Source organism: Onychostruthus taczanowskii, unplaced genomic scaffold, assembly GCF_017590055.1.
Source record: "Onychostruthus taczanowskii isolate IOZ18803 unplaced genomic scaffold, ASM1759005v1 scaffold15, whole genome shotgun sequence".
NCBI classification, from domain to species: domain Eukaryota; kingdom Metazoa; phylum Chordata; class Aves; order Passeriformes; family Passeridae; genus Onychostruthus; species Onychostruthus taczanowskii.
In genome coordinates this window covers 1,485,366-1,731,005 of record NW_024498685.1, presented here as the reverse complement: position 1 = coordinate 1,731,005, position 245,640 = coordinate 1,485,366, and the positions used below count along the sequence as shown (strand labels likewise).

The window sequence follows — 245,640 nt, the reverse complement described above, 5'->3', positions numbered from 1 at the left end:
CCATTCTACTCTCTGACGAGGTTTTTGTGCAGCCGGAGACAGAGACAAGAAACCAACTTGAATATGAAGGACTCTGAAAGAAACAAAGGTCTACTAGCCGCGGGCAAATTAAACAGTATAAGAACTGCGTCTTTGAAGCAGTTTGGGTGGACAGGGTGGATCTGGTACTAGCGAGGCCATTTCCCACGTTCACCCGTATCATCGACCGGGGGTGATACGCTGTCCGTTTTTGGTGGTGGCTGTCGGACTGTTATTACGGTCGCGAAATAAATTTTATTTTTCATATTTTTATTAAAATTGGCTGACTTGCAATTTTCATTTATAACAGCACTGACACCTTCTTCTTCTCAGCCCAGCCAACAAACTCCATCTAACTTCTCACCAGCCAACCTACTCTTTTACAATACTCATCCTAATTGGATCTAGCTGTGGCCTATTAAGGGCAGGCCTGTTCCTAATTCTTGATAATTAGCACAGCTGTAACTCCTTAGGGGTGAGATTACCATCATCACTGTTATAGGTAAAAATGAAATATGCCCAATTCTGATTAAAAAAAAAAAAAAGAAAATTTATTTGCGACCATAATACAGTCCCAACAGCCAGCAATCAAACTGATAGCGCAACACCCCCGGGAGATAGGCTGGGTGAACGTGGATTTGGCCTCTATCACACCAAATCCCCCTCGTCCACACTGGCTGCTCCGAGGGGACAGTTTTTATACTCTTTATTTCGCCCACGGCAGAGTCCCTTTGTCTCTTTTTAGAGTTCTTCATATTCAAGTCGGTTCTTTTCTTCAGCCTGAGCTGCACAAAGCCTTCGTCCTGGAATTGGTCAATGCATTTCTCTGATTCCGGAATCCTGTATTCAGGTGGCAGGTGTTGATGGCCCTTGCTATCTCAGATGGGTATCTTTGCGGGCCATCATCTTTGGGCATTACTGGATACATGCCCAGTGAACGACCATCTCCTGTGCAGCCGAGGTTTACTTCGTATGTAAATGTCATGGTATCCCCTTGCCAGTCTGCCACGGTTTCACCACCCTGAGGATGAAATACTTACCCCCCCCCCGCCCCCCCCTTCCTATGTACAGCCGGTTTGGTTTATATTTTATAGAAGTCTATATATTTTATCTGCACGAATTACTAACTATATTCCTAACAATCACTATCTCGATTTTCCTACATTCCACCCATCCACAGCTAGGTGTTTTTTGTAAAAAACAGACTAATTCAAAAAGCTGCTCTGTAACTCTTAAAACTTGACTGAGTAAGTGTCACCTAAAATTATCTCACAAGTTGTGTACGAAGACAGGTGAACACCTCATCCTAGTTACTCATGTCTGACCCTTGTATGATGCGTAATTTTTTATCATTCTGTCTCTACCATTAGTTACAAGCCTGTTAGCAGAGGAAGCTTCAGATACATGATCATGCTTCAGGCACATACTTACTTGTTACTTTGGAAGAGTCACATCCTCAGTCATCTCAGTGCTCAGCCACACAATGGAAAAGAGACAGTAGAGGGGTTTTTGTCTACTGCTTGGCAATGCCCTACAATTGATAAGGACAGAAAATCATTTAGTCTCCATTTCTGTCCAGCACAATCTGTGCCTATGTTTGCATAAAAAAAGGGACCTCCTCAGTCCAGCGGTAGTCCTGTCATCCTTACAGCAATGGCGAATTGGGACCCCTCAGCCTGCTGTTTATTCTGTCTGTCCAGCACAATCTGTGCCTATGTTTGCATAAAAAAAGGGACCTCCTCAGTCCAGCGTAGTCCTGTCATCCTTACAGCAATGGAGAATTGGGACCCCTCAGCCTGCTGGTTATTCTAGCATTTGAAACTAGTTTATCGATGCTCTGGGGGTACGGAACAGCAGTGCTGTCAGCACATCCCATGCCATCATGGTAATTCTGTCTTTTCAGGCGCTTTCTTACAAGTCAAATGCAAATAGCTACTTGTGTTGCAAGGAGACCAAATTTAGTGCTCTGCAGGAGCTGTGTTTACCGCAGCGGTGCAGGTCCATGTTGCTGCCGGACCGAGGCAGCATTGTCTGTTAGAGTCTGCCCACGTCCCCTGTTTTTCACATGATTAATATCCCTGTGGCCAGAGTGACAGGGAAGAGAATCCTCACACAACCTTCAGGCTTTTGTGCAGCTGATGAGTGTAATGTTGTATTTTTGTTAAATGGTATGCTCTGTCTCACCCCTCCAAAATGTATGGTATATTCTAAACCTGTGGTCCTGCCCTGAACCATCATGTATCCGTAATCCCACTGGCCCAAGTCTGATTCCGCGCCCACTTTGAATTTCCCTCTTAAACTGTGTGAGGGAGATCAGTCTCTCTCTTAGCCCTTCTCCTGCCCTCTTGGCCCTTCCCTCCCCTAGGCTCACCCCCTTCCTCCCCCTTCTCCCTCAGTAACCATGCTGCTCCCGGGGATAGGATCCCCAATAAACTCTCATCTAATCAGCACCCTCAGAAGCCGTGTGGAGTCTCCTTGCCTGCCCGCTGCTGCCAGCCAGCTCACAGCCTAGGGGGCCCTCCGGGGACAGCCCGGGGTGCCCCCCCCCAAAAAAAAAACGGCTACAGATGAGGAGAGAAATGGAATCTAAATATTTCCATGTCTCTGACCCAGCAAGAGAGATTATAATTTGCTTTGTTTTAATTCTACAACATCTGAACACCAAGCATGGTTTAAACTGAGGGAGAGCCCTTTTCCGTGGTGGATGTGAGCAGCACTAACTGGATACCTCTCCAGATCAGGCCGTGGGATCAGAGCTCCTGCCTTTTGGGCACATCCACCTCTGACTTTTCTTAACTACAAGCCACAGGCATAGGCTTGGCTGCAGACAGAGCTCTTTCCCTTCCTGTCCAGGAGGGTCCCTGGGCTAGCTGAAATCTCTGGTGGGGTTCCTAGTCTGTGTCTCTCTGTTTCTGTTCTCTGTTTTTGTGTCCAGGGCCTGAAGCTCCTCCTCCACAGTGTGTCCCAGGTCCCACTCCGTTCTACCCTGGCCAATGATTTATTTAAGCGAGAGGAGCACTGCAGCCACTGAAGCTAATCAGAGAAAGTTCCTGCCTGTGAGAGCAGAGAAAGTTCATGATGGATTCTCTTGCCCTTATTTCCAGCTCTGCCTGGAGGTGTGATTCCCTGGGGCAGTCATGTCTGCAGTCAGTGCCTGCTCCACTGGTTTGGAGAAAGAACTAAATCACATTGGCAGGGTTTTTTGTTGGGTAACTCAGAGAAACTGCACAGGAAGAATCCCTCCCTTCTTTCCCCTCCTTGCTCTTCCTTGGCTCTTCTGTAAGCAGAACATGACCTGAGCTTCACCCTCCCTAGAAGGAAATTCAGGAGTGTGCCTAGTGTATTTATATGGCAAAATCCACGACCTTTACACCCTGCCTCCTCTTCCCAAATCCAAGCTATTACACAGAAATATTCCCTAATTCTCTGAGTTTATTAACCTTTTTTTTCCAAGGGAATGAATAGAGATATTCACAGCTTTTGAACAGCGGCAGAAACCCATGAAGTTGCCCTGTGGCAATCTTGTCAGGAACTTGTTCCTTTAGCAGAGTCGTGTTACAGAAGGCTCTACACTCACTCCCAAACCATTTGGATTCAGTAAATGCAGGTGCCACTGAGGCATAAGCGTGAGCAAGCCTCGATCCTAAGCTTTGTGTTTAGTTAGACCTCCTCTGGGTCTGCTCCAAATGGAGGAACAAGGCCAGTGCCCTGGGACTGGGATCTATCCATTCCCCTAGCAGCACAACCCCCTGCACAGAAACGTCTAGCAGCTCTTGTGCTAATTCTACACTCTGCTTCTCAGTGAAGGCCTCAGTGAGAGCTACACCAAAGACATCCATTTTGTTGCTGGTAGAGGTTCCTACCCTCAAGAAAGTCCTGCTGACTGAGGCTAAGGTCACTCCTCTCTGAGCTCATGCTGTTTTTATGGTACAGCTATATATTAGAGGACTCAGCATAGATAACAGTACGACAGCAGGAGGGAGAGAGAAGGAGAGAGCCTGATCTGCCTGCAGGATGTGCATTCCCCTCTAAGCAGCACCTACTTGGAAGGGATGTACCTTCCACCCAGCAGGCTGGCAGCACCAGACCTCTCCTGCCTCACATCTGCAGGCAGGTATTGTCACTTCTGCACTGAGTCTGAGTGAGGGATGTAACCCATGAGACTCCTCACTCAGGCATTTTGCTTTTGGCAGAGACTAATGCTCATTGTTTAACAAAAGAAATAAGTCATATTCTCTCCTTTTATCCCCGTTGTACAGCTGGATGAAAGAGAGTAGGAAATTAAGGCTTTTACACTGTTCCTTGATTTCAGTGCATCTACAAATATTACATATACTTCCCTATATTCACACTGAGATACTGCCTGCCCAAAAATCCAGATGCTGCTATATACCATCCTGGTTATATCCAACGGCCAGATGATCTCGTATTCAGAAGAGCTTCTGAAAACTACTAATATATCTGCAGCAATGGTTCATTTTTCACTGAGGCAGTGACATCCTAATCTATGGACCAGATGGAGTGAGGCCTTGAGCAATTGTAATCAAAGAGCAACAGCCATAGTTTGAAAGAAAGAGACTCCCTGTTGGTTTTCTATTAAATGCTTCTATTTTCATTTTCTTTTGACTCAATTGTGTGCATCACCATGGCCCACTGAACACATCTGGCTGACATCTTAGATCACATACCCAGCACATTACTGTGTTTGCTCAAAGTTTCACTCCTTCCAAAGTCAGTGGCAATGCTCTGTGACAGCGACTTGTTTTATCCTTGTCCTTAGGTGGAGTTTGGGGACCAACAGAAGAAGTTGCAGGCAAAGGCAGGCTGAGAAAACTCATCACTGTAATGATGAACCACTCCCATTCCTTTTCACCAACCAAATACCTTTGCTGCTGTCAAAGGTAGAAGATTAATTTGTCTTGCATGCTGGAGTGCAAAATAGGACCACTTAGAAAAAGTATAATCCCAGTGAGTTACTATAAATTGGTTTAGTTCAGTCCCTGCCAAAAGATACATTCTGCATCTTATACTGACAAGGATCTTTGCTCACAAATTGTAACTGGCCACTTCATCAGTCTGTGAAGTAGAGGTCTTAATGTCTTCAAGTATTGATGAACACATAATTGTATTTCATCTTCTTTTCTCTCAGTAAATCAGTTAAATCAGAATAAAATCTGATATTCTACTTTCTCATAGCTTTCAACTATTTAAAGGTAATCACTTTTCCTTTGAGAAAAAAGTTGTTGGAGTTACAGATCCTGTTGTATATACTGCTTCCTTAGCATTAGAGAAGACATTAGAGAGTTCTTCCAAACATTCTATTTACAAACTCTGTAGCATTTTCAGCAAATGTACTTCAACAATCTCTGTGGCTAGCTTGGTTTTGAACAGTTTCACATTGCATTTATCTTCCAGAAAGTTACTAAGTGATATGGTTTTATGAATTGGTTTTGTTGTTTTCATGTTGTTAATTGACATGCTAATTATTACTGACACAGGCACTGCTGTTAAATCCCATGTTATTTCATTCCCTGCATACAATGCATATTCTTTGAATTTCTATCACATTGTGATTTGATATCTGTTCAAAGACTGGCTTTGCTTCTCAAGCTGTTTAGACATTCTTTTCACCTAATATGCTGCTTTAAGCATCTCTGATAAGATGTTGCTGAGGGCAGTGTGAGACTGGGACTTGACTAGGCTCGATTAGAACAGCCCTGTATTTTACATTAAATGAAAGTGGTTTGAACCACAGTAACGAGCCAATACTTGTTATCCACGGTCTCCAAATGCACAGGCATTACTGACTCCATTTATACGACATCTTTGCTTGCTTTGTTTTCTTGCTTTCCCTTGCTAAGAACAGATGGGAAGAGTAATTTAAATACCAATTACCATAAGGTACCTGGAGTAAAGTAAATGAAGGAAATACCGCAAGAGAGAGAATTAAGTGTTAAACTTCTAACAGGAGATTTACAATTAAGAATTAACAGAGATGATAAGCTTTGCCAAGAAACAGCAACCACTTCACAGAGTGAATCTTGCAGAGGATTGGCAGGGCTCTGCCATTACAAATACATGGAGGAACCCAGGTCATAAGAAAGAGGAGACTCAAGATGTCAAACATGTAAAACAGTGTATGGATTTATGCACACTGTAGCAAGCAACATAAATTGGGATCATGTCCATTCCATGATGAAAGAGGCAAGGAATACCAGACTTGACTCTTCTTCACAAAAACATGTGAATACCAACAGAAGGAATATATAGGATGGGTAATGAAAACAAGGACAGCACCACATGCTTAGATGAAAATTATACATAGTGGAAATGTACAGCATAGCAGCCAAAGATGAAATTATCTAACTGGAAGTAAATAAGACATTTATTTTTTAACTGCTATACAGAAGCATATGTGTTGCCAGAAATACTTTTGGAAGATACTTGTAGGAGAGTCACACACAGCAGAAAGTAAATATGGAAACAGAATGGACAGTGATAAGCTTATTAAGCACAAAGAAGTATGGCAAAAACTGTAAAATAAATGGGCAATATAATGGTAAAGGCATAATTTGTAATATTGACCCAGAAAAGATCTCAACTCCAGTAGCATTGTGCTATGAGCTCCCTGCAGCTCTTATCTTTAGGAAAGATACTCTTAAATCAGAGGCAAAGAGGGGATGTTGGTAGGATCACTGAAATGTTAGAACCATCACATTAATTTTTGTAGGAACAAAGCAGAGTTTCTTCTAGTACTGGGATAAAGCAAAGCAAACAAAAAGGAAAATTCTAGATAACGCAAATAATGCTGGAATAAATAACATAACATAAAAACTGCAATGAGTATGTCATGGCTGAGATGACGAGGGAGACCCTGTCCACATAGATGAGGAAAATATGTAAAGATTCATTGGGAAGGCTGCTAACATTTGCCCCTAATCTGGCTGCTCGCAGCTACCACCTGGAGCACTGCTGCTCGCTGATGTTTAATGGATGTGCAGTGTCAATATTAATACAATGTCTCAGAAATGGAAGGAGTTTATTAGGGCACTCTATTCACAGCACAAGAGTTAAGCTACACATTCATTTCTCCAAGGACACTATTAGTGGTCCTGCAAAGCTTTGCTCAAAGCTGCAAAACTATGACTTCTGTGCCACAAATGCCAATGAAATGTGATATTGGTGTGCCCTAGTAAATAAAGAGATTTTGGTTTTTTTCACAGAAAACTGTGTCTGCTGAAATTGGCCATGTCACACTACTGAGATTGCCAAGCCAGTTCATCCTGGAAATTTCTGCTTGCAGTTAAATACACAGCTGGCAGGCATTTCGGGGCCTAGAGCTACTCCCAGCTACCAGTGTGAAAATGCAGTAGGTACAGCTTAGAATTGCATTGTGTGTAATGATCTGACTTTGAAAAACAACAAACATACTATCCAAAGTTTTGCCCAACCTTGAACAGAAGACAGACTGAGATTGCCAGAAATATGACAGAGAGAGACTATAGAGAAAATAAATGTTATTAGCAGAATTGCTGTTAAAATTCTGTAGAAACTCTCATTAGTTAGGACCAAAATGGACCTGTGATAGTGCTTAAGAGACTGAAAAATTTAAATGAAAAGTCAGGAAAATATTCCACAGACCATTAAAGGCACTAAGAAAGCTGGCAAAATTCAATAAATATACCAAAACAAGCAAGAGATTGAGATGGTTCATCTCAATAGTGGAGGACAAGCTGCAGAGCTGTGCATCTGTTTTTTGTGTGCGCATTGTTGTCCTCATCACTTTACTAAAACAAGGGGACACAAGCAGCTGTGTACTTGGTGGGGTTTGCCACCTGGAACACACAGTTAGTTGTGTGAACACACCTAGATCCAAGGAGGGAGGGAGGGAGGAAGGGGATGTTGAGCCTGTTGTTTCAGCCAGGACAGCTGGGCAGCCTAGGATCTGCAGGTTCATGGATATGTGAATGCTTTGTCCCCAGTCAGCCTTGGAGATCCAAGAAGCAGCAGATTCCTTGCACTAATATTGATCCTGAAATGTCACTAAGCATTGATTTAGAAAGGAATGCGTGGCTTTAAGGTTACAACTTTGATGCCCAAGCATCCCTGTCAGGCTTTTGTGGCCATCACACAGGAGTAATGGGAGCTAGGCAAGATGTAAGGCCAGCTCTCGAAAGCCAGGCACAGTTTGACCGGTTCGACCTCACCATTCCCAACCCAACGTGTTCATGAAGGGTCTGCTGGGTCCCACCTCAGCCCCCACATCCTGGGCTCTGGGGAAGCATAGCTGCTTGTTCATTCACACCCTGGGCAAGGCTCTGTCCTACAGCCTCACGAGTGGATGGGAGAGCCTGGACCAAGCATCAGTCACCGGTAATCTCACTGTGATTGAAATGTGTATCTTGGTAAATTGGGAATAATTATATCTTAGGTTAATAGCCGTTGGTATCTTGCATCACCAAGTTTATTTACTCCATGACATAGTTACTGTGTCTTAAACAGAAATCACCCTCAAGGTATCATCTCATTATCTTCTCATCATTCTGAAAATTTTTTTCATATTACCAATAATCTTATTACTACAACTGCAACATTCATTAAGCAAATGGAGAACAATAAAAATACATACAGTAATAGCAATCAAATTAGGTTTGAATCTCACAGGGAGTGATGGATAATTCTGGATCAGATTGTTCTCATAGATTTTTCCCCATTGTTTTCTAAAAAGGTTGAAATAGCTCAAAAAATTTCAATTACAAGGTTCTCTTCTAGAGTCTGGCCATTTTATGTGACCTGGTTACCACAAAGTGGCACAGTCAGGACCAGAATTGGTTGCAGAAGCTTCCCCTTGTGAGCAGGGAGATCTCTCAGCAAAGACAACATTGCTGGGTTCCCATGGCAAACACCAGCCCCTACACAGGCCAGGTGAACTCTGTTACAGTGATCTAACACCTCTTGGGTATGTCAGATGCTTCCAGATGACATCCTGAATGGACGTACATAGGACTGGGAAGCCATCACTTTCTTCTCAACATGTAGTGGCTCCTGATGTTGCACTGAGCAAAGCAAAACCACGTATTTGTTCTGAGCCATCCGTATTTAAAAGATGTGGGGCTTGATCCTCAGCTCAGGGGAGTAAATGGAAATGCATTCATGAAGTGCAGATGGGTTGATTTTCAAGCTGTTCTTGCCTATCAGCTGTGCCAGTTTATATTTAGGTCTGTTACACCTGCATGGAGCCACTTGAACATGTATCAAAACAATTCCCGTCCCTAGCTGTGATCTGTACTCTCTAGTCCAACAACAGATCATCATTTCTCTCACTGGTAAAATAACTGCTGAGGAATATAAGTGATTTTTTTCCATCTGCAAATGCACAAAAATATAGTTGGAACATTTTATGGGTACATTGCACACCTGATGGAAACATGACTGCTTCTTCTCTGGGTACATCAAAAATATCCTCAGCCAACCTCACTGTTTTTATCAACTCTACTCTTTTATTTTATGTTCATTCTGGCCTGGAATTTTTTATTTTTTTTCCTGAGCATCACAGATGAGTTTTTTGCCACTTTGGTATGCTCTGCCAAATGGTAGTAGAAGAAATCCAACCTCTGAAGTACAGTATGTGCCATTAAAACAATGAGGGGATGGTGTGATGCATGTTTATGTGCATGTGCAAATTGCTGTGTTGGACAGGGCCAAGGCAGAGAGAGGTGCCTGGATTTGGTTTGGACTCAGGAGAGGCTACTTGTCACTGCCTTTTTGTGCTGGCCCGGTGCCTTCCTAGTTTGTATTCCTCCAAGTAATTAAAATACTTTTTTGTTTTAATATGCAAGTTTGCATTTACCTCAATAATTCAGTACCACTACTACAAACATAATAGAAATACAGCTATGTCCAAGTATATTTTTTAGCAAAATGGGCAAAGAGATAATAAATAGGAGTTTTTAAAAACATAAAACTTACCTGGATCCATAAAGAATAAAATGGGAAGTTAGAGCACAATATCCCACCCCTGATAGTATGACAGCCTGTAAATATCTTGTCCTTTTCCCATTCATGTTGTGTGACTTGCCTATGACTGGCTCCTGTAGAGAAATGCATCCCAGATGATGTATGCAGCCAGTTTTAGGAGGAATGAGGCAGGTCCCAAGGGCTCCCACTACACTCTTCAAAGAGACACAGTTTTGTGGTGTGTAAAGAGGAACAAGAGGTCAAAGGGAATAAGCTCTCTGGCCAGCTGCCCTGTAACTCACATCCTGCATCACACACTGCCAGCGTTTCTTCTGCTGCAATCCTATCTGGGCTCAGTCAGGAAATGCAAAAATGCAGTCAACTTTAAGGAAACAAGTTACATGTGCCTCGGTTTAGTTTTTGCTACGTGTTGAGAGCCATCTGCCAGCCAAGTGCTCTACCTGGCTGGAGGTTCCACTCAGGAGGTTCCTGTTTCATCCTCCCCATCTCCTCTGTCTGGAGCTGCTGAGGGAGTGGCTTCTGATCTCCAACGCCCTCATACAGTTTGATGTGGGCTTCCCAGGATGCAGAATTTGTAGGACATCCCTTTCCAGCCAGCCCTCCTGGGGCTGCAGGAGGGAGCCAGGATAGAGAAGTACATTGTCAGCTCTCACTGTGGTATGCAAATTTGGAAATGACTCATGAGGAACTGGAAATCAGTAACATGGCTGCTCCCGGACATTCTCTTGGTGGATGGAAGCTGAGCTGCAGACCTTGGGAACTGAGTTTGCCCTCAACCTCCTTGGATCTCTGCAAGCAGAGGGCGTGTGTTTTCTGAGCTGGCAGGAGTGAATGTGACAGCAAAGGATAAATAAGAGAGGAAGGAGAACAAAGGGCTCTGCACAGAGGTGACAACCTTGAGGGCAGAGCTAGCAAGCTGAGACCTTGGTCTATTTGCACCAGCGTTGCTATTTGTGGCTGGATGCATACAACAGTGAGGCAGTAAAAGGTCTTTTATTTAAGGTGCTGACACCTCAGGAGAAAATGAGAAAAAGAATGGTGCTAAAAGAAAAATACATTGCTTTTCATTCTTCTGTCCATTCACTTCTTCCTTAAATTTTATGGGATGAACTCGCTCAGTCTAAGTACTTGTCAGCAAAGGTGTGACAGGACAATCAAGAGCCATCCACTGTGCCAGCTGGGAACACTTCCAGGGGCCAGGTAGTGGCAGGTACCTCGGCACTGCCTGAAGGGAGAGCTTCCCTCCTCCTTCTCCCCTGTCCCTGCCCCACCAGGCAGTGAACCTGGTACACAACATCTTGCATTCCCATTAGCAAGTCCTGTGAGCCCCTGGGCTTCAGGAGCACATTCTGTGTTCAGGAATAGATGAACATGCTCCTAATAAAAGTGCAGCTTGAATCTAGCTCTGCAGAGAAGTTGTGGGGCTGGTGAAAATTAATTTGTTGCTGGCAAAACAGCAAAACGGGACTGTTTTATAGAGGCTGGGACTATGCCACCTGGAAACATTTGAGCAGCTCTACCTCAGTAGATTTCACAATAAGCTCTTGCGGATGTTAGCCTCCATCCCTTCTTACTCATGGGCAAAGCAAGGCTGGCGGGTGGGTTGTAAGGTTTTCTGCAAGGCTGTTCTGGATGGTGCTATGGCTGGAGGAGGGAGGAAAGCCTGGCTGACTGCCTGTCCTGAGATAGAGCTTCCCTCAGGGCATCTTCCCATCTCTGCAGATGTGTTTGAACTTGTCAGGTGTACCTTGGGAGCATTCAGATCCTGACTCAGACAAGGTGGATCTCCCTTCCAACCGTGAGTGTTCCCCTACCATCCTCCCTGGTGGGCTCCTCTTCAGGTCTTAGTCCCAGAGCAGAGATCTCAAGGACAGAGCCTCCCAGATGAAAGGAAGTGCTGATGTGATGCCCTTTTGTCAGTAACAGCAATGACAGCTGTGATGGGCAAAGGTGTCATCCAGGACACAGAGCTGCTGCTGCCACCTGTGTTCCCTAACTTGGCTGGGCCTCCCGGGAAGCTGCGCATCTTTATGGAAAAAGCTGAGCTCTGAACATGATGTTTTTAGACTGATTTCCTAAGGAAATGAAGATTCTGTCACTTCATGTCTGCCCATCTGTCCCCATCAAACTGTGGATCCACTGGTTATTTGCAAACGAGTTTGATGGAGCATTAGAAGTTTCAAAAATATTTAGATTTCTATTTGTGAAAATCCGTAGCTGGAAAGAGACAAGAAGTGCAAGGTAATGCATGAATCTCTATCAGACAGAGGGGAAGGAAGGGAGGACTCATCAGTCACCTGTTCTGTCTGAAAGCTCTGTACAAACCTCAGCACATGGCATTTCTTGCTGCAAATACAATGGGTAGAGAATTCCCAAAGGGAATGAGCCAGGTTAAATGAAGCAGAAACTGCAACCTGTCAGAAACACCCCAAATGTGAAACTGAGAACTTGAAGCTTTGTTCAATGCACAGGGCAACGTTTCACTCAGCCTCCTTTGCTCTGACAGGTTTGAAGAAACTTGTAAGAAAACATAACAGAAAAGAAGGAAATCTGCATCACTGTGAAGGTGGATATTTGGGGTTGTTTCATATTTTACCCACTGAGGACCTTGTGTACCTGCGTGTGTGTGCTCACTTTATTTAGTCATTAGAAGGCATTGAAGTACCAAGTGGCTTTCTGTGCATAGTGGTTTCAAATATATATGGCCAACTCCAAGTGCCAACTGCTGCTATGAAGACTTTGCCTTTGTGTTTTATTCCCTTCTCTCCCCCTCTGCCTGCCTCTGCTTTTCCAAATCACATGCTCCTTATAGCAGGGTTTATTATTTCTCCCTTTATGTTTCTGGCATGCATTTTGGGTATTGCTGTGAACAGTAAGCAAAAGCCAAAGCAGGATGCCTAATGCCTTCAGTTCTCCTGTTAAATATCTCCTGAAACACCCACCACCACCTCTGACTGAAAGGAGTGTCTCTGGGGAACTGAGCAGGGCAGAGATGATGGCCCAAAGCTTGGACTCTGTGACCTCTCTCCAGCCGTATCTGCTGGCAGTAGAGCTCTCCTGCTGCTGGGCCTGCCCTTGGGCCACCAGCTCTTTTCCTGGTACAGAGCTGAGCTCTGTGAGAGGGCTTTGCTATCACAGGCAATGCCAGCTTCACTCTGAGCAGCCTGCTCCCGGTGAGGTCTGCTTTCAATTTCAGAGCTGAGAAGGCCAAGGGTTTATCTCAGGATGGGAAGAAATAGCAGGGAATTAAACAGTCAAAGGAAAAGTGCAGTTTTTTACAAAGAAGCAGTCAGTGGTCAGTCTTTGCAAGTCAGGAGCAGATGTAGGGTAGCAGGGACACTGTTTGAGGCATGCTGGGGACACTGGGCAAGTCAGGGGCCTGCATGGTGAGCTCTGGGATGGCAGCAACTTCTGTCACCCTTGGCTGGCCACAGGCTTACTGCTTTGTTTGACTTGGGTTAGCAGGCTGATAAAATCAGAGCTGAGCTGGTGTAGTTCTTCCACTTCTGTCTCATGCAAATAAACAAGACCTGCAAATGAACAAGACCTCCTTCTGAGCAGGCAAGGAGCAAAAATTTTAGTAAATGTAGCTTGTTAGGTGGTCTGGTTTTGGTCTCTGCAGGAAGGGAGCTCAGGCGTGACTCTTTAGAGGGCCCCTGGGGAAGAGCCCGATAATGTAACAGAATAATGAGTGTCAGGCTATGAAAGCATTTCATTACCAGCATCCTCACCCCATGCAGCCCCAGTCTGCTGCAGTTATCATGTGTGTCTGACAAGAAAGGTCACCGTGAGATTATCCTGCCTCTGAAACACAGTGCTTGCATTCCGGTGAGGGGGTCCTCATTCCTGGGTGGGCACAAAACATTAGCAGATACTCAAAGCAAAGGGAAAGCTGAACTTTGGAGTGCTCCTCAGGGACACAGTGGGTGATTTCTTTTCTATGAAGAACTGGAGATGTTGCTGCCTGTCCCTCTGTTCAATCTGCTGAGGGCCCACTGTGTTGCAGATGAAGCTGAAAAGTAGATTTCTTTCTCCTAAACATAATACTCAAAATTTGCATTATTTTCCTTCCTAATTCAGTAGTTTTTCCCCTTCACACTGGCTGGGATCTTGAATAGATGGTGCTAATTCAAAACAGAATTTGGACCACTACAGATGAGCACTCCTGCTACTCTTCCCAAACTGAGCTGCCAAGTCCAGGTGCCCAGAATTGTGGAGGGGCAGTGTCTGTGCATGACAGCCTCAACCCTTGCCTTCCTGACTGAGACAAGGGCACAGCAAACCCTTGCTCTGCCATGGGTGGCTTGTGTGATACTGGGTTGTTGAAATCCTTCTGTTAATTTCCTCTGTGGTGAACTACAGTTAATGAGTTTTTCCTTCTCTTGCTGTCTGCTTTATCTAGCTGCATTGCAGGCTTCTGTGTGACCCCGTGGCTCTCATGTATCCTCTCATGCCTGAGAGCCAGAGCCCAAGACATGAGCAGCAGCCTGGAAAGCACCACAGAGCTGGCAGGAGCAGGGCTGGCAGGTTGGGGACTGAACAGAGCAACAATGCAAGGTGGCTTAAAATTGAGCCATCACGTGGCTAATGCAAACCTGGACTTTTATGTATAAATCTTTGTTGAAGTCAGGCCACTTTCTTTCTGAAATGCAAGCCATGACAGCATCTCTGGCTCAACCTTCAAGGACCATCTGGCTGTTTAAGTTCATGTTCTTCTTCCCCCTTCCCTGTATGAGTGCTGAGGAGCTGAGCCCTCTGCCCCTGCCGCCACACTCCTGAGGCTTTCCATGCCATCCCTGCCACAGGAGAGGGCACCTGCTTTCTCCCTCACCACAAAGCAGGCTCTGCAGACTCCTTTTTTTAGCACTGATGCATCACATTTCCCCTGCTGATGGCAGAGAGCAGAGCCAAGCAGCCCTGACCACCGGCATCGCTGCAAAATGTGAGTGCTGTCACTGAGAAGATGAGGATGCTTGGGGCGCGGGCAGGAGTGCACAAGGAGAGGAGATGCTTCATCCAAAAGGTTTTGACACCTTGTGGTGCTGGGTATGCCACTGTAACACTTCTGTTCCCTTCATTTGCTTTGGGAGGGTTGCCAGCTTCTACACCCCCAGCCAGGTCTTCCCTGCTCCTGCTCTCTGCTTCACCCCAAGGATTTTATCTGCAGCAGCAGGCAGGTCATAAGCACTGGCAATACAAGGGGGTTCTCTTGAAACATGACAAAAATAAGCACATTCTTGGAGTTCTGTGTTTAGTATATCACCAAGATTTCTCCCTTCCTCAGCCATAGGGCCAGGGAAGAGGTTAAGGAATTTACTCCAGTACTGATGGGGATTTTGACAGTCTTTTACACTTCTCCATTCTGATTCTTCATTGTGTTCCTTACTACCACTGGTGTTTTAGACAGGACCTCTTTTGGGGCAGGAGGGACTCCATCCTGAAAACTGCAGGAGGCTCTTTGTTTTGCTACAACCCATAGTCTGTCATGAGAAAAATAGTCAGCTTGGGAAGAAACATCAGGTGCCTTCTTATTTTTAGCTGTCAGTCTTTATAGGTACAATGCCTCAATCAGGTAAAAAGAGTCAACACAGAAAATTTTGATATTTAACACCTTAACCAACTAAATAATCATGTTTAAAAGTATCTTGCCATCATTTAAAAATATTTTAGTTCTAGATTAGTTAATTTCAAATTCAATAATTTAAAAAAATACTACTTGTGCTTTCCTGATTGATCCACACATTTGCTCTTCTGCTAGGGCAGTTGCAAGCACTTTTGTCTATTTCTTTTAATTTCTATTTGTACATCTGAGGTGGTGTTTATTCCTTTTATGAATACCCTGAACACTGGGTGTTCAGCCTCGCACACCTGCAGCCTGACTGTGGCTGCACACTCCAAGCCCTACAGAAGATGTATGTCTGCTGCATGATTGACTGCTGCATTGTTGTCTGCTGCATGATTGACTGCCGCATGGTTGTCTTCTGCATGATTGTCTGCTGCATTGAGGATACAAGAGCAGTGAGGAAGCACTAATGTCAGTGCGGTGCTGTATGTGCCAGGTTTCCTGAAGGCCTTACTGCTGAGCACTGGAAACCTGACAGGCTCCATTCCATATTCAGTTCCATATTCATATTCAGTTCCATATTCCATATTCAGTTCCGTATTCCATATTCAGTTCCATATACCATATTCAGTTCCATATTCCATATTCAGTTTTAGTTGTTTATTTGCTGGGGAAAGGTGGGAGCTAAACTACTCTGATGTCTCTATCTATACATTTCAATCAAATCACAGACTTCAACACATTAAGTGGCTCCAAAAAGAGATTAATAGTGTTAGGGTACATGCAGTACTCTAACATCAAGGTTCTAGCAGGAATCAATCCCTTCTATGACAGACAGAAAACCTCCTCATAAACAGTCACATTGAGATCCTGCTTGTGTTTGTAATGTCTTGTACAGTTATTCTGATCAGAAGCCATCTAATTTTTATTATTGTTAGTGTTAAAGGAGGATTTCCAGTACCCCATAACTCAGAGACCACCCACCTCCCAGTTTTGCTCTTTATCTTCCATCCTTCTGTGAGGATGGGGATGGTGATGAGAGGTGTCTAGTCCCACTCCTGACACAAGCAGACACAACCTCTTAAAACACACAACATGATTTTTTTTTATTTGTTTAATCAGTTTACATTCCACAACTGACAGTTTACTTATTTATTTTTTTAATTTTCCATGAACAAGTTGTTTAATTAGTTACCAGACAAGATTTAAATCAATGGAAATACAGTATTCTGTGCCAATCTGAATAAAACCAAAACCAAAACCAAACAAAACAAAAGGGAAATTGTAAGATGTAACCAGTTTTTCGGCAAAGTCCTGTGATGCTTTCTGCAACTCCTGTCTTTCAAAGTTATAGGGGTTTGTTCATTCTCCCTATTAATTCCCTGATCTCAACCCTGCCACTGAAATGTTCCTTCAGGGCCACAGTCCTGCAAACACTGATGCACATACACAAACACCTGTGTGTCTGCAGATTAGCACCTTGGATTAACAGAACAAGAAATTTGGGGGTGTTTCATGTTTAAACAAATTCTGTTCACCTCTGCTGCAACAGATTACAGGAAGAAATGGAAAAGTACAATACACTTGATGTCACATTACTTGTGAAATTAGCCACCACACTCACATCTCAGCAGAACAACCTAACAAAATAGTCAGTGGTTGTTGATGTATTGTTAGCACCAATGGCCACAGGAGCCACTTTGCCTCTTACAGCAGCACAGAGGTCCCATCCTCACAGGACATGTCACTCTCTATTACTTCTGACAAGTGGATGCTACTACCCAAAAGTCATAAAACTCTGCGTGTATTGGCTAAAAAGTGCTCCACTTGGTTGAGCAGCTGCATACACAGTCTAAATGTCCTTTACAATGCCCAAACCATAATCAGAAATAGACACAGTTTTAGACTTTTCAAAGCATGTTGAAATTTTATATATTTCAATGTAATTCCCAGTCTAGCAAAGCACGTAGGCATGTGCCTAGCTTTAAGCATGGCAAGAGCGTTCTTAATGGGAAATTTATGCTTGAAATTAGGCAAGTGCTTTGTGGGATCAAAGCTCTGTAGCAGTGCTCTGAAGAAATCAGGATCCTGAGTGTCCTAATCCTGGCTTTCACATTTACAGCTGCTGCAGACTTGAGTAAACCCAGCTACAGTCTGAATTTTCAAAAGTGCTGAAAAGAGAAGGCTCCACCTGCAGTTGGTAGAAATTGTGAGGGGGCATCAAACCACTAAATAGAAGGTCTTTACCCAGGCTTTTGGCTTCCCATCTCCAAAATGGCTATAATACTTACCTCCTCAGACAGGTCTGATGGGACTCATACTTGTACAATTTTCTATAGAGAAAATATGCCAGATAAATGTGATGTATTGCTGCATTTCTCTAAATATGCCTGAGTATTGTGGCATTCTAGGTCTTTCTTAATCCAGCTTTGATGTGTGTGTACTGCACTTAGAGGAAACATAAACAGCTGGCCAAGATGTACCCACATGACAAATGTCTTGTACCAGTCATATTATTTTACTTGGGAATGTCCTAGGAAAGTGCTGACATACTTCAATTTGCAGGCTTTTAAGTGAATTTTTATCTTAAGCCTCCCAAACTGTCAATTAAAAACAGTGTTGACTGCAACTTTTATCATCATCAAAAGATGATTATGGGAATTGCATCATTTCTTCTGAGCAAGGAAAAAAATCATAAGGAAAAAAGGACCAATGAGAAAGTCAAGAAAGGGAAACCCTCCAAAAACTTTTGGCCAGTGGTAGTGTGTGGTAAGGCTGAATATTACTTGGGGCAGAAGAAATCCTGAAGAGCAAATATCTTCATGAGATGCACCTACAGTGGATGGCGGGGAGCCCAGTGTGTCTGGTTTCTCCCTGCCCCTTGTACCAAACGCTTGTGCCCTCACACGGGAGTGTTTTGCACATCCACACACAGTTCCCATGGGCACAAGTGGGAGAGTGAGATCCATGTGCTGAACTGGCCAAGAGGTTCGTGAGCAGCAGGGGAGCTTGCAGAAGAAAGTGACACTGGAGCTCTGATGCCTGAGAGCTCCACCCATTCTTCTTCCTTACCCCCAGGATTGCCCTGGTGCCAGGCATTGCTCTGTCCCGTGGAGCCTGGGCATTCACTCCCTGTGGCAGGGTCACAGGAGCGGTTATGGCTTTCATTAGGAGGTGAGACGGGTTTTTTTGAGAGAAAGTGGAAAGTTATCCAAGTGCATCATGGGGGTGAGAGGTCAGGCAGGCCCCTCTTGGCAAGCCACACCTTGGCAAAGTGAACCCAGGAGGAGAATGTGCATGGCTGGGCAAACAGGACAGTCGTAAAGAATGGGAAAGAAAGATAAACTGGTGTGGAGTCACCCCTTAGAACCTCCTCCCTCATGGTGTTGTGCATTGACTTTATCACCTTTTAAAAGGAGGTTTTCTTTGACACTAAAACTCTGAAAAACCTGCAAAATCCTTGTGGGACACAGTGAGTCAACAGTTTAAAAGCAATCTTTGGGAGTTCCACATCCCAGTACCTTTCTCATCTCTCTCATAGAGAGGGAGGACAGGAGAGTGATGATGAGAATTTAGGAACATTCTGAAAAATCTTGCAGAAAATAGTGCTGCATCCTTAAATTTTATATATTCTCAAGATCCTCCTCATTTCTAGAGTTCACTCTTAAAGCCTTTATTTCTTTTTCACAGACATCTTAAATAACAAAACAGTCACATATGCAAGAGCTGGTATGGAATGAAATTTAGAGAAAAATTTCTCTACAGGAAGCATGTCTGTATTCTCACACACAGGGGGGAAAAGGAAGAGATTGAAACAGAGATATATACCTTACTCCTCAAAAAAGGGAAAAGGAGAACCAGAGAAGAATGTTAGGATGATACACTACAGCTTGGGCAAGGTAGTACCATGCTGCAAAATAACATTTCATCCCTGGAACTCAGCTTTATCTTTCACTTTCTAACTAAAGTCTTTCCTTTAGTACACAGTATTGAATCTTCATTTTATAGTTCCCTGAAATCCCTCTTGTCAAAACCTTAACAGTATTTTTTGAAATAAAGTTGTTCTTAGAGATAGAAGATTGTCAAGTCACTGACTTAAATTTAGCTGAAGAAACAAATAGTAGTGACCATACATTGGCACAAGATCCAAAGTTCCCTTAGCCCTAGAGTTTTCAGAAATCAGTTTAATTGCCCCACTCCTCTGACTGTGTTTGTTTTATTCAGGTAATATATGGCACTATACAAGAGTTCCAGAATTCTAATACTAGATTAAATTGCTGTTCCTTCTAGATAGATTGGCTATCAATATGCAGTTCCATGGCTCTGAGAGACTCTCACCATGAGATGGAGACGTACGTTCAGCCTTGTCAGAGCAGCTTTCTGAATTATACAGCCACAGTTCATCCTCTTGTTGAGTCCTCAGTTTGGTTTTTCTGAGGACAACTGTAATCCCAACAATAAGGGATGAAATTGCAATCTCTTTAATCTCCATGTAAGCTGTTTGTAAAGCAGTTATTAACATTGAAAAAAAGAATATGAAACTACCCAGACTGTATCTTGGAGGAGAAGTTTTTGATTATCACTACCAGCTAGATGACTATTTCAGGGCAGTTTGGGAATAAAGCAAGAAAAGTAACCTTTGAACAACTCAGCTGTTCAAACGTTTAAGATGTAAACTCACTCTTTGAACTGCTTCAGCAATGCCCAGGACTGGCAGAGAAAGGTGAAGAGTTCAGACCAAAGACCTCTGACCTCCAGCACTGGGACCACCCAGTCATCTGTGCCTGGAGGCCACCACAAGGCACTCACCTCATGCCATTTCCAGGGGCTCGGACAAGCCCTTCCTTTGCAGTCGTGTTGCAGTTTGGGAGGGGAAGGCTGTTGTGAACATCTCCTTTTGTTCCAACAGGCTTTCACAATTAAAACCTGTGTTTTACAGACAAGCCCAGGCCATGCACCACAAGCACACAGACATAGCTGATCTCCATATGGATGCTCCCCTGCACTAGGTACCTGATTCACCTCACCAGGATTTAAGAACTTTTAAGATCTTGGGATCACTCAAGATAGGTGAGTGGTCATTGCATGAAGCAAGAAGGAGCTCCTAAAGCTTAGATGTCAGTTTTGCTAGGTCACCACCTGTAAGCAACTGTCTCTCTTTACTACCTGTACAAGCCAAGGGAGATGAGCCCATTAACATCATGAACTCAGTGAAGTGTCTAAGGTTGCTGGGGACAAAGGCAGGTCAGAAAATCCTGGCCTTTCATGGCTCAGTGTCACACACAAAGGTGCTCCTCCCAAACGCACACCTAAGGAGAAGAACAGCATCTGTACAAAGGGCTTCCTAATGAAGAACAAGAGAATAAATTGAGAGAGCTTATGCTGAACAGAAATTCTACCACTGCTTTTTCAGTCCATTCCTTTTCCTTTAAAAAGCCCTTGAAACTCAGTCCTTTGACTGGATGTACATGTGTAGATGTGTGTGCTGCTGATTTAAGTGTGGTACCCCTCCTCAACTGGTGCAATGGCAAAATGAGGATTTTCCTGGGAAATAGTACTTTTTAGTTTGTTTTGGTTTAAATCTGAGATACACGAGGATTGTGAAAAAGAAACAGTCCTTTGCCTGAAATTCTGTACATCAACCTCAGGTTATTTCAGGCAATCATGAAGATACAGACATTTTTCATAAATTTACAAATATATATACAAATATATACATATTTACAAGTATATGTGTGTCAGCCTATGGGCTAGATTTAATAATGCTTTATTCCAGCCACACACAAGTATAATGGTTGTTTTTTACAAAAAGAGATAGGTAGAAAGTTGGAGTGACTTAGCAGTGACATTTCTTACATCTATGCAAAAGATCCTTAAGTAGGCTGACACAGAAGTGCAGCCCCTTTACCTAAGACCCTCCATCACATATACACATAAATAGGACCCAGTCTTACATCTACTAATGAAACTAATTTCTCCTCGATCCCAATGACCTGTAACAAAAGAGAATTTAACTTGAGAAAGAACTGAAAGTTCAAGCCCATTTTAGATACAGTTTAGAGTTTTGAATGTTGTAAACTCTATCATATTAATCCTCAAAATGCTTTAAAATAATTAAAGTCAGTGCAGAGAAATACCTTCAAAGTTCCTAAATATGCTTTTCTCTGCAAGTAGGGGAAATTTTGTCCTGCAAAAGATCAAACTGCAAATACATAGATATAAACACTCTAAGTGATGGAAATTGCCAAGTAAAAATAGTAACAGTTTAAATTAGATATCTGTGATTGCTGTTGGTGCCCAGGAGTTATAAATAATTCAGTACACTCTAACTGAATAGTCTAAAGCTGCACTTTTGCTGTTCTGATTACTCAAACCGTTTTCTTATGATCTATATTGTAATGAATAACTCTTTGTAAAAAAAATATAGCCTTATGCTTTATAGCCGGAAGAAAACTCTTCTTGAGATAAAGCATCATGAGAGCTTAAGTAAATTAGGACCATATAAGTTTTAAAAAAAAAAATATCAGGCACCAAAAGCATTTAGTGCTTTATTCACTGTCTAAAGAGGAATTGGATGCTGAAGCTGTTTTGTGTATCTGGCCCCAGGAGACTAAACCATGACTGATTCACACTCCTTGGAGTCTACATCATTTTGAAACTGGGGCAAAACCCACAGGTTTTTGAAGGCTGTACTCTTTATCTCACCTACTGCAGAATCGCTGTTGCTGCCTGAGTATTTCTGACCCGCTGGCAAGTAACAAGGCCACTTGAAGGAACTGCCTTTACAGAGATATTCCTGTGTCCTGCTGCCGCAGGTAGGGCTCAGACCCACGGGATGTGAAGTCCCCTGCTGTGCCCAGCAGCTTTAACCACAGCTTTCATGCTGCCAACAGCCTGCACAATTCCTCTGCAGGCTCAGGAGTGTCCTGCCATGGCTCTGCCTCCTGGCACACTGGGAGTGTTACACTAGGGGATCGTAAACATTTCTGATTTGGAGGGGATACATTGGCATCTCTTCCTCAAATATCCAAATACTTTTTGATGGAAAATACCAAATGTATCCCAGTTGTATTGTGCTTCCTCATGCATCTCCAGCAGAGATTTTGCATGTGATCTGCACGCACAACCTAACAGGGACACAGATGGCATCTGAATTGCACTGCAACTCCTGAGTTAAGTATAAAAACAAAGAACAATTATGCTGCATTTTCCTAAGTATTTTCTCTCTATATAGGACACTTCTACAGGTTCCAGGCATCCACATCATGTGGTATGTGCACGTGTGTATTTAAGGAAAGAAGGGATTGAGGGTGCCCATGTGTACACACCCTGTGCAAGGAAACTTTGGAAGTCACTTTTTACCACTGTGCAGGAGTATTCATCAGTGAAGGAAGAATATAAAAGTGCAGTCCTAGAAGGGAATGACAATTCCTGCTGCTGATGCTGAGGGTGACATTGGATTATCCTCACAGAATTCTACCAATTTTGAAGCAACTGCTGTTGGGTCTCCTTTTTTTCAGTCTCCCACTTTCCCCTGGAGATAACCTAACTGAAACTGATATTTTCATTGAAAGTCTTCCCTGAACAAGGGAAGGACAATTGATCTGTGATTCTGGAGTGCTTTACTAGAGGTGAGAGGCCTCTTGTGGCCTATATTGATGCAGTTGTCCAGACTCTTTCTCAAGTTAAATCCTAAACTTGTGCAAAGCCTACTGCAATTAAATTGACAGCACTGTATCAGGCTACAGTTCTCCAACTGATGTCAACATGAAGCTTGTCAGAGCCCCCTGGCACCAGCAGCACTTGTCAAAATGTTGTAATTAATAATGATGGCTCTGAAGAAGGCTGTATGATTGGGGTATTAGTGGGGCATACAGGATGGAAACCCTAAGTTGAACTGGGGGGAAGGCAGGGAGGGAGGGGAGGTAGCATCTGGTGACTTTCTTTCTAAAGACATAGAATAGATATTGTGAGTCTGTAAGTACACATTCCTTGTTCAGTGTTAACCAAGACAGCACCAAAATATTTTCCAAGACATCTGAGCTTTCTATGAATCTCAACAGACTATGGAATAGTTGCATTATATTCCTGGCTATGATTGGAAACAGTGGACTATAACCTTTGAGCTAAGCCCTGGTTTTTGAGTTTTCACCTTAGACTGGCAAAATCAAGATTTTATGGATCTGGCCTGGAGTTAGCAATCAAACTTTAGGCTTTTAGAATTTTGTTTCCTGACCTTGGAAATTCATCTGCCACTAATCTTTACATGATGTTTGCATTTCATGCCCACTTTTTACGCTTTGTCTGTTCTTGGTACCTGGCAATCATTCAGAGCTGTCTCAGTTTTTCACCTTGAGTCTTCCCTTGCTGGCTGGATGAGCACAGCGGTTTGGACCATGAAGGAGTGGGAAACCTGGGGGCAAGAAAATGCAGTGGTAGTTCGTGTGAATGAGCCTGAGTACTCCTGTAGCCTTTCTAGGCCTATGTAGAGACACAGAGAAGAAAGAGCCCGAATAATGCATGTCTTTATTTAAGCTATACTTGGTAACATATTATTTTCCCTCCATTTCGCTGCTGGCAGTTAGTGTGGCGCTCAAGAATTAAGGACAGATTACAGTGATTTTCTTCTGAGCTCTGCTTATCAGTGGGGCTCCAGGGATGAGCCTGATTCAGAGGTGCTGCACGTTGGGTAAATGGACAGCCATGGAGACACAGTCTTCCAGGAATGCTTGGGAATCTGAAATAGCCCTTGCACATCAATCCCCTCCTTCACCAGCTTTGCTTTATTCACCATCCATTGAACTGCACAGCTAACGTGCCATAGCAAAAAATGGTCCCAAATGACTTGCATGCACAGGAAAGCAGGATACCTGCACTCTCACAATTCACTCCTGGGAGGATGAGGATCCTCTGTTTAGAGGACTCTGAGGATGCTTTTCCCCCCCTTTCATTTGTTATTGCAGCTGGAATAACATTTTAAAAAGTAATGACAATTTTTCAAAAGCAGTATTTCAAAGAAATTACTCTGGTCACTGGTGGTTTGTGATCCACTTGTGACTGTCCCTGGGATAGAAGAAAAAAAAAAGCCCAGCTAGAAAAAGAACTGGAGGGACTGTACTATTTAGATGAGGAAAGATCAGTTGTGTGTTTGCAGAGAGGAAGAAGGGATTGATGATATATACAGGTGGCTAATATGGGTTAGGAAATTTAACTCACAAACAGCTTTAGCTTGAAGATGGATTGAAGGACACCTATCCTATAGGACATAGGATACAGGGCACATGTGCTCCTGCCACATAGACCCTTCAGGGGTACTGTGTCCCAGCAGGGACAGACAGCAGAACCCCTGCAGCTGACTCTTTATGGTCACAGGGCAACACAACTGAGTCACTACACACAAAAGCTCAGCCTGCAGATCACTGTGTGTTGAACCAATTCATCCTGCATCCTTAGGATGGGCATTTTAGGGTATCTGTGCTCACTGCACTCCAGTGGCTCTGTGATCTCTGGAACATAGAGATGTGTTGTCCCAAAAGTGCAACTTGAAAGGCTACATGTGGCAAAGAGCCTGCCAAATACAGATCCTGCATTTCCACCTCACAGAAAGGGAGACCAAGAACATACTGGTTGCTCAGGCTAGGACAGAGTGTCGCCTTACCTACAGGGGAAGGATGGGAAAAGAACATGGACTGGACTCTGCAGGAAGTTAAATGTCCTCCAAGAAAGCACATTTTGGACTTTAAGCATATGAATAGTCAACCAAATTTAAGGGGATTAGTCACATGCACCAAGTAAAGCACATGCTTAGGCACTTGGCCAGAGCAGATCTGAGGGACAGGGTCAAGTCCCTTAATGCTGGGATCACTGATAACAGATTTCTAAGAATTACAATTAGATCTGTCTGCTCTGCCAACTAGAAACCACACACTAGTCAAAAAGCTTCAATCTCTCTTCAGAAAGATACTTCAAAGCCTCCCCCAAAATGCAGAAACTCAGAGTAGCTGTAAGGGTGCTTCAGCTCAGGAGAGATGGAGACATTAACATTCACAAATTTACACCTGGATGTATTCTGGATCAACTCTGCTCTAAAGACAAGTCTGAGCACTCAGAACGTGTGGTGGGGCTGTGACCCCTATTCAGGGCTATGGAAGCACACAGGACTCCTGCCAGTTCTTCGAGAAGCACAGAGGGGAAATTCATAATCTCCCAAAAGGGTTCTGCCCTTACTTAAACCAGTGATGAGAGAACGGGTGTTTGGACAAATGGTTCTTTTGGGGATCCAGCTGGAGATTAATGTGACATGATCACCTGCTGCTTCAGACATTCCCATAGATTTTAAGATGTTTCATAGCCACACAGGCCTTACAGACACTATGCTAGAGCAAGTGGAAAATCACAGAACTGGCCCAAAGATTCAGGGTCAGCACTTTTCTGTTGTTAATAAAAATAACCATAACCCTCTTCCACCACTGCCACACACAGACACAGAGGCTTATATACAGCTTGTAAACCAACACCATCCAGAGAATACTTCATCAAGGCAAAACTGGTTTTATGCCAGCTGCAGAAGAAAAGGAAACCTTTGAAAATCCATCAAACAGCAAAATTACTTCCATTTCTTTAAATCTTAGTGCTATGCCTCTTTCAAAACTGCATCTGTAGAATACACCCTTGAACACTCAAGGACCACACAAGGATACATCATCACAGGAGCTGCTGTACTGCTCTGCCTGCCACAGGGCCTGATGGTAGACTCCAGATAGGTACCTCTGTGACTCTGGCTTACCTGTGTCACTCCAGATATCTGTATTTGCATGAAACATCTTTCCTATCACATTCACCACTGCAGAGGAGGAAGAAAGTTTGTATTCCAAGCTGTTTTTAATTAAACAGCTGCATAATTTCTTACCAATACGTTCGGGTTTTTTCCAAAATTTTTCATGCTTTGAAGAAATGAACAATTTTTTATAGGTCTTTTTTGGTTTCCAGTTATTGGTTTTCTGCATTCAGCCTTCATTTAGCTCTCCAAGGCAATTTTTGTTTTAAATTTCCTTCTTCTGTTCAGTGGTAATTCATCAACCTCCTAACCAAGTAGGCACTTGCACAGTCAAATGATTTCAAAATGTTTCAAAATCACTCTATTTGAAAACCTTCCCAGAAAAAAATAAATAAACCAATCTGCTTAAAAAGGAAGTTTCTTCAAAAGGCTTGTGTTTTAAACTCAAATAAATAAGTAATTTCTCTGGTCACATCTAATGTAAAATGAAATTATGAAACTTCAGTTGACAGAGATGGCACTTCAGTGGAAACACACTGACTTAGCAGCTGGCATTGGCATGTTTGGGGAATCTGTAGACAACAGAAAACAAAAGCTAGGTAGTTGAGCAAGAATGGAAGAAACCCAAATCTACTCTATTACAACATGCCCTCCAGAAACTTTATTTCTTTGAGCACTGTAATACAACTACATGTGTAAGAATTATTTGTTAGCTGGATATTTTTAAACCAAATTGCCAGCTATGTATATGGCATGACCTGGAAATTAATGCCTGCATTTCTGTGCAGCAGGCACAGGCTCCTTCTCCTGGTGAGATATTTTAGATGGAGAGGATAATTTTCTATTGACTAATGAGGACTGATATCATGCAGCTATCAGGTAAGAAAGGATTGCTGGTACTATCCCTGAATTAAGAGCGTGTTGGGTTGGATTGGTTTTGGGGAGACCTTTTTTCTTTGCCCTGTCTCCCTTTGCCTGCATATTTGTCAGTGGTGCCCTCACTTTTGCACATGGCAATTCAGTCATCATTCTTCAGAGTCCCTTTGGCTACACCCTTGGCCCTTCTTCCCTACCTTCCCCTCAGCCACTGCAAGGTAAGGTACCCTGCAAGGACCCACTGTCCTCACAGCCAAAATGCTTTTCTTCCTCTAATGGCCTTCATCCACCTCTTCAGACTTAGCTGTTTGTTGAGCTCTTCTGGGACCTATGACCTGAACAACAGGAAGAGCAGAGGGAAGGAAAAAGGAGACAATAGGAAGAGGAGTAGCAGGAAAAAGAGAAAGACCAAAAAAAAGAGAGAGAGTTCCATTTGCAGATTCACAGTTATATCATACAATGCTTAAGCTCATGGGAAATGGATCTCTGTTCTCTGCATCTGACCCTTTCACATCCATCTGTACACAGTTCTCCCAGATGGAGAGAGGAGATGTCCATTGAATCAGGGCAGTTTCCAAAGACAAGATGTGGGAAGGTCTTATTTGGCATACATGAACACAATGAGAGGCATCTCTTACTTCTCTTCTACAGAAATTATCTCCTTTTCCTCCTCCACAATTTTTGCTCAGTTGTCTCAAACATCCAAACCGGAAACTTGATGAAATCCCGTTCCATCAAATCCCTGGGAAGAACAGCTACCAGGCCTTCCCTCACCTCCCTTCTCCTTGGTCAGTCTTCCCCTGGATCCACCATCCTGAACTCTCAGAAGCTCCATGAAAAAAAAATAAAAAATCCTGCTGAAATCCACCAGAGAAGACGCACTCTCTCAGACCTGACGGCTTTCCTCACGCTTCTGCCGTTGCGGTGCCTCAGTCTTGGGCCACAAATACAGCATGGATGGTTTGGTGGACAATCACATTGCAATGTTTTAAATTTTTCTTTTTGTTAAAAAAAATAAATAAAATAAGAGGGAAGAAAAAGTTATACACACATGTATCACAGCATTTTCAAAAGGCCTTCTGCTGCATTTACATTAGCAGTTCAGCCTCATTTGTAAGCCTGGATGTAAGGCAGCTGGAAGATTAAAATCGCATTGTTGGAAAGTCTGCTGAGATGTCCTCTTGGAGATTTTTATTGTTTTCTGGTTTTATTTTCTTAGATGTTATTATTATTAATTTTTATTATTATTTTCACTTGTTTGCTTCTCTCTAAAGTTTGGCAGGCAAAGAGAAAATGCTTTTCTACTTTTCCTCACATATTCTGTCCATTTTGTTTTCTGCATTTTAAGGAGAAAAAAAACCCAACAAAACTCCAAAACCAATGACACAACTTCTGTCATTTTGTTTTAAGAAAGAAAAAGAATGTGGGTGGGTTTCTCATAATGGCCTTGAGGAGGTATGTTGTTGAAGTGGCTCAAGTGCTTCATTTGCTTGCTGTTTACATTTTCCCTTCTGGCTGCAATGGACACGCTTTTTGTGGCATTCCCCCCACACCTCTGCCCCCACCATGTCCTGTACAAATTCTGGTTCCAGATTCCCCACATGGATCCCCTGTTCCCCCTCCCAAATGGCAGTAGGTAGGTGCAACTGTAGATTCATTTAACCTCTAAGGTATGATGCTGAAGTTATGAGTTGGATGGAAGAGCCATGTGAGAGAAAAGCTTTCCCATCACTGTGAGAAAGAATGAAGCAACACAGAGTCCAGTGGAGATGTGAGTGCCATGTTGGACTCAGCTCTACCTTGGCACTGGCATTAACTTGAGATTTTATATATATATAATTATATATACATACATATGCATGTATAGACATACCTAGGCACATACATATATATATATATATATATATATGTATATATATATATATATGTCTTTGTGTGTGTATTTGTTTGCTGTTTGTTTTAGCACACTGTCCCATTCTCAGGTCTAGATTTGGGGCAGTTGGTCCTGGGGACAGGTTGGACAGAAGGGGCCAGAGTGCAGAAGAAGCCAGAGATCAGAGTGAGGCCCAGGCCCCCCCACGCACAGAACATGGACCAGCCATAGCCATGGCTGATGTCGTCGGGAAGTCCGTACAGGTAGCGGGGGTAGCGGGAGAGCTCAAAGTTGATTCCAGCCACGCACGTGCACAGTGAAATGATGCAGAAGGTTCCTGGAGGAGAGCGGGAAGGGGAGAAGGAGGGAGGAAAAAAACAAAGAGAAGTTAGAAGAGTGACAGACATACCCCTTTCCAAGCTGCATGAGAAGAGCTGGTGCAAGCAGTAAGGAAGTGCCTAAAGGAAGACGTTTGTGTAGAGAGTGGCTTAGTCTGGAGGCTCCATGGAGAAAGAACAGAGTGCCACCAGAGCCTTGAATATTGATCTGCTGCTGAACAGAGCTGTATGGAGAAACTTCAACAGGAACACTTTTTCATTCTGAGCACTCCCTTGGGAACCAGAATGCTCCATGGAACCATTGATTTTTCTGAAACTTTGCTTCACAGAGTAAATACAGAATGAATAATCATGTTTTGACATTTTTGGGAGGGAAAATAACCTTGAATTTTTTGTTTCATTCCAATTTTTCAGTGATAGGCTTTATAGAATATTACAAGATACTTGTCATCTTCTGGCTCTGTTGAAATGTACATTTGAACTTATGTGGGAGATTTTCTTCATGCTTTTCTTATATCAAAATACAGAATTTTTCATTATACAGTTTCCTTTTAAATATCACTAAAAAATTCTTTAAATACTTCACAAAACTCAGATTCTGCCCTCTGCATGACTCCAGTTTCAATCCAGATGCCCTCTGCCACATTGCTGAAATCTTCAAAATATCCTGTTCTTGTCTTCCATCTCTGCAGCAATATTTCATTTCTTATTTCTTCCTGAGAACATGGCAAGGACAAACTTCCTAACTCTGTAAGGTGATGTTATGGAATAACACACGTATCAGATGAGGCTGAACTTTATCCCACCCAGATGAGTCTAATTTTGATCTTTGGCCTTCAGCTTCATCAAAGCTAAACTCTGAGCTCCTGAAATGTCACAATTGCCACCCACACACCAAATAATGGATAGATACAGATGCTACACACCTGCCACAAGAGATAACTACTCACGTCAGTGTGAAGTTGCTACTTTATTTTTCTTCTCTAATTCCTCCCTTTGTGGGCCTCTCTGAGTTGCCTGGAGAGCCCTGGGCACAGAAGGCAGCCTACAGGACTCATGCTACAGGACACACACAGTCAGTCCTGTGTGTCCTCCCTCTGTTCATGCATGGATCAGTAGCATGTGACATGTGCTACCTGTGCAACACGTCCTACATCTGTTCACTTACAGCTGCTGGTGAGGAATGTCCTCTTCTTCCTGGTCTGATCCCTAAACCAGCAAAATCTTCCAAAGCAGTCACAATCCGCCTAGTTTCAATGACAAGCTCCTGTCTTCTGCTTAATGGATGTCCTTGCTTCCTTCTATTCCTTCCTGCCCCTGGCTCTGCTTCTCTTCTGCAACAATTTTGCTGTTGTTTCTCTGCTGCTTTTTTCTTTCTAGTTGCAATTGCATTGAATAAATGAGTTTGACCCTCCCCACTCTGAACACAGAGGTAAGATTATTTGGTGAATTCCCATGGAATTTGGTTCAGGAACTGCATTTGCAGGAACATACCCACATCACCAAAATGTGTGGACTTTCCATTATACTCACTTCCTTTATTTAGCAGGAACATCACATAGACATTGAATCTACAGACAAATCTCTATCATTGACCTCCACGGAGGTCACTGTTATGGTTCCCTCTTCTGATCACTGCTATGCCTGTTTGGATGGCCTTTTCTCCACTGTATTTTGGAATGTCACTTATAGATAGTCTCTGCTGTAAAGGTCAGGTGCTTCCACTAATGCCATGTACAGCTGCCAGATGGCCCAGAATATTCACAAATACTCACATTATGGGAGTGCCACTGGGCACTAGTGAGGACCAGCAAGCTGCTGCAGTAGGTACTATGGCTATTTCATTCCAAACAGTCTTCTTGCCTCCCACCAGCACCCCAGCAGTCTGCAATCAGTGATCTGGATCCTTGCAAAAGCCTTGTGAGATCCCAAGCTTTGGAGTTGTCCTATACTACTTCAAAGCACAGAGTAGGATAAATGGGAAGATCACCATCCCACAATCCATTAGACAAAAATCAGGTTATTTGATTAAAAACCACACATCCTTTCCATGTTTGACTCTGTTACTTACATTATTCAATGGTATGAAGATGTTTGACAAGAATGCGGTTGTTCTCTATGTTCTGTGTCAGAATGATTAGAACATTGTGGGATCGGGGAAAAAATGATGCCTCAGAGGCACTGTGCTCTGAACTGAGCTCTGTAGCTCATTTCAAATGGTTGTGGTTAGAAAATGACAGGGAAGGCCTTTCTTTGCTAGTAAGAACATGATAATTTCTGCTTTCTCAAAATATAAGATTGTTAAGAGAGGTGGGTGGGAAAATCTGTGTGGCCAGACTACAGCTGCATTTGCTAAGTACAAAAGGGAAGGAAATAACTTTGGATTTCAAATTCTCTCCGTGATTTCATGCTTTGTCTTGGCTGTTTTGTTCACAAGCTCTTCAGTGCAATGAGTGTTGCTTACTCTTTGTATTTGAACAGTGCCCAATATATTGGCACTCCACCTTGCTGAGGGTATTCTGCCCCTTAACAAAGGAACAACAAAGAGGAGCAAGTAACAACACTAGAGAACTAAGCAAATCACAAGTATGAGACTTCTTTAAAAAAAGCCTGGCCCCTTTCTGGAGAATGTGCTAACACATGATGACAAATAATGACTGCTGTGCACAATGTCACAGAGTGCAGAGAACAGTCCTCAGCCTGCCACCCCCCAGTGCTTCTGCAGGATGTCTTGTACAACACAGACTTATCTGTCTCTCTAGCACTGTTCATTGCAGACACAAAAAATGCCATTTTACGCCATCTAGAAAAATCGTTATGGCCATTTTATGATCCTATGTGTTGCTTGTGTTCAACCAAGCAAGGAAGTTCCTGCTTATAGTTAATCTGGCCTCTCACCAGGAAGGCTACTGATGAAAACCAAGTAAGGTTCCTACCTCATGACTGTTCAGTAGCTTTTCCTCATGAACTGGCAGTCACAACACAAAAGATCATCCTTGAAAATTGCACAGTTGTTGGCCATTGTAGTGAAGGAGTCATGGGTAAAAGGGATGCAGAACCTGAGCTTACCTGTGGAAAGGAAGCCTCTGCTAGTCCAGGTAAGACATGGAGCTGAGGTGGCAGGAGGAGGGAGGCTATTGCTCCTGCCCATGACACTCTGCACTACAGACACAGTGCTTCAGAGGCAGCAGGACTGCAGGAAGTAATGAGCATTCCCAACCCTATGATCCTTTTTCTCCCCAGAAATCAAACTGAACCCTTCCGCAGTTTCCTCCCAAGTTTTTGCTGTCAGTGAGGCATCCTCCTACATATGCACTAATACCCCAGATCCTCTGGAAACTGCACTGACACAAACTTTAATTTCTTTGTGAAAAACACCCCCCATAGCTGTCGTCCAAGCAGATGACCAGACCTGAAGGCTGGTGGTCCAGCCATGGCCCTGGCACAAAATGTGAATGGCAGGTGTTAATAAGTACTTGCTGGTACATGAGCTGCACAGGGAGATAAAGGCCATGTCCTTCAGCAGCAGGGGGGAGCAGAACTTCCAAAGTTCTTTGTGCTGGGATTTACACATTATCCTCCTAAGTGAAACCTAATGAATGAGACATGGCAACAGTGGGATTTTTGACAGGTAATTCATGTGTCACTGCAAAATACTTCAATCAAGTGAGAGATGAAATTTCACGTAAAGCTGTGTCTGTGCCCGAAAAACTGCTGTTGGACATGTAGTCAAACCTCCATCCTGACTCCATGTCAGATAGCCTCCCTTCATCTTGGCCTGGTTCTGACAGTGTCTGTCCTGCTAATGGGCTGATGATCATCAGTGGTTTGAGAACCTGAGCTATTAAATACCTCTTGGTTATCTTGTGCCTGTCTTTGTTATATATTACAGAATAATATTAAAAATTACACTGAATGTCCCTTTCATTTAGATTGGAAGGTTTTTTAGGATAGAGATGAACTTATTTGCTATATATGTATATAAGATTGGGGTCCTGCCATCCTTGCTGCAGGGGCAGACATGGTCTGAAGAGGGATGGCAGGGAAAGGTAATGTCAGTGTTGGTCAAAGCCTAATTCCATGTGGATTATGAGTCAGAGCCCTTTGCTGTAGCTGTTTTCAAGCATGATTATATCAAGCAGTGCCATGGGCCTCTGCAGCAAGGAATTAATTTTTTCTTTTTTGTAAATGTCCCTTTCTTTCCAATCAGCCCAGCTGTGTGAGGGTCTGCAATGCCTCCACAGTTTTTAAACCTCACCTCCAGGGGAGACCAAAACTGCTTGTAAGTGAACTGATTTAAACACAAACAGGCTCAAATCATCCATAGCAAATCTGTTTGAATTTTCCCTGATGCTAGTATCTCCTTGAACCATGTCAGAAGCCATGTCCTTCACCCATAGACCTGGCTCAACTTCCAGAGTGATAGAGCTTGAGGGATTTCCCAAGGTCCATGGTGTCTTGAGACAAGAACTGGTGCCTTTCTTAGATGCACTGCAGATGAAGGGAAACCTTTGTGGTGCTAGGGCATAAACAGGCCCTGTTGGCAGGAGCTTCATCTAAACAGCCTCATCCTTATTATTAGAGAGGAGGTGTCTGACTGGAACCTGAAGGAGACATCACCAATCTAAAGGCATGGGAAATCCAAAAAGCCAGTAATTAAAATGATCTGGGCACCAAGCCCATCTCTGAGACCCTCCTCCTACAGATCATTTGTCTCATGATTTGGAAATAATTTCCTTCACATCTGACAGAATGATATTCGTTCTCTCCCTTCCCCCCACAACAGATATAAATGACTCACAAACTGTGCTGTCAGATGTACAAAGTAAACAACCCCAAAAACTGATTCTTCTCACCTTCTGTTATTTTTAAAGCATACAGAAATGTCAAGTATTACTTATAAATTGGTAGATAAAAAGAAAACTGTAAAGGTATGGATTTTAAGATGTCCTTTGAAACCATGCAGTTTTCAAAAAAAAGTAAATCTCTGCGTTTTAAAGTATTTCTAGTAGCTTCTTGTGACCACTAATGTCTTTGAAAGGAGTGCTGTTTACTAATTATCATCACTTTCTTTTATTATAGGGCTACAGGAGAAAAAAAATCTCACAAGTGAAACATTATCTTTACTTTCTCTCTGCCCTACTAGCTTTTACTATTTTCAAGGTACATCAAACAAACAAATAAAATTAGTCTGATCCTAAAGTAGAGTGTAGCATCAACTATTTAAATTATATCCAAATCAAATGAAATTATTAAAGAATACACCGAATTGCCTTCCAGTACAGTGATGACAAAAGCCTTTTGGAGGGAGGGAGCAGCTTTGCAGTAAACTCCTTCTGTGCACAGATTAAACGCCTCAGCAGCACGCAGCTCTTGAGAACACTTTATTGCTCTGTGCATACACACATAGAATATAAATTATTGCTTAATTATGTACTGTTCCAGTGAAGCAGCTTGCAGCATCACCAACAGGCTGCAGAATAGCAAGGGGTTTACTGGAAAATTGCCTTTATGAAAAAAGCGGAGATGGAAGGATAAATCTGACTGGGTGATGGAAATTTAGTGCGGTGTCCTTGTGAGATTACATCCCCACCTGGCTTGGGACTTAATGCATTTTTATCTTATACCATGGACCAGATAAACTGCAGGGTCTGTCATGATATTGCATTATAGCCACTCTCAGAATGTGGTTTGCATTTGGCCTTTGACCTCCTGACTCACAAGGTGCCAGAGGTACTCAGCAAACGCCAGAGCTGTGCTCCTTCTCTGTGTCACCTCCCCTGTGTGCCTGTCTAGGGACTGCTGCTGCATAAGCTGTAATTTCTTATGGCACCAGAGAATTATGTGTCCTCAGCTACAACGCCAAACACTTAATGGGGACCATGCTTAGGCTTGTGTAAATCAGTATCTCATATATAGGAACAATGCTACAGCAGCTGAGGGCTGAACTCCAGTTTGCTCTTCTGATACAAGTGCCAGTCCGTATTTCACATGAAGATTTGCACATGGTGACATTTCTGTGACCGTACCCCTCAGGGCATGGGACTGCATAGGGAGTGGACACCCATGCTGTGCACAGCCACAGCCAGTGAGCTACAGCGATGAGCAAGCACTCTCTGAAGCTGTGAGTTGGCACGTAAGGCAAAAGCAACACTACTTAGCTAAAGGCACAAAGGTTTGATAGAATAGGCAGAGAAGAAAGCTTTCAGATCAAAGCCTGAGCGAATAAACTTCTGAGTACTTCAGCAATGGTGATTCCTATGACCCAACCAAAATAACCTAGCAATAATAAAGTGGGTTGACTACAGCCATTAAGCAAACATAATGGGTTGTGAACTTGCAGCCACAACACAGGAGACAGGAAAAATTGTGCCAGTTGTAGTACTGTGATATTATTCTGATTTTGCTGGAGCAGAAAGCAAAGAAAGGACCTCAGAGTCAAAATGAAGAAAAATTCTAATACAAAGTTAGAAAAATTATCCCATCTGTGTGCTGGCAAGCACCATGCTTGACAACATACAGAGGCTTCTGCGAGGTTCTTTCATCCAGAGGATGAAAGTTTCATCCACACTGGAGCTCACAACATTACCCAGGCAGAGGCCAAAAGATTAAACAGAAAGAGGCACTGGAGGTCTGAACAAACTCAGGTGACTCCATCACACCTCAGATTTGCCTTAGATGATGACACATAAGTTTAGTATCAAGCTGTACCTTAGGCAGGTGCTTCCCACCCTAGGCATTTGTCAGAGCTAAAGGGAAACTGTGGAGTCAGGTTGGGTTGCCTTGTCACAGGGCATGTTCTGTAGTATGAGGAATCTGTGCATCATATTGCATCTTAATCTTTTAGCAATGAGTTCATTATACCTCTAAGTATGTAAGACCATTTTCTTCCAATCAAAAAATTGGACATCTCTCAGAAGGAGCCTCAGAGGATTAGTGTAATCTTTCTTGTGTAGGAAATCCTAAATTGCTGAAAAGTCTACTGATAGATGTTCTTCAAGACAAGTAAGACTGGAGAACAGGTACAGCACAAGTAAATTCAATGCAGCCTTCTTCCATATTGCCTACTGTGTACAACTATAAATACTTCTAGAGGGAATACTTTCAGGTCCAAAAAGCTAGTTAGTCACATTCCTTTTAATCCTTCTGTTTGCTGAAGGCAGTACTAAAGAAGCCATTGGGAACTAGGGGTGATGGTCATGGCTACATGATTTGGATATTTTCCCCTTTAGGTGCTGGAGAAAAGTCTATCCGTTCATTTTTGTCAAGTGACCAAAGGACACTTTGCTTGCACAACATTCAGGATCTTTACTACAAAAGTCTGTGGGCTCTATTACTGTTTCCCTGAGTTGACCTATTAGGAACAGAAAATCCTCTCTATGTGTGCTGATACAGTTACTGAGAGAAAATAGTCAGAAATCAAAATAAGATGCATTTTTATCTGGTTAACAAGAACCACTTAGTGCAGGGCACCACTATGAAGTTTACATCACATAAATGCTTGCAAGAAACAAACTAGACTGACACTGTACAGTCCTAAAGGATCATGCTGAAATCTCCTTTCTTGTTGCAGAGGAAATACCTGCTCATCTTCTGTAGCCCATACAAGTACATTGGCATGACTTATCTCTGTATGCCCTGGAAGAGCCAGGTTGGGCAGAAATGAGGAAGGTCCTATTAATTTATAGTTTTTTCCAGGTCCAGTTGCTTTTTAAATGCAGTTTCCAGTGTCCAGTTGGACTCTGTCCAGGCAGGTTAGACCAAGCCAGTGTGGCAGTGATTTGCCCAAGGGGAATGTTGTTTTCTGAGCTGACAACCGAGGAGCCAAAAAAGTGAACCTAAATCTTGCTTCAGTCTCTGCATTTAACAAAAAGATCTGGCACACACAGAAATTTCCTCCCCATTCCCTCTGTAAGGTTTTCTTTCTGTCTAGCAAATCATGCCAGCATTAATCTTCCTTCTGTTGCATGTGCAGTCTTTCCACTTTTATGCCAGGCATGCAAACAAGTCAGCAAAATTTCCTTTTAAAAAGACCAACCCAATAATAAATGTCAGTTTTGTTTTCATTGTCTTCCTTTGGCTTTGGTGCATCTTGCCATTGGAATTTAGAAGCCAACAACAGATCAAAGGCCTAGTGATATTATTAAAGGATATGGGACAACCACTGAGTTTTAAAACACACAGAACTTGTTTTCCACGGCTGTGGGTGGGGAAGTCTTTTGTATTTCTACAGAATCTGTCTCCTCTGCTTTATTTCTACTTTATTTTACCTTCTGTCAGCCCCCCAAAGACCTACTGACATCCCTGAGTAGGAATTTGATTGCATGCCCTTCACAGACTAAGTTGTCTGTTCTCGTAACTTTAGAAGGTACTGATGCTTCTGCCAGTACCTCGCATGCTGGTGAGGGAGAAATTACAAATCAGTATAGCTGACTTAAAATGAACACACAGAGGAATATAAAAAGCTCTCCCTGCTGAAAAGCCAGACAGAGCTGACTCCTTAATTTACTGCACACAAAGTTCAGGGAGACAGATTTGAGCTAGGACAGAAAAACAATGAATTTAGAGGTGCGCATACACTACTTGCCCTGTCTTTTGCTCCAGACTATAAGATCTCTGGACTTCATTAAAGAAGCTTTTTCTCTCCTTCTCCTAAGTGCCAGTGCCCTCCTGTGATCAGGTACAAGGCTGATGAAATTGTGTTGGTATTTCTTTCCCCACAGCCTGCAAGTGCACATCTAGGAGCATCAGAAATGAGCCACAGGAAAAAAAACAATCCACAACACATTTGAAGGTTGACTTTGAAGTCAGCTGATAATGTTTCCATGGAGATCAAATGCTATGGAGTTTACAATGAATTCTCTTGTTGAGACTTTCCTTCCAGGGGGAAAAAAGCCCAACAGAACAATTTCTAAATGACTACACTCTGCAGTACTGTTGTGTTATTGACTTGCAAAAAACATATCTATATTCCCCCCCCGTTTTTCTTATGGAGATGTTACCTTAGGTTTCAACATTTCAGTGCCAGGTGCGCCAGTATTCACCTAGAGAGTCAGATATATTCCTGAGGTACTGGGAAAAAAATAACATCCAGTGAAAATAATATTCTATGAGACAAAAGATATAACTCTGCATTTGAACTTATGCTGTAAATGAGAGTTATGATTCCCCTTGAGGAGTATTATAACATGAAATTATAAAAGAGTATTTCAGTTGCTGATAGGCAGTGACACACAGATGTCTGTATTGCGAAAGGGAGTGATCTTTCCTGTTTCCAGAGTCTCCTATTTCCTTTTCAAAATGAGTGCCAGCATAAATAAATAAATGCAAAATGTGTTGCTGGTGCATGAGAGAGGAGAAAGGAGAGAAGTACTAGCAGTTAAGATGCAACATGGATCCCCAGCTCTTTTAAGCCTTGTCCTGCCATCTGCTGAGCAACTTTTTTCTAGCTGGGAAATGCTCAACAGGCCATCCTGGCAATATATTAACCCCAAAAGATGGCAAAGGGGATGTATGTCTGCCGGGGTGATTTCCTGAATATTTATTTTTGAGTGAAAATAGGAAATTAGATAGCATTCAAAAGGCAAGTGGTAATAGTTGCTAGAGGCTCATCACTAATGCTTCACTGGTCTGGATGAAGAAGCAGTTCCAGTTCTATCCCCATATCAGGACATGTGTATGTGCAGTGAACCCATATCCATACTTGTCTGGACATGTATCTGTCAGTATCCTGGTTTTGAAAGACGTAAGACAAGAAAAGACACACTTCAGACTCCAGAAACCTGGCCTAAAATGGCACCAAGGAACATGACCTTGAACCAGGTCTGTGAGAGACAGCACAAACTCTGCAGGGAGAGATGTTTTAAAAGAATAATAGGATTGCTTAAGTTGGAAAAGATCTCTAAGGTCATCAAGTCTGACCATTAACCCAGCACTGCCAAATCCACCACTAGACCACGTTCCTAAGTGCCACATGTACACAACTCTTGAATGCCTCCAGGAATGGTGACCTCTTCTCTAGGCAGCCTGTTTGAACACACTTTTGGTGCAGAGATTTTTTTTCTTTACCCAGTCTAAAGCTTCCCTGGTACAATTTCAAGGCCATTTCTTCATGTTCTATGATTTGTTACTTGGAGAAGAGATCAACCTCTTCATAGCTACAATTTCCTGTCAGGCAGCTGTGAAGAGGAATAGTCTTCCCTGAGCCTGTCTTCTCCACAGTTAAGAACCCCAATTTCCTCAGCTACTCCCCATAAAGAGGGACAAATCCTTAAAAGCAAAAAAGGACATTTTTACAAACAGGTTGACTCTTATTTCCTGAACATGAATGCTCTTGGCCTTGTTACATTACTTCCTGATGGGCATAAAGCCTGCATGACTGCTCTGAGCTCTGCTTCTCCTCACAGGTCCCAAAAGACCCTCATCAGCTCCTTTTCTGCCTTCCACAACATCCTTGTCATGTGTTTGAGGGTTTCAAACAATCAAGAGCCTTTGAGAGGTTTAAACATTTAAAGCCTATTAATGCTGTACATTAACTCAAGCTTGTTCCAACTCAAAGCTTTAAATCATTTTAGAGCTTAATGCAAAATTTAGCCAAAAGCACAGGTAGGAGCCAGAGTGTTCACGTGTGTGGTGGGGGAGGCATGGCAGGGGGGGAATCATTTTGTTGTGCTGAGGCTGGTCTCAAAGACTTTCCTAACCCATTTATGGCAGCTCTTGATACAAACCAGCCTGTGTCTCCGTCTGGAGGTCAATCCACTTAAATAAGTTCTCACAGTGGTCTGTAGTGAGTTTTGTCAAATTTTTAAGCTCCTCTGCAGTCATTAATTTAGAACCTCCCACAGGAATAAAACATGATTGGTATCTCTTTTTTTTTTCCAGTCTTCCAACTTGTTTTGCGTTCTAAATACTCTTCAAAGTGGCCAAAGGTATTATGCCTTTGTGAAAACTGTATTTATCCCAAACTTCACAGTTCACATTTCAGTAACTTACTGCAGATCTTGGTTTTTGTAAAGATCACGTGCTGCTGTTTAAGATCTGTCTGCATACACTTGTGCATGCACATGTGCATTTATACTTGCCTTTACATAGGGAAAAAAATAATTGATGTAAACTTTCTAAAACTATTCCTTTTTTTTTTTTTTTGAAGAAGCACAAGAAATTAAACTTTTTTTGAAGAAGCACAAGAAATTAAAGAATAATGTTGTATAAATTAAAAATATATATGATCACACAAAATACCTTCCATATTCAGTGTTGTTGTTGATCATGTCACCACAAGTAAACATTTTGAAGAATGGGTAGAGACCTTGATTATTAATGAAAAATAGAAGTCCTAGGTGCCCTGTGAGACATATCATATTTCCCAATGAATTCCAAAGAATGGCTCTTACTTTCTCCCTTTGTTTATCCTTCTCTTTGCTTCCTCTTGGCAGCTACTATGAAGATACTTCATAACTGCCTAGGAGATGTCAGTCACAGAGCTTTGCCTTACACCTGCTACGTTAAATTGCTCCTTTTTTGTTAAATTATTCAGCAGTGGAATGATTATTTTGAGATGGCAGGACCACAGTTGTGTAGAATAAACACTCTTATTTTCTACTGTTACATGCTATTTTCAAAGTACAGTGAGTTAAATTTGAGACTCAGATGACTCAACAGCTGGTAACAATCCATGGCTGCAAATCCACAGATGTCTCCGTTGTCATCTCCTAACATATGCACAACACGGGCGGAGGAAGCACAGCCGGGGCGTTTGGAAGACAAGGCTCTCTCTCTGTGGAGGTGGGAGTGAAAGAGGATACGGACGTGTGCAGCACAACTACACTGACAGCAGTTCTGCACGGGTTCCTAAGCCCTGGTTTGAAGCCCCAGTTTCTGATGGGGTTGGCATCCCAGCCTGACCATCAGTTCTTGGGCACAGTGAGTTGTGCTGTGACAGCTGATGGCACTGGCACAGAACCCTGGGTGTGTCCTCATCCCCGCTGGCACCTCGCAACAGCCCCACATGAAGCGTGGCACAGCTGGGGCACGAGAAGGTGACCCAGTCTAAATGGTCAGTCCATCTTCTGGCTGTGAGGATAATAAAGCATTTTGTTGCCTTACCCCTGGACTGAGGAAAGGAATATTTTGCAGGTATTTCTGAGAAGGCTGGAAATTACTTATTGAAAGCTATTTCTCTCTAGTTTAAAATTAAAAAAAAAAAATGCACTCATACATAAGTTGGTTTTTATTTATTTATTTCTTTAAAAAAAATTCTCTCTTGCAGATCTGAAATAAAACATTACATTATGCCAACCTGCATAACTTAATTTTTTATTCCTTTTTACACATCTTTCCTGCCTGCTTATCTTTACTGCAGCAGCCAGCACTGGAATGAATAGGTGATCACCTCTGCTGTGGGAAAGATTTGAAGTTTTTCTAACCCTGACCTAGGTTCTCTGAGTATGGATGGGCTACAGAGAGTAATGTCTCTGCAGCACTCTTAGAGGGGGTCAGAAGAAGCCCAAATCAGTGTCAAAAGTGGAACTGGCAAATGGCACTTGAAACCCTCAGACTGGCAGATCACCACTGGTGTCAAGGGAGGAGAGGATGAAAGAAATTCCTTATTTTTTTGAAAGCAAATGCTAGAACAAAAAAATCAGCCCAGAAGAACTCCATACTACTACTTATGTGTACAGCATGACTTCCAGGCCTTTCAGTGCCAGTAGAAAAGGAAGTTTCAGTCTCCCAAGCAAAGCTCCAAGCCCAGTACCTCAGGCAAAAATATCACTAGGCAAGAAATGAGCTGCTATATGAGACTCCAGATCATTTTATTACAGATCTGCATAGTGAAGCCAAATCACATATGAGGACATTTAACAGCTGGAATAATTTCCAAATAGACTAATTGGAGACTGAATTATTAATGGTAAAATTTCTAATTGGCTCAATGCAAGGTTACAGCAAGAAACTCACTTGACTTTGCAAAGAATAACGAATATTTGCAAGGCTAGTAAAATTACATGCTTCTCTAAGGAAATTGTTACCAAATAGGGAAAAAACCATAAAGTCATCCTAAAGTGTATGTCACAAGACAAAACTGGCAAAGACCTGATAAGAGTGAAGAGAACAGGTAAAAGAGTAAACAAGTGCAGAGATGATTTATTACATTAATTTGCAGTAAATTTGGAATGAAATAAGACAACGCAGAAGTCTCTCCCTGAAGGGCTGCCTTGTTAGGCATGCAGTAAAACCCCTAACTATTTCACTGAAATGTGTTCTCAGTACAAATTACAGACTTACAAAAGGAAAATACATGCAGGTGCAGCTGATGGACAGAGCTCTGATAAGGATGATAAAACGTCATTCTTTGTCAGTCTTTTAATCCATTTACAAAGGCAAGTGATGTAGCTTTGGCCAGGGATAATTGTGTGCTGAGGCAAGTACCAGAACATGATATTGGAAGTGCCATTTTGTATTTCCAGCTGGGACAACAGACAGTAGTTCAGCAGGGAGGCACACAAGTTAGAGAGGGGGAGGATGAAATTACTGCCAAAACACTGGATCATGCCACCAGGAGGCAGCTACCCCACTTTCCCCACAGCAGGCACTGATGAGGAGGAAAAGGGTTTTGAAGTATTTAGGTAAGAAGTTAGCCCTGCCATCAAATTAGAAATAATGCAAGCCATATGATATTTCTAAACAACTGATTGAAATCAGCTGACCTGGGAAAACATCAGGCAATCAGAGATTGCATTTAAAAGATCATATTATAAAGCAAGTACAGTAACAGAAGATGTGGTGAGATTGGGTTTGCATGACTGCAAACCTAGCAGAATCTGAGATGCTGAAACAAGAAAATCCTGTGAATGAATGTGGTGAAAAGCAGGTAGAAAAACCTAGGGTTAGATGGATCAGCTTGTTCGCTGATGATGATAAAGGAAGTATTCACAAACAACTTGGTGGAGACCAAAAGAAGGGATTCCTGGAGACCATGGAATTTGTCTTGGTAGAGTTACCAAGTTACCAGTGTGTCAGTTCATAGCATCTCAGCTCTTTGGAGCTGGAACTAAAACTGACATTTGACCTTGACAATACTGGCTAAATTAGATGTTGAGGGAGTGAAGACACCAACCAAAAGAACTGGCAGGTTTGCCATGATAGTAAACCCAAACAAGTCAAGGATTTGAATACTTTCAAAAGAACTGCTCAAAGCCAGGAAATGTGATGACCACTTCCTGGGAACTGATGAGGTGGCCACGTCTAGACTTGAAAATGCAAAGTCATAGTTTTGGTGCAAATAAATTTGCTTTGGTCAAAACACAATGTGTAAAATATCCCACATGCATTTCCTCATGTAGATGTTTAACTGAATTCCTGTTAGACTATGTACTTTATAAGCATGAAAGCATCACATTTGCCACAGGACCCTGACATTTGGAAGTAGTGTTACAGATGCTCCTAAGGTTCCAGAAATTATTATAAAATTACAAAATTACTGGTTTGAGCTTTTACTGGTTCAGAGATTTTCAGTAATTTGCACGAAGAGAAAACACAAGAACATGCAAGAGGATGTGCAGAACCTGCAAGAGGATGTGCTTGAAGTCATATATAATTTGAGTGTGACCCACTTCTGTAATAGAATTAAACAGTCTCAAGTAAGATTAATAAAATGAAATAATCACAGTAAAATTTAAGAGCACGATTCCATATGAAGAAACTATCAAAAAGGGAAACTCTCCCACCTTGCAGAGTAAAATTATGCTGACAATGGTGGAATGTAACAATAATCTAATTCTAGGTATAGGAGACTGTGCAACAGTACCATCATGCAAAGTGAGATAAAAAGTGCTAAACATAATTTACAGTATCCATCTGGCTCTGTAGAAGATGAGGGACTGAAAAAAAAATCCTGCTGTGGTCAGGCAAACACTGTCATTCAAGAAAAGGAATCCAAGTATAAATTGTGCAATAAATACCAAAATTATGGAAAAGAACTGTGGAAGCCATAAGGGATCTGTGATTGCTGTTGATACAGATACATTTGGACTAAACAGAAAAGATGAATTATTAATAATTTTTAGCTTGTTATAAAACATGCAGAATAGCAGTGTAAAACAGACTCTAAATCATAGTTTACATGTCCTGGATTCCAAATGAGCTAAAAACCAAATAATGATCTGCATTTCGTAAACTACTTGTTTCAGCAATTTGCTTGAGAAATTAGATCAAGCAAAGTAAAGTCCTTATGAGGCACTGCCACATAGGTTAGCAAGAGGTCTGTTTGGTAAATATAATAAAGAACCAGAGGTCCAAGCAAACCACGTCTGGTCTTATTAGATTATTACAGCACTCTTCTCAGTGCTCTGTTGAGATTTCCTATTCAAAGAACTATGGGCAATAAGGGAAAAACCCATAGATATGTTATGCTGGCAATGTTTAAGCATTGAAAAAGAGCTGTTTGTCTAGAAATAAAAACCGAACAAATGCTACAAACATAGCTAAGACAAGTGGTGTTGAAAATGGAAGGGAAGGTTAGATTCAGTCTGATTCTATAGCTACCAGTTGAACACAGTCTCCTCTCAGCTACAATGAAGTCAGATGGCAGAAACCTTCCAAAGCAGTTTTCCCATTATTGGACCTGAGAAAAAGGCAAAAAAACTAAGAGGCACCCTGTCTCCATGCATTTTAAGAAACAGCACAATAATATGTTGACAACACTTATGGCATGACAGAAGCAACAGCTTTGTATTCAAACACCGTCCAGCAATAAAAAAGTTTAAATTAAAATACTCATTGGCTGTAAAAGGAATAATTGTGTAACACATGATACTGTCTGAAAACATTGATAGCTACTGACTTTTAGATTAGATGGCTCTAGTTGTGTATTTTATTAACTGACTGCTTCAGTTTGTCGATGTTACTTTATACCCACTTGCTGTTAAAAGAAATCAGTATAGCAGCTGCTACTGACTTGCGCAAAACAAGAAAGAGGGTAACCTTTGGGTAGTACTGATCCACGTGTCTGCACTGAAGCAGAAAATAAGTTTGATCTCCTCCCAGCACATCTTTATTTATAATATTACACATCTTGCAGAATTTGGCAGATAAAATAATCTGGTGCCTCTCATTTCAATTAGTTTCATGTTCCAGCTGCTGGATCTGGTTATTATTTTGTCTATGCAAAGAGCATGCTACTATCAGATGGCTTCCCATTGCATAGGTACTTCCACTCTGTGTTCAAGTCAATTATAAACCTTCTGGTAAACAGTTTCAAGCAATTGGCTTTTTGTGGCATGCTGTCTTTTTCTTGTTTTTCAAACCACATTTTTGTAGCTCTTCTGCAAACCTCTCCCATTCTTTCCACATCCTCCTTTAGCACTGACACCTGATTAGGATGTCCAGAAATAGTTTTGCTTAGCCCAGAGATAAACGCACCTCATGGTCTCATTGCATATTCCATAAAAAATAACACATTTAGCAGATGCATAGCACTGAGAGCTCCTCTGCAGCTGGATAATCCCAGCACCCACAATTCCAGAGATCTTTGCAGAGCCACTGCTCTCTGAGAAGGAGCAGCTTGTTTCATGGGGATGACTGAGGCTGTTCCCAGTTGCATGACCTTGGCTCCATCTCCTCTAAAATGTGTGTTGTTTGAGCACCCCAAAAGATGGCTTTGTAAGCTGTGTGTGACCCATTCCACTACATATGGTTAAAACTGAATTTCTTTTCACCTGGAACTTTATCAGTCATCTTTCAAATAACTCACAAATAACCTTGAGCTAACAGGTAATCTCTGCAGCTGCACTGGAAACCAGCCCATATATAATGATAATTTCTGAATACTAAACAAGACATAGCTAGTTTCTAATAAATGTAAGTTTTCTGTACTTATTTAGTATACTCTTAATGTTTTAATCTGAATGTTGGGCTGTACTAAGTTAAATACCGTGCAGATATCTGAGCAAATTAGAGCAAAGTGGCCCCTGTGCAAACTAGACTTTTAAATAAATAAGAAATAGCAATCTCATCTGGCAAGCCATTGCCTATAATGTTTTGACTCCCACAACATACAATTCAGAGACATCCCCATGAAGACCAATGTGTGCTTGTACAAGGTCCTAGCAGATTTCAAATGTGTTTGTGGGCACAGAGAGAACTGATGTCTAATGTCACCAGCACAACACAACTAGAACACAAATACTTGTTACTCCAGAACTTAACTTCTCTTCTGGGACTACAGAATCTTTTCTCTATGACACACAGTGATCTGTGTCACACCACAGTACAGATAAACAGATGATAAAATGCACTGAAGTGATGATCTGCCTGGAGGGCAAAAACCCAGCTAAACAAAAATCAGCAGCAGAGAAAAGAAGAGAGAACAGAAGTAGTGGTGTTCACTTTGAGACATTCACCCAGGGTTGTGTTTGGGATTTGACTGTCACACCCTTCATTTCAAATAACTGTGCCTTGAAATTTGCTGCTAAGAGAAATTTGGATGGCATCTGTAGTAAGGAAGACTGGTACATTACATGGGAAATGTTGGGTGACCTTGAGGGTTGGTGTAGTAGGAATGGGAAGAAGTTCAAAAGCACAGAGGGTCAGGGCATGTACCTAGGGATTAATAAACCAAACCTCTGCTGTAAATTGGGAGAGCATCAGGAAGCAAGTACAAAGATGGAGAAAGGTCTGCATGTCTCACCCAACTGCAGGATGACTGTGGGTCTCCAATGTGATGCAGTGTCATGGATTGACCCTGGCACAGTGCCAGTGCTCCCATGAAAGGTGTATTTCCAAAATGGTTACTGTGAGATGTGACCCGGAAATAGAACAAAGCAGGCTCCAACTTGGGAATGGAGGGAAAAAACAACACTTTATTAATATACAACATAAAGACAAGAGGGAAAAAAAAGGAAAAAAACCACACACAACAATCCACAATGGAACACCTCCAAAACACTCCTCCTCCCCCCACCCCTCTAACACTCAATTCCCAGTCCAATTCCAGGCTTCCCACAACCTCTCCCCAGTCCATCAGGAGAGAGGAGTCTCCCTCTTGCACCATGGGCCTCCCCAGGAAACACAGTTGGCCCCTCCTGTGCTTCTGTGTCACACGTGGCAGCCGCCCAAAGAGAATCTGCCGTAGTGACCATCTTCCTTCCATGTCCAGTGCTCTCACCACTGTCCATGGGCCCAAACTGCTTCTTAGGTCCTTTTAAGAATGCCTTGCCCAGTTCCAAGAAGTGGCCTTCTCTCACCATTGGGACAGCTGTCCCCTCCCATATTCACTCCCCTGGGGCCTGGGGCTCAGGAACAGAGATCCTTTGCTGAAGGCAGAGGGCTCCACCACCCCCTCCCCATCAGTCTCTGTTCCCTCTACTTCTCCTGACAGCTTTGTCACTCCTGGCTTCTGACCAACCCCGACGGGCAGTCTCTACATTACAGGAAGAAATTGGTTCCATCCTGTGGCCATGTAAGAGAAAAGTGTAGCTGAAAAGGCCACTCCAATCATCTCCTCCATCTAGGGCACTTCTCATCTGCTGATATTTCTTCACCTACTCAAGACTTCAACTCATTTGCCCATCCTCCATCCCCTCTCAATTCTCAGCTGGGGAGGATCAGTGTTTTTCCAGCTTCCATTGTCTCAGCACCAAAGGGGTTAAAACCTCAGCCGCAGTCTGCCCCCTGCCCCCCCTTCTTCTCCTGGCTATGGTGTTGGCACAAGATACCAAATTTCAAGCCAACACAGACCCTCTATCACTCTCTCCCGGAGAGGGAGCTGCCTGAAACATCCCAGATCTCCTCCTGCATCTTGCAGGGCTCCGGCCTCCCTTCCCTCAGGTTGCATGGCCTCCCCCTCCCCCAGCCAGACGCAGCTGGGCAGGAGAGAGGTCAGATCAACTCACCGCCGGACTCAAAAGAGAAAGCCCTTCTGGGAATCCTCTGCTTTTAACCCCTGTGTGTTCTCAGAGGTGTATCCAGGTCCCCAGCGGCCACACCAGGTGCCAGTTTTCAAATCTGGCCACTGATTGGTTTGGCCATAACTTTCCCAGAGACTCACTTCCTGGTCAAACCATGACATTCAGCAGGAAAAAAGAAAATACAACAACAAAATATTTCAGGCAAAGAATCACCAGCAGGGGAAGGAAACCATCACACTACTTATACAAGGCATTGATTAGACCTTGTTAGGGAAGGGTCCTTCTCATCCATATTTGGGAAAGGCAAGTACAAACAGGAACAGTGGGAGAAAAGGCTCCTAAATTGATAATTGTTCTTACAGAGAGAAGTCTACAAGAAAGTATATGTAGAGTGGGAAAAGGCAAACAGAGAATGCTCCTCATAGGTACAGCAAAGAAAGGGAAATATGAACTAAAGGTTACATTTGACTCAAGAACAACTGATGGGTAATAGATATAGATTATAACTCTCAGCACAGTTTCTAGGTATCAAAGTGTCCCACTGTGGAATTGGATAGTGGTGGGAATAACATCTGCATAGTCCTTGGATTTTTATTACTGAGCTTACTAAGTGACAGTGTTACATCCAACAGGGGAGTACTGTACTAAAAAACTCAGATTACCCTTTCTACTACCATGAGTTACAGACACTCCAGACAAGTTTTGTGATTGAAGTTAAATGTAGCTATAACTGCATGATCCTTGATATGCACCAGAAGGAGCTCAGAATGAAACCAAGTCCAGATCAGGTAAAAAGCTCTGCAAACATATTTTCAGTGACTTAGAAAAGGAGGGACATGTGGAAAGAGAGAACATAAAAACAACAAGAAAAATGCATTTCTTCAAACACCACCATCCTTACCTCCCATGAGGAAGAGAAGCCCTGCCACATACTGCATAAGGCCTCGATCCCAACAGCACCCCAGAACACCGATAATCCATCCAAAGAGGATGATGGCCACAGCCATGCCCATGAAGCCAGCTGTCATCCTGCGCAGATCTGCAGTGGGGAACACAGAAAAACAACATGAGTGGGAACAGTGATAAATCAGCATCATCAGGGGCTCATAACAGTCTTAATCCAAAATGCTACTGATCTGCAAGGACTTCAGTGTGTGTTGGTATGGGATGATTTAAGTGAGGATGATTCAGATCGAGGACAAACCATAAATTAAGTCACTAGCTTGAGCTGGGGAGAGAGAGAGAGCAGCTGACTCTTTTACCACACAATGAAGCTCAGTGCAGATGCACTAAAGTGACTTGTGACAGCTTGCTCAGGAGCTAGAAGTTGTAAAATGTCCTCAGTCCAATGCAGTGCCTAATAACTCCAGTCTCTGGGCACTAGCACAACATCTGTTTACATCTTGCCTTCTCATCTCTGTCCACTACTCCCCAGCATCCAAAGGATGTCCCTGCTCCAACTGATCAGCAAAGCAGTTTCTATGCTTTGTTCCAGCACAGACATGACAGAGTATGCATCTCAGTTGTCACTCTCTGTGTCACTGAGCCCCTCTGGGCCACAGCTTCCCACGTGTAAGTTGGGCCATGGCATCCAGTGGTGGTAGGAGTAAAATGTGGTTCCGCCAGAACAGCAAGGCACACAGATACTCTGGTGTCAGACATCATTAAATGCACTCCAGATACACAGCTGGGACAGAGGACACAGCATTGTCCTCTCTTGTACCCAGATGGTGACCTTGCCAGATGATTTTTGGTGAGGATGTTTATGAGTGCTCCAAGGAGCACTAAGAGTAGGAGGAGGGCAGGGCACTGGAGAAAAACATTTTTGCTCTTCAAATAGGGACTGAGTACATCTGATGTGGGTGACAGGGGCTGACCTGCATTTATTTCATAAATAAAGGAAAAGAGTCCCCAAGTCTTAATGAAAGGAATACTTAAATAAAGACCTGGCTATGTTGCATATTTGCCTTCTGCAAAAAGGATGGGACTATGAGACTGCTGGGAACCATTTTCCTGCATGTTCTGGGAAAAAAAAAATTCTTCACAGTTGGTTTGAATGTAAAATCTGGGCAGTGAGACCACGTGGCAACTGAAAGAGCAAGGACTGTGTGAGCTAAAGATCATCTTCACACCCTCATATAATGAAACAGATGGGGGCACCTTCACTAACATTTGATTATTCCCTGTCCCCCCTTCATTCACACATAAAAAGTTTAAGCATTGATATATCAAGAGTATATGAGCAAAGAAAATTCTAGCCAAGTCAACTCTCTAAACATTTTTTCCTTCTTGAAACTTTTTTTTGCACAGCAATGATTTTACCTTTTTTTTTTTTTTTTTTTTTTTCCCTCAAGAAACAGAATGCTTATGACAGAGAAGGAAGATTTGAAAACTGTGAATCATCCACCAGTCTCTATGGCAGCTTTTCTCCTTGGCTGGCCTTTGACTGTGTCTCAGTTTCTGTTATTTTTTATGCTTTTCCCACAGTAGATAAAAAGACCCGCAATACCCACAACACAAATTCAATAAATTCTGTGAATAGATAAATTACCATCATCAGAGGTTTATAAAACATCATGTCCAAAATGCTAAGTGTCCACCAAGTCTATCAGTATGCTAGGACAGAATGACTTGAAGGCAATTTACTCAGGTCCATGCTCATTATACCACTTTGTATGCAAGATCAAGTTGCAGAACACAACCTCTCCCTTGAAGATGTAATTCCTTTCTGTAGATTATCACTGATTTTCCAAGGAGTCTCTCTGACAGCATAAAGATAACCAGGTCTTCAGCCCACCAGTAACCAGGCTCTTTTAACAAGATACACATCTTAAAAGTACTTTTGTCTTAGGTTTTGTGACTGTCCCACCACATTTGAGTATGTTTAAGGAGCTCTAGTACAAGAAAAAAAAAAAGCATTTCCTGCAGAAACTTGTACTTCCCCCAGGCAATGTCTCTGTTCCTTGGGAATTTCTCAGAGTGCTTTCTAAAACAAGCAGTAAGTGTTAGTAAGCATTTTTGATGGCCAAATATCTTCCTACTTTTTCAGTCCATGAAGCCCTGGGCTCAATTTGAAAATGAAAACATAAAACCTTGACTGTTTCCTGTACCATCTTCCATAACAGCACAGAACATCTCTCCAAGATGCCGCACAGCTCTTTGTGTCAGCCCTACAAACCCCTTGCAATTTAACATGTGATTGCTGACTCCAAGTATCACCATTTGCCTGTCCAAATGGAAACAACCTGTCTCTAATGAGCTCAGCTTAAATAGCTTTATTCAGCTGCAAGATGTCCAGAACCCCTCAGATCCACCCCAATGGATAAAACTGATGGACCCAGTTTTCACAGGCCCCGGAGTGGATCACAAGCATCCCCACAACACGTATGCTAGACTCAGGAATGGTGTTTATCCTGCTAAAATCTCTGTGAATTTTGCCATTAAACAGAAGACTTAAAGGAGGAGGACCAAGATTTCTAGGCCAAATTTTGACATTTGTATCCCACAACCTTTTTGGCTGATTGAGCCTGAAATTCCCTTTCTAACACAGCAAAATCCAAACAGAACTTCTTTGTGAATTCTTAGTTCTCACAAGTTCAGTGAGCTTAAAGATTGCCACTGCTTAGGCCAGTTGCAAATCTGCTCCTCACAAGTCTGTCCACTAGGGATTATCTGAAACAAATAAAATATAAGCTTTCTTTTCTATTTAAAACTATTTGGCTTTTGTCCTGCCATAACATTCTTTGAGGGGAGCCCTTGGAAATGGCAGTGCTGGGAAAGGGAGTTGTAAAATTGGTTTCAACAACAGCCTGCAATTGTCCAACAGCATCCACCTGGCATTCCTCACCTGTCAGTGCCCACATGAAGCTGAGGTCAGTGCTGGGATCAAGTCTACTCAAAGTGATTCTTTTGTGGAAAAGTACTTAATGGATGTAAATGAATCAACACCCTCAGCGTATTTAGAGGAATAGAAGCCTATATTCCCCAGACTCAAACCCTATTAATGGGATTCTTTATGATTACTTTGTTGATGTGGTGTTTGACATGGAAAGGACAGAAGAAAAGCAAAGATTTGCATTGTGTACTCAAGGCAATATCTAAATTCGTTCTGCTAATTTAGGACGGAGGAATGGCATATAAATAAACAATAGCTCATCAGTACAAATTGATGGGGTTTTGTCTGAGTTTGATTGGCACTGATAAGACCCTTCCTGAATGCATCCTGTGAAAGTAAAAAGGGTCATGCTGTCATGTAACACCATTTTATGACGTTTGAGCACATTCTGGGTTTGGTTTATTTTTCTGAAATTGCTTTTATTTATTTTTAGTCTATGAAATTAATAGTTCTCTACATTCTTTCTCTTTTTGAAAACCTCTCTGAGTAATAGGATCTCAGGGTCATGGCGTGACAACACCAATCAACTGAAGGAGTGACTATGCCAGCAAAATGCATTATTGAATCTTATACAGCCAAATGGGAGCTGCAACAGCAAACAAACTTATCTCAGTGCATTCATGAGCATTGCTTAGCTGGTCCTGCAGCTGATCCTCTCCTGGGAAGATCATTCTAAGTCCTCACACTGTAGCAAAGTGCACAGATTGCAGGGACACTGAATTCCCCTTCTCCACCATCTAGCAAACCAAACCTTTAGAAATGTAGCTACAAGCTGAAAGTAAGGAATGTATTGCATTGCTTATTCCATAACATAATAAAAATACAGAAGTTAATTTTTAATGCTTGGCCTATATGACTACTAGTTCCAATGATTTACTATGTGAACATAGATACCAACATCACTTGCGGGTGAAAACACAATATTATCTTTCCACACATTTTTTAGAAACACCTTCTTCATCCCTTTTTCTTTTTAATGTTGACTTAAGGCTATGAGTGAATTATCTTCTCTTTGGGAGACTTTTCATATCTAGCACTGATACAGATGCTGCTGCATGTAGAAGGCAGGGAACTCAATCCTGGCTCAAAAGTAACTGGATCATCAAGCAAGGAATACAGGTATCATTTTCATGTAGGCTGGGAACAACAAACTTCTTGACTGATAACATTGGAGAAGGGACAAAGAATGGGGTAATCCAAGTCCCATGATGGAAGATGAAATGATAAATTTGAAAGCCACAAGTTTTGTGAATCATGATGAAAAGAGACACATTAGCATTTTAGATAATGTCCTTAAAATATAGACAGATTCTCATAAACCAACATGCATTTCTTTAAAGCATTTTTGTTTTCTGCTAGGAATATTAACTCTATAGGTTTCCTGAAGATAAAGAAAGCCAGAAAAGCTGATTAAGAGTAACTTATTTCCAAGCAACATGTGATGGAAGGTTCTCTCTGTCAGTTTGCAAATGCCCCTGGCCTTCCTTTCACCCTGATATCTGTCCATCCGTATTTGTTATGAGCAATAAGGTAATTCATGCTGGTTATCACATCGTGGAAGAAGTTTCACACACCAGCAGCTGCAAACATAACATGTTCTGATTCAGCTTTGCTTTTTAAAAAATTCAATATGCCTTTTTTACTTCTGAGGTTCTGTTCTCTTCCTTGAAATTGCAAGTCATCTTTCTCAAGCAAGGGCTCAGTCTTCCTGTTGATATCTATCTTCCTTTCTACAGAATTCAATAATATTTCCTAAAAACTAGAGACTGCTTTCCTCACAACACATACAGGAAGGACTGCATAAGACTCTTCTGAAAGATGGTCAAGAATAGTCAACATGTCCCCAGCTACATGAAAAGTTTGTGGAGAGTGTATAATTAAATTTGTGTTAGCAGGATTTCTGGACAGCCCTTGAACCACACAGCAGAGCTTTTGCTTTCAGAACTGCTTGTTCTCAAGTATTTACTAGCAAATCAAACTACAGTGCTTCTTATCAGACCCTCAGAAAGTACAATATTGCTGCAATTAGTATTTCAGATAGTCCATCCTACATGTCCTCTTTCCTTCTCCCAAGAGAGAAAGGTCTGCAGGGACTAAGCACCTTGAAGTCTATATCAAGAATATCTAGAACAGCTTAGAAGACATTCTGGGTATATCACAGTTCTTTCCTGAGGTATCCCAACAAATGAAAAGGAAATCACAGATGCATTTCTGTGCCCGTCTAGGAAGAGATGTCAGGATACAGTAACATCACAAGTAGAAATAGACTGGGATGGTGTAATTCTTTAGCATAATCCTTCATTGCAGGTCACTCTGATCTATTCCCTCCTGTACTAAATTCCCTCTGATTTGTCTTTACCAGGGATCGACAACATTTGTACTTGAAAAGAGTCAAAATCACTCCTTTTTCTTCCTTTTCCAAACAAGTGTATATATTGGAAACTGTTCAAGAACTGCACACAGTCCTAGAGCACAATTTACCAGATTTCACTGAGCTTTGTTTAAATTACTTCTCTTATAAAGAATCAGCAGCACAGAGGTATCTTTCTCTGACATAATCCCTCCTTATCTCACCCTGAAACTTCAGTGGGGGCAAGATAGAGTTGGACAGACATGTCTTTTATTGAATGCCAGCCCAGCAGCTCCCAGCTACAAAGAACAAGTGAGTGTTAATGCAGGTGATTTTGAGTGGCATCTTCTGGCTCTCACTATTCTCTCTGCAGAGCTTAAAACTGTATTTTGGATGAGGCTGGCAAATAGAGGCTGAGGGTTTTAATCTTTTCTTTGCACTTCAGGTATGAAGAGATAAGAAAAGAAATATGTATTAGTCTACCTGAGACTGTTAAAATCTCTGAGTGCCTTTCACTGAATCATGTGGTAACCCAGTCCTCAGTTTAAAGATTACTCTAATGCAATCTCAATGAGTACAAGCCACTTCAACCAAAGTAACAGCAGATTACATTTACATGTAAGTGTCTGCACCAGAAATACGCACATCACAAACATAACAAAAAGCAGAGTTCTCTCAAAGCTGAGAAAGAACAGTAGAAGACCCTCACCAAAAGGGAAAGCAGCTCTGTCAAGGATGAAGTGAGCCTTGATATCTCAGGAGGTACAATGGCCTTTATAACACACATGCATAACTTCTCCTAAGCAACAAAATCCCATTTCCTTCTGTTGACTAGAGATTGTTATTTGAGTGATAACTTGTTTGATTGCCAGCAATGTCTGAACCCGCCTACATGGAAAAGCTGATAAGAAGCTTTGCAAGCTGGCTGTGGTCTGTGCTAGTTCACATGTCACTGAGGATGAGGTGTATGGAGAGTGGACATAATGAGATTGATTTATTCTTGTCAGAACAGGCCATCTATATGAATTCCCTCCATCAAAGTTCTGAAATGTTCTTACAGTTATTTAAAACAGAAACAATCACAAAAGGAAGGTGCCATCTATGCACTGCTGGCACTTCAGTCTGCCTTCCTTCATCAGAAATCCCACAATTTCAGAGTCAGGTGAATAGCTTATCAAGGGAGGAATGAAGTCATGTCTTTTACAAAGGCTGACACCTTCAGAGGTTTATGCTGGCAAATAGCAAACCCCACATGATACTGCAATTTCTTATCTCTGGTGAACTGTCATAAAACACCAGAGGAAAGGGGAACTCCCAGACCAGGTCACATACTGGTGTTACTGTCTGAAAGCAATTCCTCCACTATTTGGGGAAAATGACAGGGGCCTAAGAAATTCTGCAGTGGCCGAAGGCACTATCTGGAGCTCAGATAACAAGTTCTGATTTTATTATTGCCTTTTCCTCATGTGGAGCAGAGAAGAGGCAAAAGAAAAGCCCCAGATGGTAAGGAGGCAGGAGGGGAAGGAGAGGAGAGGAGAGGAGAGGAGAGGAGAGCTTGTTTAAGTACAGCACAGAAAAGGGTGAGAAGAAGTGTCTCATGAGGGTAAAAGATCTATTTGTCTTCAAGAGACTTTATATGATATGTATATCAGAGTTCAGTGCATAAAGGGGACATTTGTACAGCAGGAATTGAACACATCTGAAGCACTTCCACTGTAGAAGGTGCAAGACTTATGTTCTGGGAGAAAGATGGCTGTGGATACCATCTCATAGAATGGTTCAGCCTTTTGCTCCAATCCTACTTTCCTCAGCCTCAAAAAGAAAATTTGGCCAGAGAAGAAAAGGCTTATTTTTGGTATCGGTTTTGTTGCTACTCAGCTCTGAGTGACTGCAGGGTAGGAAGAAAAGCTTTGCCCTTACAACCCCTGATCTAGTGGGCCAGAGTAGCTGAGCCTATGCCAAAGCATCGTTCAACTAAACTTTACTCTGTCATGCCCTATTCTACCTTCTCTACTCCACACCATTCCCTCTCCTTCTCTGGTTCCTGTGAGATTTTATCAGAAAGTACCTGAAGCTGATAATTTACATTTCTTCAGCAAAGTTCAAGAGCTGATCTTAGAGAGTCTTTCTCTCTCCAGATTTACTATCCTTGTTTTCAGCTCTGCAGTATATGATCATCTGGTAATATTTCCAAGCTTTGGTCCCAGCAGAGAACACTTGCAATCTGCCCAGTCAACCCTTTCATCCCTCTTTTCCCTCTCTCCACAGAAACAGGGAAGTCTGAGGCACCTGCAATTTTGGCCACTCTTCTTCATATTCATAACTTTAACCCTTCCTGCTCCTGCTAGGTGAGGCCACACAAAGAAAACATTTGTCAGTTGTGACCAAGCTAAGAGGTGTTTCATTACACAGCTTCCACGGATTATGCAGGTGTCGAAAATTCTGAGGCATTTGAAATAGGCTTCTGCTCAATTTCAGTGAGGACTTTGGGACTTTATGATATCAAAGCTGCGCCTTTTTCATTTTTCTTCCATCCTGTACTTTTGAAAAACTCAGGTAATACAAACTTCTTTATGCTGGTCCTCTCTTACTGGAAGTGACTTCTACCTGGAGCCACCACAGCCACACGACAATATGATCATGATGGGGAGGAAGGATAACACAGTCCTTCAGCATCGCATTAGCCTGACCACAGGGATACTTCCTGGAGAATGTGAGGTGTTATCTCCCTGCTTCCAGCACCTCCACCCCTGGGAGTAGTGGGAGAGGCCAGGTGGAAAGCCCATTTCTAAATGGAAGTTTCCGTGTATTCTCCAATGGTCTGGAAGAAATCTGTGATGGGCTCTGGGTTCAGGGCAAAGGTGACTCCCTTCACAGTAAAGTGCTCTCAGTGCTGGTGAGAAGTGCTGCTCTGACACCACTAAGACTGAATACTCCATGTATGCCTCCACAAGGTACGGTGCACAGGAGGCAATGCGGAGCAGGGCACCAGGGCCAGCTTCACCACACAGCCCTGCTGCCAGGCTGTCACAGGCACCTAGAGATGCCTTGGGGGCAAGGAACTGAGCATCAGTGAAGAGCCCTGTGAGCTCTGCTCTCCCTGAAATCAGTGGGAGGGTTGGGCGCTCCAAAGCTTTCCTCTAAAAATCAGACTTTCTCCTGTCTCCCAGGGGGACCATGGAAGCCAGTTTACCACTTTTTCTTCATAGGCATTCAGATAATAATAACATACAGTAACATTTGTATGAAAATAATCTGGACTATTCTATATATTAGTTACTTTATTTAGTTGATAGAATTGCTGTTCTGCTGTGAGCAGACTCTGCCCTGTTACAGTCTGATTTTTCATTATGCTGGTCACCATCACAGTATCAACATATCTACTAATCACATGGAATTTTATTAAGATTTAATCTTCAGTTATTATCTCTTGAACCATTTCTTGCAAAGGTGGATAAGGCTCATCGGGGCCAGAAAGAAGCAGAAGAAAAACCAGAACCACTTCTTTTCTTTCAGTGAGGAAAGAAGAGTGCACAAAAACAGATGGATAATTGAAGAGTGATGAGAAAAATTAAAGAAAACCTTAAAGATGAGAAATGGAGTGTGACAAGAAGCAAAAACCATAGTTGTGTGTAGAATTCCAGTATCACAGTGTTAAGTGCTTTTTGTAAAAAGCAGATTTACCCTAAGCTTCTTCCAAAGATAACTTGAGACATGCAGCAATGGAGCAGAGGAGGAGCAGGAGAGGTAACACAGAAAGAAAGAGACTTGGAAACAGAACCTTTGTTTTATCTATTTCTCTCTGCATTTGATTTCCCTCCTCTGCTGCCTGTCCCAGCACCAAAGCTTTGCTCACAATCAGGAGCAACTAAAATATTATGCTAAAAGGTTTTCCTTTCTTTTCATCCCCTGCCCCAACCACTGCACAAGCCTGAGCACAATCCCAGCACAAAGAATTCAGAGCAGCACGCTTAATAAATGGCCAGCATGGAGGTAGAGGAATAGTATCTCTGCTTTATCAGTGCCCCAACCCTCTGCTCAAACACACTCATTCCACAGATCCCAGCATTAAACATTTTCATTCAGGAACTCTGAAAGGTGTATTCTTGTTTTTAAAAAGACTATTTAATGCAAGTGAGGCTGGCTGAGGTGTAGGAAGAAAGGAAGGAGGATGGAAGAGAAAGAGGAAAGAAGTAGAGAAAGACAGAGCTGTGAAAAAACACTGTCCCTTATGAAGAAACTTTGATTTTGAAGTTTACTCTTCTATTAACATTTAAATTGAAAGGCGTTTCTTCCGAGCTCCACATATGAAACCAGAAAATCTGCATTTCAATAGATACCACTTAAATGTGGAGAAAAATATATATCAGCATTGAATGCTTTCCCATTTGTCTGAAAAGAACTTTTCTTATAGATGATTATTAATTTTTTTTCTTTTTTCTTTGTGTGTGCTAAAAAGAGAAATTGGAAGTACATTAAAATTCTGCTTGGCACAAGGGGGAGGTGGGGGATGGTTTCTTGATTGACCAAACCCCTGATTCTGAGCTCAGATTTTCTCCAGGAGAGCTGCTGAAGCCTACAGGAGGCAGTCCAGCCTGCTACCAGGATCAGGACCAAGAGGGGTCCATCCTGCCTGGTCCTGGAGACATGGCACCCATGACCACAGGGCTCCAACTCCCACCGCAATGCCCATCTCACTGGGGGTGTCACCAGGTTCCCATTCCCAGCTGGAGAATCAAACTTTCTGCAGGTTTGTTAGACACCTCTCTGGCTTCAAGACACCATCTAGAAAACAGGGACACAAATCCCCTCAAAAACCACAGAAGGTCAGGCTTTCTGTGTCTCAGTTCTCATAAACTGGAAAAATCTCACCTCAGTAGGTTGTTTTGAAGATTAATACATTGAAGATGCCCTACAAAGCCCTTGGACAGATAAAAACTGCAGTATGGGAATTTTTCAATGGTAATTTGGAACTCATTCTGATTAAAACCAAAAAAAGCACAAAATTGTAAATAAGCAAAACAGTAGCTCTCACCTAAATACAGGCATATCTATAAACCTGGGGAGAGAAACTGGAAACTTATGGGGCCAAGCTTGTATCATGGAACAAAGAACCCACAGTTTCTCACCTTGACACTGGGTTTTCATCAGACCAAATGTTTGCAGTATGATCTCGTCTCTAGTCACTGGATTGGTGAAAATAAACACCTGTTGACACTCAACGCTCAAATTAATTTGGCCAACTTGCCCCCATTGCCTCTCCATCTCCCTCTCCCAGCTTGCTGGAATCTCACAAAAACCAGTCTTATTCTTCATGGGTCTCCAACTGATGTTTCTCCTATGCAGATGGCAACCACTTTCTGAAAATATATATGTGATGAGAAGAAATGTTTTGTAGAAAAAGCAGGTGTCTGGAAAACAGATTCCCACTTGTCCTTCCCTGCCCCTCTCCAAAACCCAATCATTTCTGTGTTAATAAGCTCACTGACTATAATGTGGCACTAACCTTTCACAACTGATGCCAGTGTCATTTTGACAGTTCCACATATGGGCCTGCCAAAAGCAGAAGGAAAATAAATTTGCAATTTGGTAAAAAGCTGGGTAAGCAGCCAAGGCAGCTTGGGGGAAGGAGAAGAAAACCACCAAAGAGCCAAACAAAAGCCCACTGCACAGATGTTACACAAAAGCAAAATAAAAGCCCACTGCACAGATGTTGCACACATCAAAAAGGAAAAGCACATCCACAGCTGGAGTACCCCAGCAAATATGTGCTTGGAAAAAAAGCCTTAGGCACCTATTAAGCCCAGTCTAGCTTGAGATGCCTCCTAATAAATTCTTCTCACATGGTAAATTTAGAAGTCTTTCCTAGCAGAAGGGAAATGGGACATGGTCTTCAATCTGTACAAACTATCTGGTTAACATCAGATATCACAGGACTCAGCAGCTGCTTTAACAAGGAATCTTCAATATTTCCACTGGGGTGACCAGCTGTAGAGAAACAACTATTTCCTGACACTGTTTTGTGGAGTGTCTTTGAATTTCCTTTTCAAAGTAACACTGAACAAATCACTGACAGTTCACAGACTGAGTCAGACACTTGGTGCCTGTATCACAACCCATCTTCTTCAAATTACATATACTGAATCTCATAATATTTGGCTAAAAAAATAACTTCCAGAAAGAGGTCCAATCATCATGTAACAAGATGAAGAAAAGAAGAATGTTACACTTAGCCGTTCATTCAGGTGGTTAATTAACCCCCAGTTAGGAGAGCCAGTCTTTCAGCTGAATAGGTCCAGTTTCTGCTGCCAGGCAGTTACTGATAGGAGGTGAAGTAAGTGGTGCTGTAATCTCTCCACTTCCTTCTGATTCCCATTTCAGCAACACTGAAATAACTTTTCTCCTGAAATTAGAGGACTATGGCTTTTATGATGGTGCACTGATGTCCTTTGTGGAAAATATGTAGGTGTGTTTGCTGTATTTGTGTATGTAAATAGTCATGTGTTGTAGTGGTATAGCTGATGCATATGGCTAACCAGAGATGGAAAATTACCACTAAAAGATAATAGTTTATTGAATTTTCTTTAGGACAATGTCGGTCTTCTTGGAAGGCCAGTCAGAGAGGCATCACAAGGGTCTAGACAAGCATAGTGAAGCTTGCAGCTGAGAGGAAATGGAGAATACTCTTTCCATATTCAGAAACTCAGAGCCAAATTTGGAGCCCAAAGGAGCTCTAACAAACCTTAAAATACTCCCAAAGCAAGGGCAGTGGGATCCACTGGCCAGCTGGTAGAGGTGGGCTGACACTGAAAGCACAACTTCAGAAAGCTGAGTCTTTGCACAGATTGAGGACAGTAAGCCTGATGAAAATGTCAGACAGACTCTTTTCAAAACATTTTCCCTGGAGCATTTTTGTGTTGAAGAAATAACTGCAGGGCAGCTGCTGGACCAGTGTATTAACCATGCTCATGGGGAATGTGAACTCTAAGACCTTTTTGAAGTAATGTCACTTGATAGGCTGGGGACTGTGGCCAAGGCTGGAGCACACGTGGGTGTTTGATGCAGCTGCAGGACACAGGTGACTGCTCCCAGCGTGACATTTGTGTGGGGTTACACCTGATGGAATTGGGAGGATGATGGAGGTCAGAAGTGCAGAATCTCCAGCAGTTGTGACAGAGAGCACTCTGGATTTCACTATGGTGAGCTTGATTTGAAGCCATTTACCTGTCAGACTTTGGGAAACAGCATGGAGCTGCTTCCAAAGCCAGTATACATAGCTCTGACTGATTCTGGCAACACATTCCTTCACCTAAAATAGATGGTAGGATCCAACTTGGCATGTGAGACTATCTGGCCTCATTAAAAAAAAAAAAAAAAGGGGGAACTAAGTCATTATTTGGCCACAGCACTGCAAGCACTGCAAGCAGGTAGGGTTTCCACACATAGCATGGGACAGAGTGACCCCTTAGCTTGTTCTAGCAATGCCACTGGCACAGAAAAGCCTGTAGGTGCTTAGCCAAAGTTTTCTCCTAAAGTCAGTTTTGCAGAGGGTCTCCCTGTCCCAGCACAAAGTTCCTACTCCCCAGAGAGCTTCATTTCCTTCCCTGAATTCCTGTGCTACTATTCATGTTTTTTCAGGAAGACCTGTCCTTGCACAGGCTTCCCTGATGGCAGCAGCAGTGGAAGCACTGATTAGCAGCAGATTTTTCTTCGGCTCATATCAGCAATCCTGCTGCTGCTATAATTTCACAAGCCCACACCAAACAGGGAACTGTGGGAGATTTTCTGAGAAATGACCTCATGCTAATGGAAATTGTCCAGTCTAAACAGCCTCCACGCACTGACTGACAGGGTAGGAGATTGAACAATCATGGAGCTGTATGCGGTCTCACAGGATCTGTTACCTTTACATGGAAAGCACCCCTTGATGTTTGCTAAGGAGAACAGTGAGCGCTGCTAATGCCACAGAGTCCTTCAGGCAGCACTCTGGCTCAGTCTGACAGCGTGGTGTGAGACCATGAGATGTGGCTTGAGGTCTCTGAAGTGACTGATATTTGCATGGTAAACAGAATGGAAGGACCCAAATTCCTGAGGATACCAGTATATATTCTAGCAAATTATGTAAGATCACCTAAACCCAACAAACAATTCCCCCACAACACCACCAACAGATCCTGGTGGTGGTTCCTTCATACCATGTATTTTTCAACTATCATCCTAAATGGTGGATAATTGTTGTTATATACTCAACACTCCCAAAACCAAAAGTCCCTGTGCACCTCTGTCTCTGAAGTCTGCAGAATGCACAGCAACATGAGGACAAACGTGACCATCCCCCACCTACCTCATCAGTCAACAAGGAGCAGGGCTGATTATGTGTTTGGTGACAGGCAAGAAGAGAGACAGGGAAAGCGGTGACAGTTATAAATGTTTTGCCACCTGAATGTGACATTAATGTATGTATGCAGTGTGTTCACGACATTAGGTATTTGTGCACAACCCTAACAAATACCATGTTTGACAGCAGTTTCACAAAACCACACAATGGCATGAGACAGTTTCTAGTTTTTCTGTGAAAAAAAAGAAATATCCCTGTATTAGTCAGATCCTTGACTTAGTGGAAATCTAGAGCAATTCCAATGAGCTCCACGTAAAGTTAAATTACTCAAAACCATATTGAAATGACCAGATATATAAGTGATAAAAACCTGCTCCATAAAACACATTTAATTTCTATTCTCCAGAAGAGAGCCTTAGTAAGCTTCTGAGTTAGAAAGACCCATGTAGGATGCATGGCATTGCAACATCTCCATCTCAGGGGCTCTTTTTTGGGGGGGGAAGGCACAATTGTCCTGTCTCTTTCACTGGATGATGATCTGGTGGCTGCACTCCAAAGTCAGAAATTCATCATACTATATGACTTGCCTCATAAGTTCATCTTAAAGGCCAAGTCTGTGATTCTCATGTAAATCAGAGAGGTTTTTAACACAAGTTGGAAGCTGACTGGAAAACTACCCTGGCAATTTCCTCACACTGCCTAGGGGCTGTGGTACTGCATGTGGACACGTGTGCCTGACTGGGTGCTGTCCTCTCTGAGAGACAGCCTCACACCTCATTATCAGCAGAGCACTCCAAAAGCAATGACACGTGTCTGTGCAGTTACCTACTTGATTCTGCCTTTCTATTGTTTTTAAGATGTCACAAAAGAGGGAACGTTAAGCATCACTTAAAAATATTGATATGCTCCATATAAAAAAATCCAAAAGGTCTCACATGGACATTTTCTTATTATCAAGCTTCTGACATTTCTTTTCAAACAGCCTTTTTTAAAATTGCACTTACATTTAAAAGAAAAAAGATTCAAAAGTGTTAAGACAATCAAAGCAGCTCAATTCAGCCAAAACTCTATTTGCTGCTCCAAAATAAACTGTTGTTCATTTTGCTGAAAAACTTTTAAAAGCCACCTGCAGCTCTGCTACCACGCTGTTTTATTCACTTTGCCTTTCCAGCCAGAAAGCCTTTTTATTTCAATAGCCCTGTCCATCAGCAGCACCTGAGCAGTGGCAGAGGGCTAATAATATCCCTGGCAGGAACACGAAAGCTAAACTGGGAAGCCAAGCTTTGACAGTGGTGGTAAAACCAGAATTGAATTTCAAATTTATTTTTTTTTTTGAGATGGCATATGGTTCCATTTTTGTGCCTCCACATGAGTGACTCAACTGATTTGGGATCTGAAATCCTTGAAATCTTGAAATAATTTTCTCACTTTTAAGAAGTATCTTGGTTCATCTGTATTGGCTGATTTGCTCACTTCCTAATGGGTCCCCCTAGATCTGATACAGCATTTGAAGTTTTGGTGGGTACATATGTGAAGGACAGGGAAGAAATGGAGGGAAGGGCCCACTGTGCATTGTTAGCAGTCACACATTTTCAGAAAGCTGTGGTTAGGAGATCCCTAATTCACTTAACCTCTTTGATCTCTTCATGCAGTATGAGATGCTGAAAGGGAAAGAAAAGATTGCAGGCAGTTCTGCTATGTTTGCACATCAAAGCACACGCCTCAACCCGGTACAGAGCACCAGACAGATATAGTAAACACACTTGTGAGAGGTGGAAAAAATAGCTTTTGATTGGGAAAGAAGAGTTTTCTTCCTGTTTGTGTAGTGCTCATGTATGCGCAATAAGGAAAAAAAAAAACAAATACAGAAAACTCAAACTGTTTCAGAAAGCTATGCACACTGGGGCCAGGATTCACTTCTACTGCACTCCACCGGGCTACAGGCAGTATTTATCTCCCTTTTTCACTTGACAATTAGCAGTACAGCACAAGGCAGACAGCTGTGCCTCAGACAACTATGACCTGCACCTTAAAATAACCTATTCTGCCAAATGCTCATGCACCAAAAGATGAGATGCATTTTATCAGATCCAGAACCCCATTCCCTTTTCCTTTAACTGAGACCTGTCTGTCTAGAAAGCCAAGACACAAGTCCAATGCATGCAAATATCTGTGTTTTAAGAAAATATAACACCCTTCCCTCTACAGCTGGCAACCTGCCCCTCCAGCACCTTCCCTTCTATCTATCCCTTATCCCCATCTCTGGTGTAAATCCCTCCTTTTCTCAACCTGCCCTTCTCTGCTTGTCTTCATTTTGCATTGTCTTTGACTTCTCTTTCTTAACACACACACACACCTCCCTTTCCTTCCTAACATTCCCCTATAATTTCCTCCCATCTCCTTTTGCTCTCTCACAAGGCTGACACATCTTAACACCCTCCCTGTAACTTTTAAGACATGTGAAAAGCTGTAGTCAGGTATTAGATTCCTTATCAGGTCAAAAGAAAATATTAGGGAAGTCAGGAGACAGATGCAATGATTATGGTTCAGTGTGGACAAGAATGACATTAGTCTCTATAGTCCCAGATGGGATTTAAATTGTTGGTAAAATGTATTATCATTGATTTTCCACTTCCTCTCTTTGTGGTATCTCTCCAGGGCTAAGGTAAGACAGTTTGGGTACCTTATCTCTGCATTTCTTATCTCAGTGCAGTTGCTTTCTGTTACATACAAAGTCAGCTATGAATATCCGGAATTTGTGCAGTTAGATATTGTCCTCTACTATTTTTTATTGCCAAGTTACTGATAGTCTTAACTGTAACAGCACTTGATGCTTTGCTTGGCAATTTTTTTACTGTGCTTTTTTAAATTTATTTTTTCAAATCACACCTAGTGAGGCATGAGAAAGCCCAAGAGAATCCTACCTTCTGATATTTCTAAGGGCTTGATGTCCTGAAGTACTAACCTTATATTGCTCCTCCTAATTTAATTTTTTTAGGGCATTTCACTGTGTTCTTGTAGCGTCACACACCCAGACCACATGCGTGACTTTGGCTTTTCCCCTGTGAGCAGTGTTTTTATCTAGGGCCCTACATATGAGCCTCTCACTCAACAAGGGGTGCAGAGGATGCTCAGATGAGTCTCAGTGTCTCTGTGCAGGCTTCATTCTCCCAGAGGCAGTACTCCAGCCACAGGTAGCCATCCCCAAGGCATGGTGGTTTTCTGAGTCCTGGCATATCCCTGCCAATGGGTTCTCCTCCTTTAGGGAAGGGACATCCCCAGTGCCATCAAGTGCCTGCAGACCATTGTCCTGCCATGTTCAACAAGCCATAAAGGAAACACAGCAACAACTTGGGCTCCTTTGTCTGCAAATCCAAGTGACCCAAGTCTGGCACAGACCCTGATCACTACAGCATCTAGGCATCATTAACAACTTAGCTTAATTACATCCTAATTTCTTTACAAAGACCCTATGAGCAAGACTTCAATTAATTTGAACTATATATAAACTATAAGTTCAATGTGTCTCTGTCATTCCATTAAGATGATCTGGGACAAGACAAAGATACACATACATATTAACATTCTAAAAAGAATGAGATTTTTAATTAATTTTAAAAAAAATTAATTATCAAGTTATTTATAAAGCTCATAAAATTCATTTTCTACTCACGGAATGTACTATCTGTACATTTGGGATAAGTTTGTTCTGTCTCAAACACAACAGAGATTCTCAACCCCTTTTGGTCTAATCTAGTTTTACTATGGAGCATAATCAGCAATTCTTATTAAAAAGCGCTTTGGAACCCTCAAATCAAAAACCCATCTAAGTGTAAAGTCCTATTAATGTTTTCAGTGAATGTTTTTATTATCATGTGAAGAGCAAAATAAGGTTTAGCTCAGGCAGAAGCCTTTTTGGCTGAACCAGAAACTTGTCTTGCTGGGAGTAACAACAGGAAATACACCATGCCCTTAAAATGAAGCTCCTTTAAAGTCAAGCTTTGGCCCAAAGTCACTCCATTCCCAGGAAAGGGTTTGAAGCTCTGCAGGCACATCATTAAGTAAGCATTTTCAAGCAAAGAATTCCACATGATAAATTATAAGATGCATCAGTCTGTGGAAGAGGATGCGTCTGAGTCTAGACTCTGGATTCATTTATTAAGAGGGCAGCTCAGCTTCAGAATTGCCAGGTCAGGGTTTGCTGGCCATTAAAGCTGCCCTGCTTGCTGGCTGTTAATTTTAAACATGACTGCATAAGCAGCCAACAGCCTCCCATGTGCCACTGTTGAGCCAGCAGCCAGGTTTTCTGGCCACAGAGCTGTCACTTGTAGAGATGCTCAGAGCCTGGGGGTGGCATCTCAAGGGCTCCACCCAGGGACAGCCCTTCCCCACATTTAGGGCAGAGTCTGACTGCACCCACCTGAAAATACGTTTATAAGGACATTTCTCAAGCTGAGAGCATGTTTTTTTTAGTCCATCTCCTGCCCCCACAGATGATTTTGAAAAAGCCTAAGGGATTTGCTCCAGAGGAGCCAGACTTCTCTCTCTGGTACATTGCAAACACAGTTGTACCCCTGGGCTCGGTGCACTGAGAAGCCCCAGCCCTGAATCTCCTTCAATCCTCCCCAGACAGGCTCTGGGGTCAGAGGCTGGGCGCAGCCATGCCAGCTGCCATCCCTATAATCATTAGCAGGTTGCTATGGAACCTCTCTCTGGAGAAGGTGTCAGGGCACTGTTCAGGGGAGACAGGAAATTAAAGGAGGAGGAAGGGAAAATGCAGATGCCTGGTGGAAAAACACTGTCTGTTGAAGCTCCCCCAGAGCATTATTTCCTTGGCCAGAGCAGACCACACACCTTGAAGGCAGGACTGTCTATTTTGTCTCCAGAGGAATGCTCAACTTAGCATGACTAACACAACAAGCAAACCCAGCACAGCAGAAATGTCATCAAAATCTCTTGCACACAGGACCTGTGATTACCATAAGTGAGTATTCTTAACCTGCTGTACCTTTAATGGATAGGTAAGGAAAGATGGGAAGGAGGAGAAAATTATGCTGAATTTTAGCAACTTTCTTACTCTCAGTAAAAACATGGCTTCTGGGAAAAAAAAAAAAAAAGAATTAGCATCATCAGGCAAGTTCAATTCCCTTTCTACTACTGATTCCCAGTTTCCAAGCACTGGAAAGAAACAGAGCAAATCCCTCACAAAACCATGCCTCCTGAGTGGGAAGAGAGTGCAAACAAGACTGAGGGAGAGGTTTAGTTCCCAGCCCACACCGACTGCTGTACCAGTGGGGAGAAGCAGCTGGGGAAAAAGACTGGTAACGAAAAGTCTTTAAATGGTTTTTGTTCCTCCAGAGTCACAGGCGGTGAGAATCCATAGTCTAGGTAAATCTGGATGTAAAACGAGGAGGGACCCAGCTGGAATCAGTTTAGTGATATAAAGACACATAGTCTTAATTAAGGGAATTGTGATTTGCCAATGAAATCCCAGCAGGGCGTCTGTCTGCCTGATCAAAGACTCAACTTTCTGATGGAATCTTAAGCGCATGAGCCATGAAATTACTTTTTGAAAAGGGAACATGCAGCACAAAGAGGTAGAGCTAGAGGGGAGGAGGTAGAGGGGAGAAGGGAGGGAGTTAGGGAGGGATGGGGAGCAGACTGGAGCTCCAAGGAATGCTACAGGGAGCCTTCACTGCCTCCTTCCAAACAAAGCTAGAGAGGGGCAGGCTGGGGAAAAAATGATATCAAACTGCCAGCAGAGTCAGCACCTAAAATCATTACTGAGCCCCCTGAATAAAGACATGTTCCTAACTTGCTTTTCTTTCTTTTGTGTTTTGGGGGTTTGTTTGTTTGTTTTCTTCCAGCAACACAACACATTTCCCTCCATTTTCTTGCAGAACAATGAAAAAATAAGAAAATCTGCTCCAAAAGATATCAAGCTTTTCAGTATACATGGGAAGAGTTTTGGATACAGGCCCAAAGTAGGCAAATCCTGCATTGTCCGGAATTACAGTCCTGTGGAGCTCTAAAACACTGAAAACTCCATAAATCAAGACACAAAGTTGACAGAAGACACACAATCTACCAGCTTCATTTATCATGTCTGTATCACCTAAGCATTCCCACAGCATTCAATAAACTTTCCAAATCCCATCTCCTCACATAGCAGACTCAGTACAAAGCTACATGAAATTAACCTAGAAAAGCCTCACCTCTGTTTATGGAAGTCTACCAAGGTATCCAGGGGACATGACATTTCCAAACATCTTACACAGGTCTTCTCCAACATTTAAATATGTATTTTCTTAAAAAAGCTCTTTCATCACCAGACTAAAACCCAATAAAACTGTTATACCAGAAAAAGCCAACTGTCACTTTGTCATGCCATCTTCTTTAAAAATGACTGAAGCAGGGGCTTCAAAGGAAGAAATAAAGCACCCATATGCACCTTCTGTGAAGGACAGGGCTCTATTTAATGGAAGAATAGTCTCAAGCAAACATGCTGGGCTCTATTACTGGTCAGGCAACAGCATGAACCTAATAAATCTCAATCAATATAGTGATGCCATGCCAGGATCTAAAATAAAAGAGAAAATAAGCAATCAAGCCCTATGAATTTCTAGCTGTATTCAAAATACCTGGAAGAAAGCATTGGACTTGGTAAAATAAAAATAATAAAATAAGGATTAAAGCAGTGAGAGAAAACACTCAATTTTCAAACATCTCCAACCATTTGTGTAGCAAAGAGCCTGCGGGTTTCTGACAATTGGCTGCACAGCCCAGAGAGGAGCTCTGATCCTAGCCTAATGGAAAGAACATGGTGCCTCCACTGCTCCCCACTGTTCACTTGGTCCTTAGTGATGCTGTTAGATCTGCAAGGAAAACAAATCTCAGCACTGTTCCCTGAATCAGCTCTAAAGCTCTGCTTCAGGACTGTGAGCCCTCAAGAAAAACTGCAGGTTGAACAAATAAATAAGTGGATCAGAGAACTCATTCACCTTAATTACCGCTTCTTGAGTCAAATGGGAGCTGCCACAAACCAGAAGTGGACCTCCCGGTCATGGGTGCTTTGCTTGCACTGCTGGAAGAACTCTTGAAATTTGCTTTGGTGAAAGAAGTATTTTCCTTGTTGCTTTTTGACCCACAACATCTGCTATCACAAGGCCCTTCTCTGCACAGCTTCACCACTGTGGGATGAAAGAGCTTCCTTCACCACAGCTGTGGCAACCAGCTCTCTTTTACTCAACCAGATTTTCTCACTTCTCAGTCTTTTCAGGGTCCAGGGAAATGGATTTTCTCTCTTGCTTCTTTTCCCTTTCCCCTACCACTCTGTGTGCCAGCTGTTCCTGTACTTGAAATTTTTGAAGAGCAAGTTTATAGAAGAAATACAGCTCAAAGTATAAAGGAAGGTGTTTTCCAGGAGCATATAAAAATGTTTTAAGGAGGATTAACAGCTATTTCACATATGTGCATTCTTCAAAACACTTTCTTCTCACTATTAGAACAGGCTTCACAGTGAAGCAGCTTACAAGCTTGGGTTTTCCAAGCAGGTTCTGTGCTGTGCTTGAGGGGCTAATTAAAAGCACCAAAATAGACTATTAATGTGTGCATCCTTAGTAATAAACTGCTGGCTCTGCTGTTCATCCCTAAACATGCTCAATATCTAGAGGAAAATATCCCAGCATAACTCCACCAAGTTCTCAGTTACTCACGCTTCGTTTTCTGACCAAAGAGCAGAGAGCAGCCACTCAGGATCAGGAGAAAATGTAAACTTCTGGTTGTCTTGACAAACAGAATTTCTTGTGCCTGGGACTTCATGTTTTCTCAAGGTTTCTGATTCAGGAGGGCCCAGCACCAGCTGTTGAGCCACCACCTACATCTGTGTGTGTATATGGCAACTGCACAGATATGGCTGTTGATGCTAAAATATGCACACTACAAAGTATTTGAAAGTTTCTTTGAAAGGCTTCCTTTAGGATACTCTTCTGTATTTCCTTGAAAAACCTAAGAGGCCATAGTCTTATAATGCCACACCAAGTGCCTTTTATCCCTACAGGATCCGATCAGGAGAAGGATGGTTTTCTAGTCATGGCAAAATATGAATACCAAGGAGAGGCCAGTCCTGCTTGTGGACTTCAGCCCTCCACCCAAGAAAGTGCACATCCCTCCTTCTTTCCCTCCCTCCATCCCATTGTATGAGTCCTGTCACATTTTCAGGTGGTACAGCTACATCAGATTAAATGAAAACAACAGGAGTGAGGTGCTCCTGCTCTTCACAGACCATGGTGTTTCTGCTCTCCTCATGATGTATTTCTCAGCACTTCTGCTTTCTGAGAACTCAATGAGTTCAAACAGCAGTTTCTCCTTTTAACAATGAGGGTTGCTTGTAGAGAAGATGTGATCAACAGTCACTTCCTGTGTGTAGGTTCTAGCTCTCTTGCCATTCATACTTGTTTTGCTCATTACGAGATTCCTCCTTCCCCCTTTCTTATATAATGAAAAAGTCCTAATCCCTCCCTACCTGCAAACATTCTGCTTAAAATCAGTGCTGGTTGTAGTTGGTCCTGAGATCTCAAAGGGCCTTAATTGCTTTGGGCTTCACCTCAGAGCTGTTGAATACTGATAATAACTGGTTTGCCTGGGCTTAGTGCCTAAATAGCTGATAATTGCAACCCAAGAACAGCAAGAAGCATGCTGTCTTTCTGCCACAGCCGTCTGTCTATCTGGTTTGCTAAGCATCTGTCCTCCTGTCTCCAGGCCATCATTCCTATTTCTACTTCACTTTCTTCTCCATCTCTGTCATTTATTTTGCTTTTCAGTCTCTCTTTTTTGTGTTTTTTTTTTTTTTGAGAGTTCTGACATCTTTGATCTCTTGTTGACAAAGAACACAGCTACACATTCAGAGATCCAAATATTTTATCACCCCCCCCCCAGAAGCAGAGGTATTGTGCTCACTCAGGATGTGTCAGGTGAAATGTCATAAACAATTAGAGAAGGAGAAAGACTTTCCAGCCCCCAGGGGAACCATCCTGTCTGCATTCTGCACTTCACCTCCTGACTCTGCAGGAATTAGAGCACTGAGCTGCTGCAGCACCCATCCAGAGAGACAAGTGGGAAAAGATACAAACACACAGGGAAGATGTTAAAGGTTTGAGAGGATAAAGGGTGTGTGTTCTGAAAGAGAAGTCAGTTGGATCCTCATCTACCTTCTCCTTCAGCTGTGACAAGATGCAGTTATCCCTGTGCATCTGAGAAAAATGTGCCCCCAGCAGAGACAGTTTTCCTGTAACCTCATTCTGTTATTGTGACCATCTGCTCCCCCATCCTTGCCAGACTCCTATGGACCAAGAGGATCACCGTACTGACCAGGGAGTCAGGCACTGAAATAGGAGCACAGTGTTACAAGCCAGAAGGGTGATGCAGAAATTTGGGTTGTGCTGTAGCTCAGTGCACTGGAAACACAGAAGGATAAAAAGAGCACATAAGCCTACTGGTAACATGAGCCAAAACCCAGGACTGGCATATTGGTTTATGGACCATGGTGAAATTTGTGGAGCCTCTGATGTCTCCAGAGCCTGCTGGGTACAGCAGAGAGAAGAAAGGATTGCCATGCTTGCCACTCTGTCACAGCATCTGAAGAGTCACAGCCCACCTGGGACTGCTGGGATGTGTTGTTTATATAACCCAGAGCTCCCAGTCCTACTAGGACTGCCACATACTGAGGGCTTTTCTAGTAAAGGAGCTTAGAGAATTTTTCCTCCCCACCTGGTTGTCTGAACAGCATCAATGGGCAGCAGAAGGAGCCATGGATACTGCTGTACACATCTTCTCACAACTCAAAAAAGTTGTCATTTGAATCCTCTGTGAAAGTTTAGGTCCAAACTCCCCTCCTGCCTTTGCCTCCCTTTCTCATACACAGATTCTAAGCAGGCAGCTGTTGGGTCCTGGAAGGAGCAGCCTATCTCTGCCCTGAGAAATTATCTCACTCAGCTCCTCTCTTTCTCCTGTCAATTGTACAAAATGGTTTTCCCGCACTCTCTTCTTCCCTCTCTTTTCCTCCATAAAACTGATCCAGCAAATAGTCCTTTTCTTTCCTGACAAATAGCACCATTGCCTCTTGTGTTGTACACCATGCCAGATGGCAGGGGGAAACAGCTATCTGCACAAGGAAGCTTTCTGGCTCTCTGTGCACAGGAAACAGCCAAAAGGAAAAGGAAAAACACTTGCAGATGATGTGTCTCCTGACAGACTGCTACAAATCCAGGAGTCTGATAGTTAAGCCTCTTGCACTTGTCCTTCACTTCATTTTTTCCTGTGCTTTGATCTGTGGGAATAGATGACTGCCAACCAACAGAGGCTGGAAGGAAGCAAATGTCCAAGTTCTTACTGATACTGACCTAGTGTTAGAATCCATGTCTTGTCTGCTGTTTTCCAGCCCATGGCTGTTTAAAAAAAAAAAAAGGATGGGGAAAGAGAAAGCCCTTCTCACTCCAGCTTGATAGGCTTTCTCTAAAAGTCATGCACCCCTGTCCAGAGGTGGGACGGAGGTTGTGTTTGCCTGGATATTGTTGCAATGTCATGGACAGTAATTCCTTGTTTGCTAATTTCATTCATGGGACATGAGAGATGTTTAATTATGTTCTTGTCACAACACTGTGGTTCTTTACTGAGGCTGTGATGACATGGATCATGTCTTCTAAGTCTTCAGGGAAAAGAGCCCCAGAGCTAAAGAAACGTGTTTTCTGGGCTGGAGGGGTCCACTCCAGCCAGCTACAGACCCTTGCCCACACGATACTTCATAGACGAAGGTAAAATATTAGAGAAGCGCTTTCCTCCACGTGGGAAACGTTGTCCTTTATTCCAAGATACACATCAGGCGGACAAACCCATGGGAGAAAAGAGAGGGCGTTCCCTGGCAGCAGGGAGCTTTTATATCCCCTGGGATGGGGACAGAGGCAGAGGTACACAGATAATGGGACACCAGTGAGGAGTGCCTAGGGGAGTGGTAACCCAGGGGAGAGACCACCAGGTGGTACCGGGACAGGTGAGGGAAAGACCATGTGATAGGGGAAGGGGGTAACAAACCACATAATGTAACATAAGCTGTACAGTGCAACACAGAACTATTCTGTGCAAATTCCCAGTCACCCAGTGCAAGAGAACAACTAAACTGGCACACCACAACACAGAGCCACCTGTATCTTCATCCAACCTTACCTTAAAGACTTCATCTCAGATTCAGACCTGAATATGCACCTTGAGGGAACACGGATTTTACCTGATGCTGACGAATGCATACATAGCAATATTACTGCTGTGGCCTAAGGCACCTCAATTATATCCTTCACTGTTGTGGTTTAACCAGGTCTCAGTCAGCCTATGGAAAATATTCCATATTTGAAAACCACCTTTTAAAAATGTGTGTGGTGTGTGTGTTCAGACATGACTTTCCCCTGTTGTTACTGAAAGAAATTCAGTTTGAAAGTCTCCTTCAATTGACATGGTACCTAGGAGGACAAGAACAGGTTGCTTGGGAAGTACAGATCTCTGTATTCCTAGGCTGTCTGGAGAAAAAAACTGCCTGGCATCCTAAAATTTTGAATGATTCAACCTTTAATAGCAGTGAATGCAAAACAAAACGAGCCTGACGCCATTTTCTCTAGTGATGTGCCATGGCTTATTAAGAAGAGGTTATAAGCTGCTTTCCAGTGAACTTGTTCTCAGACAGATAAGCTGACTAGTGGGAAATCAATCACTATGAATTTTGATAGCAGCGCCTGCTGAAGTAATTACTTCAAACATCAATAATGCTGCTCACCTGCCTGTGCAGTTTCCAGTCATGCTGAAGGTTAGATTTAACGCCACAGATCTCCTAGGGACTTCTGTTTGTTTTGTTTATGTTTTCCCTATCTTTTTCCATCTACTTCCTTAAATATTTTTCTTAAACACTGATTTAATTGAAATGTCACTTTGTCCTTTTCTCTCTTTCTCTGTCTTCTCACCCAAGTAATCAAAAATAGTTTGCTCATATCAGTGAAAATGTCTCTGCAATTCTGTGCATACGGGAGCTGCTGCTGATCCCTCCTGGCAGACTTACTGAGCATTGGAAAGTCACATCACATCTCTCCTCCATGGTTTGTGCCTGTGTTAAGTTAATATATATTTAGAGAGAAAGTCAAAAACACTTTGGTGCCAAATGCTCTTCGAATCATGGAATAGCTTAGGTTGAAAAAGACCTCTAAGATGATTGAGCCTAACTCTTCGGCCAGCACCATCAAGCACACCATTGAACCGTATCCTTAAGAGCCACTTTTCCATAGCTCCAGGAATGGTGACTCCACCACTTCCCTAGGCAGCCCATTCCAATGTTTGGCAACTATTTTGGTAAAGACATATTTCTTATATCTAATCTAAAACCTCCCCTGGAACAACTTGATGCTATTTCCTCTTGTCCTACCACTTGTTCCTTGGGAGAAGAGTCCGGTCTCTGTGCTCCTTTTGGGCAGTGGTAGAGGGCAATAAGGAACCCTGTGACCCTCCTACCTTTGGCCTCAGCCCATTGATTCAGCCTGTCCACATCTTCCTGCAAAGCCTTCCTATCCTGCAGCAGATCAGCACCTGTCCATCTTGCAGTCGCCTGACTGGGAGAGCACTCATCCACATAACTGGTCATGGTATGACACGGGACTGGCCCCAACTGAGCCCTGGGGAACACAACTAGTGACTGGCCACCAGGTGGATGTAACACCATTCACCACAACTCTCTAGGCCTGATCACCCAGACAGTTTTTCCCCCCCAAAAAAGTACACCTAACCAAGCCACTAGCAGCCAGTTTCTCCAGGAGAATGTTGTGGGAAATGGTAACAAAGGTTTCAACTAAAGTCTAGTAGTCAACTTCAACTGCCTTTTCCTCATCCACAACTGAAGATCCTCACCCTGGCCTGTGTACAATGTGATTTTAGTTCCCACACAGATAAGCTTGTCAGTTCAGGTTTTGCCACATAGACTGGATGCACTGATAATTCATAACTTAAAGTACATCTTACCAAAATTTTAAAGTGATACAATATCACCTAAAATGTCCCTGTCTCAAAATGAATTCCCTTAGAAAGCAACAAGAAAATGGTTGGAAAAACATGTATGCTTGTATGTTCAACATATAGTAAATTAAAGAGTGTATTAGTCCACAGAGAAACTAATTATTTCATCCAGTTACTAAACACCATGAAAAATTATAACATTATCCAAAATGTGTATCATTTTCATTTTAAATACAATGAGTGATCTGAGTTTTGGACTACTGTGCTTCACAGACTGCAACCTCCGCCACTTGCCACACATCCTAAGCCCCTAGGTATCTCCTGCTGCCTTATGCTAAATATCTTCCAGGTCTCCCACTGCTGCCACTTTTATACCCGAATTTCATGCAGCCCCAGAAGTTCTGCTCTCTCTGCTGGAGCAGCAATATATTTATTACTGTATTATTATTGTATTTCAGCTTGCAGCTATAGTAAATTCCATCCTGCTGTAACCCCTACCTCCATCTACCATTAGGCAGCCTGGGATTCCCACAGACTTGGCAAATTTGATAGATTTGTTTATCAGCTCATCAGAACTGATGCGTGTGTGGACTTACTGCCTGACTGAAACTGAAAGCTGGCAGAGATGTGCCAGGGGGTATTTTTCTCTCTTTCCTTTCCTTATCTTTCTCCATCCCTTGTGGAGAGCAAACAATAGTGATACTCCAGGAAGCATTAATTTGCATTTGGCTTTTATTCCAATAAACAGCCCACTCCTCTCCAATTAAACATTCTGGAATCTCCTTTTATTGTCCATTATACTGAGCTAATATAGCTAATATCGAGCTTATATAGATGTCCTTTGTTTATAGCAGTGATTGAATACACATCACAGATTTCAGCAGAGAAAGTCCTCCACAGACCCAATTTCAGATCCAAAAAGTGTCCTGCTGATGATTGCCCACATAAATTGAAGCAATGAAAGAATGAAAACTAAGTGCTTTCTTGTCTCAATGACAATTTCCACTCCCAGCAGAAGATGACATCCATCACTTTAGCACCACTTAGCCAATCACCACAGACACAGTAAGAAGGAGAGAGCAGGGCAGGGAAGAGTACTCAAACCCATTAATAATCCGGATATTTTCATGTAGGCTTTTTACTTATCACTTAGCTAAAGGCAGCCAAAAGCAAAAATAAAAACTGCACCTTTATCTAAATTCTAGTCCCTTATCTTAATACAGCTTTACTGAAGTAAGGTAACTGAGAACTTAATTTGGTCTGTATTGTCCATAATGACTAATCAACCTATGCTGACCTCCTGTGAGAATGTCCATTCAGTTTATTAACAAGAAAGTGCTCTTAGTTGACCTGACACTGTTTATCCCATTATCAAAACTCCTCCAAAATTAACTATTGGGAGAAATGAGGACGTCTCTGCAAAGAGGAACTTAAGTAGAAGAAGGATTTTGGTGGCTGAGAAGGGGATTTCAACACTACCCAGACAGCTAACAGCAGGTCACCAGAATGGTTCCTAACTCTGGATTTTAGAAAAGATTTTACACCACTCCAAAATACATTTGGATCTTAAAAAAATTCTCCTTTGTCTTTGAAGTAGTTTGGAAAATTGCATGGAAAAAGATCTGAAAATTCTGGTATTTGTTTAGTACTTCACATAAACATGTTTAGAAGAGGAGGTGATTAAACCTCCAAATAATGCCATTTATTTATTTTGATCAAGAGTAAAAAATTTGAAAGAGACTTTCAGCTGAACCTGGTGAACCTGTGAATGAGCACAAAGACAAGAAATGAAACTCAGTGCTGAAAAATGTAAGGTACCAGAAGGAATTACTTGAACTCATTGCACACATTATTGGCTTCTAAATTATCTATCAACTCCATGGACAGTTCAGTGTGTGAAAAAGGCAATCTTCAGGACAAATTAAATATCAAGCTGTATGAAGAAAAGAGGAAAAAAGAACATTGAAATATGATAGTTTCTTTGTAGTAATCCATGATATCCATGTAGGGAAAGAATTTAGTTAAAAAACTGGAAGGGTATGACTAGAAGGAAAAAAATCAGGGGAGTCAGTTACAGAAAGAGCAACTCTTACAAGTCTGGAAACTCTGAGGGGAAAAAAGACTATATTGACTGTTCAGAAGAGCAAACCCCATTCTGTAGGGAAGAATTGCATGAAAACAAGAAATGGTGAAGAAAAGTTAAATTAAGAGATTCTATTTCTCTCTTCTCCCTATGAGAAGATAAATTAATCATTGGATTGAAAAATGACAGTTGCCTGGAAACCAACTATCATGACCAGATTACAATCAATAAGGGTAACAGAAGTTCAGCATCTGTAAGCATTACTTACATACCCATACCCACATGCATACAAAGTACGCAGGTACCAACAAATGGTCTTAAGGCTTCAAGAGAAGGTATTTGAAGAAAATTTGAGTGAAACTGAGAAGGGACCAAAGATTAGAGAGGTAACATGACTGAAAAGTGGAAGTACTTTATATAAGAGTTAACTGACTAGTCAAAATGCTGGTATCACAGTGAAAAGCTTACAACATTGGATAAGAAAACAATGCTTGGTTTGATGGCAAATAAAGCAGTAATTAGAAATTAAAGCAGCATATGGTAAAATGTAAGGCAGCAGTTACAGGTGGCAGTCAACACAAATGAAAGTTGTCTGGGTTGTAAGTAACAGATGAGGGAAGCTGAAGATCTTAGGGCAAAATGCCTGGCTGACAGAGTTAAGAATAACAAAATCATAGAATCATTAAGGTTGGAAAAGACCTCCAAGGTCATTGACTGAACCCCACCATACCAACCATAGCACTAAGTCCAGTTGTTTCTTCAACACTTCCACAGACTTGGTGACTCCACTGCCTCCCTGGACAGCCTGTTCCAATGCCTAAACATCCTCTCAGTGAAAACTTTTTCCTGATGTCCAATCTAAAAATTCCCTGGTGTAATTTGAAGCTATGTCCTCTTGTTCTGTCACTAAATGTAAGGGTGAAGAGGCTGGCCCCAGTATTCCTTAGTCCTGCCATACAGGATGTCACATGTCTTCTTGGCCACCTGGGTACAAACTAGCTCTTGTACAGCCACTGTCACCAGCATTCCCAGATCCTTTTCCTTTGGGCAGATTTCCAGTCAGCTTTCCCCCAGCCTGTAGCACTGCAGGGTGTTTTTGTGATCCAAGGGCAGGACCTGGCCCTTGGCCTTGTTGAATCTCACATGGTTGGCCTTGGCCCATCAATCCAGGCTGTCCTGATCCCTCTGCACAGCCTTCCTACCCTGCAGCAGATCAACACTCCCACCCAACTTGATGTCATCTGCAAGGTCACTGAGGGAGCACTTGATCCCCTCATCCAGGTCATCGATAAAGATATTAAACAGGACTGGCCCCAGCACTGAGCCCAGTGACTGGCCACTAACAGGATGCCACTCCTTTTTCCATCATCTCATTCTCTGGACCCAGTCATCCAAGCAGTTTTTCACCCTACAGGGTGCACCTGACCAAGCCACGGACTGCCTGCTTCTCCAGGAGAATGCTGAGGGTATCAGAAAACACTCTGAGAACAAAATAAATCTGCAGGTAAGTGGAAGTATGATACTAGATAAAAGTGGCGACATTGTTAATGCTGAGGTAGCAAAATGTCTCATAACCATTACTATGGCTGTTTAACACACTATATGATGTATATGTATACTATACTATACTATAAATATGTATATATTTAATATTTACTGAGTTGGCAATACTTAATTCCAAATTATTGGGAACCAGGGACAAGTTCTGTATGCCAAACAGCCAATACCCACAATTCTTGAAAAACTGGCTTACAAACATCCCTCAGCACCATGATGTTAATTTTTAATACACTGTAGAACACTGAAGAATTTGATAGGACTGGGGGAATCTTAATGTTGAGTCAACAGTCAAAAAGGGCAAGGGAAGAAGGGAGAGTTCTCAGAGTGACAACACTCCCAGGAAAGATCAAGAAATGCTGAGTCGGTGTTAAATACACAAAACAGTATGAATAAAATTCATTCCAAGAAACATGGGATTGTGGGGACAAAGTATTTTTAAAGCAGTAGTTTCATACTCTAATTAAATTACAAACTCCGTTGACAAAGGTAAGTAAATATCCTACAGAAATTCTGGCTTTTGCAGAGTTTGTGACTTATTATCTCATAGCACTGTGATTTAAATTGCATTATACCTTGACAATAAAGTACCTATTCAATGAAATGAAGACTGTCTGAGGAATCTCAAAAAGCAACAAAGAACAGAATCATCATTCAGTAGGATTTGGTGTGAGGTTCTGCATATATCATGAGTAAACAGAACGTGATTTTACATCTCATCACCAATGTAGAAATAAATGCAAAATACTTGAGGTGAACTTTGCAAAGACTGGTAGAAAAGCAGAAATATTAAATAAAGTGCATCCCTTCTACTTTATACCTATTCAAACTGAATACATTTTAATTCAGCCAAATAGAGGGTAATAGGTTAAGGACCAAGGAATGCAGACGATATCTACAAAGCAAGACACTGCAACTGGGAAAGCAGGGACCTTGAGGAACATTAAGGTCCACTGTGGATAAGCAGAACTACAGAAAAATGGGTAAATGCAAGCTGGGAAAGTGAAACACCTTCAAAGGAGAAATGAGGCACAACTTACACTGCAAGTGTTTAACTACTGGAACAAACGACCAAGAGAAGCAGTCGCTTCTCCATCTCTCAAACTTCTCACATCAAGAGTTGATGCCATTTTGGAAAATGTGCTTTCACCAAATACAAATTATCAGCCTTCATACAAATGGAAGTCAATGAAATTAAATAGCCTGTGTTCTGTAAAAAGGTCCCACCATTACAATATCTTGTATCATCTGGCCTTAAGGTCTTGGGCTTTGCAAAAGGAGGCTTTTCAATGAACCAAAAAGATAGCAACATAAAAAATGCAAATAGAAGACCTTTTCAAATCCAGAACATGGAAACTTTTCTCCCCATGCTTTGTGGACTGACTGTGCTATAAGCTTCTGCACTCTTGGTCTCAGCAAGAAAGCTGCCTGCAAATCATTGCTGGTCTCTTTCCAGGCTTCCAAAAAATCTGCTGGTTCTGTGCAAATCCTGACCCTCTGTAACCTGTCATGACTCAGGGCTGAGGTAAACTGAGCTTCCTTGCCATATCATAATAGAACTTGTGTTTGGTTGTTTTGTTTTGGGCAAGAAAGGAGCACAGTAGGAAGGCACAGGAGGACTGCTACTCCCATGACTGAGCCTGTACCCTCACTGCTCTCTGGTCTTTGGAAAGGTGAGACTATGGGCCACCTCATGCAGTTAAGTGGGAAACAGGAACCATGGGGCTGCTGGGACACCATATCTGTCCCAGAGAACAGAGCTCAGGAGGATGCCAGGCATATCTAGAGGAACTAATGGACCCTGGCCAGCTGTGGATGTACATCTCAGAACAACTTTCCCAAACAGATCTGCTGACATTCAAGGAGTGATTCCTGCAGGGGACTCTCTAACCAATTTGGCCAAAGAGGTTCAGACTGAATTAAGAGGAAGAACTCTAATTCTCATTCTCTCTCAGTGTTAGTATGTAAACAGTTCCCTTAGAAAACTGGAGTAGAAAAAAATCAGTATTTATAGTTTTGCTTCATACCTGTACTAAGCTCCCCAAAAATATAGTGGCCCAAGAGGGAGCATAGAACTGTAAATGCCTAGAAACAAGCTCTCTCAACATACAGTAAATACAATCACTCAAAACCAAATTAAGTTATTTATGTGCAGTTTTGACACATAGAATTCAAGGTATAAGACACTGAGACATGCAGACCTTTGGCACACAAGCTAAAAGGATGTCTTGTTTGCCCTCACACCTGACAACAGAGATAACAGATTTATCTGTTGTCAGCTGTGAGGGCAAAGAGAGAGCAGTATGAAGAGGAGTGGGGAAGAAGGAGGGTGGGCTGCAGTGAGTGTCTGAGACTGGCATGGTTTATCATGACAACTTGCACTGCCATATCCTGTTGCACTAGATCCACTGCTATTGCACTCTTCAGCCTGAGACAGCTGGAATTGAGGAGTCTTATCTCATGGTGTTAGTGTTGAAGTAAACCAAGCCATTCCCATTACTCCATCCTGCCATGTCATGGGCTGTTTCTGGGCATGAAGAATATTGTGAGAAGACACTGGAGAAATGTAATCATGTCTTTGAGTCTTAATCCTTGCATCAAAGCAGGCAGTTTGTCAACTACAGTAAGAATAACACCCAGGCTTTGTCTTATGACCAAATTAACTAGTTCTGGTTTAGAATATTGTGTGTACATACACACACACGCACATGTATATATGTATGTATTTTTATAATATTGTCAGTGTGTACATATAAATAAATAGACATTTACGTGTAACAGTAGGACACTGGCAATGCAGAACACCAGAGCAAGAACCTCTAATTTCTGGACAAGGAATATAAGCCCACAAAAAACCCACCCATAAATGGGTAAGAAAGAAGCGTGAAAGAAAAAAGGAGTAAGGGAAAAAGGGAGACACTGGTTATGTGTCAGAGAGCCTGGGAAAAGGCAGGAAGGATATGTAAGGAAAAAGGGTTTGGAAAGGGAGTTTGGCTGAAGGAGAACATGGGGGAACAGAGGCAAAAGAAAAGTACAGAAGGAGCCGAACATAATGAAATGCTAGAGAAGTAAAATAAACATCCGAAGGGAATTCACAGATTAAAAGATAGGAAGGGAAGAGGACATGTTTCCCTCCCTGCTCACTGGTTATACTTTTCCATCTCATGTCTTTTATTCTCTCATGCACTTTTTTCTATTCTTACCAGTCCCTTATAGATGTTTCTCTTAGAAGCATTATTCTGCACAAATTCCCTCACTTCACCTCTGCCCTTACACTTCCCTCCCTCCCCAGCACACAAGAATGATAAGAGAGAAGACCTCTCACCTCTACTTCTCCCCAGCATGAGCTTTCGTCAGCTCATGAACAAGTGCCAGGTACGTGATGCAAAGACAGGACAATTTACCATCAAACAGAAAGTCTCATTCTGACACACCCAAAGTTTGTTTCCATAAGAGTATGTTCCCCAGGGGTTGAGTTTAACAAATCATATGCAGTGTAATATTAATTTTTGCATGTTACCTCAAGCTGACATGCTGTCTGTTAGATGACTGTTTTTTGCTAACAAGACTATTCCACTGGGAAGAAAATTAACTCATAATATGCATTTCTCTTTTTGCCTTCTTCCATCCTGCCTCTTTCCTCTGGCTTTCCCATTCTATACTTCTTTTCCTTTATCCTTATTTTTCTGTTTTGGCAGTTTTGCTTACTCCCTCTCCTGTCCCATTCCCCTGCACCCGGAAAATAATGTTCTAGGTAGTTCTGCAAACACAGGGCCATACGAAGAGTCAGCCAACCTATTTAGAAACCCAGCCAGTCAGCCCCATAGAGATGTCAGCATCACATGCTATTCTGTAGTGTTGTAGGTTAAGAAGGAAGTGATTTTTTTGGGAGGCGGTGGTCAAACCAATCAGTGCTTGGATTTGAATATTGCCACCTGGTTTGGCCACTGAAGGTATGGACCGCCTCTGAGAACACAGGGGGTTAAAAGCAAGAACTGCCAGGAGAACTCTCTCTTGGTCCCGGTCCATGAAGGAGGTCAGAGCTCCCCTGCCCAGCGGGGCTGGCTGGGGCAGGGAAGCCATGCGGCCGGGTGAGGCAGGCCGGAGCCTTGGGCAGAGGAGGGGCGTGAAGACCTTGCAAGACGGAAGGGGGGAGGAGCCCTGAGAGGCATCGCCCCCACACCCCCCAGGAGATAGAGAGAGAGAGCCAGTGCCTGTGCTGCCTTGATATTTAATATCATGGACTGGCAGCACAGCCGGCCAGAAGGAGAAGTGGGGGATGCGGTGAGAGAAGGTGCCCAGCCGTTGTGGGAGTTCTGGGCAGACAGAGGCGAAGATTTTAACCCCTTTCTGGAATAGTGGAAACCTTAGAAATACTGATCCTCCTGAATCAGAATGAGGAGAGGAAGATAAAGCATGAGGAAATGAGCAAGTGTGATGAAAGTTGGTGCATGTGAGAGATGTCTGAAGAAGCCAGAGGAGACGATGGAGTGGCCTTGAGCTGGACTCTTTCTTGTATGGCCATGGACAGACCCATGTTTTTCCTGTGACACAGAGACTGCATTTATGGGGAGGCAATGCCTTGAAGCCAAAGAGAGGGCAGTGAAGCAGTGGCGAGAACAGAGATGGTTGAGGAGGGTATGGGATGCCCTCTGTCTTCAGAGAAGAGGAAGATCTCTGTTCACGAGGGGCAAGCTGAGAGATTGCTGCTTTTGGAACTGGGTGGAGCATCCTTAAACAGGGAAACCTAAAGGCAGTCCTGGTCCATGTGCTGTGGTGAGAGCACTGGACATGGAGGGAAAAAGTCACAAGGGCAGATGTTCTCCGGGCGGTGCCACGAGTGACATGGAAACACAAGAGGTTTCAATTGTGTTTCTGGGGGAAGCCTGTGGTGCAAGGGGGGACTCCTCTCTCCCTGATGGACTTGAGGGTTGATTATCTGAGGGGTGATGATGGACTGAAAGTTGATTATCTGAGAGATGGTGACGGGGTGGAAATCTACAATGTCATTTCATGCTGTGGAGGAAAAGGGAGGAGGAGGAGGAATGTATTTGAAGGGTTTTCATTCTTAGTTTTTGTCTGTCCCTTTTTAGATGTTGTGGTTAATAAAGTTTGTTTCCTTTATTCCTAAGCTGTAGCCTGCTTTGCTCTGTTCCTGATCACATCTCACAGGAGCCACTAGAGAAAGTGTATTTTCATGGAAGCACTGGCATTGTGCCAGGGTCAAACCATGACATGTAGGCTGGTAATTTCAGCTCCCACAGAAATAAGGGAACCAGAATAAAAACCAGAACCCTCTTGCAAGCAGGGGTTCAGCGTCTTTGGGAACCTAATTCAAGAATCTGACTGGGTCTACACAGTGCTACAGGCTTTGAGATGGATGTGCAGAGACTGCCCTTAAACTTCAGTAGTTGTTTTGCCCAACCCTGCTGTATGGTGCTATAATCAGTACGAAGAGAGCAGGAGAAACAATTCCAAAGAATGAATTATTCCATAATAAATATTTGTCTTGGGGTGACTGTCAAGAAAGCCTCAAAATTAGCAAAAATAATAGCCTAACTTTCAGACTATGTAACATGAAACATCTGAAACGGGAGAAAAGTCTGCATGAGGGTAGAAGAATGGTAGAAAATAGACAAAAATCAAGACAGATGAGAAAGCTACCTTGTTTACTAGTGGACACACTGAGAAAAAAAAGGCCTTTGCTAAATCAGCAGTACAGAGAGGGCCAGAGTTCCAGACAAGCTGAAGAGCTCCCATTGATTTCTCCCACATTTCAACTGCTCAGCATTTCTAGAAGGCAGAACCCTAACACCTCTCCTGAGCTGGGGACTAATCTAAGAAACTTGCCTTTCACTTCAGAGCTACTGCTCTGGCCATGTCACCCCCAAAATGCTGACTTCATTATATTTTGCACAGAGCTGCTACTGTGGAGAACAGTGGAGTGAAGGAACAGAGAATTAAAGCTAACGTGTCTCACAGAAAAGTGGTCAACAGCTGAGAAATCTGTCTTAGGCTATTTCCCTCACACTCTTTTCCACAGTATAATTTAATCTCCTGACAGCATGGCCTGCCAAGCCCCAGAAAGGAGTGCATATGGACACACAGGCTGCTGCGTCTGGCTGCTGAGGCAGTGGCAGCTCAGCTCTGTGGAAATGTACACAGCAAACTGCCTCTTGCCAAGACACGGGCCTTTTCCGTGGGTAAAATCAGTGCTGCCTTTTGCAGCAAGTTGGAATTGGCCATGTCATGTGTTTATCCACTCTGTATGAAGACATGGGATTTAAATCATCAAACATGGAGTGCAGTGCTGCTTAGCCAGTGGTACTATCTGCTCAGGTTCCTGTTCAAAGCTTCTCTGCAAGGCAAGGTACAGAAGGAGCATGTAGGAGAAAGGGTAAAAGGTAGGAGATGGAAATTTCAATGAAATTAAGAAAGTAGGAGGCAAACATAAACATGCAGCATAGGCTAATAAAAATTTGGGAATCATCGAAGCAGTCTATGTGCAGGACACCCCAAATCATTGCAAAATTGGTGGGTTTTATAGATGGCTTAGTCCTCAGCCAGCACCCAGGATCTTCACTTGCTTTTTGGAATTAAGGGACCCAATATGCCACAGAAGTAATGTGGTGTCAAAAATCTTCACTCTGACTTAGAAATAGCATAACTGCATGCTGACTAAACCAAGACTTCTGGATATGCACAAAATGTTTGCAGCCTACCACCTCCAAACCTCCAGATCCTGGCTTGATGATGGCTGGGAGGAGAGCTGAATTGGGAAAACTCCTTCAGCAGTTTTGGTCTGCAGAGTATTTGCTGCACAGTACCTGGGGTGTTAAGAATCAAACTTCTTGTGAATTAAAAAATATATCTTCAGAAAGAAAAGCAAGCAATTTCCAGAAGGCTTTCACAGACAAAAAAGGATATAAAATGGAATCTATAGAATAGAATACTTTTTAATTTTTTTTATTTTTAATGGGTTTTGGTTTTCTGTTTTTTTCTTGGTTTTGTAGGATTTTTAATTTTTTTACTTCACTTGTGTAAAGCAGCTTCAAAATAGCCTGTGAGCTAGTAAATCAATAGAACTCTTTGTCCGAGAAAGCTTTTGATTTGGTTCCCATGCTTAGTCTGTAACCTCTGCTGTCTTTTCACTGGTTTCTGACAACTGAGAACATTGTGACTTTTGTGCTGAGATTAGGACATCCCAAAAACAGACCCTCAGTCCTGGATTTGTTGGCCCTGGTCAACCTGGAATTGAAGAGCAGTCACTTATGTGATTTATAAGGAATTCTGGAAATTTGATTTTACCCTAATGAGAATGTAGTTTACATTTTCTAATACAAGTTAGTGTGTAGGACTGTATGCTATTCCTACCTTAGCCTTCATGTTCAAAGACTAGGACTTTTCTGTAATTGTATATTAGTCTCATCCTGTGACTATTCTCACATTTTTTCCTGCTATAAAAGAATTTGCACTGGCGACAACAAGAATTTGCTTTAGATAACAAAAAAAAAAAAAAAAAAAAAAAAAAAAGAAAAAAATTACATTATTTGAGAGTAATGGATGCCTATGTTACTGTTAACATTTGGAAGATTCTTCTGGCATTTCTTTCTTTTAATTCAATGTTAATAAGTTTAAATAGGAAATGTTATTCTTGGTTAGGAATAACCTGCGTATGAAGGAAATATGGTGTCTGGAAAATGCCCCAAAGGAAGGAACAAAGATGGGACATTAAAGATTTGCCTCACCAGTAGGGGGCATGCACAGAAGCCAAGAGACACATAGAATCACAGAATAGTTTGAGTCAGAAAAGGCCTCTGAGATCATCAAGTCCAACCATTAACCTAGTACTGACAAGTCCACCACTTGATCATGTCCCTAAGTGCCACATCTACATGGCTTTTAAATACCTCGAGAGGTCCACCACTTCACTGGACAGTCTGTTCAAGTGCTTCACAACTCTCTGAGTGAAGAATTTTTTCCTAATATTCAGTCTAGACCTCCCATGGTGCATCCTGAGGCAATTTCCTCTTGTCCTATCACTTGTTGCTTAGGAGAAGAGACCAATCCTTACCTCACTACACCCTCCTTTCAGGCAGTTGTAAGAGACCAAAAAGGTCTTCCCTGAGCCTCATTTTCTCCAGGCTAAACAACCTGAGTTCCCTCAGCTCCTCCTAATACAACTTAAAATACATCTATTTCAATTTATGTTGTATTTAACTTAATATGTATTTCAGAGAAAGTGGTGAATACAAGCAATAGTGATTTCACAATTAAATATGGATTTCTGAAAAAAAAAAAAAACCCAACAAACCAGGCACCACCTATGAACAAATATGAGCAGGAAGAGAAAAAAAGAGATAGTTTTTGGGCTGGATCATTGCTGGGTGAAGAGACAAATCAATTTTTGTGTGTATGGGATTTAGTGTTTTGTGGCAAATTTCCCCACCATTTTACCTTTTCTCTCTCCATTTTAAGATGAAGGGTGATGCCCCTCAAAGCTGTTGTCAGTGGAGAGGCTGAGTAGACCAAAACCCCTTTGACTCTACTTCCCACTGTACTTTTCCTTCTAATAAAAACTACTGGTGGTGGGCCATCTTCTCAAGCCTCTTGTCACACATGTACTGACGCGGCTGAACAAGACCTCCCCCCACCTTACATTCAGATCAGGGGGAGGAATGTGAGGAGACAGAAAGGGAAGGGATGACACAGAAAGTGGAGCAGAGATGGGAAAAAGGCATAGACAGGAAACAGGCTAATAGACTGACAAGGCTTTTATTCTCAGTATAGAGAACCTCACCCTCTGGAAATCAGGTAATTTGGGCTTTTCAACAGAATGATTAAGGAAAGGCAAGAACTATTACCTAATATTATTTATTTTATAGGGAAAACTAAAAAAGCTAAATAGGACAGCTAAATAGAAAAATAGAAAATATATGTGCACAAGCTGTCCTTCGTACAGCTGGATCACAGAGAACACTAGTCCTGAAGCCCACTGCTCAATATCATTACTATGGTTAAACTTAAAGAGGAGATATTTAGATTAGATTATCAGGAAGAAATTTTTTACTGTGAGGGTGGTGAGGCGTTGTCCAAAAAATTTGTGGATGCTTCATCCCTGGAAGTGCTCAAGGCCAGGCTGGCTGAGGGCCTCAGCAACCTTGGTCTAGTGAAAGGTGTCCCTGCTCACAGCTGAGGTGTTGGAACTAGTTGATTTTTAAGATCCCCTCCAGCCCAAACCATTCTATGACTCTGTGATTGTGAGAGACAGATCTCAAAATGCTCTACACCCACATTGCCCACCTAAAAAATACATAGCTGACATAGGAACTGCAAAAGGCAAGCAATTGGTGGTGGAGGACAAGAGAAATTTTCCAAATGGGATACAAGTGAGTACACATCTATCTGCATGACTTTTTTTTCCCATGTACACATCTCTCTGCATGACTTTTTTCTACCATGTATACTTAAGCAAATATTTAGGAACAATGGGATGAAAATTAGCATAATAAATAACAGAATGATTTCCATGGAAACTGCTCTAATTCTGACAGACCCAGGCAAAAGCTCCCTTGCTTCCATATGAACATTTAAACTTGACTGAAGACTGTATTTGAGGAAACAATAGTGAAATATATTATCTAGGGAAGGGACATGCGGTGATCACTGCACCTTAGAGAGGAACCTCCAAGATCTTGCTAGTTCAGCTCTGGTTGGCACCATCTCCCTCTCCTCCTCCTTTCATACACAGGCTCATGAATGATGCTATTAATCAGCATCAAGTCCCCAGAGCACCTCCTGCTCTGGAATGCCACTGATGAGCAGATGGGATTTTTGGCAAGAAATGACCTGGCACGAAAATGAACAGAGGAAAAGAGTATGAGAGGGGAGGGGGAACTGCCTGGAGCTCCTCATTTAAAAGAATGGAGGAAAAGAGATTTATCTTCTCTGCTGATACCATGTTCCAATATACAGTCATCTAAGGAATTATCAGAAGCCACCTGTGCACATCAACACAGGCCAATTTCCTTCTTTAACAGTCTAGTATATCTATATTTGTGTGGGTAAATCTAATAGGTAATGCTGGCAGCTACCTACAGTGGTTCAATGCAGGTTAACTACAAAATGTTGACTCAGCCTCTTGGCTGGGCTCTGCAGCTCACACTGATGTCCTGTCAGATGCTGTACTAAGAGCCCACCTGGCTATTTTAAACTAGCAGGGTTACAACTGTCTGAGCTGCAGCAATGGTCAGCCTAGAAGAAAGGCCCGACCTAAAGTCTTTTGAAGTCTGTTGCTTGTTGCTCTTCCACATATCTTTTTGCTCAGCAAATAACAGACAGGCGTCCCCCTGACACCCATGAAATTCACATACAGGAGGTGGGAGCTAATATTCTTCAGTCATGAAATGAGCAAGACATCTCAGGAAGTTTTTTCACATTAAACATTACAGGAAATAGCCTCACTGTGAGTGAAAAGAAGATTCAGATCTTACAGGTCAAGGAACACTCAGTTTTAATTCTGTCAATCTCACTGGTGGTAGTGGAAGCAGGGGGGATACATCCCAGGTTACATTCTGCACCTTTGGAGTGCTACAATGCTGAAAATCATGTTACACATCTTGGATTCAAATATGCATATAATACTTGAAACAGCAAAAAAGACTGTTTATTTCTGACATATTTCTCCTTTTTAAAAGAAATCTTCTGTCTTCTACCATTTACCGAATAAAACACACAGCAGAACACAGAGTTATTCTGTCAACAAAGCAGTGTATGTGCAGCCTAGAAGACAAGTACCTGCTCAGGGATCATTAGTGAATGGAGGGGGAAATCTTCCCTGTCCCACACTTTCACTTCACACACACTTTGAAGAAACACATGGTGCATCATTTGGTGATGCACATGGCACAGAAATGCTGCTTTCTGTAGCTCATGACGTACAAGGCTTGAGAAACACTTTACAAATACTTAGAAATGAAACTCTGTCTCTATAACACCAGGGTTATCACCTCTCTTGACTTTACCATAAGTCTCTCAACTTTACTTGTCCTACTCTATTTTATGTGAAGCCCTAACTCTCAGAAGTCAAATGAGGTGCAAGATCCATAGCCATATAATTGGGCAGCAGCTGGCAAAAACCAAGTCTTATGATTCAGAAATCTGAAAGTAATTGAAAAAGTTCCCACTTGAGGGAAAAAAAAAAAAAAGTCTTGCTTTTTATGTAAATTCTCTTATTGCATGGCTGGCTTCTGATTTCTAATTCTTGAGCTGGTAAACTGGAGCATTTCTACAGTAATGGGCAAGCACTCTTATCCCTAGCTGGCAGATCAGAAAATTACAAGGCAGCACTAAACCTGGCTACAGTATAAGTGAGTACTCAATGCAGCTAAATTCCTGTTATGTACTGCAGCATTGAGCTGTGCCTGTAAAAAGGACAAATGATGCATTTAAGAACCAAACATGGGCAAAGTCTGGAGCAAAATCCAACTGTCTTACTCTTAGCCCAGTGTTTCAACCTCCAAGCATGCTCTTGTTTAAACTTGGAATTCAGAAAAAAGCCCTCCTGTTTTTAAATAAAAATCTGCAAGCTTCTCTGCAGATATATTTGAGGAAAGAAAAACCTAGTAAAAACCACTGGAGCCTCCCATACCTTGTTAGGGACTTGAAGAGAAAAAGGAGTACATTTTTAAAGGACTTTGAAGGTATTTCCTCCTGTTTAGATTGCAATAAACTGGGGATGATTTCCCAGCCCAGGCAGCAACAAGAACAACAGCAACACTTCTAGACCCACATGATGCAAACCAGTTCAAAAGACAGCAGACAAAAAGATTAGCAACATTCCCAGGAGCTAAGGAGTTAAGCAGATTTCAATCCCATTCATTACACTTCCTTAAAACGTCATGACAGAGCCATCTCTAGCATAGCTGGGACCCAGAAAGCTTTTGTTTGGCTTGCAGTGTGTGACTCAAGCTGGAGCCCACATGGTGTTCCGTACCCACTGAACAGGGTGATAGGAGCTGTCTCATGCACCGAGGAGCTTGCACATCATTCCCAGTGAGTACAGGGCTACTGACTTTTCACGGACAATACCTTGTTGTACAAACAAAACAAGAATCATACATTCTCCTCTGACTTATCCTACTGTCCCCCTGTGTTCCACTTTCCCCTGGATGCCACTGAAAGCTGGACACCTGGAGCAATAGAGCAATTGCTTTACACCACCCAAACGTAGGTGGAAAAGAAACAGCAAAACAAAAATTAGGCAAATGCAAAAATAAATAAGCTGTCTGCTAAAAGTTTCAAAAATAAAGAACTCTTTTCAGGCAGTTTAATTTCAACACCTATCTAAAGGGGGCAAGAGGACTGGATGGTGTTAAGGTCCATAAAGTAGGTTATAAACAGTTCCACAAGGGCAACAGCGTATATTGTAACATGCAATTTTATAGAGGCCTTCAAATGAAAATAAAAACACTGGGTAGTTGGGGCTCTCTCACATGCCTATGAAAAGTCAGAAAAGAAGAGATGGTACCAAGAATTGATAAACTGCAGAGGAGAAAAAAAGCACCAGAAAAAAGGACCTAGTAAACATTTTATTTTAAAATACTGTTTTGTTTCAAAAATCATCTGGTGGGTCACTTCAATTTATTTCCAGGATAAACAAACTGAGTAAGGCTTCTGTGAACTCTCTTCAAGGCATAGCTGTTAAGTAATGGAAAATACCCCCATAAGTAATCAAGCCAGGAAATAGGGAGGGATTTTAGGAACACAATACCCTACACAAATTAGTTAGTAACAATCTCTTAGATGTCTTCTGTTTTCTTTTTAACCCTGGGGAAGAGAAGGGAGGAAAGACATTAAAAAAAAAATAGAAACAAAATTAGAATAATGCTTTGCCCTTCCTTGCATCTGTCAGGATGAGAGTGAAAGTTCTTCTTGGAAGGTGAAAATCAGGGGAGAGCTACAACACATGGGTGAGCATGTCCAGGAAACCAGAGGCCCTTCAGACTTACCATGATGGAAGAGCTTGGCCTCATGTACCCTGCATTGATCTCCTAGCACTTCCACTCATAAAAATTGATCAGATTGAATCTATTCATGCTCACCCAAGGGATTCTGCCTCTAAGCCACTTATGTTTGCTATCAGACCAGCAGATAATGTGAGCAAACTTGTCAGAGCAACAATGTGGGCACTATGGCAGAGCTCCCTGCCACAGTGCCTTTTGAACTGGATGTTGACAGCTCCCACCTTCTCACAAACCAGAGCTGAACCCATGAGAAAAAGCAACAAACTTACACCAGATAAGGAGGACCTTCCTGATCTGTAAAAAACTTCATGGGTGAGCACAGAGTACCCCTCCCAAACAACCTATAGCTTCCTGGGATGCGAACATTATCACCAAGACTACATTTACTTGGAACATGTGAAACAGGATAATGAGGGGGCAGAAATCAGCCATGCATGTAAGGAATAAAATCTCTCCTGCAAATGAACCATTTCACAGACTGAATCCCTTTCTGAGAAGGTAAGTTTATCATTCCCACTTTTCACAATGAGAAACAAGTCTTTCTTCTTTTCTCTCTTCCCTTCAACTTCTCTTTCTCTCCCCATCAGTGGCTATTGTGTGTCATGTGGGCCACATTTCTGTCTACGGTAAAATTGTCTGAGTGCAAAACAGAAGGTTGCAGCAGAAATACAACTGGTACTGAGTGCCAATTCCATTACCTCCTCTATTTCTTTCTCTCCATGAGTCAAGCTCTTACTCCCTGCTTCCACACATGTACAGAGCATGGCACAGCACCCTTCTGTATGAAAGCAACATTTTGTTAAAGCAGCCTGAATTCTAAGTGAATTCCTACTCCAGCTTTTACCCTAACACTATTCTCTTGTCCTAAATCATTTAGCTTTCATGTAGCTTTTCCCTAGGTAATTCCAAAATAACAACGCTTCCGAACTGTACCATATGGCTGACAAGGAACAGCCAGCCACAGGTCACACTCAGACAAATTCCAGCAAAGGCTTATTCTCTGCAAAGAAACATTTGAGCACCTTTTATTAACACTGCGGTTTGCATTAAGCTATAGAGTCACAACCTTAAATAACAGGAAACACATGTCAAGGAGACAAAGGAACAAACCAACAGCCTAGTTAAGGTCCAGATCCCCACTGTCTTATTCTGGTTTTGAAGCCTTCACTCCCTTTATAAACTAATTAATTTTATATACCTAGTGGCCCTACTACTAAGATTTCCTTTCTTTACTTCTGACCACCTGGCTCAGAATTCCCAAATCCATTTATATAGGAGGCAACTATGCAATTACAAATGCATCCTTTTGTTGTTCATGTTATTTCATCTTTCACAGATCCCAGTTCTCAATATCATATAGAAGGTAAATCATCATCTCCCAGGAGTCCATATGAACAGAGCCAAAAAGCTTATTCACTTGAGACCTTGTTTATCTCCTGTTCTGATGATCAACACTGTGCGCAAGGAGGGACTTATGCAATCTGGGTTTAAACCAATATTCATAAAGTGACAGTAACAACTCACATGCCTTCAACAGAAGCAGACAGATGCTGTGGGTCAGGTTGTTGCTTTCCTCACATCTTTTATTTCAAATGATATAATGCTGCTAAAAATCACTGTGCTAACAGCCTTAGAGATAAACGTCCACCATGTGCATAGACAGGTAACACAGGAAAGCAGCAGTGGTGATCAAACATCTGAAAAACCTGACCAAGGGGGTCAGAGTTTGAAGGGAATTCAGGGTATTTAGTCTCCAGGAAGCTGAAAAGAGGTACAGCAGTCTTGAGATGTATGAAAGGAAACTGTGGAAAGGCAAGCAATAAGCAGTTATCCTTGCTCACTGGGAACAGGTCAAGAAACAAGTTTAAATTGATTGTACTGAGCAGGACACAAGTTAGACCTTAGCTGTCTCCAGTGGGAGCTCACTATGGGAGCAGACAGCCTAGGCTGACTGCAGAACTTCCAGGGCAGAACAAGACATGCTAACATCTGGCAGAACAGGTGGGAGTGTGGCTGGTTCTGCCTGCACACAAGACAGTGCTGCCTGGCCAGCAGAGATGCGATTCAGGACTTTTTCCAGGGACTCTCAGACATCAGCATTATAACCTTCACATTGCTGGTATGCTTGTACTCTCAACTGGAAATGCCAACACCAAAGTTTATGGGCTCTCTCCCTGCCCAGGCTATTCAGTGGATGGTTGTAGTGCTCAAAGTGCCAGCAGAAATGCTTCACTGTGCAATTTGCACTTTAGTGTTGCCAGCATCAGTCTGTTTGCAAAGGAACTGAGATCAATTAGTGCAGCGTTTTTCAAGTGATCCATCAAAAAAGACTGAAACAAACCAGAAATAAAAGAAATCACTTCCAAAAATCTAAATAAACAACATCCACATCACAGTGCTCCATGCCTTTCTGTGTTTTAAAGACTTGGTCCAGACATGTCCATCAAAGAGGCCAAAAACTAGCTCATGATGTAAAAAGGGAGTATTAAAGAACACCCAGGCTTCCGGAGGCATGCACAGCACATGCACAGCTGAGAAACTTGCCATGGACTTCTCCAAATATGTCTATAGTTTGATCCTAAACCTGGCTACTCCAGATAGCTCTGAACTGCATTTAGTGGTTATGGACCATAGTCCTTCCCTTTTGATTACGTCCCTTGTGCCTAATTTATGAGGTGAAAGTACCTACAAGCCAGCCACTCATCTTTATCCTAGTCATTTGGTTGCAAAAACTTGCCAGCCCATCCTCTAAAGAAGTGGTTGGAGAGATTGGGCAGTGGAAAAAACTGGGTACACCTTTGCATTGTGGAGTGTACAATGGAAGAAAATTAGGAGGACACCAAAATAGTTAATTTTTCAGAGTTCCCATTTGAATCAAGAAAAGTTACAGCAGTCTCAACAAAGTAAAAAATGCCTCTGTTTTCACCAGTGTCACCATAATCTCTGCTGTGATTGCCACTGGGACTCAATGCTCCTAGAAGAAGAATGGAATAATCTCTGGGATCTCTAGGATCTCAAATTCCTCTGGCACCCTGACACCATATTCTGCCTTCTGAACACAATGTGTTAGGAGAAGCAGAAGAAAACCAGAAAGATGTTGATGTCAGTGACAATAGTCTCCTTGCTACGAGTGATGAAAAATAAAGATGGCATTGACACATCATGCCCACGGTGATGATTATATTGCCTGGAGTTCAACAGATGAGGAAATAAATCAGTCTTCTATCACTGACAGCATGACAAAAGGAGTTTGTAAAGGATAGAAGTAGTACTCAATTTTCTATTTTGACTATTCCTCCTCTTCCAAGTTCCCCCACACCTGCAGTTGTGAGAGCAAAGAGAAGTGGTAACCATTCAATGATACGCTGACCAAGCTAATTTGCTTTACTTGCTCCCAAAACCCTCATTCATCCACTATATCTTAAAAGGCAGTTACTAAGCCAGTGGTCTAACAAAGACATTATTGTTATTAAAGCAGGGTCTTTGGCATTGTGGTGCAAATTAGCATAACGGCATCACACCCTGTGGGGGCATTAAAACAATTACTTTTATCATTTCAGTTGAGGTCTTCAGAGATTGAAGCCTCTGATTGTGAAATTGCTCTCAAAAGTCTCATTGAAGTCATCCTGCTGTATCTTATTAGGATGAACCCAACTCCAAAGACCACATCTGTGATTTCCTTTAGATAATTCTGAAAAGATCCGGCATGTCCTAGCTCTCATAAAACATTAACACATTTACAGCTACCTTGGTTTTCCAGTTATGTAAATACATTTTATCACTCAATGATAATCTGGTTAGTTACAGTGACTTGCTCAGTGAAAAAGACAGTATATAAGTGGTTGGTCCTGCACTTTGTAAACTGCCTAAAATGCAAATTGAAATTATTCTTGTACACAACTGCAAAAGAGTAAGTTATAAATCAGCAATTTTTCAGTTGCTGAATAGCCTTATATTATGCCCACACATGCCATCATTAATTTTTTGCAAAGAGTAGGAATTCCCTCACCTTCATGCGTGAATGTCAGGATCCCTGGTACACAGCATTCCCTTCTTACAGAAGGAACCAATGTTATGGAAATGCTCTAACCGCACTATACAACTGGGGCAGGAGTTCCAGACCCTCCTCCTTCTGGTACCCTTTAATTACCTGCAAGTAGATTGCGTGGTTTGTTAATAAAGCAGACAACAGTGCAGAGATGTGATGCGAAGAGATAGCCCTGTCTAGCCTCTGTAGATCCAGGCAGGAGGGGTAGCCATGACTCAAACACACCGTCCTACTTCCAGACCAAGAATCTGTGTGTGTGCTCATCATCCATTTGTTACCTACACAGCTCAAAGCAAGATGTCCACTGCTGTATCAGTTGTGTAGAGGACCCTCCTTTTCCATGCAGGACCCCTGTCTGCTGAAGAAGCAGCCAAGAAATGTTTAAGCACAGAAGTTCATCCTGCTGGATAAGACCAGTCTTAACTGCCTTCCCAAGACCCACTATGCCCTTTCTAGGCCACTCTTTCAGCCCAGCTGTTCCTGGAAGTCCTGCCCAGGGGTGGGATAACCATCAAGCACCCTTCCTGTTTTGCTGGGTCTGTGCAGCTCTATGTACTGGCTCCTCCCTGAGTAACAGGTACTGGGCAGGACAGACCAACAAGCTTGGTCAAAGCACCCGAGCTAGTTCTGTAGCAGGTTTGCTTTTGAGATTGGAAACTAATAGAGTCTGTAGTTTTCCATACCTGGAATTACAGTTAAATGAAGTATCAGGGAGTTTTCAGTATACAGTCAGCATTGATACATCAGTGCAATTAGAAGAGCAAGGTTTTTCAGTACTCTTCTCACTACTATTTTAGCTGCATCCAGCTGAAAACAGCTGGTTCTTTTTCAGGCCAGACCAATACAAAAGAGAATCAGACCCGACAGTGCAGGGATGTCCCTTGAAGTCTGGTCCTTGGATCTTGCTGAGTTTAAGTGGTTAAGAATAGCAGTCATTGCATTTCTAACTCTGGCCTGGGGACTCCCTTTGAACTGTAGTGCTCCACTTCTCAGTGCTGGAGTGAATATTGTTTCTGTTTCTGGCTTTTCAGTGAGTCTCCCAAAACCACTGAATTCCACCTGTGGCACTACTGTACAGGGTGGCAAACTCCAGCACACAGATTCTCTAGAGGCGTGCCACAGACCACGTGTATCTTGCTGAGCATCAGCTGTTTGTCTGCAAAGAGCTGCCTGATCATAGTTCCCCACCTAAAAATGCATTCATTACATGCCCTCTTAAAATTACTTTTTTCCTCAGTAGGCAGTTGCTACTGCTATCACAGGGAAATAATGTGTTTTTCAACATCTGGAGACATTTGTGCAAGATGGCAAATTGGAAGGAGACCAGCAACTCTTTTTGTATTAAAATATGGTTTGCAGTTTTGAAGGAGACTGAAAAGACCTGTTGTGTAGTACCTGAGAAGGGGTTGATGTTATAAATTACGCCTCATCCAAGATGAATAACAAGTCCTCCAGTAGTCCAGCTGAAGCAGGCCACAACAGGATGTGTATTACAAGAGGCTGAATGCCATTTCCACTCTAATTTGAGTGTCTGGATGAGAATATAACACTGGATGCTTTCTATGGTGGTAGGTGGATGATCCAAAGTCACTTTCATGCTGCTTTCTGTGCTCTCCTCTTGCCCTGTGTTTTTACAATTAAAATAAAATGTTTTCCTGTTTTGGCGGTGCCAAAGAAACCATGAGCAGCTCCACTTTGCACGCTCATCTTGCAACCCTAAGAATCAGCCTCCAGAAGAGCCAAGGCAGAGGCAATATGTCCTGCCCCTTTCTTCTGTCATCCTGAAGAGACCCTGATCCCGCCTGAGAAGCTTCCTAAAAGTCCTATACCTCAGGATAGCAGCAGGTCTACTACACAATACAGTTAACATACCTCTATAACCTAAAATCCACAATCAAAGCAACAAATACTGGCCCGTGGTGTCAGCTCTCCAACTACTGTAATGACAGTCAGAACGAGCTGACACCAAACACAGCCTTGATATGAAGGTAGAATAAAATATGAGGTGGGAAGTGAGAATATCAAAAGGAAACATGAGAGGATGCTATGCATGGCAGGGTTCTTTGAAAATATGCTGAAAGACTGAGGATGAAATAAGAAAAGTTTTCATCTTCCCACTGTGAGACTTCTCTGTTTTACCCTGTGATGGGGGCTCAGTAGGGACTGACCCAAGCTGGGTAATTTCCATCCTATCACCTGCACAGCTCTCTCCTAGAGCCTGAACAATGATCTTTATGATAGCCTCACAGAAATAATGACAAACAAGTGCAACTCAGATGAAGCAGTGAAATTCTGAATTCCTGCAAAATATCGTGGGCAGCATTAACGGGGAAAAGGGACTTGCAAAAAGAAGCCAAACAGAGAAGACCATGGGTAGAGAGCTGTGGTGAGCCACACTACCTGTGGCAGGTGACTCAGGTAGAAGGAGTGAAGGAAGGCATGTGGCATCTAAAAATTAAGAAAAAATAGCTGGGTAGGAGGCAGGAGGAAAAGGGCAAGGCTGAGGCAGCCACACAGACTGATTCATTCCAATGGCAGCTACAGTGTCACAAACCTGAGCTGTAATGGAGCAGTGAGTCAGCCCCTTATAATTAGCCCTAATTGGCAACCTAGTTTGAAAGAAAGCAGGAGGGTGGGAGAAATAGCAGAGCAAATTCTGTCCTATATGCACTGATGCAAATCCCTAATGCGTAGTTTAAAAATTCATCTTATCAATGTTTTGTTCAGAAAGACTAAATAAACCTGATACTGTATAGGCAAAGGGCTTTTTGAACCACATGGAGAATCCTAAAAGTTTACCATTTTCCTTTTACACTACAGCCATTCAGATCTTCAGGATTAATATCATGGGGGTTTCCATATTTCTAGTAGTTTTTCAGGAAACATCACTAGCAGAAAGGAAGTTATTTCTTATGGTACAACACAGCCATTGAAAAACAGACTCTAACTATTTTTCATTTGATACAACCTATTTACTTGACAAGCTAAATGTATCAATACAAGTTGAGAACTATATTCCTTTGAAGACAGATTTTAGTGTGGCATTTTCATCAACAGCTATTTACAGAAAAGCGATGGCCCTGTGAGTTGGGACACTGGCCTCTGGGAACCTGAATTCACACTTGAACTGAGCACAATGAGTTTGATAATTTAATTCCCAGCCAAAAAAACTCTATCAATATGTTTCACAAACACACATCCTTATCCAATGTGAATGGCAACTTCTCCTCAAGATCCAGGAGTGGAGCACAGAAGCAGTTACTGCAAGTAAAATTGCTTGGGAGATTTAATGTATTGGCAATAGGGCCTTTCATCTGTCTACCACATGGCAGCGTATCAGTGATATCACCTCTGTTGATATTATATACAATACCTAGTTGCCATGCTAATTTAATGAGAGCTAAATACAGTCATGATTGCCATAGAAGAAAAACCTTGCCTCCCTAACTGGTGACAAGGGTGCTCAATGTCTATGAACCCTTATGGAAATTGAACTACAATCCATGTCTGCAATTAGAAATAACGGGAGACATTATTGAGATAGAAATTAGAAATAATGGGAGACATTGAGGTTGAGTTATGCCAGACAGACTCTTCATGCCTCCAAGTGTTGGCTGTGTGTGGAGCCTCAGTGGGTCTGAAGCTTCTAAGACCAGCTGGATCCACAACTTTTCCATGCAGAATAGCTCTCCTAACATTGCCCTCTCCCCAAGCACAAGAATATCTCAGAGACCCAAGTCGCTGCACTCTTGGTGGAGGTGAGATGGTCCACACACACAGCATTGTGCCTCACTGAATAACTCTTCTGGGTTCAGACTGCCCCTACATTCAAACCATGGATAAGCAGCAAGCCAGGAAACACCTTCCTACCTGTTCACTCTGCATCATGTGGCAACAAAGGCAAGGCAAGGCTCTCTCAGCCACTGAATTCACAAAGTGAAATGGGAGCCTACCCAAACTGCTCCATCCATGCTGACAGACCCCAAACACACTCACCAACTGCAAGTCCAAACTTCTCTTAGAGGTGGAAGACTGGAGTAAATGTGACACTGAAGTAAAGGAGGAATTTATCTTGTGGAAAGGGGAAAAAACAGCACAGAACAACACGTTTTTGATGTCAAGTTCATCAGCACCAGAAAGATATCTGTTCCATATCTGCTACCCAAAGGCATTTATCTCACATTTATGAGTAAAACTCAGTAACCTATCTCTGGATGACAATTTTTTACATTAAAAAAAAAAAAAAAAAAAAAAAAAAAGCAAGCCTCATTCTAGAGAAAGAAAATGAACAAGAGAAACATCAAAAAGGCAAGTGAAGGTGCAAGGATAGAACAGGCACTCTGTTTCACTGCCACACTTCCAATTTGGAAGGACAAAAAAGTGAGAGAAACTTTATTTTAAAGTCTTCTATCAATTATTCTTTCTGACTTAGAGCCTTCAAAACTCAAATGGGCTTAACAGTGCAGGACACCTGCTGAGCCAGAGACTATCATGCCAAACTGACCTCCAAATGTATAGGTTATTTACAAACTAATGGAGGCAGCAAGCAATTCCACTGCTGCAAGGGCTCTTTCCAGCAAGAGCCAGATCAGGAGACATCACAGGCTGATTTAATAGATCATCAAAGCCAGTGATTGAATTTTCACATCAGACATCAATCTCACTCCTTGGTCAGCCTTTATTACATCGAAACAGTTATAGAAGGACCTCTGTGAAGAAGCCAGAGAAACACCTGCATTTCAAAGAAGAGGGTGAGTCAAGGGAGAAAAATTATATCTGTGATTCACTAGAGAAGAAAAACTGCTCATTTCAGTCCGGAGGAATTACTGACTAACCTAGGCAGAAGGAAAGGCAGGAGATTGGGGTGTCAAGGGGACTAGTGTTTAACTGCTCTTTGGATTTCTATTGATGTATCAATAATTTCCTTTTACTTTGCTAAAGGCATGGGTGTCTTTGGAAGGAGTTGTAATGGGGTCTCCTGCTGAAGAAAAGGTAAATTTAATTCCATAACAAACCAGTCTTCCTTCTTTCTAATTCTCCTCATTAAAACAAGAACAGATGTCAACAACAAATTCATGTCTGTCTCCTAAAAATTACTTATTTCCTGCTTGGTCCCCAAGCCTGGGAGATAACAAATGTTCTCTACTGCTACTGGACAGTGGAGCTCAAAGGAAGGCCTTGGAGAGGATTAGACACCAAATGTCACTAGTCCTGATTATCTCCCCACCACCAGCTGCCACAGAGAGCTTCTCAGAGAAGGTTGGGACTGGGATTCCTGGGGGTGGGTAGGAAAAGACTGAATGGGAATGTAAAAATGAAGATTTCAAACAGATCAAGGAAATCTTTCCTCAACCCAAATTTTGTTAGGGCTGGAGCCAGTCCCATCAAAACTGGTGAAAGACAAAAATTAGAGTGACTTGAGGGAATGGTAAAAAGAGCAAAATTTCTTTTTCTTCAAAGACTTTCTTTTTCTTCTTTTTCTTCTATATTTCACCTTCTTGTACAGCAATTTTCTTCCCTCCTAGGTCTTTTAGAGCTAGGACCTACAGAATGTTTTAAATAATGTGTATTAATGCAACATTCATGCTGTGTGCTTACCAATGACCTATTGAAATACTCTCTCACAGATATGCAACTGTGGAGACCAAAACAGGAGAAGCAGGTATGGGGGAAGGATTTGGCTGAAGTAGTGGGTGTGGAGCCTGACCTGACTGTCAGCAAAGTGCTGACAAATCTTCAGGAGGACTGAAGGCTGACACTAGAAATCCTTTTCTGTGGAATGCTGCATGCTGAAGAAATTATGGCAGAGTGTGGTATTTGGAGGGACCCTGGTCACAAGTCAGTAACTGGGTCTCTACACCCATCCGTGGCATTCAAGTACCACAAGCAAACATGGAAGATTCTATGGCAAAAGAGTAAACATAGAAAGGTCTAACAGTAGAGGAGCCTAAATGGAAAAATAAAAAAAACCACCTTTTTACAGAACACTGGAAAGTCACTTTGCCCCTTTTTGTGTTGTTTTTGCAACTCTTAGCTCCTCCTAACCCTGACAGCACAAAATAGAAGTATACATGAAAAATACATGTGGTTAAAAAAACCCCAAACAACCCAAAACAAACTGAACACTTCTAGAAAATTTCTAGTTATAAATCTAGAGAAAAGGATGAACCTGTTCCGCCTCCCTCCCTCTTCTTTCCCCAAACACATCCGACAAGAAGACACAGGTAACAGACATTGTCAGTTCCTGCTCCACACGCTCATTTTTGAAATTAGAAATTCAGTTCTCACCCACCTCCACCCACCCACTGGAGCTGAAAATGATAGTTCAAAATAAAATGATGATATTTCCCTTTTAGTCTCCAGGGGAGTGGAGAGTTTTAGGGGTGGGAAGAGCAATTTTACATAGTCTTTTCATTATTTTTACTTTTTTTTTTCCTTTTTCTTTTCTTTTTTTTTTTTTTGACCAAGTGTGAGACGTTTTTAAAAAAAAATGCTGTATTTGCTTTGTTGAGTTGTGAAAGGCGTGAAAATAACCATTCTGTGAGATAAGTAAAGAGCTGCTTCCTCCCTTCCATCAAAGCTACTACACCCACAGCCCATGAAGAGCAGAAACCAGCGGGAATAGGGATATGGGAGCACGAAGAGCAGGAATACTGTGTTTTTAATTCAGAAGTCGTCTCTGGCAGTCTTTTGCCCCTCTTGTCTCTGCTGGTCTCCATGGCAACAGCAGACCAGCAGAAGCATCGTTCTCCTGCCGGCTCCAACACACATGAATTCAGCCAGGGGTCAAAAGCAGCCCAGTTTTCAAGGGAGCAAGAAAATGTGCTGTCTTCCTTCCTTCCACTGCCAGCCTCTTTTGCAATTGTTTTTTTCTCTTTTGTGCACTGGGGCAGGGGCTAACCTGTCACACTTGTTTTTCCTCAGAAAAGAACTGAAAGGAATGTGTTTTCTTCTTAGTCATCTCTTCAGACAGCCTGGTGGGCCATATTGCATGTGGGTCGGGATGCTTGGGACACAGACATGCCAGCAGAAAGCCAAGCTGGGATAGAGGTCTCCAGCCCAGATGGTTGGACACACATGTCATGAGACATGCTGTGGGAGGGCTGCTCAAGAGGTCTCCATACTGGATCAATGAATAAAAGCAGAGGCTGCACTGCTGAGGCATTTTAATAATTGCTTCATTGTTGTTTGTTGCCGTGTTCCTTAAATATCTTGTTTGAAAACCCAGGAAGCTCAACTGACGTCATCCAAATTGACATGAGAGATTTGTTACTCTCTACTCTCCCTCTGCATTTCTTCTGCTTAAAATGTTTCGGATACCTGGTTAAAGAGCAAAAGCACCACAGGAAAACCTACTCCATGGACAAGTCAGTTGTGCAGCAGAGAGCAGAGACCTTCATTGAGCAAAAAGTCCCACACTACTTGGACAATGCTCAGAAAGAAAGCATTAGCCAAAATCAGAACCAGTCTGCAGACAGAACTGAACCATTTTCACTGAATATTTTATCTGGAGCTAAAAATTCTCCCAATTATTTTTCTGATTTCTTTGGATTTGATAACAAACTTTGTGTAAGACTAGAGACATAAAGATAAATTGTTAAATGGTTTAGTATTTTCTGAACACATCTGTTACCGCAGGGCACTCATGAATATAAATACAAGGGAACAACATTAGTCCTACATGCAAAACATATCACCCTGTGCTGAGTGGTGTTCAACACCTTGCTTAATCTGAAAGAGTCCTGGAATAGAGGAGGGTGGCTAAGCTGCATCCTTGCTTCTCTACTCCTTCCTTCTCACTTTGTCTTTTATAAACTCACCAGCCCTCTCAATCCCTACCACAGCCTCTTGCAAATTTTAGACGAGGCTAGCACCAGGAGATATGTTTAGGTCCGCCTTGGCTCCAAGGCCAAGCTGTTTGCTGTCCCACCCTCAATCCTTGCTTCCATTGCAGGGGTGGGCTGGAGGAACTGGTGTTGCTGCAGGGAATCAGAAGCACTTCAAGCCAACAAAGTGTCACTCATCTGCATGATGGGAAACCACCCCTGTGCAGCAGGAGACTAAAAACCTGTGAGACAAACATTTTTAACACTGTCACCACACGTGATGCCGTGTGAGGCTCTGCTGCCAAGAAGTGTGGTATCTGACCATATCCTGGGGTCAGGTTCCTTGCTGGAGAACAAAGCATTTAAATGCTTCTGAAATGTCTTCTGTCCTCTCTCCAGGCTGGGAGGTGCCACCATCTGCCTCTCTCCATCCTCTCATTACCTTCAGATGTGCCTCAGAGAGGACACTGTTCTTCAATACCAGAAAGAGAAGGAAACTGTCTGAAGTACAAATGTGGTCTTCAGGTGGCTGTGGGCCCTTCCCACTCTTGCTCCATTCCCACGCATTCCACCTGCTCCCAAACTTGTTTTCACATGTCACAACCACTCCTACTCTACTTCCACAGGTCCCATGTAGTCTTCCTCAGCTTCCACCTTCCTCCCCCTGGCTTCCTTTCCATCTCCACTCACTCGACCTACTCCTGTTCCACTTCTGTGCATCATTCCACTTCTGGCATGGGGAAGGGTTGACAGCCTTAATGCTGAGCTATTGCAGACTTCCCCCATTCCCTTCCCTTCTCTCTTCCCAAACTTGCACCTATTTATGTTGATGATAAACTTCCATCTCCCCTTCAGTATTCCCCTGATGGCCTAAAAAGCATAACTACTAATTTTGATTACCCATCTGATCTCTATTTCACAAGCAACCCTCATGGCAGAGACTGTAAGAATGTTTTGAAAAAGCTTTTAAAAAGCTAATATTTCCTCAGCCCAGAGGTCACCACTGCAGGAAGCCCTAGGGTTACCTTTACAGCGCCAAAGACAGACAACCCCAGAGCTAGCCTGGGTTTTCAGGTTTGGGGGAGCACTATGGTGCTGCCAGAGAAAGTAAAACATAGCTTTGTTTCCTCAAGATAACCAATATCAAACAAAGCCAAGGTGGGACGAAAAGTAGCACAAAGCATAAGAAGGACTGTGATGAGCTGAGAGGACCTTATTCTTTCCCAATACAGCTACACCAAGGTACACCTTTTCACATCTGTGGATTTTGACTGACATCCAGCACACCAGTTAATAACCTCCAGAACAGCAAAACCTTGGATGTTTGGTCAGTAAAGCTTTCACTCCTAGGCATCCTCACACTTTAATGGAAACAGATGTCAATTTACCTTGGGAGGTTTTATTGTGAGAGACACTTGAGATGTCCTGAGAGGGTGTACTGAAAGACAGGAATGCACGCAAACGCACACTCCATCACCTCTTGCTTTTAAATAATCATAGTGGTATGTGGAGGTTTTAAATCATCCTGCTGCTGAAGGGATAGGTGCACTGACTGGAATGGGATAGGTGCACTGACTGGAATGAGGTTGAACCAGGAGATGAATTTAGAATTAGACGGCAAGAATAATATGTCTGTTCTTCTGATTTTCAAAGTAGAAAACAAGGTGGAGAGTGAAGAAAGAGACAGACTGGAAGAGAAGTACCTAACTGCCTAATTAACAGGATTTTCTCCACTGATTATAATCACTTTCAAATTAAAGAGGGTTTAACTGCATCATAATGAAAATGTTTCTTATGTTTTTTGCATTAGAGAAGTACCAGCAGTGTCCAGAAGACCACTGCAAGGTTGGAGCTCCAGAGATAGAGCTCTTATTAGTGACCTGGGGTCAAATTTTCACAGCTGACCTAACCTGGCATGACTCCAATGAAGTCAGCAGATTAAATACAACCTCAAGACTCATTCTCCTACTGTGCTGTGAAAAAGTGGAAATGCAAATCTTATCTGGGTTGTTTGGCAGCATCCAAGAATGTTCAATCAAACCGCAGAAAGGATTTCAGCAATTATTTTGGGAAAGGATGCTTGGTAAGCCATACACTATTATGCTGTAAGATGGGAGAACAGGACGTGCTCTGCAAGGCAACAGTTCAAACATCATGAGATGAAAATTTCATGCTATGCTCCAAACTGCAGAATTTTCATGCATGTTTCTTTGCTGCTGCAGAGTGGAACTTGGGCATCCAAACTTTGGATTGATTGCATATTCAACTACCATTTATTTGTGTAAGTGAAACATGCTACAAATTTGCATTCATTACCTTTCAAGCTTAGTTTGCTGTAGTTTTTTTTTTTTCTTTTCAACCACAAGCAGGCAATACTAACCAGCTATTCAAAAGCATTGTCTTTGTGAAACTTCATCCTTGTTATGGCAAAATTAAAAAATATTGCAAAAAACAGCAGGATGTTGCACCATATCTTGAGCATTTCAAGTGAAGAGCACCTTTGGACACACATGCTAACCACAAAAGGGGCAGAATATAAAGCACTTTGCTTGCCCTGGTTAGTTTTTTTTTCTTATGATAGCTGCAGAAAGATCCAGTGATAGCTCTTTTCCAGCGGAGGAGAGCAACTGGACACTTTAAATTAAAATTTTTATGAGTGAAATGGACTTTCATCACTTAGATGTGGAATGACCTTCTACTGAAAGATGAAGAGCCGTCTTTAACTAATGAACTGATGGCTCCCTGCAGAGAACATAATGCCGTACCCTGCACTACACCGGATCTTTCTCTTCCTTTGAGGAACTATCACAAACATTATCAACTTCCCAGCAGAAAAGAAAATTACCTTAGGAAACTACACTTATATTTATCCATATTTTACAATAAAAAGACACCTGTATGCATAATTTCTTCAATAAATCCATAAAATTATTATATTTGAAAAACGAGAATACACAAAGACACACAAAGCACAATGTAGATATGCAAATTTTGAACACAAATTTTTACCAATAACTCAGGCATCTACAAGCAAAGACTTGGGTATATCTAAGATGCATCCCCACTTCTGAAACATACACCTTACTTGAACAAGCAGTAAATAATGATGGCAAGTGTTCACCATGCTTATTTAGTAATACATTTTCACTCCTGCGTATTCGCCCCCACACACACCTGTAGCACACTGTTGTGATGCCATAGCTGTGAGTTAGCACCATGCTGTGTGAGCCACAGCCACATGCAGATGGAACATTACATTACATTCCTATAATGCCATGCAAGGGTCCTGCACCCTTTGCTAAAACATGCATGTGCAAATAATCCCCAGGGAATCAAAGAAAGGCATTACAAATAAGAAATCTCTTCAGGTGACTTAACCCAGTCTCTGCTAGTATAGCGTAACTCCCTTAAGATCACTCCCTATTTACATTGTAGATGACAAAGGCACCTCTGACTGTACAGAGAGATGCAAAACATTTCTGAGGAGCACTGAGGGTCCGAACACATCAAAAAACCACGTGCACATAACAGTCTTCACAGAAGGCAACATACAGAAGTACACCATGTATTGTCTCACATAAAGCATTTCCCCCCAGAATAAAGAGATATGATGAATGTCTGACCCTGGTCTCCCTGGGGAGCAGAAATGACATCTCTAGCTGCCTGTTTATCACCTCCAGTCCTTGACAGTACTGGCAAGGCCATCCATATTGCTGACACTTTCCTCCGCCCTCACCTCACTGCCACCCTTGCTGCTATGGTTGGGTAGTCCTGTTCATGTTGCCATTTAGAAGAACAGCTGAGACAGTAGTGCTGATAAAGCATTCCTAAATCGCCATTATCGATTCAACAGGTGTACCGAAACCCGGGGGTGCTCACAGTTTGTCTGTGTACTTGTGAGAAGGAGGGAGAGTTGCAGAGCACAGAGCTGCCTCCCTCTGTGCTGATATGCCTGGCTCCCTGCATCTCCCGAGCAGACACCATCCCCAGGCTGGCCCTGGATGCTGAACACGTCTGCCAAACCCATCATCAACCTGGCCCTTTGCCATGAATCAATAAGTTCTCTTTAGAATTCTAGCCTCCAAAAATATTTACTGTACATAATTTAATATAATACTCTCCTGGATAAAGAGCTGACATGTTTAATTACTGGCTCAAGTGTTTTTCTTCTAGAGAACACTGTACACCCAGCCAGGAACATGGACAAACACAGCAAATTTTTAATCTGTGGTGAGCTGAGCGAGGGAGAAACTTCAGCCTAAAGACTCTCCTCTGACAGTGTCCACCCCTCCTAGGGTGAGTTTGGGTTTGGCCAAGGAGGGAGCAGCATCATGCCCACACAGCTGGAACAGGCTTTGCTTTGCCAACACCTGAAGCATTTTCAGGAAGGGAGGAGGTGGTAAAAAGAAAGCTCATCTCTTAATCAGCTCAGCAGATCACGTTTGCCATAGATTTGACCACTTATCCTGGAGGAACTTCTTGACCAAAAAGCACTGGCAGAGTTGTGTATCACCCACTACTGCTTTGTAGTTTCAAACATCCAGGACCCCTGTGTGATTAGGCCAGCCTAATCACACAGAAGAAATCCACCATTTTTTCCTCACAAATTTTAGACTGTAGTTCTGCTTGAAAACATTTTTTTAATATTTAAACCCTCATTTTCCTTTTGTTTTTATCTTCCATCTCAGCATGTACATACTGCCATTTGTCAAACATAGCATCCTTGACAAATGCAATGCCTCCCCTCCCACTCAAGATGCAAACCTAGAGACTACCACCAGCAACCATGGCTTGGGTTTAGCCCTTCTTCAGTCTCCTTTTGAACAAGCAACCCAGCTGGGGGGCTTTAATTTCAAGGTCAGGTTCTTTGATCACTTATCCCCTGGTGCCTGCTCTAAATTGCATAATCTCAGTGAATCACACTCAGAAGGCATGGTGGGAATCAGGTATAGACTGCTGAATACAGGTGGAAGAGAAGGTTGTATGTGAGAACACTTGTAGGAGCTTCAACAAACACAGCTCACACATACTTTTGCAGACTTTGACTTCTGAACATCCAAGAGCTCCAAAACTTAAGAAATCTCAGCAGGGCACACAGATATAAATTATCTCACATTCACTTATATGGGAATAAAAATATCCCATTTTGCTTATGCTGCTGAGAAGTTCCTAGTGATCTCTGCCAACTGCTTCCCTTTGATAACCAGGGTCAAAAGGCTCTGCATCAAAAGCCAGAAGCAAAGTCAACTTTGTCTTACTATGTTAAGAGAAGATGTCCTTTTTTTCCTGCACAATACATGTTAACAAAGTTTTCTTGGGAAATATGTATATCCCACTTCTCTCACATTTTCATGAGGAGATCCAAGTGATCAAGGTGTAGTCAAAGTAGCTTCTCTTTACATATACTTTTGTTATTAATATTGCTGTTGCTACTATGCGTTTCTTATTCCTTATTCTTATTAATGCTGCTGTCCTTCAGTAAATTGTAATCTCACCCCATAGTCTGCCTTTGTCCCTCTCTTGCCCAAGGAGGTGGGGGGAAGAGGAGTGACTTATTTGGAGTTTAATTTCCGGCTGGTGCTAATCCACCACAATCCCTTATTAGAAACAGAACCCAAATTTTATCTTGTTCTCAAAGGAATACTTTGAACTAACCCTCAGTGACTTCTGATCTCAGTTAAAGCTTGGTGATCACTTCCAAATGCAAATCAAAACATATTTCTAAAGCAGCAGTAGTACTTTGAGGAGAAAGGTATAAATTTAGACCCCAAATGTTTTCACAGTAGGAGCTTTGTCAGATTTGCTGACAAATTTGCTCCCTCTCTCAATAATGAGGAGTTATTCTCAACACAGTTTCAGGAGTTTTTTTGGGGTTTTTTTTTTTTTTTTGGTTGGTTGGTTGATTAAGGGGTTTTTGCACCAAGGCTGGTCTTGGTTGGTCAGATTGATCATTAGCTTGAACATGGCCTAAACCAAATTGGAAGTAGAAGTGTCCCTGCCTTCCTTGCCTCTGAGGAAAGCAGAGTGGTCTGGCACTGTGCTGTGGTGGGTCTGACACCTCGTGCAGAGCTGATGTGATGCTGTGTTGGGTGTAATGCTGTCACACGTGACATCCCATGGTGATGACAACAGGCATGCCCACAGCTCACAGAGCTGTGAACACGAGTCACTACATAGCTCTTGAAATGCAAAGAATATGAAAGAATTTGGAAGCTCTTCTGCTAAAAACAGTCTGAGACCTTCAGACTAGCATACATGTGGAGTGGATAGAGAAGCTTATGTTACATGCTCAATCCAGTCAAGCACCATGCAATTTCTCTACATGTAATGACAGATCACTCTTGACAGTGCATCTCAGTCTTCATCTGCTGCACTTTCTGCTATTCTTGTCCCCAGACAGCCTTGTGCAGAGGCTGCCTATCATGCCAAATTTGCTGCTAGTGACAAACATCTCACATATAAAAATAGCCCTGAATTAAATATCTCTTTTCTGGCCAATTCCACAGGGCTGAGAGAATACAAATTAAGAACAAACATTTGGATTTTGCAGCTGAAGTCAAAAAAACCTCCTAATCTGTGCACTGTACGAATCTGGTACTCTTATAAACTACATTCAGACCTGTAGTCTCCAGATCACCTCTAATGACCAGTTCTAAAGAGAAAACACAGATTTGTTTTGCTTATGACCTAAGAACAGTCACTGAAAGCAGAGTAGGGGGTTTTGCTGTATTAAGAGGTCTGAATTAGGCACTACATCATTATGAAACAGATTTAAGATGCAGTCAGTGTATTTACCACTCTGTATTCATGTATCCTTGTCTCTGGTCCCTCCAAAAGAGAAGAGGGCTTTGCTCTTCCATAACATACTGCATACCAGCTCCCTGGTTTTCACACAGGCTAACTCCTACTCTCCCCAGGAATAGCTTATCAGAGTCTCCGGCATTGTTAAGCTGGCTATAAACCAGCAAGCAAGTTCTGTCTCCATGGTGAATGATTCTTTGTCATCTTTTTCTCAAAGCTTTCTAATTAGACATCCTGTAATTTGCAGCTTTTCTATAACATATTTGCAGTGAGGTGGGCGGCTGTGTGCATAGAGAATAAAAACTAAAACTAGCAGTGAATTGGCAGTCTGTAAATAATTGCAATAAATAAACAAATTTTAAAATTTTTTGTTAATGAGACAGGGACTGCATCTTCCTTTCAGGCAAGCAGCTGGTCATTTTATTCCTTCATCCTTAAATCCCCAAACCAATCTGCCATAACAAAGAAAACCACCAGTTTCCACCTGTTCTCAACATTATGGGATGACATGTCCCATTTTGGAGGTCCATCCCACAGTCTGGGGGTGAAGAAAAGAATGGATTAAAAGAAAGTGAGACCACAGTAACATAATGTGACACTTAAGAAAGCATTCACCTCCAATTTGGAGTTTCTTCTCTAGTCAAGAGCTGATCAAAATTTGTTAGCACTTATCAGTCATCTATCTGGCTTTTCCTTTGTGAAATGTGCTTCTGATTTCATCTGGTTCCCTTTGGACAGGCATTTACCTTACAAAAGCAATCTTTATAGTGGGTATTACTTATCAGGCCATAGAAATATACAAAAATAAAAAAAAAGAAGCTATTAAAAAAAAAAAAAAAAAAAAAAAACCAAAAAAAAACACTGAAAGGGGTGAAAGCAGGGATAGTGGGAGAGAGGAGGAAAGGGAAAAAACAGATCTAGTGATTCAAATTATTGCTTTTCCCACCGAAGATCCATATAGCTTAAATTCTTATGGCTGAGTCCCTGCCCTTCTCATGACCACCTGGCCACCCAGATCATGGAGTCCTGGACACTGGTGCAGTCTCCTCTGAGAAGGCTCCTGGGCTGAGAGTGAAGACTGCACTTTGGACTCTCTAAGCATGGAGCTACTTCAAAACCTAGACCTTCCCAATAGCGCGTACTCAATCCTGACAGAAGAATACTTTCTACTACCAATACTTTCTATTGGAGTGTTCACCCCTATTCGATCAATGAGTACGCTCTCTACTACTGTTTTCTGACCTTCTAAATAAAACGTTCATATAAAAAAGAATGTGTTTTTACATGACACATAGGCCTGCATGTACATCATACAGGCTTTCTCACGCTTTTTTAATATTGCTAGAAATATTGCAAAGGACAACTGAAATTTCATCTGTGTGTCACTCATTCCCTGGCTGAAGCTGTAAACCACTGCTTCTATTAATGCAATCAACTCCACAGAAATATATTGCATTGTCATAAAGACAGGCTTACGATTTCAATTTAGGAATAATTAGATGGAACAGATGTGAATGTCAAGAGTATCTGTGTCTGCAAATTCTTCCAATAATGCGTCTGATGACCACAAAATGTTTTATGAGGTTCAAGCCTCATCCACAGCTAATGGTTCCCAGTTAATAGAAACAGTCAAAGGGCAAAGAAAGGAGAGGGGGTGTTCATGAATATTTATGAAGCAAAATAAGCAGCCAAAATATTCCCTTTTAACAGGCTTCATTACCTCTTTCACTCTCCTGATCAAGTAACAGTATTAAAATCCAGGCATTTGAGAGTTTCTCATCCACCACTCACAATCAGACTCATAAAATCATTTGAACATACATATATTTGTATCTACAAATGGAAAAAAAATCAGACATAGTCTATTGTTTTTAAACTATTTTGTTGCTTGAGGACAAGACCAGATTGACAGACAGCTTTCTTCTGTGCCTCATTCTACAAGCTGCTGAGTGTCTCCTGAAAACACTTGGACCCTCTCAGAGCCAGAACAGAAGATGAGAGCTGAGCTTTCCTGAAAGATATTCAGCAGTTGGCAGGATTACTTTCTTCATCCTCAAACCAGAGGCAGTCTGGGAAGTTTTCACCATCATGGCTTGTGTCTGTGCCCTTGGGCAGCATGGCTGACTTCTAACAGCAGGCTAATTCCTTGTCAGCCTTTGTTATTCTGTGACAGTTCTGGTGAGAAAACTGATGGCAATGGGCCTGGACATCTATAGGCATGTAAAAACTTAGGGGGATCAAGACCTATCAACCCTTACTACATTTGCCTATCATTAGCAATGATTTACTACTCCAAGCAGGTTGGAGTTGCCTGGAACCATACCAGCCTGCTTGTCTGAAGCAGTAGGCTAACACCAGCAAGCAGTTTACTTGACAGCTGGACTTTCTTAATCTGGTACAGTCCCTGAATATCACAAGTTACAGGAGGACTCCCTTCACCTAGGCATGATGCCAGGCAGCCATCAGCATATTAGAAGGTAGAAAGGAATGGATGTAGGAATGGACAGACCTTCTGTGTGCTGGATTTATTCACAGCACTGTCATAGTTCACCAAAGACTGCTGGCAGAAACTGCAAACACATCAAACCAGGCATGAAACTCTTCCTGCCCAGGTTCACAGAACCCACAGTGTCAGAGAAGTGTGCACTCAGGAAACACACTCCATGGACCACCACAAGATACAGAAATGTACCTAAATTCAAACCACAGCACACAGAGAGGGTTATGATTGTAACTGCAGTGTGTCGTGTCCTCTCTGCTGCTCCCCAGTGTACACTCAATAGAGAAATGGTACTGCATGTGAGATACAAAGTTGTGTTTCATAATAGAAACTGCCGGGAATCGAAACTGCTGAGAAAGCTGTGTGTACCCCTATAAACACCTGCAAGCCTCAACCATCATTGTGCAGTTGGAGGGAAAACTTCCCCCACTGTACCCAGCGCTGTTTTGCTCATACTTTACCATATTAATTAATAAATTGATTGTTGCTTGAATATTGGCCTAGTCAAGCTTCTTATTTATAACACTGCAAAAACAAAGTTTTGCAAAACCTTAAAGAATAATACTCAGACACATTCATCAAGACTACCTAATTGATACAGAGAACATTTTCTTGGGCTGAACTTGGGAGATGAAGGCTCCAACCAGCCCTTCTCTGCCTCCCAAGCAGTCTTGATGCTGACAGCCTGCGGAAGGATGAGGGTAACAGGAGGCTCTGTATGCCTAGCTATGTCCTTGCAAGCTCTAAGGATCAAAGAGAGAATATTTAACACTATTAAAAGCCTTTGTATCCTGAGCTTCAAAAATAAGTCTTAGTTGGGTCTGATTCCAGACTTTTAAATTTGAGAATGTGCGGAGCTGGGAGGCTCTCAAAAAAAGCCCCTTGATAGCAACAATATAAAATCCACACTGTTGGTTAGTCCTACCAGCTCTGTTCTATGAAAAAAAGCAAAAAGGAAGACATCAAAGGGGACAAAGAACATGACATCTTCTCTTGGTGTCTTTCAGTGTCTTGGTTACCATGATGAAGTCCAAGTGAGAATGTTTATGCACATTTCTGCAGAGACTGCTGCCTACACTGGCATGTCAGTGATGCAGAAGGTATGAAATGGTAGCTTGAGAAAACACTGATCTTTTTCAGAGCTGTCGCGGGGTGACAGCCTTTATCCCAATATCGTGTGTTGCATCTGGCGGCTGCGCCTTTTCCTTCCCCGGCCGTCTTGCCGCGGCGGGGCGGGGAGGAAGGGGTGAGTGTGACCAGGCACCTTGGCTTTTGCTTTTGGCTGCTTGGCTTGGCTGGCTTGCTTGCTTGCTTGCTCCTGCCTTGGCTGCTAGCTGATACCTGCTGTTTTTCTCCTTTTCTCTGAAGGACCTCAGAGGCCTAAGAAAGGATTACAGACAACACTCTGTAATTTGGAGATTTCCCCTAATTTGTCCTAAACCAGGACAAGAGCTCAGCAGCACATGCACACAGTCTACTGACACAGCCTGGGCAGCTCCTCCATACACCAAGCCTTCAGAAGCTCCCAAAAGAAAAGTGCCCACAGACACATTGCTGAGGTCAAGGCAAAGCTTCTCACTGACTTCTTTAGCCTCCAAGCTCTTCAGTCTTTCAGGAGGCTGAAACACTGTTTGCTTGGGTTTCTTTCCTATGGACACTTCTAACTACAAACAACTTACATTCTTCTTATCAAAAACTTCTAAAAGTAATGCAAACTTCTATGAGAAAATAAAATTTTAAAAATTTAGGTTTGGATCAAATGCTTGTCTACATGTTCTAGGATTTGGGTAATGATTTGTAAACAGAGATATATTCTTGTAAGAAAATGCTGAAAACAAGAACAAAAAGTTAGTTTAGGACAAAATTAAATTTCACATCAAAAAAAACTCTTGATAGGTAATTTTTCTACCCATCTCTACCCAAAATTATATGCATAAGACATGCCTTTTTGGCACCCCTTCCACATAGGGATAAAATGGTACATTTTTTTAGCACTTTCCTAGGGTAGCTTCTCAAGCAGCTATCAACATCTACAGCCATGTACCCTACTGTTCACACCTTCTGTTTGTAAATCTTTCAGCCTTGATTGCTCTGAAATTATCAATGTCTATACCTTGTCACAAATTTTAACAGCTTTTGACCTCTTATCCTTACCTGTACATGTAAACCACATTAATTCTGGAGATTTTTAGCACAGAGTAGACAGTTAATGGATATTCTAGAATTAGGTATGGATCAACCCATTTTAGCTTCCTGCTGTTAAATATGCAATGGCTCAGCAAGATATATATGCTGAAAAATCTCATAGAAGCCTGTATGGGAGAACCAGAATTGTCCTTCTTGCAGTAGGAAACGTTCCTTCTTTCTTTAAAACTTCCTTTAGTACATCGTATTTGCTAAATGTATTTTTTTTTTGTGTTTGAAACAATGAATTTTATCTTTGTCTTGCATTAACATAATAAGCATAAGACTCCTGTGATATCCGTGCAGCTATTTTTAATTTATTCCAACAGAAAGGCAACTAGGTTGCCATTCTGCACTTATTCTCATACACAAGAGATATTTTTTCCACATATTCATCACTCCTGAAAGCCAGTGTAATCCCACTAATCAGATTATATCACTTATTTGTCTAACATACAACTTTTTGCCAAGATGAGAGGAATAAGCAACAACATTTGCTTCAGTATGAATTGGGAGAGATTTGGCATTCACAGCTCACATCTGTTACACTACACTCAATACTGCAGTACTGCAAAATGTACTTAAGTCATTAATGGATTCTGAAATATATACACATGGACTAAACTAGACTTCATCCATAAAGTATTGTTCCCAATGCCTGGAAATATTTGGGGTCAAGTAAAGTTGAAGGCTATTAATCACTTCTAAGCTCTTGATTCCAGTCTGCTCCCTCTGACACCTAGCTGCAAGCAGTGGTGGCTTCTCAAGGACTTATGCAATTTTCTGTATGGATCTCAACACTGCCCAGAACATTTTAATGTCTTCAATAAAAGTAAAAGCTTTGTTAAATTTATTCAAATGGATGCTTTGTAAATTTTCAACATACAAAGAGAAATTTCAGTTTGCATTTAGACTTGCAGTGGTACAACTTTTGGGTTTTGTGTCCTGACAGTACTGGAGCTTATTAGGAAACAAATTATTTCCCAGATTAATGGAATACTGGATGTTACACTGCTACAATTTAATTTCTGAAGGATTTTTACAATGCTCAAACCTAACAGAATTGTTTCCATAAGGCTACATGTTAATTTAAAAAAGAAACAGAACAGTAGAGGAATTTTAAATATAAACTAACAGTATGCTCTCATGATTGCATCTCTGTGTTGGCGCATAAAATCTAAAATTGAAACTGTGCAGAAAATTACTATATAGGCAAAAAATGAAAACTTATAACACCTCATTAACAGAGGAAAGTTGCATAGTGGTCAAAAAATATGAATATTGACAAAACAAAACTATCATTTTAATCTTCAGGTTTAATCTACTAAGGTTATTTTAAGTACCAAAGTAAGTACATTTGTTTCATTACTACTTTTAAATACAGAGGCAAATTATTTGCTGTAACAGCTCTGTGGTATAATAGCTGCCCCATGATTTTTCCCTGATCAGACTCCTCTACCTTCTCTGTTTATAAGGAAATTCCACCCTTGTTTTGACAGAACCCCTTTCCATCTTTATTCTGAAATTCTATGTATTTTTGAGGGGTTTTCTCCAGGACATAATTCAAGAAAAAATATTTGGAGATCCAGAAACTGTCTGTGGAAAAGCTAAGGTCAAAAGTTTCTATGACAGCTTTCTAGATGATGTATCAAAGGTATTCCCCAAAGAGATGTCTGAATTTCCTTTGAGAACTTCCTAACTTTATCAGAGACTGTTCCCATTAGCTCCTTTAGAACTCTGTGACATCCAGACAAAAGTGCCAGAGAAGCATTTCCCTATGTAGCTTCTTATTGGCAAATACTTTTATCAACCTGACCTGACTCCTTTTGGCTCCAGAATCTGGAAAGAGCCATTGCCAGTAGCTTTTGTACTTCATGAACAGGGTCACAGCACTGGAAGGGCTTCACAGAGCAGTGCAGAAGAGAGTGGCTAACCACAGCCATCATCTGTGACTTCTCCTGACTGGACAGGCATGGGGACTGTAGCAGACATTCCTCCCAGCAGAGATAATGGATACATGACTTGGGAAGTGAAGAATCTCACGTTAACCATTAGACAGCTGGGTAACACAGAAATCACAGCCCACACTGATGACCTCTCAAGCCACCAGCTTCCCTTTTCAAAGCAAATCAGCTAAGAATGTGGCACAAACCCAGACTCATGGCAGAGTGCTGAATGCTCTTTGGTGCCCTTTGGACCAATGCACAGCATGAAGACAGGACCTGCTGCTCACTGGTAGGAGGGACGGACATAGTGTGTATCTGTTCTTCTGGTTTTCACTGTGTTGCAGAGGTGTGTACAGGGACATCCTTGAAGCAGGGTTTATATATAGAGACAATATCTTTTATTTAGGCTAACTGATAGAGTTGGAAGAAACAGAGACACCAGCTTTGAGCTTGAAAAACGTTTTTGGTTGTTTTTTTTTTCTTTCCAGCTATGCCAGTTGAGCTAATAGAAGACATTCCCTCCCTATAAAACTTAGCCCTGCTTATGTATTTCAGACAATCATAACTACAGAAATTCTCTGTCCCAGGGTCCTTCCTCTTTAGTCTGAGAGGCTAATTTTTTTTCTTCAACCTCCACAGACTTCGTGGGTCCATTCCTCCCCTATGCAGGCTGTTGGTGCTAGTGATAAGACCATACAGCATGCAGATGACTGCAGTAAGTATTGTCTTGCTTATAACCAAAATAAATAGCATTGTTCCCAGATTTTTGAACAAAGGCTTGCAGAAGGAAGGAAACATATCAAAGACCTCCCACTAACACAGCAAGTCTTCTACCAACATGTTAATCCCACATGATTTCTCAATCCACTGCCATAACAGGCACCCTTGCCTTCCCCAGCCATCCATCCCCTTCATTGTCCTCTCCCTGATGGCAGGAGACTGAGAACCAAACCCACACGCATTTAGTATATCTTAAGAGTCACCAAATACCAAAATAATGAAGTCAGAAAGAATGGCACCTATATCCATTTGGTGCTGTATGGACTACATCCTATCTTATCAGACATACCTGACTATTGTGGTGCCATTATCTATGATGTCAAGATTTGCCTATGCTATGGTTTAACCCCAGCCAGCAGCCAAGCCCCCCACAGCCATTCACTCACTCTCTCCACCAGTGGAACTGGGAAGAGAATTGGAAGGATAAAAGCTAGAGAACACATGGGTTAAGATAAAAACATTTTAATAGGAAAAGCACAAGCCGCACACACAAGTAAAGAAAAACAAGGAATTAGTTCCTTGCTTTGCTTCCCATGGGCAGGCAGGAGTTCAGCCACCTCCAGGTGAGCAGGGCTCCATCATGTAATGGTGACTTGGGAAGACAAACACCATCACTCCAAATATTCGCCCCCCCCCACTTTATACATTTAGCATGATGCCATAGAGTATGGAATATCCCTTCAGTCAGTTTAGGTCACCTGTTCCTCCCAGCCTCAAATTTCCTCACCAGTGTGACCCTATAAAAAGCAGAAAAGGCCTTGGATCTGCATAAGCACTACTCAGCAATACCCAAAACGTCTCTATGTTATCAACCCTGCAGCACAAATCCAAAACACAGCCCCATACCAACCACTGGGAAGAAAATTAACTCTACCCCAGCCAAAACCTGCACAGGCTGTGACAATTAGTGGTGTTTAGCTATCCAGCCACATAATTAGAATAAGCTTCAGTGCATGTAAAATGAACCTGCTTACTAATTAGTAGCTATATCAGGTCATTGTATATATTGGAGACTCTTCATTAAGTTTATGACCATTTCAATGTCTCTGTTCTCTGCTAAAGTTTTTTTTTTTCACAGTACTGACAGCATTTACTCAAGGAACCTCATTGTAATCTCCAAGATAACAGCACCACACCTACACAATTACAACCACTGAGTAGCAGCAGGAGGCTCACAGGATGCAACTCCTGCACACCAGAGCTATCACTCACATATTTGTTAGAAGTGCAAGTCTGCCCACATTTAGAGCTGAACACAAACCACATCCCTGTTACTGCCTGTCTCTCTATGGAATTGCAAGTCGTGCTTTCACCTGCTCCAATATACCAGATACATACACATGTACATGCACAGCCTGTGGAATGAGAAAAATTATTATTAATATTACTTCACTCTTAATGCCATAGCAAAAGCTCACACACTTGGTGTATGAGGACATATTAAGCATTCATGTGATAGCTTGATCAATCAACAGATCAATAGCTCAACTGATCATCTGTCACCTTTAATTCTTTCAGGATTATATCTCTTAAGACAAAAGACAGTTCTTTCAAACACCTTACAAAACAGCAAATGTATCAGCTGTTTCTCTGGACTATATCAGTTTAATAATCAGAGGATCTTTGTAAGCTTCTTCTTGTCTTCTGCATATTTTAATTTCTAGCAGCATACAGTTGCTGCATAGAAATAGATGCATTTGCATTGTTTGCTACAATGCAACACCAAGGATTTGAAGCCACAGTTAAGTATCTGAATGATGCCCAACCCATGTTTCCTTGCTTTTTATTGTAGGCCCTCTAGTAAGCTGAATTCTTTAGCTAGATTATTTGACCATAAAGCAATCATCAAACACTGGTGCTTCCTAAATTACCTCACATCACTCCAAATAAAAGTCAGTCCAGCAGTTACAGGAACAGAGTCTAGATTCTCAGGTCCTCCTCTTTTTTTATGCAACTGCTTGCCCTTGAACTTGGAAAAACTATCTAGCCTTGCTGTGTCCCAATCACTCAGCTTATGGAGTGGATGTGCTCTAGCACACTAGGCATGGCAGGCATTTGTAACCAGTATCAGTGAAGCTGCATGTGAAAGCCTTGTGTCTGGCTTACAGGAGAAACTGAACAAGGGTCTTGCAAGTGCTGAAGACACTGATCCTTCCAACTTCAGGCAGATGAGAGGTTACCTGTACTGCCATCTCACCCAAAGGAGGAGGCACAGAGTGCAGCCCACACATGCTGCCCATGGCACAGAAAAGTCAAAGCTCCTACAGTTGCCTGTACATATAAATGGTCCTGGCTCTGGAAAACAGCAACATAGGGATGACAAAGCAAAAAGGACAATTTAAAGACCCCTTTCCAAAGGCAAATCATGCTCTCAGGAAGCTCACAGAGTCAGGAAACTGGAGGATCTGCAGAGGGCAAGGGATCAAAGCAGCAGGAGCTGTTATCACAGACAGTGATATATGATCCTTGATTCACAGTGAAAGAAGAGTGCTTGGAGCAAAGGCTGGCACTTCTCCAGTGCCAGAAGAAAATTGAAACATGAAGAAGTGATGGCAGGTCCATTCATCATATTTGGATTTCTAACCACCCCATTCAGAGTGGAGGATCTCTGGTAAAAGAGGCTTACCATGTTTCAAGTGAAAACATTCAATGATAAGGAGCCTTACAACAGAAACTGCTGATCCTTTAAGTTGGGATCACATCTTGACACTAAGATCAGGAGACAAGACACCACAGGAAAGAGTTAAAGTAATGTGGTTCATTTCTAGGGAAGTCGTCCTATGAGCAGAGAACAGAAAGGACAACAAGGGAATCCTCTCCAATAAAACTCTCCTACTCCTGCCAAAACAGTGATATATTATGTTTTTCAGGAATTCATTTAGTCTGAATAAACTTAATGCAGAATTGGCCAGATGCTTAGGTCAGCATAAATTGGTGCAGCTCTCCTGATTTCTAGATGCCAAAACTCAGTACAGGGTACACCCAAAGTGCCAGACATTCATCATGACTGACATAACACATCACTGCTCACAGAAGTAAAGGTTTAAGTGCTGCTTCAAGACCCACCCAGCTATAGTGCATTTATCTTTCCTGCTGTTTGGTTGTTCTCTGTCTCCTTGAAATTAATGTGCAGATTTATTAAGCTATTGTTGTAGTAATGTACATTACTTTTACTTCTGGAAAAAGTTAAGCTTCTTTCATTTATCTCACAACACACACAGACAGTCAGTGTATACAATCAGTTTATAAATGCTATGTGACCTAGCTGGCTGAAAGGTGCTCTATGAGTATCATAAATCATTTTTTTATCTGCCTTGGCTCTTTTTATAAATATCACGTCTTGGTTTTGTATGTCTTAAAAGTTTTGGACTATTTCTTTTGTTTAGGCGTTAAAAACAGCGATAAGAATTTGTTTATGAACAGGGAAAGAAAGACAGGTATTAATATTTCTCTGCTGTGGCTGAAAGCACGTTCCCAACAGGGGCTGAATTTCCAATCTTTTGTACAAAAGCCATCAACAATCTTTTTCACTGGGCTACCTGGGATGTTGTTTAAAGCTCAATGCACACTAGAAATTCCATGTAAATTAGCAACCTGAGGGTATCCACATGGACCTGTGACTATAAGAGAAGCATGTCGACATAAAAAAAGACTAATTAACTGCTTCCTTTCTGAGAGCTGCACACTGTGCACACCGTGCTCAGCACCTTCTGAGCTGCTGCAGACACACCAAATCCCCTCATTCCATGGAGCTCAGCACAACAGCTGCTTAAAAGTTCTGCACAGAAGCACAGAGGAACAGCAGGGGATGAGTGCTCTACAAGCAAAGGGATAGAGAGTTGAAAGTGTATTCCGTTCCTTCATGTGGAGCAAAGCTCTCTTCATGCATGCACCATTTATGGAAAATCAGACTTCACTTCACATGTTTTTATTCCTCAGTACAAAGTGCCACTGAACTGCAGTAGTCCTATGCAGCATGTTTGCAGCTGATAAGGATAACTGTGTGGGGAATTTAGTCCTTCATTTTTCACAGGGGAAGACAGACTTTGTGGCATTTTCTCGCTGAAAGACAACCCCAAAGAAGGCTGTGAACTCACAGCCTCTGGAGGTTAAAGTCCAGCAATTCATCCAGGAAGTTGCACATTCTGATTAGAGGATCTTAAGGTGTTAAAAAACCAGTACACTTCCATGAATGCAACTGAAATAAACTGTGAATTATCAAAGTAATTCTCAAGCATGCAGGCTTGATTGCCTTGTATAGTGATTTGCACTCACACACTGTGAGTATCAAAGGCAGGTGTAAAATGCCTGCAGTGGAGAAATAGGGGATGCTGATTAAGGGCATTTTATACACACACTGCCCTGAACTTAATCGGTATGAAAGCGTACTACAAGGTAAAGAGGAAAAAGTTCAGTCCCCAGAACCCCAAACACACATCCTGTGTGGCTATCAAGTCCTTTATACTTGTAGTTATCCTGATATTAATGCTTATTCCTTACAATTCACTAGAGAAAAGTCCACAGCAAAATCTGTTCAAAGTCCCAGAAAGATCTGGACTACCTGAAGCCCACTTGCAGGTTTTCCAGTTCATTGAGAAAAGTCCACAGAAAAATCTGTTCAAAGTCCCAGAAAGATCTGGACTACCTGAAGCCCATTTGCAGGTTTTCCTGTTCATTCCCATTTTTTCACTTTATAGTCTCTACAGTATTTTTTTACTTGCTTCAGACTACCTGAAGCCCACTTGCAGGTTTTCCAGTTCATTCCCATTTTTTCACTTCATATTCTCTACAGTATTTTTTTACTTGTTTCTTTTCTATGTTATGCACCACAGAAGTGAGCACCCCTTCAGTGTTTTCCCTCTAACTGTTCTGCAGCATCACCTTTCACCCAGAGAACCTTTATATAACCACAAAGGTGACATAAGAATGAGCAGCTGCATGGGTCAGGTCAGTGGCAATGGGACAGTAAGCCTTTCATTTGCGGTCACCAGCAACAATCCAAACCATCTCAACACAAAATGAAAGTAAAATGAAAGTTGTTCCCTTTTATGATTTTTTGGTCAACTGTGAAAAAGGAGTTAGCACCTTCACAACAGACTGAAATGTCACAGAAAATAAATAATACAACACATAAACAGAAAACAGTGCACTCATGTGATGCCAACACAATACCACACAATAACAAAACCAGGTCTGAAAACCAAACTACTAACTTCTCACCTTCTATCTTCTAGGTAAGGATGCAGGTGCTCTGGTGGGAGGCAGAAACATGCATTTCTGTTGCCTCTTGTTAGGGATATGACAGAAATTCGTGCGAATGGATTATAGATATATGTATTAAACATGCTGTTAAAGGCGCTGGGGGGCCAGGGTTTAATCCCAGAGTGACACCTCGGCTGGCTGACAAGGGGGGAACTCGGCATTAACATAGGAAGGAAAACTTGACTGCACAGGACATGGTCGTTCACAGTGGCAGGTACCCAAGGACGCCCAGGGATGATGGCCCATGAAGATACACATCCTAGATAACCAGGGCCATCAAAACCTTCCACCTGAAAACAGGATTCCGGGAATCAGAGGAGGAACATTTGTCTCTTCCTGGACAAGGTTTTGTGCAGCTTTGAGTGAAGAAAAACATGAATATGATGAACTTTGAAAGGACAGAAAGGGACACTGCCGCAGGCAAGAAAAAGAGTAAAAGAACTGTCCCTGCGGAGCAGCAGGTGTGGACAGAGGGGGATTCAGTGCTATAGAGGCCAAATCTGTGTTCATCCAGCCTGTATCCCGGGATCTGCGCTGTCAATTTTTTTTATTGGTGGCTGTCGGGACTGTAATACTGTCGCAAATAAATTTTTTGGTTTTATTTTTAATATGATTGGGTCAATTTTTATTTTTACTTATAACACCTCTGATGTCCTCATTCAGAAGTAAAGCACAGGACTCTGTCTGGGAATGTAAAGCCCATACTAAAGCCACTACACAACAGGAGAATAAATGATGGAAACGCAGGGTACCAGCAAAAGAGATTATCTGCTTGTTCCTGCCACAGCTGCAGTCCAAGGAGGAGCAGAAAATGCTTCCCTGTAACATCAGGTTCTGCTGACTTAGCATTAAGATGGATGGACACAGTTTTAGGGTAAAGCTCTTTATGTGTCAGAGAGCACCAGGACCAAAAAGAGTAATCTGTAAGCAGCCAGCACCCCTACAAAGCTAACTCATTTCATATTTTTATATTCTCCACACTCATCTTAGAGATAACACTTTCCCCTCTAGCTAGGAATTAAAACATCTTTTTTCTCTTTTATTTCACTGGCTCTGAGGAAAAAGCAGCGTGAGAAGGATAATGCTGTGGCAAATGCACAGTGAAAATGCTAAGAGTTAACAAGAAACCCTGGCTAGGAATGGGAGATAAGGTTAAGGGCAATGACCTTCTTTATGCTCCTAAAAATGTAGCACAAAGGTTAGCTGTTCTACTAACCCTGCTCGCTGTTATTTTTTGACTCCTTGTGGCCCAAAGAAGGCCCTGAAGCAAAAAAATTGCCTCAAATCTCATGGCCTATTTGAGGTGTATTCTTTGAAAACCTCTTTCTTTCATCAGATACAAAGCAGCCAATGAATAAAGACAGCTGTCCCTGAAGAAATGAGAGCACCCAGCCACACGCTGGGTTCGAGGTGCTTGGGGCACTCTGGCAGCCATCAGCAAAATGCAGGGAATTTAATTCTCCCCTTTGCATCCCATCAAATTAACCACTGTGTGCTCAGCTGGACTGCTGCAAAGAAGAAGGCCAGAGCTTAATTTCATTAGCCATCACTGACTAAAATTCCAATAAAATAGGATAGGAGAATAATGCTGGAAGGCATACTAATCTGTCACAATCCTAACATAACCCACATTGTAGTTGACCGTAAAAAGGCAAAAATATCTCACAGAGAACTCCCCCTAGGCCTCCAGACTAATTCTGACTGCTGTGGCCATTCTGAATTGGGTTTTTTATCTTATTAACAGTAGCAGTGATAACTGCTTCCTCTGTCTCAGAACTCTGCTTGATGTTGGAGACTTGCTTTCAAACTCCAAACAGCTTTTGTGCAAGAAGCTTGCTTGCCTCTTTTCTTCTTAGATGTCTGTCTTTAAATGAAATTGTAAGGCTGGCAGGACTGGACTGAAAAAAAAGAGCCATTAAACCTTGATAATTTTCTGCTAGAAGAAACAATTTAAGCCAAAATGACAGTCAGATCAGGAAAAAAAACATTCACTTTGATAAGCTGGTAATTAAACAGAAGCTGTTGAGGCAGTGTGATCAGTCAACCATGCTGGCCAAGATGTTACTGTCAAGTAGGACAGCAAGTTTTAAAGGCAAATTTTACTCATCACCCTCTTAGAAGATGCCACATATATTGCACTACAGAGGAGAGGTCATGTACAGAAAAACAGGCAGGATCCTGGTCTTACAAGAGAACCCCAAACACAAGGAGCATGCCATCAGAATGAAAAAGCTGAAGCAAAGAAATGTTTTTAGTACTTTATTGATTTTGTCACATGTCTAGTGATGTGTGAGCTGAAGGATGACTGACTTGAAATCCCTCAGACAGCACATTAAGTATTTCAAATGTCCCAGGGCAATAAGCCTTTAGCTGAAGCAATCATAAAGCTGAAGACTTGGGAAAGGATGGGTTTACACGGTGTATTTTGTGAGGCTCAGAACTGGCCCTGAACACCTAGGGCTTTTGGAAGTGATTATGTGCCAGAGGAGTCAAAGGAAGGGACAGTACAGAAATCTATGCAGAGGAAGAGGTTTGAAATCACATCAGCACAGCCTATGGAAACTGAGCAAAGGCAGGTGGAACAGTTCACACAATAGTTCAGGCCTGTGAGAAAACCAACTCACATTAATTAAGGTGTCAAGATTTGCACAGCTCTCCCAGCCCACTAGGTTTGCTAATGCTGCCAAAGCTGTTGCTACCAGTCCCTTTGTCTCCCTCAGTGCCGGTCCCCAGCATGATTAAGGCACATGTGGGAAGCCTCTGGTCCAGGGTTGAATCCGCAGCTTGAGAAGGGAGCTCCACTGGCCCTCACACAGGCCCTCATATCTGCCAGAGAGGAGAGTGGGACCAAGAGGTGCCAGCCTTGCTCCTTTTTTTTTTGCTTCTTTCCCTGCATGTCCAGCCATTCCATGCCCAGAAGAGATTTGACATGCAAATCACTCATTAGTGTGCACACTAGAGATTCCCCAGTCCTGGTAAGTTTGAGTGAAAAACACACATGTGACAACAGCAACGCCTGTGACACTACAAGTTCAGTATGTAGCTATCCAGATATCTTAGTTATAACCTATCAGACTGAGAAAGAAATAATTTTTTTTTAAAGAATTTTGTACGTTGTACAGCACAAGCTAAAAATATAACAATTCTATTCCTTGTAACAATCTTAAGGCTTACAAAGTCTATATATGCAACAGAGACCATCACAACTGGTCTATTCCCTATTTAATACAAAACACCGAGGGTACAGGACAGGCTCTTCATAACAATGGAAAAACACAAAAATTCCACAGCAATCATTAACAAGATTAGCCAGTGATATTTGACATCACTAGAAATTTAGATTGCCTCCAATGGATACTGGATTAGATTTTGGAGATCACTGATGGAACACAGGGAGTGAAAAATGGAGGAGGAACAGGAAAAAAAACAAATGTGTAAGGTGCTTCAAAGCTACAAGGTTCAGTTCAAGTCTCAAACCCTTCCAAATGCACAGGGATTTGAATCTCCAAAGTTTAGCTTCAAATTCATAATCTAAACTTCTCCAAAACTTCCAAGGGTTTTTAAAATTTATTTTAAGTTTTGTATTTAGTCATATGAACTTCAAAACTGATAGAAGTATCCTTGTTGCTCTGAATAGTCTGAAATATTAACCACCAATAACATTTCCATTATCACAACCACAGTTTCTCTCAGAGCAGGGAGGGTTTCTCACTCTTTGCACTTAGAAAAGCCACAGAGTTTCTTGAGTGTTGGCTGCTAAACAATTGATTATTATCCTGTGGGCTTTTCCCCCTCCTTTCTTTTATGTAGGCTCACTGTGTGCCTGCACAGATGACAGGATGTGTATTTTACAGCGTGCTGTTTTAGCACATGGCTCAGCATGCAGAGCACACACTCTCCAGTCTGACTGTCAGTGTTCCCAGCATCAGGACATAGATAAATAGCTCTCAGGATAGGCCTTATTAGGCTCCACCGAATAGCCAAGAGGAGCAATAGATTCGTGAAGTGAAAGCATTCAGCAGGTGGAAAATACTCGTCACTGGATTTGAGCAAGGACACACGTTGCTCTTAAAATACTTCCCAGTAGCTATAGAAAAAGGTAGAAAACCACAATTGAATTAGTTCTCTTTGGCTTCACTGAAGGGACGGTGCATTTTGCAGCACACCTCCAAGTCCTAGGGTCCACATAAGTGGGGAAACAACTGCAGCCCTGTCATTCCCATCTGCCTGGGTTTACTCTCCAAGGAAACAGCAACAAGTTTGGAAATTACATCTGCTCAAGCCCTACCCTGACAGACAGTTGCAACACCAACGAATTCACTACAAACGGCTATGAAGGATTCCCAATCCCACTGTTTAACTTTCTTATCAAGCCATTCCTGCAGAAAACTCTCCACAATGAAGGATTCCCAATCCCACTGTTTAGATAAATGAGACTATATCCTATTATTTTTATATTCAGCTCTTTGTCTGTACCCCAAAGGCCTGAAAGTGGCCAAACTGCACATCTTGATTCCTAAGATTCACAACCACTTGAATTCACTGAGTACATTGGAAAGCATAAGTGGAAAACAAAGGTGACGACCCGGCATTAGGGTACACTAATGGCAGTACAGCTCAGAGCTGCTTCCTGATGGAAAGCTATTTCCATGTCTTTATTTATATAGAGGAGTTCTCTGGTACTTACACTGAATTTGAGAATCTCTCATGCCCCACTAAGTAAATTTGCATAATGCAGAACTAACTTAGCACAGGAAGAATTGTTCTACAGAATATTTTTTGTGTGCTTGTTGTTTTGTTTTAAACCTTCTCAGGATTACTCCAACTAGATTGAGGGGGAACTTCTGCATAAAACAGTTCTCTGGACAGCATGTTTGCAGGGTGAGAGGCTAGAAATTTCATTATGGAAGCACCTGCAGTGGCAGGGACACCAGGGCTGGGGGTGGGGGCACCTCAAGTTATTTGCCTTCAGAAAAACCTCTACCCAAATGGAGCCAGAGCAGAGACTTGGCTCCTGACAATAAGGGGTAAATTAATAAATTACAGCTTGGAGAGAGTTGAAGGAAACAGTGTCAGGTCAGAAAGTGAAATCTCTGAGGAGACCATGAAGTGACAAAAGCTGCCATGCCAGAGGCCATGTCATCATCACCTTCTACCACACCCCTGCAGACAGGGCACCACTGGTGGCACCCAACGTCCCCAGGGACAGAGTGAGAGGGAGCCATCCCTGCCTGCCCTCCTCGCTGCCATAGTCGAGGGGGTGGTGTCAGGACTGTAACCAGCCCTCTGACACCAGAGCTGAGTGAAGCACTGCATTCCCAGAGGAGCCTTTGCCCTGCTGCTGCCAGTGCAGAGACAAGCTCACAACATGTTTACTGAGACAGGGAACCATGATTTTTATACTAACACTGTCTATACTTTGGGTTTTTTATCTTTTTTCTGCTGATGCCTGACCTTGCTGAGACTAGAAGTCCATATTTACATGAAAATGGTTTCATTTCAGGAATTATTAAGTGTTTTTAAATATTAAACAGTCAATAAATGCCAAATCAAGACAAATACCCATTTAAGGTGTAAATAGAAAGAAAGATTTCAAGTCAGCAAAAGCCATTGAGACATGAGATCCCACTCAGGGGAGAGCACAGGCGTAACAGCACCAGAACAGATGTCCCATCCCAGAAACATTGCTTCAACTTCTGTTGGCATTTTAGGATTTCTTTATTGGTTTTGTTTTGCTTGCAATCCCAATTCAAAATCTACCTTCTTTTAAGAAATAAAATAGTAATAGAATAGCACACATACAAAATGCATTTCCACCTCCCCCCCCTGCCCCCCAAGTCCTGAGGGGATTTAAAAATATCATAGAAGTCATCTCAAGCCAAACTCTTTAAATGCCCATTGTTTCATGGATGCACAGGACCTGTGCTGGACAGGTTCAGGAACTGAACTGGACAGGTTTTGCCCCACCCCTACCAGCCCCAGATATGGTGTGGCATGGCAGGAGGGTGCCTGCAGGTTGTGCTTAGTCTCTGCTACCTTGCAATGGATGCAGTCAATACCAGGCAGCACTGAACACCCCACAGCTGATGTGAAAATGTTGCCAAGCACAATATTCATTGCTGAAAGAAAAATCAACACTTTCTGTACTGCTTTTCCTGTAGTGGCATGCTCATGGTGCCTGTTTTCCACTGCTGCACTCGTCAATATGGCAAAGCTACAAGACCCTTTAAATTGCAACCATGATTATTCGTGCCTTACCTAGCACTCTCCTGCAGCCAGGTTTCCTTGAGACTCGATGGGAGGCCTAAAAGGGAAAGATGCTGTATAGAGAAGTGTCATGCCAGACAAAAAACATTCTATGAAGGCAGACTTCTCAGAAAAGGAGTATGGTTAGCACACAACCTGAGCAAATTGCTGGAGATCCACACCAAGTCACAGGTCACAGCTGCACCTGGAACACAACATCAGGATGAGGGGCAGGAAAAAGGCACACAAGGTCTGATTGAAACCCAGAGGATTGAATTCAGAGGACTTAGGCTCAGGTTCTTGCTTAACAAATCCTCCCAAGGCTTGATTTCCATACCAGTGAGGTCCGCATGATTTTACATCATTATGCTGAATAGTGTATGAGTCACAATACCTGCAGAAGGTTCCTAGAGGTTCTCTCTTAGGTTTCTGTAAAAGCACATGTTTAAACAGCCTTCCCTAAGTCATAAACAAGTACATAAGGCTTCCTGATTTACATTCAAGGTGGGGTTTTTTAACACAAAGGTCACCTTGAAAGCTGCAGTGCAAAGAGATAACTCATTTTATCTCTAGTATCACAGTTCTGCCTCTGCCTGCCAAAAGATCCTCACCACATGAAAAAATAATTTTTAACTCTTATTCAAAATGGACCTGCCACAGATTTTGAATATACAGCCACGATTCAAGAGCACGTGACTGGCCACATCAAAGAGCTGTATGGGTAGGAAAGTGAAAGATCCCTTGGCACTTTTCTTACTTTTGAAGTAACTTTCGAGAGGCAATATGGTTTTGGAGATATGATGGTGGCTCTAGCAATCAGAAAACCTGGATGCTATTTCTGGCTCTGTCACTGACCTGATGAATGACTCAAGACAAACGACTTCCACATATCTGCCAAGTTTCAGAGAGCAAGTGTGAGACTCACACTATCCCATTTTCCCCCAAGCTGCCCCTTCACAGCCCCAGCTTCCCACACATTGCAGCACAGTCATGACCCTCTGTTGTTCCTCATGATACCTTATACAATTTAGCAGTCACCTCCTGACATGAGAGCCTGCTGTGCCTGGGGTGCAGAACTCCAAAGCAGAAGTGAAGCTTCAGTCCTACAAGTCAGTTTTATCAAAAACACCTACTTCAGTTCTCTCTTCATGAATTAAAGCCAGATACATCCAGGGAGGCTTTATTCCTGGAACACAACTCATGGACTATCATCAGCAGTGCACACTCAGTGTTCACCTGCATACATCTCACAGATATGTGGAAAGTTAAGAGGTCACAATTATGTATCTCTATTTTTCCTTCTGCCACTTCCACTGACATAAACAATCTCCTGGCACAAGGACAACATTTTCATTTTCCATGGCCTGCACAGAAAAAAGAGGCTCCATCTCTCCCAAAGACATCAAGTGCTTCCATACCTTCATAACTACAGATTCATTTTCCCACCAAGTAATTCCTTCCCGCACCAAACCCTCTCTGTAACCACTGAAGTACATCACCAGTAATCCCATTTCCAATGGCTGGCAGTGATTATTTGCTGAAGGACATTTGCAAAGTATTTTACTGTCATGGGCATATGTATCTTCTTACACATATATCAGAACATATCAGTAAGAAGGGAGTGCTGTAATCTCTGACTGAAAAAAATCTACTTGTGAACCACCCATTATCATTATTGTTAAATATTATGATTATTTCATCAGTTACTCCAACAGAGGAAAATATGTACTATGACTAGGAGTCACTAGGGGATTCTCTGCCCAGGCTGATATCTCACTGTTTTCTGAAAACAAAGACTGCCTACAGCATATTGATTTTTGTTTACCTTTCACAACTGAGAGGTAGAACTCTAAGGACTCCATTTCTTGATTTTTTTTTTTGTTTTTTGCACCAAAAAAGTGCTATGAGGAAACATAACTAACTACCTGTATAATTTAAATTAGACTTCTGTGCATAAATTCATTAATGTTGCTCTTCATTTGGTACCACTTGAAATCAGCAGAATTCTAAACTCCATTGCCCTAATGTAGAAGGGCAATGGAGATTCTCTTTTGTTCTGAGGGGAGGAAGAGGCTACAGCAAGCAGCAAATGACCAGCCCTTTCTGAAAGCAATTTTATTCTCTGTGTGCATGATGTAACACCAAGAGTGATACCTCTGCTTCTTAAAAACACACTTCAGTTTAAGTTACTTTATGCAAAGTGTCCCCACAGTCCCTGGATGGTAACAAGAGAGGAAAACACATAGCACCAAGTCATCAGCACTATAAATGGAAAATACACAGGGGAAGAGCAGGGATAACAGAACACAGAACAGGTGGCAGAGGAAGAAAATCTCAAAGGGAACATCAACTGTCAGTGGAAAAACCCTCACAAGGCTTCTCCCACCAGTGCTTTTGTTCTACATGTAATAATAGAAATGCCAACAAAGTAGAGGATATCACTGAATGGGCACTGTACATAGACAGTGATGACAGTGAGCCTGAGCAGTCTGAAAACTATATGATGAAGACAGAAAAGGGAAACAGAAGGAAAAAGTATTTCATCTAACAGAAGAAATACTGAAGTTAAGAGAGAACAAGTTCAACATCACAGAGGAAGACTGTTTCAGAGGCAGGAGTTTCAGATCAAGGCAGCGCCCTCACTTGGACAGCACCCTGACATAAGAGAAGCTCTTTGCCTCGCAGTGTCGTTCAGCAGTGAGGAAGTGGGAAACTGGAACAGGCTGAGGAAAAGAGTTCACCTGACTTTGCCCAAAATGTCTGCATCTAGAAGGCAAAGAAAGTGGGAATTTCCTTTCCTTTTAAGGAAGGACATAACTTGAAGCAAAACTCAAGAGTAAATATTTTGACCGGAAAGAGCCAAAGCCCTATAATTGAGAGGCTGGATTAACCACTCACACAGGCTTCTCTTAAATCCTTGTTATGTGATTCTCTATCTCTGAGAGTACAGTAACTTTTTTTCCACTGTTTTTAGTGACCTAAATAATCTGTAGTATTTGAAAATTGTAAAACGGGTAGTTCCTTCACCGTGGCTTTAAAGTAGAGTCCACAAGAGCTCAGAATAGAGACAATTCATCCCACTAATCTTCATTCACAAGGAATCAAATAGCAAGAAAACACCTTATCCCAATCTTATTCCTCAAGATTGCTATGGGAGGACTGCTCAGTCCATGCTCCTGCCAGCCCATGGAGCCAGAAGTGCCTCAAGGTTGGAGCTTGAGGTCCTCCTCAAGCTTGCTCTGTGCAGAGAGACACTTGTGCCTTGGCCGATGAAGTGCGTACCAGCAGGGATCCCACCGCTCTGTTTTACTGCTTCCTATTTCATGATCTTCTATTTTTGTAATGCTGCCAATCCCAACTCATTGCAGCCTATCCTCAGTGGATTTGCAGATTTATTTGAGAAGTTTCCAGCTGCTCAGTGCACAAATCCTAAACACTGACCTTGGGAATGCAAAAAAATCCAGTGGTGACTGTCAATATTTCAGGTCAATAACATTACAGAGGTTGTGGTCTTCTGGAGAGTGGTGAGCAAAGGCTCCCACGGCTGTGTTATTTTGGAGGTTCAGGATAAGGTTACCTATTTACAGATAAAGACCTGTAATCAGGTTAGCTGTGCATGCCAATGAGAAGAAGGAAGAGCATCTCCAAGATGTGAGAGCACTGTAGATCTTCCCCCAGCAAGGCAGCACTCCCCTCCAACAAGCTCAAGGCTTAAGATTCCTTACTTAGAGGCAAGTAAAACAAAAGCACTGAAGAGATAGGCATGACAGAAAGGAAAATGGAGGAATACATGGCTCTAGCAAAGCCACAGGGAACCCATCCACATGAAAGTGAAATGAACAATTCACCAAAAAAATGTGCTGTGGATGTAGGGTCCTGTTGTCATCCCCTTCACTGCAAGCTATTGATTTTAACGTATTTGTAAGATTTATTCCCTTTTATTTTCACCAGTGGAAATTAGACTGTCAAAATCTATTAACCCAAATCATGCCATTATCCCTCTCATGATTATCGTCTTCCAGGGCTGGCTGCATAAGGCTCCCAGGCTCTCTGTGACAGGGAAGGAAGCTGCTGGCTTTCACATGCCCCTCACAGCCACCCTGTCTGTCCCACTCAGGGGCCAGCTGCATATCCAGTTGACCAGCCTGCAGAGGGCAAAGCCAGAAACCTGTGCCTGAAGTGACACGCGTCCCCCTTCTCCACTGACACCCAATGCCCTGCAATTGTGTCCTACAGCTCAGACAATCCCACTGAAAAGAATTCCTCTCTTGTGTCCTTGCAGAAAATCAGGAGACCACCAGGACAGATATGAACCAAAGACATGAATGCATGCATGGCTCAAGACAACACTGGCATTCACACTCAAATGCAATATGGGTTTCTCCATTTACTTTTTTTCAGTGACTATACCTGGTCACTTTATGAGAAAGAAGCAGAGTATCAAAAGAGATGCTCACAGGGACATAAAGCATCCAAAAATAGAAACTAGTTGGCTAAACACCACAATGGTGCTCTCACCAAATTTTGTTTGAGAAGTGTGCAGACTCCTCAATGGCAGCTTCTGAGGAGACTGGGAACTAGAGTTACATCTGACCTCAGTTGAGGCACTGCTGTGGAGAACAGCCATCCTCAGGGGCTGTGTTAACGCTCCTCCTAAAATCTCTGCACTACACATTCAGCATGGGATTTTCAAAACCCCTTAAAGTGGTCAAATAAAAATTAGTTGCCCTTGGATCAAGGCCCTGTGCTGTTCCCCAGTGGCTACTATTTCCATAACAAACTGCATCTCTCAAACTCCAGCTTGCTCAGCACCAGACACACTAAATACGAGTTGTGAAGTACAGACCTGGAAATAGGATTCATGACCTCTTGACTTCTAGAGCTGAGTGCATTTCCCCAGGCAACAAGGGCATTTTGACTGGTGGAATAGCAGGCACTGTGGGACACACTTTTCTTACCTTAAGTTTTTCAAACCACATGAAAAACAGCCTGTGCTTTTAAAGCTCTTTTGAGGCCCACCCAGTTGACTGCAGAGTGAAGTTAATTCACTCATGTATAGTGCCTCATTTCTGAGATGCACACTTAAGCCTAGGAAAAACACTCCACAGTACAGGCTCAGTATGTGATTTTCAGTGCTAATAGTGTGGTAAAATCAAACCCAATTTCCTTTGGAAAAAGGCCACACATCATTCTCCAGTGAGGAGCATTACTGCCTTAAATCACAACTTTCAAACATCTGCCATTACCACTGAAAAGCAGCTTAAGAAAACCATCACCACCTAAAAGACATACCCTCCTCTTCTATTTTTCCCAGGAATAAATAACTAACTTTGCTCTTATTTGAAAGTATGTATAGGAAAGAAAAAATGAAAAAGCTTTATTTCAGACCAGAAAGCAAGTATGACAAATCTTTGCCAAATGAAGAATGCCTCCCAGGCTCAGTCTGAAAACAGGATTTCAAAATTTGAAGTACTTTGATAATCTTTAATGCAATATTAGCTGCAGCAGTCCCAGCTAAAAATATTAATTCTCTAGAATTTCTGTCACTTAAAACTCCCAGTGGATATGGGAAGAGCAAATGTGGGAAGTACATCAAGGCAGATGTGTGTTGGTCATTGCTCTGCTAAGAGAAGAACAGCCAGCTTCCTCCTAACAGCTGCTTACCAGTCCTGGCAATGCAAGCAAGAGCCCAGCTTGGGACTCAACCACTGCAGCCAGGCCATAACTCCTTGGGAAAGGCTGAGTTGCACCATCTGGAGCTGGCTCATACCCTGCCATGGGGGCATCTGCATTTCTCTGATGTTCAGCCTCGCTCTGCAGAGATACACATGCAAGAAACAAAAATAGAGACTGTACATCTATGGTTTGAGTTTTCCCTCCTAACAGCAAATGGGGATCAGCCCTCTAAGTTCTGACCAAAGGCAGGTATGTTGCCAGGTAAGCCACCAAGATAAGGTGTTTCCATGCATGTGATACCAAGGGACAGGGAGACAGGATTCAAAATTAATCTTGTAGAGCACACACTGATCATGTTTTTGAGGTTCTGTGAGCTGTGAGCATTACAGCCATGCTCACGGATTGGAATTTGACTGCTCCTGCAAAGAAAATGGTGTCCTGGAGTCACTTGTAATGAGGCACTCTCAGAGCAGCCTGGGGTTTTACACAGAGTGTGTAAAACCCCAGCTGGGAACCTAAGGGCCAGCCAGCACCCCAAAGCCACTTTGTCTTGGGGATGTTTGAGCTAGGCCTAATGTGTTGTGGAAGTTGTAATACCAAAGTGCTCTGGGGAGAAAAGAAAGGAACAGTGTCTGACACACCATTCCTCATTTAATTCCCTCAGGAGTGGGATGGAGCCAGAGCTGGCCAGAGTAATTAAGCACACCATCTGGGCCTCTGAATCTCATGTATGAATAGACTAAGCCTACATCTAGTTAACCCTTCTGCAACCAGTGACACACAGAGAAGTTACACACTAGGATGGACAAAAATTTGGACTAGGCATGAGGGGTGCCGCTGTAGAGCCTTACACAGGTACACTCAGCATGACCAGGCTGAATTAGATACTCTTCAATCTAGCCATGGGAAGCAGCAAATGATCCAAGGATGGACAGGTACCATGTGAAAATGATCAGCCACAACACTAAAAACAATGGTTGTGATCTTTCAGACTTGTCAGTCAACCCTTTTCAAAGAGTGAAATTTTAAAAACCAATGAAAGTGACCCTGTCAGCAAGACCTGGGGACTGGCCAGACCACAGCTGCCTCTACTGAAGGCTTTCCCAGGTTCAAATGTTGCAAGTCAGGAGAGGAGCCAGTGTCCAGATGGTGCACTGCAGATAGAAAGCAGCAGAAGTCCTTACAAGAAAAACCCTGCGTGAAGGCAGCAAATGGGTCCCCTTGGACCATCAGAAGAAAATCAGAATCAGAGATCATCAGAAAAAAAAAAAAACCTTTGAGGCTCCTGAAGATACTTTTAAAACCCTTGCTGCATTTTGTTTCACTGTAGTCAGAAAAATAAAATTTGGTTTAATTATCTTAGGCAGAAATTAGGTTACTGCACATATTCTCTCTATTTATTTTATTCTACTGACTCACAATCCTCAAAAATCCTGAAGGGCTCAGCTTCATGCAGCCACAAAAGGAGCAGCATATCATCACCCAGCTAATAGAGATGGTCATCAGGAAAACCCCAACTAGAGAGATCAGAGTTGCTGAAAGATTTGTTTACTAAAACAAATGCATTTGGTGATATTTTCCCAACGACTGGATTACAGAAAGTGGAGAAGACAAAGAAATTGTACGTCTCAGATTATGCAGATATTCACAACTAAGGATATTACATTGGTCATACTAACAAACTATGAAAAGACTAAACAGTAGACAGGTAACACTCAGGACTGAGGAGAGAAAGATTAAGTTCTGGCATAAAACTCTAAAGAGTTCAATCTGTGATGTGAATTGGCCTTAGATGTGCAGATACTGCAGTTAATTCCAGCAGTGACAGGCCAGCTCAGTCAAGAAAAACACCTGTTAAGCCCTGCCTGAACCAGAACAGTTTTAAGGCTTAAGGAACAACCCTTAGCTGAGCCTTCAAAAATGCTTCACTGAAAAGCACCTTGGCACTGCACAAAAAACACAGGCATCCCTGTGGAAAATGAAACACATGATAAGCACAAAGAACTCTGAACCAGCTGAGAGAGCCCACTGCCCTCAGACATGCAGCAATGGACAGGCAGAGAAAAGCAAACCAACCAGCTCATGAACACACGCATCACATCTCCAGGCTATGTCATAGGACTTTCTGGCTAATCAAATATTCCTCAGTGATTCTGGAAAAAGTGTTGTAATAAAATACAGAATTTTTCTGTTACCACACCATGTATTCAAGCAGCTTTAGAAGCCAGGGAGCAGCTTCCTCCAAGGATCTCAAGGAACACGGCCTACATATGGAAAGGAAGGAGAGCAAGAGCACCATCTTGTTTCCTTCTTTTACTGCCATGGCACACAAAAAATGCATTCCTTTATTTCAATAAGCCATAAAGCTACATCTTATTCCTTTACAGTCTTCTTCCTTAATATGTGGTCTGCAGTCTTTGACATGCTTGAGTGCCTTGGTGAAAGCAAAGAGCAAAGAAGGAAACCATGGAGCTGTGAGCAACAGAACCAATAAATCATGTGCAGTAGCAGACACTGCTAATGTTGCAAGGCAGAAGTACAGCCTGATAGGTAAAGCAAACAAGGGTAGAAATGTCACATTCTTCTCCATTTTGCTACTGGTTTCCAGTTATGGTTATGGAGCATCCCATCTCCTTCACCTGTTAAAGGAGAACAAAAATGTCAACTTACCACAGGGAAGAATAAAGATGAGCAACCTCATGTCTTTGGAGAGTGCTTTGAGAACTTGGAATGGAAGGTATTATAAAACACCATGTCATTGTTTTCCACTACGGACCTTACAGATGAATTTGAATAGGAAAAAGTATCCATGTACATTGTCTTTGTGTGGTACATCCATGGCATGCCAGGATCTGTTTAGATCTATGTTTTATTTCAGTAACATGAGAAGGAAGATTTAGTGGTAGCACAAGAGGAACAAATGAAATCCCAAAGCTTTTCTTCATTGCCAGATCATCCTCTGAAAGTCCTATTTATTGCATTTTCCCCGCAGCAACAAAACCACAGCAGCAGTAGCTATTACTGTTTCCATATACAAACCACATTAGACAGAATTTACAATATTAGCTGTCAAATAATATCCTTCCCTCTACCACCCACTCCTTAATATACAGCCACTGATGTGAGAAAATCAAAATTTGGGTATTGAGAAGGGCGGCATGTCTTCAGGCAGGAATATTATCTGCAGGGTATGCCAGGAAGAAACTCTGAACTGAAAAGGAAAGATAAAAGGGCAAAATCTGAAGTATTTTCTGTGGAGATGACTGTGCTTGAATTTTGTAAGTTGTTTGCTGTTAGACTGCTACCAACTGCCTTTTTCAAATTATGTAAAAAACTGTGATCTTAACCTGTATTCCTGCAAGAAACTGATTGCTCAAACAATGTACAATTAAAAACTATTTTTTTGAAAATTGTTTTGAAGATTGTTTTGAAAATTTAAAAAAAATTCAATTTTTTTTGTTTTCAACAGAACAAGAAATAATTTAAATAATTTAATCAAAATAATTGAAATTATTTAATAAAAATAATAATACATTTTACATAGATGCTTTCAGCTCACAATCTCAAAATAATTTTGACTTTTATTATCATCATTACAATACAGCAAAAAAAGGTGCAGTCCCTTTTTGCCAGCACGAAGAGGTTGTGCGAGCAAGGTTGTGGTCACAAAGGACAATTGCAGGATTAGGAACAGAATCCAAGAAGCCTGACTCACAGAGCCATAAAAAAATAAGACTTCATCCCTCATCCTCCATGTGTTTAGCCTAAGTCAATCATATTCCCCAGCCCTGTCTGCTGCTACAAATATGCCAGCTCAAGAGCAAGCACAGCTCACCTTGGAGACACACCTCAAAACAAGCACAACACATCCACCCTTCCTTGTGCACAAACTCTTGCTGAGAACTTCCCTAGGACAAGTGAATGACCCAAACAGCTCCACCGTCACGTGCAACAAAGAGAGGGACAGGATCACCTCTGGCCTCTCAACAAAGATGTCCTGTGCCATGCCTCAAAAGGGAGACCAAGCTGAACTGATGGCCCCAGCAGTCCTGGTGAAGCTCTTTCTTGCACAGGACCATACTAAAGCAGTTTATTTAAAAAAAAAACCAGACTGGCACCATGCAGAGCCATTCACTGGGCCCTGCAGAATGCCACTAGATCAAAATGGTGGCACTGTGAAGTGCCTTTTGTAGTGATGTACAGGACCAGAGATGGTACAAGGCAACAAAGGATCAGGATCTATCCCCCAGCCATTTTCCCTGAAGATAAATCTGCTTTGAGATGCTGAAAATCCTCTCAACTCTAAAGCTGAAGGGAAAAAAAAAAAAAAAAAAAAGGAATCGTGACAGCAACTTGCATTCCTGTACGTGTACATCCTTTCACATCTACCAGACCACATGGATATACCTGGGAAGGAAGGAAAAGCTGATACCTTCAAAATGCAAAGCTTCTGTACATGAACACACACACAGTGAAAGACACCTCTGGTTGTGCTGACAGCTTTGACACTCTCCCAAATTGCTTCTGCACATGCCATTGTTCATCTTCTGTCAAAACACAAGGAAATAAGTTTGCTCTTTCGTGGCAGTTTCTTAATGGGGAAGAGGAATTAGCATCAGCCTTCAATACAGAATGAAGGTCCACTTCATCATCACAGACAATTCCACCCAGGATCATGGGGTCTAAGCATCCACCTGCTCTCGATGGGAAGGAGGGAACAATGTAAAGTAGACATTATTTCAGGGGACCCTTCCACTACACTGGGATTATATCACTACTGGTATTTCTACAGCAGACTGGACTATTATTCTGCTGTGGGAATAAAATAGAAAGTTTGGCAAGCTAAAAGAGAATCTAATATTTAGTATCCTAACCACCCATCCAGATAACATCAATGTCAAGATTATTTTCATTTTAGGAATATTAAATTGGAAAGAACTTCAAGCACTAGATTCAAGTTTATGAAGGGTCAACATTTGACACTTAAATAAACTTAAATATATAAAAAACTTAAATATGTACACAGAAATCAGTGTTAGAACTAGAGGAAGCTAATTTTTAATTTTACTAATAACTCTTAACAACAACCGTTAAAATAATTTCAAAAATAGATATAAAGTTTTAAAATTAAGTTTTCATTTAGAAATTAAGTTTTCTTCAATATTGATGGAGGAGGGGGGAAGGAAAACCAACCCCTTTAATTTATAAAGTAATGCTCACAGGAGTTTCCACTAACATATGATGCTATTAAACTTGCTTAATTTGCTCACCTATTTATGGAGGTGGTTTTGGGGGGGGGGGGGGTTGAGGGGGAGGAGGGTTTGTCTGGTGGTTTTTTTCTATTTCATTTTTTGGAGTTTTTTTCTTAAATAAGCTGCAGGATGCTGTGGTGGGGGCAGAAGCAGCAGTTACTGGAAAGTTGCTGCCTGTCCATAAAGCCTTTGCATGAGCCAAGCATCAGAGGGAAGTACTTTGTTTAAGGAATGAGCAGAATCTGGCACTTTTCCTTGTTGAACTTCATCTGATTGGTGATTGCCCAGTCCCCTAATTTGTCAACATCCTTCTGCAGGGTCTCCCTGCTCTCCAGGGAATCAACAACTCCTCCCAGTTTCCTATTTCTTGCAAGCTTCCTCAGTATCCCTTCCAGTCCTGCAGCCAACTCATTAATGAAGATGCTGAAGAACAAAGGGCAGAGCACAGAGCCCTGCAGAGCCTCACTGGTGACAGGTCCCCAGCCTGATGTCACCCCATTCACAGCAACCCTTGGTGTGACTCATGGGCCGTTGCTCACCCATTGCATGGTGTGTTCATCCACCTGGGTGCTCACTCAGAGCATCCAGCCACCCAACAGGAGGAGGAACATGGCCCAACCAGGCAGTTATTCCCCCAGGAAACAAAACAAACCCTTTCCCTCCATGGTGGAGACAATACCAGTACTTCTTTCACTCCCAGGAAAAGTATCACAGGGGGAAGTGGATCCGGTATTAGCATGCTCATCTCTGCAAAACAGGCAGAGCTACCTGCCAGGGACACATGAACTGTGGCCAGAGGAAATTAAGCCATAGGGTGCAGCTCTAAGTCACAGCATGGGTATTGCCCCAGCAACATGTGGTGCAGTTACAGCCCTGGGTTGCTCAGATTTAAGTGGCTATATTTTACATTTTCCTGCAAAGATTTTTTTTTTATTACCTCTGTCCATTTCCCAAACTTATACAGCACTTTACATTGCAAAATGTCAGCATAACAAGTGACACCAACCCCTTCAAGAAAGCATTCCTGATGTTATTTTACCCCGCATGCAGTCTCCGAATATCATAGTAATAAGTGCTTTGTAAAGGGCAATAAATAGAATCTACAGATTTTGACACCTGCTAGTGTAACAGGCACTTTTCAAAGACAAGGAACATCAAAATGTTCAGCAAATTGCCTGTGTCTGAAAACCTAATTCCCTAAAACAGAACCTGATGCAAAAAAAGGCAGATACTTTTGAGCATACTTTTGAGCACTATTATCACCCGCAAATCCCTTCTTTTGACCAAGGCAAAGATACTGAGCTAATGGATCTTTTATAAAACACACTTTCACTAAAAGGTTTTCTTGTGACAATTTTAAAGCCATTACAGGTGCAAAGTCCCTTACAGAAATTACTAGTCTAGACTGAAAGACTCAATTTTTCAACTGAATCATTATTTAATTTTTTTAATCGCTCTCTATTTATTTGTGTATCAACAAAAGCAAAATTAAATGCTTTAAAAATATTCAAAGGCTTGTAAAATCACACAAGAAAGACATTTTGACTTAAGCAGTGGTTAACATTGTTAAGTACAACAAAGTATTTATTCATCCGTAAAACATGGATAACATCTTGGGACAAACAAGAAGTGATATTTTCTCAGGCATCAGTCACAAAGTACAATACTAATCTAACTTGGAACTTAGTATTGATGTAGTAGATGCAACAAAGCAAAGCATCACCCACAAATTTTGCAGCTCTTATAACTGCTTTCATCCTTGTTCTGTCAGGCAACACATGGCACAGTTTCAGAAAGAGGACCAAAATTAAGGAATATTTAAAGCTGGCCTGTGTGTTGGAAAACTCCTCCCTGGGGTGCCAAGTGATTCTGGCATGCCAGTTGAAACAAGCAACTTCCACTCCTCATTGAAGAGGAAAAAAAAACCATGACAAAAAAGCATCTTTATGTTCACCCCTTTATTGCAGCACCTGCTGACCAGCAGTGTAGAGACCCATGATGTTACCAATGAAATCTTAGTAACCAGCCCTCAGATCTGCACATCACCAGGACACCTCCTGACATGTCCACAAGCTATGGTTTCATGGCTGCTTTCAGACTTAGGCGGAAATTGATGACTCATTTTCATAATTTTCATTCCAGATAGGAAGAAAAGAAACTTCCTTTGAAAAAAATCAAGGGTGTGAAACTGGAGAACAAATACAATCTGGTTCAATTCAGGCCCCAGGAAATAAATAGCTAAGGAGTTCATAAACTGCATTCTACCCATGAAATAAACACATTCTTATTAAGAGGGAAAAAGTACTTTTCATCACAGCTCAGAACCCTGAAGGTGACATGTAAAGGGATATCAACCTCAGCTTTGAGTTCTGTTTTCTATTGTTTCATGAACTATGTATTTTTTTTAATGAATTTACATTTTACAAGGTCTTTTCCTGCTGATTTCTTACATGTGAAGTCTGGTTATTTTCTAAAAGATGTTATAATAACTTGAGAAAGTGTGAAAGGTATATGTATCATAAGTCTGAAGCCAGGGAAACCCTAAGAGTCATTAGCAAATGGGATTGCAATGAGGCTATTGAAAATTTGGGGAATTAGGCAGCTGTAGCTAGGATGTGTGAGTTCAGCTGTGTGACGAAAGCTGATTGCTTAATTTTCTTACTTTCTAATATCAGCATTTGAAGGGGAGTAACCCATTTTTAAAGATTCTGCATCTTCAGCTGTATAAATCAGTTATAACCTGCTGCTGGGCCACTGGATCATATACTTGATCTCAGGATCACAGGCTGAACTCTGTACATGCACCAGTGTCATTCTAGAAGATCAGAAGTTATATTTCTCATCTTTTCAGAACTGCTTTGAACTATCACAGGCAAGCTTGAGCATTGACAGTAGACCCAAAAATGTTTGTAGGACAGTCAAAAAGCAGCACTGAACAGGAAGGACACTGTATTGCCAACACCAAGACATGCCAAAACACTAATACCACTCAAAATAAGAGATACATTTTCTGATGCAAAACTTGACCAGGTGGTAAAAAAGTAGTAGCTATGCTGCAACAGGATTTAGGCTATCACTACTTCCCAAAATCTTTATAATTGCTTCTTCATGAATGCCTGCATTTTGTCTGCAATGCAGGAAGCACTTTCTCAAGCCTTAAACCAATTGTAATAAGCTTTTTGGTTTGGATCTGTCCAAACCAATGCTGTACCTAGCATTACAAACTTGGGCATTTGCAAGGTACAAGTTTAAATAAACTATATATTTTCTGAACTGCAGTTTGCTAATGAGCTTGCTCTCCCCACCAAAGACTTTACACACACCTCAGCATTTAGTAGAGGAAGCAAGTCCATGAGTACAAGTCTCTAAAAATGACCTCTCTGTGATGAACCATAGACAGGCAGCACAGAATAGAAAGAATGGTGTTGGGATATACAACAGGACAGAGCTTCTTCAAGGCTTTTTGGCTTTGTAGGTAAAATGTACATTTTGAGCAGCAACCAAGAAAGTTTGGGGTTGGGGTGTGAGAAGCAGTGGATACCAGAGGGGTGAAGAAGGCTATGAGATGAAAGCTCTTTGGATATGGTGAAACAAAGGGCCAAGAGAGAAAAGTTTTAAGAAATCCCTTTATTTGTATACATTCTGCTCTTCCTCTTTGCACTCTCCCCCATCCCCATCTTCTGGTACACAGCACTTTTTTTAGTTTAACCTGAGACCCCTATCCTTCTGCTTCCAGCCTACTTCTACCACAATGTCTCCTCCTCCAACCTTCCCCCTCCCCCCCAATCTCTTTTCACTCTCTCCTGCTAGAAAGGGCTTGAGAAAAGTAAAGGGAAGGGCTGCCCATGAGCGGAGGAAGGACAGGGCTGGTAATCACTCCTCTCTTGCCTGTAGGGCAGAGAAAGGACAGGATCAGGAGGGGCAGAGCCTCCAGAGGGCAGGGATTCTGCTCCCCTCTGCCAGGAGTGGAACAGGAACAGAGGCGAGGGCTGTGATTTTTTGCTATTATGAGACACAACAGAGCAGTTGTCATCCCAACTCCCACTGTCCCTTGCCTGGCTTCCCAGACAGCCTGCCTGAACTAGCACAGCTCTGCTTACATAGTAGCCTCTTAGAGCAAAGGGTCTGCTGGAGCAGACTGCCAGGAAGGGGACCAGCCTGGTCACAGAGGGCTAGAAGATGTCACTGGAATAAAGTATGGCAAGGCAGGGGCTGGAAGTGCAGAGCCGGGAGGAGCTCCTAAAAGGCATTGCAAAGCAGAGACAGGGGCAGGATGGAAGAGCTCCTCACTAATTCTCAAGAAAATCAGGCCAGCTGCCATCTCAGCCAGGTCACCTCTGGACAGCCTGCTTCACTATGGATTAATAACACTCCGGCTTTGAGGGAAATGCTGCTTCTGCAAAGCACTCCATGGTGCTGAGTGGGCCTAATGCCAAGCAGAGATTGTCAGGTAAATTCCAACCACTGGGCTCAAGAAGTAACATATTCTGGAAGAATGCCAAACTAGAGGCACCTCCACAATGGGGACTACACAGCACAGGAGGTAAATGGACAACATACTGAAACAGAATAAATCCAACAAACTGCAGCTGAACTACAAGGAACCCATTGGAAAACAGCTATTTACTGCTCTGATTGAGCCTGGCCAGTGCTGTGAAGCAAACCCTGCCAGAGAAAAAGATATGTAAGCAGAGCTTGCTGTGAAGAATGAAAAGGCAAGAAAGGGTAGAAAGAAGATAGGTAACATTTCCAGCAGCTCTTCCAAGTTTGTGTGTGTAGAGAGAAAATATCATGCTATATTCCAGAACTGGGGGCTAGGGATCAACTCCCATCTTATCACAGAGTAGCTGGCTCAAGCCATGCTGTCACATTAGCTTTTAACTGCTCCTTCCAGCTCTACAGTTGGTTTTTTTAATGAGATTGTGTGAAATGTCTAAACTATATGGGACTGAATTTCCTTAGCTCCACAATACAGCAGTTGTTTCTCTTCACTGGGACTTGGAATTTGTGTCACTCTGTAATCTGCTCCCCCAGCCTTACCCCATGAATATATGTGGCAGCCTAAGCCCTAACTGCTACCCTCTGGTGAAGGTTCAGACTTCTGATCATGCTGCTATTGCCAAAACAGGAGGAGAGGGTGGAAAAAATGAGAGAAAGCAGATGCTCTCAAAGTGATCCAGACTGGGAGATGCTCCCACTGCTCACTGGGTGACCATCTTCATGAAGGAAGAACATAAGTAGCGGAAGAGGAGAAGGAAATCAAAGATGAAGAGAAGACTTAAGACAGATATTGAAAGACAAAAGAACCATAAAGAAATGGGGAGATGAAACACAGGATAAGGGGAGAAAAAATAACAGAGAAGGGGGAGTTATCTCCTGAATTGAAGGTAAGAGTATGGCCATCCTACTTCATGTCAGTGCATTTACCATGAGCATCTGTGAAGTGTGTGCAGGTCATTTGTAATACGGATGGCATTCCCCTTGAAGGGATACCTCTCTTAAAGGACTGAGCACAAGACAAAAAGGATTCACAGTTTCAGTACTAGTTCTCTGGATGTCCCTGAGCTAATCACATAAATTTTGTACCTCAGCCTTTGCATCCCTTGCAAGAAATGTAGAAAATCTCGTTATCTTCACAAGGGATCAGCGAGCCCAAATTCAACTTTTTGTTTCCCAGGAACGTGGAGGCCAGTTCTTCGCTTCAAACTTGTTTCAGAACAGCAAAAATGAGTTGACCTGTACTAAAAATCAAGGGACCTACTTTACCCAAACTTAATACAGTCATACCATTAGATGGCCTGAAAATTAAACAGATTAGCCCTAGGTAGTGCTAACAGATGGCATGGCAGAGCACACACATGGCAGAGCAGCAAGGCACCACTTGGTCATCTCCCTGCTCTGCTGTTAAACTTGTGGTGCTTCAAAGTTGTATTCAGCAATGGGCATTGGCCCCAGTTTGCTCCACTGGCAAAGTCATCTTTACCTGGGAATAGGACAAACACTGAAGCCTTGTACTTGTCATGCAAAATAACACATCTCAAAAGCCACCCTGGGACTCCTTGTTATGGCTCCTGCTAAAGGGACTGTAAAGTGAAATCAATTAATACCAGAAGCAGCAAAGAAACTCAAAGAGACAAGGAGCAATTAAAAATGCCTGTCAGAAGGGGGCAGAGAAGGAAAAAACAACTTAAGCCATCAATAAAAGGTTGCAAGAACACAAAGAAAGGAGCACAAAGCCCCTTCAAAAGAGGACTGCAGACAGTGCAAACACATCTGTTGAGAAGACATGATCTGTAAGTTGCTGGGGCAGCCCTAGAACCAGCAGTGCTGAAGGACGGGAGCAACTCCTCTCTAGCCAGGATGGCCTGGTGGCTCGGCAGTACGAGAAAACAAATATTCAAAGCAAGTTTTGCCACTTCTCAATTTCCCTCTGCAAACCCTCCCCTCCTCTCTACCTGTACCCCAGCAGAATAACAGAGCAGAACAAGCCCTGCCAGGGGCAGATTCATTCCCAGCTTTCAGGACAAGCACGATGACAGGTTTTCACTTGACTGAGAAGCAGCAGTACTGTGGCTATGGGGTACACAGGCAGTCCCCATGGGTGAAGTGCACCGATTTTCCGTTCGGAAGGGGTTTCGCGCGTTGCCTGCAGCAGAACAAGTGCACTGCCATCTCGTGGTGCTTTGGAATGACTCACGCCAGGTAAAAAGCCAGGATAATCAACAAATGGGGCTCATCACACTGTATTTGTGCTGGGACCCGTGAGCAAAACGCCAATGTGGGTGAAGAGTAGCACAATCCCTGCCTTTCCCATAAGCAGCAGCTCGAGGCTCCAGAAACTATTGGTTTCAAAAAGATCTTATTTCTCCCCTTCAGACAATTCACCAAACATGCACCCAAGCAAACACAGCTTCCATTTCACACAGAGATCCCACAGGCACCAGGACAAATGACACGAATTTGAGCAGCAAAATGAAGTGAAATACCTGACAACATAGGCCAGGCTGTGTTTACCCCAGGTAGCAAGCGATGCTCTTCTCACTGCCCATCTACCATAAAACCTGGTGCTGCAGTGTGGCAACAGCATTAAAGGCATCTCTAATCAGTTCTGATTAAAGCCCAGGATTACATGCACAATCCAAAGCCCTAGAACTGTGCACATACTGTGGAGAAGCCTTTTTCGTAAGGCCAGCACCTTCCTCATCTGAGATTTTGAAGATCCAGGGAGCTAATATAAACCAGCAGCAAATAGGGAACAAAGACCTTGTGTATAAATAGCTTATCAGTACATAGAAAGACAGCTATGCAAAAGCAAAAGGAAGCAGACTTGTACATCTTAATAAATTTCATCTAGCAAAAATAGTTTTAGGATACAGTGATGGTGCCAAAGATTTTGCAGAACTACTTTTCCTCCTCAAGATCAACACTGGATGAATGGGTGCACATATGCTTTGGTTATGCTCTGTTATTTGAAACTACTGAAATGGTACTAAATCCCAAATTAATATGGCTTAGAGACTCCATTTCCCCTCCATACAGAAACCTGAATTCTGACTCACAAGTAGCAAATGGACCTCATTGCTGCTCCTAAGCTGCTGTGAAAACATACCTGCCTGCTCAGCACAAACCCTTCTAGCCTGTGGGAGACCTCCCTACCAAGCAAAGGTAACATTAACTCCAGTTCTGTGGTCAGTGAACATCAAAAGCCAAGTCTCAAAAGCAGAAAAAGTTTTCTTTGGTTAGCTGTGACTTGGTTATTAATTCTCCATAAAACAAAGAAGCAGACAAACTCTGTCCCTACATTTTCTCCTTTTCCTGCATATGCCTAAATAATCTTTCCTAGGTAGATGCTGCTTTGTACCCCTGCCCCATGCTCAGCCCAAACATGGCTCCAAGCGAGCTTAAGGGATAGGAAGAGTGAGCCCACTTTAGTCTACAACATGCTGTAGAGATGCATTGGTTTACTCTTCACCCCTTCATACATATTCTTCAGTCTTAACTTTCTCATTAATATACCTATATAGCTATTGTTTCAATGTCAAATATCCAGATGCCACTAAAACAGTCTGTCAAAAAAGTTATGTAACTCAGGTTTGAAAAACCTCAAAAAGACAATAAACCTGAAATAACAGGTGGCACAGGTGTATGCTTAAAAAGGAAAATCCTAAACTAACATTTTAAAGAACCTTTTAAAGAAGCCATGCATTTTTTTGTCCCTTTTAGAAAAGAGATAGAGACAAGAGAAAGAGCAAGAATCTGAAAATGAATGTAGGAATGCAACTGACCAAGTTCCCTCAGTGCATGCATAAACTCACCTGCACCCCCACACACACTGTGTGAGGGATCTCCACGTGATCTTGAGCTTACCAGACAGAAAATACTACACCACCTCTCACATACAATAGACTTCTAGGGTAAGGATTCCCTACATTTTGTGGGAATTATGCTGGAAAGAGATGCAAAGCCTCATGCACCTCAAGGGTGCAAACAATCAGCAACAGGATAGAAAAATATCCATACAGCCTCTGAGCCTCAACAGGTTTGCAGCTAGAGGAGAGAGAAGAGGAAGCTGTAATGACTTTTATTATAGTTATTCTCCTTCTTACTCAAAGCTATAAAAAGAAAGCCAAAGGGAGGATGAGGATGGTGGCAAAGATTGCCAAAGCTTACAGCAGTTTTAGAAGGTGCCCAAATCAGGCTCAGGGCTCTAGCACCTCTCAACAATAGCTTAAAAATCTATAGAGTGCAATAAAGTACAGAATATAGAGGAAATCCCCTTCTGGATGCACAATCTGAACTTTTATTCCACATTGTCTCTCCACTTACATTTGCATACACCTGTGCCATATTAACAAATACAAATATGTACACAAATATTAATAGACACACATATGTTTAATAGACACACATATACATAATGCTGACATTATTTCAAAGCTTTAGTGAGAAACACTCAAGACAGCAAGAATACAATGAAGTTAAATCAGGGAGAGCTTGTTTCAATATCACTCACCAGACAAAAATAGTTCAGATGACTCCCAGCAGAAAGCAGGCAGTATGGAATAGCTACATATTTTGTCAGGAGTTTATCCTAAGCACAACTCACATTTATGGACCAAGTCTCCTGGTGACCTACAAGACACAGATTAGCCGCTAACAACCCAGACGTGCAAGATCTACAGGGTGGAGTTCCTGTTCTGCAGCCTTCAACAGCCTTTTGCTCGAGGCACAGAGGAAGGACATGATGCTGGAGTGAGGGGAGGGCAGTGTCTTGCCCCACAAGGCTCTGTGGCTTTGCCCCTTGTGAAGGTTGGAGGATATAGACTGGAAAACACCTCAAGTAAATACATCCCTTCATATTTAATAGTCAAAAAGGAAAGTGTGGAACAGACATAGCTTCAAGGAGAAGATTAATTTAATTTTCCTGCCTGGCAGTGGTTACACAGAAAGGTAAACTGATTTTTTGGTGTCCTACTGGCTCATAGGTATGAAAGTAAATGTCTTGGTTTAGGGGGAGTAAGTGGCTGTAATCCTTTACTGAAAGTGGTTCCATTATGTGGGTTCAACATTTCATTTAATTTAAAACTGTCACATTAAGGTACAGGTCTTTATGCCTTTTGACTTGTTCATCTGATTAGATATCCCAGTGAAAACCTGTGTGCAGGGATGGTAAAACAACACCAATTCAGAGACCCATGTGTGTGAGCAGCCCTGCCTTGACACAGCAAAGACACTTCCCCTGCTCTCACACCACTGCCCCATTGCACATCACATGGGTTGTGGGACTCTCCAATTAACTTGGGCTGGGAAACTGAGAAGAAAAATAAGGATTTTTTTTTTTTTTTTTTTGCCTCTGTAGGTCCTTATTAAGGGGAATCTGCTCCCTGATTCAGGTGACTGTACAGGCACCCAGGGTTTGGTCTGGCAGCAGTGAGAAGCTGGCAGAGAGGAAGGAGAAGTGGCAGGAAACAGCACACTACGGATACAAAGATACACATCACAGACTTCAAGTGACAACGTCCTGAACTGCAGTGTCTCTGTTCCATATGAAGTAGACTTCATAGCCTACTTCCAAAACTTTATACTATCACATATTCTCTATATGCTCCACGATAAAAAAAGGTCTTTTTAGAATAATAAAAAGAGCTTTCAAAAGTGCTGCTAGGACTGTATTACTCATTTTTTCAGCACAAGCACCAGGTGCCTTAGTTACAACCACCCCAACCACAGAGGACTGAGAGGGAGCTGTTAAAACTGGAGGGGGGGGGAACAAAATAAAAAAGAGGACATAAAAATAGCTCTCATATCTAAAAATATCTTAAGTCTTATCTCAGACCTTCTGAAAGCTGTAGGAGAGAGTTTTCCCAACAGGAAAAAGAGAGTGACTTCCCACACACAACTCTCATCTCAAGCTTTGCATGGCTGCAAGTGACCTTTCACCATATCCTATCATTTTATGCAAAGGATCAAGCACAAAATGATGACCATTCTAGGCCATGTTAACTACTTCACACAAAAAAAAAAAGATTATGGTAGGAAAGGAAGGATTACTCTGCCAAGCTGATTATTTTTTATTTAGTGTCAGCATTTAATTTTTTTAAGATGCTGGAATACCCTCAGAAAAAATAAAGTACTGAACCGAAGCCCACTGACACATGTATTTAATTGGTATCACATGACTTCTCAGTTTAATATCACCTCTACATCTGTGAAGGGACATTCATGTGCATCTAATCTACAACTACTGCCAAGAAACACTGAAAGAGTAATTTTCTCTGTTTATGTAGGTCCTATGTTGTGTTATCTTTTCCAGCTCCAAAACAAGCAGAGGGAGCATCTGCTAACTGGAAAAAAAAAAAATCAAAAACCCAAAAACAAAACCCAAACCAATTCCCAGGGCAGAGGAGCAGAGGAGACATCATCCAACATTGTGCAGGTGTTTCAAATAAAGTATTAAAGCCAGGTTAATTTTACACCTATTGCAAACAAAGAATTATGGAAAAACATTTTAAATGACAGTCATATAATGTGTCTCCACCCCACATATACTTAATGGCATAATCGCAAAGGATGGGAATGTTATTTATATCCCTCAAGAAAGTCGACAAATATCAGAAAATATTAAAAAACCAAAATGCAAAGCGAAATCTTACTTTTCATGTCCAAAATCTGGCTCCATTTGTTAGCTCTTTCACAGTCATTGACACAGGTGTTTCAAAGTCCCCTTTACAATCAAAAGCCAGAATTTCACTAGGGTCACAAAGCTGCTCTTTAGAGCCTTTCTCTCCAGCTGTCCAGCCATAATACAAAGTCCAGCCTCAAGTGTTGCTTTTTTACCACCAGTGTGTATTACATTGTTCTAAGTAAGAAATCAGACTGAAGAACATGGTAGCAGTTTACCACAGAGATTAAACTGATTCTTATTTTGTTCTTTCAAGACAGTGTTCCTTGTGGGGAAAAATAAACCAGCGCTGCTGCCTCCTTGTTTTTTCTCCTCTGAAGAGTTGATAAGCACAGCTCTATTTTCCCTGTTCTTCCAAAACCTTAACTGCCAATGTAATTCCAGTTTGGTTTCTGCTATGTCCATACATAAGTATTACTACCTGTCTGTCTGTTCCTCAGGCTTTCTGAAGTACCTGTGACAGTAGAAGAGCAATGAGAACTTGGATGGAAAAACACAGATTTTTGTTAGAGCAACTGATAGAAACACCAAGATGCAGTCAGACAGACAAGGAAGACATGTGACCTCTTCCTAAAAACATCATATCTTCTTGGAAGAGTTGATGGAATTCTATCCTGAAACCATCATGTCTAAAATAATAGTATCAAGAGTACTTGGGTGCCGTTCATAGATTATAGTCAGATCACACTCACATAGGACTGCCTATGGTTAAGCACTTGCTTCTGCCTTTATATTCACAGCTAGATTTTTTCCAACTTCCCTTTAGGGAAGCTTTCAATGAAATGGCAGATCCTGCAGAAAAACATGAAAGCAGTAAAACTTGGATCTCTTCTTGGAGTACCACTGGAAGCTTTCATAGAGGATGCTTCACACTGCCACGCTTCATGCACTGCCTCTACATGATGGACTGTGTTTGTTTCCCACAGGGTCATAGCTGGGCTCTCTCAGCTGCAATACTCTGAACGACTGCAGCTTTCTGCCATGTCCTGGCAGGCTTTGAGACATAGAGCTCCCCCTACACACAGCACAAGGCTCATCACACCACCCACCCATTTCATAAGCACAGCTACAACTTCAACTTGAAGTTAGTGCAGTCCTGGAAACTACAGGGTATTGAAGTTCTTCAGTTTTTGAGTTCCCTCAGCAGAAAAAAAGTGCATTATTACCAAATACTGTTTCTATTTAACAAAATAAGAACAGACTTTTTAAATTATATTTTTACAAGTCTGCCACTATGAAAAGATATTAAGCAAATTTAGAGCAAATTGTTTAGATGCTTAGATATTTCACTATTTAAAGCAAATTTAGCTCTCCAGCTCCAGTTCTGACCAACATCCTAGAAAGCTATGCTTATGTACCCGACAGCAGAATTCAGTCCCTAGTATCCAGAAGCCCTAGATCAAAACACATGGTTAAGATACAGGGTTTGAACCTAAGGCATGCTCATAGAGATAGATTTCTTTGGTAATAACTAAAAGGTCAGCAAATTAAACTGAACTAACTTGATAAATATTTAATATTATTTAGTGCTAGAGATTTATGTCTAATCAGCTAGCTCTATTCAGAAAATAACTACAGTTTATGGACTTCCCCATATATATTCACTTGTCAGACTGGAATTCTGCTTCAGGTTGAACTTGTTTTCATTCTACTCATTCTTCCTCAGTTATGTTCATCTGCACTTCTGCATTATTTACAGGACCTTCATTTACATAGTATTTAAGCACCTTGTAATAACATCAATCAGGGAAGCAGCATTTATCCTGATTCTACAGAAAACAGCTGAGGTGCTGCAGTTACATGGATTGCACACAGCCACATCAGCAGGCATCAGTGATGAAATCTGGAATTGAGGCTAAAATCAAGCCTGCACACTGCCTCTCCCTCCAGCTCATTTCTAGGAAGGTAATTTTTTTTTAATGATCCTGGTTCCCTGGTATCCTGATTGTCAGCAAGGCATGTTATCAGCATGGTTTAAAATGAGTGGATCTGATAGCAACAATATCTGTCCAGCTTATCAAGTGGTAGTGATTGACCCCATTACCTCAGGGCTGAACATAAGCTAAAGTTCCTCATCCCTGAAAATGAAATAAATTATGGAATCAGCAGCTGGACCCTATAACCAACACCATATTTCTACTACATCACTATCTCCATTCAACAAGGGCAAAGCCTATCCAACTGAAAAAGAAGGAACAGGGCCCCACATTCAGAATGCCCAGATTGCTGCATTGGTTTGCTGGAGTGATGGCAGAGGAATGAAGGAGTCAGAGACTGACTTCCCAGAGCTAAACAAGCGAGTTGGCAGACCAATCAATCCTTTCTAATCCCCTTTATAAGGAATGGGCCAGGGACACATGGAATTGCACTAGAAGTGGCTTCTTGGGTGAAAATCACCCCAGAGCAGCTCCTAGGACTACTCTAACTCCTGTCAGACTACCAAATAATTTTTCCCTGCTATTTGCTGGTTGGAGCTTGTGTGTTGCACGCTTCCAATTCACCAGTGACTTTGGAAGGAGTGAAGTTGGTTGCTGGCATTGCACTGCCTACTTTCAGCAGTAGCAAACACAAGGACCAGATGGTTGTGACAGCTCCAACAGGGATGTGGCAGTGCATGGTACCTCTTGCAGAGTGTTAATGAGTGTGACATGGAATGGGGCTGCAGCACAGCAAAACGAAATTTTGTCCAAAGAAATCCCCCAAGGTCCACAGGTGTTAGTGCTGAAGGAAGTAGCTCAGAGGCATGAACCCAATCCCTTATGCTGCCAGATGCTCCCTAAACAGAGACATAATATGCAGCATGTAGGTTTTTGGGTTTTTTAATGAATAGAAACAATTAATCAAGCAACCCTCTCCTAGGTGCTTCCTAGGTGTACTTCCAGTGCTTGCTGTGCTGCCCTTTTTGGCATGGATAAGGCCCCCTCTAAACATTGCATGATACTAGCAGGGAGGTGGTGGGCATACTAGCAGCTCAGCTGTGAGGGAGAAGAACCAGCAGAGAAGTACAGACTCCTCTGTCCATGGCAGGACAGAGGACTATCTCTCATCAGAAATCATATTCATTTCCTTACCACTTTTTAGGCAGAGACTTGCATGAAGCAGGGTAATTGCTGTTTTACACCACTTTCAGTACTGTCAGATAAAAAGAGATAATAAACGCATTTTCTTCCTCTCCTCTTTATTCCCTGACTCACTCTTCCTTGCTGTCTCCTGCACTTTGACACTCCATCCTTTGCAACCAATTTTCACTCCCTTCACTGATTATTTTTAGCTTTTGCTACTGACTCTGTCCTTCCTTCTCTTTTTTGCACTGTCCTTTCCCCTCTATCTCACTCAATGTAGTCACTGGCTCCTTTTTCTGTCCTTTGCCATCCTTCCCTCCTCTTACCTCTGCTTTACCCCTACGCTGCACAGAAGTTCAAGTCTTTTCTTCTCTCATGCTTCTACTGGCCCTTCTAGGAGACACTTTCACAAAGGATGTACGTATTTATCTAAGCAAGTGAAGAAAGCATCTAGGACTCTTTCGGCAGGTGCACCTCTTGGGCAGGAGTCACCTCCTCTCATTCAGTAATGTGCTGAACACTGCAGAGTGACGCAGATGTGGGAGACACTTGAAGGCCTGCTGCTCCCCCACTATTTCATGTACATCTGTAATACTGTAGGACATCAGCTAATCCACCTGACTAGAAATCGGGGTCTTTGCGGTGTTCTGGTAAACCTCTGCTTTGAAGCAAAAAGCAAGAATTCCATTTCTCTTTCAGAACATTTCTTGCTTTGCATTATTAATAACATTTGGCATGCTATAGCCCTTAGGTAACTAATCCTTACAGCCACTTCTCGCCTCCAGCCTGTCAGGTAGGGAAGTGTTATCATTTCAATTTTAGCATTACAGACACCCAGAAATAGCAACTGAGCTGGTAAAAACTACTGGAAAAGGAAAGTCAGAGCCAGGGAAGAAGCCAGGAACACCTATTTCCCAAAATCATTATTGCATCCTACTCTCTGGGGAAGAAGGTGGCACTAATAGCATCTTATTAGCATATGTGTAGGAAAGCCCAGTGGGAGGTATGGTTTGCTATACTCCCCTGGGGAAAGGCAAGAAGGTGACCTAGAAGAGGGATTTAAAGGCTCAGACAGGCCTGGTATATGGCAATCTAGAAACAGCCTAATTGGAGAAGAAGATTTAAGGGTAAATCCATGCCAGGGATAGGGAGAAGATAAAACTCACCATTAAACTCAGAAATAGAAACACTGGAACATCACACTGGAGTGGCGGAGGCAGCAGGGGACAGGGGACAGACGTGCTCAGCTCCCGGTTTGGGAACTCCTCAGTGTGGGCACAGCCCCTCAGGGAGGCACTCCTACTGCCCCAGGTGCAAGGTGGGGCTTCCACTGGGCTTCTCACTGCACTGTACCACGTGGCATGAATAGAATTTGTGCTGCTCAGGTGATCCCACACTGTACCCCACCATACAAGAACCACATCATTCTGGATTCAGGACAGTGCTGTATTATCTTGACCACCTCAGAAAAAAAAAAAACCAAAAAAAAAAAAAAAAAAAACCCTGAAACAAAATCTGTGCAGCCCCTGTCAGCTCTTCAGAGCATCTGGTTGTTTATACATGCTATTACAGCTTGCTAGAAAGTATGTAAAAAAATTATGGTTTAGAGTGGGGAGCCTTTTAACTCAACATTACTCAAATTATAAAAAAAAAATCTGTTGAAACATCTATTTAAATAGATAATTATATTTTTGACAAAAAGATTTGGAAAGCATTCTCTCTTTCTTTGAGGAAAAAAGTTTTTGTTGGAGAAAAAAAAAGCTGAAGGCTTTTCAGCATGTATCTGAAGTTTGGGAGGTTTTGAGAATCTGTAATTATAAAAGAGCAAGACACAAAAGAGTTTTGCCTGAACACTACAAAAGTATTGCTGGGAGACGCCAACAAGCTCTTTTTTTGGTCAGGGTTTTAGTGAAAAAACATTCTCTAATTACTCTTATTATTCACAGCTGGAGCAGTCATAACTTGATTCATTTAAACAAGCAGCTCCAGTTCATGCTTTCTCTCGTACATGATGTTATACTACCCACTTGTTTTATTCATGCAAACAAGTTCTGTTCTACTACACTAACACAAAAATGAATAAACTGAATTCGGCTTTGCACATCAAAGCAACTATGAGCTAATCTATTTCTGATAACTTTCCTTCATATCTTCCTGCAAAAAGCACCCACCTTGTATTTCAGAACAAAAATTTGATTTAAAGGATTTTGCAATTCGATTGTATTTTAAGTAAATTCAATAGGAGAACCTAAGCAGGTAGAGAACACTACTGCTCTTTCCACTGATACGCTTCTGTCTATAGAGTCTCTCTTTACAGCTCTTTCATCCCCTATCTCACTGCTAACAATCTGTGTGGCACTGACAAACAAAACCCTGGTATCAGATTTTTTTTATGAATAATAAGGGTTTGTTTAAAGAAAGGTAATCTTGGAGGTGCATTTCACACAAAATCAGCTTAAATATGGAATTTAGAAAGTTGGGGCAGGAAAATTTTTCTATTGAAGTGTATTTATTAATAATTGTTTTCTTCTCCTTGCTAACGTTATGCTTCTGGAAATTGCCAGATTGCAAGCTCTAGAGGCACAAGTCCTATTTATTCATGAAATAGGTCACAAATAGTCATTGAAGCAAACACTTTCCCACACACACGTCTCAGCCAAGAATGCACTGGAGTTTGTGCAGATTCACTGGTGCCAGTTTTCTGTGCTCAGCTGCTAGCAAAGATTTGCTCTGCTTAATTGTGCTATAGACATCTCCCTCCTGTGAGCTATATTTGCATGTCAAATCTTTAAAGAGCTATCACAATGTAAAGGCTTTTCATTAATTTTTGACCTGATTTACCTCAAGACTCAACTTCCCCTACAAACGTAGAAGCAGCAGCCTTCCACCCTTCACAAATTCCAAAGCTGTCGGCAGTTCCTGAGTTGCTGGGGTTTTTTCTACAAAAGAGGTGTACATAGAAAAAAAGAAGATACCCTATTGCTATTTCTGGTGCACACACCTTTAAAAAGCAAAAGAAATAGTATGGTCGTCTAAGAACCCGAGTTTCTCTGTAAAAATTCTTAAGCATTAGTAGCATCCTCTGCAGCTGACAACAAAGACAACCTTCATTAGAAGATATTCACATCTATCAGTCCTCAGACCAAAACTACCACCCTGCTCATCCAGCATTCCACACTTACCTGCTCTCTTTTATATACATATACTGACATTCAATAATTATAAACTTAGCTTGGTTGTGAAATCACAGCAAGAAACATTGAAATGCAAAGAATGCAGTTCTGTGTTTTAAAAAGCCCATCTGAAGAGAAATATTCACGATAAAGAAATTAATAGGGAAGTGATAACACATCAGAAACTGGCACCCTCCTTCAAAGAATATGTGTGTCAAAACTGGAGGCACCTTCTCTACAAAGAACACGTCAGTAACAAACACCCTCATCTGTACCATGATGAAAATCCAAGGCCTTTCTGCCTTCTGTGAGACAATTTGGCCCCAGCAAGCTGTCAGGGAGTGAGGCAGGGATTACAGAGCAGCACAAGACCATACTGTGCTGCTCTCCTCCCCTCCTTGGTAAGATGTGAGTTTTTGAAGAGTGGTGAAAAGCCAGAAAGATCTCTCATGTCAAAAAGGTCCAGAAGCAGTTTACAACGAATAGGCTTGAACAAGGCACATAATTTCATGTTTTAAAGTAATTCTGTGAACATGTCTTTTTCAACAGCACTAACCAGAGCAACTTCCCAAAACTTTCAGACAGATGAGATGCTTTCTAGTTTCAAACAAGTAAAAAGATGGATGGTGCCCTTCAGGACATGACACTTTTATTCCTTAAGTAGCTCCTCCAGTACTGCCGGCTCATAATTTAAAAGCCTCAAAAAGTGCAGCCATTCCAGAATCCTGCACCCAAGTACTCATGAGCTAAATCCAATATGCATGGCATAGGCATGCCCTTGCCTGTTTCCACCAGACAAACTGTATTTTATGAGATTTTAAAAACAACAGGAAGGGAAAATAAATCTGCTTTTCATTAAACATTTTTAATACACCCACATATGGTGGGTGCCTCATACCTGCCACTCAGGTGGTACAGTTTTATTACCAGGTCTCTTTCCCAGCTCGCTAAAAAAACACTACATAAGGTCACTCCTCCCTCCTGAAATCTGTTGATGAGAAGGCTAAAGCTGCAACATTATTTTATATATATCTATATCTATATATATATATATATATTTATATATATATATTTATATATATCAAAATTCAGCTCAAGCCTGCTCTTCACATTTCAAGAAGAGGCACAGGAACCCTCTACAGAACCCGTTGCTGGGGTTTATCTCAAAGTTATCCCAAGTCTATTCCCTCTCTCTCTCTACTAAAACTCTTCTACTTTTACAAGCCAGTAGAATCCAGAAAACCTCTCCCAGCAGTGTAAATGCTTGCAAAAAGTACAGGATGATGATGAAAAACATTGCCAAGTAACTGTTGTTGTGTAGTGTAGTTTAGAATGGGTGAAAATTTGCTGTACTGAAGTATTTTATTTACACAGCAGAAAGAGCTCCTGAGGCAGCAGCTTGCAAGCCCAGTTAAAATGAACAAGAACTCATCTCAGCTGTGACCAGGAGGGAGCTTACTTGCCAGACTGAGACCAGCACAGTCTCCTGATTGATTCAGCTCTTGACCTTTCTTCTCAGACTGCTACAAGGTGCCAACTGCATAGGTAGCTGTGTGAAACAGTTGTGAAACTCCCAAAAAGAGCAGGGAGAGCGTCCATCTCTCCATACTGAGGCACTTGCTCTTCCTCTTTGAGCACAGGGTAAAACTCAGATGTGTTCTCACCAACAGCATTTCTATGTCAATCTTAAGACACCCATTAAGGACACTACAACTTGAGTAGGCATGGAGAAATAGCACAATGTGTCAACATGTGATGAAAGTTACAGTTACCACCCAACTCTCAGAATATCCACTTGCATTGAGTTCCCAAGTTCACAGTGCAGAAAACAGTGTTTATAGTTAGCATTAATAACAACCAAATGTTTATCTTCACTTCTTGCATACATGGGGCTTACAGGCAACATGGGTTTGCCCTTGATCCCATTTATATATACAAGTATGTGTGCTACAGATTTAAGGGAGACAATAAGCAAGGGTCACTGCAAAGAGAAAGTAATATCAGGAATGAAAACACAAGGATGTAGTCCTTGGAGCAGGGGGAGCATTTGTTGTCTACACTTCAGCTTGCACAATCACACCACATGGAAGGAAAAAGTTGGTGCCTTTGAGTTCTTGCTTGAAGCAACAGAATAACAGCAATGCAGTCCTGTAATGAGCAGAGCAGTGAGGACCAAATATCAAGAATGCTCTTGGTATGACTCTTATCCCTCAAACTAGAGGGGATATAGGACTCAAGAGGATCTGCTACAGCAGAAGTGCAAGAAGAGAGGCGGCCTCATTCTGCATGGAATAGTTTAAGTAAACTCAGTGGGAAAAACAATCCCCTCAACTGGAAGATGGTACATGAATTGTGAGGAGAAAATGCCAAGTTAAAATTCTTAGATATCAGCATGCTTCTGCTCTCACTGCCCTGTGACAAACCTTATGAAAATACTTGTAGGATGAAAAGGGAGTACTGAAGAATAAAAATAAATTTTTAAAAAAAGTTCTCCTGCAGAATATTTATGGCATAGGAAAAGGTAGACAACTATAGCATAAGGAGATCACTGGGAACTGGAGAAGGGTTTATCAAGAGATTTTAAGGCTCTTGTCACTGTGAGAGAGGCACCATCAGTCTGTGCCCAGATCCCCTGAAATTGTAGCTAAAAATTTCTGCCTGAATAGACCAGAAATGCCTCAGCCAGACTGTTTTTTAAGAACACTCAACCCCCACATACACTTCCAAAATTGAACCGATATGTGTGAATAAGGAGCTATACTTCTAAATTTATCTCCAGCCACTTGACTAATTCCAAATAAAACACCTTTATATTTTGTGTAAGCAGTCTGTTTAAATCAAGTGTCCTGAAGAAACCTCTGACTACAAGATTAATCCCTTGGGCACTCCCTGGCTACAAGCTGTTGGTTTTTATGCTTATGTATTCTTCATGAAATGTTAATATAAAACAAAATCTGTCTTCATTTACCAAAGGGTTAACAAAAATCCCAATAATTAAATTAGCAGCAGTCAGCTAAGGACCTCCCTAGTGCCAAGTCTAGTACATATCAACTCCTTTTCTCCTCCAGTATAATGGATCAGGCAAGAAAACTTCTATTTCCCCCTGCAGGGCTGTGGCAGGCACAAATGCGTTTGTGCACTGCCCCATCTCTTTCCTTCCATCCTCCAGCTCCTTGTGCCAGATACGACATTACATAAAATGGGCCAACTCCCTTCTGATTTTCCTGCTTTCTCCAGGGCTGAATCTGGCCTACAGACAACAGCAACAAGTGGTTAGAAAGCAAGACTTTAGGTGTTTTAAAAGATCCCAATGCATACTTGTCCCAAAAAATTAGAAGCTACATGTAAGGTCAGGAGAGGACCTAGAACAGCTTTCAAAATCCTCCCAACCTCTCCGACAAACAATTTCTTTCCAGAATTCCAAAAAGGTGAAACTGCTGGGACAGGTTCTCTCCAATGGTCACTGTTTTTTCTAACCAAGAAGAGCATCCCTTCCCTCTCTGTAAGTTAAAATGCCAGTTGAGACCCTTAGGGTGGCAATAACCACAAGGCCAGAGCAGCCACAGAAACTTCTTCGGCACTCTTCAGATGATGGATAATCTGTCTTGTTCTGAGTCTTGTTAAAGACATGTCATAAACTGGGAAACAGAGCTTCCAAAAGAGTCACATACATGCTGAAGAGACATCCCTGACAAGAATACAGCACAGCACTTAGTAAATAACATCACCAAGATGTTCTTGGTCAACAGTTAAGGGAATTGTGCTCCATCCTAAGCAATCACATTGCCAGTCAAATATATCAGCCTATTTAGGACAGAGCAGATGCAGTCCCAGAGGAGGAGGCAGCTGCTTCTGTCCCTGGAGAAGGAAACACATGGGGTTTTTTCCAACCAGAGATCCATGGCTCACTGCTGCTGAGGGCTTCCCAAAGACATACTGCATCAGCATATTCACCCATCCATTGGGTTCTGCTATGGCCCAAAATAGTCTGATTTATTTGTGAGCAGCCACAGCTGGAACCAGGGGCATTTACAAAGCTTGTGCCATTATGTCATAATGCTGGCAGTAAAAAGCATCCACAGTGATTATGAAAATAATTAGGGCTTGTGATGCACATTTATAAAGCACAGTACATGCTATTTGTTTTGCACTAGGGAGTGTATTTTTGTTACTGAAAACATGAAGATGAAAAATTTTTAGTTGAATTCAGCATTTGCAAGTTAATTTAAATTTTACATCAAATGTTTATACTACAGGGATTTTGAAATTTTCAAGAATCAACATCAATAATCAATACTAGCTGACAAAATCCACCTTGCCATATACTTAAAGCATGTTGAGAAAGTGAAGGCTTAAATTTGTCCCTGAGGGAGTGTGAGGTGACACATGACACAGTAACAGCAAACTAACTCAATCTTTCTCATCAATATTTTTAATGTAAACTGAAAAATACAAGCTTTTTTCAATATTAACTGCATCAAAACAGTAGTGCAAGCACATAATGAGTAAATTATCTGTGCATTACTATTAATAAATAAATTCTATGGACTGTTAATAAATATGCTAATAGCATTCAGCTCATAATGCTGAAATTCCTCAGATAGTAGAACTGTGTGACAGCTGTGTCTGAATTTTATTCTGTTATTCAGCTAGAATAATAACTAACTAGTTATTTTCTTCTCTTTTGTAAGAAGAATGTAACAAAAGATATCTCTGTGATAAAACTAGCACAAGGTTAAGGAAATGACATCAAAAGATTACAAAAGTAATCTTATACAGATAGCCCCCTCATTGCTAGGTTTTGCAGCAAGCACATTTCAAAAGCTCTCTACAGTTAACACACCTCTAAAACTGAGGTTCATGAACTCAGATAAGTTTTCCTAACTAAGAAATAATTTGAACTGAATTAAAATTCAAACCCTGGCTTACTGTACCAGCTGCTCTGTTGTGACACTGCGGTAGTGGAGTTTCTGCAGCTCTAAAGATAGAGTTGTGCAGTCAGAGTCTGAGAGCTGCCAAAGCAGCACAGGAAGCACCTGAGCAGCCCCAGGCAGGAGTGAGGACAGAGCAACTGCTGCCCACGGGATCCTGAGCCTGACACAAGGGATGGGGCTGGCATTCCATTGTGTGCAACATTACAAGAGACTTTTTGGATGATAACTAATCCAATTGTTGAAGAACAAACCTGCCACAGGAGCTCAGCTGTTAAAAAAAACACAAGTCAAATTCTGCTGATTTTGCCTGGGATTGAGTTCATTTTCTCCATAGTAGCTATTATGGTGCTTTGGTTTTTTGGATTTGTGCTGGAAACAGCATTGATAACACAAAGATGTTTTAGTTACTGCAGTGCTTAAACAACTCCTTTTTTATTCCTCACTACACCTCCCCAGTGAGTGGGCTGAGGGTGCACAAGAAGCTGGGAGGGCACACAAATAGGACAATTGACCCCAAGTGACCAAATGGATCCTGTTCCCTCCAAGAGAAATCAGGAGCTTATGATGGGCAAATGCATTGACAATCTCCTCAAAAATGCCCCAGCCCACATGCTGCAGGTGTTATTAGCAAGGTGTAGTCTGCCCTTCTACAGCAGAAATGGACATGGAGAGAGGACAGGAGGGAAACAGAGCAAAGATGAGGTGTACAGACATGTTTTATCCACATAACAGTAGTTCAAAAGAACTTCCATATTACTATTTCTAAAAGCAAATTGCTGGCCCTGTCTCCCTAAGGAGAGACTTCCTTCAGTTGAAAAACACAATTATCTGATGGATAAATACCCAATACTCAACAGCAGTGGGGTCATAAAGCCAAGGAAAGCACAGGAACAGGGATGTCAGGAAGCAGCATGAGAATTATTAAATAATAACCATATAGTCTCTTATAGGAAGCATCCACAATGACTTTTTAAGGGGAGGATTTAAGAGTCTTGCTGCTGTGACTTTTGCATGGTAACTTCTAAATCCTATTAAGGAGTTATAGAGGAATTTGTTTGTTTCTTTAATTGCTATGGATTAGAAGTCAATAATAGAAAAAAACAAACAGCACTATTTCACACTAGAACTTGGAGAAAAGACAATAGATAAATATGATTTCTTTGTAAATGTATAAATTTGAAAATTCAGCTCATTGGAAGTATATGCTATTTTGTGTAATTACAATCCTCAATCTTCTTGTGAAAGACAAGCTGTTTTTCCTATGTTTGCTCTACAGGGAGTTTAGAAAATAAGCAGTCATCTTTTTCTAAAAATTCTGGATTATCCCAGATTTCTCTAACATGCTCTCAAAGAAATGAAACTCAAGAATAACATTTTTGTACAATGGTGTGACTCGATGATGACACTGTCAAACATTTTTGCTAGGCACATAAAACATCCATGCAAACTCAAACCAGCAAAGTCTACGTTGCCTGAATAAACAAGCCTTTGCCTGCAGTACAATCATGTTCCATTTGTAGCTAAACTGGAGTTTTCTATTACTCAGTTTGAAACAGGCCTCTGCTAGTAATTGTGGTGTTCTGAAAGAGGCTGTTTCAGGACTGAAAATGGGGAAAGGGGACAAAATTATATTGTATGGCCCAATGAAAAGTACTGAGTCCTGGCTAAGAGCTGACACCAGGCAGGCTGCTACCTGGATAGCAGTCTCACCCTCCAGCAGCAGCTGCTGCCACCAAGTGTTGCTCCCAGCCTCCCCAGAAGCCCCACTATGGGCCACCACAGTATTGCAGATTCTTAGAATCATAGAACAGTTGGCGCTGGAGCGCTGAAACTTTCTTTGAAGGCCATCAAATCCAATTCTCCTTCCATCACATCAGGTTGCCCAGAGTCCTGTCCAGCCCAGCCTTGAAAGTTTCCAGAGATGAGGCACCACCACATCTCTGGGCAAATCTGTGCCAGTATTTTACCACCCTCACTGTAAAAATATTCCTTACATCTATATCTAGTCTAAATTGACACTCTTGTAGTTTAAAACTGTTATCCCTTGTGCCACCACAACAGGACCTGCCAAAAGGTTGTCCCCTTCCTTATAAACCCCCTTTAATTACTGAAAGACTGCAATAAGGTCTTTCCAAAGCCTTTTCCTCTCCAGGCTGAACAACTCCAGCTATCTCAGCCTGTCTTCACAGATAAGGCGTTCCATGTCTTTAATCATCTTTGTGGCCCTCTGGACTCCTCCAACAGGTCCTCCCTGTGCAGAGGAACCTGGAGCTGGATGCATTATTTCAGTCTGTCCCCCAGACCTCTCTGTGAGACATACTAGAAAGCAAATACAGAAGAGTATGTGCTTCTGGTTGAACACTGTCTGCCCAGTTCCAGCTGTTAGTTTAAATGGTTTGTACCAAGAATTATGTTGAGCTCTTTGCCCATTCAGCTCAGTGACAAGTCATCTTTGCCACCTCTCATCCCCTCAGATCAAAGGAATCTCAATTGCTTCTCTGTTTACAGTCATCACAGGCAAACGCAAGGAAATGAACCCTCAGTCTAACATAGCATTGTTTAAATAGCTAAAAATTCTCTCATGTAGAGGTACCTGGCACCAGCCTCATTGCTACAAAAAATAAGTCCCAAAAAAAATCAGCTGGAAATGATCCCACAGGCACATAGAGAAGAACAGGGATATGCATATCTCAATAATTTAAAGTTAGAAAGAATAAAATATTCAAGAATTTGGGAAGGATGGGGGAGGATAAAAGCAGGAAAGGTGAAGAAAAATTTCAAAATATTTTTGAAAGGTGGGAGGGAAAGGGAATTCTAACTAATGAATGACCCACTCTCCCAGACTGATACTCGGGCTCATGCTGCAAGATCATTATTTCAAATAACATTCCTGAAGGACTCAATGCAACATACATATGTAGCTGTAATTATGACTACTCATCTCAAGGCAAACTTAGCATTCAGAAAATCCTTGGACTTATGCTGCCATTTGCTACAAGCCTCTCAAAGCTGGTTCCACCACTGCGGTTGTTCAGAAAGTTTGCATCCATCATGTTTTGTGCTGGTTCATCTGCTCTGGGAACAAAATACGGAATTTTCAAGAGTCACTTGTAGCTTTCGAGGTCATTGAGGATCCCAAGTAGCTCAATTGCTTTTAGAAAACAACACAGTATGGTAATTTATTTCAGACTTACAGCTCTCTTGCTTTTGGAACACCACTATTCACTCTATGTGTGGAGAAAGCTTTCCAAACATAGCAAAAAATATCCAGTATATATCCAGTACTATGGTGCAATTTTGCAGACAGCCTTTTCTCCATGAGTTGGCTCCCAGTCAAAATTCTTTCCTGCACTGAGAAAGCAGCATCTTCACTAGAAATCCCTAACTAGCACAGAAATAACAAATACAGCCAAATCTGCCAAAGAGACACCTTTGCTGGATAACGGCCTATACCAGGAGGTAATGCTGCACACAACCACAGCCAGATGATGACAACCTTACTCAGTCTCCTGTGGAATACTAAGCACTTCCCACTGGCCATCAGGCCCTTTCAAGCATACTTAATGTCAGATACTTCAAAATCAGGTACCCCAATTCATTTCCCTCTGAAAAAGCCCATGCCTTTTTAAGTAACTATCTCATTGATATCCCAAGCTATGCTCAGACAGAACCTGCTTTCTATCAAAGCTGAGAAGCACAGCTTTCTCTGTTTGTTTTTCAATGGCTGCCTAAAGGTCATATTCTTATTTACAGCTACTAATTCTGCATGTGCAACAGAGGGTACAAAATATGTTTGAGGTTTCTTCTTTGTAAATGTAGCCTGGAATTGTAGTACATGCACTAGCTCTTGATGCTGAAGAGCTCAAGGACATGGGAAAAATAGCATCCTGCTCTCTTCCCACTTCAGCGCCCAGGGCTCACCAAAACATGACGACTTAGAAATGGATGGAAAGCAATGCCACTGCCACAGACAAAAGGATTTACAAAAGAATTAATAAATTACTATCACTTTTCTTGCCTCAGGACTTTTCTGGGTAAATTATTACTCTTTAAAGCAGTGCACTGTGAGTAAGCTGCCTGACTCCCATTAACATTAGTAGCAGTGGCATAGCATAAGCTTTATGTGCCAGTTCTGAGGAATAATCACAAAGTTGTATCTGTAGGGCACTTGCTTTGAACTCAGCAAATCTGCAACAGAACAACTTTCCTGTCAGACTCTTCTTTGAAGAAAAATCACAAGGAAGTGGGTGGGCTGCCCGCTAAGCCACTTCTTAACCCACCAGTGCTTCCCCCATAACTCCAACAAAACACTAAAGCAACAAGAGCATTAAATACCTCTCTTGCTGCATTTCCAGTAATGTTAGCCAAGGTATGGGAGCAAGTAGGGATAATTTTTTTTTGAGCAGGAGGAAAAAGGATAAAAGAAATCACATAGAATTAATGCAGTAAATACACGATCAAGATAAGACTGGGTTTTTTTAATACAGGATGAAAGCTGGAACATTTGAGAATAATTTCCATGTATAGATTTGGCAATCTAAAAATAGCACCTCATATAACACAGAAAAAAGACAGTAACTGACCCTAAAATAGATGGTGATGAATACACTCAACATCAAATTTTCTCTATTTTCTCTTCCCTTCTATGCTTGCTGCCACCTTTTCCACAGCCCGCCCCTTGTAATTTCCCTAAAGAGAGAGAGGAAAGGCAATCATCTCTGAGCAGCCTCAGAGCAGCTTTGGCAGAGCAGGACAGCCACGATGGATAAGGCTTCACAGGAGAGCGGCTCCGTCAGCTCGGGTCTTGTTATTGTTTGCCTGAGGTGCTGGGATTTCATCTCACTTCATGCTACAGTGACAAATACCCACCTCTTTCAGTTTCCACGTGATGTTGCTCCAGAAGCTTTCAGACCTCCCCTTTCTGCAGCTCTTCTGTTCTCCTCTCAGCAGCAGTACGTCTCCCTCACACAGGCTTTTGGTTGGCTAAAACCCCCAAAATGGCCCACACATAGGCACCATCAGGGAAAAGGAGAGTACAGGGATGCAGCCAGCCCTCAAACGTCATCCTTCTCATCCCAGGGACTGGAGAAACGTCCAAGACCCCTCCGCACCACTGCGGCTGCACTTTCAGCCCACTGCTTGGGCTTCAGCTCACAGAAAGCCAAAACCACTGACTCTATGCTATCCCCATTTCTCCCTCCTCAAAACTGAAAAAGACCTCCTCGACAAAGCTCTTGCTCTCCAGTAAAATCTACTGATGCAACTAGTTCTGGGAACCATCTCTATCAGCCCAATTACAACATGCTTGCATTAGGGGCCAAAGTGCTTCTAGACAGCTCTAAGATGAGAAGCATATAAATGCATCACACAGACTCTCTGCCACCAAACCGTAGCTGGCCAAAGCTGATAATGTGAAGAACAGGGCCATGAGTAGAACTCATACCTTACTTACTAATGCCGAACTCCTCCAGCAAAGCATGGCACTAAAGCAAGACACATTCTGACCTGAGGACAGCCCTGGGAGCCAAACTGGATGGCTGCAACTGCCATAGTGCTGCATTTTGGGAATAGCAGGGCAATACTGCAGAAGAAGACTTGAGACACAGCAGCAAAGCTGTCTGAAGTCAAGAGAGAGCTCTGCACCAACAAGGGATCAGCTCTTGCTAGAGCAACAGTTTGTATGTGGTGATTAAGCCCAGTGGCATGGCGGTAACTGGGAAACGTGCCCAGTAATCGCCTGCAGTATGCCTGGGTTTTAGCTGGTGCTCTCAGGTCTCTTGCTTTCATGAGCAATACATCATTTCAGCCTTTCCCCACACACAGCCCCAAGTAAAAAAAAACTCATTGCAGGAGGCAATGTTCTGTTCCTTCTGTTCATTCACACCAGAGGCCCAACAGAGCAGCCATGTCCTAAAACATCTCACTCCCTTTTACTGATGAGGCCAGCATTGTAGAAAGAGAAACAAAAACACAGTGAATTCAGGACAACTGAAATATCTGTTTTCTGCTCCTTCATGAAAATGTCAGCTATCGATATTTACTGTCAGCTATTGATATTTACTAGCAGCAATATTTCACACTACTTACTATCCTGTGCCATTTGTTGCTGATATTCACATTCAGGTAGGTATAAGATGGGATATATACAGCAGGGTCTACAATAAAGTTTTTATAATATGGTGCTCTAAGTAGTCAGAACACTAATTTCTTATTACACCATTCTAACATTCTAACCATGTACTAACAGACACTTTAAAAATATTTCACCAAGACCTCTGTTTTGGTACTTGAATGCAACAGTGGGCAAGATTTTCACTACACAGCATGCAGTCAGGAAACAAGTGCAGTGAATCTCACTCACGGCCCGCTCACACTGCCCTCAAACCATACCTGGAAGACTTGTTGGGGTAAATGCACTGGTGTGACAGTATCCTGCATGGTTGATTGAACGTTCTAATGACACTCAAATGAACTCATCATCCCACTTCCCAGCCTTCCCTGTAAATCAGGGAACCAGATGTGATATATTACTGGACAGCTACATGTGATCTGGCACCAATAAGCCCCATGGACATTGACTAACACCAAGTATAGCTCCATCTTCACATCACCTACAACTCTGCCCTGGATGCTGTGGCCTCAGACATATAAATGCCCAAAGCTCTGTGGCATTGCAGCCAGTGTCATGGACCAGTCAATAACAAAATAACAAACCTAGCCCAAGCCAAACAATTTGAATTTTCCACACTCGTGCCTCAAGGCACACTTAACCTTTTGTGTAATCCTCAGGTTTGTACATACAGACCCTATACCTCTGATAGGGTCAGTATAAATAAAGTGCAGGCAGGAGCTCTCTTCTGTGAGCCTTAGTACTTTGGTTTTGGGAGCTGCCTGCTAGCTATCAGCTAGCAGGTGTTAAAAAATAAAGTAAAAACACACTTTTAATAGCTGGTTTTGTTTTGTCATTCAGCCAAAATTAAGAAATTGATCTCTATTGATCTGTGGAAGGGCTCCATCTTTCCTTTGCTTATCAGAGTTGCGCCAAGAGTTTGACACGCACAAACACAAACAGAAGTAAATTTCAAAAAGTAACGAGTGAGCAATGGCAAACTCATGCCAGTCTCATTCACCATCAGACTTCGCTGCAAAAGAAAAGTGACAGAGGCAACAGCTTCTGGTTATTGTCTCAGCACTGCCAGCAATGTCAGGAATTTGTTTGATTTTCACATAAATCTAATGCACCCACATCACTGAATAATAAACAGAGGAGAAAAGTTCTCTCTATACACAGAAGAGCATTTAGGCATCACATTTTTATTTCCCCCACCAGCTTTTCCATTATGCTCTGTTTTCTATTTTAACTTCTCCCCAGGTGTTTACACACATCACCTTAGCTTCTTTATTCATATTCTTAAAGGCACCACTAAAAGATCATCCAACTGCATTCTCAGCTCTTGGAAAAACAAACCAAAAAACATACAGGGCCTCCCAGGCATACAAAGAGTTCCACTCTGCACTCACCACTCCCCAAGGCTGTAAGATTCCTGCTCCTACACCAGATAATGTTTTCTCTACTCAGGCCTACATCACAGGAATAAAAGACTTGGAAAGCAGCAGTATCCTTCCAAATGCCAACCATACCACTAAACAGCCACCCCCAGATGTTTTTCCCTTTCTATGAACATCAAAATGAAGACAGCTGTTGAAGCAGATGGCTTTCTGTCCCAAACCAGCTCCCCTCAATCCCATCAAAATGAGATTGTTGGATGGACCAGAAGCCTCTGCAGATAATTTGGGGCCACATGATCATCCTATCCATGTCCTCCCTGACTGATATTCCTTCTGCCAACTTCACAGACAGGTGTGAAATTCCTACAGGCCAATCCCCACTGCCTGGAGATTGGCTCTCCATGGTCCCTCTCTCAGCTAAAGCATCTTCTGAAAACTGCACCAGCAGGTTTAGAAGCCTCCTAGACCTTCCTACCAGGTCTTAGCTCTACAACAATATTTACTATGCCTTCTGTAAGCACTGCTTTGGTACAGTAACAGATCAACTCACCTGCTCTATGAGGAAAGGACAGCAAAACTCTCATCATTAATTCAACAAGCCAGTGACAAATGGCCTCTCTTCTCTGGACTGTAAAATGCTGAAGCTCCCCCAGTTGTGATAAAAACCACAAATATCCTTACCCTGCACTTGTCATCTGACTGCCAAAAAGAGGGGATTCATTTCCCTCTGGAACTCCACTCTTACTTGCATAGAGGATTGGTTCCCATTGAAAGCCAATGCCAGAACTGTTAATCAGGAAATCCTATGAACTAGCAAGCCAAAGAGATACATCAAATTATCTAATCCATCCATGCATCACACAGATTTTCCAAGTGCTCCTGCCTGTGCAAACCTTTGTCTTGTCAAAAAGCTTCACCTAGCAGAGCTGTCAATTCAGCTTTTCAGAGAACCACTGATTCCTCCTGGAAAACTGGGCAGACAGTCTGAAATACTAATCCTATTGCTATATCAAGGGGGGTTTTCTTGCATTTCTCTGACTGGTTTCTTGTTACAAAAGCCTTTCATTCTCAATTACTTCCACATGAAATATCTGGTCCTCTGTGGAAGGGATGACACCATGGACTTTACTACTTCATCAGCTAAAGTCAGTACAGAGGAATGGTGCCACAGCAAATGGTTGTCAGAGCCAAGGCTTATCTACAGAATAAAAATCCTGTTTCAATGTAAAGACCTAAACTTCAATGAAAAAACAGCATAACTATTCAACACATAGGTCCTGGTACCCTGGGTTTCATGAAGGATGAAGATAGTCCTGAAACAAGCCAAAGACTAGTTCAGTCTAGGTTTATGTGAAATAAATCACATAAAATCTAATGCACCCTCTGGCAGCAGATGGTTCACAGCCAGTAATCATGGTCAGGACTATCCTTGTCAATTAATCATTTCCTGACCCATGCCATTTTGGGAAAAGGAGCAGAGCTGGCTGTGGCCAATCTACCAGCCAAGGAGGATTTGTCACCCATAACAGGTTTGGCCCAACCATAAAAGAAAGGCCATTTTTGCATCATATGCCTACAGTTATCGTTTCAGCATGCATTGCTTTCAGATTTTATGACTCTGTAATTGGACTGATAATTATTGTTTCTCAAAATGCACTAATTTGATTATTTTTCAAATTAATTTATAGTTAAGATTACTTGCAGGTAAAACCAAGTACCAGTAAGTTATTTGTGCTGTATCAGTTGTCACAAAATCAGCAAGAACACTGGTGTAGAGTGCAACATATACACGGCAGAAAATTCACAGCACCTACACATACTGTAAGGGACAACCTTGGATCTTTGTTCCTCACCCTCATGTCTCCAAGGACCTGGGTTTTAACCGGTTCTGAGGAACCCCCACTTTGTTATATCTAATCTGCTAGCAACTTTTGAAGGTGGTTTTGCTATTTTTCTAGGAAAAATGTATATATCCATTTGGATTCTGGTTTTGACCAGTGAGCTTTCATTCAATTTTTTTTTTTTTTTTTTTTTTTTACTGTCTTTAGGAAAAACATTCTTGATGTTTGGTTTTGCAAGGCTTTTCTAGGAGATAGACTGCATATCCCTGGCACTACAGGACTCAGCATTGTCTAGCACTTCTGGCAGTGGGAGTCCAAAGACCTGAGTTCTGTTTCTGGCTCTCCCACTCACTCTCCACATGACTTTTAGCAAGTCAATTCACTTCTCTAACTCCTTCTGTGAAATGGATGTGCTTAGGTTGTATTCCTCCTTTGGCACCCAGTTTAAATCCAAAGGATACTGAGTGAAAACCATTTCCTGAGTGTTTCAAGGTGCTAGGATGGAAGGAGCACTATACACCAGAAGCAGTAGCATTAACAGAAAAGTTTAATTGTGGGATCTGTCCATTTTCATTGAAATGCCAAAACATAATTTTCTTTTCCTGATATCTCTTGAGTATTTAGTACTCAGATGCTGATCTCACCATTTTCATCTTAGAATATCTGTTCTTGTTTCAGTAGAATTATTATTTTGGTATGAATATAAGCCAAACCAAACTCTTAGTCCCCGGGAGCCTAGAGCTCCCTTCTTATTAGGATCTTTCTCTATATGGACTCATGCCTCTACTGAATTCCTCTGTGGAAGAAGAATGATTAAAGCCTTGCCTTGGCAGTTTAACACTTTTCTTCCCTTAGCAACACCATCAGGCTGAGAGCAAGTTATAAGGAATGACATTACATCATGCTCAAATACATGACTATAACATGCTGCAAAATGGATTCTACAAGGAAGACTGATTTAGTGTGTGTCTGTGATGATGAATAAAGAGCAGCTGGTACTGAACTAATGCATTGCTGAAGATTGTATCAGATTAAGCCAGTAATTCAGCTACCTCCATGTCCTCTCCCATAAAATTTTAATAAACCCAATCTTATGGGAGGAAAGAAAAGACAGGGACCCTACTGAATTATTTATAACCTTAGTTATGTATGGCAAAGAAGCCCCTCTTAGGTGAGCAACTGATAGTCCTCCATTGATTTTCTTCTCTGAGAATATCTAGGTGAGAATCAAGTTTTGGGGGGGAAAACCACAAAATACCCACAGATGCAAAGGGCAAGCCAGGAAAGACAAAGCTGGTGAAGGCAGAGATGAGGGAGTGTTTGTATTCATGAAAGAGATATTGATCAATTGCACATACCAGTGGCAGACAGACTCAAATTAGCTGTCATAATTCCAGTGATGCAGAGGGACATGCAGGCTCAAGCTCCATTAAGTATAACCTACATCCAGAGCAGCCAGATGAGATTTGCCAGACTGAACTCTGAATTCCCACAGGAGATACCTGCAGTTGATTTATATTCCTGATTTCTTATTCCCCCACCAACTGTGCAATCAGTTCCTGTAGGTGGGTAGGGAATAATTGAACAGCTAAACTGTGATTCACCCAGCCAATTAAGGAGTCTTGGGATGGGCCCCTAGACAAATCCTTCTGCTTCATCTGGTCTTCATGGACCAGAACTACATTTGGCTCTGACAACAGGGCCAAAATCACAATGACCCAGTTAACACTAACAATCTTTAGGAAGTAAAGCTGCATTATGATTTCTGTGCATTAAGATTGACACATTTTATATTGTTTCCAAGCAGGAAGATGTCCTGACTGTACATGAGGTTTGGGTTTATTCTGTAATTCAGTGTCCAAAGAGTATCAGTAATTAAAACAGTAATTAAAATGGCAACCACTACCTAGTAGCTATTGCCATATAAAACCCATCTTCATGTTTCAGCCTGCAAATTCTGTCAGGTCAAGGCCAGGTCGTTTGATTCAAAGTCTCTTGCCCTCTCTCTCATGCTGGCTGTTATGATGTTTCCTTGTGGATGGTGCATGGCTTTGTGAACAAATCACACTAAACTCATTTCCAAAATGTACCACTTATGTCTATCTTCTTGCACTGAAGTAAGGAAGCACTTCACTCCTCATTAGTAACTCTCTATGTGGCATATAATCACCTTGAAATATTTAACTGCTGGGATTTCATTTCACTAATATTGTGGGGTGGGGCATCAGACTGGGGTATAAGCAAACTGGGACATAAATCATCATAAACCAGGCATTAAATTGGTATATAAATCAAAAATTATAGAAGTCATGGATGAAACCCATTAGAGCCTCCTGTTTGTTCTTTCCTCTTCTCTCACCCTCAGAATGCACAAGATATCATTCTTGATTAGCCAAGAGACAGAAGAACGCCCATCTCCCCCCCTCTGTCTCTCAAGAGGGAGAGAAGGGAAACAGAGAGCTCTGTATGCATATTAATAAAGCTATATTTTGACTGGCTGAATGACTAGAAATTATTAGCATTGGTATGTTTTACCTGTCAACATCTCCACACTGCAACAGGCAAAAAGTGTCTAATTCTTCTTTGCAAAAAATCACTAGTGAGACTGGAGGGGGTTCGCTCTCAATTTTCCTGCACTCAGAACAGCTCTGTAAATACCTTAAGACTCTCTTCAACAATGAAGATAAAAACATATTTTTTCTTGTATAACAGTGTAAGACACTGCAAAATATCACTTAAGCCACAGTGAATCTAAGTGCCTGCACTCACAAATAGAAACAAACAAAACAAAACCAAAAAACCCAAAACCTATCAACATGAAGGTTACCAAGCCAAGCATGCCAAAGCTAGGAAATACAGGAATGGGACCCTTTGAAAGGGTCAGTGTGAAAGGGGAGAAAACAAGAAACTCTTCAGCAAAGAGCAATCAGAGCAGAGGTCAGTCAGTTGGCCACACGTCCTCCTCCCTCTCACACAAGCACTTTGCTCCTCACTTACCCTAGAACTCCTTGGTGATATAAGTCAGTCCAAGAAATTTCTTAAGATGTGGTCCCTAGCTGTGTTTTCCTCATTTACTCTGACCCAGTGTGAGTTGGGTGGCCATTTGAAGTTTGATACAGTGTGGAGCTTTTACAGTTACTCTGAAAATCAATGGGAGCTGTGCTCTGGAAATATGTAAAACTTGAGCTTTCTCCAACTGGACACTCAAAAAACCCAAACAAGTTATCTTTGATTGTCAGGCCTAAAATGAAAATTATAGCCAACCACAAATGGTTATTAAATATTTCTATATTTACACTCCCTTCTTCAATTCAATGACTAGAAACGTGACAAAATCCATGAAGTTGTTAACTCCATCATAGGATCAGGAGTTGTGTAATCTGCAATTAAAAAGGTCAACAGCCATACATTCAGCAATGAAAAATAAACCAAAGGCATCATTGAATGGAAACAGAATATCCCAAATATATGGAACAAGGCAAGAGTATGTGATTACAGTTATTAAAGACTCAATAATGAGTGTGCTTAGAGGAGATCAATTAAGGTTAAGTATGCAGCCCAAACTGGGTCATGTCCTAACTTTGCATGCTTGTATTTGCAACCTCAAAAATTTGATTTCAAGTGAACTTGAAGCAAACAACAAACTGCAAACCCAGAAATTCTAGTGTGGGGTTTCTTCTCTCAGAAGAGTGGCAAGAGGGTCATCAGCAAAGTAAGACTATCCTGATTCACCTGTGAGCCCCGTTACTTGAGCTGGGCAAGAACCTGCTGGCTGAGGGAGCAGGATGAGACCTCCTCTCTGCCAGTGTTTCACAGCTGCATTAGCAGCAGATGTACAGTAAGACCTCTGACTTGCACACTTTGAACAGGACTTTGGAGGGGGTCCTATACTTCCCTGTTTGTTCCCCACTTCAACACAAACAACAGAGTTTGACCATTTTTGCATCTTCTCTCCAAAATTGTTCCAATCCACCGCTTCAACCTTTTTCCCAATTGCAATGCTTAGTAATCCCTCATCTTACCTCTTCCAACTCTCCAGCACAGTTTTACCCCTTTCCTTGCCCTCATTTTCTCCCTTCCCAAATCTTGTCCATATTTGCTATTCATGCATCCCTGTCAGCTCAGGACTGGAGGGTCTACAGACCTCCTGCCTTACTCCATCCCTGCTCTTCTGCCTCTAAGAAGCAAATAAAAAGTAGTATGCAGTTGGGGAAGTTATTCATCAATGTAGGTATTAAGGTCACCAGTATATTAGCAGATCCTAAGATGAAACTTAGTAGAAAGCAATAAAATCCCTTACAGATTTCAAAATAGGTCTTAGACTTCACTGCCAAAAAAAAAAAAAAAAATTATCTTAGCTTGAAATAGCAGGATATGAAGAAAACCTTACAGCAGAGAGAGGGGGGGAAGTGAGAAGGTCTGTCACTACCACCTGGTCATTAGCTGTGGGAACAATGAATGCAATGAAAATCCAACAACACAAGACCTCCAGGCATGTGAGCACCTGCTGCCTGACTAACCTCTGGGATGGCTGCCCTGTCTGTAGTCATAACCAATGCACTAAGGAGTGACATCATACCAAATGGCACTGACCAGCAGGATGGGGCTATACATCAGGGTGTACTTCCATCTGGGGGCCCAGGCAGGTAATTAAAAATGAAACAGGATTTCTTTGTAGAGGCACATATGGGAGAGAGTGAAAGAAAGGGGCAAAAGTGGGATCTTGCCTATTCACTTCAAACAGTTTTCAGTAGTATCCATGAAAAAAACAAAAGCAAAAATTTTCTGGGGTCAGCCCTTATTAAAAATGCAACAGTTAAGTATATATTGTTGCTTATAATAGCAGATGGCGCCAAGTCCATAAGCTTACCAAGTTACTGCTAATGTTACCAAGGCATTGTCAAGCTGTTAACTGAGCTTCTGTGCAAATCTCAACTTCATGTTCCATGGAATGAGAAGGCTTGGGAAGTCTGTAGAAATTAGAAGTATGGACATTGCAAAAATTTGAAATCCAGACATTTTCCTGAGTGTTAATTGTTGCTGGATAATTTTCCAGTAGTTTTACTGGTTATAAGTAAGTATTTGACTGCTTTGTAGGCTCCTGCAAAATTCAGAGTATTAACACCAATAAAACCCACTCAACTCTCAGCATAGACGCTGTATGAATTAAAATATTACCACTCTGTACACCCTGTAGAAATCATTAATTTCCTCCAATACTTGCTCTTCACAGAATGTGCCAGGCTATTACTTTTGACTTTAGAATTCATTTTTTATGCAAATGGCTTTTAGACCACCACAAATACAGGAGTGCTGCATTTCCAGAGTGCAGATGGATGTTATCATTCCAATACAAAGCATTATAATTGTTGTTCTGATAATGCAGCTCTCCTCACTGATACTATAGATTCAGAGCCCATGTCCTGTGGTCCTGCAGTAGAAACGTGGGGGTAAAAGACAGGTAAAGGAGATCCCACAGTGCCAGGCAAGCAGTATTTTGAAAAAGCCCAGGAAATTCTGAACACTTAGGAAGCATCAGCTACCTGTTTATGAACTGGTTCACTCTAAAGCAGCCTGGTGACACAATTTCTAAGCTGTACTGGAAAAAATCAGTTTCCATAGCAATTCCAGCCACTTCCTGCCCAAATGCAGCACTCTTCACATTCCTGGACACAAAACACAGCTGCTGTGGAAGACAGGCTGAGGAGGCAATGGCAAGCAGGAGAAGAAGAGACAGACAAATTCCCCTCTTTTGTGGCAGTGTGACATCCAAAGTAGAAAATCAGGTTTATGACATATAGGGAGGAAGGAAAAATAAAAGGCTTCTAGACCCAACTATCTACCTCACACAAGAGGCTGTGTGAATCAGCAAAAACAAGAGCTTTTGGAGAGAATGAAGAAATTTTTTATCTCTTTTCTGATGTAGAGACTTTCATGCACTATAACACAAGCCTCTGGGAGCTCTACCAAGGGCTCCTAGTGCCACACAGCAATTGTCCCATTTTCAGCTACCAAGGCAGGAAAAAGGGGAGTCTTTGCACTTGTTCTCTAAGAGAAAAGCAAATACTCTTTAAGAGCACACATCAGCAACTTGCTTGTTCACAGCACTTTAAAGCCACAGTAGTTTCTACATCTGCCTTAGAGAGAAGATGGCTCTTTTACATGAAACTGTTAATTCTCAGAGTGCAGCATAAAATGAATATAGAGCCTTGGCTGCCTATAGCCTACTAAAAAAAATAGAACAAAACAAACACACCCACACAAAGCCAAACAGAGATGAAAGCAAAATGACCTTACTACAGTCCTTCTGGTGGTAAAAAAAAAACAAACACACCACATAGCATCAACCCAACACATGTTTGTTGTTCTCTAAAGAGTAACACAGACTGAACACTCCCTGGGCTTTGAGTGCCTTATCTCTCAGTGGCTCTAAAGAACAGGAGCTTTGTTGGCTCCTGGAAGATGTTAAACTGAATATAGGTCACCTCGTTGCTTTGGAGGTACTACCATTTTCATTACAAACACAACCTTTCAACTCCTTTGGCATAATATACCAGATAATTGTTTCCTGAAGATTTGGGGACAAGAAAAAGAAGAATTAACATCAACATAGGCTCCCTTTTATTGTCAGCTTCCTTAAATCACAATCATCCAGTTGACATGCTGATTCTATCACCTGAAAACCCTTCTCACCCTTCCCAATGCTTGCACCACATTCTACACCTCAAACCCTTGCCATGAGGACATTCCCATGTTTTGTGAACACATATGTAGCATAATGAAAGTGAGCCCACAGGAACAGCATAAAACATATGGAACAATGTGTGAATAAATATAGACCTGCTCACATTTTCTTGGCTTTCTACTGCAATAATACACCTCCATTTCTAAGAGCATCAATGATGCTGGTCTCATTTTTCAGAAAACACAACTATGGATCAGGTTTTGCACTCAAGGCCAGGGTCAAAGAGTGACAAGGTAAATGCCTAATAGCAACTCAGTCATATAACTATGTCAACATCTTCCATAAAGACAGTTAGTCATGCTCAAAGTTGTCAGATGCAGCTTTCCTCTGCTTCTCTCTTCCCCTCTCAGCTCATATAGAGACTTGTTTTGTCTAATTAGATCAACATTTATCTCCTGACAGGCAAGAGCTGACAATACTACAATCATCTTTCCCTCTATCTGTTTAACCAGAGATAGTTGAGATGAAGTGATTGCAGTGAAGACAAGTCCTATTTCCCCAGCTCATACTGCCATAGGCAATCAATTTGGAGCAAAGGTTCCATCTTGAAAATGTCAAACAGAATGAAAAAAAGATAAAATCAAAAATGGTAAAGTCAGGTCCAACCATTCCTCTAGGACCAAGTGCTCTCTCAGGTTCTTCCAGCATAGCTAACAGCACAGCTACAGGAATATCTGCTTTGTGTGTTGAACGGTGCCATGGGGTCCTCAGCCTCAAATTAATTGTCCCCACACCCACTCCTGCAATTCACGAAAAACTGCTGGAGCATCAATCCTGCTCCACCAGTCCAAAAAAAGCAGTTTGCAGTCCATGATGGGAGCCCTCTCTCCTCTGATTCCCAACCCACTGTACATTGAAAACAACAGATTTCTCTCACAGGCACCACAGTTGGCTGTCCATCCACAAGAAAAAGAAAATACATTACTCAAATGCAAATACAGCAAATGGTAACAGTGGCTTCAGCCTGCAAGAGACATTTTTACATTTTTGTTTACTAGGATGACCAAATATTTTGCTTTCACCTTTCCAGTTCCTCTGAAGTTCTCCAAGATGCCATTTTGCCCCCACATTTCTTCAGGAAATAAATTTTTTTCCCCCCCTATCTCATGCTACAGATCTGAAAAATAACCCATGGCAAGAGAAAGAAGATAGCCAGGCCTGGGCCCCAGTTCTTTTGCTGTTTGTCACAACAGTCATTGATATGAACAGGAAAATATTCAGAGGAAAATAATGGCCAGGTTGACTTGGACATATCAGACTGATCAGTGTTGATATAAAGTAGCTGTGTCCTGGATGAAACAAGTCCAGATGCATAGAACAGGATTGTAGCCATGATATTATGAAAAATCCTTTGCTGGGATTTTTCCCCTCCTGAGAAGCTGAGGAGCCTCAGGAGAGAAATGTAAACAATTACTATCTGCTGCTGTGGAATGCAACAGGTGCATCTTCCATTGGTCCGTGTGGATTGTTTTCCATTGATGACCAATCACAGCCACCTGTGCCAAGGCTGTGAGCAGTCACAGGATTTTTGTTATTCTATTCTGTTCTATTCTTGTTGTAGCCTTCTGATCTCTCTGTTCTTTTAGTAGAGTCTTAATGTAGCATTTTAATATAATATTTAACATAATAAATCAGCCTTCTGAAATGGAGTTAAGCCTCGTGTCACCACACACACAGAGTCATCAACACAGGATCAGCTGCTAAGGCAGGGGCTAAAATCACAATAACTTCCTGAAGAGACTTATCCTACTTGGTCTACTGCAATGCAAAGAAAGAAAAATCCCCTCAACCAAACCACAATTTGAGAGATGGGTATTGGCCTTGTCTTTTAAAACAGGTTACTGTTTCTACACCGGAAATAGTCATATAGATTCAGTTCATTCTTAAATGCAGTGACATCCAGAACCACCAGTAGGATTACCGCATCTATCAAAGTACTCTGTTGCACCAACTGCTCAGGAGAAGAGATCCTCAGCAAAGTATTTCTCTACTCCTCTGCCTTCAGATAGGTAGATGCAAACGTCAGTTCTATCTGCATCTCTCTACACTTATCTGACTCTTGAAACTGGCAAGAAAACTTGGGTCAGAAATATGAGGTACACTCAATGTACCCACTACAGGGAAGAGACAAGCAGCCTCACCCTGAGAGTGCCTCAGGCCATACCAGATACATAAATATGTGAGCAGTGTCTAGATTGCACCTTTGGAGACTGACAAATGCCCTACCAACACTCAAAGTTCGGGAACTTGCTGATCCTGACCAAAGGATTCACATAGCCTTAGATGACCAGTTATATAACCTTTTATGTGAGCCACTGCTGAGATAAAGAATAATTTTAGAAAATAATTTTTGAACAGTGAGATTCCCAGCATATGGTTGCAGAAAAGTCATTGTTACTCACAACAGTGGCAAAACCACACATACACAAAGCATAAACCAAAGCCCCTTTCTACTGCCCTATAAGCCCTGACAGAAGATGTCTTGGGTGGTGGGTACACTTCTTTTTTTGCTCATAGATAAGCACTGTTACATTTTACATCAACATGAAATTAACACCAGCAGAGAAGACAAGTGGTAGGAGAAAACCTGAAGTGAACTGAAGCTTCTGATCTTCTGATTTCAGGGACAAATTAGCATAACACAGTATTTTGCAAGACCAGCCTCTTACAACCTGTGGAGAGGCATAAGTTCAATTATTTTGGTGGTTTGTTTTTTTTTTTTTTTTTGTTTTTGTTTGGGTTTTTTTTTTTTTTTTTTTTTTTTTTGGTTTTTTTTTTTTTTTTTTTTTTTTGTTTTTTTTTTTTGGGTTTTTTTGGTTTTTTTTTTTTGTCATATCACAATAAAAATAGGTGTTTATCCAGATAGACACATTAAAAAAAAACCCAGCAGGCATTTAGCAAGACCCTCTAGAATGTTCTTAACTCTTGACCAGAGTGTACCAGGAAGGCCTACAAGCATCAATGAATCTCACCTATGCAGGAAATAAATTATAGCATTGCACCTTCTCCTCCTCTGAGCTTAAAAGCACCCTCTCAAAGCAGGAGCCACACAAGGGAGAAGTGAAACATACGGAAAGCCATGGGAACACCAGAGGTCTGGCAGTTCTCAAACTGACAGAGTAGAAGCTCTCTATCACCTTTCAAGGTTCTCAACCAGAACCAGTATTGCCTCAACCACTGCCACCTCCAAGGAGATTTAACTGCTTCCACCAAAACAGAGGATATTCATCAGTCCCCACAACTATGTAGTAACAAGGACAGTCACAGTGGTATCCTTCCTTGTGAAATTCTACTTCATGCATTTTATCGGTGAAAACCCTTTTCCATCTCCAAGATGACAAAGAGACAAGATTTAAGGTCAGCCAGTTCATCCCAAGGCAATTCCATCCCTGTCAGATCTTGTCACTTCAGCAAGCATTACAAGTTGGTGACCACTGGCTACAATTATCACTGAGGGAGGGCTAAGCTCCTTCCTTGTGCCTTAAAGGGTGCAGCAATTCTCTTTCAAGATCTTCAAAGGAGAGTGATGCCACACTCACACAGGAGCTGCTGGCAGTGGGCATATTCTACAATAAAAGCCAGCAATGAATTCTCCTGGAAGCAGGAAACTCCGCAGCAATGGCATAAGAATGTGCTCACGTACAGAGCATTCCACTGAATTAAAAAATAGGGCATTGATTTTGTTATTCATTTTTGTATTTAACTCAGTATTAATCTCTGCATACAAATGTCTTTTCCCCACTGCTGCATTCACATGCCTCAGCAGAATTTCCAGTCAGCAGCAGAAACAGATGTAGATCCTAAGAACAAATCGATCTGTCTGCTACAAAGACAAACTGTATGTGAGATGAGAGCTCTGAGCAGGCTGTCACTCAAAGCCTCTGCTCTCATTTATCAGGAAGCACCTCCCACCTGCACACGAGGAGAAGGTGAAGAAAAGCAGCAACACTTACGCAAGGCGTGCCACTCATCCTGGCGGATTGTCTTGGTGATGTTGTACGTAAGGTTCTTGGGGATGGTGGCTGAGGAGTAGTGGTACTTGATGTACGAGCACCGCTCAATTGCTCCTGGGAAGGCAAAATGCAGAAAAGTGTGGTTAGATGAATGTAACTTGTCCTGCCAGCTATAGGCCAGATGTGTTTGACAACCAAAAGTGAAGCCTAGGAGTAAAGCAATCCCTACTGTTCCTGCCCACTGTGACAACCAGCACGCTCTCTGGCCCATGACATGTAAGCTCAGATCCAAAGTTATGATACAGGAAGTTTATCTTTCACACATTCCAGGGACCTTCCAGACTGGCCCTGGAGTAGCTGCTAGTGCCTGCTTTCACCATGAGATCTTTGTGTTGCAAATTCTTCTCTGAACTGCGAGCTAGCAACTGCCATGCAGTTAATGTATAGAAGCTATAAATTAATGTCTTAACTTTCTGTGCAGTCATGGTCATGACTCAATGCCCATACTTCAGGAAATACAGAAAGCAAATACCTTTGATCTTTCCTTAAATAAAAAAGCAACACAGAAAAATTATACGTATAGATAGCAAACAGCTTCCTAACCCTTTCCATCCCACAGCAGGGGGACACATTACACTGCCTCCTGAACGTACCTAGACACTTTTACAGCAGGTTCAGAGACAGAATTCCTTGGCTATCCCTGAACAACGAGGCTCAGATGGCAATATCAGTGGTTGAAATGGGCAAGTTTTTTTCCCCTCTGTGTTTTCCTCAGGATTTCACTATGTTCCATGGAAAAAAGCACCATGTGCTGCTTCTGATATGTTCTGGTCATAATTACATTTCCTTTTACAAATACTTTCCTTCCTATACAATAATTGCCCCTCCAGGATCTGATCTCCTGGCATCTCTCTGCATAGTTTGTGTCCCTAGAAGAGAGTCTGGTGTAGTCTGATGCCTTCCATGAATTATAGCCTAGCCAAATTTCACATCTGATCAGACACCTGTAACTGTGTAACTGTTCTTGTATTGATGAAAGCCAGTCAGGTTTCCTACATTGCTTTTGCCAGCATTCTCAGCTAACACTGGCTTTATTAGACCTTCTCACTAAGCTGTCAGAGTCAAAGCTCATGGAAATCATTTTCCCACTACCATTATGTTATTTTGGCTCAGGTTTTATAACTACATAGGTATCCTTAATGTGGTTGGCCATGCTGTTTTTGTTACTAGCTACCACTAGTCAGAGAAACAGCTATGCTGGAAATGCTTTTATGTATTAAAAATACATTAAGATGAGCACTCAATAGAATAAATTAAATGAAGCAATTAATTATATAAATAATAAAGAGCACTATACACAAAAAGGCAGGTAGAGGACTCTTACTGCCAGCCCAAACTGAAAAGGCAGACCCATTAGCCTTATATCGACAGTTCCACAAGGTTAAAAATGCTTTTAAACCACTACAAATACAGGTTTCTACTAAGGGTTGTAAGATACTACTTGGCATGAACTTAGATTATAGACCATGAATTCACAGCATGAAAAAAACACATGAAACAAGTTATTAATTACATCACAGCCTACCAGCATCTTCCAGAGTTAGTGCAGTATAAACATTTGAGGTCCTCATTGTTGGCTTCTTGTAAGTATTCTTCACATTCTGCCTTTGACAGCAATTAGATTAGACAAAGCCAAATATTATAGGGGGAAAAGGCAAAATATTTACATATGTATCCGCCTGCCCTGACAGCGTGATGGGCTTCTGTGTGAGTCTGCACCATCTGGGCACCAAATGTACGCCCAGAATTAAAGTTTCAAACTAAGAATAGTATTTAAATAAAAAGACAGCTAGTGTGCAAAGAGCTTTAAAAAATCCCCAAATCACAACCTTGCCTTCTTATACGTTTTCCTATCCCTTTTTGCTAGGTTGCTTTTATAGATTAGAAGCATCAGCAAGAAAACAACAAATGCTTATTTGTCAGAAATTAATATTTAAGTTATCAGATACCTGCCCAAACAAGAGATTTATATAGAATAGTAGAAAGGGACACAGAGCCAAGATACAAAGTAAAAGCTTACAGAAGGAAGGGAGAAAAACTCCTGTTCTATTTGCGGCTTTTCTGGAACCAAAAAGGCTAATTTCTAGTAAGGTCCATCAGATTTCTAATTCTGCAAAGATTTTTGGTGGTAATGCAGCAAGCTGTTCAATATCACTTTTATCACCAAAGCCTAAAGCAGAAAAAGATTATTGGCTGAATTCAGGTCATCACTTGACCATTTCCATAATTTTGGGCTTATGCTTACTTCCCCATGGCTCTAATGGGACTTAAGCACACGAAAATAGTTTTGGGACCACTGTCAACCAGGGTGGGCAAATAGGGCATGGTACAGCACTTGGCATGGCAGTTCTCAGAGGGCACTGAAGCCCTGCCAGCTCTACCAGGGAGCAATGGTGTCCACTCAGCAGAGGAAGACAGTATCTTACTGAGAAACTCAAGATTTTCATGGCCCAAAATGACAATACTTGCAATTGCTGGGCATTTATACACGAACCACTTATTTAAACCCACTCTCACAAACGTAGGAGAATGACTATGCTGAGTCAGTGCAACTACATCAGCATATACCTAAATAGAGGTGACAATCAGCTTTTGAACTTAAGAAAAAGGTCTTCAATTGCCTGGACTTAGCAATAAAAATTAGGAAAAGAGTGAATTTATAGGCAGTGATGAGTTCATACTTCTGATGTTTCCCTAGTTGTTTCACAGAGAAGAGAACAATGTTCAAGATGCCTAAAGATCCAAGTCCTGGAGGTTCCTATGAGAGCAAAATCATCAACAGCAGCAAGAATCAGAACTACTCTTCTGCTGGAAAGCCTTCTCAGAAAAATGCTACAAAACCCTTACCTTCAGAAGAATTACTAGCTATGCTCACTCCAGTCTTTGAAATAGGAAGCAAAGCAAGCTTTCCCTTCCATACACTCAGTAGGGTAACTGCAATTTATGGAGCATTTGCAGCCTTCAGCACAAACTTAGACAAAATGCAACTGCAGCTTTGCTCTGCCCTTTGCCCCAATAACTGGGAATGGTATTTATAGAGCAAAGCAGTGAGTGGGGGTTTTTTTAGCTGTAAGCCACCATTGCAAGAGTTATAGCTGGCCACAAGAAAACAAAAACCACCACAAAGTTGCTCCAGGGACAGATGCAATGTATCCTATATTTCTCTGACCAAAAGGAAATGCTTGCTGAAAATCCTAAAGAAAAGTAGCTGACATCTTCCAAGAGAGTGCTAAGAAAAGGATCAGCAGAAGGATACAGCTAGAACCATGCAGGGCAAACCTCTGCCATGCCATCAACACAAGCACAGATGCTCAGGGGATTCGGCAGCTGTCAACTGTGGCTGGCAACCCCCTGTTCCTGCAAAGGTCGGATGACAAACAAACTGGAGATAAGGAAACTAGAGATAGCTTCACCCTGAGCAGCTAAGCATTCACAGCATCAAACATGCACCTCCTCTTACTGACTCACTTAGCTGCTCAGTTTCCTTCCCATATCTGCTGATCATTGCTCCATACTATCACCTTAGCACATAATACTTCCCCTTCTCTCCATTACAAGACAAACTTTTAACCTAGGCCACAGGAGAAATACCAGCTGAAAACACTGATGTTTCTCTATTCAATTTTCAGAACCTTACCAACTAACATACTGATGTTAATTCAGCTGCTAGAGAAACTCATCTACCACTACATTACTGGAGCTGTAAACACCATCCCAGCAGAGGCTTCAAACTGTTTGGTAATGCAGGGAATGACTGAACCATTATCCCACTCTAAACAGAAGAGGGTTGAGATCAATTAAGGTAATAATGCTGGTGTCCAGACTGTGTTTGTCTGGTAGGTCAACACAAAACTTTTTCAGAACTTTTCGACCAGTATTTCTTCTTCACCATTGTGCCCCCACCACTCCCCTAAATATAATATTTAAACTCTTTCAAACTGCTCCAAGCAACAGTTTTTAACACAGTTAATTTCAAAAATAGAATGGAAATTCAAAATGCCACCAAGTTATTGGTTATTTCTGTCCTAAATTTTGGATCTCAGAACAACCCAGAGGCATTTGCCCTGGTCAGTTTTCCTTCTGCAAAGGTTGCCGAGTTTCATGAATTTACAGTGTCAGTGTGATCATATTGTTGGAAAATAATTAAATGTAGAAAATTTAAAAAATATAATGTGTAGGTAAGATAGGAATTTATAACCGTTTGAAGTGTGTTGTAACTTTTGGAATGTGTTGTAAGAGTGTAACTATAGAATTCAAGCAACCGTAACGAATGTTTAATCAGGGGAAGGAAGCAAGAATGCTGATTTGTATACAATGTTCTGGAAATAATGATAAGTACCTGATTTATAGTCTTGTTTGTAGCTTAAGGAATGTATCACAAGTATCACGAGGAGCAAGTCGCTAAGAAAGGGGAATTGTTGGGAGTCGTTGCTTAGAGAATCTGTAACAGACTGCACGTACACATATCATATATAAGGAGATTGATGTATCGGTGGCGTTGGAGCTCTGATTTGGGACTGCGGTCCGCAGACTCCCGGGCCCTCAATAAAGCACAGCACAAAGCTTACAAGTTTTGTGTCTCTGTTCGGGCAAAAACATGGTTTAGTATTCTGCATAATACAGACCAACCCATCTAAGAGCTGGTAACAGAAAGCAGTCCTTGGCATCTTTCATCAAACTGGTAACCTGTGAGAGCAGTTGGGTGACAGAAATATCACGTCAGATTAAGCCCAAGATGGCACAGAGTTACTTGCATGGGTTATTTGAGTACTCCTCTCCTGTCTTGAGGACTAGAATATTTCACGCTTCTCCCCTGCCTCAGCTCTCAGGGCTGCAGATTGTGGAACCATCCTTAAAGGTTCAACTACAGATTAACCCAATGCCTGTGAATAAGTTACCTTCAGTCGCTAGAGGACTTCCAGATACAGATAAAAATGTCTCCCATGATAAGATTCTTTGCAGCAGTCCCTGGGTTAGAGCAATCAGGAATTTCAAATGCAGGGAGCCAGCAGCTCACTCACTCTGGATGAGCTGTGCTGTAGCCATTCCAGAGTCCACAGGCTAGGACTGAGAGTCACCTTACATTCTGTAACATGCAGAGATCTGAACCAGGGGGTATCCATATTTCTCTTATAGTATGCACATTGGTTTCTAAGAAGGATCCAGCTGTAAAACTAGTATTTGTTTTACTACATTTCCTGTCAAAACTTTTGATATTATGAGCTTCCCTGAAAAGACTGGTGTGGATATTCTGAGCCCCAGACAGCTTTTCCTTCTTCAGTGTTGCAAATACCCCTGGATGAACTGTTTGTAGCAAAAAGTTCCACAAAATGCACCCTTTGTTCTAGTTCTAATTTTCTCAAATCTATTTGAGAATTACTACACAAACATTTCCTAGCAAAAGAAATCTTAGCCTCTGGCTTGCAAACTGCACTCACTACATATATTTGCTCTTCATGATGAGAAACTGCCTTCAGTATGAAAGATTGCCTTAATTCCATGGTTTGGTTACTGATCTCTCATTGGGTAACTATCTCCATAGCAAACAAAGAGATGTAGATTAGCCATTTAGCCTCTAAGTGTTTCACATTATCTTCAGAAAATCTGTAAAGCAGAGGAACTTCACAGTGGGTTGTTTTTCTTAGCATAACATTTTCAGTTTCCAGAGGCTACAACCACAGTTAGGACCAAGAATGTGTTACAAAAAGCAATTCCATGTGGCATATGTATCTACTATTGTCTTAAAAGTCTTCTCTCACCTGGAAAAGTTCATTGTTTATTTGTGTTAGCATTTTTGCATCCTTCAAACTAGCACTGGCAATTCAGGCAGGTGCCATTTCAGAATTATCACGTCAGATGTATGTTCTGCCCTCAGTTACTTTAATAATTTCTTATGAGTCATCAAAATTCATCCGGAGGTACCTTATTATAGGCAAGGCTTACAGCTTCAGTGTGAATTAACTGGTCAAATTAAACCTTGGAGGAGGATAGAAGGAGAAATTAAGTTCTACTTTGACCAGATGCTATGACATAACTGCAATCAGAGATTGCAATCATGCAATCAGATATGCTGACTAGTTAATGAACTCCAGATGACTTTTTTTAAATGAAATCAAATACATAGTAGAAAACATTGCAACACCTTTAACAGGATTATTTTGTTATTTCTGCAGTAATACTAACCATGAAAATACTGGTTACATATTTTTTCTGGATCTATAAATAGATTAATACCAAAAATGTAGGAACACTATTCTTCTGCATTAACTGCAGAATTATTTATGTTAAAAGTGTTCTCTACATGTCAACCAGCCCAATGCCCTGCTCAAAAGAAGCACAACTTCACAGTTGAAATCAGATCCAAAGATAGCTCATGTTGCTCAGGGCCTTGTCCAATCAAGTTTTAAATGCCTCCAAGAATGGAGGTGCACATCCTTGAGCACCTAATTCCAATGCCTGAACACCCCTATTACTTAATCAGAAATTCCCTTGGTGTCGCATTAATATTTTGAATAATAGAACACCTCAGAGTAAAGGGCTAAAAATCTAGGAAGAATATGCAAGAATCACCACCTTAATCAACATGTTTGGTGAATATTCATTAACTTACATGCATAAATAAAAGCCACTGTTCTAATTAATGAAGCTCAACATATATTTTCAGTTGCAGCATGGGCTGAACTATTAGAACAAGAGATGTTTCTTCCTAACTGGCTCTAGCATCATCCTGCATGGAGGTTCAGCTTGGTCTGCCAGTAGGACTTCTTGCTACTTGTCCTAGATAAAGAAAACAGCTCCTGGTGCTCATTGCTGCATGCAGTGAGCTGTCAAGGAATTGAGCTGATGCCTACCTCTAGCTGATGAGCTGGAGTTTCTGTCTGCTGGGTTTAAGACTCTGTTGCTAGCCCCTGCTGCCTCCCCTGCACACGGGTAGAGGTGCACAGTCAGGTTCTACTCACCTTCTGGATATCCAAGTAAAATCAAAGAGGGATCTGATCCAGTGCCCCTTCCCATTCGCAGACAGACCCAAGGGTCACATATTGGGAGAGACAATGAACATGTCTATGGGAACACATAACAGGGATCAGGAGAGCACTTTTGGAAATGACCACCTGATCATGTCTAGTTACAGTCCTTTGGTTCAGAACACAATGTGCTATGAGATGATCCCCATTTGATTCTTCATATATAAAGTTAAATCAGAAGATGTGCTAATGGAAATGCAACAAATGGTACAAAAGCAGAGCCAGTTTGAAGTTACATCCCCTCCTTGAAAACACAAGGTGAACATTAGGTCCTGAGCACAATTTTTTTCTTTTATATTCAATCACGCCATATCATACAAGGAAAAAAATCTGACCAAACTTCAGGTCACCAGAAAAGTTTTGTACAGCTGCCAAACTGTATTAATCTATAACTTATTTTGATGCCTTTAAAGAATAATTTTAAAACTGTATTTCAAATGAAAGTCTGAAAAACCTACTCTGAAAATTTTACATTTTTCCAAATTTCATAGATTTTATTCAACTGAAACCACCAGCAGCATTAGATTAAGTTTCACAAATGGTTCTGTCCCCTTGCATGCTTTTTGCTTCAGAAACAATTTTCCACACAGGAAAATAAACAATTTCCTAACTGTACTTAAGTGTTACTATAAATGTACTTACAAGCACATTACACACCTATAGACTCCCTGTGGGATAAAATGCAGAAAGTCTGCAGTCTGTTAGGCTGCCAGTGGCTATTAAGTGGATATTTCAATATACAATCTTACTTAAACTTGCTTTTTACATGTAGATGCCTTTACTGACCACCAAAAAATGCAGTGAACACAGAACTTTAGGAAAACATACTCGGAAGATTGCAGCATCCTGTTTTACCTGAAGGAAAAGCTTGCCTGTATTCACTGAGTAGAGAGCAACTGTAAGGATGAGACATAAAATAAATATTTCGTCCCCAAAATGGCACATACCCAGAAAATACATTAACAGAATGAACAGCTTAAAGATTTTCACTAGGAAAGAGAGCACACCTTTTTTTCAGAGTGAGAAGTAGAACCGCGATGCTCTTTTTTCCTTCCATTTTTCTTCTACAGCTCATCTCACTAACTTCCAAATAAAGACTCTCTCAGAGCCTCTAGCTTAGTCAAACTTGTTAGGTAATGCTCAGCTGGTAAAGGAGTCTTGTAAAAATTTAGCAAGGGGGGGTGATTGAAAGGATCCACCATACTGTACTATCCATACAGAAATGGGGTAATAGACAACAGTGTGCCATTCTCATTCTTACCAGGTCATCTGGTAAGCTCTTCCAGCTCCCTTTCAGTACTGACCCACTAGATCTCTAGAGATACAGGAAAAATCAGATACAGCGCACACATGAAAAGGAAGCCATCCCTGAAAATAATGAGTCTCCAGACACACAACAGCTTTGTTCTGTGTGGGCTTTATGTGACCAGATTCCACAGAGCAACTTCCACAGATTTCAGATAGTTACACCTACATTTCAATTTCTGATTCCACACCAAAATGTCTAAATTTTTTTTAAAACCACTGTGTGAGCAAAGACAGAGGTGCAGAAGACGTGCATGTGTACTGAGTGGACAGTAACATTTGCAGAGTAGAGAAAAAATAAAGTGCTTGAGCAGCTTTTGCCAGGCCTGTTCCTCACATGCTCTCTGGATAGCCCAGCAAATCACAGCTTGCTTAAAGCCACCAGCTGGCAGAAGATAAATATTCCACCCATGATAAGAGAAGAATCCAAGTATGAGACCAAAAGCTGAATTTGCATTGGAAAGCAATGAGCTCACACTTTCTCTCCAGGGACCAAGGAAAGGGGGCTGGCAAGGACGCAGGAGGGTTATGAAACACTTTTTTACTTCAGCTATTAATAACAGCCTCCAAGCCACAGGGCCTGAGAGGAGGAAGGCATCTCCTTGCTTCTATTAATCTTTTTGTCCACCTATTTGCTTTGGGCTGGCCACAGGGGAGAGGGAAGCAGAGCACAAATGAAAAGTTAAGGAGGTTAAAAGGACTGAAAAATATTTGCTCCCACATGTTTGGAGGCAGAAATTAAATGATCAATAAAAAGTCAGTGAGACAGCAATTACCAGTAAAAACTCACTGATGACCCAATAGCTCATGGAACAAAGCAATATCTCAGCACCGCTGTCAAGCCAAAGAAAAAGCACAGCAAAGGCTATTCCATGGACAGGTTTCTTCTGTATCAATGTATACCCTATGAGATTCTCATAGTAAGATGCACCCAAGGAGTTTGGTGTTTCATTAACCAGCTTCAAAACCTATTTCAAATGGATGTCTAAGAAGCAGGGTCCCAGACTGCCAAGAAGAAAATAAGGGTGGATCCACTGATATCACTCATCCTGCTGAGTATCTGTGATCACATGCAGTGAAGTCTGAGGTGCCTATCTCTCTGCCTTGGAAAGCTCTTTTACATGCTGCTTTGCAATGTAAATGTGGCTTTCTAGACACATTAAGTCCCCTTCTTAAAGTGAGAGGAACAGAAGCTCTTCTCTGTATCCCCTTTTACAGTAAGCACCACAAATAGCTGAGCTGGAGAAAGCATTTAGCTTTCTTGTAGCACTTCAACCTCGTGTTTAAACAGCAGAAATCACAACATGACAGAATCATTCAGATGCTTGCATGCAACATTGAGGAAATAAGGCTGAGACCTAACCAAGACATCTCCCAGAAGAAACCACTTACAGGGCATCTTAAGCTTGCACACAGCAGTCTCTTAAAAAAAAAAAAAAAAAAAAAAAAAAGGACTTATATGAGCTATACAACATCTTTATGTTATCATTTTCATGTAGGTTTTGTCCTGCAACTAAGTGTGGGGGTGGCGGGCAGAGTTTCACAACTTTAACTAGAACATAATAAGTTGTGATGAAGAGAAATGAGAAGGAAGAATAAAGTTTGTGGCAGGAGTCATACGGTAGGGATTTATAGAATTAAACTAAGGAGATAGTTTTTTCCCTTTTAGTAAAAAAGCATTTTGCTTATAAGTTGAAATTAAGATGCATTTTTCTAACTCACATGTTATATATAAAAGGTGATTTGGCTTACCTTAAATTAGGCAAGCGCACCCCTGCTAGTATAGATCCCATTTTGCACATTTTAAATTAAAGGTAACTAGGAGAAACCACAGCATTTGAATTATCTCAGTTCCAAAAGCAGAAATACAAGCAGAAAACTAGCCTATCAAAGAAATAAGTGAGGAAGAAATCCAACATCATCTTTGCAACCAGACCGGGCTTTTTCCCCTATGAGCAGACTACAGCATGGATAGACCAGAAAGACACCCTGCTATTCCCATAAACTGTTCTCCCTACATCCTGTGCTGATGAGACAGACTACCTCCATCCAAGGACTCTGTTGAGACTTCAAAACTGTGCAAACAGAAGACTTTCAACATATTCTCTCTTTAGTAGAAAGATGCCATTTTAAAATACATCCTTATATTCTAGATTCTCTAAGATTAATTTTTTTATGCTGTCCCTATTCTAGTTATTTCAAGAAAAAAATTAGGGTACTGTGATTGGAGTAGAGATATTTTTAAGGCACCGCTTCATACATCAAGTATTTCTGAGACAAAGATCCCCTGCAGTTATTAAATATAAGTGCAGAGTAAAGCTAAAAGATGAGATCATCCCTAAGTGAGCAGAGTTTCTCCCAGCAAGTCCATAATGTCTCTTGCCTCAAACTCTACCAACTGAATAACTACTTGGATCATATAGCCTGATGACAAAAGCTACAAAAAAACTACCTTGAAATAAACATTGAGATTTTTTTTCCTGGTGAGTAGAGACCATTAAATTATACAGGCATTTATATAATATCTCTCTGAAGTGAGGAACAGCTTCATGTTTGGCCATGCTCTTTTCCCTGTGAAGTCATTGCCTAGATTGTCCTTGTTCAAATTATTAACTGGTCGGCTACCATGACTAAATTGCAAAGATACTCCATCTTCCTTTGTAAAGGAGTACACATTCAGAGGGACAAAAGACTGCACAGCTCACTGCCCTTCCCTCGCAAAGCTGTTTGCTGCTCTATTGCAACTGGGCTTACTATTGTACATGAGGGCTTCAATCAAGTAATGGCCTTGAGAAATTCAACATTATGTAGATATTTAAAAGGTGTCCTTGAACAGTCAAACTGAAAGACAACTAGAAGGAAAAGAAAGATAAAGGTGGTGATAAGAAGATCAGACAACTGTACTGTGAAATCCAAGATGAGCAAAAGCACAATTTGGTCATTCTAAAGCTTACAAATCACAGATATTGTTAATCTCTCCACAGATGTCTGAAATCATAAGTGGTTTCTCCTGCCAGAAGGAAACTATTCTTGAAGAAGTATTTGAAATAGGAAAAGTTGGTGGATGTGATCAAAAAATATTTTTCCAATTGACTGGACTGTGCCCTTACTTATCCAGTGATGAGTTTTGAAACACCATCTTGTGTACAGAAGGCTTGGGCATTGAGCACCTCTCCACAAAAGCTACAATAATTCATTTCTGGTGCATCATTGTCTTGCTGCACTCAAATGTACTTCAGTCAACAACTTTGGGCTAGAATCTCAACATGGCTGCAGATGCTCTGTACCAAACAACAACACATTTCACAGCAGATAAAAATACTGAAAGGATAAATGCCCTTGCAAGAGAATAGAGGGAACCAAAAACTGAGAAGGGACCAACTCCTCTCCAGTTGCAACCTTCCCTTTGCTTATTCCCAGTCTCAACCTTCCAGTACACATCTGGAAGGATCAGAGTATGCCAATAGCTCCAGCTATGGGAAAGCTAGCAGTGAGATGACTTGTTGTCAGCATGATCTTGAACAGGGAATTAAGTTATTCTAGTCATGTCTCAAAGGTATTTAGTATCCAAGCGCTTTAGGTAAGATTCATTGTATTTCTCTTACGACATGCATATGATGTACTTTAATGCAGAAATTAAAAATAGCAGAAGACAGCCCAACTTATGGAACAGGACAGTAGAACAGAGTAGGGAAAACCCCTATAAGTCTAAAAACATCTATTACTTCCCATACCAAATAAAGTTAGATTGTTATAAAATCATGTGACCCTAGCTTAAGCCCAGAGCTGGTGTATATTTAAATGTATTATGGTGTGGGATGAGAATTTCTCATCCCATCTACTGGTGGGTCAGCACACATTGGAATTTGCTTTGGGAGGGTATTGTGACACGATGTTCCCTTGCCTATAACATCCTCTTGTCTTCCAATAAATGTCATCAACCACTTCTTGCACCTTCCCATCTGAAATGTCAAATCAAATCAGAGGTTTACAGTATGAAGGTCTCCCTCTTACTGCAATGTAAGATGTTCTGACCAGGACAAGCTGGACTAAATATTTCTGCTGCCTGTCAGGAAAGTTGTATAGAAGGAAAGACACAATACCAAGTGCACTGAGCAGCACTAGATAATAGAACTCCATGGATGGCAGCAATAAGCATTGTCTGAAAGGTGAGCACTGCACATCTGAACACCTTTGTCACCACTCAATGCATCCCACCATCCCTGTGCTTGAACAGGCAGCATAATCCCACTGGGGTTTATAGCCTGAAGCGTTATTCAGCCCTTTACAGCTCAATCACTTGCTTTATGATCCTTGTCCTGACAGAAGAGGAGGCAACTATATCCCAAAAGATCCATCAGCATACATGGGACCAAAGAACAGCTCTCTTCGAAGCACCACTTGGAAGGTGCAGAACAGGCCTTTAACACCACACTGCTGAAATTCAGATTTAGAGAGAAGGGGTTATGGAAACAGGCATTTATTCAGACACTGCCAGCTAAGGATTTACTTTTTTACTCTATACTCCTAGTCTGAACTTTAATGTGTCTCAGTAGCCTCTGATAACACCCAATGGGACAAATGCTGTACAATCACAGTGAACAGAACCTGAAAGACTCTTGCTGATTTTGTTTAGTACCTCCCCTGCTCATATAGATAATTTTGTATAATATGTAAAGATAAGACTTGAACCGCAAGGCTTGATTTTAAAAATTAAAAACTCCATGATTCAGCATCCTACGTGCTTTTAGACACATTTTCATCTGTACAATTAATTCTAAACCCAAGTGTTATTATATATGTTGTATTCTATGAATGCTTCACTTCCTATTTTAGTTACTACTCTAAAACTACCTTGTACAGTCTATTTCTCTACAATATCTGAAACTATTTAATAAAAGACAGTATTGCTGCCCAGCATTAATTTATGTACTAGTCCCTTCCCAAAAGGGCATGAGGCTTCAGTTCATTGAGTACAGGATGAGGTGAAGGAGATCCAGGATGATTCTAAAGAACTAACATGCCTCCACTGGATCATCAGCCACACTGATGAAAAGGATGGAGACAACATGCCAACCTAACAGAAAACATTAATTGGAAAACATCCAAACCTTTAAGAAAATATGCCATTAGCTTATTACTCTTATCTCCTAGGGTTCTGCTATATCAGGTTTGATTACAACAATTGTGACAAAAATCATAGTAAAGAGATATAGCTGCAAGCCGATCTTGCCCAGAGATTCTACCCACCAGGGTAAGAGGCGAATGCAGCACCAGGAAGATACTGCAGTACAAGCTCAGTGAGTTGTACATGCAAATCAGTTTCATCAAAAATATTTCTAAGTACAGCCTACCTTAAAGGGAACAAGATATTAAGGTGGCATGCACAAGGCTGAGATTCAGAAGGCACACCCAGGACCAGGAGACTTAGGAAGGAGAAGCGAAATGCCCATCTCATATTGCAGTAGAAATACAGTAAAGGTGCACAAGTGCCAGACACACTGGCAGCACAGTCAATACTCCAAACTGAACACCCAAGTCTGCCACTGGACATTACTGGAATGAGCTGAAGATGACACTTGTGTCCTCCTCAGGCAACTGACCAGCCTTATCATGACTGGAGAAAACAGCAGCCAAGTTTACAAGGTTAACAGAAGGGGTTACAGAGTTTATGCTTGTAGCTATACAACTGGGCAACAAGCATAAAGCAAAGGAAAAAGGAGCTGGCAGCACAGAGCTCTAAAAGGAGTGAGAAATAAAATAGCCCCAAAAAATAGCCCAATTTCTGAAATTTACACCATTATCATATATGTTTGTATAACACATTTGCAAATGCAGTAGATTTTACATTTTATGCATAAAACAGCTTTTCTGAATGTATCCACAGCAGATGCAGGATATATGGAGAAACATTCTTAGCACATGGACACAGTTCAAGTAATACTACAATCCTGGAATAACAGTAAGTGAACAGCTTTCCAATGTGCAGGAATGCGACTTCATCCACACAAAAGAAGCCTTTGCCAGGAGCACACACAAAGGCAAAATTCGATCTTGACACTTCATAGTGGACTAAAGAAAAGCTACTTGGGAAATACAGAGTCATAGAATAGGTTGGGTTGGAAAGGACCCTAAAGAGCACCCAATTTTAAACCCCTTGCCACAGGCAGGGACACCTTTCACAATCAAAGGATCAAGTTGCTCAAAGCCACATCCAACCTGTCTTCCAACTCATCGTGTTCCAAAGCTTTAATATTTTTCTGAGATTTAATAAACATCTTTCCAAAATGAGAGCAAGTAGTCTAGAATTATAGAGAATGGCAGAGAAATTTCCACCTATTATTTCCCCATTCCAGCAAAAGTCTTTCCTACTGGAAAACAGCCAAGTTATCCTAAGAAACAAAAAATACCAATATTCATCTGTTACTCTATAGACTTTCAAGTATGGAATAAAACATTTTACTATGAAATTGCATGACATTAACTTACTTTAAAGAAGAATATTAAGTACTCTTGACATATAGACCATAATATTTAAGAACACTTAGGTTGTCTTTAAAAGGAGGGAGCAAAAGAAAATACCTTGTTTCCCTGTTTAGATTTCCTACAGACTTGGTGACATTTATTGTAGTCCAGCAGTGCTGTGACAATGACTAGGAACTTCAGTCTTGGGCCGGGCTCCCATGAGTCCACGCACTGTGTGACTGTGAAGCTAACAGAATTCCAGACCAAATTTATTCACCATTTGATGAAAATTTCTAATGCTTCTGCAATCTTACACCATAAGCTGATTTTGTACTGGGGTAGAGAGTTGTACTGAAACAATAAAAAATCATGGCTAGATATACTACTAATATTCAAAATCCAAGAAAAGACATAACCAAGTGGAATGATCTAATGATGCTCTGTACACCTCACCCACAAGAGTTGTTACTTAAGGCCAAGCCTGCAATTTTATTATTCATATTATACCAGGGCAAAAAGACAGTCTGAAATTACCCTGATTGTTTAAAACACTCAGAATCTTGTACTCCAAAAGGAAGTAAAAACATGTATACTCTTGAGGTCCCACGAGGAAGTAGGACATAGCAATGTAAGCTGCACACTGCCTCTGTAGCAACCTTTAAGTCTCAACTCATCAGCTTCTCTGATTTTGCCCAATTAGGATAATTTAAGCCTGAGGCTTTGATCATTGAACCACCTTTCCCCATGTCGGGGCAGAGACACATAACAGCGGACCCCGACAATTCTGGAGTCTGATTCCATGCCATGAAGTACAAAAACAGTAAAGAGGTTTACTTCAAACAGTTGCACATGACCTGTGGCAATAATACTACACTTGAATCACTTCAGCTTGAATCACTGGACAGCTCTGCAACTTCTCCAAATATGCTGACCTGGCCATAAAGCTGAGCATGATTTCGCCTCAGCTATTACTCCTAATCCTATAAAGTGAATCTGAGAAATACAATGTGGCCATTGTGCACAGTAGTTGAAGGATGCCAGTCTCACATCTAACAAGAGAAAAGCAGACTCATACCACCACAGATACTCCTACTAGGAGAATATTTATGAGGAGAATTTAAAATAATTTTTAAGCTATGCTAGATATAGTCAGTTACTTATCTCTGCCTGGAGGATGCTGGTGCCTGCTGGGTCCTCAGCCCAGAGTTAGAAAGAACAGGGATAATCACTCAAGTGCCTTGTTGGAAGTGGGTACCACCATACCTGCTGTGGACGCTTGCAGCTGTGCTGCATCAGAGATGCAGGCAGTCATTATGAGCTGCATCGCTCTGTCATATCACTAAAAAGCATGATGGAAGGTTCTGACAGTATCTTTCATTAGGCTTAGGGCTATGCTGCTCCCATCAGACAGAAGAAAAGTGGAAGCACTGTCTTGCCAGAGTCCATAACATGTCTTGGCAAGCAGGCCCAGACTCCAGTGTCATGAATTACCTGGTTGGAAGAACTGCTGTTTTTTTAATTAAAAAAAAAAAAAAAAAAAAAAAAAAAAAAAAAAAAAAAAAAAAAAAAAACCCTTTCATTGGTTTAACCTTAGATCCCTTAACCCCGAATTTCACCTCTCTGAACTACAAACAGCAATCACAACTCATGAGTATTTGGGGACAGACAGTAGCTTCACCCTATTCCAGAAAAGGAAGAGTGAACTGCACTATTTAGCATGAACCCAAACCAGATGATAATGAAATGAAATAGCAATAAAAATTTATTTCATGTATAAAAACCTTTTAAAAGAGAAATAAGCCAGGCTCCAAATTACCATTAAAATTAACTTCCATTGATGCTCTGCCAGTGCTGCTGAACTAATGTTCTTTGCAGAAGCTGAGTGGATTGATGATTGAGTGGTATCAATTAACATGAACTGTTGTGCTAGTTGCTTCATCTGGAGATCAAAGCATTCTGTTTAAGGAGAAAAGAAAAATGCAATACCACTAAGGTTTTCCCCCTCTACATTACTCTCAGTTTCCAAGACCTAGTCTCTGGCACAAGTGGCATTCTTTCCCAAGCATAACTCTCTGTATTTAAGTAACCATCAACCATAAAGTCAAAACAAAAATTCCATCTTCTGGGAATTAAAGCTCTAAACAGAATAGTTCACAGACCACAGGCAACTGAAATGTTGTATTGCAAAGCTATCACACAACTGAGTATGGCTGAATGATGTTCAGGTGACTGGACGCAGCTTGCGCTGGTTTCTCTTCCTGTGGCTCCCTGGCAAGATGACAAGTCTCTGTTCAAGGTGGCTGCCTTTCATACATTTCCAAGCAACACTACTGAGTCCCTCAGCCCTCTTCCTTGTCAAATATCAGTTTGAGAGAGTGATGCTTATATTTTTCTCAGCTTATAAACCACCCAATTTTGTTGATCCATGCCAGTGAGCTGCAGCTGGAGGCATCTAAGCAGTAAGCAAGTTGTGACAATAGAGAAGGAGCATCAAGAAGGGGGAAATAACATATTGAAACAATTCTGACTGCCCCAGAAACTCACACACATTCTGTCAGGTCACTCAAAACACTCCCAATCTGCAGTCCAGACTGGAGCAAATGTCTGGGGAACAAACTATTTTGACTTTTGTGATTTGTGCCCAGTCATCATCTGAGTGTTTTGCCTTCAACGCAGGCAGGGTAGGAGAGGTACACAGGCTCTGTCTCAAGGCTTGGCCTCACCAGAGTTTCTCTGTACCAATTGCAAGTCCCACTGTAGTAACCAAATTGAACTAAGTAGTCTACCCCAATCTCAAAGCAGGCAAACTGACTACAACACACTCCAAATGTGGGATGCTAGCAAACACATCTGTGAAAGCCACGGGAAACATATTCATGAGATTTGTTAATATTAACATCTAAATTAGCACAAGAGTTATGCCTGAAAGGAATGGACTATTTAAGACCTAAAGTACAGCCACTGCTTCCCTTTGCTCTTTAGGGGCAAAGAAGGATCTACTCCAGTAGCTGTAGCCAAGCATGACTTCACTTGGCTCTAGCACGCTATCCCTGCCAAATCCCAAAATACCCTGTAGAGACAAATAAATAACAACAGGTATGGGACGGAGTTAAGGAACTGACAAAGGCCACATTTTCTTCTCAGTTTTGAGATGAGGTGGAAAATCAGTGAAAAAAACCTCATGCTGATGGCAAGAGCTGCAACAAAGACTCACATCAATAGAGCAAGACTATCAGCTATGAGAAGGCAGAGATTAAGACTGAGGCCAAACCTAAAAAAAACCTCAAAGGTACAGTTCCACATTTTGGAGTCACCCAAGAAAAAAGGGCCTAAATTTTACTTCTTCATAAATGTCTTAAGATGTTTGGGGCTGGGATTATACCTAGCAGTTGCTTGCAATAGCAGAAGACTGCACTGATTCAGCAGCTCTCCTTCCTGCACAGAGGTGTCAGGAGAAGACAGTAAAAATTATCTGTATTTCATGGACATGAATGGGGAAAAAACACAAGAGTAATTAAATATTTTAATTCTCCTCTCTAAGTTCTGCCACTATGACCTTGCTACATTATTTGAAGTACTCTCTACTCAGCTAACGTTTTTATTAAGAATAAACCACCTCTAGCTTCCATTCCACTTCAGCCACCATTACCCACCCATAAGACTTGCTCAGCACAGCCATTGAAAGTCCTCTGAACAGCATCAGAGCTATGCTGCCCTGTGTAGCAGAGCAGCAGGGAATACTTTAATTAGTGTTTTCTTCTGAAGCGTAAAAAGATATTCTGAAACTACTTTGCCTGGTAACAAACTGCATCTTTCACACTATTGGAGAACTGAAACTGATTCCTGCTTCATGTACTTTCCTTAGTTTAATTGTTGTTTTGTTTTACAGGTTTGCTTCTATCATGATGACAGCTACAAAAAAAATATTGCAAAAGCAATGGAGAAGGGAATGTCAATCTTAAGGGAAATTAAGTTTTCACTTACCCTGCTAAAATAAGTTATTCAAGATGGGTGGGAACAACCCCAGCACGAAAAACACCCCAAAAAAAAAAAAAAAAAAAAAAAAAAAAACAAAAAAAAAAAAAAAAACTACAAACTACTTTATTTCTCAAAATTTCTTTTGCCTCCTTCACAGGGTGACTTGGCTCTGATCTCAGAGTGAAGCAGAGGTCAATTCTACCTCTCAAAGCAGGTATTGCTCGCACACACACACCAGCACCAAAAGCCTTTACATGGGTCAGGTTCTGGAGCCCTACCAAGCTGGCATCCAGTCACCAGCAATTACAGAAACATTAAATACATGTTTTCCTGCTATGCAATTAAGTGCATTTCAATAACATTCTTGTGTACTTATTAAAATGTTTTCCACTGGAAGATCTCCAGAATGATAAATATTCATTAATCACCACAAAACTACATGAAAACTACATCAAATAGGTGATCACAGTCAGAGTTAGAGGCCATTCTATATTAGGTCAACTTCATGCTGCTCTGCTGACACGCAGCCAACTTGAGGTGAGCCATTCCAGCCCCAGAATTACCTTTCTTGCAAGAAAACACTTTGGCCAACAGCACCCCTGCATTTGTCAATCATCCCAAAAGCTTTGGCTGAGAGAAGCAAGGGCCAGTCCAGGCATCCATGAACTGATAATCCTTAACTAACTTAGCAGCTGAGCCAGACCACAGATTGTCAGGACAAGTGACGTTCAGGCACCTCTAAGGAAAGCTCATGGGCTAGGAGGAAGAAGGAAGGGCACAGTAGATCCCACGTTTTCCCACAGGCCATGGGATCACAGATTTACAGCTCAGCTAGTTGAGTCACCCACACCTCAGGAAAGGATGACAGAAACCTTTGCCATGGCAGCAGATGGCTCTCACTACCCACACCTGACACAAAAGGCTCTTAGTGAACAGCCCAAAGCATAAGACTTGGCTGGAGTTAACAGAACACCAGTACACACACTCAAGGGGTAGTCTGTATTGAAATAAGTTTTTTGACATTATTTTTGCAATAAAAGTAAGATTTTTCCTGAAAAATCATCCTAGCAGAGAATCCAGCACACTGTGTTACAAGCAAACCACTTGATACTAATATAGCTTATTTTTGTTCCAGAACAGGAACAAGCAATCCTATTGGGAAAGCTGGAGCTGAAATAAGAAAACTCAGACACCAACAACTTTTACAACTAGAGAAATTTCTAACACATCACGAGGCTGTTTGAATTTTATTACCCACGTAGAAGTAAATACTTGAAACACAGTTTACAGAGAATTTGTACTGCAGAGTAGTGCTGTGTCTGATGCTCAATCAGAACATAGAAGTTTGGATGCTTTCATTTGTATACATGAGTATTTGTACATATGCATGTTTTAATTAAGCCTTATTAATGTACTTAGTCTATTTTCTCTATATAATTATACAGTTATGCAGAAAAAAAAACATTCAAAAGCCTAGATGACTCAGGAGTTTGACAGCAAGATATGAAATGCCAAATTTAGTCAACAGTACAAATTCAGCAACCCAGCTTAAGTCACTAATCTGGAGCAGACAGACATTTAAATACAACTCTGACAAGTTTTATCCTTTTTTCTTTGTTAATTGTCTGCTAACAGGCTGCAAATAAAATCTGAAATTTATTCATTATTCAAAATGATTCATAAATGTCTTCCCTGACTCTCAGCCTACAAATATCTTAAGCTATGGCTGTCACAACTAAGTAAACAATTTGCAATTCATGGTGTAACTTATGTAATGAATTTCTTCACCTTATGTAACCAGCTTGAACAGTTTAAAGAGCTGACAAACACAGCATACATTTTTAATTGCACACTCCCAGTTAACAGTTGGGTTGTTAGAGGAATCACCCTCCCAGGAAACATGCAGTGCCGTGTGATTTAGGTTGCAAATATCAAATCTTTTGCTTGAAAACATGCTTTGAAACTCAATTTGTCTGCCCACACCAAATGAAGTAGGCAAGTTCAAGCTACAAATGCTTTTCCATTTATGCTGTTGTAGTAGTAGTACAAAAAAGCTTCCAATTTAAGCATGATTTTTTTAAACTTCAGAAAATGACAATTTATTCCATCTTCTCCAATAATACAAGATTTGGAAAATGGACATTTACCAGGAAGCTACTGCATTCTTCCTAATACCATAAAGTGCGCCCATAAACTCTGCACCAAGGGTTGGGGTCACACTTACACAGGCCATGTCCTCCCCTGCTCTCTTCCCAATGCTGCACTCCACTCCAGGAGTTAAAAACCAAATAGATGAAACTACACTGCAGAAGATTGCTTAAAGCAGTTCCTCAAACTAATTAAAAGCTTCAGGCAACCCGAGTTTACCAGTTGTCTCAGAATCCAATTCCACAGTTTATCACCATGCTCAATTGTCTTGTACTGAACTAAAATTTTACATTTCAGTTCATTATTAATCACTTCTTTCTGTATGTTTCTGCAAAATTTGCACTTACTAGAGCCACAGAGAATGTGATGATCAGGAGATCTTTCCCCCCATTTTTTGTGCCAAAGTGCAAGCCAGATTTCAATACTATTAATAGTGCTCTTAGAAACCTTTAAATTGTGTGTAAAGTCAGAAGAAGGAAGATGACTTTAATGGGGCTACTACTGAACATGAATAAGGCTCTGAAATCTGGCCCTACTGATTTAGCTTTGGAAAAAAAAAAAATTAACTCATAAGCCAATCATCCCAGTGTCCCAGTTTTCAGTGTTCTTTGATTTCCCCCAGTATTACTCTGATAGAAAAATGAAATATTTCTGTGCTGCCAGGCAATAGCTATCGACAGTTCTGGAGTACTCTGATGCTTTGCCCCACTTATAACACACTTTAAAATCATGCCAGTTTAATATCTGGTCTCACACAGGTTACAACTCCTATTTTTCACTAAAAAGAACTATTCCCAGACAGGACTCTGCCCAACAGCAACAAGAGCTTTAAAAGAGCCCAGGCATGAAACAGCAAGGCCCCTCCATGAGGGCATTGGCACCACATCTGTGAAATATTTCTTGACAATGAGTATAAGGCAGTGGTGAATTGGATCCCAGGACAGTGACCTTAAATTTAAAAAATCACTTTTCATAACCAAATAAACCAAGTCCTACATGTTGTTTGGGTTTCTTTTTTTTTTATTTCTGCCAACTTCTATTACTGTACTTTTACAGAAATATTACTAAAATTATTATTATATTATTTAAAATTTATTATTACTAAAAATAATACTAAAAATTTAAATATAACAATTAGAAAATAGTTTCATTATAACAATTTTAAAGATTTTAAAGATGTCACTGAAATTTAAGGGAAGAAAGATCAAAAAAATGAGCCTATCTTGAACTACAAAAAACCCTATCTAAAAAGTCTGGTACTATCTTTCCACAATTATGTTCTCATTTTTCAGACAGCTCTCACCCCTGGGACTCCATCTGTCCTCAAGATTTTCCTTTACTAGTGGTAACGCGTTCCTGATGACTTGCCCTGGAGGTAGAAACAGCCCTGTGTACTCCTCCCATCAACACACACACTTGTATTTCTTTCCTTCCTACCCATGTTCCACTGCTATTTTAGTCTATTCTTCTGTCCAGACAAATTTTACAACTATTCATATTACTGGGCTTTCCTAATAAAAATACCCCTGTGCAATCTGCCATCACTGTGCCTGTGCCACTTAAGATGAATGTAAACACACAGAATAAAGCTGAAAAGGCACATGGGCCTCATATCTTTTATATATACAAGAGTCACAGAGATATGAAATCCAAAAGCAGTTATTGCAGTTCTTCAGAGGAGGATTTATTAGACTCTTTTCTGAAGAAAACCCCCACAGTACAGATGGTGTTCCCACCAACCCCAACTCTAGCAGTATATCCCAGGCAAATGATCTTTTTAGACAACACTACAGCACTTACAAAGAATAGCATCAAATTCTGCATTATGAGCCAACTGCAGAGCAGTAGCCCTTGGTATTTTACCAGCACTTCCCATAGTATTTTGTCTGTTAAGACTCAGCTCCAATAACGTGGCAATTAAACTCATGGAGGACAGCTGAAAACCTACCCTGAATATCTGCGTGTTGATCAATAACGAGGAGAAAATTAAATTAGGCCAATATTTGTCAATCACATATGTTTCATAAATATTAAGGTTTTTTAGAGCTAGATTGATTTTTTCACACATTTGGAATGCATGTTGTCAAACAACGCACAGAATAAAATCCCAATATCAATGAGAGTATTAAAATTTAGACCTTAGACATAAATCCTGTATGAACGAGACAGCCTTTATAATACTTTTGCCACCTATAATATTCCTCTCAGCAACATCTGGCACAAAGTAGCAGTTTTCCCCTAAAATCTCAGACAATGTGACACATATCACAATAAAATTCATTTAATATAATCACTTATAATACATAAAATGTCAATTCAATTAGACTACCACCATTACAGCTTCCTGGTAATAGTTTGCTCTACAAAAATGTGACCTAGTACTCCTATTTGTTACTCTAGAGGGGAAAAAAGTGGTGATACTGCACTATGTAAGGGACCATCAGAAGGTAAGAAAGCTGTCAGAGCCACTGTTTTCAGCCTATTGAAACTCATGGACCTATAAAGCATCTCAAATGGAGGTATGGATCCCTGAATAATGAATTTAAGCCTAATGACAATAGCCTCACTTTTCTCATTATCTTTCACAAACCCATATAAATAGTTGCTGGACCATTGGTCGAAGACCATTGCTTTAGGGCAGAGAAGAATTACATGCTGACACTCACAGTACTGCTGACTGAGTAATAAGGTGAATAATTACACACTCTGCAACAAAGAACAAACTCCTGCGGCTGGCCAGTCCTAGGCTCTGTGCCAGCACACAGGGACCTGTGTGAGGAGCTGCTCCAGTAAGAAGAGTCAGTGCAAGACAGCAAACTACACACAGGTGTTCAACTGCACACAGCACTATTCACTGGGTAGTGACTTAAGGTTGCAGTTTGAGAGCTTTTAACTGCCATCCTCTCTTGCAAATCACCAAACCCACACACTCAAAAACCCCAAACTGAAAACACAACACTAAAGAACAGGAAGAGTTCTATTAACCCAATTGAACCCATTTTTCCTGATCCCTTTGGCCCCTGAACCTTTTGTGGGAAAGTGTTGATAAAATCTTTGTTGTTTAAATCTATTTTTCATTTACTCTTAAGTAAAGATAGACCAAACATACATGGATCACTTTTCCCTTACTGCTCATTCCCCAACTCCACAGACCCAGTCACACCATGTCCTGATCGCCTTCAGACCCATGAGCATGTGTCCTGGTTCAGGGCATATTTGGGAGATAACCCCCAAAGGGGCTCCTCTACAAAAGCAGATTCAATTGGCCCCTTCCCCCAACCAGTTTGGGAGAAAATATCTCCTTGGAGAAAAAGTGGAAAGAAACTTGTTTCTTAAACAATAGAACTTAAACAATATTAAACAATAAAACCTCTTGCTGCTCCAGAAGAGACGACAAACTCAGAACAGTCCCTCCCCGGGCTGCAGCTCGGCTCACTCGGTCTCTGATCAGTCCCTCCGGTGCTGGAAATGCCGCGGCCCAGGCCCGGCCAAGGGGCCTCAGGTGGAGCTGCCGGTGCTCTGCTGGGTGCTCAGTCCAGAGCAGGTCCAAGAAAAAGAAAAACCACAGTCCAGGGAACTTCCTTGCCTCAGCTAGCTAAAACTAACTAAAAGCAAAAAAGAGCTCTGTCCTGCTGTCTGTCCATCCACAGACAATACAGTCCAGGAGCAGGAATACGGAGGAGTGAGTGTGGTCTGAAAAAAAACTTCACGCTTCTTCCCTCCCCTCTTCTCTCTCTGGAAGAGAGTCTTAAAGGTGTAAAACTGAACAAGATGAATGGGGATAAAAGCATCATATAGTCAACCCAGGACAGCATGGAGCCCTTGTGTCCTGCCAGGGCTGCAGCAGCTTCAGGGGATGCTCTCAGGCCCATGCAGACCCCAAGCTACAGCCTCCCTGGATTGAAAACAAAGAAACTGGACATCCAGCCTGCTCGGAGACAACCTCACAGGCCACATTTTTTTTTACCAGGATCACACACAGCTGTTCTACAAGCCAAACCTGCATCACCCAGCCCTAGCACTGGCACTCCCCAGGTGGATGTCACTACCTTAGGTGGCTCAGGGAAGAAACCCCCACAGCTCCTCCTAAGAGGTGATGAACTCCCAAACCAGCAGCCAAGTCTCCCCAGGTCAAGGAAAGCGCCAGGAAAGAAAAAGATGACATGTCATCCCACAACTAATGCGGTCTTTGTTTCATCATGCTGCACAAGCCAGGAGGACATGGGGGAGGTACCTGCAGCACCAGCAGCAGGTCCCCTGTCACCTCCCAGACCAGGGAAGTTCCCCAACTGAGGGAGATGCCACTTCTGTACCATGGAGCTACGCTACAGGATACACAAGAGGCCTCAGCCAGCTGCTGCTTTTGCTCACACAGTCTGCCTGCAGGAAGAGCTGTACCCAGTCCAGGAGACCACCAAAGCCTACCCTGCTGGTTTGGGCCACAGCACCTTGGTCCCCAACCCACAGGGACACCCCAGCACCAGCTCAGAGCAGCCTCAGGAGAGCCCAGGTGCACAAAACCAGACCCTACCTGTACCCAGCCTTGCACATACCTGGCTCAAATGGTGGGAAGAGCCTCACAAGGGGTGTGAACCCACAAGATGGAGCACAAGGGCTGGTAATGGGGTGCATCCATCCAGCAATAAGAAAGCCAGGACCATGGCACCCCCCCCCGCCCCCAACATGTAAGCCACTGTCTCATAACAGAGCTTAGGAAAGAGCCAGCACCTTCAGGCTGAGCTGAAATAGCCCCAGTAAGGGGGTGAGGGCCCGGGTGGAGCTAGTTAGGGCCGGGAGGGCCCCTGATTGCCTCCAGTTGCCACCACCTCTGCTCAGCAGCAGATGCACCCGCCACCAGAGCCATCTGGTACGAGGGGCTTGTTTTCCCCACGGAGACATGGAGGAGCCATGCCCAGAGTGGAGTTCCTCATCACAGCGTGGGTCACCAGGCTGAGGGATTGCAGCTATTGCAAATGGCATTCAGTCAGGATCAGGCCCTGCGATGGCTGGGCTGAAGTGTGATGTTTCCTTTTCCCTCAAGAAAACTTCTAGCTGTTAAAAGGCAAACAAATTCCAATGTAAATTTTCCTAGGATTATTTACAATGTTCTTTTGGAAGAAGAGATTAACAGCTAGGGGCCTTACATGTCTCCCCTTCCAGCAGTAAACAGCCACTGAAATAAATTAATTGTCAAGAAAAGAATATGAGAAAAGTCCACAAAATTTTCACCCCTGCACTAGTGCTTGGATGACACTTGTGCTTCTGTCTTTTACTTGCTTCACTCCCCCAGAAACCCCTGGCATGAGCATTCTTCCGCTCATGGTCTTGGATTTTTTTCTGCACCCCTCCCGCAGTGCCCAGGCAGGTGTCATGCCTGCCAAAAATGACCTGGAAATATTTAGCAAGCAAGGACCAAAGGTCTGATGCAAAGACTCCATCTTTGGATGTAAACAATCCATTGTGCTGCAGATGAACAAAATTAAAGCAGTCTGAAGTTTACTTGGGGAAGAAACCAACATGAACAGTAACACAGATCTCATCCCTGAGTGTGTGGGGGCTCCTGCTATGGCCTACACTCAGACGAGAAGCTGTGTCTCTGGCATTAAAGAAATTTGTGAATCAGCACAGTGGAAGAACAAAAAAAACAACCGTTGTTCTTCTTACCTGTGTGGCAAGGTACCTGATGGGTAAGCTCACCAGATTTTCATGGGTTTAGACAAGATATTAAGATAATATATTTGAAAGACTGGGCCAAATTAACAATGTTCTTGAAATTTGTACACTCACTGGGAACATAATAAGGAAGTCATAACCATATAGCAATAAATTAATACACAGATTTGATGTGTTGAATTAGAAGAGGTAATTTGAATGACTAGATCATTCACAAAGATTGTTTTGGAAGAAACAAAATGTGTGGTAGAGGAAAGGTGTCTCAGGCCAGTGAACAGGTAATCTCCAGTTCACCTCTCTTCTAGAACAGGCTGACTCCATGCAGCACAGCCTTCCAAGTTTTGCCTCCAGGGCCTGTTACCTACCTCTGTAGATACTTCACTGACAACACAGTACCATATGTTTTGACAGCAGAAGGTTCTTTGTAGTTTTCAGACTATTTTGTCACTTCCCTCTGTGTAATTTCTTATGACACAAATTAATTCTTCTCCTCTTAGCATTAACACCCACCAAATATTTGTAGTCTTTTAGTGCGTGCCCACCTTCATCATCTCTTGCCCACATTAAGCACACCTAATCTTTCAACCTAAATCAATCCTGAAACCATCCTGATAATTTTTGTTGCTTTTCTTTGAACTCCTCTCAGTTGTTGAGACACTGCTATCAAAGTTTTGTTCAAGGCTTGATGTGATAATTTTAGATGTATATGCATCAGAAGTGTATAGAATTAATCTATTACCACCTTGAACTACAATATAAGGCTCCTGCTTCACAGATTAATATGGAATGTCCTATCCTGAGTTTCTGAGCTGATCTCCAGGCTTTTGATTCTTTTTGAGAGTCATAAATTCCAGATTATTTTCGTATCTTGTTTTTTTCCATTAGAAAAGACATGGGTTCTGAAAAATCTTGATAGAAGGAGCATCAGAATACAGTATAATAATCAGAAAAGAAGGTTTCAATGTATTTTTCAAAGTCCCCATGACATTTTGCCCTAAAGAAAATATTGTTTGGCTGAATTCTTGTTTAGTCTCTGTGTATGCAGTGGTTACTGCTGGGACAGCAAAGGACCACCAAATCCCACAATCACACAATCCTGATTCCACTGCACAGCATCATCCATCGCTATATACAATTCTTATAGCCTTAGACTATGTGTAGCTGAATTCACATGGTGAAGGAAGCTCAGTGACAGAATCACAAGAAGACGTGGTACAGTCTTGCTGACAGATGGACAGGAGATTCAGAAGACAGTGAGGAAGCAGTACTGGAGAAAGGAAGTCGAAGTCACCCAACTCATACATGGGACAAATGAACAAGTACATAGAGGAGGATCCCCAGACCTCTTTAAGAGGCCCAACCTAGCCTTGTTGCTAAGGTGTAAGTCTCCTCTCTTGCCTGTACTGATTGCTGCCCACTCACTGTGTTGAGGCTCCCTAAAAAACCAGTTACCTGTGTGTTCCTGCTGCGAGAGGCCACAATTGCTGCATGCTGGCCACCTCTGGCTCTTCCAAGTTATGGAACATTATGAGTTACACAATTTGCATGGGAAGACACTGGGTCTATACAAAAGAGGCAGGAGATGAAGACTAGAAATAACAGGGCAACTAGAAAGGACAAGACTAATAATAACAAAATGGGATTAAGGAAAGGGACAGAAAGAAAGGGAGCAGAGAAGAGCAGGGATCAAAGGAGCAGGAGGAATGGTAGTATGGAGGCTGAGAAGAAACATTTTGACAGCTCCAGACTGTTACACCAGATTGCCACCCTGGGTGGAAGACTGCATCAGGCCATTAGGAGCACAATTTCATGTCACACACAAATACGATGCCAAGGAAGTCCTGGCAGCTTCCAAAGGGACAACCTCTGCATTTCAAACACAAAACAGGGCCCCAGACTGAGCCACTAGTAGGTGAGCTGGTGTTTGAAGGCAAACAGCCATTTCTGATGACACAAAACCTGGCCATACACATCTGTTCCCGAAGCCAACAAAGATCTCATCTTAGTAATACTAATAGTAAATAGTAATATTCCTTTCCCTAATAGCACACTCCTTACTAACATATTTCAAATGCCTTATAAAGGAGGGATCTCCATTGTCACTAACAGGTCAGATGGCTGAGGTGCAGGGGGTGAAGTTGCTTCCTAAGCTGGTCTAGCACGGATCAGGAAATGGAAACTGGCCACTTATCCTCTGCTCCACTGTGCTACTTGCAAACCAATGCCTCCTATAAGCATGATCTCTTTCTCTCTCTGCTTAAAGGACACCACTCCTTCAAACTGATTATGCTTCCTCTAGTTTCTTACAGGCACCCTGGTGATAGGAAAAAAGCCAGGTGATATCCAGTCTTCCCTTTAACATTCATCATCAGACATGAGATAGGTGGGCTTAAGGGGAAGGACCAGAGCTCTTCCAAGCAGAGAGATACCTCACCCTGCACCCAGTCAGCTCCCCTCTCCTTGACTGACTACTCAGCATGCTAAGTGCATGACAAGTGGATTAAAATAACAGTTAAGACAAGATGTAACACTCAATAAAAAGAGGGGAGATCTCAAAGCAAGCTCAAACTGCATCATCACCTCAACCTAAAGAGATGGGAGATGGTAGCTTGCTGCATCTGCTGGTGGTTTCTGTCACAGTGGGTGTCAGGCTGCCACACATGTACATTAAATACACAGATGCACATGTCAGTGAGCTCAAGAGGGTGTTCAGTATCATGTGCCATACTCCATGAGGTACCATGCTCAACAAGGAGAGGTATGGGGCTGGAAACCCCAAATCTGACTTCATCTTCCATGGACCAGCTGATCCCTTTGCAGAGCAGAGCCCCAGATATTCCTACCTTGTCCCATCGCCCCCACTCTTTCCTCTTTTTAATCCCATACATGCATTTTGCTTTGGAACATGGGCACAAAGGTGAGGAGAAGGAAGGCAACAGGGATTTCTCCAGGCCTGCTATCACAAGGACTCACCACTGGATCTGTCTGGGAAATACTTTATTAAAATGAAATGCATTTGTGGTGGAGAAAAGCATTGCATAAAACCAACTCCATTTTAGGACATCTGCTCTTTGGATCATCCTGTTCTGGCTTGCTGTACAGATAGCACACATTAACCACCTAATGATGAAGAGTCAGCCTAGCTAAGGATGAATGGCTTGGATTAATCTCTTTTGTCTTGTGTATGATAAACACCAACTTGTCAGCTAAATCCTGTCTATAGAAACTTTATTAAGGATGATTATGCATGAGTCAGAAAGGACACAGCTTGACTTTCAGATCCCAATTTGAGTTTAAGGGCTGGCTGGTTAGAAACATCACCTTGAAAACCAAGTAAATTTGATCCAGATGCCACTGAAGAGAATAAATACAGAGTCTGATGATATATTTTTTTCTCCAAAGTCACTTTTCTGTCTGCAGCAGAATTTTACCTTTATTTGAACAAAGACCTTTCTTTTGACTTTTCTCGTCTTTGTGCTTTATAAACTATGTAAGAAGAAAAAGAAAGCAAAAGACCAAAAAATTGAAAACATAATTGTCAGTTTGGGGCAATGACATTCTTAGCTGTGACACTACATATAGCTGCAGAGGAAAGAAACCAATAAAAGTTATTTATAGGGATTTTAAGTTGAGTAGATAAAGGTCAAGATGTTTACCCGGCCCATTACTAGAGTCAATGGGCTGGAGGATGTTTTAAAGGAACCAAAGAGGGATGAAATATTTACATATTCATACTAAAGTTACACATTATGAAAATTTAATGCATTTAATTTTCAATTTATTTTTTCCTTTTTTTCACATTCAAGTGTGCAAGATCAAGCTAGCAAAAGTTAAGTTGCTGTTTTAGTAAAGAAAGTTCCATTAGAAACAGATGGGAAAATGAGAAAAATCAGAAAAAAAAAAAATTTTACTCAAGCAGAATAAAATTTTTAAAGCTTTTCAGTGAAATGTTAAGATAAAAAAATCCTTTTAGGTCAACCCAGTATGTTTTGGCAAAACAATAATGAAATACTTTGATTTCTTAACTGGATATGTTTTTCCTTGAGAAATATTCCCTAAAAACTGGAAGTCTATTTTTAGAATATTAGAAATTGTTATAATTTCCACAATTATATCTGTCATGCTGAAAAAAATTTACTTTTTCACTGCCTTGTTTCCCTCAATCCTTCCTTGCCTTCTGACATTATAGTGATTATTTTGTCACTGTTCTTGACAAAAATTCACAAAACCCTTTGATTCTCCCCCGCATTGATAAGTTTACCATTTATGAAAAAAAATTGGACCAGCTGTGCAATGCCAGTAATTCAACCATGTCATAGAGACATCATCCTTCTCTTTTCTGTATGTCTGATTACATTGACCTGAGGCTTTATTCAGAATCATAATACTGGAGACAAGAGTCTCCATTTCTCTTCATTCCCTTGGCAGATCATTACTACAGCTATTCAGGAAGAAAGGATGCTTTTACAGCTAAGGCATAAGACTAGGGGTCAAGAGTTTTGGACACACTTCCAGCTCTAGCTCAGATTTTTGTGAGATTGCAGACAAGGTACCTGAACTTCTTGGCAAAAAAATTAAAAAAGGATATCTCAATAATTTTTTCACTGTTTAGATTTTATGCTCTGAGGCAATCTTTTTCCTCAGGACAGTAGTCAACTCAGACACACAGTCCTTAATCAAAGACCAGGCCTTCTGCTGGGCCCCTTGGTAGAAATCTCATTCTGAAGTTCAGTTTTAATGTTTTGAGTTGAATTTTAATGTACTATGACTGCAGGACTACACAGAGCTGCCAAAGGAGCCTGAGTGCAGGCACAGAGTAAAGATTTCCCCCACTGTAGAGAAAGCCAGAAAGACATGATTAGGTCACAGCAAAGACTGGGCCTCCAAGAAGGCCCTGTCCAGTGCTTTCCCTGTAGCTGTGCAGAGAGACATTGCACTGTTCAGCTGGCATGGCCTGGGGAGAGGAGAGTGGTGGAACAGAGGAAGCTGTGGGGGTTTAGTAGCAGACAGAAGTCAACACATGTTAACCAAAATAAATGAATAAATAAAGCAAAATCAAAATTAAATATCTCAGTTATTAAATCAGGGGCTTTCAGCTGACTCAAACTAAATGTCTACTCCAGTTCTGAGAAAAATCTGCTATTTTGAATTTCCGGATCAGTTCTTGCAAGCCTTTCCCAGATTGAAAATCTGCTGCCTGTAGCTTAAAGCAAAATGGACCAACTGTTCTCTCTCCTCCTGGGCCATGGCTCTGGCTCTGCATCTCACCCCATCTGTAACCCAACAAAGCTGAGTACCTCTGGGTAGTCACAGCAAGTCTGATTTTTCTCTGTGGCTCAAAAAGGCCTGGCAGACAGCATCCCTATTCGTCCACAGTGTGATATTCTGTGCAGAGCAAGGCTGAGCTTGTTGTATTGGCACACTGGGTAAAAATTGATGTGCTGGGCACAGCCTGGGCTGCTGGTCTCTGCTCTGCCTCAGCAGAGGTGGGGGAAAAGCCTGCCAGAAAGGCTTTCTGCCACCTTGGTATCTTCTGAAGATGGGGGCTGTCTGGGGAGTATGACTGTCCCATGTGTAAGTCAGAGCAACTCCAGAGACTTCTCTAATGTACGCAGGCCTGAAATACCTTTTACAACTATTTTACAGCTTGTGTTATTTTCATTCTATTGAAAGTGAATAAGCACAAAATTTAAAGTCTGTTCTCCTTGTGCTTTTTTTTGAGGTTTCAGTCCAGCTGTACTGACCCTGCCTATGCTCAGGACTTCCCAAAAAAAGCATCATTTGGGATGGTGGTTTAGTCATGCAGACAACTGTCTGCTTATAATTGACTGAGACCAATACATTTCACATAAGCCACTTATGGTAATGACTTTTGGTCACTAGTGATGTGAGCAAGGCCAAGTTAAAACCCATGGGTGAGAGACTGCATAGTCCTTTTTGAGTCCCTGAGGACATCCATTCTCCAGTGATGATAACTGAAGTATCAGGGTGGATTGCTGGGAAAACTTAATTTGCTAGCAAGAAAATATCTTGGAGCTTGTGCAGGGCTGTCAGCAAAGTTACTCTGCTGGGCTGGAAATATTCTGAGAGAATATGATAAGGTGAAACTGGCCAGCAGCAAGTCCTCAGTGCCATGTCACTCCCACAGCTCTATTTTAAGGATTTAAGAGAGATTTAAGTTGGGTAGAAAAGTTAATTTCTCCCCACAGACAGAAACTCTCTATCCCAAAAGCAAAATAAGCACCAAGTAATTTTAATTTCTTTTTTTCCCTTTTACCTGCATCCCTCCTTTGAACTATTAACATAATTTGCTTACTCTTCCAAAATGAAACGAGGTCTGAACTGCATGTTGCACAATGCCAGTACAGTGGAAAACAAAAACTGACCATCTATGACCTGAATCATAACTCATTACTCCAATCATAAATCAGAAAGTTCAGCTCATCAATGTTTAAGGGATTCTTCCCTCCCTTTCATTTCTTGCAAAGCAAAGCCATGCATCTTCTCCAGAGGCCACGAGCTCCTCAAGCTGCAGCTCAGAACCTCGTCCTGCAAAGAAGATGCCAAGGGCAGGAGATATAAGAGCTCAAGAACTAAATATGTTGTTCTCTTAAATGGGTTGCTTGAAAGGGGCTGGGCAGTGAACACTTCCGAAGTTTTGGCCAGTAAGTGCAGATTCCTTGCAAATTGTACCCCATGAGTACCTGCAGGCTATGGAAAATAATATAAATTAAATTCTTGCCTTTTAATTGGAATACAGCAAATCTCTGGTTTTTAGACAGTCTGTTTTCCCTTGTGGTATAACATCTATGCAGCACTTTTTAAGTGACATGATGCAGCATGCTTGTGTTTAAAACAACAATGATAACAATCTTATCTCAAGCCCTAAGGATGCTGTGGGGTTCAGCATTGGGCAAAATGTCACCCTTGCAGAGGATAGGCTGAGGAATTTGTGTGCGGCGGTAGCTTGTGATCTGAGCACAGGGGTTTAGAAAAGGGCTGCATTTCATGACCTACAAAAGAGAAAAAAATGAGATTTACATTCCAAATGTGCTGAGCAGCCCTTTCCCTTTAGTTATTAGAGGCACTCGGCATAATTCATAATCGCCTGATGCCAGGGGGAGGGGAAGGTGCCTGCTGCCATTCAACATCAAAATCCCTCCAGGAATAGCAGTAACGGAGTTCTGCTCTTATTTATATCGTGACAAAAAATGGCTGGCAGGAAGATACCAGCAAATATCAGAATAAATAATTCAGTAAGTGTAACAGAAGGTCACAAAGACTAACAAACATTTCTCTTTCTTCTCCTTTTCTCTCTCCCCATCTTTTATGTACATACTCTTTCTCTTTGCTCCCAAATTTCCCTGGTTTTGTGCAATACTTCTCTCCCTTCTTTTCCTTATGTATACAAATTATGGCTTAAAATGCAGCTTTCACATTTCCCTGTTTTCTAGCCTCCCTTTGTGCTGCTGATGGTTTTACTGCATCTGTCCCTCCTTTCTAAATTTCCCTTTTATTCTTTCCTTCTTTTACTGCCTGTTCCTGTCATCACCCTCCACATCCCCTCTTGTGGGACAGCTGGCCATGCTGACTTGCCAGGGTAAACTCAGTTCTGAGTTACGTTACAGTAAAATGCTGATGATGTTGATAAAATCCTCTCGGCTTGATTTTGGAGCAGGAGCAGAACATGGCCCTGCATTAAGAGCATTCCTAGGCTGCATTGCTGTGGCACTAGTCCACTCAGTTACACAAAGCTTTGAAGTGGGTGCATTTATGGCTTTGTGTACTTACTCACATAAAATACTCCAAGTCTTGCTCTACATTCAGGAAAGCCAGAGAACCCTTTGACGGACAGGGAAAATCTGAACTCTGTGTCAGGCACTCATTTTCCAGAGCCACAAATTCCATGTAATGCTCAGTTATAAATTATGAGTGCAGAAGGCAGCTCTGTGATCATTCAGTCAGATGCCCAATAGAGGCCATGGGACTGTCCAGAATTCATTTCTGTTTGAAAAATACGATCTAAGTTTTCAAGGTGTTTGCAATGGAGAATTTGCCACCTCCAAGAGGAAGCTCTTCCTCGGGTTAATACCTTCACCACTGACTGGCCTTGTATCGCATCTGAATTCAGCTGGTTTAACCTCAGCCTTTCACCTGACAGATCTGTTTGCTAGATATAGAGTCCTCTCTGAGCAGGTTCTCTTTCCATATGCAGCTTTATAGCCTGTGGTGAAGCCATACCTCAGTCCTCTCTTTGTTAAGCTTGGCTGCTTGAGCTCCATAAGCCTTGCATTACCAAGCGTGCTCTCCTCAACCACTTCCACCATCTGGTTTGCATTATCATTTAGCACTCCCCAAACTATTATAAGTATACTTTATGGATCACTTTGTCATGTTTTTCCCTACTCCTTTAATAAAAATTATAGTTAGCCTGATGCAAAAACTGTTACCTGTAACATCCTGTGAAACCTGTTTTATGTTTACAGAAAATTTCATTTTAAACTCCATAATTTACCCAGCTTTTTAATCCATTTAATGTGCATCATGTTGATTTCTCTGGTTTATTAATAAAAATGTCATCTGGTACCCTGTCAAGTGCCTAAAAAAAGAGAAGGAATATTCAATCAACACTAGCACCTTTATCAACAAAAATTACTTTAATGAGATCTATTGTTATAAATCCATTTTTATGAGCATTAGTTAGCATATCTGTATTTAATTTGTTATTAATTTATTCATTAATTACATTAGCTGCTGAATTACTTTTCCTAGCATTTTTATATTTACACTTTTCAAGAATTTGAAAAATAACAGCTTTCTTCTAGGTCTTTGCTCTTTCACCAGTATCCGGGCAAATTCTAGAAATCTCCATTTATATGAATTAAATCTGGACATTTCCTTAGCTAGGTCTTTTAAAATGCTTGGAATCAAATTATTCAGATCAATTAAATTAAAATGGCTGAATTTATTGACTGTTCTGTCAGTCTAAATTACTGCTGGAGAAGAAAGTATTTTGTTGTCATCACATGGCAAGAATATCTGATCTAGGATTTTCCCAAATGAGAAATAAAAATTATTATTAATTAAACATTATTAAAAATATCCTTGACTTCCACAGGTTTCCTTAATCATTTCCTTTTAGCAAAAGGCAAATACTATTGTTAGTATTTCTATCATTAATATGCTTTGCTATTACAGAGCATATAATAATAATTTACTTGAATTGTCTGGGTTTTAATAGCTTTTGGAGCTTTTCTTCCTGTATCGATACAGCTACCCATAGTCTTCCTTCTTGTACTTCTTCTCCTACCTGGCTGTTATTGTTCCAAGGTTTTAATTTCCAGATATTTCAGTATGTTGCCCTTTCTTCTTCCTGTATGTGAGAAAAGGTCCATTCACAATTTTTATTTCCTGCTATTTTTACTTCCCCTCATAGCAAAGCTATTGTAGTTTTAAACAATACTGTCTTCTTTCTCAAATATAGCACTACAGTTTTTTGCAGACATGCAGTAGAAGGTTGTCGATAAGTTTCCAATTACCTGTCAAGATTGTTTAGATTTTATCTCCAAATTAATTTGGTTCTCCATTATTTTCAGCTTTGTGAAATTTTACACAGTTCTTTCTCCTTTTGCTTTCAGCCTCCAGGGGTTTATTTTGTTTAGTACGCTTGTGCAGTTCAGTGGGATCCATTTCTCAACAGGCAAATATCTACAACTCTTGGATATTTACCTGTCTCTGCATACACAGCTGCAGACATGCAGAGCAGGGAAATGCTCATGCAGAAGGGATAGAAAATATTCTGGACCCACCCTTCCTGTGCCAGACCAGCCCAGAAAGACTTCACAGGCCCAAATTTGCCATCATGTCACCATACGGCCTGACACCCCCTGTGCCATTAGCACCGCTGTCAGCAGCCTGGCTCTAGCTGAAATCCCCAGTACACAACTACAGAGTCATCAAAGTGTCCTGAAAGCTCTGAATCTGTGCTGAAAGGAACAACTTATGTGAATTAGGCAGAATGATTTAAGTCACCCCAAGTTATGCAGTGCTCTGCCACCCATGGGTAAAGCAGGCAAGTTTTCTAAGCAAATCCCTTTCCCAGCACACAGGCTTAGTCATCAGTGAAAGCTGCTGGCTTGCTCCCATCCCAACTGTGGTTCAGCTGCTGCTCGGAGGTCAGCTCTGCAGGCAGTTGATAAAGCTTCAATTAAGTGCTCTTCTTGCAGCAGTCACTGATTTAGACATCTTGTGCCCGCATCGGCCATTTTGCTGAATAAGCCCGCATGACAGCAGAGACCGCACACGCACAAGTGCCCAACTTCCCCTGACTACAGCAGCACAATTAAACTCCTCAAGCTTGGGCATCACCAGGCAGCTTAAAATAAATAACAATATTCAAATAAGTGCTCAAAAGGAATTGGGGGAATATAAGTGCAGAGCCCATGGTACAAATATTACTACAGATGTTTCAGCTGGGTAATTAATAATACATGGCATATCTACTCCAGACAGTTTCTGAGCTGTATTTCCTTGCAGAGTTGTCAGTATTTAGATGCTGTGATGGGATGGTATAAAAATCTCAGTGACATGGACATTATGGTATGCTTCTCTAGCCTGTGTAATAGCCTGAAAGATCAGCATCCCCCCTAAAAGGTTATGATGGAAAGGCCTGACCTTACCTGCTCGTAAATGGGGGTCACTCTTATCTGCAGTGAGCAGCTTTTATCGAAGCCTCACACTCGTGTTCAATTGCTTGGGCTACAAGTCAAAATGGAAAGTGACTCATAATGATTGCAAATCCCTCTGGGAAAAATGAAAAAGCAACAAGTCTAAGACGATGGAAATTGTTTGGTCAACACAATGTGCATCAAGGAAGATCTGAGTTATTTATTTGTGAGTGAGATTGGTTGAAAGGGAACATTTACATTTTCAGCTTTCACAAAGAAATTACTTCTACAAAAGACCACAATGTCAGAGGTGTACTGGTTTATTCAACTAAAGACCTAACATTTTTATTTGTAAGGTTAGTTATATGAATTGATATGAAGCCTTGGATTATTTTTCCTTGAACTTTTTTTGGGCAGTGGTTCAGAGTAACAACCTCAAACAATTCACTCAAATATTTATCGGCCCTGGCACAAAATCTTCTTCTTTGCCAGGAGCAACGTAGTAAAGAAACAAATGAACATAATTTTACTCTCTCCTCAGGAAAAAAACCTACATATCCCAGCCAAACAGGCAAATGGAATTTGGCAACACTGAATTGTTGACATGCTTTTATTATACCAACAAATAAAATGTTAACTGCAAGTGTTACATGGCACTTGCCTTGCATATAAGTAATGTTCTCTAGGCAAATCTCCTGCTCCACTCCAGGAGGACTCACATGGCAGTGAACTTTTGCAAGAAGGAGTTATTATTAAGTCCCTGGGAGGTTTGGTTTATAAGGCTTTTCTCCATTTTTTCTTGAAGACTTTTCACAAGCAAAAATTAATGCTGAGCAAAATCTATGTCCCACTGAAGTCAAAGGCATGCTTGCTTCCAACTTCAGCAAGGCTGACTTAGCTCCCCTGGACTTAAAAGCAGTTTTGCTTGAGCAAGAACAGACTAAAAGCTATGTGTGATCTTCAGCACATTGCCCTGGGCTAACTCCAGGGAACACAATCTTCTCAAAGCCCAGCTGCAGACATGAGAACATATTTAAGACTACTTTAAAATGCAAATTATACTGGTGTGCTCATCATATGCCTATGGATTCACTAACATGAAAGTACGCACAATCCAGAAATATCCATGATCTAACTTAACTCTCAGCACCAGGATGGTGTGAGTTAAGAGTGAAAATTCCATATAAGGGTCCATCCTGAACTACACAACAAAATACAGTCTATCAGCATGGATTTGCTCTGATTTTTCATGCTTTTCTGGGTTTAAGTCTGAACCCCTAACCTCATTTTAGTATGGATTTTTTGCAGACTCACTGACAGAACAGATGACAGGCACCCGTGAATTGCAAGGATACAAAAACTGTCCAAAGGCCAAAGCTCTGTGGCCAGAGCTGATACAGTGAATGATTGCTATCACTGATTACCTCTTGGCACTTCATTTTGCAGAAGCAATCTGATCACTGATTATTTGAGGTAGCAAGGAAAAAATTAAAGTGGCGCCACAATTACTCTCACTTAATGATTCTGGCAACCTGAGTTTGTTTTGCCATGTTGGTGCTACCCACAGCGCCAGACCCATGGCAATGTCCCAGGGCTTACAGGCAGGATGGAGTTATCCAGGTCCCATGGAAACAGCCATCAGCAAAGCAGGAGCAGTTCCCCATGGGCAGCAGGAGCCCACACAGGTGTAGCATTGCTGTGGGTCAGAGTCTGCACAAGGAGGGCTGTGTGCCACGTGCCACTGGGCACAGGAGGTAATGGGCCATGAAAAGGGGAGCTGTCAAACCAGACTTCCTCCACAAATCACCCCACAGTGATGGCTGTGGAACACCTGCATTGCCAAACATGAGCCTGCAGGGCAAGGGCAGCTAGGGGAGTTTGCCAGGGTTAGTGCTGCCTGGAGGCTATGACCCATCTGTGATCTGTGACCCTGTCTCCTCTTCCCCCTCCCATGCCTCTTGGTGCAAGGTAAAGCTGTAGAGACCACAAACTCCTGGAGATTTTGTCCCCAGCCTGAACTTGTTTAAAGGGTTAATTCCAAAAGGCTCCTGCATCCTCTCACATGTTCCTCTGTACACATGCTTCATGTTAGTCACTGCTTCCTAGCAAAACTGTGTGCTCTGATTCAGGCTAGACTGCCCATGACTGAAAAAGGGACACGTTCGGTCATCTGTCCTAGTCCTGATGGAAACAAGCTGATGCCTGCTGTATTTCACGAGAGCTATGTCCCATCTAATTTTAAATGTCACTTGTAATAGCTGGTTTTTCTTCCCCAAATAACTTTTGCAGCCCTGCAGTTGTAGTCATCTGAAACCACAGGACTGGAGTTTGAATGGTCCCTGATATTATCAGTGAGCCGAGCCGTTGCTCTGCACCTCAGCCACCAGTTTCCCTTTCCATCCTTTACTGAGATAGACGTGCAAATTCAAAGGAACCATTCCATCAAATCTGGTGAAGCTATCAAACACAGGCTTCTCTTCCACAGTAGAACAGGCCTGCCTATAGCCAAGGGAATATCTTGGAAACTGCAGCCAGCAGAGGGATTCAGGGCTTTCACAAGGCATGACAAAACTGTCATTAAAGCAATAGAGCAGACCGGGGATCTTGAAAAAATGCAAAGACAATGAGAGGGACTTGTTTGATAATAAATTATTCCCAGCATATCACAGGATGTTCTTAGGCCTCCTGAATTCAGTGCCATCTGCAATGCTCGTATCCCCTTGGAGGAATTGCTGCACTACCCAAAAGCTCAATTACACAAACTTATTCAGAATCCCTTAAGATGTTTGGGTTATAAGGCTCATGCTGTATATTGATTTGTCTTCTCCTCCTCCCTGCTCACCTCGGGGGCTCATTTCCCATCTTGTGTACATTGGTTTCCTGGATTGCAGAAGGAAGTGTCTCAAGGTCATACCAAGATGCTTCAGTATGGCTCAGCTATGAAAAATGTATGTAGCCAAAAATATTGTTTAAAAGCAATAGACTGAATATATAATGTCTGTGGCCCGAACGAGCCCTGATGTATTTAAGATACAGGGATATAGACACAGACTTTTAAAAACTGCCTGTACTTCATCAGTTAAAAGGATGAGAGCAAATGAGGCTGTGATCTGTCAAGTGATCCTTCATCACTCCCAGCACAGGCCCATAATCCTTTGGTTGTGATTATGCAAAAGAATATTACATTGATCCTGTAAAATATCTCTGATTGGATCAATGTTATTTTCTCTCGCATTGACAAGGTCTTACAAGAGAATGACTATAATTCCACTGCTAACACTGTCTTAGTGAAATCCCCCAATAAATCCTGCAAGCAGCACTGTTAGTAATACCTTTATTAGACTAACTAAACAAGATATTTATATGTAGGGCTTTCCAAAGGACTCTGGCTCCTGCTTCAGTTTCTGGAGGAAAACTTGATCAGAAGTGCACTGCTGGAAGACTTGCTCCCAAGGAGGCTCTGCAAGGACAGAAATGGCAGGTGAAATTACCCTTTCAAGATAAAAAAGGTTGGTCACAGGTTTGCTCTTGTCCTGCCTCTACTATAGTAAGGACCCAAATGCATTTTTGTCAGAAAAATCTCACCATGAGTCTGGTTCACAGGCAGCATTAAAGTTCAGGCTCTTCCCACACATTCCACAAACATGCCAACAGTTTGCTAACAGCCAAAGGGGAAACATGGTGTTTATGTACCTTTTGTCACTTCAATATTTGTTCAAGGACAGATCCTGACCTTCACGCTCAACTAAAGGTCTGCTCCCCTTGCAGCCACTGCTGTCTCTCTTTACCAGTGCTTCCATTCTCTTACACTCTTCCCCTTCTCTCTTTGCATATGTTTCTCCTAACTTTGCCCCATTGTATTTTGAACACAACTCCAAGCTTTCAGTCCCGGTGGTTTATTCTTACTCTGACCTCTCCTTCATCAGTGAATTTGAATTTTCATCTTCTGGCTTGAAACATGATGCTACAGTGAAATGACTGTGATCACCTTGCTAAGTCATTTTTCCAGGCTGCCTGAGGGGCTCAGGCACCCACTGCATCTCTGTTTTCCCTTGGTTCACTTCAATAAAGTTACTTTAATCCATGAGAGCTACAAATTTATTTCAGACTTATCTTCCTAAACCTTTAAATAGAACCATAAGAATCACGAAAAAACAAAATAGTACTTCTAATATAAAGCTGGAGCACAGCTGAAAGACCAGTATACACAGCCATACATCAATTAGCAGATGAAAAAGCCACAAAGACAATACATCAACAGAAAAATATCAAACAAAAAATCAGCATGGTAGACAATAGGCCTTGTTAAATCCTTTGAAACCAGATTGGCATCTGTGATGGGTAAACTTTGGCTCTTACATGTTTCATGTGAAAACTTTCTCCATATTTTTTACAGCAATATACCAAAACGTCAGAGGAGTCTCTTCTCAACTCCGAGACCCTTAGAAACAAAGGAAAATAATTAATATATTATCTTTGAAAAGGGACAACCTGATGGTAAAAGAAACTGTTAAAGACCGTAGAGAGAACTCCTGACCTATTTCTTCCACTCATATCCAGTTTTTTACATGTTGCCTGTATCTTTTGGTTTAAGTATGTGTGCACCAGATGCGTAAACCATGATATCAGCTTTGAAGATCGTTGCTATAGCTCTGATGGAGAGTGAAAATTACTCAAATTAAAACTTAAACTCAGGAGCACTGACCTGCATTTTAGCACAGACCAAAACCCTGGAAAGAAAGCATTGAAATGAATGGAGAAATGTTCATATTTGATCCCCAAGTATTAGAACCAAGTCCTACCCTGATGTAAATTGCCACCAGGATAGATATAACTGGAGCAATTTTGCCTTCTGAGAGCTAAACAGTTGGATCTCGTTTCAAAACACGGACCCTAAAGACATTCAATGAAACATTATCCCAAGCAACCTGAAGAGCCTTAGTCCTCAGAGGAGGTATTTCAGTGCCTAACTCATGTGCCCAAGATGAACATTCAAACAACTTAATTTTCTAGGTGACAGGTAAAATGTGCCATCCAACCATAGCAATGAAGTGCAGGTCACCTCAAATTTCAGGTACAGGAGCTCCCAAAATGCCATGAATTGCATTCAAAAGAAGGAGAATCTTTAAAGAAGCTGTGCAATTCCAGTCATCGTAATGCCACCAGCCAAAAGCTACACCCTGGTAACACAACCAAATGGACACCAAGACCCCTCAGATGGAAGCAAGGCTGGCAGCAGGTGAAGCAGAGCTTGAGTTTGAAGATTTGCCCATACCTCAGCATTATGGGCAGCTTTCCACTAAAGGAAGTCCTGCTTCTTTCCCCTTTCTCTCCCTTTGTACTTGCATTCTTAGTCACACATGGGCAAAGAGGACTTTGGTGCTGAAGAGTTCATCTGCTCCAGCTCCTATTGCTTCTTCATTTGAAGGCACTGACAATGCAATTAGTTGCTGTGTCACAGGCTGGATGCTGATAATAAATGATGAACAAGAGGGGCCAGATGTGCCACAAGTTCTGGTGTGGCACAGAGTGCAGGGGACACTGGAAAGAACAGCACAGGGGATAAGAAGGAAAGAGTGGGGGAGAAGCAGAGGCCATCCCTATAATGCCATCACTGTAAGTGTGAGGGAGACTTTACACTGACATACATCTTTCCTCCTTCCAACCCAATCAAATAGCCTCTCCCTACTTCCCTGGAAGACACTTAAACAAATTGCCATGCTCTTCCCAATGACGCCTTCTGTTTAAAAAAAATGTTTTAAGCAAGTCCCTATGCTTTCTACTAATGGAATTTTCCAGGTCCAGAGGCCAATACACTGTATAGACCCATTCTCAGCCATGTCATCACTGATAAACATGGACCTTATGGAGTGGTCAATGAGATTTGGTCCTGCTCCCATCCCCACAAAGTTGATGCCCTGAGAGTCTGTGGCTACCTTTCCCACCAGGATCAATGAGTTAGAAGGAATAGCATTTGAAAACTGGAGGCTTCTCCCTCAAGACACCATGTAGAAAGGATTCCTCTTTCCTCTTGGACATGAAATATTATTTCATGGAAAAAGGATGGCTTAAATCTACACAAATGAGCCAAGAAAGCCACTTACCTCTGCCTTTGTTCCATACTCTCAGTGATGTATAGTGGCTTAGCATAGCTCACAGGCACATATGTATAGCTGACAGCAGAGCTCAGCACACAGGCACAGGACATCACATCCAGCTGCTCCCACATATGTGGCATGCCCGTAGAGGCAATGCCATCAGCCTCCAGCCTCCCCTCTCTTGGTCCATGCCACCAACCTTTCCAAGTCACTCGAAGCAGAATGGGGCCTGTTCATCAGACTGCGGTCATTCTTCAGTGGAAATAGAGAACAGAAATCCCTTCTCTAATCCACCTTAGATACAGCCCTGCTTCTACAGGTGCTCAGGCAGAGGGCTGGGCAACAATTCTCAGTAATGCAGAAGGCAGCTTTGCTACTGGGAGTGTCAGACAACATTCTCTGAACTTCCAGACAGGATCAGCATCCGCACTTGTCTTGCTCCATACTGATGTCATTGTGCTTCCACATTTCCTGGGAGCTGAACTACAGCCCCGAAACACTATCCTAGATGTTTTCCTACCTTTAGTGTTGTGGAGCCTTTATGTTCTCTGCAAGACCTTTCCCAAAAACTTCTTTGAGGATTGTGGTCTGCTGCTTCACACACAAGGGAACAAGGTCCATAGTGGGTCATTTATTCCCCATAAAGGGGTGAATCCTGTGCCAAAGTCCATCCCAATATAAGAAAACTCACCCAACATCACCAGCCAAAGGGTTGAGCATTTTGTGAACTGAAATACTCATCTCATGATAATTTAAATATGTGCAAAGAAGAGTTTAATTCTGCTGCTGCCAGCCATTCTGAACGTTTAAATATAGTACTGAAATTCTCTTTTATTTTATATAAACTGTTTTAATGAAGAAGCTGAAGGGTCTGCATTTTCTTGCCTTATGAATATAAATAGCTGAGAATCTAATAGGCCTTTGTTGTTGAGCTAAGGCAATCTGAAATGAAAGTAGACGAGGGAGCCAGGAAACAAAGACCCAGCTAACAACATTATTTCAATGAAAGGTGAAGTATGCATTAAGTGCTCAGAGTCCTCCTCTCTAGTCTTTCCTGGATGTGTGGGGTGCCACAGGAATGAAACAACGTGTGGCTCAGATCTAAGTGAGAGACAAAGCAGCTGGGATAGTGCAGCTGGATTTTCCTTATGTCCCTTCCCTCTCACCAGACACCTGTAGCTGGTGTCAGGCAGCCCAGAGACTAACATTCTTTCCATCAGGTCCTGCTTGATACAGAGCTGAATATGGTCTTTCATAGGAAAAGTAAAGAAAAAGAAAAAAATAAGAACTAGCAATAATAGTAAAACAATGTGAATGGGTATTTCACAAGCACACAGTACTGGAAAGGACTCTTCATTTTTCTTGCATAGTAGGCAATTCATCACAGAATCACATAAACATTTGGGTTGGAAAAGGCCTTTAAGATCATCAAATCATTCTAGTTGTGCTTTGGCCCTTCTAATTTCCTTTCTGCATAACCTTATTACATCCTTGTAGTCCTCCTGAGCTACCTGCCTCTTTCTCCAAAGGTCACAGTCTCTCCTTCCAACACACCACTAACTCTTGAGTCTTTACTGCCATGTGAATCTCCATCCTCTACCTCCACTGCAACAGCTAACCGAAGGGCCTTGCTAGCACACTGTCCCTAAAACATTGGTGTGCCACCCTCAGGCTTATCTCCAACAACCCTGGCTTTATCGCTTTCTCCCTTCAAATATAGCTCAAAGTTCTTTCAATGAGCCCTACTAACTGCTGTGCAAATATGCTACTTGTCCCCTACTTCAGGAATTCTACTGTTGACTTCATCTTGACACTTCCCCTCTCAGCACTTTTTGCCTTCCCTCAGTCAGTTCCTTAAACCCTCAGTAAATTTTGTACTAATTACCTTAACATTGCAACAAACCATTTCCTTAGGGGCAGAATATAAAATCGTTTGCCAAAATCCTGATAATTTAGGTCTAAAGCATTTCCTTATCTTAAACCCCAGTTATCTTCCTAGCAAAATATATCAGGGTAGTTTGGCACACTTCAAATAGGAAAACATACGTTGCATGTTTATTTCATTTTCCCCTGTGCATTTAACTAATCTCTACTTTAGAACTTACTTTAAACACTGCTTGATATTATTATGATCAAACTAAAAGGTCCACTGTGGCCCAGACAACTTTTGCTCCTTTCTTTAAATATAGATTTGCTACTTTTTATTCCTAATGTACCACCCTAATTAGACAGATTTATTGAAAATCCTTTTTACTGGACTTGCAATGTCACATATTTCAAAAGACTGAGATGGAAATTGTCCAACTTCCCAATTTGAGCCCATTAAGTTATTTGACTTTTTCCATTTCCCCTGTTCCTGTTGGCTGTCTCCTTTGTCTCTCTGATCACCATAACACCCCTCCCTTTCTCTTTAACCATTACAGAATATCACATGAACAAAACTGGACAGTCTTGGGAACTAGTAAATAGAAAGGAGACTAAATTTGACATAAAATTTGTAATTAGGGATCAACAATTACAAATTTCTTTACAATGCAAATGGTTGTCCTGCAGAACATTTACATTGTTGAGCAACTGTCCTCTGTGCAAAACATGTACCATTCTAGTCTTCAAATTCCTTTATGTTTAAAAATCAAGAACAGTATTTGAATACTCTCTTAATCAGGGCCACTCAAGTATCTAAGACAAAGCAATATAATTGGATCATCAGCTACCATAAATCATCACCTCTTCAAAATCACTCTAGTGACCCTAATCTACACCTGTAACATCTGAAAAAGTTTCTGTTTCTTTTGTTTGTGTTTGTTTCTGTTATAATATTTCTGTCTTTAAATGACCATTAGGCAGAAAGAAAAGTATCTACACTACAAAAGCTCTTTTTCATATTCAAAGATAGGCAGTGATTAATAGAGACACAGACAGAGACAAGAATCATACATTCATATTGAGGCAGAAAGATCTTTTCAAATAGCTTTTGTTATCCAATAAAATTAGCATGACAGTTTCATCCTATTAGAAAGTCTAGAAACACATTTAGGAACCTTTTTTTAAATGTCTGCTGTTAAAACTCAAAACCAACAGAAGTTCTCAGAATTAAGTAAGGGCTACAATGAGACACCCCATGTCTTTCACTCGATCTGGTGGGATATCTTATCTGGATCAACACTGCTGTGTACACAGGACATACTGGAACTCCTTTTCCTTGAAAGCTATGCAATACCATTCTCCACACACACACACACACACACACCACTTTGTGGAAAATATCCTGAATTAATACTTGATATTTATTTATCTTATTTGAGGTTCAAGCTGAGACTGGAACATGGCTGTTACAAGCATCGGACAAACTTGCTGAGCTTTGTTGGGGAGAGCCATGCTTACACCTCTGTAAGGTTACACAGGATAAACTCACAGCAGGAAGGCAGAGCAAGTTGTAGAAGAGTCAGTGGAAGTGACTTCTCTGCCCTTTGAGCCGTATGTTTTAGTGCATCTTCTGTTCAGTGTACAACTCTGCTTGATCCAGTCAGTCACAAAAAAGGCAGGGCTTCATCCTGAACCCTGTGATTTCCCCCCATCTTTCTCCTCCACCACCTGGACAATCCCCTAGTCTCTTTCAACAAGCACCAGCCACCTCTTCACACTAAGCTTCCATGGCCTTTCTGTCACCTCAGATCATCAGCATCAAGGACTTTCTGCCTGCCCTTATTCTTTTATCACCCTCTTTATCTTTCCTTGCCTTTCTCTACCTGTAGATGTTATCCATGCTGCATTCTTCCATTCACAGACCTTTTGTCTTGCATTCCTCTAGCTATTCCTGCCCTGTACCCCAAATCCCAGCTGATCCATGCCAGCTGGTCTTTGCTATGTCTCACACAGCAGGGCATCTCTAATGGGAACCCTCCTACCTGATTAACTTTCTCCTCTATAAATGCATTGTTTCCCCTTTTAGCTCTGCTTGTTTCCTAGACTTACTACTTCAGCTCAGCGCAGTTAAATCTCAGACTCACAGTCACAATCACCTCTTTGCCACATTTGGCTCATTCCTCAGACCCTCCTGCCTCCTCCAGCCCCCACTTCAGCTGTCACACAGGATTTCACCCGGTTCTTCCATGAGAAAATGACAAACCATGATCTTTCTCTTCCAGCAGCTTTGCCTTCTGTTTCCTCTTGCCCTCCTACAACTCCTTCCCCATTCTTCTCTCCTACAGATGAAAAACTTCCTATGTGGCTCTCTTGCTTTCTTTTATTTGCCACTGAGCCAGTCTTACCCTACCTCCTGCCTTTCCTTATGGCTGCTTTTGCCCTCTTGCTCTCTCTCTGCCTTGACCTCTCACGCCCCTCTGCCTCTTTAGTCTCATAACACAAATACCATTCCATCTCTTTCCTCTCAAAATATTCTCATCTTAAAACACTCTTTTATCTTAAAACATTTATTTTCCCTTATAAATACCATGTATTTTCCTCTCCTCCCTTTCTCACCAACCTCTCTGAATATGCCAGTTACAGATGTAGCCTGGAATCCTCCCCACTAGTTCACTGCTGCTTCCTCTCCTTTGCAACCACTGCTAAAATTTTACTTTATGTACTGGGCAATCTTCAGCACAGTCTGAATACTCTGTTCTCACCTGCTGCAGCACACTGGCTACCTGCAGTAGTCTCTTGTGCTGTTTAAACTTGAAGCGGTGTCTCTCTTCAGCTACCATGGTGTTACTGACTTCTACTGCACCACCTTTGAATCTGCTCCTTTTGCATGCCCTCCAGAAGACACTTTTGTTCTCCCAGATCTGCTGGGGTTCATGGGGCTTTTCTCTTTTTCTGTATTTCACTCCTTGATAATTTCAAGTGCAAACATAGATTCCGCTCTGATCTCCATGTCGCAATTTCCAAGCTCACTCCTCTAACACAGACTTGTGTTCCTAGGTCCATTCGCACAGTATCTATAATATTTCTTCATGGACATGCATATAACAAACTCAGTTTATAGTAATTAAAACAGAGTTCCTAATTGTCTTCTTCCTTCTTTACTGTATGCTCTCTTCAGTAATTCCCCTCTAGATCATCACAGACAATGCTATTACTTTTCTCATTGTTCTCATCCAGAACCAGAGCAACATTTTCATCTTATATCTCTCACTATGTATCCAGGGGATGTCTAAGGTTTGCATATCCTTTCACCATCCAGGCTCTCACCACTCCTGCCTTTATCACCACAATATTTCTTTTTCTGACCTTTACAAATGTGAACTTGCCCTCCATGTATCCATTTAGGATATTGCTGGAAATATAATTTTCCTAACACATCACTCTGACCACGTCATTTCTCTTAGCAGCTGTAGACTGCTGTCCCCATATCTATGTCATTAGTGTAATATACTTGTCTTCATTAAGGAAATGTCAACTTCTTCCTACAGCCAACCAAAGAGGTCAATCCCCATCACCTACTTATTAATATTTCAAGCAGACATGACCCATGATTTTTCTGGTGCCGTCCCTCAGTCTTTGGAAGACCATCCTGTAAACATCCCCTCTTCTTATTCATTATCCTTCTTTCGTAGGAATGCCACATTTTGTGGCACTCACAGGAATGTGGTTTGCCTCCTGGTGTTCTAAAGCCACTACCAGTCACGGTGAACATAATTACTTTGTAGTCCCTTGTACTCTCTCATAAGGCTGCATTCACTGCCAATATTTAAAGTGCAGCCACATGTCAAAAGCACAGGGACATTTCTCTGATCCGTGATTTCTGATCCATGATTAAGTCTCGTAAATCTGAGGGTAGAATGCAAACTGGCATTAATAATAGTGAACAAAATCCCTATTATACTGCTACTGAGCTGAGGTATGAGAGATTTAGTCCCTTGCCTCAGGTCATGAAGAAAGACTATGGCAGAGCTCGGACTGATTTCTGGCTTTGTAAGCCCCTGCCCTAACTGCAGTGCTACCTTTCTTTCATCTATTTTGGTACTTATCTACAAAGGATTATGATTTCAGCAGGCTCAGCTGGGCAGTTCTGAATATTTATTTATAAAAGAATTAGGCCTAATGAGAAAGCAAATGGATAAATTTCCATTTTTTTCCTCTGATTTCTCTCCTGCAGGGAAAATGTGTTAGTTTATATCCTTTTTTTTAAAGTGGATTCTATTCCAAATGATCTGTAAAGAGAACTTGGATTCCAGAATCCATATTATTTATTTATTTGTTCCTTAAAAACTAAGAAACGCCATCTCATTTCTTTCTTTTTGTCCTAAAGAGGTAAATATGTAGTTAAGAGTTCCAGCAGCAGTTTGTGAGCAATGAGCCATTAAGTAACTCACATTATAAGTTACTGTCATTATTTCTGCTAAACCTACAAAAAAGAACGGCTTCTTATCTATAAAGGTTCTGCAATAGTTAATGAACTCATTTCTCCTACTAGTTCTGCAATAGTTAATGAACTCATTCCCCTCTTGAAGCTTTTCTAAATGCACAGAAATACTTTTTCAATGAGAAAAAGCACATTAATATGGATTTTTATTGCAGGAGATGACAAAATAGTTCAGACCACTTCATCTCTATTAAAGTAAAATTATCTTTCAAATTTTTATTTTTACAGTGAATAGAACACAACTACACTCATATTAAATCTTTCCTCCACAGCTTTTGTAAATTTTTAGCAGTAGGCAGAAAGGATAAAAATGCTGAGATTTCTCAAAAGGATTTGGATGTTCAATTAAATGTACAGGAATTAAGCATGCAGTCCTGCGGGCAGCTCTGCAAATATTAGTTTCTCTTGAGAAGGGCATGATCCTGTCATTTTTACTCAGGCAAAATTTCCATTTGTCTTCACTGGCAAATTTGTTTGAAAGCCAACAGCTTGATTGAAGTATGCCCTTTAAAAAGTCATAATCAAAACCAGGTGCTGTTCTGTTAAATTACATGTATGTTCTTAGGATTTTTAGCAGATATATATTATCAAACTAATTATCTCAGATGTGTCAGAGGAATGTGTCAGGTTCTTATTACGTGTGGCAAATAAACTTTTTTATGAATTGCTATTTAAATTTGATGCAATTAAAATATTAAATTGCTAATTCAAAATATGATGGGCCAAATTCTCCTGGAACTCATAGACATGAACCAGTGATTTCATCCACTAAAGGATTTTAGAAAATCCCTGAACAAGAGGATGGATTTGCTGTATCTCAGTTGCTTGACTTCAGTCTTACATCAACTGACTAAGAATAATTTCAGCATCAAAAACTGCAAAACTGAGTACCTGGATAGCCTAAGATTCAACTCCAGTGCTGTCTATTGCCTGAATTTCAGTGGATGCCTTCAGCAGAACTCCATCTGTGACAGGAGGGAGCACAGACCTTTCTACTCAGGGACAATTTTAACCTCAAAGGAAACACTAAAGGCCTGAACTTGCTGCATCACCATATTCAATAAAACATTTACTATTGACTTCTCTAGGATAAGAATCCAGACTTCAATAAAGTCCCTTTTTTAATGAGTCCATTTGGAAAACAGCTGGGATTTCCAGCACATATTTTAAACAAAGTATTTGAGTCTTTAATGTATAAAGGATACATGAAAAAAATGGCTGTCCTAATTTATCTGTCAAAACCATTGCACTTTAAAAGTCAAATCTAGAGCATTGCAAGGTATTGAAAGTATTTTTACAAAAATAAATCTATTTGCTCTTTGCAGCTAGATATAGCTGCAAGTAGCCTCTCTCAGTAGCCTCTTTCCATTTGTGTACAAATAATCCCTAGTGACGGCTGGAATAGTCCTGTTAAGACTTTCTTCCTCAGTTATGCCCTGCATCTGACAAACCAAACCAGAGAATGCTTTCATCCCAGAAATCTTGCGTATTATTTCAGGTGGAGGTAGGCTGCACATGCATTACTTAGGGATTGGGGTTTTTTTTCCAGTGGTGGCATGGGCTAAGTATACTCACAGTAAAATTTAAAAATAGGATTTACTATGACTTCCAAAGAAAAAAAGAAATAAGGTAAAAGGAGGGTTGAAATAATAAGGTCATTGTAAATTCTGGAGGTTTTTAAATAAAAATTGGATACCAATGGCAGGCAGCAGAACCCCATACAGTCAGGTTTAACTGGCAGCCTTCCAAAGGCGAGATGAAAGGTCCTCTGAGTAGTAATTGTCTAAATGGAACAGACTCTGGTTATTGTGCAACTTCTTCATCTACTTTATTGTACCTTTATAATTAAATGATGTAATTCCCTTTTTTCCTTTCTTGTTTTCCTCTCAACTACTGCAGGAAAGCATCTGAGCAGCATTGCCATAGGATGCAGGCAGACTCTGTGGCTCCCCATTTTTTTTCTGGCTCACTACAAGTGGTATACAAGGAGCTGTTAGATGCTGGTTGCTAAGGCAAGACACAACTCTGCCTTCTCCCAGACACTCACCTACATTCCAGCTCTCTGCTTGCTTAGTCCTGGAGTTGGTTGGCTCACTCAGAGTTGTTGCTTGGGTGAGGGATTGCTGCTTTTGCTAGAAACTCCCTGGTAAACAGGCAAACAGGCAAACAGTGGACCTGATAGGACAGGGTGAGCTCTATGCTCAAAGGGGCCTCCAGCAGCAAGGCTATTCGGTTTGTGAAGGAGACTGGACAAACACCTGAAAATTGGAAGGGTTTTAGAAAATTGTGCTGAACAGCCCCAGAGCCAGCATTTCCTGACTCTGCAAGGCTTTAGGGATCAGGAGTGAAACTCTAGTCCCGAGATGCTAAAAGGCTCAATCAGATGTGAAAGCAGAACCAGAGGAACAGCTCTGTTAGCTCTTTCTTTTTCACTGGTCCCTCTGTATCAGACCGCTTTCCCTCAGTCCAAGCACTCCATTCCCAGAAATACAGATTATTCAGCAGAGGAAAAGTTAGCAAGACTGAGACCTCAGTTTGTGTGTTCAACTCCAATAATTTCTTTACTGATTGTAATTTCTGTTGTTTCTGATTGGATTTTTTTTCATGATGTCAAAGAGAAGAAATGAACTGCCTAATTTTGTTGCAGCTTTAGAATACTCCTCAAGTCTTTAGTCTCATGCTAGTCTGCCTCTCCCTGAGTATTCTTACTTGTAACAATCTCTTTTAATTCACTGCCTATTTACCTAATTGTATTATTTTGAAATATGCACATGGGTTCTATGAAAATACAAAAAAAAGTATAGGAGAAATAAAAATAGGATCAGCTATTTTGTATATGTATTGCTATCAATTATACCTATATATAAGAAACCTGAAGCAACACATCTCCAGTTTTTCTAGCAAAATCCAACATAAATGTCTTATTTCCCAGAAAGTAAAAATTAATAAATACAAAATAGAATTATAGAAGTGACCCAACCTATTCAGGAACAGAACTGCTTTTTAAAATCACTGGTATCAGAATATTGCCAAGTACCACAGCTCCTGATCCTGCCACAAGCCATTGCCTATAGCTTGTATTAATTTCAGCAGAGTTCATAAGCAGAATAACTGCAGGGTATTTGCAAAGCTAGTTAGGCTCTTAATGACCATTTTTTGTTATACTTTGATAGACAAATCTCAATAGACCATTCTCAATACTGGAAGTTTTGCCTAGGGAAAAATGTAGGATCTGTTTTAAACTAAATGGATCACATATCCTGTCCAGCTTTGAAAGCAAACAAACAAAAAAACAAAACATTTAATAAAATTTACATTCAATTATATATATAACATCACACACCATATTTGAGGCCAGAACCTGCATTAGTTTATCCACTTCTGTAAGAGGTGTATTACATTAAATTACATTAACAATACATTAAATTACATTACATTACATTAACAAGGGAATAAGAGTTAAAGCTGTATGCACATCCTCTTTTATAAGGTATTTGCCCTGGATCTCATAGAGAGTGATTTCATGTGTGCAAGGATATGTGCCCCAGTCAGGTTATTTGAACACTACACACAGGGAATATCTGCAGCCCCTCACACCTGCACACGACATACACTGTCCACCCACCCATCCCTGCAACTCCTAACTCCCAAAAAAGGATCTGTCATAGAAGTGAGAGCTACTTTTAGTTTTTACCTTCATTATATATCCTGTTGGGATGTACCTGGAATACCTGCCTTGTTTTGAGTTTTGAGCTCACAGCTCTTCTCAACATTGGACAGCAGTAACATTTACTTCACTTTCATCATATAACTAGGGGTCAAAAAGGAAACATCTCCATTTTTATTTCTGAGCAAGTCAAACACTTTATTTTATTGAATTGCCATTATACTTGTTTCTTCTGTGTTTCAGTCTAGAGGTGCCAAAGCATATATATATATATTTGTGTGTGTGTGCATGTGTGTGTGTGTGCTATACCTCTATAGTATTTATGGGTTACTCTTCCTCATGGCTGAGAGCTATAGCATAGACAGATCCTCACTCCAGAAAGGCCATCAAATGAACTAAAATGCTGCTGTTTGATGTTAGAAGTCTCCCTCCTTGAACATTTCTCTCATCCTACAATGAAGTTTCTTAGAAGTGTATCAGAAAACATTTAGAGCAGACAAGGAGAGACACACACAGATATTTGCACACAGCTCCTTTACGTGCACAAGTCGCACACCTGACCTGGGGCAGTGACTTTGCCAAGGGGCTCCCTGGCCATCTGCAGACACACCTATGCAGGAGTGTGTGTGCAGGGACACTCACTGCACCTGGGCCCAGGGAATCCCTGGCTACCAGCTGGGTGCTGTGTGTTTACAGTTAGTTTACTCCACACACTCACACACACTCATTCCCACATACATGAACACAAGCAGACTACAGCAAGGTCTTCCAAACACCACCTTCTCCTGCATGTAACCACCTCATCTTGCTTTGTCACATTCTTCCTAAGGTAACATTTAGCAGAGCTGCCATTACACATAACCCTGCACCATGCAATTTCAGCTGTTTCTGGCAGAAGAAATGGACATTCCTGCTCCCCGGACAAGGCAGGTAGACAAAGAGGAAAGAGTCTCACTTATTTCAGGCTGAACATCCTCTCTAATAACCACAACTGCATTTGCAAAGGTGAGCTCTGTTGACATGTTTGCCCGCTGTCAAGGTTGAATTTGTTTATGCCCCGAGCACAGCAAGCACACGTGGCAGAGCAATCCAGCTCACCACAGCCAGCCCAGCACACACATCCTCACCTAGATGGAGAATAGGAATCATTGAGAATAGGAATCATTCCCTTGGCACTGAAACCAGCAGCAGGATGTCTGGGTGCTGACAGGCTTTTGACATGTCCACCTACCCTTTACAAATGGGGCTGAAGACACCAATCTATTTCCTAGGAGTTGTTAACCAGCAGCTGGATATGAAGGGTCCACAGAAACACAGGCAGGATCCCAAGCAGTGATCCAGGTATACCACCTGCATGGACTGGTTTGGTACAAGTTTCTACCATGCTACTCACATCCAGTGCTCACTGATAAAACATGTGGAACAAAACATGCACATGGGCAAATGTGGGAGAACACCCCTCCTGAAAAAGTAGCTTTAAGCAATAATTCCACTTGTAATGTCTGAGGAGGGAATTAATGAAGGCTATCAAAAGAGTTTGGGATAGAGAACACTCTTGGAAGACAAGTATTTTGGAAGATGGCACTGTGTGAGAAGCAACGATTTCACTACAATAGAAATAAACCAATGGGGAATCTTCTGATTGCAACAGAAGAACCATGGGAGGGAAATGTTATTTTGTAGTACAGAGTAACCATGCTGTGGGTAGCAAAGATGCCATCATCCTTTATTGAAACCCTCGTCATCCTGCAAAAACATGCCTCTTCTGTTTAGGTAGGGGTTTATGCATGTGGCCCCTTCCTGTACTTTAGATCAAAGAAACATTTGGGGCAAAGTGACCATCATCTTGAATCACTACCCTGAGGGAAAAATTAAGACAAAGGACCAAAGGACTAGAAAAAAAAATAGCACAAAAATGCTACAGGCAAACAGATGCATCTCCACCCCGAGAGAAAATTACTCCTTTCTAATAAATTCATGTAATGTTTTGTAGATATTGAAAATATTCCAAAGCATAGCTCAGTGTAAACGGCAAGCTGGGTCTCCTCCTGCTCTTTAGCATTTCTCTTTGTTTACTCTCCATTTGAGGATAGAAAAAGCCTACATGTGAGCACTGCAAATGGTGTATTTCAGGATGGATGGGGCATTCAGAAAGGCAGTGATGAAACACAGACATGTGTAGCCCCCAATAAAATATTATGTACTTTGCCCAAGCCACCAGGGTCAAACAAACTGAAAAAAAATTTAAAAATCTAGTGTCTCCTTTATGAATGCTTCTTATTTGTGTGTGGAAATAATCTGATACCATGGTGATGGAAAGACTATATCCAGACTAGAGAGAGAGGCATGAAAAAGATATTCTAGGGCATGTGTGTTCTCACCCTCAGTGCCTTCTTGCTCCCAAACCCCATGTCTCAGGAGTAGAGATCCTGTGGGAAATTGCCCTGGCAGTGCTTCTGGAAGCAATTCCCAGCAAGGCCAGTTCACCCATTGCAATGAGAGGTATTTGGCTAGAGATGCCAGCTCCCATCTGTGAGCCCAAATGGCTCTGCTCAGCCCCTGCTCATCTCAGGAGAGCTTGGCACGTTCATCTGGTAGAAAAACAAAACAGCCCTTACCTTTGGCAATCAGCTCCTCCAGCTCCTGGTCGAATCCTTGTCGGTGGCATTTCCTCCAGAGCCCCATATTGGTGGAGTTGTACTGTCTGTTGCACTCGTCGACTGCGCTCATAGCAAAGATCTGCCTCCTGTTTCTTGCCAAGAGGAGTTTCCCTTCCCAGCGGTCCAACCTAGACCTGCTGGCCCTGAGAGGCAGGTTGTTGTTGGAGTTATAAATGAAGCCAGGATCATTTCTCTTAGTGGTGATGCTCTTGCACCTCTCTCTGTGCTTCCTGGCATCGGTTTCGTACCAATGGTCAGAGCAGATTGCCACAGCCAGCATGCCAAGGGCACACAGAGCTAAAGAGAGGCCAGCATAGAGCAGTAACCTTCCAGCAGCCATGCCTCAGCTTCACAGAAACACCATGGACATCTTCACAACAGGCAAAGCCGTTGGGGGTGAGACCACGCAAAAACCACCAGAGCAGCTGCTAGGTGTCACTTGGCACAGACTGCCTCAAACATCCCCAACTCCCGTGGCTCACATCCACGCTGCAGAGGGATGCTGAGAGCACTACAAAGTTCTGCCCTGGAGGCAGTCTTGGAGTCTCATCTGCCTCTTCTCTGCAGAGGAGACGCGGTGAGGAGAAACACAGCCTCTCACCAGTGACCCCCTCACTGCGAGCACCCGAGTGACAGGGGCTGAAGAGATGAATCCCCCTGCAGAGACCTGACGGCTGATCAGTCCATTAATCTCTTTCAATCTGGCCCACTCAGAAATGCAGAAGTGATGGCTTTCAGATCAGCAACCTCACTAGAGCATCATCACAGGACAGAAAAGTTCAACAGCCTGACATCTCCCACATGCAAGCAGCCAGTTGTCCCGATGTCAGGAATGGGTGACTTGCTTTTTCTTTGTCAGTAGCTCAGCAAGAGCATCGTCGTCTGGACGGTCGGTCACTTGCTTGGGTTTAAAGCGGGGTCGAAAGGGAGGGAGCGAGAGGGGGGGAGCAATCTGTTGTTGTTGTTGCTGCTGCCGCTGCTGCTGCTGCTGTTTGAAATCGTGGTTAAAACATCCCCACCCCGGCTGGCTCTGGGAAGGCGGGCACGCACGGGTCTCTCCTTCAGCAGACTGCGCTGACAGCCGCTGGCATCTTGGCTTCGGAGACACCTCGGCTTCTCTCTGCCAGCCTTGCCATTCACTCTCCCGCTTTTGTCGTAGGCGCTGTCACCCAGGCAGCCGAATGTCGCGCTGCCTTCCTTCCCCGGCGCGCTCGGGCAGCGCCCCAGCAGCCCCCGGCTCCGGGCCGGGCAGAGGCTCCGGGCGGGAGCAGCCGCAGCCCGGCAGGAGCCGCCGCCGGCCGCGCACCGCCCGCTAGGCAGCGCGGGGGGCTGCCCTCGGCCGCGGCATCCTTCTTCCACGCACACACACACACACACGCTGCTGCCCCCCCTTCCGCCGGCAGCTGAAAAGCTTCCTCCGTCCCCGGCGCTGGGATGTGTTGTGCACAGTTTTCCTAACACGGCGGCACGTTAGCCATCTGCAAGATGAAGGCAGGCAGGGCTACGGCTGGCGGAGAGGATGATGAGGACCGGGGAGGGGAGGGAGGTCGGGGAAACCGAACCAAAACAAACCGGGGCGGAGGGGCGGAGGGGCGGAGGAGCTACACACCTTACACGGGGAGAGGAAAGCAGCCCCTAACTGTTGTCAACAGCTTTCGGGCTGCACCATTTCTCTGCCATATGGCCCGATCTCCTCGTCGGAGCTGAGATTTTTTAGCTCAGCAGCTTCGTACGAATCGTATCCCCGGCATCAGTAGTTATACATTCAGACATAATTCTTTTTCTCCTTAAATTTTCACTCCCTTTCTCTTTAATGGGAATAACTCACCCATCTTGTAGAGATCAAGTGCAACAGAAGGCGAGCTGGAGACCCCAAGCTTTAGAAATCTCATTTCACCGTTTTTAACCCAAATAATAGCAAATCCAATCTTCTGTACACCTGGGAATCTTTCCTTGTTCAAACACTGAGCCCTGCAGCCTTGGCCGAAGCCTACAGACCGAGCATACAGAACGCTGAGCCAAAAGCCAGTGATGTCACCCATGCAACGTGAGACTCATTTCTTATTTCTCTATCCTCCTTAAAGATAAACTGCACCACTTCCCAGGCAGGAAATGTCGAAGCCTTACTTTCTTAAGAGGGGAAAATGTAAAACCTGGATTTAACTGGATCCTGATCATTCTTGATCAAAAGCCCTTACATTATGTCAACCAAATCCAAAACAAGTGGAGCTGTTTCTCACTGCACCAAAAAAAAAAAAAAAATTAAAAAAAAAAAAAAAAAAAAAAAAATCCCAACCTGCTACATAGTAGAGAGAATGAGCTTGAAAGAAATCCTGGATTATAGACCTTCTGTGTGATCCAGAAAACTGAGGCCTCCAGACTCAGAAATGCACTGTTTTAAAAAGAAATACACACGGTCATTTCCCTTGCACCAAAAAGGGCTGGGTGCTGTCACATCCTGACCTGCGAGTACCACAGCATCCTGCAGCTGACAGAGGATCCAAGTTAGCTCCAACCAATATTTGGCTCTCACTGACTCCACAGCATGAAAGGCAAACAGTGCAGTTGCTTCTACTGCACCAAAAAGGCCACAGCTCAATGCCTCCCCACAGATGTATGCTGCAAAAATCTACATCCATGCTGGATCCTACAAGCTTTTGGCCCCTGAATCCCAAATTGTGTAATCTGAATTGAAAATAAACACAGTCTTTCTGGGGCTGGTGACAGCTCTTGGCCCCAAGAGGGGAGCCTGGGATGTTGCTAGATTGTAACCCTAGCCACAAAAATTATACTTCCTCAAGTGGGGAGAGAAGATGTGGTAGCTCTTTTTTTTATCAGAAATACATACCTGGATTGTCTGGTGGAATACAGCTGCATCAGGAAAAAAATAACCCATATGGCTGGACCATAACAATTTCTGGCACCAAACCAAACTGTATTATAGAAAAAATCAAAGTATCTCCCATTTTACCTGGCAAAATCAGGGTCCATATCAACTGGGATTGCAGCTATGGAAGAGTATCTGTGTCATTAAACCATTTTTGGTGTGAAATGTACTGTATTCTCTAACCACCTTGCAGGATTATGAAACTGGCAAAGAAAATCATCCAAATCATAAAGGTTATAATCATCTGCATCTACTGAACCAGGTGTATTGCAAAATTTTAGTGTTATGTTATGAATATTCACTGTATCTGGAAAGGTCTAGATAAATTTAAGAGTTTTACTGGAAAAATGGACTAGTTTAATTTTTTCAGCAGTAGCTTCCCTTTGTTGTTAATAACAACAGGCAATATTTAAGGATCTCAGGTTTTTTTAAAAATAGTTCAGCACAGATGGATCTACTTCTATAACTGGATTTTTCAAGTAGCTACATGTCAGTAGATAAAAAGAATTAGATGTTACAGTGGACCTGGAGCAGCCATACTTGTTGTCTGTTCAGAGATAAAATTTAGAGTTTTGTGGCCAAAAATCTGTTGGCTCCTCTAAGAAGATGATGAACATCGAGGTTTCTTGTATCACACCCACACAGAGATGGAAATGCACCTGGATTTCTTTGTCAATTTTTAGCATCAAGTCCCAAGCTGAAAGATGAGAACAGGGAACAGGCCTAATTTTACCAACCATATTTTTTGGCTGATTGTTGGATTTTCTGTTCAAGCACAAGAGCCTGCTATGTTTATTCTCTATTTAGATTGAACTGGAAAACAAAACTGGTTTTTGTCTAAACATCCAGTTTAGACAGAACTGGAAGACTGGGACTAAGAGCAGAATGGAGGACCCAGCTACTAGGACTGTTTTTCCTCATGATGCTGGCCAAAGATATGTAAGAGGATGGGAAAATCATATAATGGAATCACACAGACATTTCCTTCTTGTTAAACATTAGGATTACAGTCCACAGAGACAAGATTTGGTCAGACCCAGAGAGGTCCAGGTGCCAGGTTTTTCCATCACACTCCAAGACAGCAAGACAGTTTGGGGCAGGAGGACTTTTGTACCTGGAGAAGGCAGATTTGTTCCCTCTTCTCATTCTTAAGCCTGGGCTTGAAAGCCAAAAATTGACATTCAGTTCCAGATTTTATCTTTTTCTCTGAAAAGGCATTTTACTGGCAGTTTCTATGCCTTTTTTTTTTTTTTTTTTTTTTTTTGGCTTGCATTTGTAGCTTTATCAGATACAATCTATATCTTTCTGCAAGTCACCTTAAACATATAACTGTAAAAGAAAGTGTTGCAATTTAGCCCCTCTTTAACTCTTAGAATTAAACATTTTTCCCCTTCATCATCATCACTATTCCCTTTTTTCAGGAGGGGAGAATATTGCTTACTGCAGGCATTAGGAACCTTCCCTATGTCTCTAACCAGGATTGTTACAGACAGCCCCTTCTCAGCACAAACGGATCATTATTAAATTTTCTTTCTCCCATCCCACCCCCGCCTCACCACAGGGGGGAAAAAAAATCAATCCTTGTTGATCTTCCAATGAATGTAAGCTGGGAGAAAGACATTTTAAAAAAATAAATTGAAAAAACCCACAATGCCTCCACACACACTTCGGCACACGACATGGAAACCGCTCCCGACAGTGAATTAAGGACATCTCAGCACAGGGAGCTAATTCATGGCTCTTAAATGAATCAGGGGGTGAAAATACAGTTTCAGCGACGGAATGAAAGCTGAGGCTTTCTTTTCTGCGATTTCAGCGATCCACAGAGAAAGCCAGAGAGCACAGGAAAACATGTCTGAAGGCACGGGACAGAGCAGCGCAGCCCGGTGAGTCCGTCCAGAGGCGATTCCTTGTGCCGAGCCGCGCTGCCTGCCAGGGCTCCCTGCGGAGCGGGTCCTACAGCCAGGGCCGCTCTCCTCTCCATTCCCGCCCAGCGTCGTCTCCGCCTCCCGAGCATCCTCCAGCGACCAGCGCCTCTCCAGAGAGCTCCAGACACAAAAGCAAAGCGAGCGCCTGTACAAAGGTACACAGGTGGGGTCTGGGGCTAGGAGGGGGAAAGGCAGAGTAAATGGACTGAGTAAATGCACAACCAATTGCAATTTGCTTTTCTTCGTCGGCTTCTTGGGGGGGTCTTTTGGTTTGGTTTTTGGGGGTATTTTCTACATCAAAATGACCTCCACCATATTTTTCTTCCTTCGTCTTTTTTTTTTTTTTTTTTCCGTTTAAAGAAAAAGAATTCAGTGCCATCTAGTGGGGGAGGGGATCGAGCAAGTCAAGGCGCTGCCCATTCCCAGGGATCTATACTTCTAATTCAGTTATTCAACAGGGAGAGATGACCCTCAGTATTTCCCTGCTCTCTCTGTGATCTTCAGCTGCCCAGAGGTGATGTTTAATTTACATGGGCTCCAGCCTTCATTCTTTGTAAAGAATCACCTACTGAAGTCAAAGGAACTCGTCCTAGTGTTGTATTACCTGAAGCAGTACTGGCTCTGGAGGCAGTTCGCTGCCCTAATTACAGGATTTCAAACACAAGACAATAATCAAACCAAACACAGATATAACAAATTATGTCTACTAATATTTTTTATCATTCCAGTGCACCTTGAATACTGGTCTCCATGAATCCTCAGCATGTCAGCCTTTCTAATAACACAGCCATAAAAGCATCTTATGATAACTCCCACAAACACTTGACCCATCATTCAAACAGATCTGGTGTGTTTAGGTGACTCAGAACCAGAGTCTCTATAAAGGAAGATCTGAACCACAGAACACCATATAAAAATTTGTAATCTAAACGCCAGATGTTAACCAGATGTCAATGTCCCTTCTATTTTTTTTTTCAATAGAAAAAGAGTTTTTCCAAGGGAAGCATCAGCCAGCTGCATAAACAGGGGCTAGTCACACACACACACACACAGAGGCACAGAGGCATAGCACACAGCTGTCTACACACTCGTGTAGCTGTGCAAACACTGATAGCTAGCTGCACACAACAGCACCTAGCTGGATGTCCTCTGCTCTTCCCACTGGCAACTCA

General features: G+C 41.8%; 1 protein-coding gene across 1 annotated transcript; it reads right to left on the bottom strand.

Annotated features, from left to right (window-relative positions):
- Positions 1-29,171: 29,171 nt before the first annotated feature.
- Positions 29,172-241,621, bottom strand: TMEM178B (transmembrane protein 178B). The gene is made up of 4 exons (XM_041398682.1): positions 239,612-241,621; positions 183,541-183,654; positions 49,230-49,367; positions 29,172-29,422 (listed from the first exon to the last, which is right to left on the bottom strand). Exons 1-4 carry the CDS (start codon positions 239,991-239,993, stop codon positions 29,172-29,174), a joined length of 885 nt encoding a protein of 294 aa, XP_041254616.1. The 5' UTR covers positions 239,994-241,621.
- Positions 241,622-245,640: the final 4,019 nt, after the last annotated feature.

Bases quoted from the DNA above. Each gene is read 5' to 3' on its own strand.
- TMEM178B (XM_041398682.1), bottom strand. From the start codon at position 239,993: ATGGCTGCTGGAAGGTTACTGCTCTATGCTGGCCTCTCTTTAGCTCTG. The intron at 183,655-239,611 runs GTAAGGGCTGTT...TTGCCTTCCCAG, and splicing joins GGAGGAGCTGATTGCCAAAG to GAGCAATTGAGCGGTGCTCG. The intron at 49,368-183,540 runs GTAAGTGTTGCT...TCCCCACTGCAG, and splicing joins GGATGAGTGGCACGCCTTGC to ATCTGCGCAGGATGACAGCT.